The 243,956-nt window shown below is 40.1% G+C and overlaps 2 protein-coding genes across 9 annotated transcripts; one reads left to right on the forward strand and one right to left on the reverse strand.

Moving 5' to 3' along the window:
* Nucleotides 1–4,443: 4,443 nt before the first annotated feature.
* On the reverse strand, nucleotides 4,444–48,473 carry MARCHF5 (membrane associated ring-CH-type finger 5). The gene is made up of 6 exons (XM_070432702.1): nucleotides 48,127–48,473; nucleotides 33,214–33,416; nucleotides 16,486–16,616; nucleotides 5,988–6,171; nucleotides 5,696–5,862; nucleotides 4,444–5,247 (listed from the first exon to the last, which is right to left on the reverse strand). Exons 1-6 carry the CDS (start codon nucleotides 48,159–48,161, stop codon nucleotides 5,131–5,133), a joined length of 837 nt encoding a protein of 278 aa, XP_070288803.1. The 5' UTR covers nucleotides 48,162–48,473; the 3' UTR covers nucleotides 4,444–5,130.
* A 169-nt stretch (nucleotides 48,474–48,642) lies between these two features.
* Nucleotides 48,643–227,753, forward strand: CPEB3 (cytoplasmic polyadenylation element binding protein 3). 8 transcript variants are annotated; one of them, XM_070432705.1, is made up of 11 exons: nucleotides 48,643–48,727; nucleotides 86,247–87,262; nucleotides 121,113–121,272; nucleotides 133,122–133,178; nucleotides 143,292–143,315; nucleotides 156,105–156,272; nucleotides 158,717–158,806; nucleotides 181,491–181,609; nucleotides 194,234–194,348; nucleotides 203,937–204,118; nucleotides 221,955–227,753. In XM_070432705.1, exons 2-11 carry the CDS (start codon nucleotides 86,258–86,260, stop codon nucleotides 222,180–222,182), a joined length of 2,148 nt encoding a protein of 715 aa, XP_070288806.1. In that variant the 5' UTR covers nucleotides 48,643–48,727; nucleotides 86,247–86,257; the 3' UTR covers nucleotides 222,183–227,753. The 8 variants fall into 8 exon arrangements, with proteins under 8 accessions (XP_070288806.1, XP_070288809.1, XP_070288804.1 ...); XM_070432708.1 differs by lacking the exon at nucleotides 48,643–48,727 and adding an exon at nucleotides 83,053–83,244 and having other exon boundaries at nucleotides 121,113–121,203; XM_070432703.1 differs by lacking the exon at nucleotides 48,643–48,727 and adding an exon at nucleotides 83,054–83,244.
* Nucleotides 227,754–243,956: the final 16,203 nt, after the last annotated feature.

Genomic DNA, 243,956 nt, shown 5'->3' on the forward strand with positions numbered 1-243,956 from the left:
GTACCTCAGGCTTCTCTCCCCACCAGTACGGGTCCTAGAGACCAGCTCCAGCCTGCCCTGTCCGGTTCTCGTTACTCCTCACAGTTCCAGTGGTAGCCACACCCTCTTCAAAGGGTCTGAATCTTGGCTTTGGGGGAGGGGGGCAGTGGCCTTCTTTTTTTTTTTTTTTTTAAATATATTTTATTGATTTTTTACAGAGAAGAAGGGAGAGGGACAGAGAGTTAGAAACATCAGATGAGAGAGAAACATTGATCAGCTGCCTCCTGCACACCCCCCACTGGGGACGTGCCTGCAACCAAGGTACATGCCCTTGACCGGAATCGAACCTGGGACCCTTGAGTCCGCAGGCTGATGCTCTATACACTGAGCCAAACCAGTTCGTCGTGAGGCCTTCTTTTAGGCATTTGTTTCCTCATTGTCTACTCTCCCTCAGCCTAGAGATAATAGCTTTCATTGCCCCTACCTTTCTTTATTAAAGTCTTCTTTTACTGCCTTTAGTATTTACTTACCAGACAATTTCTTATATTACATTTTCCCTGTTCAAATAACGTGATTTCTCTCCTGACATATTACATGTGATTATTTGCAAAAATACAAGATTTGCACTTTAAAATAGTGCACTTTTCCAGGTCTTATTTTTGGTGTACAATTATCTGAATTGATAAATAGATACATTTGGATACTGATAAATGAGTATCAGAAGGCCGTGGAGACGTTACCTGTCAGTTTCTGTAATAGGTTCTTGCTAATATTAAACGAGAGACAGTCCTATTTAAGAAGGGCACATCCTCTACTGGCTCGAAATATTCCAAGATGGCCCATGAATTTGGTTCATTTGTGGAATATAGTAAACAAAAGTAAAAAAATGCCCACTCTCGCCTCAGCCAGTGTGGCATCTCGTGCACTGGAAGGTCATGGGTTTGATTCCCGGTCAGGGCACATACCTAGGTTGTGGGTTCTATCCCTTGTCAGGGCACATACAGGAGGCAGCCAACTGGTGTATCTCTTTCTCTTTGTAAAAAAAAATAAAAAATTCTCCCTATATGTATTTAACATTCTTGTGGTGGTAATACCACAGTAAGACTTAGATCTGTTTGTGTTAAGACTGAACATCTCAAAGCAGGCTTATTCCTCATTTTACCCCAAGGCCCAGGTGCTCAACAAATATCTGATAAAGTAGTACATGTTGATTATCCTACAACCACTCAGCTGCAAACCTTCCCTCTGCTCAGGGTATTTGTTCCAGGAAGTTAACAAAACCTTTCATCACTCCAGTTCCAATGGGTGTTTGGGGTAGCAGGTAGTAGAGGAGGTAACCTAGAGAAAGGGTTATAGGCAAACAAACCTCTGCTTAAATTGGCACAGATTTAGTTTCTCTGCCTATCAAACTGTCCTTAAATGTTACCTCCCAATAAGCTAGGAGACAGATCTCAATCTTCACTAGAGGCCTGGTGCATGAAATTCATGCATGGATGGGGTCCCTAGGCCTGGCCGGTGATCAGGACCTATTGGGGCCTTCTTGCTCAGTCCCGATAGGGGCTGGGCTGGCCAGGGCCTGCCGCTGGCTGGGGGAAGGGACAGGGGAGGGACAGTGGGAGGTTTGCCGAGGGTGGGGGTGGGGGGGACCAGGGAAGGTTGGCTGGCTGTGGGAGTGCACTGACCACCAGGGGGTAGCTCCTGTGTTGAGTGTCTGCCCCCTGGAGGTCATTGCACATCATAGCGACTCGTCAACTGGTTGTTCGGTTTTAACAGTCGCTTAGGACTTTTATATATAGAGATTTTATTGATAAGGAAACTGATGGTTTTTCTAAGGAAAAGTAACTTGTGCTACAACTAATTTAAAGTAACAGCTAGAGTATGCATCCAGGACTGTCCAACTATGCTGTTTCTCCTCTACTAGTATTAATAAAGAAGTGACCTAGAGACAAAACAATTCCCATGGATGGAAGGGTCTGTATTTGATGTCCTCATTCTAGAAGATTCTTACCTTCTAGAATGAAACTGAAGTTCTTAGTATCTCAGGAAACAAATTGTGTGTGTGCTTCCAATTCACTTAAATATACTTTAAGATATCCCATGGCATGAGACTACCCAGATTTTGTCTAGTTGCCTGTCTAATCATAGTCCACGTAGCTCTGGAGGTAGGTGAGAGGTGATACATTAAAAATATTAGAACATATTTAACATTTAAGCTAGCCTAATTAAAAAATTAAGACAAATTCCTCTAATAATTTCTTTAAAAATTCAAATTTTTACTAAAAGAAAAATCTACTGTGTCTATAACTATTATTTAGAAAAAGAATTACGTAGGTACAGAATTAATAATATTTTGGCAGTTGTTCAACAAAGTACACCTAGAGAACAGAAATATTCTTTATTTACCCTAATCCAGCCAGTATTGAGATCGTCTATATTAAAAACAAGATGTTAAAAAAATTACAGCAGTTAGCACGGCAGTGACTAATTAAGTCACTAAGTTTAGTTATATATTCTTCACAGTCATTTGATAATCATGTCATGATGAACAATATTTTCAGCCACTTTGAAGATAAATTAATTTCTGCAAAGAATTCTACTAGTTGTCACTGAATTTCATATAAGAGGTTTAAAACAGTAATTTATAGAAATTACACAGTAAAGCAATGAGAAAATAAATTGAAAAACACAAAATATACCCACCTATCCCCAAAGTCTACAGCATCCGTTTAATCTGTCCCCCAATGCCTTTCTTTTATTTCATTCCCTCTTCCTAGAGAGTGAACAGACTAGCAATTAAGAACGGCTACTCTATAGGTGCTATTTCAAGCCTAAAGTGCCTGTTCCTTTAATTTCTCTTACTCCTAGAAATATCTTTTGAGGATGAGTATTACTTGCATTTCAGTGAAGAAGAAAACTGTAGCTGAGAGAAAGATAAGTCATTTGGCCAAGGTCAAGTTATTAAAAGCAGAATTAGCATTTGAACCAGGTCTACCCAACATGAGTCAGCTCATGCTCTTTTGTTGCTTCATGGCAGTGCAGGCCACCTTGCTAAAAAGAATAGGACATGGTACTTCTCAAGCTAATAAGGCTCTTTAGATTTAAGTGCTTAATTCCAGGGCTAGAGGTCACTCTTGGTCCCCAGGCACTTGCAATTCCCTCCCCACAGCCCTAGAAACCCCACTTCCCTGCCCCCAAAACATTACAGTTGTTTCTCTCACCCTCACAAGCCCTGATGCCAATAAGTCTAAGTAGCTACTTCCCCATTTTGGACATTAAAGTAGTAAATGGGGAACTGTGTGCTTATATAACTTTAGCAAAGGCTGCCTAAAAGCTGTTCTATATAACAAAATTATACAGGAAATATCTAGTGTCTTTTCACCTTAAAAACGAAGGAGAAGCCAATATATTTTATAATTATAGTTATGTAATCTAAGTTACTTTTATATATAATCATAGATTTTTATTTCCCATTCAGAACTATAGCAGTGTTCTTAATAAGGCCCACTGTCAGTCAAATATTCCCTTCCTCCCCAAAGAATGACAACTTTGAATGTTCAATAGCCATTCACATCAACTTCATATTATAACTCAAAACATTCATACTATAAAGATTCCAGTTTTAAATTACTAAAGTTAACATACATTATTGCAGTCTAATAGAGCTCAATCTCTATTTGCTACCCTTCTAAAGAGAAGTGGCCACTCCTCAGTAAGAGGAAATTTATCATCATCATGCATTAGATACTGTAAACAAGAAAATAAACAGGGTTTTTAGAACTTTTAAAAACTTAATTAATGAAAATAACTGCAAAATCATTCAGATTGCTGAATAACATTAAAAGGGCCACTATTAAAAATGGCTTAAAATAAATAATTGGTTCTTAAAAATTAATATAAAACTAGATAAACAGTGATTAAGATACTACCCTCATCAATATGATAAGCAATTAAAATCTAAAAACATTAGTATTGGTTTTTAAAATAATAAAATAAATTATCTTAAGCCAAAACCAATGACCTCAATACTTATCAAGACTTATTTTCATAATTATCTCCTCACTGACTGGTGTAAAAACAAAGAGCTCCAGGCCTCACCTTGGTTCACCACTGTTGGTTTTCTATCTGTTAAAATTAGACCGTAAACTACATAGAACCAAGTCTGTCGTGTTCACCATTGTATCCCACAGCACTCAGCATAGTGCCTGGGCAAACAGGAGGTGATCAGCAAATACCTGAATAACTGAATCAATGAAAGAGAAGAGTAAAATAACTTTATTGAATTTTTTGCAAATCGTTCTCTGTGCTCAAACTACTATAATCTGGCAGCTCTAATTTCTAGAAATATGGATTTAAAAACTTTACTCCAGTGATGGAAGGACCTGTCCCCCCCCCTCTCTCACACACACACACACACACACACACACACACACACACACACAGTAATTAAGACTGCATGAGTCAAAATTACATTTAGAACTATGAGATGTCAACATTATATAAATAATATTTAATAGTGAAAAAGTGATCTGGAAGCCCTGTGAACTTTTACCTTACACATTTTGGAGGACATCACATGGGTTAAAAAAAAACAACAAAATCGCATTTGTTCAGATAATCATTTAAATGTTTACATACATTTTTGGTTTGTTATTTATTTATAAGTAATTTAATTTACATTTCCTCATATTAACATGTACTCCTGTTTACAACATGTAATCAAATTATGCCAGTGAGAAAAGTCCTCAGTACCTTCATTGAGTTGCCAATTCTAAGAAAACACTGAACATGAACATGTACAAAAGAGGCCTTTGAATAAAACAGCATGTGCATTCAATATTTGCACAGGTTGATCCTTACATTTCTGTCTGAAGAAAATATGAACAAAGCCAGGTTTCCCATGCTAATGTAATGGTTCAGACGACTGCCATAAAAGAAGTACATACAGAATAATGAAAACGAATCACATCCTTAGGTTCCGTGATTACTGAGAGGAGTTCTCCGGCCCTAAGTGCTTTCTTTATTTTATTTCTTAAAAATACGAGAGCAGCAGTTTATCACAAGTCTCCACTACTGTGCATTAATGATGGAATCAAAACAACACAACAGACTCATAAGGATGAGAGGACTGCAGAACAATAGGAAGTCACAGTTTTATGCTTCTTCTTGCTCTGGATAATTTAGAATTTTGCGGTGTGCCTGACGTAAATATTGCTGCTGTTTGAAGTAAACCTTGAATGCTCCTTTTATGGCAACAAAAGCAATTCCACCCTAAAATAAAAAGGAAAATTAGCTTTTTCTAATGCACATTTAGAGAAACAAAATAAATTTACTGAGGTAGCTACCATTACTATCTTTATTCTACAGGCACAGAGAAGTCAAGAAACTTGTTTCTCAGCAAGACAATATATGTGATAGGGTTGAACCAGGCAGCCTGACTGAGAGCAGAAGCTCTTCACCATAACCTTGCTGCAAGAGGGATGGTGTGAGGATTCCTGCATAGCCCGGGAGAGAAGTCACCCACAGCACAGTTCTGGAAGGCCAGCGCTACTGCCGTGGACTCTTTCCATTTTACTGCTATTACATGACAGTGAGGATCAAATTGAGGAGCCCCAGAATATTTGTATAGTCTTATTGGTTTTTTAAAAACAACAACAAATATACAATTCATTCTCTTTCGTATAGTTACTTTAAAAAGGTAACATTAAAACCATCTTACCAAGATTGTCCTTTGTAAATTAGAGTTAACACTACTAAACATCAGTTTACCAACTATAGTCGCAATAGTAGGAAAGACAAGGGCTCCACATAAAATTCGGGTGGCAGAGACATGATCTGCTAAAGGATTAGCCTCAGCTGGAATTCGAGGAACAGGACAGCCAATCCCTAGAGAAAAAAAATGCAGGGTATTAGTGCCAAAAAATTAGCATAGCGAAGATACCTTTGTATACAGGGTTTCTTCCATAGGATTAATTTGGCATGCTTGTTACCACCACAATTCAGGGCCTTACCTGGAAATATACTGTTCAAAATTTGTAGTTTATTTGAGTATTTGCGCCATAGTCTAAGCACATAATCCTCCCAGCGAATCATCTTGCCTAATATCAGCATGACAGGAATAGTAGGAAGTCCAATTAAAAGGAATAAAGGATCAGCTCTCTCCATAACATCCAGACCTTCTTTATGGCCTACAACCTGTGAAACAGACAGCATTTGCTAGAATCATTTCCTTGGCTAATGAAGGGATGTGGCATGCTCGAGCTCAATTCATTTTAGAGGAAATGCTAAATGTCTAAAGAATATAGAAATAAAAAGCTTAAAAAATAAGCTGGAAAGCTATCAGTCCAGATTTATTTATAATAATTGTCTCGTTCAAGGTGGGGGGGGGGGGCACCTCCCAAGTGATTTCATATTACATAGCAACACGTTTTAAAAATGGTTGACCCACATTTATTACATTTGAATGGAGGGAGGGGACTTCTGGTTCTTGCTTCCATTCCTCTTAACTGATTTGGTTTGCCCGGGCTACTTTAGGCTGTATTTGTCTTCTAGCAGAGGATCTGTTTTCCTGTTCTTCCTAACTAGGAGGTAGGCATAGCCAGGCAAGGGGCAGGACCTTAGGACAGTGATGGCGAACCTATGACACATGTGTCAGAGGTGACACACAAACTCATTTTTTTGGTTGATTTTTCTTTGTTAAATGGCATTTAAATATATAAAATAAATATCAAAAATATAAGTCTTTGTTTTACTATGGTTGCAAATATCAAAAAATTTCTATATGTGACATGGCACCAGAGTTAAGTTAGGGTTTTTCAAAATGCTGACACGCCGAGCTCAAAAGGTTCGCCATCACTGCCTTAGGAGATAGCCTGAAAACTCACTTCTCTTTGGCTCTTTCTCCCCACTGGTGATGTCTGGGATAGTGAAATCTCTGTGGTTGGCTAAATGCTTGCTCTCCACACCTAACTCTCCTAAAAATGCAATTCCAAGGTCTAGGTTTGGGGTACTGCTGTAAGGAGTTTTGGCTACAGGTTCCAGTCATTGTCTCCAATCTAGAACTTCCAGTGCCCTCTTTATGGGAAATGAAACTAAAATAATACTTCCCATCTCCTCTGGATCTTAAGGCTATTTCTCAATTGGTGTAGATGCCATGGGGCAAGAGGTACATGATTAATTGGCATTTGTGAATCTCCATACTTCCCCTCACAGCAGAATCCTTTCCACTAGCTGATCAATCAGCCTTACACTTCTCTCAACACCACCACTTTGTTGGCGAGCTTATTTTTAACTAGACGATTTCCCTGGCAATTCTCTTTTAAAGGTCTCAAATGATGTCCCTTTAGCCAAAAGTTTCAATTGCTCACAAATTAAAAATATTTATCTGAGGGATTATTCTTGGCAGTTAATAGGGGAAGGAGGGAGACTACTTCAGAAGCCCGCCCAGGTAACACACTGTGAGGCCAACAGCCTGATAGGAGGACACTACTGTAAAGGACTCTACGTAAGTTTTTCTGATCACACTTGAGGAAGAAAGGATCAGAAAGGACTCAGTCTGAAAGGAGGGAAAAAGGACAGGCAAAGAGCAAGAGGAAAAGAGGTAGGGAGGACTAGAAACTACTCAGAAAAGAAAGCTCATGAGTTTTTTTTTCAAAAATGACATGCCCTTTATGTCAGCTATTATAGCACCCTTTTTTCAGGTGGACTACAAGATGTGAAATAAGGTCAAGCTGAGAATGATCAGGGAAAACTGAAATTCTGGAAGACAGTCTCCATCCAGGTAAATATACTTTATAAAAGTATGTGGAGAGAACCGAAATAGGTGCCTTTAAAATTTCAGTCAGGGATATAACCCAGACTTGCACTTGGTTAAGTTCTCTAAGATATAATATTAAAGGGCAGGAGGCTAGCCTCTTCCAAATGGTCCAAAACCATGGCATCAGTACCTGATACTCTTCAGTGTCTCCAGGTAGAAACTTAGCAACTTCACATCTTGCATGTAAAGGGTGATTGTCTTGAGTTGCTCTAAAATGAAATAGTCTGGCTCGAAATATTTCATAAACCTAATCCAATACTGGCAGCAAAAGTAGATTAGCCAAGAGACTATCTTTATCTATAATGCTTTTCTAGGACATTCCATTTTTATACCATTTTATTATTTTCAATATAATGGTCACTTTAAAGTTATAACTGAATGTGATTTAAATACTCTCAAAGTGTTAGCAAACACATGTGAAAATTCGTTTGCTGGGTTATGTATTCTGTTTAGAATTTAGGGTTTAAAACACAAAGCAACTTAACAAAGGGAAGATCAACAATCCAATCAAAAAATGGGCAAAGGACCTAAATAGACACTTTTCAAAAGAGGACATTCAGAAAGCCAAGAGACATATGAAAACATGCTCAAAGTCACTAATCATCCGAGAGATGCAGATCAAAACAACAATGAGGTACCATCTCACACCTGCCAGAATGACTATCATCAACAAATCAACAAACGACAAGTGCTGGTGAGGATGTGGAGAAAAAGGAACCCTCATGCACTGCTGGTGGGAATGCAGACCGCTGCAGCCACTGTGGAGAACAGTATGGCGTTTCCTTAAAAAATTAAAAATGGAACTGCCATTTGACCCAGTCATCCCACTTCTAGGAATATATCCCAAGAAGCCAGAAACACAATTCAGAAAGGATATAGTCATCCCTATGTTCATAGCAGCACAATTTACAATAGCTAAGATTTGGAAACAGCCTAAATGCCCATCAGCAGATGAGTGGATTAGAAAACTGTGGTACATCTACACAATGGAATACTATGCTGCTGTAAAATAGAAGGAATTCTTACCATTTGCAACAGCATGGATGGAACTGCAGAGCATTATGCTAAGTGAAATAAGCCAGTCGTGAAAGATAAATACCACATAATCTCACTCATTTGTGGAATATAAAGGACATTATAAACTGTTGAACAAAAATAGATACATAGGCAAAGAAGCATTGAACAGACTGTCAAACTATAGCAGAAGACAGGGGAGGGTTGGGGGAGTAAGAGATCAACTGAAGGACTTGTATGCATGCATATAAGCACAACCAGTGAACACAAGACACTGCGGGCGGGGGCGGGGGGGGAGTCAATGGGGGAGAAAAAAGACATATGTACTATTTGTAATACCTTAAATAATAAAATTAAAAACAAAACACAAAGCAGAGTGAATATTCAGGTATGTTTATTCTTCATGGATAGCAGTTAAAACCTTACAACCAATTGTCTAAAAATGAGGAAACAAAAAAGGAAACAGGGCAGTGAGCAAAGCCCCACCGTCCCACCTGTTACAGCTAAAGCAGAGAGATGCTTTGTGCTCAAGCTAAGGCTCACCATGCAGGCGCACTTGCATGCATGCATTCATTTATTCAACTGAACTCTGATTATGTGCCAGAGACAGGCCTTGGTACTGGGGGTTAAGTGGTGAGCTAAACAGATGTCTTCTGGAGATAAGAAACAACCAAATCAAACAAGGGGACAAATATAAATGCCGTAAAGAAAACAGAATAGTGTTAACACCTGTAGTACACTACCTACTACTGTCAGACTCAAGGGCAATAAATGCAAAGATGAATTAAGCAATGAGGCTCATTTAACTTTGGTCAATAGAAAACCAGCAAACTTTGTGTATGATCATGTACATTCTGGTTTTATGCTGGAAGATTTAAAAACATTGTTTTTTTTGAAACAGACTTAGAGATAACAGTACAGTCTGATGGCTGCCAGAGGGGAGGAGGGAGAAGGACTGGGTGAAAAAGGTGAAGGGATTAAGAAGTATAAATTGGGCCTGGCAGGCGTGGCTCAGTGGTTGAGCTTTGACCTATGAACTGGGAGGTCACTGTTGGGTTGCAGCCTTGATCCACAGTGGGGGATGTGCAGGGGATGGGGGTGGAGCGGCTGATTCTCTCTCATCATTGATGTTTCTATTTCTCTCCCTCTCCTTTCCTCTCTCCGAAATCAATACAAATATGTTAAGAAAAAAAGTACAAATTGGTAGTAACAAAATAGTCCTGGGGATGTAAAGTACAGCACAGGGAATATAGTCAGTAATATTGCAATAACGATGTATGGTGCCAGGTGGGTACTGAAAATGTCAGGGTGGGTGGGAACACCACTCTCTAAACTTTAGAGTCTAAAGTATATGATCATCCAGCCACTATGATATAAGCAGATTATTATTATTTTAAATCCTTACTCAAGGATATGTTTTTACTGATTTAGAGAGAGAGAAAGAAGGAATAAGGGGAGGGAGGGAGAAAAGGGGGGAGAGATGGAGAGGAGGGAGAGAGAGAGAGAAACATCAATGTGAGAAACATCGATCAGTTGCCTCCCATATACACCCTGACCAGGGATGGAACCTGCAACTTGGGTAATGTGCCCTGACCAGCAATCAAACCCATGAACCTTCAGTGCACAGGACAACACTCTAACCAACTGGGCCACACCAGCAAGGGCAAAAACAGTTAAGACTTCTATTTTGGAGTGAGATTCAGGAATTATAGAATGCCTTCTCTAAGAGTTTGTTATCCACATCTATATATATAAAAGCCTAAGCAACTGAACAATTAAACAACTAGTTGACCGGTCGCTATGATGTGCACCGACTACCAGGGGGCAGACGCTCAATGCAGGAGCTGCCTCCTGGTGGTCAGTGCACTCCCACAGCTGGAGTGCCGCTCAGCTGACTGATGGGTGCCAGATGCTGGGCTCAGGGCTGACGAGCACCGGTGGTGCTGCGGCTGCGTGAGCCTCTCCCTATCGGGACTGACTGGGCGTGAGCCCACAGCAGCCGCAGTGGGGCCAGAATGAGTGGGAGCAGCAGGCAGGAGTGGCAGTTGTACTGCCATTTTCGGCCGATCCCCACAGGCCACACTGAGGGACCCCACCGGTGCATGAATCGGTGCACCAGGCCTCTAGTATAAAATAAAGGCCTAAGGGGTTGGAGGCTTAGAGAAAAATTTTGTTTTTCTTTTCATTTTTCTGCTAAAGAGCTACAACCTAGATCTTCGTATACAGTTAGGTCTACAGTTCACCAATGCTGAAAGGCTAAGAGTTTTAATTAAAGCCTGATCTTTTAAAGCACTGCCTATTAGAACCCTACTTTCAAATGAAAGGGTGGAACAGTGATGAACAGGTTTTCTTAGTTAGAATTTAGGATAATTAAGTGTAGTGTAATTAAAATGGACAATGCTTATGGGGGATGTCTTTATACTAAATGCAAAAGTGGAACTAGGTTGGATATTAAGGTTCCATTGTTCCAGAATAAAATGCTCTAACTGCCTTTGCAACCAGATTTCACTTAAGGAGCCCAAGATTAGGAACAGAAGTCTGTTTTTTTTTGTGTGTGTGTATTTTTTTTTAACTTTTTTTTTTTTTTTAATTTCAGAGAGGAAGGGAGAGGGAGAGAAAGATAGAAACATCAATGATGAGAGAGGACTATTGACTGGCTGCTTCCTGCACACCCCCTATTGGGGACTGAGCCCGAAACCTGGGCAGCATGTGCCCAGGACTGGAATTAAATCCGGAACCCTTCAGTCCGCAGGCCGACACTCTATCCACTGAGCCAAACCGGCTAGGGCAGGGACAGGAGTCTTAATGCTTTCTCTTGCTGTGTGTTCTGGACATGTAAACTCTTTGAACCTGTAAACAAGGAATAATTGATAGTATCTATGACACAAGATTCTTGCAAGGATTAAATGCATCAGTGCTTGAAAGGTCTTCAGCCCAGTGCTAGGGAAAAATGAACTATTGTCTTTTCAATAAAAATATAAGTGAAGTTCCTATTTAAGTTCCTCACAATTAACAGAGATTGAACCTATGACTTGTTCATGAAAAAATAAATGGGACTATCTCCAAAATGGACATAGAGAAGGGCAAAAGTCATATGAAAAAATGCTCAAAGTCACCACTAATCACCAGAGATGCAAATCAAAATGACAATGAGGTACCACCTCACACCTGTTAGAATGGCTATCATCAACAAATCAACTAACGACAAATGTTGGTGAGGATGTGGAGAAAAGGGAACCCTAGTGCACTGCTGGTGGGAATGCAGACTAGTGCAGCCTCTATGGAAAACAGTTTACAGTTTCCTCAAAAAATTAAAAATGGAACTACCATTTGACCCAGTGAACCCCCTTCTAGGAATATATCCCAAGAAACTAGCAACACCCATCAGAAAGAATATATGCACTCCTATGTTCATAGCAGCGCAATTTACAATAGCTAAGATTTGAAAACGGCCTAAGTGCCCATCAGCAGATGAGTGGATTAAAAAGCTGTGGTACATCTACACAACAGACTACTACACAGCTGTAAAAAAGAAAGAACCTTTACCATTTGCAACAGCACGAATGGACCTAGAGAGCATTATGCTAAGCAAAATAAGCCAGTCAGAGAAAGATTATCACATGATCTCACTCATATGTCGAATCTAATGAACAACATAAACTGATGAACAAAAATAGACCCAGAGACCTAGAAATGTTGAACAGACTGTCAAACCTCAAAGGGAAGAAGGCAGGGATGGTGGAAGGTGGCGGGGGGGGGGGGGGGGGGGGGGCGGGGGGCGGGGATATCAACCAATGAACTCATATGTGTATATGCATAACTCATAGTCACAGACAACAGGGTGGCGAAGGCTTGGGGGTAGGGGGTTCAGAGGGCAAGGGGGGAAATAAAGGGACATATAATACTTTCAACAATAAAGAGAATAGTTGTGATTCCTTAATCTGATTTACTTCATAGTAATAAGAGAACAAAAGGAAAAGTAACAGCAAAGTGTTAAAGAGAAAACCCTAAATACTGCTGATGGCACATTCCCTAACGAGTAGGTAAAAATCTTCCTAATGCTCTTCAGTAACACATAGTACTACCTACTGTCCACAGTAAATCTCTCTTATTTCTGAGCTTAAAAAAAAAAATGTTTTCATGTGAGATAGTACATGTAAAGTTTATTTCTAAATGATAACACCTAATATATGTGTATTATCATAATTTTAAGATTTTTTCTTGCCAAAACCGGTTTGGCTCGGTGGATGGAGCGTCGGCCTGCGGACTGGAGGGTCCTGGGTTCGATTCCGGTCAAGGGCATGTGCCTGGGTTGCGGGCACATCCCCCGTGGGAGATGTGCAGGAGGCAGCTGGTCGATGTTTCTCTCCCATCGATGTTTCTGACTGTCTGTCTCTCTCCCTTCCTCTCTGTAGAAAATCAATAAAATATATTTAAAAAAAAAAAAAGATTTTTTCTTTACTGTCACGATTAACCATCATGTTCATTTTAATCTCTATACTTATATCATTTCTTCTCTCTACCAATCCAAATTATTTCCTTCAAGGGTCAGCTCAAGACTTACCTTTTTCATAACTTCAAATGATTTTTTACTTTTACTGAATACAATACTGCTTATGTAGTTTCTACGCTCATCACAATTGTTTTTGGAACCATTTAACTGTTCTCCAGTTGTTCATTTTTGTCCATCTTGTCTTAGACTATGTTCCTTGAGGATGGGGATCAAGGCTTTCAATTTGTTTTATATTTTACGCAGACTCAGTGTTAACTTTTTGACTGAATCATACCAATATTGTTCAAAATGTCATGATACAACTAGTAGCCCTTTTTGGAGGATACAAACTATATTCCTTAATTGACTCCTGTTGTTGAAGTGTCGCATTAATTATCAAAAATCTTTTAAGATTGAGTTAAAGTCTTTTTCTCAAAAAGAGCCATCCCATTTCTTATAGTCATTTAGGTCTTAAGAGAAATCAGTCTTAGAGGGCCTTGTTTTCTCATCTGTAACAAATATACAGCTGTAATGTATTTGTACATCAAATAATGTAAAATCTGCTCTAAGTTTTCTCAGTCCTAGAATTGTCCTGAACTTCCTTGATCTAATGATGTAATGATAATCATGATTAGAAACGATCTATTGGTTAGAAAATAAGTAATCCTGTTACACCTGATAGAACTGATCATATAAAAAATCAATATTCATGAAAATGTTAAAGTGTTAGTCTTTGTTATATGCTACATAGGAATACATGTGTGTAAGATAGTCTCTACTTTCAAGCAAATTACCTTCTAACAGGAAAAGTAAGGAAAGGTTAATAACTTAGGTAATCTATATAAGAAATATATAAATTTTATGTAGGTCAGCACAAAATTACCTGCCATTTGAGGAATAAAAAATGTCACCAATGCAGAGGAAGAAGAAACCACAGTGGGCAAGTTTTATGGAGAAAAAGTGGCTGAACTAAGCCTGAAAGGAGGGTTTAGATTTGAATTAGCAGAGAGGGAATTGGAAGCACAGGTATGAGACAGGGACATAAGCCAAAGGACAGAGACAACAACAACAACTAAACACATAAGGATGGGTTGGAGGAGACAACCCAACAGGCTCTCAAAGCAGCATGAAGTAAGACTATGGAGGACTCTGCATAACAAAGCAGGTTAAGAAAATGGGATCTTTTACAAATCAGTGGTTCTCAATCTTTATCCACCACACTCACCACAAATGACATCTTACTATCTGTGATTCATTCCAGTGACTATATCCAGATTTTTGGGTGTCATCAAGATTTTATGAAGAAGGCTTTTAATACTGTCTCACCATGGCTATTGATGGAGCAACTTCAGAAAGGCTGCTTACTATGGACCCTGACATACACAGATTATGTGCAATTTTTGGAATATTACATATATACAGTAAGTCCTCACTTTAATGGTGTCAACAGGATCTGTAACTTTTAAAAATATATATTTTTACTGATTTCAGAGAGGAAGGGAGAGGGAGAGACAGAAACATCAATGATGAGAGGATCATCTATCGGCTGCCTCCTGCACACCCCCTACTGGGGATCAAGCCCACAATCCAGGCATGTTCCCTTGACCATAATCGAACCTGGGACCCTTCAGTCTGCAGGCCAACACTCTATCCATTGAGCCAAACCAGCTAGGGCAGGTTCTGTGACTTTTTAAAAAAACATATATATATTTTATTGATTTTTTACAGAGAGGAAGGGAGAGGGATAGAGAGTTGGAAACATCCATGAGAGAAAAACATGGAGCAGCTGCCTCCTGCACACCCCCTACTGGGGATGTGCCCGCAACCAAGGTACATGCCCTTGACCAGAATCAAACCTGGGACTCTTCAGTCCACAGCTGACGCTCTAGCCACTGAGCCAAACTGGTCAGGGCGGTTCTGTGACTTTTAACTGAAATGATGAATAATGAAACTAACTTTACCATACGATAATTGATATAAACAAGAGTTAAGTTTCTACAGTATTTTATCAACATAACAAAATGATGTTGAATGAAACACTACTTGAGGACTTGCTTTAACTCCCTTTTTCTTCCATGCACTAATTTATATGAAAGAAAAACAAATTATAGCATTTATAAACATAAGTGTGTTTATTGAGTTACTTATGAAATGCTTAACCAATCTAGGTGCTACTTTTAAGAAGCAGTACTTAAGGCAGAAGAGATGGTAAGCTTGAAGTAAGAGGTTGAAGGTATTATTTTAGGAAGATTCATTTGAAAGGATAGGTTGATAGAAGAAAATGAAGTTAGAAAACTAATCATGAGGCTCCTTTAGCCATCCAGGTTATGATGGGAGAATGACAAGAAATCATGAGGTAAAAACTGTGGAAAGGAAGCCACTGATGTAAGACATCAAAATGAAAAATGCTTGGACTTGGTCAGTGGACTGCATATAGGGAGGGCTATGTAGTAGAAAGTTAAAAGCTAAGAATGTAGGCTATAAATTGAGTAGGTGAAAAAATAACAATAGGAATAAAAAGTATAAATAAATTATAGGGACTAAATTTAGGTTTTAAATTGAGAAAGACAAGTTTGATTTCATAATATTGACAGTGAGGTCATAAGAAGTCCTTTTTAAGGAGAAGGGTCATGCTGCTATTGTAGAAGTGGATATGAGGAAAGATTAGGGCAAAAGACATAGATCAGAACACAAAAAACCAGAGATGATAACTGAAAATCTTTAAGGACGAGATATAGAGAGAAGAGTCAAGGGCCTGGGACTAAACCTTAAAATGTAAGTCTCTAATCTTCATCAACAGTTACTGGAAGCAACAAATTTTCTAATCAATAAGACACTGGTTATAAATTGTGGCAATTCTGGACACTAAACAGCTTTTTATATACTTTCTTATTTTTAGATCACAAGAAAGTTATTACTTGTTCAAAATAAAATTTAAAACTCCTTGCCCTGGCTGGTGTTGCTCACTGGGTGAGCACTGACCTATGAACCAGAAGGTCATGGTTCGATTCTCAGTCAGGGCACATGACCAGGTTTTGGGCTTGATCCCCAGTAGGGGGCATGCAGAAGGCAGCCAATCAATGATTCTCTCTCATTGATGTTTCTCTATCCCTCTCCCTTCCTCTTTGAAATTAAAAAAAAGAAAGAAAAAAGAGGTAATGTAATTGAATAAAGTAAAATAGTGAACCTGCATTACTGTCACTGCTCCGTAAGTCACAGCTGTCCAATAGATAGAGCCAACCATGATTCCCGCTGCAGCGAATGGACAGGCTTTTGAGATCAGTCTGTCTGCAAGGTCCAAGACGTACACAACTGGACCTATGATACAAAGAAAACAAGCAAAGTTTCAACACAGGACAGATTTTTTAAAATTACTTTTTCAGTGTTTCCCATATATCTGATGGTTGTTCTGATGCTTTAGAAATAACTTTAATAAATGTGATTGAAATCCAGATTTGAATAGATTTAGAATTTCTCAGTCTTTTGCATGAATAGCTAAATGTTACTTCCTGAATTTAAATATAGCCCCTTTAAACTTTTTCTTTAGCAGCAACCCGATTAAAGCCTCATAGTTGCTGCTTATAAAAGAAGTAGTTCTCTCACTTCTCTTAATAATTACATTGGCTACTACAGAATGAAATAGCTGTTTCAGCTTGCCCTTCCCAAACAGTTCTTGGCCACAACTAGATTCTCTAGTATTTGCTAAGAGTATCACTTCTTTGACTTCAATCATTACTTTCTTGATACAGCCAGTGAAAGTAACTAAGGCATAGTTACACAAAGTCAATCTATCTTACTTTGATTTTCAATATGCTATCATTAGTTGAGTATTATTCTCTAATAACTTCTTTTAGTTATCATAACACCAGTTTTTATGACATTTCAACAGCTGTGTGTGCCAATTGTGCTTCTATTATTATGTGCTTAACTGTGAAATTTGACTACTACCTCCCTCTGGAATTTATTTGGGATAGCTACATTTGGAGGTATTCTAATTAACAACCATTTAGCACAATAACAAAATTTGGCTCCAGAATTTTCCAGAGCAGTGGAAGGGTTTTAGTCCTGAATTGGAGCAAGGCCTAAATTTAGAACTGAATATCTAAGTTTAATCACAGGATTATGAAACCTTGATTTAGTAATCAGAAGTTACTGAATACCATCTACATACAACCTATTACTTGAGTCATTTTCTTAGAAATGTACAAGTGTCATTACCTACCTTCCGGGAACTTACAATCTATAGGAGGATACTATACACAAAAATAATTTATTTGCACTGTACAAAGAAATTAACATAGCAAAATGATAAAATAATGACCGCATAAGAACAAGCATTCATCTTTGGAGCCTCTGATCACTGGAGCCAATAATATCACTAAATCACAAAGAGAGATCACACTGTAAAGTAGAAGGAACATTTGGAGAGACGCCAAAGGATCTATTGATTTAAATTTAGCATATTTATTTTACTATTGTCAAATTCTAACTTACCTAACATTTAAAATTATAAGATTATCTTTGGGGACCAAATAGATAAAGTAAGCCTAGTTTAGTGCATTCAGTGCATACGGATTCTACGTCCTCTAATGATAGCTATCATTTCTTGAGTGTCTACATGATACCAAATGTTGTGCCACAGGCATTACATGCATGATTATTTAATCTCATAATGTAAGGTTTAACCCTTAAAATATGCAAATTTGCTGGGTTAAGTTTAAAACTCCCTCAGAAGGCACAATAGAAGTCATTTTAGCTCTGGCCAGTGTGGGTCAGTTGGTTGGGCATCATCCCGTGTACTAAAAGGTTGCTGGTTTGATTCCCAGACAGGGGAGATGCCCAGGTTTCGTGCTTGATTCCCATGCAGGCGGCAGCTGATAGATGTTTGGCTCTCACATCGATGTTTCTCTCTCTCTCAAAATCAATAAAAAAATATTTTTAAAAGTTATTTTAGTGAGTCACCAAAGATCCCTCAAATGCTGGTATTAAAAATTAAAGACAATACTTCAACTTTCCTATTCTCTACTGATAATTTTTTTAATTAGAAAACTAAAGCCACATGAGAACATCAGACGCTACAGCACATGTACTCATCTACCAGATCCCATCCCCTCTCCAACTCAAAACCACAGCTCCATCAATTCTCTCCTTTCCCACATCATTTCCCCCTACTATTTGTTGGATGATTTCCAAACAAACATGTCATTATTTCTTCTATCTTAAAGAAACTCTTCACTTGATCCTCCCCGCCCCCTCCACTTCTCCATGTGCAACAAAATTCTCCAAAAGACTTACTTTGTTTTCACTCATTCAATTCTTTCTTGAACCCACTTACCAAAATTGCTCATCAAGGTCACTAATAACCTGTGCACAGCTAAATCCAATCTCAGCTTTCCTCTTATTTAGCCTATCAGCAACAGCTGACAGATAGTCCCCTCTTCTTCTTCCTACTACTAGTATATGGTTCTTCACTGCGTCCAGGGTATCACCATCTCTTGGTTTTCTTTCCATCTTACCAGTCACTAACTTTTTAGTCTCCTTTACTGATTCTTCTTCTTCTTCTTGATCTCAGTGAGGCCCGCCCACCCTGCCAACATACACCTCACTATACCCATTTGATTACTCTGCTCTAGTTTTCTTTTCCCAAAGCACTTATCACTAACATACTCTAATGTACTTATTAACTGTTTCCACATATTACAACAGGGGCTGGAAACTATGGCCCAGCTGGCTGCCTGTTTTTGTAAATAAAGTTTTATTGGAGCATGGCTGGATATTTTTTAACAGAAAAAAGTTCAGTGACTCCTGAATTAGAACAAAAGCTCAAAAAAGAAAATTTTTAGATCTTCCTTTTTCATTATTCTGTCCAGAGCCCGTTAAAAAACTATTTCCTACCAGTCAGAATCAGAATTTATATGGAAAGAGGTTTTTACATGCTTCCAATGTAACTTCTTTCCTTCCTCTTTTTTAACAGTATACTTGGAATTATCTACTGATGTAGTAAAGCAATTTAATTCCTAAAAAACAATCCACCATTTGGACAAAAACATAATTCTAAAAAGTAATCCATCACTACCACTTTTATCTATCATGAACATAGACAATTTAAAGATGTTTGAATAGCTTTCCTTTAACAATGTCAGGTTTTAACAAAATGAGCTCAATTTTCTTGCTGAATCATTAGGCGTGAATTCTTTTTGCACATGCAAAAGCAAACAAAATCTTCACTCTTCATTTTGGAAAATTTCTACTCACTCTTTGGTTCATAAGCAAAAGATATGCTGGATTAAATGAAGACACTGGCTGAATTTTATGGCCCTTAGTTTTTCTGACAAAATTCTGTCTAGGCTTTGTCTTAAGTTTATTTTGTCTAAACTTCTCAAGGCTCTTCCAGATAGAGTAGTCCAAGATTAGTTCAATAATTAAAAGAAAGATTAAATGTCTAATGGTAAATATGCCATTAGAATAATAAGCTGCCACCCAGAGGAGGTATTTCTGAGAACTTAAGATTATCTAAGCAAGATATTTGGTGAATAACAACAATCACTGAAGTCCTCTGGATGACAGTCCCTAAAATCATACCCTGCCTATTAGGAAGCTTATCATGTGCTACTACCCCATGACTTGGGGTCACAAAAGGAAAATAATAATAGCAACTAGATTCTTATTGTCATATTACAACACAAAGAGTTACTGCAAGTAAGGAAAGGCGTGTCTCCAGCCCTTAAAAACCTTAATTCTAATGGGGAGGAAAAAATATGAATACATATACTTTATAAATTAAATATGTGAGGGCATAAAAAGGTTTCAATATTTTAAAAAGGCACAATGAATTTTTAATGCCTTAGTGGGCTTCGCTACTTACGTTTTCAATAGTATTGTAGTTACACATGGATGACAATTAAAAGGAAATCCATTGTGAATTCTTTCTTACAATAAAAATGCTTTTGGCCTGGCCGGGTGGTTCAGTTGGTTGGAGTGTTGTTCCATGCACCAACAGGTTGTAGGTTTGATTCTGGGTCGGGGTGCGTATGGGGAGGCAACCGATTGTTTCTCTCTCCCTTTCTCTCTAAAATCAATTAAACAACATATCCTCAGGTGAGGATTAAAAAGAAAACTTTTGTGAAGAAAATAACTACACTAATATTTTGGATAAATTCAAATTTTCACATTTCAGATATGAATGACATCAAATAGTGAGCTGCGAACTACTGGGGAAACTCCTAAGTCCATGTCTACTGAAAAAGCAGTAGTGCAGCGGTTCTCAACCTGTGGGTCGCGACCCCTCTGGCGGTCAAACGACCCTTTCACAGGGGTTGCCTAAGACCATCCTGCATATCAGATATTTATATTACAATTCATAACAGTAGCAACATTACAGTTATGAAGTAGCAACGAAAATAATTTTATGGTTGGGTCACAACATGAGGAACTGTATTTAAAGGGCCAGAAGGTTGAGAACCACTGTAGTAGTGAGTTTTATTGGACAGACACTATGAACACAGATTTGCTACAGCTGCGATTTAAATTCAAGTCTATGTGTATGAATGGTATTAAAGGCATATCTTGGAAGATACAAAATTAATGAACTAAGAGCAGGCAATACTTAGCATTCAAGATCTGCTGGCACTACTTACAATAATACCCAGAATTCCTAGGACCTTTTTCAAGGATGGATACCCTGACCAATTCCTGAAAAATAATTTCTATGTTATGAGTGCTATAGTTTCTAACACAGAACATAATTTAATGAGCATTTTTAGGTAATTCATAAGATAATTAAGAAGATTATAGCTCCCATGAACTCCAAGATTTCTATTAAGTGGCCAATGATTTAAAGAGAATCAACAAGCAAAAAGCTACTCAAGTTTTCAGGTTTTTATTGTGCTGTTTTTTCCTTTGCATTGAAAAAAACAATTTTGCCCTGACCCAACTTAAATGCCAACTTGCTAAGTCAAAACATCAGCCCTATTTTCAGATTCAGAACCATTCAGAACTGCAAGTTTGGGAGGCCAAGAGTCCAACAATATAGGTTTAAACTTCTCTTCTTGCTCCAAGTCTTCTTTTTGTTGCACTCTGTTTCTGGAATGTCCTGGCTCTATTTTGATTGAGCCTGTATGCAAACCCAACTACCCAGTGAAAACTAACCTAACCTGATAGAGGTTGATTGACTTAATTGCTCTACCCACCCTATTCATGTCCCAAGAGGCTTCCTTTACACACTATTCCACAAAATGCACTTACCCCTTTGCTTGGGCATAATGTTAGTACTTTATGTTCTTGTTCAATGTTTGTTCAGTTGTCTCAATATCCTTTATGTCTGTCCATGTCAGCATCATCTTAGACTGAAAACTCCCAGGGGGCAGGGGCCATGTCTGTTTAACTCGTTTTGTACAGTGCCTAGGATAGAACCATGTACAGATAGGTGCTTAAAAATTGCTTTTTGATGATGATTGGCAGGCATCACTCTCAGGACTCTCTAGGCCACAGCTATCTCAGCACATGGTACTTGGCAGTACATCAGGGCACTTTGGCCTGTTCTATAGAGCACCAGAATATAATGGCATAGGAACTAGCTGTAGCACTGCGGCAAGTATTTGACTCAATCCATTGTTGAAAAAGAATTTTTTAAAAAAGGTATTAATTATATGGTCCCAAATCAACAAATGTGGATTTCATTGAGGACATGAAATAATATCACAGCAACCAACTCAATTAAAAGTATGTGGGAATCCTCATGGGACAGTAAAGAGTTTTAACTCTTTCCCTAGCATTCAACACTGTTTTTAACTTAACTTTGGAGGTGAGGTCTAAGAAGCCTCAGACAAGCTTATGTAAATTTCATCTTTGACTGCTCTACTTGTAGGTTGAGAGTTGACCATTTTTATGTAAGAACAAACACCCTGCTAAGTTACATTGCTTGATAACAAGTTAGTCATCAGACTGTAAACAGGAAGAAAGGATATGTTGTTCTTGGACAATTTTTTAGAAAACTAATCTAATAATTGATCAAAAATCTCCCAAAACAAAACAAAAACCAAACAAGCTTGAATAATAAAAGACCCAGAGTCCAAGCAAATGAGTACTATTCCTCCATGTGTATATACATAGCTTATCACCATGAATAGTAACTAAAGAGCATCATAGCAGTTCTTTTATAATTACAGTTTGTGCCAAGGGAAAACTTAAATTTATTCTTAGAGTAGAATAGCCCATAGCATATTTGTGGGTTATAAGGTCAACTACTAAGTACTTATTAAGCACCTATTGTACACATAATATTTTACTGTGTATTAAAATAAAGGCCTCTGCCTCCAAGGAGCCTATAATCTAGTTAGGGACAAACAATAAATTCACATTAAACAACTGAAAAATTTTAAGGCAAAGTTAATAATGTATGATAGTATGGTACAAACTATACAGATACATGGTAATGAAATATTAAGATTAAAGAGTTTTTAAATTGCCATATGTATTTACTAATGAACAGAAGTGAATCTTAACCTAGACTTGAAGTTGATAATCTGGGGAGGGAGAATGCTAAAAGACCTTTAACTAGCTAAACGACTTTATTCAAAAGGCTTATATATTTTTTAAAAGTTGGTATACCAGTAAGGTGGGGGTTATTTGATAGAAACCTTGACCAGATCTTTGAAGAACAAGACACAATATAAAAGAGCTAGTTAGAGAAAACTAATCTTATAACAGATTTAAAGTTAGAATAAACTAGAATAGAATCCACAAGATTTCGTATCCAAAGCGAATACAAAGAAAGAAAAAGTATCAAATTTAGAGAAGCTTAATATAGGAGTTAAGTTAGGAAAGGATCAAGAAACATTAAAACTTATTAGAAGAAAGACAAGTTTCGTCTGCTTTTTGTAGAAAACCATACCTAAGATATTCAATTCTTTGAACTTCAAAATAAAAAGCTGAAAAAGTTCAAAGTGTAATGAAAGAAACACCAAAAAAAAAGAGATAACAATGTTAGTTACTACATAAAAAATTAAACATTTTCTTTAAACATACCTACAGTTTTCAAGTTTTCCATTATGATAATTACTTTTATTAGTAAGGAAAACTACTTTTTAGAGAATAACCAAGGATATCATGAAGTTCAGCTTAACCATAACCTCAAGGAAAGTCAACCTGACATTACAGTTTCATTTTCATTACAGGAGCTCCTATTAGACTCCTTAGAAGGCAACATAACAAGGTGGGTAAGAATTATGTAGGGTCTGCTGTGTGAATCTGGACAAACTGATATTTCCAGACCTCAATTTCTGCATCTGTTCAATGAAGATATCTACCTGTTTTTGCGAAAATTAACATAAAGTAAAAGAAGCTCTTAATAGAGTACTTAGTGTTATGCAGTAACAATCAAGATTTCCTGGCTCCATGAATTTTCCTCCTCTTCCTTGTCCCAGACCTTTAAGCAAAAAGCATCTATCCTTTATTTCCTACATGAGAATTTCCCGAAAGTTTTGTTTTTATACCAGAGCCATATACCAGTTTTTTCTCAAACATACATCTTAGCTCAGAGTTCTATCATGCTTATTAACTTAGTTTACTGTTTTTGAAAGAGTAGCTGATGTGCATTTTTCTGATGATTAGTGATGTCGAGCATCTTTTCATGCCTCCAGCTTTGTTCTTTTTTCTCTAGATTGGTTGGGCTAATAGAATTCTTTTGTGGTTTCATATAAATTTTAGGATTATTTTACACTGGTTGGCAATCTGTATGACTTCTTTGGAAAAAATGTCTAGTCAAGTCCTTTGTCCATTTTTTAATGATTGTGTGTGTGTGTTTGCTATGAGTTGAGTTGCTTAGATGGTTTGCAAATATCTTTACCTATTTCATAGGGTGCTTTTTCATTTTGCTGATTGTTTATTTTGCTGTGCAGAAGCTTTTCAGTTTGACGTAGTCCCACTTATTTATTTTTGCTTTTGGTACTTGTACTTTTGGTGTATATCCAACACTCATTACTAAGACCAATGTCAAAAGCTTCTCTCTTTTTTTCTAGAAGTTTTACAGTTTCATGTCTTAAATTTAAGTCATTATTCCATTCTTAAATTTATGAGTGGTATAAAGATAGAGGTCCAATTTCATTCTTTTGTATGTGAATAGCCAGTTTGCCCAACACCATTTATTGAAGAAACTTTCTTTCCTCATCGAGTATTCTTGGCTCCCTTTTCAAATATTAGTTGAACACATATGCAGAGGTTTATTTCTTGGCTCTTGATACTGCTCCACTGGCCTTTGTATCTGTTTTTATACCAGTACCACATTGTTTTGATTACTAGACATTTGTAATATCCTATATAATAAAGAGGTAATATGAAAATTAACCCTCACGCCCTCACAAGATGGCTGCCTACGACCAGGCCGGCAGAGGGGGTTAGTGAGGGACGACCAAACGACTGAACAAGCAGGCTGCGTGGGGTGACTAGGCCAGCAGGGGGGTCGCAGTTGGGGGAGACCAGGTTGGCATGCAGAGGCAGTGAGGGGCAACCAGGCCGGCCAGGCAGGTGAGCTATTAGGAACCAGCGGTCCAGGATTGTGAGAGGAATGTCCGACTGCTGGTTTAGGCCCAATAAACCAGCAGTTGGACCTCCCCCAAGGGGTCCCAGATTGGAAAGGATGCAGACTGGGCTGAAGGGAACGCCCCCCCGCCCCCCACGAATTTTGTGCACCGGGTCTCTAGTAGTTTTATAGTTTGAAATCAGAAAGCGTCATGCCTCCAGCTTTGTTCTTTTTTCTCTAGATTGGTTGGGCTAATTGAATTCTTTTGTGGTTTCATATAAATTTTAGGATTATTTTTACTACTTCTGTGAAAAATGCCATTGGAATTTCAGTAGGGGTTATATTGAATCTATATATGACTTTGGGTAGAATGAACATTTTAACATTAATTTTTCCTAATCCATGAATATGGGGTATCTGTCCATTTGTGTCTTCTTCATTTCTTGTACCAATGTCTTGTAACTTTGTTTTATTCCTAAGCATTTTATTTCTTTTGATATTATGTGAACTGGCTTTATTTATTTTTCAGATAACGTATTGTTAGTATATAGAAATACAACTGATTTTTGTATGTTGATTTTGTATCTTGCAACTTTACTAAATTAGCTTATTGGTTCTAACAAGTTTTTTTTTTTTTTAATGTGAAAGACACCTTTTTTAAAAAAAATGTTTTTACTGATTTTTAGAGAGAGAAAGGGAAAGAGGTATGGAAACATCAATGATGAGAATCATTGACTGGCTGCCTCCTGCAGGTCCCCTACTGGGAATCGAGCCCACAACCCGGGCATGTGCCCTGACCAGGAATCGAACTGATGACCCCTTGGTTCATAGGTTGTCGCTCAACCACTGAGCCACCACAGCCAGGCTAACAAGTTTTTTTTTTGGGGGGGGTGGGGGTGGAGGGTGGGGGGATAGTCTTTAGGATTTTCTACATATAAGATCATATTATTTGCAAACAAAGACAGTTTTACTTCATTCTCTCTGATTTGGATGCTTTTTATATCTTTTTCTTGCCTAGTTGATCTGGCTAGGACTTCCAATACTATGTTGAATAGGAGTGTGAAAATGGATGCCCCTTGTCTTATTGATCTTGGCAGAGAAGCTTTTGATCTTTCAATGTTGGGTATGATGTTTAGCCATGGATTTATCGTATGTGGCCATTATTATGTTGAAGTGTTCCTTTTATTCCCAACTTGTTGCTTTTTCTGCATCTATTAGATAATGATATAATTTTCATCTTTCATTCTGTTAATGTGGTGTATCACATTCATTTGTAGTAAACCATTTTTTTTAAAATATATTTTTATTGATTTCAGAGAGGAAGGGAGAGGGAGAGAGAGATAGAAACATCAATGATGAGAGAGAATCATTGATCCACTGCCTCCTGCATGCCCCCCACTGGGGATCGAGCCTGCAACCCAGGCATATGCCCTTGACCGGAATCGAACCTGCAACCCTTCAGTCCACAGGCTGACGCTCTATCCACTGAGCCAAGCCGGCTAGGGCTGTAGTAAACTATTTTTGCATTCCAGGTATAAATTCCACCTCACCATGATGTATGATCCTTTTAATGTGCTGTTGAATTTGGTTTACTAGTATTTTGTTGAGAATTCCCATCTATATTAATCAGGGATATTAGCTTGTAGTTTTCTTGTAGTGTCCTTATCTGGTTTTGGTATCAGGGTAATGCTGGACTTATAAAATAAGTTTGGCAGTATTTTCTCCTCTTCAATTTTTAAAGAGTTTGAGAAGAACTGGCATTTATTCTTCCTTAAAAGTTTGGTAGAATTCACCAGTGAAACCATCTGGTCCTGGGCTTTTCATTGTTGGAGGTTTATGACCTCCTTATTTGTTATTGTTTTGTTCACATTTTCGATTTCTTCATGATTTAGTCTTGGCAGGCTGTATGTTTATAGGAATTTATGCTTTACCTCCAGGTTATTCAATTTGTTGGCAAATAATTGTTAAAAAAAAGTCTCTTATGATCCTTTGTATTTCTGAGGTGTTAATTATAATGTCTCTTCTTTGTATGACAAGTGTACATTATATGTTTCATGTTGTGATGTAATAAGTACACAGGACCATCTATGAAATATTCTGCAAAAAACACACAACCAACTCAAAATCTCATCAATGAGACCTAACCAATCTCTGGGTATTTCCCTGTCCATTGTTTGTTCTTTTAACTCTACCCTAAAGTTTGCAGATTGTGTGTGTGTGTGTGTGTGTGTGTGTGTGTGTGTGTGTTTGTAGGGAGGGAGGGAGGGAGGAAGACAGGGAAGGAGGGGAGGGAGAGAGAAAAGAGAAACACCCTAGAATAAAACACCAGAGATTTGTAACAAGAAAAGTACTTGGCATCATGGCTGGAAGGCCTGATAAAAAGACTTTTCATTGAATTTTGGTCCATGTGAATGCATTATCTGGAGGGAAAATACATAAAGTAAACTCAAACATTTAAAATAGTTAAAGGAAATACTGATTATGAGATATTGTAGTTGCTGCACACTTTGTTTCACATATTTGTTATTCCTTTCCATTTCCAGCAGGGCAAATATCAAGACAAAGAAAAGAGTATACCATCCATGTTATTCATTAATAGTATCTAAAAGATATTCAAATTAACATTATCCCTACTTCCTTTTATGGTACATAAAACTACTTCTTATTCATATGTGGCCTGGTAGCAGTCTCACTGAGTGACAGTAACAAGAAATTTAGCAATTTAAAATCTTGGCTCCTTCATTTACTTGCTAAAAGCCCATGGGCTTCCATTAAATAAATTTGGTGACTCTGTTTTTCTTATTTGTAAAATAAGAAACAATATCTAGCCGAACTGGTTTGGCTCAGTGGATAGAGCGTCGGCCTGCGGACTCAGGGGTCCCGGGTTCGATTCCGGTCGGGGGCATGTGCCTTGGTTGCGGGCACATCCCTACTGGGGACTGTGCAGGAGGCAGCTGATTGATCTCTCTCATCGATGTTTCTAGCTCTCTATCCCTCTCCCTTCTTCTCTGTAAAAATTAAAAAAAAATAAAAAATAAAAAAAGAAACAATATCTACTATGCTTTTGAGAGGCTTAAATAAAGTAATATAGGCAAAGTGACCAACATATAGTGTCTGGCAAATAGTAGTAGACTGTTAGAAAATAATAGCTATTGATATCACTATTATCATTATTTTTTAATTGGTTTTAGAGAGGAAGGGGGAGAGAGAGAGAGAGAGAGAGAGAGAGAGACTCTGCACATGCTCCAACAGGGGATTGAATCTGCAACCTGGGTATGTGCCCTGACCAGGAATGGAATCCGGAAGCCTCTGGTCCACAGGATGGAGCTCTAACCAACTAAGTCACACTAGGTGGAGCTCCCTGTTAATATTATTGTAAAATAAAATTGTAACTATTATTTCTGTTGCTAAACTTTTAAAGAAAAGTTTCTCCTAAGAACCACTCCTCATTATCCCTAGTGAATATCTTTCCTTTCCAAGCTTTACACTCCACTTAACATTTTACAACCATTTAAAATATCTACATTAATAAAAGAGAAATATGTAAATTGGTCATCACTCCGCTATGCCCCCAAAAGCCAATCAGGATGAGTATGCAAAGTAACCCAACAATGATGGCGGTTAATTTGCATATGCAGGCACTGAGCAAAGACTGAAGATGACTTAAGACTGAGGAGGCTTGGCTTCTCTGCTGCGGCCAGACCAAAGGCCTGGGTCCCAGGTGCCGGAGGAAAACTGGTGCCGGCAGTCAGGGGAAGGAAGGCCTATTGCGTGAATCTTTGTGCAACGGGCCTCTAGTATATATATATTTGTAGTGATTTCAGAGAGGAAAGGGAGAGGGAGAGGGGGAGAGAGGGAGAGAGAGAGAGAGAGAGAGAGAGATCAACGATGAGAGGGAATCATTGATCTACTGCCTCCTGCAGGCCCCCACTGGAGACTGAGCCTACAACCCAGGTATGTGCCCTGACCGTGAATCAAACTGTGACCTTTTGGTTCTTAGGTCAACGCTCAACCATTGAGCCACGCCGTCTGGGCTTACAACCATTTTTTGAGGGTGATTGTTAGTTATTTTCAACTCTATACATAATTTTAAATTGATGCTTTGTTGAGAACAATAAAGAAATAACAAAACTGTAATAAAAATTTCACTTGAAAGTAACCTAAGAATTTACCACTAATGTATTAAGACATGAGAGAGGGAGTGCCTACACTTAAAGTCAATTTTACAGTTAAAATCGACTCAAAGACAAAAACTGTTAGTAGAAACAAAGAAGGACATTTTATATCGGTAAAAGGGACAATCCATCAAGATAGAACTAAAAAAAAAAAAAAAAAAAAAAAAAGATAAAACAATTAGGAAAATATATGCACCTAACAACAAAGCCCAAAATGAATGAAGCAAAAAATGGGAGGAATTGGAGAAATAGATAATTAACTAAAGTGGAAGACTTCATATCCCACTTTCAACTAAGGATTGGTAAAAGAGCCACATGGAAATAGAGGACTTGAAAATACTATGAACCAACTAGATATTTATAAAACGGCAACTCCTTCCAACAATAGCAGAATACACTTTCTTCTCAAGCACACATGGAACATTCATCATGTTAGGCCAATAAAACAAGCCTTAATATATTTAAAAGGACAGAAGAAGTGTGTTCTTTGATCACAATGGAGTGAAATTAGAAATCAAACAGAATGACATTTGGGAAATTTATCAATAGGTTAAAAAAGAAATCTAAGCAGTCCTTAGAAATTTAGAGCTGTAAATGACTACATTAAAAAAGAAGAAAGATCAAGAAAATGAGAAGAAACACTACTGACTGGGAGAAAATATTTACAAAAGATATACCAGATCAAACGCTGTTATACAAAATATACAAAGAACACGTAAAACTCAACAAGAAAATAACCTGATTTTTAAAAATTTCAAAAGATTTAACAGACACCTCATTAAAGAAGACGGATATCACCAAATGTCTAAAATCCAAAACACTGACACCACCAAATGCTGACAAAAGATATAAAGCAACAGGAACTCATTGCTGGTGGGAATGCAAAATATACAACTGCTTTAAAAGACATTTTGATAGTTTTTTTTTTTTTTTTTTTTTTTTTTTTACAAAACTAGACATACTCATACCATATGATCCAGCAATCATGTTCCTTGGTATTTATAAGTTGAAAACTTAAGTCCACACAAAAACCTGCACACGTGCCCTGGCAGGTTTGGCTTTGTGGTTGGAGCATTGGCCTGCAGACCAAAGGGTCTCGGGTATGATTCCCAGCCCTGGTCAGGGAACATGTGGGGGCAACCAGTTGATGTGTCTCTCTCACATCTATATTTCTCTCTCTCTCTCCCCCTCCCTTCCTCTCTCTCTAAAAAAATCAATGAAAAATATATCCTCAGATGAGGACTGACAACAAAAAACACACAAAAACTTTGCACACAGATGTTTACTGCAGCTTTTCTCGTAACTGTAAAAATTTGGAAGTAACTAAGTTGTCCTTCAGTAGGTGAGTGGATAAATAAACTGTGGTACATCCAGATAATGGAATATTGTTCAATGCTAAAAAGAAAAGAACTATCAAGACATGGAGAAACTTTAAATATTTATTACTAACTGAAAGAAGCCAATCTGAAAAGGCTATATACTATAAGATTCCAACTATATGACATTCTGAAAAAGGCAAAAAATATGAAGACAGTGAAAACACTATGTATTATACTTTAAAAGTATATACGTCATTACACATGTGTCCAAATCCATAGAATGTACAACACCAATAATGAATCTTAATATAAACAATGGACTAATAATGACGTGCCAATATAGGTTCATCAATTGCAACACATGTATCACTCTGACGAAAAGGGTTGATAATGGAGGAGGCTATGAATGTGAGGAAGCAGAGAGTATCCTATATAATAAAACCGTAATATGCAAATCAACCGAATGACACAATGACTGGTCGCTATGACACACACTGACCACTGGGGGCAGACGCTCAACACAAAAGCTGCTGCCCCTGGTGGTCAGTGCACTCCCACAGGGGGAGCGCCGCTTAGCTTAGCCAGAAGTCGGGCTCACAGCTGGTGAGTACAACGGCAGTGGCGGGAGCCTCTCCTGCCTCCACTGTAGGCGGGTGGTAAGGAGTGAGGAGTCTCGGGCTGCGAGACCCTCCCCCCCAGTGCATGAAATTTCATGCACCAGGTCTCTAATATAGGATATCTCTGTACCTTCCTCTCAATTTGCTGTGAACCTGAAATTGCTCTAAAAAAATTAAAATCTATTAAAAAAATCAAACCAATAATCTAAACTCCCACCTTTAAAAAACTAGAAAAAGAAAAGCAAACTAACCCCAAACCAAGCAGGAGGAAGGAAACTAGTAGTGTGGAAATAAATGAAATAGAAAATAAAAAAAAGAGAAAATCAATAAAACCAAAGTTGAGTCTGAAAAGATCAATAAAACTGACAAAACTTTAGCTAGGTTGACCAAGAAAAAAAAGACAGAAGATTCAAATTACTAAAACCATGAACTACAGAGGGAACATTAATACAGTACCAACCTTACAGAAATAAAAAGGATTATAAAGGAATACTATGAACCATTATATTCCAACAAGTCAGATTAGCTAAATAAAATGGACATATTCCTAGAAAGACACAAACTACCAAAACAGACTCAAGAAGATATAGAAAATCTGAATAGACCTATAAGTAAAAAGATTAAACTAGTAATAATAAAAATAAAAAAACAACTCCTTATAAAGAATGACCAGGACCAGAGAGCTTCACTGTCATCAAACATTTAAAGAATTAACACCAATCCTTCACACACTCTTCACAAAAAATGTGAGATCACTTCCCAACTTGTTCTATGAGGCCATTATTATTACCCCCATACCAAAACCAGTTAAAGACACCTAATTTAGTAGAACTATAGAGTAAGAAAAGACACAGTTAAATATGAAACCTTAACTTTGACTTTAGTGAGCGAGATATCAATGTAGTTAAAGATTGCAGCAGTAATTGTTTTCCCCAATAAATTATTTAAAACACTGCTCTGATATTATAATAAAAATTTTTGGATTACTCTTTTGAGTTTACTTTCTCTAAATCAGTGGTATGCACGAAGACACATCTAAATGTCTGAGAAACACTACTTTCTCTACTATGATACTTTCCTTTCATAGGAAGCTAGCCTTTCTTCTTATGCATTATTCTAGAGAAATAGACAATAATGGAAATTTTGTTTGCCCTTATTATTAAACTTCTCACATTATAAAAGCACTTCATTATTATTGTCCCATTAAAAAAAATGGGTCTGGCCATAACTGGTTTGGCTCAGTGGATAGAGCGTCGGCCTGAGGACTGATTCCGGTCAGGGGCATGTACCTTGGTTGCAGGCACATCCCTGGTGGGGGGTGTGCGGGAGGCAGCTGATCGATGTTTCTCTCTCATTGATGTTTCTAACTCTCTGTCCCTCTCCCTTCCTCTCTGTAAAATATCAATAAAATATATTTTTTAAAAAATTAAAAACTAAAAAAAAAAATGGGTCTGATTTCAATATGTATAGCACCTAGAAAAAGCAACATATCTAATAATTCCAATTTCTCCTTGAACTTACTCCCCCAAAAGTCATTATTTTCTTCTGACTTTCTCAGAACCAAATTGTTTTCATATACCTCTTGATTACAGCCAAGGATATTAAAAATGTTTACAACTGGCATGGCATTAACATCAAACGAGGAAAAAGATACCAGTTCATAAACACATGGCTGGAATGGAACATGCTAACTAAATATCAGTGTTAGTTACTGCTTCCTTTCAACAGTCTGCTATACTTTTTTTCAATGCTAGAACAACTTTTGGTTGTTCCCTGCTCACCAATTTGCAGAAAAAGGAAAGCAGCTTTCATGCAAGATAACCACATAAATAGATTCCAAAGATGAGTTTAACATTGTCGTTTATTAAATCTTTAATTTCTCTACTTTTATTCCTTAATATTGAATTAAGAATAAGTATTAGAAAAAAACACTATTGTTTTCTTTTTCTACATCAATAGTCTCCAGAGAATGAGGCTCTTTAGTCAGCTTTTTATTATAGCTTTGTTATTTGATTTTATCCACAAGGTTAAGGTCCAAGTTCTTTATCCACTCAACCAAATGAAAACATTTAATGCACAAACTAATGAATGGATCTGGGGATATATTAAGGATAATGTAAACTGTTAACAAAACAAATAAATGCCTGACATTTAGAGTAAACAATAGAAAAAGAATAAGAAATTCACAAAAAAGCAGAGATGGCTCACTTTAAAATAAACCCGAGAGCACAGAATTATGTATAATAACATCATTTATATCTGCATTGCTTTTAAGGATCTTCTTACCCAACTTTGGAAAAACTATTAAGTATTCAGCATTGCACTGAGGACATGCCACTCTGGCGGTACTGTTTCCTCTTTGTTTTTCATCCACCCAGCGCTGTAGACAAGCCTGGTGCACCCATTTTGTAGATCCTCTGCACCTGCATGGTCTCACCCATTCAGCAGTTCTATCATCTTCATCAGTGGCAAAACACACCCAGCAACTTCTGTAAATTAAAAGAGAAAATAATGACATTATCTTTAAGACCCCAACTTTCTCTCCACTGCAGCCCTCACTTAATGGGATGACCCTACTATGGTATTATAGAACCTCTATTCTACATTAAAAGACTGAGGAGACAAAACCATCAATACATTTCCAGTAAGAATAGCTTCTTTTTCTGGTTTTCCTTGTATTCATCTGCAGAATCATTGTTTTCTGAATTTTGTTTTTGTGTAATTCCCTCCATCTTTCTAGTAATTTATCTTCTGTCATGAACCAGTGGAAGCAAAGCCACAGGCTGCTTTTGTGTTATAAGACTTAATAATTCTTTGATGAGTGGTAAGCACAGAAGTATGTGAAATTCAGTTTTCCCCCCATTTCAACACTAACCTTTTAACCTCTTGAACTTGGAAAACTAAAGTATTGTACAAGTGATTTCACACATGGTCTCATTCAATTTTCAACTGAGGGAAAACCCCCGCCCATTTCTTTCTGGTAAAGCATAACTATAAGAAAAGAGAAAGATGGTTAAATTAAAAAACAAACAAAAACCACACACACACACAAAAAGCAAAAGAGAAGAAGAAATGAAGACATCAGGATAAATTGTTTTAGGATAATGACATGATAAATTTGGGCCTACATGATTCCATTATAGGTATGATTTGGTTTTCCTTTTGAGTTATATTTATTACACTTGAAGTTTAGAAGTCTCAAGTATGAGATGTTTTCTTTTTTAAAGGTTCAATCACATATGCCAAACAGAGAAGTCCATTTTTTAAATCCTCACCTGAGGATATGTTTATTGATTATAAGAGAGATAGGAAAGGAGGCGGGGGGGAGAGAGAGAAGGAAGAAACATCGCTTGCTTGCCTCTGGAATGAGTCCTGAAACCTAGGTATATGCCCTGACTTGAATCTAACCCAGGGGTGGGCAAACTTTTTGACTCGAGGGCCACAATGGGTTCTTAAACTGGACCGGAGGGCCGGAACAAAAGCATGGATGGAGTGTTTGTGTGAACTAATATAAATTCAAAGTAAACATCATTACATAAAAGGGCACGGTCTTTTTTTTTTTTTAGTTTTATTCGTTTAGTTTGCCCACGGCTGATCTAACATGTAACCTTTCAGTGTATGGGACGATGCTCCAACCAACTGAGCCACTGAGCCAGGGCTGAGATGCTTCTTATGTTAAGAAAAAATTCTAGGGAGATGGTTAAATTTATAACATTTTTCCATTTTGCTTTTATAGGTACTTCAGGAGGTCTAATTTGTTCTGTGGAACTAGGTTGCCAATTCCTTATTTTTCTCCCAATTAATACAAGTTTCAACACCAAGTTCTATTAGGGCAAATATAATTTAACTCAGTGAGACCATTCACCCTCCACCCTATTAAAGTATGAATGTACAATTGAAAACAACGGCTAATTAAAGCTTCTTACCTACTGTGCATTTTTCACTTAATTAGAGAAGTGACTTCTGTCAGAATAACTAGCCTAACTATGCTCAGTGGGAAAGATTATATAGTCAGGTACTATAGATGGGTGAGATCTTCAGTTACTGTAGAACATGAATTTTAATTGTGTGCTCCAATTAAAACTTCTCAATTAGAATAGAGGAAAAAACGGGACTGTATTCATGGCAACAATATCCAAAATTATGATTTTACTCAGCTTTCAAATTCAGTCAGATTTCAAACGAGCAAGATAAGAATGGGAGGTAGACAGCCTTTATTTAGCATGCTGATTCTCTAGGACCCACCTCAGCCACACTGTCTGGACCTTCACACTATCTTATCATGGTTATCCAAAAATGCCTCCTCCTCCTTTATCTTTTTAAAAATTGTATTATGGTAAAATATACTTAACAAAATTTATTACTTAACCATTTTTAAGAATATAATTTTTTTTTTTAATTTTTCGCTTAAAGTATTACAAAGGGTATTACATAAGTATCCTTTTCCCCCCCCCCTTGACAAACCCCTACCCTCCCTTACCCCCCAGTGTCTTATGTCCATTAGTTATGCTTATATGCATGCATACAAGTCCTTCGGTTGATCTCTTACTCCCCTCCCTCCTGTCCCCCAACTCTCTCTGGCCTTCCCACTGTTTAAGAATATAATTAAGTATAATTAAGTATACTGACATTGTGCAACTATCACCACTATCCATAATTTGAGTTTTAACCTTCAATTTTTGCATAAAATTTCAATTGACAGGTATAGAGCAAACAGACCAGTTAATTAAAGTGTTATATATTTTCCCCACAACTGAGGTGATTTTGTAATTATATTTGTGTACACCTGGGAAATGAGATGTATCACTTTGGTAACAAAACATAGGAAGACTATGTAGAAACTCTCTAGCTTTGTATAAATTTTTCTTTTCAACAATGTAATATATATGTAGCTAAGTACAGTTGGACTAGCATAATTAATCAGTATTAAGATTAAACAAATTTTAAATTAAGCCAATTTTAGTCATCAGGAAAAAAATGTAAAAACATATCTATTAAAACTATTCTATTTAGTAGCATTTTAAGTAGATTTGGAAAACACACACACACACGTCTACTCAATCTTGATAATAGGTTGTACCAAATGAAATTGCCTATATTTGTGTTTTTACTTACATCAATGACAATTTCATATTTCAATCTAACAGGAATACTTGTATGTATATTCCCCATACATTCTGGATAAGTGTAAGTTATTTCCCCCCAGCATTATATTATGAAAAATGTCAAAGTGTCAAAAAGAGGTTGAAAATCTCTGTGAATACCCATATTCCCAATATCTAGATTCTGTAATTCTTATCATTAAAAAAACATATATGTTTCTATTGATTTCAGAGAGAGGATGGGAGAGGGAGAATCAATGATCTGTTGCCTCTTGAATGCCCCCTACAGGGGATCAAGCCCATAATCTCCTGGTTTATGGGTTAATACTCAACCACTGAGCTACATCGGCTGGGCTGTCCATTGTTGTTGTTTTTTTGTAATTCTTACCATTTTGATATATGTGTGGTTTACCACATATTAATTCATCAATCCATTTTATTTTTTGATGCATTTTTTGATGCATTTCAAAGTTGCAGGCATAAGTATAGTTCACCCCTAAATATTTTCACAGTTTACTTTTCAGAAGGTATTCAACTGCTATGTAAAGCAGGCACTTCCAGATTTTTTCTAATTTCACAACTATGGATTGGTTAGATGAACTATAATTTACAGTGGAAACTTATTAGGAGTCAAGCCTGATGTACAATTTGAGAACTGCTGGTGTGGAGTAATGGCAGGTAAAAAAAAAAAATCAAGAGATTGAGAAAGCCATCTGTATGAAGGAGACAATTATTTGATTTGCTTATATTATAAATAATTGCTTCTGGTAACTAAATTTTTTTTTTTAGGAGGAGGATAGGGAGAAGGGAGAGGATGAAGAGGAAAGGGAGAGAGGGCGAGCGGGAGAGGGGCAGAGAGATGGAAGCATTGATTGGTTGCCTCCCATAGACACCCTAACCAGGGGTAGAACCTGAAATCTAGGAATTGAATCCACCACACCTTTCTGTGTATGGGACCATGCTCCAACCAACTGAGTAATACTGGCCAGGGCTAAATATTTTTTAACATAAATAACAGTTCAAAAAATGTTAAGTTCTAAAGAATTTATGAATTTATTTACTACCTTACTAGGTATGAGTTTAATCTAATCTACCTAATATGGAAAGAACATTAGTCTGTGAAATAGGGCCAAGGAAAATTAACTTGAAGCATATAAAAATGGTCACATAAATGTTATAGGCAAATAGCCTATAAGACAAAATTATTAGTCTTCAGGGCTGCAGAAAAGGAAGGAAAGGAGCAAATAATGTATATGAACCCTTTCTTTCCTCATTAAAAACAAACAACAAAACAAAAAACAAAAAACTTCTGATAGACTGACCAGGAACATCACCTGAGAAGTCTGATATAATTATGCTTCCCTTCTTTGTTTCCCCATACTCACCCTTCTCCCTCCTTTCAAGGAGAAAATAGGTGTTTGAAAATAATGGGTTTACAGTTTCTCCAAACTTAGAATTGAGGGGAGAGTAGAAACTTGTGCTTTAATGCATCAACTTTCCCAGCAAAAAATCTAAGGTTCACTATGACAAAACCAGCTTTATGTGCTCAGCCTCCCTCCCAAATCACTGTAATCTGGGGGATAGGATACTCCTCAAACCACTCTAAGGATTACCCTTCCTAGAGGTGGGGATGGGGAAGGACTAGCTGCCTAAACTACACACAAAAATGATGCTGCAGGGAAGAGTAGTTTTCCATAAAAAGCATGGGATACTATTTGTTCCTTAAAAAGAGGAGAAATTGGCATGTGCCCTGACCGAGAATCAAACTGTGACCTCCTGGTTCATAGGTCAACGCTCAACCACTGAGCCATGCTGGCTGGTGTGTGTGTGTGTGTGTGTGTGTGTGTTAGGTTAACTAGTTTGGGGCAGATGTCCCATCATATATAACCCAAACAATTTTGTTACACAGTGTGAGAAACTGAATATAAGAGATGGCCCCTTTCCTAGCTGGTTTGGCTCAGTTGGTCTGCAGACTGAAGGGTCCTGGGTTCAATTCTAGTCAAGGGCACATGCCTGGGTTGCGGGTACAATCCCCAGTGTGGGGCATGCAGGAGACAGCTGTTCAATAATCCTCTCTCATCACTGATGTTTCTATCTCTCTCTCCCTCTTCCTTCCTCTCTGAAATTAAAAAATATATTGGGGAAAAAAAAAGAGATGGCCCTAAGACAATCATATAAATAGACCTTGTATTTCAATGTGTTAAAATGCATATTACTAGGTCAGCTTTTTAATATTTTAATAGGTGTGCTTCAACATACTTTGTTTCATTTCAGATCCTATACATTTTGTTTTATTCTTTCAAAACATTCTGAGAAAGATCCCATAGATTTAACTAGACTGCCAAAGTTGTTTGCAGCATAACAAAACATTCCGTTAAGATCCCCTATTATAAAGAATTATACAAGTGATAATGAAAGTGCTCAAGAATTGCCTGGCACATATATAACTACCAAACTAACACTAGCAAGAATGGCATTGATAAAGATAATAAGATGGTGTCAACTTTATATGTATGCTTAAATTTTATGGATGCATTTCCTTATCTAAATTAACACATACAGCAATTCTGCTCAGCACCCTGGTATTTAGTGGAGAAAGTCCTGGTTTCCTACCCTCAACCCCACTTTTTCAATAGGCTGCCACCACTGGTTAAGTCACAGCAATTTTCAACATGTGGATCGCGACCCCTTTGGCAGTCGAATGACCCTTTCACAGGGGTTGCCTAAGACCATCCTGCATATCAGATATTTACATTATGATTCATAACAGTAGCAACATTACAGTTATGAAGTAGCAACGAAAATAATTTTATGGTTGGGTCACAACACGAGGAACTGTATTTAAAGGGCCAGAAGGTTGAGAATCACTGGCTTAAGATATTCACTCAAATCCTCTCAATTCATTTTCTTTCAAGCCTCCTGCTTGCTGATGTACACACTATTTTAGTTCCACACCTTCCTACAAGCCAAGCTGGGGCATATTAGTTTACAAAGTATGTAAATGGAGATCTGGAAATTACCACGGTAGGTTCAGTGATCAAAGAACAAATTACTATTATACTGTAAAACAGAACTAAACTAAACAAATCTAAAAACATTACTTATTCCTTAAAATAAATGTACAGCCTTACAGTATTGGCCATATCATTAATCTGTATGTATAAAATTCGACTCTATAAAAGATCAGTCACTTGATTCTACATGACTTAAATATAACTTTTTCCAGTTATATATCCTTCCTAATAGTAAAATTTGTGAACAATTCAAAGAATGGCTAGTTGGACTTAAATCTAAGATTACTCAAGATCTCCTAAATCAACTTGAGTAACTATTAAGTACATTCATCATTTGATACCACAAGGAACAAATACATGTATAGAACTAATATAGACATACATTTAAACCCACCACATAAAACATTAAGTGCCAAGAAAAGATGTTAGATGCTATATGTAATGCAGAAATGTTATGACAATAAGAAACACAGGATGAAATAGCTGAGATTTCATGAAAAGGAGAGAACTACAGATGACAATTCAAGTTGGATTGGGGAATGAAAAGAATAAGGGTAAATGGAAGAAATGCAGCATAACCAAGTTTAGAGATGGAAATGAACATATAATGATGGACAATGAGAAGACCAAAGTGTTGGAAGTAGAGGTTTTAAGACATAGATATTACAAACCAGTTGCGAAAGGATGGATGACAAAGATAACCTCACTTCATAGGGTTCACTTGTGAGTCATTCCCTCTTTATATGATTAAGTTAACCATTTAAAAAGTATGTGAAAAAAGTGCCAGAAACATCAATAAAATAGTTTCTCACTGGAACATAAATTAGCTAAGCAAAATAGGTAATCTAACAAAACAGCTGGCAGTATAGCCTATCTTTGCAGACTCAAATTGCAGTTGTTTATCTTGGACTAGAGGCCCAGTGAATGGATTTGTGCCCCTGGTCAGGCTCAGAGCAGGGCTGATTGGGGAGTTGGGGCGCCGCCCCGTCACACTCAAGGCAGGGTTGATGGGGAGGTTGCGGCGCCACCCCCTGTCACGCACAGAGCAGGGCCAATCAGGGGGTTGGGGCGCTGCCCCCTGTCACTCACAGAGCAGGGCCCATCAGGGGGGTTGGGGCTCCGTACCCTGTCACGCACAGAGCAGGGTTATCAGGGGGTTGGGGAGCTCCCCCCTGTCACGCACAGAGCAGGGGCCATCAGGGGGTTGAGGAGCTCCCCCCGTCACTCACAGAGTAGGGCCGATAGGGGAGTTGGGGCACCGCCCCCTGTCACACACAGAGCAGGGCGGATCAGGGGGTTGGGGCGCTGCCACCGTCACACTCAGGGCAGGGCTGATGGGGAGGTTATGGCTCTACCCCGTCACACACAGAGCAGGTCCTGTGTGTGTGTGTGTGGGGGGTGGGGGCGCAGCACCCTGTCACACACAGAGCTGCAGGGCAATCAGGGGGTTGGGGAACTCCCCCTATCAGGCACAGAGCAGGGCTGATCAGGGGGTTGGGGTGCCTTCCCCTGTCACAAACAGAGCAGGGCGGATAGGGAGGTTGTGGCCCCGCCCCCTGTCACACACAGAGCCGCAGGGTGATCAGGGGGTTTGGGCGCTGCCCCCTGTCACGCTGATCCTGGTGCCGGGAGGCCTCGCGGCTCTGCTGATCCCGGTGCTGGGAGGCATATTACCCTTTTACTATATAGGATAGAGGCCTGGTGCACGGGCGGGGGCCGGCTGGTTTGCCCTGAAGGGTGTCTGGATCAGGGTGGGGGTCCCGCTTGGGTGCCTGGCCAGCCTGGGTGAGGGGCTGATGGCTGTTTGCAGCTGGTCACACCCCCTTCAGGGTGGGAGTCCCCACTGGGGTGCTTGGCCAGTCTGGGTGAGGGGCTGAGGGCTGTTTTCAGGCTGGCGGGTGACTGAAGCTCCCAACCGCTCCTTTTTTTTTCTTTTTTTTATTCTGGGCCAGCTTTAGCTCTGAGTCTTGGCTCCAGCTCTGAGGCCTTGGCTGCTGAAAGCAGGTATCTGGTTTGTTTGGGTTCTATCATCGAAACACTGTTTCAACTCCAGCTCTGAGATCCTGGCTGGCTGAAAGCAGGTTTCTGGGGTTTTGTTTAGCGTATATATTTGTAACAATGTTTCAAACTGCAAGCTCAGAGGCCGGCAGCCGCAGGCGGGGAACGTTGGCTTCCTCCGTCACTGAAGCAAGCAAGCCTCATGTTCGCTTCAAGCTGCCTGGCTGCCGGCCGCCATCTTGGCTGGCAGTTAATTTGCATATTGCCCTGATTAGCCAATGGGAAGGGTAGCGGAGGTACGGCTAATTACCATGTTTCTCTTTTATTAGACAGGATTATTAGAAACATCTAGGAAATTAGACTCCTGCCCTAGAGATCACTGATAAAAACTGGAGTGTAACAGAACAGAATAGAACAATTCCAGGATGTAGGAGAGAGTGCAATGAAACAAGGCTTAAATTGCAGCTCTTTTATTATATGTAGTTCCTTAATGTATTTGCATGGCTGATTTATGGAACAGAACAAGCACCCTTAAATTCAGAACAAGTTTAGAGATCCATACTCTGGTTAATGGAAGGAAGGCCCAACTTGACAATGGAAAAAACTGCACACTGCTTGCTTTGTCTAAAAGCGTCATATCTCATGTATTCTGGAATAGGAACTATACCAACAAGACTAAAAATCTCTTTATGTCTGTTCACTCAAGTGGAATGGAAGTTAAAGTTTCTGGATTCATAAAAGAGATATAACCACAATCATGACACATTACCAAAGGGCAAAGTTGAAGAGAAATACATCACAATGAAAGAAGTCATTTATTGAACATATACCAGTATTCATACCATACCCTTTGTCTGACCTTCATAAACTCTGAAAGCATAATTATTTCCATCTTCTATAAGGAATCAAAAGCCCAGAAAGGTAACCTGCCCAAGACTTCACAGTTAAGCAGAGAGGTATTGATGCAACCTAGGCCTTGACTCATTCAGCTTATTTCACTGCACCATGCTGCCATATGGTTAGTGTATTCTGAGAAAATTTTCCATTTCTCAATTCTTAGGAAATCATAGCCAGTACAAGAAATGCTGTTTCATTTTTGCTGCCATAAGGAGGTTTCACCAGAAATCTGAAACCCTTCTAATTGACTCCAATATGCCATATAAATATTATCTTTTATCATCTTATGAATTATGGCATGTAAAGAATAGGGAGGCATGCAGGTATGTATGGCAAGTAAAGAATTGCTACATAAGTCTGGATAAGAGGTAAAAAATATTTCTGGCTGAAATGTTCAGAAAAGCTTTATAAATGAGGCAGAACCTAAACTGGGTCTTAAAGAATGGGTAGAACTTTGAAAGACAAGATTGAAAAGAAAACCTGTTCAAAGGACAATGCGCAAATCAGTTTGGCTTGGGCAAAAGGCATGTACTTATGTACTCTTCTTTTTCTTCTTCTTATGTATTCATTCTTAAAGAGAAGCAACACTTTAAAAAGATAGCTAGTGCCAACCATATACTCTGTCTTAAACATAATAGGAAACACAATAAATGTGATTACGGAGGGTCCTGAAGGCCAGGCTCAAGAATTGAAACTTAAGCTTAATAAGCAATAAGAAAACAAATGATTTTGAACAAAAAAGACAATTGTTTAAACAGTGTCTTTAAGAATATTCTAAGCACTAGTATGTCATAAATAATGGGGGGAAAAGACATTGATTCAACAGTGTTTTCTTGTAGAGAAATGGGAATTTCTCTTATTAAGGGAATAGTTTCTGTTTTCAATGAACTTCCAGTTGAATGTGCATGCTGGTGGTGGCAAAGGGTGAATGTAGAAGGCTCTGAGACACATAATAGGTGCATTAAAAAATTTACAGTTCTAGCTGGTTTGGCTCAGTGGATAAGAGCATTGGCCTGTGGACCGAAAGGTCCCAGGTTCAATTCCGGTCAAGGGCACGTACTTCTGTTGCAGGCTCCTCTCTGGCCCGGCCCTGGTCGGGGCTTGTTCAGGAGGCAACCACAATGGTTCTCTCTATCTTTCCCTCTCTCTTCCACTCTTCCTAAGAATCAATGGAAAAATATCCTCAGGTGAGGATTAACAACAACAACAAAATAATAATAATAATAATAATTTACAATACAATGTGACATACTAGAATGAATGCATAAAAGGTTCTTTGGAAACACAGGAAGGAATAACTCACTCTGCCTGAAGGAATTGTGCAATGCTTCAAGATGATATATGAGCTTAATTATAAAGATGGGTAAGAGTTAGCCAGGTGTTAAAAGGGAAGAAGTAATTTAAACAAAAATAAGGAGATGAAGGTGCAGGATATATTCAGAAGACAATGAAGTGGAATGCAGAAAATATCCTTAAGATAGGTTGGGGCTGGATTATATTAGTAGGTTTAAACTCCTTCACTGGGGTCTTGAAAGTTTAGATCTTATCCTATAGATGACATAAAGACTGACAATTTTTAGATCATGGAAATGACATGATTAAAACTGTGCCATGGCTAATTCTGATACCACTCTGAAAGTCAAAATAGAAGAGAAAAACTGAGTCAGAGAAAGTAGAACCCACAATATTTGATAAGCAAGTGGATTTGAAGGGAAAGATGCAAAAAAGAAGAAAAAAAAAAAGACTTAGGTTTTAGGGCTGGTAGACTAGAAGAATGGTCTTAATAAAGACCAAACATTAGGAAGTCAAGATAGGTAAAAAGGCAGGGAAATATCAGTTTAGATAGGTTAAGGTGATAGTAATAAGTATACACAAGTAGCAATATCTATTGAGCAGCTAGAAATGAGACACTAAAATATGGAAAGAGATCAGGAATAAAGACACACATCTGAGAGTCAGTCACTCAAATAGAGGTGAAAATGAGATAGTGAGTATACTTTTCAGAGAAGACTGACAAGTTCAATCCTCAGCAAGTGATTGAAGGGAGTAAAAAGATGATATATGAGGAAGAAAAAAGCAAAAGGTAAATATTATGGTATAACATAGTTTTAAGAAGTTAGGGGGTGGTGGTTTGGTTTCATCTTCATTACATATATTGGTGGGTGACCTTTAGTATACTTTTAGTAGAACTACGACAAGAAAGGAAAGTGAAAGTCAAATTATAAAGAGAGATAATAAAGAGAAAATAAAAACTAAATGTCATAGGGGAATGAATTAAAAAGAAAATATGTTAAGATAGATATTTTATATATATTATTTTTTATTGCTGTATATCACAGCTCAAAACAAGATTTAAAAAGCAAATGTAGATTTAAATTTTAGAAACAAAAACAAAACTATTTGTTATATATGGTATATAACCATTAAACAAAGAATACTGGAAAAATATAAATCCATTTATGATAGTATAGTGGGGATGGGGAGACAATACCGGACTGGGGTTAATGGTCAAAGGGGACTTAGTGAAGTTTCTACTTTTTACATACAGATGGAAGTAAATATATAGGAGGCAGGTAGGGAGAAGATTATTCTCCTTGCTTTTCCTTCATCTGACTATTACAGGGACACTGGCTACATTCCCTGCTTAATCACCAGGTGCAAGTCAGTGATGCAAAACAACCTCAACACATTCCTGAGTGTTTACTGTGAGACAGGGTACACAAAAGTCAAGTTTCCAGAAGCATTTCTCAGCAGGCCCAGACTTTGAACCTGAGGTCCATTCCTGCAGTTTGTTACCATATTCTTAGTATTCTCTATACATTTAATTCTAATTTTGAGAAACATTAGAGAAAGTAGATGGTGACAGAATAATATATGACAGACACCTCCTTAAAAAAGTGTGGCAACGAAGGAAAGAAAAATTGACCAAGGTTCAGAGAGCTTAATATAAAGGGTTTGAATTTATAAATGGTTATCACTTCAGGGCAATGATTTGTGAACCTAAATCATTCATGACACTAAAAAATGACCCCTTTCCCCCTACCCTCTATTTAAAAGACTCAAATAATAAGTTTACATAAACAGTTGTTTATTGTTTATAAAATGAAAGGCAAAAAAATGAAAGGCAAAAATCTATATCTATCATCTACCTACCTATCTACTTACCTACCTATCCTTTCCACCTACAAATACTGCAATTGCTAAACTAAATTTAGTTACTCACATAAGACAAAGCAATTCAACTTCAGATATAAATTGCCATTGGTTTAAAAACCCCAAAAGACTGAGTGGTATAAGCTGAACATACCATTCATGTTACAATTAAACATCATCTTAATTTTATTTGACAGTCATGGAACACAAATCCCACTAGAATTTAAGTTCCATATGAGCATTTTTTGGTTATGGTTACTACCATATACAAGGGCCTAGAACAGCGACCTGTGGGTCACGACCCTTTGGGGGTCGAACCACCCTTTCACAGGGGTCGCCTAAGACCATCGGAAAACACATATATAATTACATATTGTTTCTGTGATTAATCACTATGCTTTAATTATGTTCAATTTGTAACAATGAAATTGGAGGTCACCACAACATGAGGAACTGTATTAAAGGATGGAGGCATGAGGAAGGTTGAGAACCACTGGCCTAGAATGATACCCAACATATGTAGGCACTTAAAGAAATCAACATATGGATAAGGTTAGGAGATAAATTCTGCCCTTCAAAAATTGCCACCCAAAGACAAACTGGGGGGAAGCCAAAGTCAAGGCAAGAATTATGGGTCCCAACAGGCTGACATTTTAATCTGTTGGGCCTGTTAGTATTCCTCAAACGAACCCATCAAGTATCTTTGTGTTCAACCTGCATACTGAGTCAGCCCAGATTAATATAGTAACTATGAAAGAGATGGGGAGAAAATTGCCACACTGGTTTGTTATATTAGAATCTTAGTAACTTATGTGTGTCTAATATATGAATAACACTTCATTGTTTTATAAAGTTCTTACACCTCTTCTCATTTGTTACCATCCTGTGAGAAAGAATATTCCCATTTTATAAATGAGATGTATAGCCTCAGAACTTAACTCCAAACTCACATAGCTAGTAAGTAGCAAAATGAGAATTTCAAGATTTTGGTCTCTAAATTAACCCACGTTTTTCTCACTAATCTGTTACTATCTCTTATCATGAAATAATCCCTTATGGTATAAGGTTTAAGGTAGTTTTTCAACCACATCAGAAACACCTGGAAAGCTTTTGAAACTATAAATGCTCAGAACCCATCCTCCAGAAATTTGTGATCTAATTAGTCTTGAGCCATCCATCCATCCATACTTTAAAATGCTCCCCAGGTGATTCTACTGTGGAGGCAGATTGCCAACTACTGATTTAAAAACATAATAAAAGTCTTTGAATGCCATCTTAAGAATCTACCTTGAGGTATGTCTAAAAGGTAAAGGTTAGGGTAAACCCGTATTACAGTCACCTGCTTTAGTAAATGCAGCCAGAATTTCTATGGTTCTGTTGAGATGCTTTAAATGCCTCACTAGCACTCCTTGGCTTTTTACTTTTATGGAAATCTCCAAAGAGCATATGAAAACCAGGTCAGCTTTTGGACACACACACTTTTCTAAAAGTCACTCACAAAAGTCAGAGCAGAAGGCCCTCAGTGGAAAAAAAAATTTAATTACAAAATACCCTGCACCAGAATAGAATATTATCTGATTGAAATTGGCAGTGATAGAAGGTGGTCTCCTGGGGGCATATTTAGAGGTCCTATGCAATTTGCCATTTTCTAAATTGCAATAAACAAACAAACTAAAAACTGGTAAATTATCAGACCCCTAGACAACTGAGGGGAAAAAAAATCACGTAGTATTTTGTTCATAAAACAAATATGTATTGATGACCCGTGGAGTACAAGGCTCCGTTCTAGCTTTCAAAATAAATAATGACTACGTTTCTGCCTTCCAGGAGCCTGTAGATTATTTACACAAAAAGTTGTCAATAAATTTGACCTGAATGCTGACCTCATGGTCAGCTGGAGAGACCATTGGGTAATCCCAGCTGGAAAAAAAAAGTCAGCAACATGATTTCTATGAACTTTAGATGCCTCAACATTCTCAGCTCCAAAGGAAATGTCCCATTCTGGGGGGAGATGCTCTCTCGGGTGATCTGGGGTCCGGATGCGGGGGATCCAAACAGCGTGTAGCCAGACAGAATCTCCACGAAGGGGGGCCTTTCCCCGGACACCTCACGGCGGGACCTTTGCTCGGCGCAAAGAGCAGTGCAGCGCCGCTGGCTGAACGGGGTGGCAAGTGGCCCTTGAGAACTGTAACCATCAACACGGCACTGGCTGTGCCAGGAAGTGAAGCCCAGACTAGGGGGAAACTGTGGACCGAGGCTCCAAAAATCTCAAGGTAGCACCCAAGGACTAAGCATTTGAACAGCAGAGGGCGATGCATCCGATTTCACAAAAAGTTTTAGGTACCGGACCCCCCCCCCCTCCCCCCGCCCCCAGGAATGGGCAAGTGGCCCCAACAGAAGATGACCCTTTCCCGTGGACTCCACGAAAACGTCAGATACGCTCAGTGTTCGGTGCGGGGCTCCGGCGGCTGTTTCCCGTCACCTCGACCCTTCGGCGTGACCGTTACAGCTCCCGGGCGGGTCCTCCTGACCTCACCGCCCGGGAGCGGGGATGGGGGCGGAGGGCGGAGGGCGGAAGCCAGCCTATCGGGCTGATCCTTAGGTTTTGGGAAGAGCCCGGGAATTAACTGTAAGAGGATCATTGCCTTTTTAAGAAGATAGCCTGGTTCTTCTTGCCAGTGACATCGCTGACAAACACGTTACAGCACAGTTGGGAGGGGAGGAGAAGAGTACAGAATAGAAAAAAGAAAACTCCTGTGGGTCAAAACGACTCCCTTCCCTTTCAGAACGGCGTCCCCACCATCCGAGACGCTCCTCGTTAACTCAGTTTCGCTGTAAGTCCGCGCACCCCGGCCGCCGGCTCGGCCCCCCGAGTACGGACGCCAAACTTTCTGCCCCTCAGCCGGCCCCAGGCCCGGGGACTCCTCCCCGCCCGGCCGGCCGGCTCCGCGGACGGACGAAGCGCCTCGAGGCCGGCGCGGGCAGGGAGGGCCGGGCTCTCCGCGGCTCGCGTGCGCCCCCCAAGCTGCCCCTACCTGTCCAGCATCTGCTGTAGGGCTTGGTCCGGCATCTTCCGCGGCGCCGGAGCACTCGCCTCTCCGGGGCACCCGGTCGGGGCCGGGCCCAGGGACAATAGCACTGAGAGACGGCGGAGTAGGCCTCAGTCCCGCGGCGGCCACGAACCCGCCTCCCAGCCTCCGGGGTCAGCTCTGCGAGCCGGGCGGCGGCGCTGCGCGGCCTGCGGGCGTCCGGAGGAGGCGGCGGGGAGCAAGGAGGAGGAGCCTGGGGCGAGGAGGCGACGATCGCAGTCCGGGTTCCTGCCCGTCGGCCCGGGGTTCCGGTCCATGGACCGCGGGCGCCGAGTTGCTGCCGGCGGAGGAGCTACCTCTGTGAGGTAAGAGTCCCCGCCTCCGTGCGCGCCGGGGTCACGACGCAGGGAGGCCCAGAGCAGCCTGGGAGATGTAGTCCTCGGACCGTCCCCGCCGGAGGCTGCACAGCCCGCCCCGACCACCGCCGCCGCGCCCATCGCCGCCCGGCCGGCGCCCTCCCGTTTCCTTCCTCCAGGGGGGAAAATGTGCTTTGGGCCGCTTTCCAGGAAGCAGCAGGATGCGCCGCTCCGCTGTCAGTAGCCACAAGGTCAGCACCCCCCCACCTCGCCCCCCGCCTGTTTCTTTCCTTCTCGGCTCTTGCCTTCAGGTGGGACCGAGCCAGGTGAGGGGAGGGGGCTCCCGGGCCATTTCTCGGGTCTCCAGCTCCGGCCGCGGCATCGGACATCGTGGCGAGGGTTGGGGCGGCACAAATGACTGCCGAAGCCCTCGGCGCAGGGGCCGGACCCTGCCGCGTCGGAGCTCATGTGGGGGAGTTCCACAAGCCTCGCCAGGGATCGGATGCTCTAATGCCGATGCTATTCCTGCGGGGCGGGTGGGCAGGGACTGCCTCGACCAGCCCGCTCCCACCCGAATCGGCGTGTGTTTGGGGCTGGGGGGTGGGGAGAAAATATGACTTCGCCCTGTCTACGAGCCTCCGAAAAGGTTCCTGGGCTCTCAAGCGCCCGCCGACGGTCTCCAAAGGGAACACGTTGGTGAATCAACAGCTCTTGCTTACTCAGCTGTGGGTTGTCAGGGGTGTTTGTTTCTCTCTCCGCTGCTGGTCACTGTTAACCATTTCTAGTCGCCTTGACACCTCCACGCAGGTGGATGTGTGTGTGTGTGTGTGTGTGTGTGTGTGTGTGTGTGTGTGTCTCGGGGTGGGGGTGATCAAAAGGGAAAAATAATAATAAATCACCGATCGGGTGATGATCTGAAGCTCTAGGGGCAGCTTTGGCGGGAGGAAAGAGCTGTTGGCTAAAACGAATGAGTCTTTTGGACGACCTGTGGCGTTCTCTGGTGCTGTGCTTGAGAGGACGTCTGGTAGTTTTCCCTTGGTTATGCCTCATTTCTGCTGCAAGATATTTGATTTTTCTTTAAGTTAAAAAGTCTGTTTTAAGCTCTCCCCCCCTTTTAAGCCCCCCTTTTTATGTAGAATTTTAAAATCAGTTGTTAATTCTCTGTTTAAAGATTGCTTCCTGAATATATTTGACCTAGAGTGTACATTGCCAGCGAGGGAAAAATAACTTGTGTCCAGAAGTTTATTTGGCTTCCAGTTTCTGAAAGATGCTTTTATGAAAGGCTTTGAGAATTTACATGACGAATTATAATTAATGCTTCACTTTTTTTCTTATGAGATGAGAAACAGGCCCCGCTAGGGGATGGACTGTGTTTAATTTAATCAGGGTGTTTGATATTTTAAATTCCTATTTATTGCTCCTCCTACTGTATAAGCCTTCTCTTACTGTGTATTTATCTCTTAAGCAATTGTTAGCCACAAGAGATGGATATATGCATTCCGCTCAAAAAATAGAATTTGATCCTACTTTGTTAATTAAATAGACCAGTGCAAACTCCATTTAGTTTTATGATTTACACTAAATGTAAAGGAGTTCTCACCTCATCTTAGAATATCTATATGAACCCCAAATTGGAAAGTAATATGACACAGTTATTTTGATAGAAAAGCTGTGTGCAGATTAACATTTTTTTGTTTCAAAAAGGTTTTGATATTAGCATTTGCATGAACATTCTGTTCCCTGGCTATGTCACAAATCCTTTAAAATAGAAAAAAAGGAAATGCTCTTTTTCATCTTAGGAGTGATTAGCACCTGACCTAGTAATTTCATTCTTTGGTATCTATCCATGAGAAATAGAAACATATATCTACACAAAGACCTGTATGCAACTGTTCATAGCAGCATTATTCCCAATAGCCAAAAGTGGAAATAACCGAAATACCCATCAGCCGATGAATGAATAAACCAAATGTGATATATCCATGCAATAGAATATTATCAGGTGTTAACAAGGAATGAAGTTCTGATACACGTGACAACATGGATGAATTTTGAAAACATTATGCTAAGTGAAAGAAGCCAGTCACAAAAAAACACATATTGTACAATTCCATTTATGCTAAATGTTAAGAATAAACAAGTTCAGAGATAGAGATTAGCGGTTGCCTAGGGCTGTAAAGGTTGGAGAGAAATGGGAATAGACTACCAATGGATATGAGGTTTCTTATTGGGGTGATGAAACTATTTCAGACTTAAAGTTGTAATGGTAATACACATGGTAAATTCTATTTCAGTTTTAAAAATAAAACAAAGTTAGATTCTGGTGATGGTGGCACAGCTCTGAAAGTATACTAAAAGAAATTGAATTGTACACTTAAGATAAGTGAATTATATAGTATGTAAATTACATCTCAATAAAGCTGTTAACAGATGTAATTAGCTACGTATAAAATGTTCATAGGACAGCTAAGGAGGAATAGATAACTGATAATTCTTCATTATCAAACTTTAATTTTTTAATATTTCTAAATTAGTATGGGAAAAATAATGGTTAATAAGACTCATGAAATAGATTAATTCCTTGCATTTGAAATGAGTGACACATATATCCTGAATTTCAGTATTGTCTGTCAATATTGTCTTGGCTCTTGCATTTTCAAATAAGACTCAGAATAATAGGAATTACAATTTACTTTATGATTTTGAAGGAAAAAAGTCTTAATTACTTAAATCTTAGTCTGACCCAAAAAAAGTTAAAATGCACTCCTGCATTTTACATGGGGTTTAGGTTTATGGTAAACTAGAGGCCCAGTACATGAATTCGTGCACCAGTGGGATCCCTCGGCCTGGCCTGCGGGATCAGGCCAAAATCGACTCTCTGACATCCCCCAAGGGGTCCCAGATTGGGAGAGGGCACAGGCCAGGCTGAGGGACCCCGCCAGTGCACGATCGGGCCGGGGAGAGATGTGGGAGGCTGGCCATCTTGGGAGGGACCATGGGAGGGCTCCAGGGTGTGTCCAGCCTGTGTCACTCAGTCTCTATCAGCCGGACTCCAGCAGCAAGCTAACCTACTGGCCGGAGCGTCTGCCCCCTGGTGGTCAGTGCACGTCATAGCGAGCAGTTGAGTGGCCTTAGCATATCATTAGCATATTACGCTTTGATTGAACGGCTGACCAGACTGATCACCGGACACTTAGCATATTAAGCTTTTATTATATAGGATGATATTCAGCCAAGAGAGTAACATGACTACAGCCAAAAATATATTTCCCTAAATGATATATTTTGAAATAGAAATTAATCTACTGAAAATATTTAAACATTCTCCCAACTTCCAAGGACAAGAACAAGGATTGACAAGGTAGAATTATCCTAAAGAGTTATGGAATATAATATTAATAATTCAGTAATGGATTTAGAATGGAACTGCTCTAAATATGTTAGGAAATTTAAGATAGTATGTTACTTTAATCTTCTCCTGTCACATTTGTTTTGAACTGTCTACCAAAAGGGGGCCCTAAAGGTATTCCATAAAGATAGTATGAAGTATCCAGATGCCTCCAAGGAGAATTGTCAATTACCAAATTTGAAAATAAACTGCAGCCTGAGTCCACATTGCTGGCCACAAAAAGTTCTTCATAAATTCATTCAGCAGATATTTCCAGAGAACTTATGATGTGCCTGGGTACTCCTGTAGCAAATTAAATTATAACTACCCTTTAAGCAGTGGTTCTCAACCTGTGGGTCACTACCCTTTTGGTGGTTGAACGACCCTTTCACAGGGATTGCCTAAGACCATCCTGCATATCAGATATTTACATTACGATTCATAACAGTAGCAACACTACAGTTATGAAGTAGCAACGAAAATAATTTTATGGTTGGGTCACAACATGAGGAACTGTATTTAAAGGGCCAGAAGGTTGAGAACCACTGCTTTAAGGGCATACAAATTACCTAATACTGCTTAAATTTAAAAAATAATAATAAAACAAGGCACTTACATATGAAATATTTCATAATGATACATGGCAATATATGATGAAGTGTCAAATGATTGGTGTAGAAAGTGATGTAGCTAGTAGTTTGGAGGAGAATGTTATGGGCTAGTGAATTAAAGATAGCTTTGTGAGCCCAGCCGGTGTGGCTCAGTGAACCAGGAAGTCATAGTTTGATTCCTGGTCAGGACACATGCCCGGGTTACAGTCTCAATCCCCCATAGGAGGAGGTAGGCAATCAATGATTCTCTCTCATCATTGATACTTCTATCTCTCTCTCCTTCTCCCTTCCTCTCTGAAATCAATTAAAAAAATAGTTTAAAAATTATATATAAAAAAAGAGAGCTTTGTGAAACAAGGGAAATATAGGCTCTACCTTGTAGCAATTTAGGTGAAGAGGTGGAGAAAGGCCTAGAGTCTGGATAAAAATGAAAAGATAGATAAAGGAGTTAACCTTTGTAACTGTAGGTCTCTGTTGAGTAAGAATGGACAATAAGGTTGGCTAGTTAAATAGGGAATAGTTAAAAGCCTTGAATTTATTTATTCTTTTAACAAATATTTATTGAATGGGCACCATTTATGTGACAGGCACTAAGCTAGACACTGAGGAAACAATAATGAGCAAAAACCTTTGTGGAGTTTATAGTTTATAGTGGGAGAAAGAGGAAATCACATGAATACATTTTTATTTTTATTTTTTTTACATTTTATTGATTTTTTACAGAGAGGAAGGGTGAGGGATAGAGAGTTAGAAACATCGATGAGAGAGAAACATCGACCAGGTGCCTCCTGCACACCCCCCACTGGGGATGTGCCCACAACCAAGGTACATGCCCCTGACCGGAATCGAACCTGGGACCCTTCAGTCCACAGGCCGAGGCTCTATCCGCTGAGCCAAACCGGCTAGAGCACATGAATACATTTTTAAAATTACAAATGTGGTACACAGTGTTATGAGAGGTTAAGAGGTAGGGATTTGACCTAGGCAGAGAGTTCAGAAAAGGTTCTCTCAGCAAATGTCCATTGTGCTGAGGCCTGAAGGTGAGCGGAAGTTAACCAGATTAAGGAAGGAGGGAAGAGCTTCATAGGCCAAAGAACAGTATATGCAAATACCCTGTGAAGGAACCCTTTATGATGAATAGGAGTAACTGACACAGAGAGGGGACTTGGGGCAAGATGAGACCAAAAAGGTCAATCGAGTGATAGACTCTGAAGAGGTTCGTAGGCCGATTTCAGTAATTTTGCCCTTCTCCTAGAATCCTGCTAGGAGGAGTTTAGCTGTAAGAAATCAACTTCATTCTGTAGGAAGTATGGTGTTTCTAAACCTGCTGTGATTCAGAGAAATCCGATCCACGTGCCTTTAGTTGTGCCCAATAAACTGTTGTTGTTGTTTTTTAAAGCAAGTGTCTGAAGTGATTATTAGGCCAATGGTATCTCTGCAGAAATACTGCAGTGGGTTGAGAGCTTTAACTCAAGCCTAGGTTGAAATTTTAGCATTGCCACTCAGAAGCTCAGCAACTTTGGGTAGGTTATTATATCTCTTTAAGCCAGTTTTCTCATCTCCGGGGAGAACTACAGAACCTACCTCATTGAGTTACTGGGAGGATTTAGTAAGAAATTTCATTTAAATTGTTCAGTATAATGCTGAGTACCTGGTTAAGAGTTCCATTGGTGTTAGCTCTTAATTATTACTAAAAATTCTTGAGCAAAATGAGAATGATTTAGAGGGATTAATCTTGGCAGTGATGTGCATGTGTGGATTGGAAACAAAGACAAGTTAGGGCTGGGCTAGGTTTCCGTAACTTGCCCATGTTCTGCAACTGTTGTCAAGTTTGCTTTAACACAGCTATAAGTTTTTGAAGATCCTTAGATAAGCTAACTAATTCTCAAGTATATAATGTCCAAGTGCTTCTCTGAAGGAATTTTTTTGGGATATCTTGTTCCCCACAATACATTTTACTGGATTAGCATCTATACATTTTACTGGATTACTTTGATCTATTTTTAAAAAATTACTCCTCATCCGGGGATACGTTTTTATTGATTTTAGAGAGGAAGGGAGAGAGAAAGAGAGAAATATCGATCAGTTGCCTCCTATACTTGTCTCAACTTGGGATGGAATCTGTGACCTGGGTATGTGACTTGACAGGGAATCGAACCTGTAACATATTGGTGTACAGTAGCGGTTCTCAACGTGTGGGTCGCGACCCCTTTGGGGGTCGAATGACCCTTTCACAGGGGTCACCTAAGACCATCGGAAAACACATATATAATTACATATTGTCTTTGTGATTAATCACTATGCTTTAATTATGTTCAATTTGTAACAATGAAATTGGGGGTCACCACAACATGAGGAACTGTATTAAAGGGTCGCGGCATTAGGAAGGTTGAGAACCACCGGTGTACAGGATGGTGCTCCAACCAACTGAACTACTTGGCCAGGGTTGAATAGACTTTTAATTCTGGCCAGAGGCTTCACTGCCACTTGTAGAGGACAGTCTAAAACTGTCTTACTTGCTACTCACAAAATAGAAGCCTTTACAAAGAGTAAATAATTTTTACCAAAAAAATGATCATTTACTAACTTGCCTTTTCTGCCTCCTCATCCATATGTTGGAAGACCCGTTTCTTTACATAATCCTTGCTTAAACTCCTCCCTCCGGGTTGTTTCCCTGGGATATGCAGTGGTGTGTCAAGGGTAGGCAAAAATCACAGGACAACATGCTATCTCTTTCTGTATCTTGTCCCAGGAGTATTTATGCGAAAATGTATATGGGAATAATTATTGAGATTAATATAAAAATAATATTGAATGCCAACTGTAATTGAAAAATAGATTTTTTTATCTACTATGTTTATGTTTATTTACTGAATTTTTGGGGGTGACATTGGTTAATAGAATTGTATAGGTTTCAAGTGTAGAATTTTATAATACATCATCTGTACATTATATTGTGTGTTCACCACCCCAAGTTAAGTCTCCTTTGAAAAATAAAATTAAAAAAAATAATTATTTTTCTTTTAAAACAAACATGAATATCATAGAGCAGCAGTTCTCAAAATGTGGTCTATCAGACCCCCTCAGGCTCCTTGAGAACTTTTCCAGGGTGGTATGTGAGATCAAGACTATTTTCATAAGAATACTAAAACATTATTTGCTTTTTTGCACTGCGTTGGCATTTACACTGATGGTGGAGGAAATTGTTTGTACCTTAGTACTATTAAAGGCATTGGCACCAGACTGTGCTAATGGTTATATATTCTTCACCACTATGCACACGCAGTCAAAATAGAACAAAAGTTCACTTAAGAATCCGTGATTAAGCCCTAACCGGTTTGACTCAGTGGATGGAACGTTGGCCTGCGGACTGAAAGGTCCCAGGTTCGATTCTGGTCAAGGGCATGTACCTTGGTTGCGGGCATATCCCTAGTAGGGGGTGTGCAGGAGGCAGCTGATCGATGTTTCTCTCTCATCGATGTTTCTAACTCTCTGTCCCTCTCCCTTCCTCTCTAAAAAATCAATAAAATTTATATAAATATAAGTTATATATAAAAATAATATAAAATTATATTAATTTGTATATATATAGATATATATATATACAAAAAAGAATCCTTGATTAAGCAATAATTTTTTTTTATTTTATTAAATCTTGACCCTTGAATACAGATGTTTTTAATATTCTGTGTGATGAAATGAAAATATGCACACTTCTGCTGCATCCAAACTATAATACTTGTCTCAAAGAAAAACATATGATTAAGATGCAGGCCAAACTGGCTGCTCATGGCACACTATTTTTACCTCAAAGATTGACAATCAAAATCTAAACTTTTGAGCTGCAAAGGATACTGTTAAGAAAGTGAAAAGACATCCCACAGAATGGGAGAAAATTTTTGGAAATTATATATTTGAAAAGGGACTGGTATCTAGAATATATAAAGATTTTTAAATATATATATATGTGTTTATTGATTTCAGAGAGGAAGGGAGAGGGAGAGAGATAGAAACATCAATGATGAGAGACAATCATTGATTGGCAGCCTCCTGCATGCCCCCAACACTGGGGATAGAGCCTGTAACCTAGGCATGTGTCCTGACCTGGATTAGAACTGTGATTTCCTGGTGCAGAGCTCCATGCTCACCCAGGAGCCATGCTTGTTGGGCTATAAAGATTTTTTACAACTCTATAATAGAAAGGCAAATAACCCAATTGAAAAATGGATAAAGAATCTGGAGTAGACATTTCTCCAAAGATATGCAAATGGCCAGTAAGCACCTCCAACATTAGCCGCCAGGGACATGCAAATCAAAACCACAGTGAGATGCCACTTCTCTCTCACTAGGATGACTATAATAAAAAGATGAATAATAACACATGGTGAGACTGAAGAAATTGGAGCTGTAGTACACTGCTGTTGGGAAGTTGAAATGGCGTGGCCCCTTTGGAAATGGTCTGGCACTTCCTCAAAATGTTAAGCATAAAGTTTTCATATAACCCAGCAATTCTACCCCCAGGTATAGACCAAAGAGAAATGAAAACATATGTCTATACAAAAACTTGTTCATGAATGTTCATAGCTGCATTATTCATGATAGCCAAAAAGTGGAGCAAACTAAATGTTCACCAACTGATGAATGGATAGATAAAATGTGGTATGTTCATACAATGGACTATTATCTCTCTATATAAAAGGCTAATATGTAAAGAGACTGGGAGTTCAATCACTCACTATGACGTGGACTGACCACCAGGGGGTGGTGTGGAACAAAGGGAGGCCCCGGCCGGCAGCCTGAAGGCCCCGATTGGCCCTGATCCCCAGCCAGGCCTAGGGACCCTACCCGTGCATGAATTTCATGCACCGGGCCTCTAGTTCAACAATAAAAAGGAACGAAGTACTGATATATGCTACAACATGAATGAACCTTGTAAACATTGTGCTAAGTGAAACAAGCCAGCACATGCTATGATTTCCTTTGTATGAAATATTCAGGATAAGTAAATCTACAGAGCTAGAAAGAATAGTGGTTGCTAAGGACTGGGGAGATGGAGTTTAGATGGGTGACAACTTAGGAGAGTATTCTAAATTGATTAGAGTGATGATTGAACAACTCTGTGAATATACTAAAAGCCATTGAATTGCACGCTTTAATTGTTTGAATTTTATGGTGTTTGAATTATATCTTCATAAATCTATTTAAAGTAACACCAGATAAAACCTTAAAATCCATAATTAGTACACTGACTCAATAACTAATGACGTAGCCATACAGCATAATACTATGTAGCTGAACTATTGAAACAAATGAGATATTTCTATGAAATTCATAATGAAAAGTTGCCAAAGATACAGTAGCCATCTGTTAGGATTTTTTGTTTGTTTGTTTCACAGACATCAACTCTAGCTAATTCAGGCCGCCTGTCCTCCGCGGCCCCCCCCCCCCCCGCATTTGTTTATTTCTGGAGGTGTTTTTGAGTGTTATACTAGGGGATGCTGCTGGCCTCTGGTAGGTAGAGACCAGGGATGCTGCTAAAAATATTATAATGCACAGAATACCTCCTCACAGTAAAGAATTGTGTAGCCGAAATGTCCACTGAGCTGAGATTGAGAAACCCTGAGCTAATTTAGGCAAAAGATATGCGTGCACTCACAGAATCGAAAATCAGGCAGGAGAACCAGGCTGGGAACCATTAAGTGGCAGCCACCATAGAGAATCTTGGTAGCAGGCACGTTCCATGCTCATATGGGTTCAGCACCAAAAAGAATAAACATCAATGTTTTTGTTCTTCTCACAGTTCAAAATCAGAGGAAGGCGCATCTATCTAATCAGTCTCCCTTGCCACTTGACTAAGGCAGGGCAGTATACATTGAATGAAGGCAATTCCTCAAAAGGAAGAACATTCATTAGCAAACACTTACTGACCATATACTATGTTCCAGGTACTTTTTAGTGGAAGGTGAAAGATTTATATGCTGTGAAAAGAAACAACAGAGTACTTTTGGGATGCTAGGGGTAGAATAGGGCAAAAGAGACAAAAATAACCTCATGACCCTTATATTCATGTGATGATAAGTCAGGTCAAATCTTTAAGGAATAACTTAAAGAAATTAGAATAGTTGCCAAATACCAAAACCAATAAATAATACCTACATGTTAAGGGGAAAAAGCAGGGAGTAGATTATACCTATAGTAGTATCCCATTTGTTTTATTTAAAAAAATTTGGCATGTACACAAAAGGGACATCTGTAATACTTTTAACAATAAAGATAAATTTTAAAAAGTAGCATGTACATGTGAAGAGATTGCTAGGATACTTAGGAAATTGTTTTGTTTTTTTTTAAAAATATTACTTCTGGATATGGGGAGAGGCAGAGTGTCAACCTCTACTGAATGCCTGCCTGAGGCTAGAAGTATCTCACCTAATCTCCGCAGCCCCATTTGAGAGACCAGGAAACAGGACTCCTCTTATTCCCACCCCCTGCCAGGGATAGGTGGTTAATAAGCATTTATTTTTGGTGATCTGATAGGTGCAAAGTGAAATTTCATTGTTACAGTCCAGTGATTTTCAACCCATGTGCTGCAAGAGGCACAATGGTATGCCACAAGAATTTTTAAACATGCAATACCTGACTGTTTAGTCAGGGGCACTGACCTCTTTTACCTTAGGTTGTCAAATAAAAAAAAAAATGACAATGGCCAGTAGCCATACTATGTGAATGAATTACAATCATATCTCTTTTTGTCAAATCGGCAAAAAAAATATATATATATTTTTTTAGTGTGCCACAGAATTTTTGTAATTAGTTTATATGTACCATGGCATGAAAAAGGTTGAAAATCGCTGTTAGAGTCAAATGTTCACCTTTATTTTATACCATCTGAGTTTTACTTCTTGGGTAAGATGAATTAATGATAGAAGAGAATATATATTATAAACTAAAAGAGTAGGACACAGTCTTTTGGAAGTATAGATATTCAGCATAAATTGTTTTCCTCTACTTAGGAAGGTTTAGGCCTTTATGGGACATTATATCTAATTTGACACCCTACAGCTGAAATCTCAACTTGGTAAGTCTGAGAAAGCTACCCTTTCAATAATTTATTCAACATAATTTCTTGAGTTCCAACTATGTACCTTTAACACTATAGAAGATGTGTATAATACATGGTTATGAAGATGTGTATAATACATGGTTATACTGTTCTTTCCATCATGTTGTTTACAATTTAATGGAAGAGACATGTCATATATTTACAATATATGGAAATCTGAGCCAATTCTATATAATAAAAGGCTAATAAGCAAATCGACTGAACGGCAGAACGATCAGTTGCTATGACGCGCACTGACCACCAAGGGGCAGACACTCAATGCAGGAGCTGCCACTTGGTGGTCAGTGCACTCCCACAGGGGAAGTGTCGCTCAGCCACAAGCTGGGCTCACGGCTGGCGAGCGCAGCGGCAGTGGCAGGAGCCTCTCCCACCTCCGAGGCAGCACTAAGGATGTCCAACTGATGGCTCCCGGATTGCAAGAGGGTGCAGGCCAAGCTGAGGGACCTCCCCCCCACATGAATTTCGTGCACCGGGCCTCTAGTATATACAAATCCTACCAAAAACCTGGGAGTCCTCCTTGAGTCATCCTCTCCCTTACCTCATATCCCTATCCTTACTCTTTAGTCAATCACCAGATATGGTCTATTCATCTCCTAAATATCTCTCAACTCCATTTATTTGTCTCCATTCCCCTGCCTTCACCCCAGTCCTGTTGACTGTCATCTCTTACCTTGGACTACTTACCATTGCCATAATTGGTCTTCCCACATTCACGTTCACTCCCTTCAAATGATTTGACAAGTGGCCTCTCCTGGTCTTCCTTTGATTTATTAGTAGAATGACTATTTAAGAAATGTAGAACTGATCACGCTACCTGCTTAAAATCCTTCAGTGGTCTGTTTAAATCCTGGTGAGAAGGAGCCAGCAGAAAGCATACATTTAGCAATTTGGAGAAAAGGGGAATAATCCACAAATGATGACTTTTATAATTTAAGCTTCGTGAGGGCAGGGATTGAACTATATCTGTTTTGTTCACTATTATATATACCCAATGCATAGCACAGTGTCTTGCCCATGGCAAGTGTTGAGTAAATATTTAGGAAATTTTAAAAAGAGAGACACTTCTGAGGCTAGAATGAACCCTGTGATGTTTGATTGGAATTGGAGGTGTCAATACAGACTTGTGATTTTATAGGTATGTAAGCACACAGATGTGTGCCTACATACACTTTCCAGCTCTTTTTGCTCAGAGGGACGACCCCCCCCGCCCCCGCCACCCGCCAGAATCAATGACTATACCAACTGCTGTCTCCAATGAAGGGAACCAGGGCTCTTTGGAGAAATTGCTAATTCCAGATGGGGGAAGGAAAAGTACATTAGACTGGAACATCTGCTGTGCCAGAAAATAGGGATGTGCTCAAAAATGATAGGGCCATGTCAAAAGAACCTAGATGTCAACTTGTAGAGACCCCAATGGCCAAATTAGGGAGTAACATAATAAATAATAATAGTAATGAATTATACCCATAGAGTAAAATATGGATTTGTGAGTCCATACCGATAAAAAAAAAACACAAATGAATAAATCAAGCAGAAGGAAAGACTCTTCCTTACAGTAACATTCCAATTAATGTCGAAGGGTTGGTGAAAATAGCAAATCACCGCTTGCAAACCCCATAGGAATAATTGATGCAGGCAAGAGTCATCAAACTAGTGGGCAGAAGAAGTATGTTGAGAAACAGTATATTCACATAGAAAGTATTTCCCAAAGATATCTGAGTCAAAAGGGAAGAAGAGCAGCTTTGCAGTGTAACGTGGCAGACACTACCTTAACCAAGCGATCAAAGTTAACATCACCACCATAGGACAAATCCATGTCATGCTCCTTCTAAAATGATGCACTACAGAGGACACAACATCACTTCTGTGTTGTGGTGGCCAAATATGTCTGACCTGAATTTATGCACGAGGAAACATCAGATACATCAAGACGGAGGGACATTCTACAAAGTAACTCGCCACCCCGAACAACTTGGATGCAATTGGATATGGGAGACAGTTTAAGTTTGAGGAGATGGGGACCAGCATTGGTGGCAGTGACAGAAAAGGATAGATGAGGGAGTCTTATTACAGAATGAGCCGTAGGATTTGATAAGGGAAAAGGAACAGTAAAAAATGACTGAGGTTTAATCATCAGCTGCATAAAGGCACACAGTAGAAGAGGCAATTGTGTCACTTTTCCAGCAGTATTTTTTTAAAGTATGCTTCTAAAAATACCTGAACATGAAGTCTGTTTATTTTAAATAAAAATGCAAAAAAGAATAAAAAAAAGAAAACAACCACAACAACAAAAATGCAACATGCCCATGGTAAAATACTATATTATGTGGTAGAAACTAGTATTTTAATGAAAATACTAGTTGGCATGCTAATTCGTATATTTGGCATACTAAGAATTATTAGAGAATTTTAATAAAAATACTATATACCCCTGCTAAAATCTATGTGACATTAAACAATAAAAAATGGCCCTAACTGGTTTGGCTCAGTGGATAGAGTGCCGGCCTGCGGACTGAAGGGTCCCAGGTTTGGTTCCGGTCAAGGGCATGTACCTTGATTGTGGGCACATCACCAGTAGGGGATGTGCAGGAGGCAGCTGATCAATGTTTCTCTCTCATCGATGTTTCTAATTCTCTCTCCCTTCCTCTCTGTAAAAAATCAATAAAATATATTTTAAAAAACCAAAACAATAAAAAATGACTATATGAGACTCCCAGAGTATTTCTCTATCGTGGACACTGTGGTGCTCCAACCCAGATCTCTCTTCATTGCTAATGTACTTATCTCTTAGCTGCTGGAAATGTTAGTTCCTGATGGTGGGAAGTTTTGTTTTTTGCTGAGCATTGACTTAGGAGGCACAGATCTATATCCTAAGGTTATGGATGCTCCCAGGAGCCCACAGGCAGTAACTGGCAGATTTAAGATGCAAAGAACAGGTTCCTTGCCTCATTTGAGAAAAAGTCTGGGAAACTACCCCAGCTCCAGAGCTCATCACAGGATTGGCTGAAAATTCATTTGCAACCACTTTGGGAATCAGTGTCTCCCTCTGTCTCTTCCTGCCTTCCTCATTTCATTGCAGATGTACTTGCCAGTTTTGTCCTGCCCCAGTAAGTCATTTGCATGTAAAACTTAGTCTCAGAATTTGTCTAAGGAACTCAACTTTTGACACAATCTGCCTACTCTCTAAAGGGTGCCATCATGGAACTTCTGTGTATATATGTTTTTGTTTGCTTGTTTTCTTCCCCCCAAAAAACTTTACAAAATCTAAATAAGTACGTAAATATGTGTCCAAATTAAATGTAGAGCTTGATGAATTTTCAAAAACTCTCAGCAGTATTTTTATAGAGAAAGAAAAAGAAAATGAGTTTGGATAGTGTGAAAACCAACTACATTTACAAATTCCTCATGGTGAAAACTTTGAGGGGGGGTTGTTGCCAACGAACGTTGGAGGTTTCTCAGATTTTAAAAAGAGCAAACAGTTATCTTTTAGTTGACTGCAGTGCACTCTGAAATGAGAGGAACAGTCTAAGTATCCTATATAATAAAAGGCTAATATGCAAATTGACCAAACAGCAGAATGACTGGTCGCCATGACATGCACTGACCACCAGGGGGCAGACGCTCAACACAGGAGCTGCCCCCTGGTGGTTAGTGCGCTCCCACAGGGGGAGCGCTGCTCAGCCAGAAGCCCTGAGCCAGACTCACCGCTGGCTAATGCAGCGGCAGAGGTAGGAACCTCTCCTGCCTCTGCAGCGGTGCTAAGGATATCTGACTGCTGGCTTAGGCCGAAATCCCCTGAGGGTTCCCGGACTGTGAGAGGGTGCAGGTTGGGCTGAGGAGACCCTCCCCCCCCGCTCCCCCCCCCGCCCGAGTGCATGAATTTCATGCACTGGGCCTCTAGTCTTCTATAATAATAAAAGCATAATATGCTAATTAGACTGGATAGCTGAAGACCTTATGGACGTCCTTCTGGACAACCGTCCAGACGAAGCTGCAGTTGTGAGGGCTGAGGCAAGCCACGGTAGCTACAAGGGCTGAGCCCCTTGCACAAATTTTGTGCATCGGGCCTCTAGTACTTTATAATGAATTTAGGTGAAAGGGGGGAAATAATGAGTATTAAGAACCAGAGGAGCCCTACCCGGCTTGGCTCAGTGGATAAAGTGTCAGCCTGCAGATGGAAGGGTCCTGGGTTTGATTCCGGCCAAGGGCACATACATACCTGGGTTGTGGGCTCGATCCCCAGTGAGGGGCAAGCAGAAGGCAGCCAATCCATGATTTTCTCTCATCATTGATGTTTCTATCTCTCTCTCCTCCCTTTCTCTCTGAAATCAATAAAGAAATATATTTAAAAAAAAAAAAAAAAAAGAACCAGAGGTAAAACTGTGAATCATTTCGTTAGGAAGAAAGAGGAAAAGATAATCTTCCTGAAAGTCAAATATCAGTAAATCAAATATGTCAAAATATTGCTAAAAATGTGAGTACCAAGATTTTCTTATGAATCAAACTTAACACTATACTACTCTTTTGATTTTAAAGTAAAATTTCAAGAACCCTTCTGTAATTTTGTGCATTAGTGATAAACATAGCTTTCACTGAGGGTGTTCACTTTACTTCCTATTTAATTCTCTAGGTAGCTACCACCAGCACCTTCGTGATGATACAGTAGCTGATCTTCTAATCAACTGTCTATTTTCACTCTTATGCTCACCATGGTCTGTTCTTCACACAGAACCCCGGTGGTCTTTTTAAAGCATAAATCAAATCATGTCATTGCCTTGCTTAAAAAGCCCCAGGGGATTCCAATTATACTTAGAACAAAACCCCAAATCTTAGTTTAGCTCAAAAGGCTCTACATGGCCCTAGTTGGTTTGGCTTAGTGGATAGAGCATCGGCCTGTGACTGATTCGATTCTGGTCAAGGGCACATGCCCCGGTTGTGGGCTCAGTCCCCATTGTGGTGCATGCAGGAGGCAGCCAATCAATGATTCTCTCATCATTGATGTTTCTATCTATCTCTCCCTTTCCCTTCCTCTCTGAAATAAAAATATATGTATATATATGTATGTGTGTGTGTGTGTGTGTGTGTGTGTATATATATATATATGTATATATAGTATCTATATGATGTGGCTTTTGTCTACCTTTTAGACTTCATCTTGTACCACTTTCCTCCTTGTATACTTGCTCTCTAGCTACAATTGATTAGATGTTTTTCCAAAGCTGGGGTCAGAAAACTAAGGCAAGGGCCAAATTTTGCCAGAAGCCTACTTTTATCCTGCCAGGGAACCAAGGGTTTTTACATTTTAAAAGAATTTTAAAACAACTGCAACAAAAAGAACAAAAAGCATACACAAGAGACCTTATGTGACTTGCAATGCCTAAAATACTTACTATGTGGCCCTTTTACAAAAAAAGTTTGCCAACCTCTGATCTAAAGGCTTATTCCTGCGTTAGGATCTTCACATTAGCTGTTTCCTTCACATCATCCACCACCAGCCTTTACGTGAATGGGTTCCTTTAATTCAGGTGTGAGCTTAATTCAGATGTCACTTCATTATCGAGGCCTTCAATGACCATCTAATCCAGCGGTTCTCAACCTGTGGGTCGCAACCCCTTTGGCGGTCGAACGACCCTTTCACAGGGGTCGCCTAAGACCATCCTGCATATCAGATATTTATATTACAATTCATAACAGTAGCAAATTACAGTTATGAAGTAGCAACAAAAATAATTTTATGGTTGGGTCACAACATGAGAAACTGTATTTAAAGGGCGAGAAGGTTGAGAACCATTGATCTAATCTAAATATATATATATATATATACATATATATATATATATATATACACATATACATACACATTCACATACATACACACACATACACATATATTCAATTACATCAATCTTTCGTTCTTTATAGCTCTTATACTTACTAGATATTTTCTTATTTTTATTTTTTCAACAATTATTTCCCTTTACCCCCATGTAGGAAGATATTTTTTTTTATTTACTACTTTTGAGTATTCTTGATAATTTAGATGGAAGGGAGGAATAGTGAATGTTAGGGAGCCTACTGCATAGCAGGTGCTCAATAAATGTGTTGAATAAGTGGTTTTTGCACATTATTTCTGCATGTGAAGTTTTGGGCTGTACTTTCTTTTTTTTTGTCCTCTCTGGGAGGACAGATGCTGCAAACTGCAATGAAGAGCCACTTTAGAAAGGAGGGGCAAAACCATGCCTTTCCCTTGAGAGAACAGATAAACTCTTTCCCTCCCCCGTCCTCGCTCTGGGATCGACCAGTACTAGAAGAAAGGGATGTTTCAAAGCGATGTCTTAAGGACTTCTTATTTTAAAAAGGAAAACAAAAAAAAATTTTCTTCCTTTCATCCTTTTTCTCTTGAAAGAGGAATGTTTCAGAATGATAATTGAAGTCTCATTCTCTAAGAGGCTCTGAGGATTTTGGGTGAAGAGTAAGTAGAGGCAGCTCTCTCTAGCACACCACACCTTTCCACCCCCTTTCTTTTCCCATCGTGCCTTCTCCTTGCAGCATACCCAAGCCTTTCCCCCTTTCCTTCACCCTGGCCTTATATCCTTGCCTTTTTCTCCTAAGATCCAAGGGCCCTTCTTTTGCCTCTGTGACTTGTTTCCTGAGCCCACACAGCCCAGCTAGCTCACTTCTTCCATTGATCACTCCTTCTACCTATGTGACTTTCTAAATAAACTTTTTCTTGTATTTGAAAAAAAAAAGTTTATGTAGAGAGGCCTCTGCTTGGGAGATGGATTTAACACTAAGAAGAGCTGGGCCTGGGCTCAAAAAAGAAGCTGAGAACAATCTGTATAGGACTTGTAGGCGATCAGGTATGGGGTAGGAAGGTAAAGGCCGGCCCTGACTGGTTTGGTTCAGTGGATAGAGCGTCGGCCTGTAGACTGAAGGGTCCCGGGTTCGATTCCAGTCAAGGGCATGTACCTTGGTTGCGGGCACATCCCCAGTTGGGGATGTGCAGGAGGCAGCTGATCAATGTTTCTCTCTCATTGATGTTTCTAACTCTCTATCCCTCTCCCTTCCTCTCTGTAAAAAAATCAATAAAATATATTTAAAAAAAAAGAGAGAGAGAAAGGTAAAGAAAGGCCCAGCAACCACAGGTCCTGGATTTTTCTGAAGTTTGATTATTTCAGATTGTCAGACCACACCTTTTGACTTTTGGTTTAGAAAAAATATGGTCACTAAAGGAAGAAGCAACAAGAAGCAGAAGCTTAATTGTAAAGAAGATGTGGGCTTTGTTGTTAGTCTTCCAGGTTGTACCTGGGTGTGGCATGAGGTAGGGGATGAGAGCTAAGCTTTAGAGCTTGAGTTTTTGAGTCAAAATAGACCTGAGCTTATTCACCCACTAGTTATGTCACTTTGGACAAATTATTTAGCATTCCTTTTTTATGATTGTCCTTTGATTGGAACATTGAATCCATTTACATTTAAGGTTATTATTGATAGGTACTTATTTATTTATTGCCATTTAAATTATTTATGCCTATGTTTCTTTCTGTATATTTCTTCCCATTATAGCTGTCCCTTTAATATTTTTTGCAGTGCTGGTTTGGTGGTGATAAACTGTAGCCTTTTTTTTTTTGGCCTGGGAGCTCTTTATTTCACCTCTATTTTGAATGATAGTCTTGCTGGATATAGAAATCTTGGTTTCAGATCCTTGCTTTTCATTGTCTTAATTACTTCATGCCATTTCTTTCTGGCCTATAGAGTTTCTGATGTATGGAAGCTCCTTTGTAGGTAACAAATTGCTTTTCACTAGCAGCCTTTAAGATTCTCTCTTTGTCTTTAATTTTTGGCATTTTAATTATGATGTTTCTGGGCATGGGCCTGTTATGTTCTTGGGACTCTCTGTGTCTTCTGAACTTGTGTGACTTTTTCTACCATTATTTTTTCAAACACATTCTCTATCTCTTGCTCACTTTCTTCCCCTTCTGGCATTTCTTTTATGTGAATACTAGTGGCCCAGTGCATGAATTTTGTGCACAGGGAGGGGGGTTTGGGGGTGTGGGTTCCCTCAGCCCAGCCTGCACCCTCTCCAATCGGGGACCCCTTGGGGGATGTCCGACCCCTGTGGGATCGGGCCTAAATCGGCAGTCAGACATTCCTCTCGTAATCTGGGACCACTGGCTCCTAACCGCTCACCTGACTGCCTGCCTGATTGCCCCTAACTGCCTCTGCCTGTCTTTCTAATTGTCCCTAACCCTTCTGCCTGCCAGCCTGATCGCCCCTAACCTTTTTGCCTGCCTGCTTGCTCGCCCCTAACTGCCCTCCCCTGCCTCCGGTTGTTGTGGATGTGATGGACCAGGGTTTTTTATATATTAGGATTGTTACGTTCATGTTGTCCCACAGCTCCCTTAAGCTGTCTTCCTGTTTTGTTTGTTTGTTTGTTTGTTTGTTTGGTTTTGGTTTTTAAAAATATATATTTTTATTGATTTCAGAGAGGAAGGGAGACGGAGGGAGAGAGATAGAAACATCATCGATGAGAGAGAATCATGGATCAGTTGCCTCCTGTACGCCCCCTAGTGGGGATCAAGCCCACGACCCAGGCATGTGCCCCTGACCAGAATCAAACCTGGGACCCTCTGGTCCACAGGCCGACGCTCTATCCACTGAGCAAACCGGCCAGGGCTGTCCTTCTGTTTTTTAATTGTTTTTTTCTTTTTCTTTTCTTTTTTTTTTTTTTATTGCTTAAAGTATTACAAAGGGTATTACATATGTGTCCTTTTTTTTCTTCCCAGCCCTTGACAATCCCCTGGCCTCCCCTACCCCCCAGTGTCTTATGTCCATTGGTTATGCTTATATGCATGCATACAAGTCCTTCGGTTGATCTCTTACCCCCCTCCCTCCTGCCCCCCAATCCTCCCTGGCCTTCCCGCTGCAGTTTGACAATCAGTTTGAGGCAGCTCTGCCTCTGTATCTATTATTGTTCAAAAGGTTATAATGGTCTTTATTATCCATGAATGAGTGAGATCATGTGGTATTTTTCCTTCATTGACTGGCTTATTTCACTTAGCATAATGCTCTCCAGTTCCATCCATGCCGTTGCAAATGGTAAGAGTTCCTTCTTTTTTACAGCAGCATAGTATTCCATCGTGTAGATGTACCACAGTTTTCTAATCCATTCATCTACTGATGGGCACTTAGGCTGTTTCCAGATCTTAGCTATGGTGAATTGTGCTGCTATGAACATAGGGGTGCACATATCCTTTCTGATTGGTGTTTCTGGTTTCTTGGGATATATTCCTAGAAGTGGGATCACAGGGTTAAATGGGAGTTCCATTTTTAGTTTTTTGAGGAAACGCCATACTGTCTTCCATAGTGGCTGCACCAGTCTGCATTCCCACCAGCAGTGCACGAGTGTTCCTTTTTCTCCACATCCTCTCCAGCACTTGTCGTTTGTTGATTTGTTGATGATAGCCAGCCTGACAGGTATGAGATGGTACCTCATTGTTGTTTTGATTTGCATCTCTCGGATGATTAATGACTTTGAGCATGTTTTCATATGTCTCTTGGCTTTCTGAATGTCCTCTTTTGAAATGTGTCTATTTAGATCCTTTGCCCATTTTTTGATTGGATTGTTTATCTTCTTTTTGTTAAGTTGTATGAGTTCCCTATAAATTTTGGAGATTAGGCCCTTATCAGATATGACGTTGGCAAATATGTTTTCCCACGCAGTGGGTTTTCTTGTTGTTTTGTTGATGGTTTCTTTTGCTGTGTGTTTTTTTCTTTTTGGTTCTCTGACTGAGTGATTTTTTTTTTCTACCCTGTCTTCTAATTTACTGATCCAATTCTCAGCTTACCCTAATCTGCTGTGTATTCCTTCCACTGTGTTCTTTATTAGAGCTATGTCATTTTTTATACTTCCTGTATTTTTTCTCATGCTGTTGAGCATCTTTGCCATCATTATTCTGAACTCTATGTCTGATAAATTTCTTATCTCCATATCACTTAGCTCTTCTTCTGGAGAATTCTATTATTCCATTTGGGGCTTGTTTTTTTGTCTCCCCATTTTGGCTGCCTGTTTGGGTTTGTGAAAATGTATTATGTAGATCTGCTATGACTCCCTGTCTCTCCTGTAGGACAATGTCAGACACTGTTTGTGACCGGCCCTGAGTACCCTGTTTGGAGCTATCAGCAATCCACAGCTTGTGGCTCCCTCTGCTGGGGCTGGGTGCCTTTGGAAAGGACCAAGATGTGAACCAGCATCTGCTTTTCCTAGCTCTGGGCCTGGGATTAGATCAGACAAAGACTCAAAGCCTCCAGAGGCCTCTGCCTGCAGTCCCATTGGCACTCAGACTTTATTAGCCTTAGGCTACTGACCACAGGGTGAGGTAAGAGGTCTCACAACAGATTGGGGCAACTGCCTTCCCTCCAGGCAAAAACTGCCTAGATAGCAAAGTTCCGCTGGAGAAAGTTTTTTTTCCCCACAAGGTGAGGGAATGACAGCACAAGCTCCAACCCAGAACCCCCAACTCTGGGCACTCTTCATACAGCTCCAGTCCACTCTCCCCTCCCTCTGTGGGAGCCCAAGGTGAGTGGCTGCACACAAAATTTTGTGCATTGGCCCATTAAGAGTGTGCGAGAGTTCTCAGTGGGAACCCCCAATAGCTGAGATATCCCTCTGGAACTTCAGCTGCTGTCTGCGAGAGCCCAGTCAGCCCTTTAGCGCCTCTGCACTTCCAATCTCTACGTGGTCTCCACTTTCCATCCTTGGTTATCAGGGTTCTCTCCAAGTAGTCTTCTGTTGATTATTCAGGGTGGTTTTTCTGTATTTTAGTAGTATTTCCAGTTTGGTCCTGGGAGAGTGTCAGTATAGCTTCCAATTACTCTGCCCGCCATTATGGAATTTCTATTTAGCATTTCTAAGCCCAGGTTTCCTTATCTGAAAAATGAGAAGAATGGTAGTTTTTATCTTTTAAGGTTACTGTGAGGATTAACTGATAAGGCCTGTAAAATGCTTAGCTAGATGCCTACATTGACTAAGTGACCTTAGTACAAACATTATCATAGTCATCATCACCAGATGATTAAGAAAGTCTCCTAATCCACAGATTTTGAAACTATTAATGCAATCTGTATCCTGTGGCAGTTTAAAGATATGTCCTAAAGTATTCTGCACAGGAACGTAGGAAATGGAAGGAGGTGGGATAAGAAATGCCTCAATAGCAAGATCATTGTTGTCAGAAGAAGTCTGGGCTTAACACAACTCAGTTGACTCCCACTATTAAGTGGAAAGGAGGCAAGGAAATCTGTACTTGAGTGTAGATCTTTCAGATAAACCCATCTGCATGTCAGTATTGGCTTTGGATTTCATACATTGACCTTTAATGTTTTTGCCGTCTATTTAAAATGCCCTCATACACACAAATGCTGATTTTATAGGTAGAATGGATTATCTCTATTTTATTCTAGAAGAAACAAAGACTGAGAAATTGAGAACATGGGTTTTAGAGTCATACTGTATTGCCAGGATTTGAATCCTAGCTCCTCATCTTCCCAGCAGTGTCACCTAGGGTAAGTTACTTGAATTCCCCAGAGCTTCAACATCAGCGAATTGGGGATAATGAAGGTACATACCTCTTAGGGTTGTGTGAAATTGTTCAACATGTAAACAAAGTACATGGCATGTCCAATAGGATGTGCTCAATAAATATTTGTTATTGTTATCTCTCAGGGCCATCCAGCTAATAAGTGGTAATGCTAGTGTCAAATTTAGATATTTGGATTTCATATCCTATGTCCTTTCCACACAGCACCTCCCATAATATAAATAATGTTGACGTCCTGCCACTGTGGTGATGTCATGAACCATTAACATTAGGGTGGATGGTCTAATTTGTTTTTCCAAAAAGTGGTAATAGATCCATCTAAAGTATCCCTCTTGGTACAGTTAGCACACATGTGTGTTTCTCAGCTTCCTCAATAAGAGAACAGCTGTGACTCAGGACAGAGCTACTTGTTCAGCTGGTTGGAGCAAGTGCTAAGAATACCAGTCTGGCACATGATATAGCCCACATTAAACTGAACTTATGGAGTCCTGCAGTGTAGTTGAAAAAGCATACTAACTAGTGAGTTGAAAGACTTGAATTCTCATCTGGGATCTACCACTTATTAATTATATCTTGCAACATCTCCAAGCCTGGGTTTCTAAATCTTTATTTCTTTTTTATTTTTCCAGTTTTAATCTTTAAAGTGGGGATCCCAACCGTCATCCTCAGTGCTGTAATCTGTTTATACAATCCCTTTATAGACATTAGGAGAAGGTGCCTCTTTTTCCAGGCGGGTGCAGCTCTAAGGTTCATGAGCTTGGTGAGCAGAGCATGCACTAGGTTTCAGTCTCCATTAGTCTCCTTGGCCAGCCCTTGGGAGTCTTGTACAATCTGCAAAAGTGAACACCAGGGCCCTGTCTATGTTGTCTACCCACTGCCCAGGGCTATTAACATCAAGTGAGATAATAAAGGTGAAGGAGTTTAGCAATGTCTAACCCTCTCTGTGAATATGAGGCACTGATATTACGCAAACACTGCTTGGTTTCAAATAGTAGGATCCAAAGGCTTCCTGCGTAGACCCACTGACCATTGATTGCCCTTCCATTTGTTCTGATGATCCCTGTGACTCAACATATACGGTACCTATTAATATGGCCATTAAAGCAGAGATTGTGGCAAAGAAAGTTTTTTTCCCATCACTTGCAGGCCTGGGCCAGCCTTGCTTTCTAGAATCCTGAAGACTAAAATCAGTTCTTTTGATGATTCATCATTTTTTATGACAGTCATGCTGTTTTTAAAATGTCCTGGAGTGGGACTGGGTCTTGCCCATCAGTGGAATTTGGAACCCTTTGGTTAGAGCTTACCTCTGGTTTTCAGGCAGAGGTCACTGTATAAAAGCTTTGTGTCAATGGGAGAAAGACAAGTTGCTGAACCACAATGCCCTCTTTTCACACCTTTGAAGCCCAAGCTGTCTCCTGGGCTGTATGAATCAAACAGCGACTCCTTTTATGAGTCACTAACCAAAAGATAGCTTCAGAGTCAGACACACAGGCCCTAGTTCTGACACTACCTTGGATAGGCAAATCACCTTTCTAAATTTCCATTTTGTCATGTGGCTTTAGGGACAATAATAGTATTTACTTCATAAGTTTGTTACATGGATTAAATGAATATTTGAAAAGCACTTAGCATCGTATGTAGCACACAGCGAATGCTCCGTAAATGTTAGCTCTTATTACTAAGCTCCCTGCAAGCTATTCGACCAGACGTTGAGGAAAAACAAAAGCATAAGTTGTAATGCCTTCCCCCAAGGAGCTTGGAGTTGTAGTTGGGGAGTTAACATAATTGTATCAGAAAAGGCAAAGCAATAAATGTCTGATACAAATAGATGCTACTGTTAGGGAACTGGTGTTTGAACTAGGATCTGAAGAAAGGCGAGGTTAGGATAGTAGAGTGGATGAGGAGGGCATTTCATTTGGGATTGGCAATACCAGCAAGGTTCAGGACCATTAGTAGACCAGCTTGCCTGGAGAAATGGGGATACTGCTGTCTGGGAACATAGATTGGGATTAAGAGGGGAGACCCCCTAAATATTAAATACTAGGGTAAGTACTTGACTTTTGACTCATAGTAATGATGAAGGACATGATGACACTTGCACATGGAAATGTCCAGTAAACAGTGGTAAAGCTGTTGGGAAAATGCTCAAAACTGTAGCTAAAACTTTGGGGATGGAAGTTGGAACTGTGAAAGCTGGGGATACCACTAAGGCCAGCTCCTTGATTCCAATTTAATGAGGGCAACTTTTAAAAATATTTTTTTATTGTTGTCAGAGAGGCAGGGAGAGGGAGAGAGATAGAAACATCAATGATGAGAATCATTGATCGGCTGCCTCTTTCACGCCCCCTACTGGGGATCGAGCCCACAACCTGGGCATATGCCCTGACCAGCTATCGTTGACTAAAGGGAAGTATGGTGTATCAAAAACAGTTTGTAAAGCAGATGACATTGTGGGAAGGAACTCAATTTGCTATTGGATCAAAACTAAAAATAGTATGGGGTGCTTTTTAAAAGAGTATGAATTTAGTTTCTCTAGAAGTTCACAAATTTTTGATGCATAGAACTTTTTATGTAAAAATATATGATCTGAGCATTATTCAGACTCAAGATGAACACAGATATAGGAAATGTATATGAATATTAATTTTTTAAAAATTCAAAATATAATTTATATAAACATTATATTGCAAAATGGTAACCACAATAAGTCTAGTTAACATCAATCACCACATATAGTTACAGGTGTTTTTTTGTGTGTGATGAGAACTTTTTTAAGATCTTCCCTCATAACAAAAATTAGGGGGGTGGGAATGGCCAGGGAGAGGTCAATGAGGGAAAAAAGGAGACATATGTAATACTTTAAACAATAAATAATTAAAATAACTTAAAATTAATTACAGTTGATACAAGCTATTTATCTTTTTTCTCAAATGGAATACACCCATGTACACATATTTGCTGGAAGCCGGACTATCCTTGCTGCTTGGCACAGTCGCTGCAGGAAAGAAACATCTGCACAGCATATGTTTCAAAGGACCATATATAGCATATTGTTCTTAATATGTTTGCTCTCCTTAGTGCCATGTGTTTTAACCAAGGTCACCTCTCTGAGAAAGGTTGTATCCCCAAGAGGTGACCTTGGTTAAAACACATGGCACTAAGGAGAGCAAACATATTAAGAACAATATGCTATATATGCCAGGTCCTTTGAAACATATGCTGTGCAGATATTTCTTTCCTGCAGCGACTGTGTCAAGCAGCAAGGATGGACTGGCTTCCGGCACATTTAAATGTCATAATTTGAAATAGTGAAATAAACATAGGCTATAGTATTTAAATTTACCTTCACTATTTCATTATCACAAGAAGGTGTGATGAAGAAGAATGACGAAGTATTAAATACAATAGGATGCCGAAAGGGACTTTACCTTATTTGGCATAGCAAAAGAATAGAGATATTTTTCTACATTAGGTTATCAGAGCAGTAAATATGTTATTCTTTATTATATAAATTACTCATACATTGTTTTCATATTAGAGGTTCATTTCTCAAGGAAGTGTATAATGTGCAATCTTTCTTAAACAATTTGTTAATATGTATCTAAAGCTTTAATGTTGTGCCTTTTAACCAAGTAATTTTTTTCTTTAGAAATATGGCTTAAGGAGACAATCAATTTGGAAAATAGTGAAACTTATGAAACCTTGGAAACAAATTAAATGTCCTATAACATGAGGAAGGGTAAATGAATTATACCAAAATTTAGTATGGAATATCTTCATTAAAAATGAAATATAGTGTCATTAAACATAGTGTGTGTTTCTTTTGTAATACCTTTAATGGCAAGAGAATGTCTCTTTAAAAAAAAAAAGAGAATATCTCTTCATCTGATATTAAAGAAGTGCTCTCAGCCTCTATAAATTGAGGTAAAAGTTAACTTTGTTCTTTGATTTGATCAACAAACTTTTATCTCTGTGTTTCAGGCCTGCGTTACAAAAATGAATATAGTCCTAATCCTGAAGCTATTCTAGGAAAGATGTATAAACAGATAATTACACTAAAGTATTAAGAATATTGCAATAGAGGTATGTGTGTGTGTTACAGAGATACGTGAAGGAGGGAATGGGCAATTCTGCTCACGTGGTCAGGGAATGCTTCAAAGAGGTGACATTTGGACTGGGTTCTCATGGGTGAGTAGAATAGGTCATCAGGAGGTAGGAAGGTATTTCAGGCAGAAGGAATGTGTGCAGAGGCATTAAAGTAGACGAGCATGGGCCATCCAGGGACCTGTAATAGTTTGGTATATTGGGAAGAAGAGTAGAAGATTACGTTTGTATTTTATCCTCTTGGCAAAGGAGAGGTCATTAAAAGAGTTTTAGGAATGGGCATAACATGGTAAAATTGTGTTCGAATGATTACTCAGGGTTTAGTATGGAGAGGCCACATTTGGACGGGTACCAGGTGGGAGATATCAGGATAATACTGCCATAATTTAGGTGAAATGTTATACTGGCTGTGAATGAAGAGGAGGCAATGTCAAGCAGAAATTTAGGAGGAAGAATTATTAAGTTTCAGTGACCCGTTGGACTTGTCCCTCAGTGAGGGAGAAGGGAAGGGACAAAATCATGTTGAGATTCCTAACTTGAGTGACTAGATGGATGGTGGTGCCATTAAACAGAATAAAGATAAGTAAACCAGGAATAAAGGCAGAAGCACATTTGTGGGAGAAAAGGTGCTGTAGGACCCTCAGATAGAGAAGTTATTAGTTAAATAGTGGTTTGGAGCTTAGAAAAAGATTTGATCTGGAAACCTAGATTGCGATGAACTTAATTTCCTGGTTCATGAACATAACATTGCCTAGGGAGAGAGTAAAATTAGGAGAACCCTGGGGGAAGCTGTATTTAGTGGCCAGGAGACTGAGAAGAAACTTTAGAAGTGATGAACCAGGAAAGCAGTGTCTCAAAGAAAATTGGAATAGTGTTATGTGTTCTACTGCAGCGTAACAAATTACCACAAGCTTATGGCTTAAAGCAACACTCATTTATTAACTTATAGTTCTGTAGGTGAGAAGTCTGATACAACATGACTGGGTTCTCTGTTTATGGTGTCAAATCCATTTTTAAGCTCATTCTTGTTGACAGAATTGCAATTATAAGGAATAAAGTTCCTGTTTTCCTTCTATCCTGGAATCTTGGAGGACCATCTTAGAAATGTGCATACTACAAGTGTTTTATGAACGATGAATGGCAAATAAAATAAATTAAGCTGAAAAGTATCAGTTGGTCATTGGTAACTTTAGTAAGGTCAGTAGCAAGAGCAGTTTTAGCAGGATGGTAGAGGCAAAAGCCAGATGCAGTAAGTTTGGTTGTCAACTGGAAGTGAGAAAGTAGGGTTAGGGTTTAGAGTTTTGTTTCAAACAGGAAAGGACAAAGTTGGGAATAATTAATGAACTAGGTCTCAAGGAAACTAGAAGGAATGAGCTTTAGCCTACAGATGGAGGGATTAATTGTGGACCTGTATGGGAACTCAGCTTCCTCTGAGATAGGAAGAAAGGAAGTATGGATGGAGATACGTTTGTAAGGGGAGAAGGGGGTTGGTTGGTGGGCAGCTGAGAAATTGAGGACATTTTTGTCAAATAGCCCAGTTTTCTCTTAGAAGTCAGAGATAAGGTCAATGAAAAAGTAGGTGAGATTTTGGAATTGCTACTTTGTGCCTAGGAGGATTTTCATACAATTGTTGAATGAATGAATGAACTTAAAACTAATGGAGAGGCAAGAAACATAAAAAAAAAAACCCACGCAGATGCTCTCAGATTGTCCACCAAACCACACCTGGCTCACTGGGCTCCCTTTTTGCTCCCATTCTTCCTTTCTCTGGTTCTGTTCTCACACTTAATCTGATCTAGAATTGCTTAACAGATCCTCCTCACTCAGAGGATGTAGACTTTCTGCTCATAAATTACTTTAGACTTTAATAATCTAAAATCTCTCTAGGTTACCTAGGGGCTATTTAATTATCATAGCTGACAAAAGTTAGGCCTCCCCCCACCCCTTTCCCTTTTTTCAGGCTTTGAGGTCTTTGAAGTCAAGGGACTTCATCTTTGCATTTAGTGCCTATAGCACAGACCTGGCATAGGGAACCCTCAGTTTATTTCTCTAGCTTAGATGACCCAGACTTACGGCTCCTCTTCCCATATGGCCAAATTGTACTATTTTCCCCCCTCTGTACCCTATGGAAGATAGTTAGCCTTTATAAGTATATGTTTTATAAATTTAATGGCAATATAACACAATGCAGAAAAGTGTATAAATTGTGTTAGGTTTTCTGAATTTTCAAACACACCTGTGTGTAAGAGTGTACCACCAGCGTCCCTGCAGTCCCCTTTGATGTCCCCTGCCAATTATTATTTTCTGGCAAAGTTAACCACTATGCTGACTTCTAACCCCATAAATGAGTTTTACTAGAAGTTTATATAAATGGAAGCATATAGTATGTACTCTTCTGTGTTCAACTTCTTTCACTCTTCATTATAGTCATGCATTTCATTTATATCTTTCTATAGAGTTGAAGTCTACTCATTATCTTGATATTCCATTATATAAATCTATCACAGATTTGCTTATATGTTCTGTTGTAGTTGGGTATTTGGGTTGTTTCCAGGTTTGAGCTATTATGAATAATGATGCTTTGAGCATGTCTTTTGGTGAACATGTTGGCATTTCTATTTGGCATAGGTCTAGATGCAGAATTACTGGGTCAGGAGGTATGTGAATGTTTGCTTTAGAAGATCCTACTGTATAGTTTTGCAGTGTGGTTGTATAGCAACACTAAATTATGCTTCCACTGGCAGTGTTTGAGAATGAGTTGCTCCCACATCCTTACTAATATGTGGCATTGTCTGCCTTTTCCAATTTTAGCCATTCTGGTTTTATTTTGTATTTACTTGATGATTGGTTAGGTAGGGTACCTTTTCATATGCTTTTTGGCTCTTTGGATATCTTTTGTTGAAGTCTATGGCCAATTTTTCTTTGGGATGTCTTGATATCTTCTGCTATTAATTTGCAAGGGTCCTTTGTATATTCTGATTATAAGTCTTTTGTCGACAATATATATATATTGCATATATTTCTCCCATTCTGTGAATCTTCACTCTAATCTGGCTTTTGGTAAACAATTGTTCTTGATTTAACCTATTAAATTTTTCCTTTATGGTTATTACTTTTGTGACCTGTTAAAGAAATTTTTGACTACTTTAATGTCATGAAAATATCCTCCTATGTTCATTTAAAGGCTTTGTTGTTTACCATTTACATTTAGACCTACAATCTGCCATATAGATATTCGGTTGACTGCAATATTCCTTATTGAAAAGATCATCCTTCCACTACTATAGTGCTACTGTTTTGATAAATCTGGTGACCATCATGTTGATGTTACTGGATTTTTTATTTTGTTCCATCTGTCTACTTTCTGATCCTTGTACCAATAGCTACACAGTCTAATAACTATAGCTTTGTAATAAGTATTGATACTTGGTAGTATAAGTCACCTGTAGGTTTGTTTATTTATTGCTACCTAGATTGCTTTGGCATTCTTGGCCCTTTGCATATAAATATAATTTTAATTCAACAAATATTTATTGAATACCTATTTATTATGTGTTAGGCACAGTGATAGATGTCAGGAATATAGCTATCAACAAGATAGGCCTGGTCTTTCCCTTATAGTTGGGAAAGTCACTTACATCTATCTATCTATCTATCTATCTATCTATCTATCTATCTATCTATCTAAAAGCCTAAGCGACCATTACGACTGGTCGATCCCTCAACTGATCAACCGGTCACTATGACGCGCACTGACCACCACGGGGCAGATGCTCAATGCAGAAGCTGCCCCCTGGTGGTCAGTGCACTCCCACAGTCAAGCTCCCACAGCCAGCCAACCTCCCACGGTCCCACCAACCTCCCACAGTCCCTCCCCCCAGCCAGCCGGCCCTGATAGGCCCTGATCACCGGCCAGGCCGAGGGATCCCAACTGTACACGAATTTGTGCACCAGGCCTCTAGTAAGGGATATGAGAAGAGGGCCTAGGGTAGAGCCCTGAAGAACTTACTATTTAAAGTTTGTTAGCAAAGAAGAGAGAGAGAGAGAGAGAGAGAGAGAGAGACACCACAAATATAAGAGAATCAAGAAATGACAGCATGAAGGAAGCTAAGGGAAGAAGAGAAGCAGGTGTATCCAGAAAATGTGGTCAGTTATGTCAATGTTGCTGCAAGGTCAAGCAAGATAAAGCCTGATAAAACCTCCAGTGGACTTAGCTTGTAGTGGCTATGGCTATTGAGAACTTAATGATGCAGTTTCTATGGGGGGTGGGGGGGTATCTTTATTAGATTGTGAATTCTTACATGGAACAAAGTTTCCTGTTTAATTAGTGAATGTTATTTCATGATATAATCAAATGATCTTCAAACTGTTGAATACCATATGGGCCAAGATGGTTTTCTACTTTATACCACCCCCCTTCATATTTATTCTTACAGCTGATGAAAAAGTAATTGCTCTTCTACATGGAGAATAATTTAATATCTATTCAAACCTTGGCTGTTTTAGATAATCAGAAATTATATTTCATCCATCCATTCATTTATTCATTCTTCCATCCATTTATTCATCCATTCAGTAAACATATATGGAACAACTACCATCTACCTAGGACTTATAAGCATTGTGCTAAAGATGTAAGTAGAGAAGGAAAGGAAGGAAGGAAGCCTAGAAAGATGTATTTCAGTGAGTCAGCTCTGCAATCTCTGTTTTTATATTTTCCCATGACTATTCAAAGGAGGTATATGGTTAAGCTCTGTAACCTGAAGACAACATTTCATAAAGTGCTTCCTTTCTGGTTAAATAAAAAACAGGATTTTAGTACAGAAGTTATTTGTCCTTTTTGGGGAGCTTTCCTATAATTTATTGTTTGCTTGGTATTTATTTACACCTTGTTTGTTTGTTTTTTAGATTTGAATGCTCATTTTAGGGAAGGAAGAACAGAAATTAGTTGATACAATAAGATTAGATTAAGCCTGGCCAGCTTGGCTCAGTGGTTGAGCATTGACCTATGAACCAGGAAGTCCAGGGCACATGCCTGAGTTGCAGGCTGGATTCCCCATGTGGGCGTGCAGGAGGCAGCTAATTGATGATTTGCTCTCATAATTGATGTTTCTCTCTCTCCCTTCCTCTCTAAAATAAATAAAAAATATATATTAAAAATTATATTAAGCCCTGGCTGGTTTGGCTCAGTGTTTGGAGCATCGGCCTGTGGTCTGAAGGGTCCCAGGTTTGATTCCAGTCAAGGGCATGTGCCTTGGCTGCAGGCACATCCCCAGTAGGGGGTGCGCGGGAGGCAGCTGATTGATGTCTCTCTCTCATCGATGTTTCTAACTCTATCCCTCTCCCTTCCTCTCTGTAAAAAATCAATAAAATATATTTTTAAAAAAAATTAAGTATGGACATTACTAATTTTTATTATCATTTATCAAGGTTTAAGAACCAAAGTTTATTTTTTCTCCAGGGTACGAAGTAGTAATAGATCTGTACTTAAGGGTCAAATGGATTAATAAATGCCTCAGTAAACCATTTTCAAGTACACCTAACTAACGTAAGAATTTCTACTTTACCGATTCAATATTGAAATTAATTTCAAATTATTTTTAAAAATCAAGTCCCTGTAAGGATTTTATGAGGGATTAAAAAAAAAAAAAAACCACACAACTTCCAATACTTGAAGATGTAATAGAAGTTTGGTAGGTTAGGAAGTCTTCAGGAATAAGATTAACCTTGAGGTGATCCTTACTGGCTTTGGAATGCAAATGGAAGGAAAGCACCTTGGCAGAGGTGACGCTTCTTTAGGAGGTTAGAGGAAGAGAAATAAAACAGGGAATATCAATTAAGTTTATAGTAGTAATAAGATCATTCAGTTCTTTTAAAAAGCTTTTGGCAGATTGATTAAAAATGATTTTTTCCTCGTATATTGTTAGTTTTTTCCTTAGAAATAACTAGAAACAAAGACTACTAACTGCTATAAGTTGATAGTCTCTGGTAATACTTTAGTTTTAATTGGTGAATAAGGGAAATAGAAAATTAAGACTATCTTATTTTTATTTATTTCTATTTTTTATTTTTAAAATTGATCTTTATTGTTGAAAGTATTACAGATGTCCCCCTTTCCCCCCCATTGACCCCTTCTACCCTGCACCTCCCCCCCGCCCCAGGCCTTCACCACACTATTGTCTGTGTCCATGGTTATGCATATATGCATATAGTTCTTTCTTGCTTAACATTTTTTTAAAAATTAAATATGTTTTTTTTTAATCCTCATTGGAGGATATTTTTTCCATTGATTTCCAGAGAGAGTGGAAGGGAGGGAGGAGTGTGTGTGTGTGTGTGTGTTTGTTTGTGTGTGTGTGTGAGAGAGAGAGAGAGGTGAGACACATTGATTGGTTGCCTCCCACACATGTCCCCACCAGGGCTGGGAACTTGCAACGGAGGTTCATGCTCTTGACCAGGAATTGAACCCGGGACCCTTTGGTCCACAGTCCAACACTCTAACCACTGACAAAATCGGCCAGGTCTGCTTAACATTTTTAGTTTTAAGTTCAGTCAGCATAGTCATCAACTGACATTTACTCTGAACCCCTTGGGTGAATGTCATTGAGCCAAATATCACAAGAAATAATATCTTCTGTCTACGTGAGCAAACTGGTAGTTGAAATATTGCTTTCAGAATCTATAGATAATAGTGTTTGATGTTAATATGTTGTGAGATTCCAGACTTAAAGTCATGATGTTAAACTAGGAAAAATGTACACTGAAACTTTAAAAAATATATGTATATATTTATTGATTTCAGAGAGAGGCAGGGAGAGGAAGAGAGAGATAGAAAACATCAATGATGAGAGTCAATCGTTGATGGGCTGCCTTCTGCACTCCCCCTTCTGGGGATCCAGCCTGAAACCTGAGCATGTGCCCTGACCAGAACCGAATAGTGACCTCCTGGTTCATGGCTCAACATTCAACCACTGAGCCACACCGGCCCGGCACACTGAACATTAAAGAAAACAACAACAACAAAAATAGAGACTGTATCTACTGTCTGTCGAATAAAAAAGTCACTGTCCTATGCAGTGAAACACTAAATATGTTTTTTTTAATATTTTAAATATTTCAGCTAATATTACTTTAGCTTAAAAGAGTTGAATTTTATTTAATTGAGCATTGTATGAGTAATGCAAGGTAAACTTTCATTTTGACAAGTAAAATAAGGAGGTGAGTGGATTCAGAGACTATCAGGTAAAATAAATGATTTGTGCCTTTACTGAAAACTCAAATACAAAGAAATCTTGGTAGATAAGATGTCAGAAATTTGTGACTGAAACTTCCTTCCACCTGACCTCCAAGGTTAATATCACATTGCACACGGAGGCACTTTTCATTCTATAATGTTAAAAATGTTTCTTTTATATATGGTCAGATTTTAAGTATTTCTCTTCCCCCACGAGCCCCCCTCCTCTTCTCATCCCTCCCCACCCCAGTCTCTTTTGCTCTGGTAGGGTTCCTATTGCTGGCTATCTAGTCATTACCATTCTAATACCATTTAAGGTAGCTCTGCTGGGTTTATTTATTTTGAGCCCTACAATCCAGTTTCTCTTTTAACCTGGCTTCCTAAATCAAGTTGACAAGCCATTTTATTTTTTCTCCTTCTCATTTCAACAACTCGTGATGTAGATTGGTTAGGAAGATATAATGTGCACCGGGGACAACCTCTTCCCCCTGGAATCAGTTATTTTCGAGGTTTCCTCCTTTTCTGGCTGAACGTGCTTCAGTCGGGCAGAGTACCTTGTGAAGGACTTCAGCCCCCACAGTTCCCCGTTTGCGCATGCCCTTTCTTCTTACAGTTGTCAAAGTGCTTTTGCCAGAGCGGTCACATAATCAACCTGAAAGAAGAAAATAAATACTGTACACTTTTAAATTTTATCGATCCTTAAAAACTGGACCCTCAAAGGTAACTGCTACTAAGAATTTGTTACTTGAGATTGGGTGATTGCATGTAAAGGAAGATCTATTGTGTGTGTGTGGTGGGGGGAGGGGAAGGAGGAGGTATCTATTTCTCGGACTTTGCTGTAAATAAGAAAAAAAGAAAACAGAAAAACCCTGATCCAAACAAACAAACTATACAAGCAGTCACCGAAAGAGAGTGCATATTAACTTTGTAAATGTTATCTTAATCTATTGTTTACCTTTTGTTTAAAGGGTCTTATTTATTAAAGATGGGTCTTGACCTTGACAGAGTGAATTTATGCAGAAAGTGAAATGTATATCTTTAAGGGTATTGAGAAGAGAAATGGGTGTTCATGGTGTGATAAAAATCTTTAAATTCAATAAATATGTTAATATTAATTACAGCCTTTATAAAATATTCTGAGTCCAGCTTACTTTTTGGCTTTTTTTTTTTTTTTTTTTTTGCTATAGTACAGCATTATTTTTTCCACCAAGAGCATGTAGTTTACACTGAAAGTATTAACAAAAAGCATTTGTACAAGCATCAGAAAAGCTGTGAGGTTGAAATTAGAAGCAACTGCATCTTTCAGCCATGATGATATGGCTATTGTAAAGACAATTCTAACCCACTGGAAGCATCTCAAATCCCAGATTATAATGGTTTACTGCAGCACTGCTTAAACCAAGTATGAAAATGTCTCTTTCTGTCACCATTTCCTTTGGTAGCAATAGAACTTGGTGTTGTGAATCCCAGCCTCGCTTGCCTCTTTGTGTCATATTTTTCAATACTGATCAAAGCATTGTTTTAGACCAAGGGAACTGAGGAATATAAAATCAATCTTAAGTAGATTTTATTGGTAGTAGCTGGCCATTTGTGATGTATGTCATACTGGGTTGGGTTCTCTTGCAGGGGTGTGGGGGGGAGATAGGGGAGAAAGGAGTAGAAAAGGAGAGTAAGGTGGCTGTGAAGCATTTTCTTGAGACCGCTATTTTGTCTATGTATGGAACTTTAAAATGAAAGATTATCCATTTCGTCTTTTTTATTTTTAAATAACAAAATAAAAAGTTGATGTACAATATTATATTAGTTTCAAGTGTACAACCCCATGATTAGACATACTGTAATCATTTTAAAGATAGTCTTTAATAAAATGGAACTATTTTTAATCCTATTTCTTGGTTTGACATAATTTTGTTTAATAGTTAAGAGCAGTAGCACCTCCATTTCCAATACATTTATTTTACAACAGTTGTTATTATGAGGATGCCCAAAGGCCGAGCTTCTGCCTGTATTTGAATGCCCTTTCACAAGTGTCCTGAGCAAATTCTTCTCTGTATCTGAATTAACTGCATTAAATATGTTCATAACTTTGTTACAATTATACTGAATTCTCATCTAAAATAATTCTATGTTTGGTCATATGCTTCTTTAAAATTTCAAAATATTTGTTTCCAGGGTCTCAGCACTGTAATATTAATATAGTTAATAAAATTAACATGTTCCAAGGGACACGCTAGCTCAGTGATGACTATATGTATGGCAATCTGGTTTTGAGTGATTACTATTTTCATCCGTGAATGAGAAAACAGGCAGTAGGTAGAGGTGAATATAATAGTCCGTGAATGAGAAAATAGGCAGTAGGCAGGGGTGAATATAATCCTATTCGAAATGGAAAATACCATACTCTCCTTATATGGCTAAATGAAGCAGTGATGGCAATGCACTATAATTACAATGTATGAGAATTTGAGACTTTGTACTCAGCTATTTTTAACACTTTTGCTAGCATATGGTAATTCAGGGTCTTCAAACCATAATCTTTCACTGCTAATACTAGTGATAAGAGAGTGTATTCTAAATTTGCTGAAGTCTTGTGACCAAGGCAGCAGCAGGAGGATTCAAAAATGACAATCTGGCAACTCCAGAATTATCTTGACTTTCTACTTAAATCCCAGAAGGATTTTTTACTTTTCTTTTTTTCCTCCCTAGAGGATTTTTTTTTTAAAAAAAAGCCCCACCCCATCTCACACTCAGTGTCTGCCAGAGTCTCTCTCCCTCCCTCTCTCTCTCTCTCTCTCTCTCTCTGACCTCAAATACAACTAGAACATTTCTTCACTCTGCAGAGAAATTCTCAGGCTCCTGTTGAGATCTGAACCACTGAGATGCCAAAAATCTCTTGTGCGGCAGAATTGGAGACAAGAAAATTGGAGAATAAGCAGAAAATCCTTAATCCTTAGAGAGTAACAAGAAGCAAGCACTTCCAAACGTTTCAGGAGATTTTTACCTCTTTAAAAACGGTGTGGGTTTTTTTTTCTTTTCTTTTTTCTTTCTTTTTTTTTTTTTTTTGTCTCCTAACAAAATGGAGTGCTGCAGCTACTGGGAGGCCAGAGAACGATTGTGCAGCTGAGTCCTCCTCACAAATGCCAAGGATTTCCTCCCTCGTGGTTCGCTGCTGCTAAATGAAACAATTATCAACGCTAGAAGGCAGTTTGCTAATCAAGAGGGATGAGGCTGCTGTTTCTTTAAAGTGTCAGAATCGAGGAGGGGGAAGAAAGGGTCGTGCGCGGTGTCTTTTTAACCTTGCTGAAGGACGCAGCAGTATTTATTGACGTATGCAAATAACTAGGGGAGGGTGGTGCTTGGGAAAAAACAGGAACCAGAATCAGTTTCTCATTGCCGGGTGAACGCTCTTAGTTCCGGTGAAGGGAAAAGAGACGTGGCGAAATTGCTGTCTTTCTGTCTTATAAGCACATCTCTCACTAATCCAGAAAGGGAACCAAGACATCAGAAAGGGTGAAGACGCTCTCACAGTGTTTTTAGAGACCTTGCGTGAGCCCTCCCACCCCAGCCCGACCTGTTCTTCTAAATGGGAGATTATGGATTTGCTTTGCAATTGGCTAGTAGCGGAGGCACTGGATTTTCGCAAGTAAAACACCCGCCCGCTTCAGCGAGGGGCATTAACGATCACATTGACAATAACGCGTCTCTCTTTTTTCCCGTTTCAGCTGCGCAAACCATGCAGGATGATTTACTGATGGACAAAAGCAAAACCCAGCCCCAGCCCCAGCAGCAGCAGCGGCAGCAGCAGCAGCAGCAGCCCCAGCCCGAGCCCAGCGCAGCCGAAACCCCGTCCACGCCCCTCTCCTCGGAGACCCCCAAGCCGGAGGACAGCAGCGCAGTGCCGGCCCTTAGCCCTGCCGCGGCCCCGCCGGCCCCCAACGGCCCCGAAAAGATGCAGATGGAATCGCCGCTCCTGCCGGGCTTGAGTTTCCACCAGCCCCCTCAGCAGCCGCCGCCGCCGCAGGATCCCGCGGCGCCGGGTGCGTCGCTGTCGCCGTCCTTCGGCAGCACCTGGTCCACGGGCACCACGAACGCGGTGGAGGACAGCTTCTTCCAGGGGATCACCCCAGTCAACGGGACCATGCTCTTCCAGAACTTCCCGCACCACGTCAACCCCGTCTTCGGAGGCACCTTCTCCCCGCAGATCGGCCTGGCGCAGACCCAGCACCACCAGCAGCCGCCGCCGCCCGCGCCGCAGCCCGCGCAGCCTGCGCAGCCCCCGCAGGCGCAGCCCCCGCAGCAGCGCCGGTCGCCGGCCAGCCCCAGCCAGGCGCCCTACGCGCAGAGGAGTGCCGCCGCGGCTTACGGCCACCAGCCCATCATGACCAGCAAGCCGTCCTCGTCCTCGGCGGCAGCGGCCGCCGCGGCCGCAGCTGCCGCCTCGTCCGCCTCGTCCAGCTGGAACACGCACCAGAGCGTGAACGCCGCCTGGAGCGCGCCTTCTAACCCCTGGGGCGGCCTGCAGGCGGGCCGGGACCCTCGCCGGGCGGTCGGCGTGGGCGTGGGCGTGGGCGTCGGGGTGCCTTCACCGCTCAACCCCATCTCGCCGCTCAAAAAACCCTTCTCCAGCAATGTGATCGCGCCGCCCAAGTTCCCCCGCGCGGCCCCGCTCACCTCCAAGTCCTGGATGGAGGATAACGCTTTCCGGACCGATAATGGTAACAATCTGTTGCCATTTCAGGTAATGCTCCAGTGCACCTGCACTCGCCTTCCTCCTACCTCCTACCCCGCTTCCTCCTCCGCTCCTTCCCTGCCTTATAATAGTCCACTGATTACCCTCGCCCCCTTCCCTAGCCCCCAGTTCACTGGGGCCATTCCGCTCCCGAGCCCCGGGATGGGGGAACACTACGACTATTCAAAGATACGTGTCTATACACCCCGACAAGATAGAAAAGGGCCTTTTTCTTTTAGTTTATTTTTTCCCTTCGCCGTTCTTACGCCTCTTATTTTGACCTCCTTTGACAAGTAAAGCGGCAAGTGTGTGGCAAGGTGCCTGCATCGCCCCAGGATGAGTAGGCGGAGATTCCGGTCGGTTTAAGTAGCTACACATTTCAGGTTATGCAATTTGGGGCTCCGGGGGCAGAGTGCGGGCTACCGCTGCCGTCCACTCCTAAAGCACCCTGGCCCTGCTGCTCTAGAAGAGATGAAGAAGCCCGTGAGTGGTGCCATTTCAGACAGTTGCATACGCTCAATTAAACTAATGTGAACACATGTGTTTATGTCTTGCTAAAAGGTGCTGGCATCTTTAATAGCAATCAGCATATTGCCCCTGCCAGGAAAATTATGAGTGTGAGATTCCAATCACCATCGGAACTCTATCAGAGACCGAGATGAAGAGTGGAAATTCTAGGGGTAACCCTTCCTATGTTACCTAGAAGAAGGACTTAGAAAAAATTTCTTTTTCCAGAGGAAAGAGACAATAGGACGCGACCTTCAGAGCCATATTGCAATGGAGTCTATTTGCTAGTTAGCACTGAAATATTTAAAGCTGCAGTGTCCTGCAGTTGGGTTATTTAAGAAGACAATGCAGATCAATTACACCATTTGAAACTGGGCAAAGTGAAAGTCTTGCAACTTTAATGAAAAACGAGCCTTGTGTCTTGGTCTTAAATGCCAATGAAAAACCCAGGAAGTGCCCCAGACAAAAAGGTTGAATGGAGTGTCCTTATTCTGTTCTTGCTTTCTGATCCGGCCCTCGGCCACACTGGTTGACAGTGTCCTGAACATCTTGAGTTGGAAAGGGGTGGTGAGGGTGAGTGTTCACTGGGGGCTTTTGTTCTCAGGCAAACCTTTGTCCTTCACTTATACATTGATTTGGCCATAACATTCTAGGCTCAGTTAAAAAGGAAAAGAAGAAAGAAAGGAGAGAGGAGGGCTTTGGATGAGACTCACTTTGTGTGGTCAAGGAAAAAAATAAACAAATCCTTTGAGCATTGCTGAAAAATGGCAGAACCAGCATTTGACAGCGGTAGTTTAACACATCAGGTGCAATTGGAGCCTTCATTTTATTGTTCTATGTTTCAGATGTGATGTTTGGGCACCTCCCATCCCTGAAGGAGGAGATAGGGTTATTGAGAAGCACATGATTCTCTCGGCTAGAGCAAGGATTTTTAATCTTGATAGTTGAAAGAGGTCCATGAAACCCATCAGTTGTGTGTATGAGGGTTTTTAATGAGAAAGGATCTTAACAAGTTTTCACAGGCTGCTTCAGGGATGGAAAATTGTAATAGTAACATTTATTTTTTGCCATTCTAAAGTCTGCTTATTAAAAAAAAAAGAAGAGACACTGCAAGATGAGATCAGTTTGGTAGGTAGAGAAAAGGAGGAATCCCCTTTCTGGAATTTCTCTCTGCTTTTATTTGGGGTGGGGTGGGGTGGGGTAGGGCAGGGATGGAGGCTGCATTTGGTTAGGAGAGCTCTTTTTCTAAAAGCTGTCCACTTTTTCATGGTATTCTTTTTCTAATAGGCCCTCTTTTTATTTTGGTGCTCCCAACCCAAGTCCCAAACCAAGTCTTAGAGGACAACCTCAAATCTAATAAGGAGGTTTAGGAATTGAGAGCTGACGATGTAGACATCAGTTATCTTTTTCTAGGAGTTGAATTTGAATGCAACTAGCTTTTGATTAATTATCTCCAGAAATGGGATCTGGGGAGAGATTAAATCCATAAAAGTTCCCCCAAACAGATATTGACAAGTAGTGTGTTGTTTCTCAGCAGACCATTTATCAGCAATGCTAATTATAGCCAGACACACTGGATTGCGTTTGGTCCCTTGTCTTTTCACCTAATGGTGCTATTAAATAGGCAACGATGGCCGAAAGATTTGTAGGTGAAGAGATTTGATTTAAAATTCAGCTTTATATATTTGACCAGCGAAAGAACTGCATGGACTTTATGTCTCACTTTGTTTCTTAAAATGGAGCCCCCGGGTTTTGAAGCAGTATTAGAATCAGAGTAGGAGTAACTAGGATGCATTTTGACTTGGAATATTATCAGACTTGGTTTGTGTTGATAAGTATATAAAGTATGTTTGCAGTGTGTTTGAGTCTTGTGTGGAGAATTTTACATGTTTGTGCATTTACTTAAATAATTTTTCTTTAAAGGGGAGAAAATATCTTAAGTAGTCCTAATGACTTCTAAAAAAATTTGTTTATTTGACAAATAGGATTTTTTCTTTGAATTGAAAAGTTTATTTCATAGAGTGCTAACTTGATTTTTTTAAATTTCACAGACACTTTGAGTTAAAAGGGGCTTTCAATAGTTATCTACTCTGATGTATCTTCATATTTTAAAAAATCCATGCGCCTCTCCCTTTCCCCTTCCCCAATGCTGCTTCACTTTCGTTTGCCAAACACAATACATTTTTTTTTGGAGCTTTACTTCTGTAGCTTATATGGTAAAAGCAATAACTGTATTCAAATGTGTTTTTTCAAAGTGCACATGCTTCCTTACCCCTTCTCTCAATTCTGACAAGGTTGATTGGTTTCCCTGGATTGGGATGGCTGCTTCATTAGGGGTTACTTGTATCTATAAGCCATTACATTTCTATAAATAAGGAAACTGAGGTCCTGAGAGGTAGAGTGACGTAACTCGGGTCTTAGAGCTTTTGGCTAATTTTGTTGATGTATGTTCTTAACTTCCCTGTAGCAAGCAAATAGTGCTGTCCGGTAGAATTCGTTTTAAGTCAGGTTTTCTTTGAACTCAATTCAAAGAGACTTAGTTATGGAACTTTCTAGTGAGGTTCCCTACCTGACCGATGCCTCCCACCAAACAGAGCTCAAGAACATGGAGGCACTCTGCCGAGGGAATTGTGCAAGACTAGAGACGCCTAGGCATGTAAAGGACTAGAGCGGAGATGCTTTCTGTACAGCAGTGAATTGGGTTAAGTAGCATTTTTGTCCAGAAAAGTCTAGAAGGGGCTTTTAAGAGCACCCATCCCACCACTCTGCTCATTTTCCAGAGGACATCGAAGTCCCAATGTGGGAAATGACTTGCCCAAGTTCAGGTGGGTAGTTGCTGTCAGAAGCAAGCTTTGGAGATAGATTGCCCATGTTCAGATCTCAACTCTCTGCCATCATAATCTTGAACAAATTATAATTGTTGACCTTCAATTTCTTCATCTGTAAAAGAGGAATAATAATTCCTTGCTTCCTATGCATTCAAGTGAGAAACTACATAGAAAATGCTTAGCACAGTGCTTGGCCTGTAAGTAAGAACCATATCAATGTTGGGTTATGATTATTGTTTTAGTAATGGTGACTTGAGGCTCTGTATGATCTTATCATAGTATGGATTACCAATTGTTCCATACAGTGCAATCTGAATAACTCCAAACTTCTGTATAATGTCATTTAGTCTTTTTTTTTTTCTGTCTGAAAATACACTCTGGTTACTATAACAATGTGGCAAACCACTGATTTACCTGTCAGCCAGGCCCTGTGCTAAGCTCTTTACATGTAGTTTTTCATTGGAACTCATTTGAAGTAGAGACTGTTATTATCTTCATTATACTGATGACTTGAGGGTTCGTGCATTTATATTATTTGCTCAAGCTCACAGCCAGAAACTGGCCGAGTTGGGATTTGAACCTAGGCAGTCTGCCTCTGAGCCAGGGGAGGCATTAATACTTTGGCTATGATACCTCTTGGACTTCAGTTAACAGTGCAGGGTAGAAGCAGGATCCTCGGCTGAATCTGTACTTGACCTTGTGATATACCCTGGAAATTGTGTTTAAACAATCTTTATATGTATAACAATATAGGAAGAAAAATACAGTGCCCATACATATACCACCACTGGAATTCACAGTAGCCAATATTTTCTACTATTTATTTATTTAGTTAGCTTATATATTTTTGAATATTGTATTTTTTGGGGAAAAATTCAAATTTTCTGCTATCTGTCTGCATCTCTACCTTTATCTCTTCCCTCTTCCCCGACCCCAAATTGAAAGTGATTACGTAGATTTCATGTATTCTGACATAAGTCTAGTTAAATGTAATTTAGTGTTAATTTTGTTGGTGGGTTATCTGTAACTGTGGGAGAAGTTCCTTACATGATGAATTCATGGGATTATAAATTATTTTAAAACTAAATGTGCCTATTTATAATAAATCCTGTGGAAACAGTATTTTTTCAACTTGTCCATGTTCCTTTTTAAAAATATATTTTCAGGAAGTAATATAAATTATCTAGCTTATGCTTGCTCTTAAATAAGGATAGTATGACCTAGATTTAAAACTGGAGATTCTTCTGTAATTGGTTTCTTAACTACTGCTCTAATGCAAAGCCACTGAAAGTTCACCCGACCCCACAAACTGTTTGAGAACGTATTATGGCATGGTTAATATGAATGCCAACAAAGCCATATTATCTATATTCTTTTGGAAAAAAGGGGTTGGTTAGGAAATACTAGAAGGTTTTTATGCTACTGGAAACATTAATAATATAAACTGTATACTTCAAAATTGCATGTTGAAAAGTAGTTAGTGTTAAATTTTTTATGATCTTTCAGTAAGTTGACACAGAAGTGATCTCTCAGAAATGTAATGTTTTTAGATATTTTCTAAGACAGTTTTCTACTTAAATAGTTTTCCTCATTGGCCAGCCTATCTTTCTGTCTTTCAAGGGCCGCATATGGGTAATTCTTGTCCACTTGCAACTTATCATTGCACAGGTGGTTTTTGCTAGTGTCAAAAGGATGAGGAATACAGCCACAGTTCTGTTTACTGCAGTGTGAAAGGTTTGATTAAGCCGCGTGGATTTACTGAGGAAAGAGATGGAGGAGACATAGAGTAGTGTACGGCTCATGAAACCTGAAGTGAGGAAGACCCTGGTTGAAGCCTCAGCATTTTCACTGGCGATTGGGGTCAAGGCGTTTAGCCAATGATGCTTTTCCCCAGTCTGCAAAAATGGAGAGAGAGAGAGAGAGAGCGAGCCTCTCTTCTGGGGGTGCTTTATGAGAGGATGAGAACAAAGTGTTCAGAAAAATTAGATACTGTTATGGCTCGTCAATGCCTGCTTAACTACCGGTAATTACAGTTGTCCTTCAGTATCCATGGAGGATTGTTTCCAAGACCACCATGGATGCTCAGGGTCCTTATATAAAATAGTGTAGAACAAAGCATATAGTTGGCCCTCCACATCCACTGATTCCAAAAGGTGGAGAGAAAATACCGTTTTCAGTCCTCGGTTGGTTGTATTCGCGGGTCCGGAACCCGTGGATACAGAGGACCAACTGCATAGTCAGAGTTTAAAGGTGGAAATATTGTCGATAATCAGTAGTCCAGAATTACACACTAGTTCGCGGCACCCGGAAGTGGAGAGGGGCTGGAATGCCGTGTGTTGTGGTGACTGCCTGTCCTGGAAAGCCAGTCTGGCGCTCAGGGCTAGGGAGTGCAGGCTTATGTCATAGGGTGCTCTACATTTAGCTACCTGCTGCTTCTTATGGCTGACTCGCCAATGCAAGTGGAAGAATTTTCCTTGCTCTGTGACTATTTTAATTGGTGACGAGAGAAATGCTTCAACTCTTAATTTCCTGAATGCCACAAGTGTTGCTTTTGGTAGTTGTGAATCTCCAAGGTCTGTAATTTGAAGCTCCTTATTACTGCTTCCCTGAAGACAATACCTGGCTCTCTGTAGGGGCCAGTGTGGTTCGCAGAGATAGAATTCTGTGTACAGCCCCAAGTTAGGATCTTGAGAGCTGAGGAATATAGCCACAGCTTCAAAGGGGCTCTCCCTGGGAGAGTGCTGTGGCTGCAGTAGCCAGCCCTGCAAGGAATTTTCCACAGCTGGTTCTTATATCTTGTAGATGGCTTGTTCTGAGGGGTTCTGCTTCAGTTCTCTTACATTTATTTTCCTAGCCTTTAGTGTTCTTGTTCTTTACAGGTGCTGAGCATGTGAACTTCTTCATGTGAAATCATTCTAATATTTGCATTTTGATTTAACTTGAAATAGAAAAATACTATTGAATTAAAATAATACAATAAATTGGCATCTTGGAATCAAGCCTATTTTGTCCAGAAGCACTATTATATAATCCTCAGGAATAATAAATACGATATGAATCCTTGTTGGCAGACTTTGAAGGAGAAAAATAGAAATGGGCACCAAACAGCCTTTATATCATTTGGAGTGATCATAGAATTAATGTACATGAAGAGAAGGAAAGGAAACATTGTGTACTGATTTTGTATGCATAAGGCAGTTGTACAGCCAAATATCTTCATTCCTGAAGCATTCAAACTTATTTCAAAGTACAAGAGAAAAAAGTATCTCCCTGTCTTTAGTCATACAATGCAACTAAATTAAGTGGTCAGTGCTGCCAAATGAACCAGCATCTAGAAGTTCATGAGCACCTGACACTTAGTAGGTGCTCATTAAATGAACGAGTAAACATTTAAACACAAGCTGCTATAGCTTTGTCTTTTCTACAATACAGTATATTTAAAACATTATTGAGACAGATTTGTCATCTCTGAAAGATGTACATAGAATATGGAAGCAGATCAATGTACATAATGTCAGAGGACACCTTTAATATGTTAAAAATAGAAAATATTATTTGTGTTTCCAGACTTTATGGCCATTCCATAGTTTCTGAGCTGTGACTCTGTATTTGTAGGTTTGGCATGCCTAGATAGCTTACATCCTATGAGTTAAATTTTTCTTTACCTCGTCACTGTTACTCATCTAATTTTTGTGGAGTTAATTTACTCTGTCATGATGATCTGTTTTGTTCCTGTCTTCACAAATCAAGATATTAATATTAGAACTGATCAGAAAGAGGGTCAGAATAATTCTCCCAATAGCACTTAAAAATATTAAGCAGAGAATAGGTCTAAGAGTTTGACAGAGAATAGGTTATAGTAGGCCCACTCAGCCAGTCATTCTTTTGAAGAATGTGAGATTGGAAAGCAGAGATGTAAAGGGCAAAAGGCTGTCTATCTTAAATACATGGTAGGGTTTGGGGACTGATTAGAGATGAAAATACTTCAGAGGAAACATTTTAGTGATCTGACAATCTAACCTCCTACTCAAAGTCCAGGAGACCTAGTTCTTAGGTTTCAGATAAGGAGCACGTAAAAAGGATGGGAAGTAAATGTACCCAGAAGCACCTCTCTTGTGTAATCCGCCATGGAAAATTTCCTTTCCTCTTTTGGACTAGAGAAATATAGCCTACATATGCAGGGGATTAAAAATCGCGAAGACCAATAAAGTTTATGAGATACTAGGGAAAGGCTGAGAGAGAATTTTTGGATCCAGAATCTGTGTTTTTCGTGTCTTTGCACTTGGTATTACGGGTAGGCTATTCAACTCTGCCACATTGTTGTTTCAAGCAGTTGTAATTAGTAGAATCCTCAGTTCAGATAAACGGTTCAGGATAGCATATGCAGTCTTTTTGTTAGCCACATATCACAGAATTCTCTGGTCAAAGGGATGGGATTTGCATTGTGAAGTTTCTTTTGGCATCTTCACTTACAGTCATAATCCATGTAGTTCAGCTTTTGGGGGTTATATTACTTTTAGTGTCCTCCAAATAGATACAGCTAACAAATACAGCAGGCCCTGAGTGCCACGCACTGGCCTCACCTTTTTCACATAAGTTACTTTATTTAATCCTGACATGTTTTTGTGAGTTAGGGATTATCATCCTCATTGAGACTCAGAATATTACCTGGCTAATGAGGTGACAGAGTAGAAATGGAAACTTAGGTCTTTTGGCTCCATGTCCAGTCCTTCCATTCTTCTTCATCTGCTTGCCTCGTATCTGGCCACCATCTTTCAATATGCCTTTGATGCTGCATTCTTTCCCCAGGTCATCCGTGACTCCAGCTATCCCACATTTTCTTTATAGCACGTGTCTCCCTCTGAAATGAGCTGGTTTGTTTTGTTTTGTTTCTCCACAAGAATGTAGGTTCCACGAGGCAAGGACCTTGTCACTGCAGTGTTCCTAGGTGTTGTGACAGTACCTGGGGTATTTTAGGCGCATGGTAAATATTTGTTGGGTGAGTTAATGATTTACATTTACAGATGATTGATTAGGCACTTTTTGGTCATTTGCATGTAGCTAGCAATGTAAGAATAATTTCTTTTATAAACATTTAACTAGCCTCCACCAGAAGTCAGGCACTAGGGATTGAAACTGAATCATATCACCCTTGCCGGTTTGGTTCAGTGGATAGAGCGTCAGCCTGTGGATGGAAGGGTCCCAGGTTCGATTCGGTTCAAGGGCTCGTGCCTGGGTTGCAGGCTCGATCCCCAGTAAGGGGGCGTGCAGGAGGCAGATGATCAATGATTCTCTCTCATCATTGATATTTCTATAGAAACTCTCTCTCTTCCTCTCCCTTCCTCTCTGAAATCAATAAAAAAAATATATATTTAAAAAAAAACCTGAATTATATCCTGTCCTGAGACAACTCCCTGGCAGACATGAATTAAAATATAAGATGATAAAGTTTATAACTGTGTGACATGCACAACAAAGAGAGTGTATTCTTGAATCAGAGGAAGGAATGATTAAATGTGTGTGTGTGTGTGTGTGTGGTTGGAAAGGTTCCAGGAAAGTCTTCAAAGTTTAAAATATATTCAAAGTTTTTTGAAAGTAATACTTAGTCACTATTTAAAACTTGAGGGGAAATTTTTCCCTATAACCTATTATCTAGAGATAAGTATTCTTTAAAAATATATATATTTTTATTGATTTCAGGATAGAAGGGAGAGGGAGACAGAAATAGAAACATCAGTGATGAGAATCACTGATTGGTTGCCTTTTGCACGCCAGATCAAGCCTGCAACCCGGCCATGTGCCCTGACTAGGAATGTAACCAGGACCTCTTGGTTCCTAGGTTGATGCTCAACCACTGAACCGCACTGGTCAGTTGAGATAAGTATTCTTAATGATTTGGTACATTTTCTTCCAGTTATCTCTTTTGTATGTGTATATATGATGTATTTTATACGTTGAGATAACTCTGTGTAACAATTTTATAGTCATATACTTTAGCTTTTCATATAATTAAATTTGTAAACATTTTTACTGCATAAATATTCCATTACAGGGATTCATTATATTTAATAGATTATTTCTGTATTTGGAGGATTTAGATTGTTTTCAGTTTTTAACTATTATCAAACACAATGCTGTCTTAAACATCTTGGGCTTTTTAAAGCTTTATTTAGCGCTGGATAGGCAGACCAGGGGCTGGGTTTTTAAGCAGAGTGAAAGCAGGTACACAGGTAAAAAACAACATGGTGTGCTGAGAGAGCAGCAGATCGAGGGGAGAGGTGAGACAAGTAAGACATACGGCTGGAGAAGTAGGTAGGGGCCAGATTATAAAGGACATTCCAGCATTCTCTGCCTTCAGCTTTGTCCATTAGGGACACTGAAGGATTTTTAAGCTGAGAAAGGTAGCTATTATAACTTTTTAAAATAGGTGAGTGAAGGTATCATATCTTTGTTTCAGAACGTTTTTTCTGGCATATAGATTGTCAGGAACCAAACACAGGCAGGGAAACCAGTTAACATGTAGAGACCTTAAGTGATTGGGAAGAAGGGACAGAATTGAGAAATCAGGAGGCCAACTGGAAGGATTGGTGATTGCTTGGATGCAGGGAATAAAGGAGAAGGAGGAGTTTAGAATGACTCCAGGTTTTGGTTTTCACAGCTGGGGATAACGAGCTACAGGGGTAAATGCTTAATAGTGGCAGATTAGAATTTCCATGACTCATAAGCCAGGTGGGTTTAGAGTAGGGGAACTTCACAGGGAAAGCTATGTGTTGGGAATATTTGAGCAAGTGATTTGACATTTCTTATCCACCCATGCTTTTGTGTGACTCTTAATGTGTGGGAAGGAAAACCTTATTAAGATAGATTACTTTGTGGACTACTTATTAGAACACTAAATCTGAGAGAAGAAATAACTACTATTCTAAGTCAAGAGCTTTTGCTGATTCTAGCCTGATTTTTTTCATTGCATCCTGAGAATCAGAGTATATGTTAGCTGATTAGTCATCTTGTTTGTGGGTTACAGCCTGGCGTTGCAAAGAATTATAAGGAACTGCTAACCAATCAGCAATAAGAGAAATGAAATCTGGCACACTTTATTTTTATTTATTTTTTTAAATATATATTTTATTGATTTTTTACAGAGAGGAAGGGAAAGGGACAGAGAGTTAGAAACATCGATGAGAGAGAAGCATCGACCAGCTGCCTCCTGCACACCCCCCACTGGGGATGTGCCCGCAACCAAGGTACATGCCCTTGACTGGAATCAAACCTGGGACCCTTTAGTCCCCAGGCCGACGCTCTATCCAGTGAGCCAAACTGGCCAGGGCTGGCACCCTTTATTATATAAGTTGAATAAACTCAGTTGGGTGGATGTTATTAACCAATTTGAAATATCCTATATAATAAAAGGCTAATATGCAAATTGACCAAACAGCAGAACAAACGGTCACCATGATGCACACTGACCACCAGGGGGCAGACGCTCAACGCAGAAGCTGCCTCCTGATGGTCAGTGCGCTCCCACAGGGGGAGCGCTGCTCAGCCAGAAGCCGGGCTTATGGCTGGCGAGCACAGTGGCTGTGGCAGGAGCCTCTGCCGGCCTCTGCGGCAGCAGTAAGGATGTCCGACTGATGGCTTAGGCACAATCCCTGCTGTCAGTCGGACATCCCCGGAGGGCTCCCGGACTGCGAGAGGGTGCAGGCTGCACCCCCCTCACTGCACCCTCCTCCCAGTACATGAATTTCATGCACTGGGCCTCTAGTCATTAATAAGGTGTAAGCAAAGTAGAGATTAGACCAGGGGTGGCAAACTTTTTGACTCGAGGGCCACAATGGGTTCTTAAACTGGACCGGAGGGCCGGAACAAAAGCATGGATGGAGTGTTTGTGTGAACTAATATAAATTCAAAGTAAACATCATTACATAAAAGGGTACGGTCTTTTTTTTTTTTTTTTAGTTTTATTCATTTCAAACGGGCCGGCTCCGGCCCGCGGGCCGTCGTTTGCCCACGGCTGGATTAGACCTATGAAATTTATTCTGCTAATACAATGCTTAGTTTTTAAATGAGTGTAAATATAATGAAATGTTTTGAAGCTTAGGATTTATAGGGCCACAGGAGTTGAGCTTTGCGGGAAGATAGAGGGGAGAGGAGATAGGAACCAGATATAGGAACCACCAGAATTGTATGTTGTTTATTCATTTGTATTTCTAGGGAGAGAGGTGGGCTATAACTCCATTAAATAACTAAAAAATGATTAATAATTATAGATATGGAATAAAAGCACTACTACATGGCACCCAATAAACCTTTGAAACATTAAAAAACTTAGGCATCTCATAAAAGTGTTCTTTCTTCCTCTTCATAGTTGAGAGAAATCCTTCCTAACTTTAATTTGAGAACTTTCTAATAAAGGGGTCTAACTCCTCCTTTATCTAGTTTTTTCTAGAACATTCACATTTCTCTTCATCATACAAATACATTCTTGGCAGTCATTTCATTGATTTACATATAGTACATTAAATTACATAATTACAATACTACTAAAAGTATGAGGATGAACCCACCATCTCTAGGTAAGCTTGCAGCTCAGGTGATAGGGCAGAAGTTCACGGATTTATTTGTCACAGGTATTGAGTGTGCTATGGGCATTTTTTTAAATAGGGGAGATGGAACTCATGGGTTAATCTGGAAAGTCAGCTAAGTGAAAGCTTTAACTGCAGTATATATTTGAATGAATAAATGGATTAGAAACTTTTGATTCAAGAGAGGGATGTTGTTTCATTTCTGGTATAGGAGGTACAACTTATAAATATAGATTTTTCAGAAATTGGTAATATTCATAGGGCCTTCTCTCCTCAGAGGGACACTTCCATTCTCCCATACACCTCTTTGTTGCTACAGCCTTAGAAGGTCCATTTCTACTGTTGTAACCTAAAGAAGAGAGAAGAGAGTAGAACTGGGGGAGGGGGTAGAAGTTGAAGGTTTTGTTTCCTTTCCCCCTCACTCCAGGCCTTGCCTTTTTGACATTAAGTTATAATTTCTTTTAAGTCTCTATATTTTACATTTAACAGAATCTAAGCCTAAATTAGAATATCAAATTCCCATTGTATTTAAAAATGAAAATTTTGTGTGATACCTGCATGTGCAGAGGGGTAGCTGTCCTAGATCTCAACGACAGACCTGCAACTCACTGAGAGAAGTGTACCAGACCTTGAGGTTTTTACGTCACAACAGTGTTGGCTACGTGAGGCAGGTCCTTTGTTTAGCTTTGTAACCAATTAACTACTTATGGGCTAGTGTGGAAACTTAACCATCATTTCTCACTTAGTTTTTTTTTTTTGGTTAAGAGCCATTTTTAACAGCAGTATTTTGGAATACAGTTTGTTTAAGATGTCGGACTTCAAGGCCTGGGTAAGAACAATTGACCAAATTTTGCCAGTTCTGAACTCTTTCTCTGCAGGTATCTGAATTAAAACAGAAAGACCCTGTTTTGTTTGTTTAGGGAGGGGTTGTTGTTGTTTTTAATATGACAGTTTAAGTTGAAGCTTTACCAGGTACCTCATTCAAAGGGCAAAAATTATCTGGAGGCAAACAACAAAAAAGTCTTTATTATTATTTAAATATATGTCATGACAGTATCAAAATGATTGAATCTGGTTAAAAAATAGTTGGCCTTTAAGCTGCAAAAACAATTTAAATACCTTGAACCATTTTATACTGCTGATGAAACACTGTTTTGCAATGTTTATCAAATTCAACTTTGTGCTTATTTTAAGCAGAATAAAGACAGGCGAATTGTGCCAATGCTTCAGGCTGTTGCAAAGTAAAACTGTGGTGAATGGAAAATTTTAAACTCGACTTTCAAAGGCATTATGAATTTAGCATTTTAGAAGATTGGAGACGGGGTGGGGAGAATGATTTTTATCATATTTTGACCTTGTATTCCTCAACATTCCAAAGTCATGAGCTCACTGAAGGGAGCCAAATTATTTAGTTAACGTTCTAGGGCTTACTGCCTACTTCCTACTTACTTGCCAATGTAGGTGATTTTATTTGACCTAGCAGCTTTGGTGTGATCGAGTATATGAAATGTTATTCCAGAGTAGCTATTTTAAAACTGGTGACTCATGCAGGTGTCACACAGAATTTTGATTTTTAAATCCAATGGGATATTTGATATTCTAATTTAGGCCTAGATTCTGTTAAATGTGAAATATAGAGACTTAAAGGAAATTATAACTTAATGTCAAAAAAGGCAAGGCCTGGAGTGAAGAGGAAAGGAAACAAAAATCTCTTGATAGTGAATATATTCCTTCACACGGAGGGATATAATGGAGGGCTGAGACCGACAAGGGGGTTGGACTGACACATTCTGTTAGAGGGACATAAATAATAAAGAATGTATTCAATGCTGAGACATCAAAGGACACTGAAAGACAGTGAAGAAGATTTCCACGAAGAGGACAAAGCTAGATAAAAGGATGCTTCGGCTTTTGTTACGATAATTAAATATTCAAAAAGGCAGCCATTTCATCCTGTCCTGGAAGGCAAGCCGTTGTCCATTTGTTATTCCAGTTTTATGCAAGCAAGCCAGAGGCAAGGAGGCTGACACCAGGGAATCATATTGAGAAGTTTCTTCTAGGGAATGTCATAAGCAAGTTCAAACCCAATGTTAATCTCCTGTGGCATAATCGTAATATTCATGATGCCTCTAAGACACTTTGTGTTTGTTCTAAACCATCAAAGAAAGTTAAACTGTGTGTTCAGCATAATATGCATTCTGTATATTATTAATAATCTAGCCTGATAATTTCTCACAGTGGTCAGTATTGTGAAAAGACAACCTATGTAGAAAAGATATGTTCTGTAGATCTGTGTTCTATAGAGACGGCTGTAGAAACTATCCCTGCTGTGCAAAATTCATAAATCTATAGAAATTCACATGTGTTATAGGTGGCAATGTGGTTAACTGGAGTTTGATTTCAGTAAGTATTTATAAGGCATGTACTATGTTCTTGGACTTATGTTAGGTATTGTGGATGACACAGATTATCTGAATCCTGTCTTTAGGAACTAAAAATTAGAGCATTATTTGTAAGCAAGTACCAGATTGCGTGATGTGTTAGTTGCTGTGAATGGTCAAGGAGGAATAGAAATAATTTGGCCTAGGGGGGAAAACAGGTGATAGAGAGGGTCCCTGTAACTCCATTTTGAAGGGTAGATAGGATTTGGCTAGGTAGAATGGGAGTCTAAAAGAAAGAAAAATGAACCATAAGTGGGATTATGAACAGACTTTCCTGACTAGAGCAAGGGACTTTAGGTCTTATTGGGAGATAAGGATGGGTTGATTGTGTCTTAGGATTAAAAATAATAATAAATTTTTACTTATTAGACACCACTTGGTTTGAAAAGCATTTAAGATGTCTTTGTATACACTATACTGCAAGAGAACCTAGATTAGAAGTAGGGGAGAAAAATGAGATAATAAGGGAAAATAAGAGGATGCAAAATGGAGTCCAGAATTAGACTATACTGATGATGCTCATTATGATAGTGGCAATCCTGAATATCTGGCTTAGGAATTGGACTCTTGTACAGACAGTGGAGCCCTGAAGGACTAAGATTGGAGCAGTGGCACCATGGGAATCATGTTTAGAAAGACCAGGCAGGTGGATTGGAGAAGTGTGTGTGCCTGCCACAGTGCAGTTTGGTGGTAGGGGCATGATGGTTATCTTGGGTTTAGCACAAATCTAGGAAGGTATAACTGAGAAACCTTTCAAAATAAAAAATGTCAGGAGTGCTGACTGATGGAGTAGAGGATATGATGGAATGCAAGATTGTTCTGAGCTGTTAGGCTTAAAACAGTACCTACTTATAGGCTATTTTAAAAATATTTTTTTCTACATGGCTTTGCCTCAGCTCACACTTGGTGACACTGTTTCCCACATCATTCTCCATGGAGGTTCCTATCCATTAAAAGGATTGAGGGAGAAGAGAAGAGGATGGTCTTCCCTTTTCTCTTTGTGACATGACCAGCGTATCCAACTGCTGTCTTTGACTTTCATTTGGAGCTCACAAAATCAAAATTGCTATTACCTATTCCCATTTTTTAAACTACTAATAAAGATGTTCCCACTCTTAAATTCCTGTTGCCATAATAGCTGAGGGGCCATTCAAGTAAAAATGAGCAGCAGGCATGAAATTACAAGTGAGGAAGAACTGATGTAAGTCAGGCCCTGGGAGTGAATGAGAGCATCTCTTTATGCTGTAGTGTTCCCTTAACAACCTCTATTGCTCTTCTTCCATAGATTTCGAAAAAGGGCCATCTTATCTGCTCAGTAATTTATGTTGGCTCACTGTGGGTAGTTAGTACACTTGCAGGTAGGCAGGAGAACAGGATCTGTGTCTGTAACTTTTTGCAATGAAACACCTACGCACGTCTCTCTCTTTCATATACATATGTACACGCATACATCTGTACCCTGTGGAGACTGAGTGTGAGACATTTGAGTAGACCCTGTAGCTGTGAAGTAGTATTAATGGTCTAAAAGTAAAAAATTCTCTGATTTTGGAATACTGTTTTTTCAGTGGTCATTCTTAATCATGTTTTGTTAATACAAATTTAATTTGATTTGAGCATTCATGGATAAAGAAGAAAGACTTAAGAAGAATGCCAAACATCAAAGTAAAGCTGCCAAAGGTGCAAAATTGATTGTGGGTCATCATTGGTAAATTAGGCAGATGTGTTAATATTTAGATGCCACCACAGTGGTTTTTGTCATCAATGTATGGCTCCCAAGTGGGGAAATATTTTCATTCTGATGTTCTGTAGTTAGGTTGCCATAGAATCTGGAGGGTATCTGATGTCTTTGTTTATTAAAATTTTATTTTTACTGATGTGGAGAACACTGGGAAAGTTGAAGGGAAATGATTAGAATAAGTTTGAGTGGGATGGCTATTTTGGGGAAAGCGAAAATGTTTTTGCATTGCTTGAGATTAATATATGTGCAATGGTAAAAAGTTGAAAATTGAGTCATATGTATGGTTTTCTGTTTAGTGATTTGGGAGTAAATTTAGATTTCATAAATATGGCTTATTTAAGTAGCTATAATTCTGGAGTTCAAATGTGGCCATTGATGGGAATTAAAATGGCAGGGTGTAATTTAGTCTGTCCTGGGGAGACTTGGTGGACTTCAGCTATTGTGCCACGTCATAATCAGCTCTAGACTAGGGGGTTTACCCTGGGTATTGGGCTATAAAATGTTGTTCCGCTGAGTCCTGAGACTGGAGGAGTAGTAGTAGAGATGGCCACATTTATTCTATGTCTCCCACAGAACCCCACCCAATTCTATTTTAAAGACCCAGTCAGGAGTTGGTTACCAAAGCATGAGAATAATAAGGGTTCTACAAAGTCTGAAAATTTAGATGTTTTTAGTCATTCTCTATGGCTCAGAAACCTCAATGAAACGGATATATGTTATTCCTGTTGTTTCTAACTTAATGCTGTCTTCTACTCTGTCAGCAGGAACCTAGTGCCCACATGATTTGCTTGTTCACTCTTCCAAAACAAGGTAGATTGCTACAAATGTTGATTTTAATTTAGGTAATTTACATCACTAGACAAAACAATGTTTATATTATTTTTTCTAACTGTTCCTATTTGTTATGCATCCTCAACACAACTTACTGCATTTTTTACAACTCTTATTTATTGACTGTGAAAGTGCTTACCAAGACTACCAGAGGAATCTGTTGGTTACACAAAGCTGGGTTTCCTAAACTTGCTCATAAGCACCACCTTGACAGAATTTCAGAAGGGTATTCTTAGAAGGAGGGAAGTTAAGAGTATTTAAAATTTTGGGGGCTTAGCTTAGTCACAGGGTGGTTTTAGGATAGAAATTAGTAAGCCAAGTTTGGGCCCGGATTGGTTAAATTTGTAAAATTGGTCTCTGCTGGAATAGTCAGTAGTCTCAACTTGGAACATAGGAATTCAGGCTGAGTTCCCATTTATTTATTTGTCTGCATTGCCCAGTAGAAATGTACTGCAAGACACAGGATAATTTAAAATTTTCTAGTGGCACATTTAAAAAGTAAAAAGAAACAGGTGAAATTAATTTTAATAATATATTTTATTCAACCTGCAATATACAGAATATCATTTCAACATGCGATCAATATAAAAATTATGGAGACATTTTACATTTTTATTGAACTGTCTTCGAAATCCAGTGTATTTTACACCTACATGTCTCAATTCATTTTAGCCACATTTCAATTGCGCGCTCTCTCTCTGTCTCTCTCTCTCTCTCTATCTATATATATATACATACACACACAGTGGGGCCTTGACTTACGAGTTTAATTCGTTCCGAGACCGAGCTCGTTAAGGAGCTCATTAAGGAGCTCATTAACTCAAATTACTCTGTCAACTCAATGCAAAAAATCCTCCGAGAGACAGCTGGTATCTCAAAAAACTCGTTAGTCGGGACACTCGTAAGTCAAGGCCCCACTGTATATATTTTTTTTGTATTAGCTCATGCATGTATTTAGTCTTATCTTAGAATACATGGGTCTGAAGGAGCTGTTGTTTAAAACAGTTTGACCTTAATTTGTGTTTTATGTCCTGATTTGGCACAGTTTATCTGTACTGAAAGTAATGGTATAGTTTGATAACTTGTGGTTTCTGTTTCATTTCTCACATTTATGTGTAAATCTGTAGTCTTTATTAGCATGCCCTTACTAATAAACATGTAGAGAGATACAATATATAATCAGAAGGGGAATGTAAGTGTTTTCTTGTATGCTTCATAAACTATCTCCTAGAGCAAGTATGTCAGAATTGCAGCCCACGGGCCGCATGCCTTGTTTATTGGGCCCATGTTCGCCTTTGAGTTTGACATGCTTAAGCCTTTGCTTCCATTCGGTAGGACGTTTCATCAAATTTTCTAAAATTGTCAGGTATTTTGAACAACAAATACTTCCCAGAAATGGCTAAGTGTACATATTGTAGTGCCAGTGTTTCTATTAATTTTGTGTGGTGCTTTCTTTAGTTGACAAAAGCATTTTTCATATTCTCATTTGTTATCCCTTAAAGATATTCCCAGATAGTCTTTCACATTTTAAATAAAATTGCTTTTATATAGATGAGTTGTCAACAAAATCATAAAATTATTCAAATGAAAAGTATATTTAAAAGCCCTCTATATCCATTGAAGTTTTGTTCATATCTATAGTTTTTCCAAGTGACTACAGAGTGTTCAAAAGTTTAGGTATTAATCCTTATAATGTATATGTGGTGTGTGTGTGTGTGAGAGAGAGAGATATTTTTCCTCATTTCTTTTGGCCTTCAACAAATTTCCTATTTTCCATTATTTCAAAATAATTGCTGTAGATTTTTCACATGCCAATATATATATATTCAGTGCCACTTAATTGAATGCAGTTTATTTGCCACTTGCCTTTTTCACAATCCCATAGTTTGCCCCCTGTAAATTATGCCTGACTTTATGTTGGTTCATTATTACCTCATGAAAACAGAATTGAGGTTCATGCTGAACTTCCATACCATGGTATGTGACCACTGTCACTTTCCTGCGTGCTAACAGAGGAGGCTGGCATTCATTTGTTTATTTTCCTAATGCTTATTTGGTGCTTTACAAATATTATCTTCTTAACATCCATATAAGGAGAATATTATTATCCACATTTTTCATATGAGAAAACTGATCCACAGGGAGGTTAACTAGTCCAATTCTATTAAAATTTGGGTGCTTATGATGTGCTCTGATTTATGAAATTTTACTTTAAAAATTTACTGCAGAGCAGCACAGCATTCTAATTCTGGCTACCACTGGTCGTTCCTGTGAAAAGACTGATAATCTTGTGTATACAGTTGAACAAATAGCAAGTTCGTCTGCTTTTTCATTTTCATTTTTTCTTGACTTTTCTCTCCTTTTTCCTTCCTCAAATACTTTATTGAAATTCCATTTTTGAGTCTTTGCTTTTAGAATATTGTATATACACTACAGTGCCATTGAATGAGAATATAACCACAACACTGCCAGTCTGCTTGCTTGTATTTAGCTCTTCCTCCAGAAGACATAATATATCCCATGGATAGTAGAGCCCATGGAGAGAGGAATACTATGTATTTATGTTTATATACTTACAGTAATCCCCCCTATACATGAGGTATATGTTTCAAGACTCCCAGTGGATGACTGAAACTGTGGGTAGTACCAAACCATATATATACTCTGCTTGTTCCCTATGATAAAGTTTAATTTATAAATTAGGCACAGTAAGAGGTTAGCAATAATAACTAATAATAAAATAGAACCATTATTACTATATGTTGTAATAAAGGTTATGTGAATGTAGTCTTTCTCTCAAAACGTCTTGCTGTACTGTACTCACCTTTTCACTTAAAGGAAACCCTTTACAGCTTCTCTGTCATATGTCTGCGTTGCCAGCATCATTACTCTTCTGCTTTGGGGCCATTAGTAAGTAAAATAAGGACGACTTGAACACAAGCACTGTGATACCAAGACAGTCAATCTGATAACCAAAACGGCTGCTTAGTGAGGTAGCATATACGGCGCGGACAACACTGGACAGAGGGATGATTCATGCCCTTGGCGGGATGGAGTAGGGCAGCACAAGGTTTCATCACACTACTCGGAACAGCGAGCAATTTAAAACGTATGAATTGTTTATTTCTGGAATTTTCCATTTAATATTTTTTGGGCTGAGGTTGACTGCGGATAACAAACCACCAAAGGTGAAACCATGGATAAGGGGGATGGCTGTATTTGTGTGTGTGTGTGTGTGTGTGTGTGTGTGTGTGTGTGTGTGTGTAAAGTTTCTTACTTTAGTACCTCACTCTTTAGGCAATACATGTTTCCACAACACTTTGGGAATAAAATTAATTTTTGTCAATTGAATCAGTTTTAAGAACCTTCAAACAGGAGGTCCTACTTTAATTACTTTTTATGAGCAAATTATTACTCAAGTTTTTAACTTAAGTAAACTGTTTCCCCCAAATAGGGTTTGACACACAAATTAAAGTTAAGAAAAAAAAAGGTGTTCTGGTTTTTTTTTGTTAGTCTTTTTAATAGGTATGAGAGAGAGAGAGAGATTTAAAATTATAGACAAAACAAAACAAAACAAAACCCCACACTTTAGAATTATTTACCTTTTTGCTTTCCTTTCCATTGTCCCTGGGAATGCAACTTAATGAATAAGAAACAATAATATAAGAAGGTACATTGCTCTTTCTCACCCCCACACTCCCACACATCAGGATGAGTAGAAAAATAATGGTTAGATAGTAACAGAAATGAGAATTATTAACTAGGAGTGATTCTTATCCTAGAGGCAGAAGAGCACAATGGTTTTAAGGCTCTGAATTGCCTGGGTGACTCCTGTCTCGGATACTTTTTGTGTGGTATCTTTGAGCCTCAGTTTTCTCATTTGTAAGATGGGATAATAATAGTATTTATTTCCATAGGCTTTTGTGAGGAGGAAATGAGATAAAACATGTAAAGTGCTTAAATCAGTACTGGGCACACAGCCAGTATCGATCAGTTCTATTATTTAATTCCAAGAATTTTTGACAGCCTGTTGTTGATTTCATAAGAGGAGAAAGGTTCTGGGATATGTTGAAGTGGATAGGGCATGCTAAGTAAAGCTCAAAAGAAGACCTTAATGAGGTTCAGATGAGCAAGGCTGTGAATGAAAATGCTTTGTGAGATGTGAAGTACTCTTTATAAATAACAAGTAATATGAGGAAATTAGATTAGTATGCTGGAAAGTGAATATTTACAGATCTAGCTCCAATAGATAATGGTACTATTTCCCTCCAGATCCTCAAAATTGAATACCAAGGGAAAGATTTAAAGCCACACACAAAAAAGTTTTAAAAAGAAAGTTGGACTCTCTTGCAGTAGAATATTAATCTATACATGATCGGTCCTTAATGTTAATAGTATTTTACAAATTAAGTCTTATCTATTTATAGCCTATAGCCTATCTGTCCTTTGTAGAATTTCTTATTGGGTCCTTACCAATTTCTTGAGGAAGTGGGCCCTCGGCACATATGCAAGTCTCTGTGCCCTGGCCTTCTTTTTCTGGAAGCCTTTGATCTCTCCGTTTTTGTGCTCCCGTAGTTCTAAGCACACAGCTCTGTCATTGCATTTCCTGCATTATGTAGTAATTAGCTATAAACTGGACAGCTGGCTTCTTGTGGACAGAGTCCGTGCGTCACTTAACTTTTTAATCTTTAATGGCCTGGCATATTAAAGTTCCCCCAAAATATATGAGGCATAAATGAAGAAAGAGTAAAAACAGCCTTTGGCACACTTGGCAAAATTTTGTTAGCACCAAGACTTGAAAGTATTAAAGAAAGATGTTCTAAAAAATACTCTGTGCTACAGACGTTTTTTAAATTATGATTGAACTTCCCATAATCTAAATTATTACATTTTACTTTATTGTATGATCTGTAGAGTACCTTAATGTAGCATTACCAGAATGACACAGGCTTCATTTTTAAGTAAAAATTTTTAACCTCCCAAATACCAAATGTTTTAATAAAATGCAGATGCTTTGCATTTTATTTTTCTTAATATTCTTTTTTAAAAATTGATTTCAGAGAGAGGAAGGGAAAGAAAGGGAGACAGAATTAGAAACATCAATGCTGAGAGAAAATTATCCAAGGGCTGCCTCCTGCATGCCCCTGACTGGGGTTGAGCCCTCAACCTGAGCATGTACCCTGACCAGGAATCGAATCATGACCTCTCCTGGTTCATGGGTTGATGCTCAACCACTGAGCCACACCGGCCAGGTGCTTTGCATTTTAGATATTTTAACATCTAAAAGAAAAAAGCGATAACATTTTAAATGGAAAATTGGGTTAAGGATTTATAAACATATAAAGTTCTTTTCTTCCTGGAATGCTTATATAACAAATAATTTGTGTCTTCTTCAAGAACACCTGATTTGTTTTAAGAACTGAATTTAAAGTTTTCCTCATCTGTAAAGTAGAGGTTGTAATTACCTACCTCATAGGAGAGTTGTAAAGGTTAAATAAGGTAATCCAAGCAAAGTACTCCGCCCAGGGTCTGGCACATGTTAATCATCCGTCATATGGTAGCTGTGACTTGTTATATGACTATGAGACGTGTTATGAAAAGCAATGGAGACATCCATTTTCCTCTCCCCCAGAGACAGATTGGTAGCTAATCTTATAAACCAACTTTGTTTTATGTCAGAGATGGGTTGGGCAAAGGGGGTTAAGGAGTAAGCCTGTTTAAATTTAAAAATAATAAAACTTTAGAAATGGTTAAGACACTTTGGGCTTTTGACTGTATGATTCTATTACATTTGTTAGGTTACTTAATTTATTGGTCTCATTTGGAATCAGAATTGTACAATAAATCTGAGATGCAGGGTTTTTTGTTTGTTTTCCCTTCTCCTCTGAGGATAAAAAAAAGGTTCAGAAACAAACAAACAAAAATACTGTGCTCCTCTCCTGCTGGTCCCAGTCCATCAACGTGGAGTGAATTTTGTTTTTGGTACTCACCAGGTTCCCTGCCTTCACATAGACACACGTACACATTTGTGACCGCTTCAGTGGTGGCCAGGGAGGGACTGTGAAGAACTAAAGTCCATAGCTGTTAATCTGTGTGTCCTCTGGGCACGGCATTGTCTGTTGGTTTCTCAAAGGGGGAAGAGCCCTAGACAGCTGCTAGTCCAAATCGGCACAGTGTTGTTGCTGTATCGCGTTCATTGCTGGAGGACTACTTGCCTAAAAGCAGCTGTGTTTTGCTGCTCAGTTTTTAAATACAAGGATCATAGAGGATAACAGGGGGCCTCAGCAGACACATCACAGTCCCATCAGATTCTGGTGAATCTGTGAATTTTGCTGTGTATCTGTCTCCTCACCTAACCATTCAAGTCAAACCACAATGGAAATGAACAGGGTTAGGGCAGAGTTTGGTGTTTATGCATATAGGTGTCTTTTATGGTCTAGTAATGCTTCTAGGTAGATGCTGGAGCACATCATTCTTAAAATGTGTCATGGTTATAAATGGGATGGGTTGGGTCTCTGAAGGACTGTAAGACAAGACTCTCTGGGATTTAAAAAAACTCATCAGAAACAGTGGGTGACATGAGAAGATGGTGCTTGTGGGTAATATGGCCAATAACTGCTTGTAACTCTCAGAGGAGCATTGAAGACACTCACAGAAACGTAAATGACACATGTGACAATGGATGGCATTAGTTATTTGACTGATTAACTCATTAGGGTTGTCTTTCGAGCTTTACTGCTCCCTGGGTTAGGTGTAGTTAGTGGCTGGATCTTTTAGTGGCTCCTGAATGGAACAGTTGAAGTCAAGACTTTGCCATCCTTGAGTCATAGTTCAAGAAAGTTCTTAGGTGTTATGTCCTTTACCTAAAGTAGACAGGTGATGTGCAGGTGATGTGATAGTTCCTGCTAAAACCTTAGAAAAGCACTTTAAAGAAATAATAGCTTTATCCTATATAATAAAAGGGTAATATGCAAATCGACCAAATGGCAGAATGACCAGTCGCTATGACGTGCACTGACCACCAGGGGGCAGACACTCAACGCAGGAGCTGCCCCCTGGTGGTCAGTGCGCTCCCACAGGGGGAGTGCTGCTCAACCACAAGCCAGGCTTATGGCTGGCAAGCGCAGCAGCAGTGACGGGAGCCTCTCTTGCCTCTGCGGGAGCGCTAAGGAGCAGGCCTAAGCTGTCAGTCGGACATCCCCGAGGGCTCCCAAACTGCCAAAGGGTGCAGGCCTGGCTGAGGGAACCCTGCCTCCCCACCTCCCCCAGTGCATGAATGTCATGCACCAGGCCTCTAGTTGAGATATTCACATACCAAGATGTGAATTATGCACTGTATTCTTTAGATGGGATCACCCTTTTATTTTTATTTTTATTTTTTTAAAATATATTTTATTGATTTTTTTACAGAGAAGAAGGGAGAGGGATAGAGAGTTAGAAACATCAATGAGAGAGAAACATCGATCAGCTGCCTCCTGCACACCCCCTACTGGGGATGTGCCCGCAACCAAGGTACATGCCCTTGACCAGAATTGAACCTGGGACCCTTGAGTCTGCAGGCTGACGCTCTAGCCACTGAGCCAAACCGGTTTGGGCAGGATCACCCTTTTAAAGTATACAGTGCGGTAGCTTTTAGTGTATTTACAAATTTATGTTCAATCATCACTATCTAATTCTAGAACATTTTCATTGTCCTGAAAGAAACCTCATGCCTGTTAGCAGTCAACCTCCATTTTCCTCCTGATTTCCCCAGCCCTAGACAATGACCAATCTACTTTCTGTCTCTATGGATAAGTTGCCTATTCTGGACATTTATATATATAAAAGCCAAGCAACTGGAACGCCAGAATGACCAGAATGACCAGAACGACCGGAATGACCGGTCGCTATGATGGGCACTGTAGCCGGCCAACCGGCCAGATTGGAGGGCGGCCCCTCCCCCTGGCTGGCCCTGGCCGAAACAGGGACGGGGCCAGCCAGCCAACTGCCCACGGCCCCTCCCCCTTGGCGGGCCTACCCCCAGTCGCCCCTCCTCCCCGCCCGATTGGGTACAGGACTGGCTGGCCAACCTCCCGCATCCCCTCCCCTCTGCCAGCCCGGCTCTATTGGCCCTCATTGGGGTGTGCTGGCCAGACCCCACCCATGCACGAATTTGTGCACTGGGCTTCTAGTTTCACATAATTGGAATTATACATGAGATTCTTTGTGACTGGCTTATTTCACTTATAGTGTTTTCAAGGTACATTCATGTCACAGCACATATTAGTACTTCATTTCATTTTATTGCTGAATAATATTCTACTATATGGATGTACCACAATTTGTTTACCCATTCACCAGTTCATTGGCATTTGGGTAGGTTCTCATTTTTGGAAATAATGAATAAAGTTGTTTTGTAAAGCTGTTATAAACATTTGTGTACAGGTTTTTGTATGGACGTGTTTTGTTTTGCTTTTCCTTTTTCTATTTTTTTTCTTGTTTTTTTTAAAATTTACAAACCATTGTGTCGAGGGCTGACTTTCAATAGATCGCAGTGAGGTAGCTGCTGGACGTGTGTTTTTATATTTCTTAGGTAAATACTTAGGAGTGGGGTTGCTACATTGTAACAGTGTATGTTTAACTTTATAAGTAACTCCCAAATTGTTTTGTTTTGTTTTGAAATAGCTATACCATTTTGCATTTCCGCCAACAATTTATGAGATTTCTGGTTGTTCCTTGTTCTAGTCAGCATTTGGAATTGTCAGGGGTTTTCTGTGGTGTTGTTGTTTTTAGTAATTCTAATAGGTGTGCAGTTCTTTGCTAGTTTCAAGTGAAAATCTTGCAATATGAAACCATCAGAAGGAAAATTTAAATGTAAAGTAGACATTTATTTACTGAATACCTATTATGTGCCAGGCCCTCTGCCAAATGATGGGAATATGGAAGAAATAAGACACATCTCTGCTCTCATAGAAGTGAGTTTATTGAGGATGACAGGGATATAAAGAAGAAATTATAATAGGTTGAATCATTGCTATAACTGGAGATAAAATATTGGGGTGGGGAAGGGAGAGTCCAACTATACCTAGAAGTGGTCAGCTTTGTGGAAGGATTTTGACATTTATGATCAGTTAAAAAAGAAAACAGTATGAGGAGCTGCATGTACCTTTGCATAATGTTCCAGGATAGGTTTTGGTTGCAAAGGTCAAGCTTCCCTTACATTATCTTGTCTAATAAATCAATGCCTCATAAGCTGCTTGGAATAATATGCTGCCTAACAACCTTGTGATTTGGAGCAACACCAGGTAGTCTCATGCATAGTAACCAGGGAAAGGGCAACTTTAATTTTTGTAGTTTCTTTTAAAAATATATTTTTATTGATTTCAGAGAGGAAGGGAGAGGGAGAGGGAGATAGAAACATCAGTGATGAGAGAGAACCACCAATGGGCTGTCTCCTGCACACCCCACACTGGAGATCGAGCCTGCAACCCAGGCATATGCTCTGACCGGGAATTGAACCGTGACCTCTTGGTTCATAGGTCGACACTCAACCACTGAGCCATGCTGGCTGGGCTTGTGAAGTTTCTTGAAGCCTACTCTTCTGTATCCTTCTTCCTTCCTAGGTCTGTCTCAAACCTCCATCTCACTTTCTGTCTTTTACCTGGCACACTGCTAAACTGTATAATCCCTCCTTTTTTAAGTGCATCTGTACTTAGCTCGGAATTGTTTACCACAGCCAGAAGTTGTAGCAACAGGCTTTGGACTGTTTGTCCAGTTGACCCCTTCAGCATTCACCTGGCCAGATTTGGCCTCAGTAATGTAGGTCATTTCGGGTGAATACATGATTCCAAGGGCCATCTTTCCCTGTGTCTGATGAACTGGGCCTCTTATCTGACCTGCATGGCAAACCAATGAGAAGAGCTGTGACGGAAGATTGGGGATGGTAGGGAACAAGAAGAGACTAGGTGAACATTGCTGGGTGGTGCTTCAGGCTGAGGTTCACAACATAGGTTTTCCTTTATTTGGAAAAGGTTTTAATCTTAGGGCAATTGTATGTCAAGCTGTTCAGTACTATAGGAAAGTTCAGTTTGATATAGGAACCTCATGCTTTTGATAGGTTCTGACAAATAACAGCAGTGATTGGTTTAGAGAACATTAAGTAAATGTCCTATCGGTTCCTGTGGTACTTTTAAGCAGATTCTGTGCTTGAAATCACTACATGTTGAGCTTTTGGATGTGTGCAGCCTTTTTGGTTTTTACACAGGCTGGCAAGTTTCATATATCCTTATGTTTCAGTATTAGTGGTGTCCTTCATAGAAAGCAGGGGTCAGGAAACCATTGTGCCAACGTAGACCAAGCATGGAAGAAATGCAGTTAAAGGGCCAGAGCAGAAATGTTGAGAAAATTGGGGGATGGGAAAGATATCTCAAAATCAGAAAATGTTTGCCTTGGCCAGAGTGGCTCTGTTGGTTGGAAAATCACCCCATACACCAAATGGTTGCAGGTTGTGGGCTCGGTTCCTGGTCAAGGCATGTACCGGAGGCAAATGATCGATGTTTCTCTCTCACATCAATGTTTCTCTCCCTCTCTCTCTCTCTCTCTCTCTCTCTCTCTCTCTTTCTCTCTCAATGTAATCTAGTTAGAAAACAAGAGCAATAGTGTAGAAATTTAGAAATGGCTAGTTTTTTGGCTTCAAACTCATGTGTTGAATGCATTTAACTTTGAAATGTTTTATCAATACATACGTTAAAGCTATGTGATAAACAGAAAAACTTTCCTTCGAGAATTCCTTCTTTTGTTTTCTATATTATTTCACAACCCCATTGATCCTTTCCTAGCCCCTTCAAACATCTTTCCATCTTTTTCTTTTTTGTTAATCCTCACTGGAGGATATTTCCCCCATTGCTTCTCAGAGAGAGTGGAAAGGAGGAAAGGAGGGGGAGACAGAGAGGAAAGAGAGAGAAACATCGATGTGAGAGAGAGACAATGATTGGTTGCCTCCTGCACCCGCCCCGACTCATGCCGGGATCGAACCTGCAACCCAGGTACGTGCCCTGGACCAGGAATTGAACCCGAGACCCTTCAGTGCTGGGATCAACACTCTATCCATTGAGCCAAACCCGGCCAGGGCCACCTTTCGATTTTTCACCATGTTTGTGTCCCTTTCTTCCCAGCCACGCCCCCATTGTTCATTGCACACGTGGCAACTGATCAGGGCAGGAACATTGCCATGTTACTGGCGTGGACTGGACAGACGGGGTTCACATCCTGGTTTCTGACCAGCTTTGTGACTTGACAAACAGTTGAAGTCTGAGCAGTTACATAACCTTGTGCGCCTCAGTTTTCTCCTCTGTGAAATGGAGATAATGCCTACCCTGCAGGGTGTGGTAAGGTTTGAGATTATGGCTATAAAGCATTTAACCCAGTGCCTAGCAAAGAGTAGGCACCATGATTAATTATATCTTTTGGTTCCAGAGCTGCTTTTTTTTTTTTTTTTTTCCCCCAGATGCTCTTGACCCCTTGTATCTATCGGAGAGAAAATGTCTGGAGATAAGCCAGAAAGGGTAGAATGTGTTCTGGATTTCTCTGCTAAGGAAAGGGCAGGTGTGCAGGATAAGGCCGGTAGAGGCAGGCCCAGGCCTGGGCTGGAGGATAGATCAAGCTCCTTTTTGAGTTTAACTAGTTGTCAGTTCAACAAGGATTATTGACCAAGGGCCAGTAAGGGTGGCAGGGTGGGGTCAAAGAGGCCTCTTTCTGATTGTGCCAGGATTAGGTTGAAGGGGATGTTTATGAAAGGATTTAAGGTGAAGTAGGCGGGAGGCAGGCAGGGAGGCAGTACAATGAATGTCCTCAGAGCACAGTCTGGATTTGACTGGGTTTGAGCCCTGGCTCAGCTGCTTACTAGCCCTGTGACCTTGGGCCAGTTACTTAAATCTCTCCAAGATTTAATAGTTTAATTTATAAAATGGGGATAAAAGTGACCTAACTTGTAGAGTTGTAAGGTAATGCATTTAGCATACTTAGAACAGTGCCAGGCACATATTAAGTACTTGAATAATTTATTAATATGTTAAGTCAAGCTGGGGGAAGAAAGAAAGCAGGGCTAATGAGCTGTATAGTGGGGGTGGACTGCCTTTGTGTACAAGTAACTGATAACATCTGTCATTGGTTATATTCAGAGGAAAAGAGTCAATAATGGGATACATTATTTATAAATGTCCTAATACTTCCTGATGTGTTTGCGTGTTAAAAACAAATGAAAAAGATGTTTTCCTTATTTTTCCTATATTGGGAAACAAAATGTATGGAAAAAAGATTAAGAAGATTAGTTGCCACCCGCAACCTTTGTTGTGGAAGGGTAAATTGTGGTTAGTTTGTTCTAGTCATAATTTCTGTGGAATTTCACTGCAGAATTTTTAGTTTTTCTATCCTTTCCCTGCTTCTTTCAGGCTTCCTGGTTAATCAGTTATTTCAGCCATGTTTACTACTTGTAAAACAAAAAGGATACAGCAAATAGAAATTGATGAGGCATAGCTAGAATTAATTTTAGTGAGAAATTAAGCCTCTCAGCACTGAAGTTTGTTCAGTTAAAGAAGCCCGGGCACATTCTGTCACGCATTTCACACGTCACACTGCGGAGCACGAGTGGGCCTTGCTAGGCTAGCATCTGTGCACCTCTAGTCTTTTAATCTGCGCCCCAGTACCATGACCTGGCATCACAGAAGTCTCTATGTATTCTCCCTAATATTCCAGTAGCCATCACTGTACAGATGCTTTGCAGTACATTCTGTCTTTAGCACTGAAGACAGCTATAAAGAGAGAATTATTATCACCCCTATTTTATGGATGAAGATAATCAAGCCTTAAAAATTTGTGCAGAGTGACATACCAGCATGTGGCAGAGCCAGAATTTGAAAATCAGATGTCGGATTTCAGTGTTTGGGCTTTTAAAAACCAGACCACCCATTGTTTCTCTAATTCACAATCCACTGAAAGACTGCAAAGCTGACTTTTGGCAAAGCAGCCAGGCTTGTTTATTTGCTGACGCTGTCCTTCTAGTCCCCTCCCTTATTTAACTGCCCCATTTTACAAATCAGATTCACGAGTGTTAAAGGCTTAGTTAACTTGAAGAATCATCCAGTCTAGTGGCTCTCAAATCTATGCAATCACCCTGGACATTTATTTATTTTAATTATGATTAAGTGGGTTTTAGCTGGGGACCAGGAACCTACGTTTAAACTGTTTTACATGTGATTTTGACATTCTGACCGGTTTGGGAACCACTTCAGGTATACGAACCCTCTCCAAACATCCCCTCCAGTTTTCCTGACAGGTAGTCACCTAACATCTGATATTATCTTCTGACAGGAACTCACTACCATCTTAACAGGAAGATCATTTCATCAGTGATTAGATGCAACGCTGTGTTTCTAAAGAGTTTTCATGTAATATCCCAAATGGATTGGATTAATTTCGTGGACAGATTTTTATACTCTTTGGTATTGGCGTTGAGGTCAGATCCAGACTTGCATCATCTCTGAACCTCATCTCCCTCTGTAAAATGAGTATGTTATCTACCTTGAAGATTATACCAAGAATTAAATGAAAAAAAAAAAAAAAAAGAAACTGTCCTGGCTGGAAAGATTCTTGGATGCTTTAAAACAGCCATTTCTTATAGTCCCTTCACTTTAGCAGCCTCTCTTCAAACAGTCTGGTGGGAGGTGTGGATGGGTATGATAGAAGGCTCCTAGACATTTATTATGGGATCATCAGTGCCATAAATAGGTTGTCGTTTGCCTCTTCATCAGCACACTTTTTTTTTTTTTTTTTTTTTTTTAACCTCTGGCTTTTTCTTTGGGCAAAGAATATGATACCTCTTATGGAGAAAGATAAGCCTGCATTTCTGGAAGTTCAGCTTTATTCCTTAAGTAATTCAAGTTTCCACTGATAACTTGAACCCAGAGCAAAACAAATGATCTCCAGGAAGACCTGAAAGGTAAAGGAAAGGACCTTCTTAAATTATATAGAGACCAAAATGGAGAACCAAAGAAAATATTCCATGTCTCTTTCTTATCCAACAATAGGAACAGATAACTGATGAGTGTTAAAAGAAAAAAATGGCTGGGGGTGGGGGAACGCATCAGGAAACTAAGAAATATTGACTACTTGCTCTCTGGCACACACAATGTGCCTAAAATAAATACTAAGTAATTTCAACCTAATTCTAACAGGATCCCATTTTACTAGTGAGAATACTGCGGCCATTGAGAATGACTAAGACAAGCCTTACATCTGGTCACATGACAGGTCCATATTCAAGACACCTAGGACTTTATAGAATGGGAGTTTAAAAAATAATTACAATACACACATACACAAATATGTGCTGTTTAAGAAACAGATGTGACTTAGTTTCCGTTGCACTGCATACATTCCTCTGTCAAAGCACCTGTCATACTCTTATTTTAATTGGTTATGTCCCTCTCTGCTAGTTACTTGGAAACAGGGACTAGGCCAGTGGTCGGCAAACTCATTAGTCAACAGAGCCAAATATCAACAGTACAACGATTGAAATTTCTTTTGAGAGCCAAATTTTTTAAACTTAAACTATATAGGTAGGTACATTGTTATGAACTTAATTAGGGTACTCCTAAGCTGGCCTTTGCTAAAAACTTCCTCAATCTGATTGAGGTACGTTTGCTGAGGTCGACCCCTTCCAACTCTCCCATCCACACTCGTCTTGTATACTTGTTTCGTAAATCTCCTTTCCGAAAACTGACTTCTGTGCATGGGCCACGAAGTTTCAATCACACTGTACGTGCGCTCCCGCACGTGGTATTTTGTGGAAGAACCACACTCAAGGGGCCAAAGAGCTGCATGTGGCTCGCGAGCCGCAGTTTGTCAACCACTGGACTAGGCTAAAGCATTTACTGCTGAACTGCCAGGGCCTAGTAGGGCAGTGGCCCTCAACTTGCGCATTAAAGGTTTGTAAAGTCTGTGTCCCCCACCCCTACTCCTCATCTATGAGTTGTTGTTGTTCTTTTAAAGGATAGGGTTGCAGAGATATTAGAAATAATGTAGCTCAATCCTCTCATTTGTATAAAGGGAGGAATTTCAGGCACAGACTGGAGCAGTGGATCATAATGTTCCCCAAAGCCCCAATTGTTTAGCGTTGTTCTAGCACTCTTGCCTCCTGGTTCTTAGTTCAGGGCTCTTCCTAGGACCTGCATGCGTTCATGCTGCATTCATTTATCCAGTAATCCTCTGAGTTCTTTATGTTCACTGCTGAAATGTCACCTCCCTTTTTGCTTCCCTGGATAAGTATACAGCTAGGCTGTATACCAGAGACCAGAAGAAAACAGCTTTCCAATAGTTTAAGACAAACCTGGAAAATGGTCATCGTAGCTGAGGTTTATACCTGTCGTATTATATCGTACTCATCATGTCATTCTGTTATTCATAGGAGAGGATAAGTGATCATTTGCAAGGCTGGATAAACTGTTCAAGATCCTGAGAATAATCTCTCATTGCTATGGTTTGTTTTGTGTGGTTATTGAGGTGTATGTTTATCTTGCTTTTCTTTAAAAAAAAAAAAGTATTTTTTTATTGATTTCAGAGAGGAAGGGAGAGGGAGAGAGAGACAGAAACATTAATGATGACAGAGAATCATTGATCAGCTGCCTCCTGCATGCCCCACACGAGGGATTGAATCTGCAACCCAGGTATGTGCCCTGGCTGGCAATTGAACCGTGACCTCCTGGATCATAGGTCAATGCTCAACCACTGAGCCACACCAGCCAGGCTGTCTTGCTTTTCTTAAACAAAAACCAACTAAATCTGTTCTTTAGTAATAAATTAGGCCATGGACTGCACTTCCTTTTAGACTCAGACTACTAAAAATAATTGGTAGGTGATGGTCTCCCATGGGCATGAGTGAAATGTGGCAGAACAATTATTTTTCTTCACTTCTTTTGCGTTAGCTTTCTATTTGCAAAATGTTTTTGAATCTAACAGGAAAACACTACCTTGGGTTAAATTTTTTTCGTGTGAATGCTCTTCAGAAGGTAATTTTAGTACTTTGGACATGCTGTAATTTTTATAACATATACCGAATGTATAGACCTTATCATATGGACTTTATCAGTAATAAATATGAAAGTTATGCAATAAAATTACATTGACGCTACAGTCACTTTTTGTGGAAAGTAATTTTATGCTTTTCAGGAAAGTAATTTTATACTGAGAGTTTTTTTTTTTGTTTTTTTTTTTAATATTTTATTGATTTTTTTACAGAGAGGAAGGGAGAGAGATAGATAGTTAGAAACATCGATCAGCTGCCTCCTGCACATCTCCCACTGGGGATGTGCCCGCAACCCAGGTACATGCCCTTGACCGGAATCGAACCTGGGACCTTTCAGTCCGCAGGCTGACGCTCTATCCACTGAGCCAAACCGGTTTCGGCTACTGAGAGTTTTTAATTATGGTCTTCCTCCAGAAAAAAAACAGCACCTCTGTTCATTTGAGTAGAATCTTCACTTAATGGTGGGTGCAGGGGGTGAAGGGCAGAGGGCAGAGCCAGTTCACATGACTCTTAACCTTTGAATTTACTTTTTTAGTTCACTTGAGAAAAAGTCAGCCTGAAGGAGTGGGACATGTACATAAAAGGCGATTAGGGGAAAAGGGTAATAACTTAATTAATTAATGGAAACTTGTTTAAACGTAATGTTGCCAAGTCATTATTCTTTTTTTAAAGTTCCAGCATTAATGTAAGTTTAGTGTCCTTCTGAAATAAGCCGTTATTCTTAATGCAAAGAATGACTGTGTGTTTATTGTTAGAACTATCTGGAACTTTGATTCACGTCATCAGTACATGGCAAGAAGCAAATGCTATGGTATTGATTTTTATGGAGTGATTTTATGTGTTGTCTTATTGTTCTGTGTTTTTATTTTTAGGACCGGAGTAGGCCCTATGACACTTTTAACTTGCACTCGTTGGAGAACTCCTTAATGGATATGATAAGGACTGATCATGAGCCTCTGAAAGGTAAACACTACCCTCCCAGTGGCCCACCAATGAGTTTCGCTGATATAATGTGGAGGAATCATTTTGCAGGTTAGGAATATTCATATGTCCATTCCTTGCTTGGTGTTTTAAACAAAAATCAGCTTTTTAATCATTGTGATTTTGTTTTGTTTTGTTTGTTTGTTTTTTGTTTGTTTTTGTTTGCTTCTGTAAAGCATTGTGGAATGTATTTAAAGTTGATTTTTTTAAAACCTGGGTTAGCTACCTATGATTTTCAAGGTTGATGGCTTTAATCATAATGTCTGGCAGAAGCATGTGCTGGGCAGCTGAAGTTGCAGTTACGGCATGAGACCAGAAGCCACATTTTCTGGGCTTTGCATTTGGAATCCACAGCCGAACCTGGATAATTCATTTAAGTCCAAGCATACTGCAAGGAAATAGGAGATTTAGTAAACTAGTCTCCAAAGACTACTTCAGAAAACTTCATACAAAAGGGTTTCATTTTATTAAAATATGATCAATTTCCTAGTACAGAGAGGTAACACCACACAGACTTGAGAGCAGCCAGCGAACCCTTTGCATTCTCTCAGGCTAAAACATTAAGGAAAATGTCTTAAAATGTGTCAACGTTTTGGCTTAAATATAAGGCAGAAAGTCCCAGCGTCAGCAATATTAGGATTTCCTACTTTTACAACCCATGTAAATTCAGGATAGAGGCTGATGTTACATTCATAATTACAGCTAGTTCTTTTTATGGGTTATAGGAATTTTTAGGGGCCCCAAGGTATTTTTGAATACTGTAATGGAAATTTTCTGTTGAAGTATCTACAGTGCTTGGGTTCAGCGCCTAATATCTGAACACTGTAAAGAGTTGGCCACAGGGATGTCCTCTGGATGGGGAGGAATTTGATCCCCTCTGGTTCTCTGCAGGCTCTTATAGAGGGTAGGAATGACTGTCAACACCTGATAGCCATTTCCTCCAGCCACACCAGGAATCCATTTCATCCTTTTCTTGTCACACTCATGATTTTCTGCTGCGGTCCTCAATTGCCAGTGAAAAGAGAGTAGTTAACAGACTATAAAGAAAAGAAAGGATTTTGAGAAAAGCTATATTTTAAAGCCGTCAGAAGTAGGAAAAAAATCTCTCATTGATTCATTGTTATATTTAGTCACTGTTACCATGTCTGTCTTCAGTTGAGAGATTAGGTACATGGCCATTTAAAGCATATTTCACTTAGAAGTGAGAATGATGTTAAAAAAGAAACCTGTGATATTCACAGACTTTTGTGTTTTTTAGTATCTTCAAAGGCTGCATTTGTCTGCCTTCTCTACCTCGAACAGCTAGAAGTCTCTCCTAACCTAAAATATTCAGGCCTTGTTCTTTATGCGTATTTGTTTTAGCTTAGTCTGTATTCTTTTCATTCAGCAATAAAATATAAAAGGATATTAGATTACAGCCTGTAAAATAATTTTTCAGAATTTTGTGGATATTGTTTAAGTGGGTGCTATTGTGCCCTGCCTTTTGAGCGTAGCATTGTTGAAGTGTGAGGAGGGTACCTCACTACGGTGTAATGTAAATACCTTATTCCAGTTGTGGTGGCCTTTTTAAATATTGCATGTCTAACTACCTGTGCGTAAATTTTTTCACTACACTTGCAAATGTGAGGTTTCACCTACAAAAGCCTTCTGCACTGTACTTATATGTCCTCAGAAATTGGAAGGCATTTAATATGTACTTTTTTACAGCCTCAATAGAGTTGCAACCTCTCAGTTCATCATACCACCCACATTGATTTCCTTATGAGGGGACCACTTCCCATGTTCAATTACAGCATCGCGTCAGCGTCCTCTGGTGAGGGTATTTGAGCTTCCTGCTTCCCTTTTCCAGCTGGGAGACTGTTAGGTCTGACTTACGGCATCATGTGTTTGAACCTTATTATTCCTAGTAACATAATTATGATGCTGGTATTCTAAAGGAAATATTTTAAGTAACGTTTGACTCTTAAAAAGGAGCAAATTATAATAATAAAAAGGTCATTAAAAAATAAAAGAAACATTGTGATGGCGTAACCTTTATTTTTTTATTTTTTTATTTTTTTAAATATATATTCTATTGATTTTCTACAGAGAGAAAGGGAGAGGGACAGAGAGCCAGAAACATAGATGAGTGAGAAACATCGATCAGCTGCCTCCTGCACACTCCCCACCGGGGATGTGCCCGCAACCAAGGCACACGCCCTTGACCGGAATCGAACCTGGGACCCTTGAGTCCGCAGGCCGACGCTCTCTCCACTGAGCCAAACCAGTTAGGGCATAACCTTTATTTTTCTATTTCCCACATGATAAACATTATCCATGTTTTTATCCGGTCTTTATAATTTATTGATAGGCCTTAACTTTGGACTCTTAGATTGTTCCCAGCTTTTTTCCTCCATTGTCGGTAATGCTGCCATGGATGAGTTCTTGCACGTAGTTTTTTCTCAAGGAAAATTCATATAGAGGGTCTCTGGGTCAAAAGATATAAACATCTAGTCAATTAAAAATCAAAATATGTAAGCATCTAGGTGAATTGCGCTTTTAAGAGAAAGGTGGTGGGCTCGGAGACCTACCCGGTGGCTTCTGGATGAGTCTATCTAGAAACACTTCCCTCCACTCCATTCTGTTTTCCCTCTTCTCTTTAGTATCCTCTTCTCCCACTTGAACATGGGAACACTATTTTGAGGATCTCAACACTCAAGTGATAGAGTCCTTGATTTTTTATATGCTTGCTTGTTTTGGTGTTTTCCTCCGAAGCTCAATTTTCTTTCGAAAATAATACATTCTTTCTCATTGTAAGGAATTCAAGTAGTACATAAAAAAACAAAAAGGAAAGTGGAAAAAATCACCTGAGACCTACTACCTAGAGATAACAAAAATTGTTTATTAACATTCTTTCAGACATTTTATATTCTCTATAGAGGAGATGAAATTCCAACTCGGCCTTTCTGACTTTGCAGTCACTCAAACCTGTGTTTGAATTCTGGCTCTGCCTCTAGTTAGCTATTGATCTAGATAAATTAGTTAGCCTCTTTAAAGTCTTAGTGTCCTCATTGTTAAAATAAAGCACCTACTTCACAGAATCAGATCAAGTTCCTGACACTAGAAACTGCTCAAATGGTATCTATAATTTTTTTTGCTGGCAGTGGTAATGGTATGCTAACAGCCTGGCCTGCGCAATAAATTAACCTTTATATTCCTACAGTGTTTCCTTCTAGCTAGGCTGCAGCTAAATGCTGAAAGCTTGCAAATGCAAGTTGCCAAAGTTTTGTATTTCCCATATGTAAATAATGATTGTCATGATCAAAAACCACCAAAAGGAGAAAGGAAAAGAATCCTCCTAAGTTATGTTGGCTTTCCAAAATTGCATATCTGAATGATGTAAAGAAAGTATAATAAAATAGGATATCACAGTCATGAAAAATAAAGTACCTCATATGTACTTAAAGTGAAGGTGGCGAAAATATGTTCACAGTGATATTTCATCTTAGAAATGTATTGAGTAAGAAATTCCTTTGTTCAACTGTTCTCTTGATTCAGCGGGAAGAAAGGGTTAGTGGGAGAAATGATGGAATAGGAAGTTCAGGAAGTACTAAGATTTCTGCTTTAGTAAAGAGCTTTCACAGTTTTCCAATTTTGTTTCTACGTAATACTAGGTCAGTGTTGAAAGTGTTCGTAGGAGATTTTAAAAGGCCCATCCTGCCCCCCCCCCCCCTCACCCCTCCAGTAGTAAAGTAGTAGAGAAAAAGTCAAATTGGTCTTTCTTCACAGCACTCAGGAATGTCTTCTGCAGTGTTGATCAGATCACAGAACCCTATTTAGATAAAACTTAGACTGAATTTTGGCTTCTTAAAAAGCTCAAATTACAGTTCTTGGTTATAACAGAGAAACATTTCATCATTATATTTGCCTCTTACCACATCTTACGTATGACTTTCCTTAATGTTCATTTGAGATGATGCCTCCAAGAGATGAGAAGGAGAGTTTTGAGATGGGTGATGAACTAATGAAAACGGTTCCTTATTTCTTTACTAAGAACAAAAGTCCTTGGGTTGGTCTAGGTATGAGTGAGGTCCGGGTGGGAGGAATTATTCTCTGCCCTCTTTTCTAGTGGACTGAAGGGATATTCAACCCTTCTCATAACTGTGAGGATTAATGGGATTTCTGGCATTGGGAATAAGGGATAGGGGAAAAGTTCATCCTTATACCCTCCTTACAGTGGTCCACTGACTTGCTACTAATGATGAGGGTTCATGTAGCCGCTGGGGAACCCCTATGAAGACCCAGGGCCATTAGGTTTGATTAATCATACCCTCCCGTAGGATTAAGATTCAAAGACAAAGTACTGAGAGAGAAGAATAGGGAAATACCAACCACAGTACATTGGGCAGTGGAGGTGACATTGAGAGACAAGAATTTCTCTTCACCATTCATGGAACTGAAATTTGAGAAATGAAAAGAGCAGGTGTCAGTTGAGAACTGATCTTGAAGGGTTTGCTTTTCAAATATATACTCAAACTGGGGAAAAAATAGCTGTCTTCCGATAATAGTGCTTTAAAATTTAAATTGACAGAAATTTGGAAGGCACAGATGCCACCCCCTTGGTGTTATAGGGCATTTTATTTAATCATTACAATTTATATTTAGTGGCATTTAGCCTTTCACAAAATTGGCCCTTTTTGTGGCGTGTTGAGGTTTCCTCATTTTAGGAAAAGTGCACCTGTCATTACACTTAGTTTGTTCAGAAAAACATACTGTCTCTTTACTAACCTGAATCATTACTCCAGTTCTATTTTTGTGCTACCTCCTTTCAGCTCTATCAGCTTATCTGGTATAAAAGTTAGCAGATTACACAAAGTTTTAGGGCACAGGTTCTAAATTAGAAAAAAGTGATTGTTCTATACTGGGAGTGAGGGTGACGGGGGGGAGAGACACAATAGATAGAAGTTGAGTGATCTTTTTATAGGTACCTCCCATTAATTTGCCCAATGATCCTTTCAATATAGCAATGTAATCACCTGAGAGGTGGTTTTTTTCTCCTGAGAATTTTGAAAGAAAAAGACTGAGCACTTTAATCTTGGGTACTACCTCCAGAAATTCCAATTTAATTGTTCCAGAGTATGGCCTGAAATGAGGAAATGTAGGCACATGCTAAAAATGATCCACTACTGGTATGCAAAGAAACTAGGATTTGACCTCAGGTCTAAGCTCACAGCTTTTGCTTCTTGGTTCTTTGGAACATATTTAGAATATTATAGTACCAGTCTCTAATCATTTTTCCCTGAAAGGGATTTAAAAGACCATTTTATTGTATTCTTGCATATCATATTATTACATCTTGTGGATACTTTCTCTGAAGGTATATACCTTCAACTTTATAGAGAAAAGTGGTAGGAAACAGAGTCCAGTAGAATATTCATTTTGTCTTATAACCTTTTCTAGAACATGGCACTCACATTCTGTTCTGAGAAGGTCTCTTGAAGGACTTGACTTTTTAGAGCAAATGGGGATGATTGCGGGAAGATACAGCAGTTGTTCCCTATCACATAACATATTGCAGAAGTGAAGAGGTGACTTTGCATAATTAAGTATGAATTAATAAAAGTTCTAATTTTAATTTTGGACATATAAAAGTACAGCTTTAGTTGGGCTCTGACACTTTGAATAACAGTAGAGGTAGTTTTTGAAAAAGAATAACTGTTCTCTTAAATATGAATGTGAATTGAGCTTATGAGACTGATTTTTACAATCTGAATAACCATATGGAACCCTATTCTCCAAACTCTCCCTCCATCCCCTCTGACCCCCATTTACCAGGCCCCGTGCAGTGGGAAAAGTGGGACACAGCCTCAGATTTCCACAGCATCATTCAACTCAGCAAAACCAAGTAGGCCTTCCAGTTTTCGAAACCTTATATTTTACACTATACTTAAAAGATAGCTAGCTGACAAGAACAATTTAAAAATAGCAGACCATGGACAGGTGACAAAATGTCACGCTGGCAGCACCAGACTGAATTAACAAAAATCACCAGATGTCACACACTTGATTCTATTTTCACAGCTGATTAAACAGCAGTGTTTGTTGGACAAAAGAAAGGAAAAAGAAATGGCCTCATCTGAATTTGGAATCAGTTTTTCTTTTGCTGTTATATATTTGTCTCTCCTCCAAAATGCCATAATAACTGTAAGACTTAAGACATTCAAAATATTTTTTATTTATTTATTTTTTATTTATTTATTTATTTATTTTTATTTTTTATTTTTTTAAAATATATTTTATTGATTTTTTACAGAGAGGAAGGGAGAGAGATAGAGAGTTAGAAACATCGATGACAGAGAAACATCGACCAGCTGCCTCCTGCACATCTCCCACTGGGGATGTGCCCGCAACCCAGGTACATGCCCTTGACCGGAATCGAACCCGGGACCTTTCAGTCCGCAGGCCGACGCTCTATCCACTGAGCCAAACCGGTCCCAGCAAGGCATTCAAAATATTAAACAAAAAATAAAATTATAAAATAATCCCCAATTTTAGAAAAGAAACCTTTGGTCATATGCAGTTCCTAAACTGGAAGACTATAAATCAGAGAGTTAACAGAGCTTGTCTTTGATTGGTGATCTTTTTTTTTTTTTTATAATTAAATCTTTATTGTTCAGATTATTACATCTGTTCCTCTTTTTTCCCCCCATAACTCCCCTCCTCCCAGTTCCCACCCCACCCTCCGCCCTCACTCCCCACCCACTGTCCTCATCCATAGGTGCATGATTTTTGTCCAGTCTCTTCCCGCATTTCCCACACCCCTCCCCCCCCAAGCATAGTCAGTCCATTCCCTTTCTATGTCCCTGATTCTATTATAATCACCAGTTCATTCTGTTCATCAGATTATTTATTCACTTGATTCTTAGATTCACTTGTTGATAGATGCGTATTTGTTGTTCATAATTTGTATCTTTACCTTTTTCTTCTTCTTCCTCTTCTTAAAGGATACCTTTCAGCATTTTATATAATACTGGTTTGGTGGTGATGAACTCCTTTAGCTTTTCCTTATCTGTGAAGCTCTTTATCTGACCTTCAATTCTGAATAATAGCTTTGCTGGCTAAAGTACTCTTGGTTGTAGGTTCTTGGTATTCATCACTTTGAATATTTCTTACCACTCCCTCTGGCCTGCAAAGTTTCTGTTGAGAAATCAGCTGACAGTCGTATGGGTATTCCCTTGTAGGTAACTGAGTTTCTTTCTCTTGCTGCTTTTAAGATTCTCTCTTTGTCTTTTGCTCTTGGCATTTTAATGATGATGTGTCTTGGTGTGGTCCTCTTTGGATTCCTTTTGTTTGGGGTTCTCTGCGCTTCCTGGACTTGTAAATCTATTTCTTTCACCAAGTAGGGGAAGTTTTCTGCCATTATTTCTTCAAATAGGTTTTCAATATCTTGCTCTCTCTCATCTTCTGGCACCCCTATTATTCTGATGTTGGTACGCTTGTAGCTGTCCCAGAGGCTCCTTACACTATCTTCACACTTTCGGATTCTTTTTTCATTTTGCTTTTCCGGTTGGGTGTTTTTTGCTTCCTCGCATTTCAAATCTTTGACTTGATTCATGCGATCCTCTAGTCTGCTGTTGGGAGTCTGTATAATATTCTTTATTTCAGTCAGTGTATGCTTACTTTCTAGTTGGTCCTTTATCACACCATCGAGGGTCTCATTAGATTTCCTGTACATCTCATCAAGTTTATCGACAGCCTCTAGAAGCCTCTTGAGAGACCTCAAAAGTGTGGTTTTGAATTCTATATCCAGTAGCCTGCTTTCCTCCGGTTCTGTCCTTTGTGGCCTGTTTCTTTGTCTTGGCATTTTTTTATGCTTCGCTGTGTCGATAGAGTGGCTTTCCGTGTTAAGTGTCCCAATTACCTGAGGTAGACACTCTTGGTGCACCCCCTTGTGGTCTCTGTGAGCAGTCTTGTAGTCAAGCCTTGATTGTTGTAGGTAAGGTAATTACTACTTGACCTCCAGGCCAACTGGCTGTGAGAATCAGCTGTGTTTGCAGTGGGAGAACTTCTGTCCTCTAGGGAGGTGCTAATCTAGCCTTTGCCTGAGGCTATCCGGCAAATGGCTCTGTGCAGGGCTTGGGCGGGGTGGGTCCCACAGGATCAACAGGGCAGAGGAGGGAGCAGTTATGGCTGCTCTCAGTCCGTCTCCAGGGGCTCTGCCTCTCTGTCCCAGCAACCGCTGCAAACCTCGGAGGGACCGAAGCCTGACAGTCCCGCTTCTCCCGTTTGAGTCTGGGTCCCTAGAGACTCGCCCGGATCTGAGCTCAGAGTCTGAGGCTCCCTCCGGAATGAAACAGTCAACCGCGCCCTCCGCCACCAGCCCGCGCCGCGCGCACTCCGCACCTTAGTATTTTACTTCAGCACTGCGCCTCCTCTGATTCTCTGTTCCTCCTAGTTGTAGAACTTCCACTCAGCCAGACTTCCTGTGGTTCTGGATGATGTCTGTTACGCCTTTTAGTTGTATTTTTGAAGTGGTTGTTCGAGGCAGCAAACTCTGGCGTTAACCTATGCCGCCATCTTGGTTTCTCTGATTGGTGATCTTGTTTTCTTTATTTTTCTCTGTTGTCTCATTTTTCTCCAACGAAGATATATTGCACTTTATAATCTAAACGTGAACTTTTGAAGAGGTAAAGAAAGTAGCTTAAAGCAGCCATAAGTAGTTTTACTAAAAATAATTTGCATTTAGTTGGGAAAAAATAGATTATTTTAAAATAATTGGTTCTGGTGGGTCTGGCATTGATCCAGAGTTTTTTTTTATAATATATTTTATTGAATATATTGATCCAGAGATCCATGGGTCAAAGAGGCCAACAGAATTAGGGAGGATACCAGGAAAAACAAAAAAGTTTCTGCTTTTTAGCAAGTAGTGATGCCTTCGTCTACAAAACATTGTCCAAGGCTCTTGTTTTTGCTGCATCTTTAGAAAGATTGAATCAGAAGAAATCATTATGAGATGGAGGATGATTAATTAGAAAGCTACCAAGCTTCTTTTCATTTTCATTTTTCCTGGCTGAAAATTCCTAAAACTTCATGGAAAGCGTCCAAAAAGGATCCAACTTCTGGAGGACTGCAGAGAGGGGCATACAGAAACATACAATAACTATTATTTGATGCAGTGATTGTAAACTACATAATTCTTTTTAAAATGTCTTTATTGATTTTTAGAGAGAGGAAGGGAGAGGGATGGAGAGATAGAAACATCAATGAGAGAGGAACATCACCGATTGGCTGCCTCCTGCATGCTCCCTATTTGGGATCTAGTCTGCAACCTGGCATGTGCCCTGACCGGGAATCAAACCAGTGACCTCTTGGTTCCTGGGTCAACACTCAACTCAGTCACTGCTGAGCCACATGAGCCAGGCATAAACTACATAATTCTTTACCATTAATGATCTTAGCACAAGAAATAAAAGAAGTTGAATGAGGATAAGCTAAATTTGGGCTTACTTTGCTTTCTTGATAACCCTTTATTATTCTAGGAATGTTTAGGGAACACACCTAGCTTTTAAGAACCACACTTACCTCTGAATATTCCTTGCTTAAAGAGCAGAGAGACCTTCTCTACATAATATTTCCTAAAGTTTGGATAGGCAGTGATTTTGAACTCTCGTTACATTTTTAGGCAGACTTTGCAGTGACTGGGCTATTTACTGTTAAATGTGAATACCTCAGAATATGTGTAAATCACATCTAGTTTTCATGTCTGTTAGTATTTGGTGGTAATGAATCCATAGAGTATCTTGGTTATCTGAAAATAATGGAGAGAATATTGATATAGCTAACTAAAATCAGAATGAAATTCTCTCTACTGAGTCAAAGTCTGTTCTGGTGACAAATTTTCCTATAATAGGCTCTGATCAAGGTGGTGGTAGGAGATAGCACTCCCAGCATATGGTACAGACTATAATTTTTAGGGACTCTAACTTGACTTAGGAGCTGGAAAAACATATGACACATAGATACTGTTAAATTTGTCTTTTAACAATTGGTAGTTTTTGAAACTCCTAATTATTAGCTTCTGGTAAATATGAAAAGATCTTAAAAAATTCATTAAAAACAATAAAACAGTCAATTCAGTTATTAAGAGATGATTTGTTACTAATATGATGATTTTTCTGTAGAAAACATTCAAATATATTATTAAAAAGAATTTTACCATAATATAAATGTTAGCAAAATAGTTTCCACAAAATTATAGATGTAATATCTTCCTCCGAATAAGGAAGTTTAAAATAATAAAAACTGAAAATAATTTTTTTGGAAAGTTCTTTAATGCTTTATGATAAAATTAGAACAGTTTCATCAGAATCCATCAACTGTTGATGATTTTTCCATTCTTAATTACTCTCTCTGTCACACACATACACACACATCAATGCAAGCAACATTACACTTAAGAGTTTTGTTTTTTCCTTATGCCTTCATATGAAATGACCTTTCATAAATTACTATGATCTGAGGGTCTTTAAGAGATTACGATGATTTTGATTTCACAAGGAATTCATGATTCCTCCTTTTTAGTTGAGGCAAATACTGTGATTTTTCCCTTTTGGGCCAGAAGAGTTTGATAATGCTGTTTGCCTTCAGTACCCCATAACAGAATTCAATACCAAATGATGACTGGCCTTTTGCAGTTGTTTATAACACTGCATTTGTTGTAAGAGTCAATCACTTCCATATCTCCAGCTTTCTCTGCACCACTCTCTCCCCAAATGCTGTTGACATTTATTTAAACAATGGTAGTGACCTGAAATTAACATTTTTCTGAGAATTTCATGTTAACTCTTGACACAATTGGACATGAAAACCTAGGAGAGCCAAGTTCGTAGATATTAGCTTTACACAAAAGCATTGTTTCAGTAATGATTTTGTTGTGGGAATTGGTCAAGAAAACTTACTAAGTACATTTTTTCTCATATAAAACTCTCTCTGTTTCATTTTTGTTTTGAAACACCCACCTCCTTTTCCTAAATAAATAATGAAAAAGCAAATCAAATGTCTACATCTTCTGCTCTTAACCTTGAAGGCTGTTAGTTGAAATATCTGATTTATTCTTGTCACTTTGTCTGTAAAGGGCAGAAGTAAATATGTTAGGCCTGTGGGCCACATGGTCACTGTCACACATTATTATTTGTTTTTTAATTTTTGTTTTATAACCCTTTAAAAATGTAAAAATGATTCTTAGCTCAAGGAGGGGAACAAACACAGGTAGCCAGCCAGTGTGGGCAGAAGTTTGCAACCCCTGTAACTACTATAAGGACAAAGGTCTGAAGATAAACATTATGCCCAAGGTCATACAACTAATTAGTGATAGGGGCAGCAATAAGAACCCCAGGTTTTTAGCTAGTCATTGTTCCCCAATTCATTATATAAATTTTACCATCTTTCTTCCAGTTGCCATTCTGGTAATCGTTGCATTTTTGAGGCACTATGAGAACTTTATCTTTTTATTCCTCCTTAGCTTCAAGTTTATATAGTTCTTGAATTCATTATTTTTCTGCTTGAATTTGAAGGGCACTGTGAATGGTTGTTTAAATAAAATGCTTATTTCAGGGAGTTGGCATGTTTAAATCGGAATGCAGAGATGCATTAAAGTTTCAGAAGATTATAATGGGAGCTTATTGTTTTGTTTTGTTTTGTTTGTTGTTATTGAGACTTTGGCTTTGTTTTAAAATTTTTCATGTGTATATTTTATTATTTGATTTAAAAACTTTTGTGATTGCTATGGCCTTTGATAGCATTGTTTGTTGTCGATTAATTTGTTTTAGCTTTTTGTAATGTTGGTATTTTACAATGTTTTGAAATGATTATATTAAGCATTATTTTCTTTGTGCTTAAAATAAAATTATTTTATTTTTTAGGACGCATGGGAATAAATTTCCATCATCCAGGAACAGATAATATTATGGCACTTAACAGTAAGTCTTCATGTGAAATATCCTATAAAATTAGCAGTGAAGTTTACAGCATGTTATTTCCATGTTTTTTTTCTTTTTAGTAATTTTTAAATTTTTCTATTACAGTTGACATACAGTATTATATTAATTTTAGGTGTACACCCCAGTGGTTAGACATTATATAACTAAGTGATGATTTATTGGGATAGTTCCACTTTTTAATTGTTTATTACATTTCAATGAGTAAAATGTAGACCATTATTTTATACTAGTGGTTCTGAAGGTGTGGTCCCTGGAGCATCAGCATCCTTTGGGAACTTATTAAAAATGTCGAATCTCAAGTCCCACTCCAGACCTGCTGAATCATAAACTTTAAGGATGGGGCCCAGAAATCTGTATATTAACAAGTTCTGTAGGTGATTGTGATGGAGACTAAAGTTTGGGAATGGCTACAGTGTGCCAGGGGTTGACAAGCTACAGCCCTGTGAGCCCACTGCCTACTTTTATAAAGAGCTTTATTGAAACACACCCACTCCCATTCATTTATGGATTGTCTTGTGGCTACTGTTGTGTTACAACGGTAGAGCCCAAAAAGCCTAAGCTGTTTTCTATCTGGTCCTTTACAGAGAACTTAGCTGACCCCTGCTGCATACCATGGAGGTGGAGTAAGGAAAGAGGAGGAGGAAAGGAGGGAGGTGAAGGGACAGAGGGAGGAGTGGGTTAGATAATGTGAAGGACTAAGTCAACTTATTTATGCATAACTCAGAATTTTCTCATTTTGGTAGATAGCCACAGTTCAAACTGGACATCCCATTAATAGAGTTTACGTAGTATATAGGTGTCAACAGCTTTTTAGGTTAGAAGTATTTTTGTCAGTAATAATTATTGGATTGAGTTCTGGAGCATCAAAACCTTGTTAACCAGAAAGTCATCGTATTAGTTAATCCTGGAAGAAATTTCTGGCTGGCATCAATTCTCCTCCCAAGTGTCTATGGATCAAATAAATACTTTGAAGAAGACATCATATTCTCAGTCCTGACTTGATGAGAGAGACGGGTATCCTGGTGAGCATTCTCACTTCTCAGTACTACTTCCTAAGTGTGAATGGGCCAATTCCCCATTCTTTGGTGTTCCTGGTACGTTCTTTTCCTCTGAGAATTACCACTGCTGAGGTCATCTAAACTGAAATTATCAGTTGTCAGAAGGACCTATACAGCCATTGATTTAATTTTCTCCTCTATCAAATGAGTGATATCAGGTTGTCCACTCTTATCCTTTCAGATATACAAGCTAACTCTTGATACACCTGGGGGACATCCTGGTTAAATCTAGGGTTGTGTACAATATAGCCCCTTTCCCTCTTGAGTAGGGATGTTAAAATGCCAGAGGAGTTCCTTAGGGCAGATTTCAGGTTATCTCTAAAATATATATTTCATATTTCTTTTGGCTCCAACATGCAGTCTACCTCCTAGTGAGCTCTGCAGAGAACCCATGACAGTGCTTGACAGTGCGGTTCTCATTCACTGTGCGCACATTTTGTTCTAAAGAGCTAGTATCCCCGTTTTGAGGGTCTTAGAAACAATAAAAATTTACTCCAGAGTATTCATCTCTATGTTCTAATTTCTAAAAGAATGCTCACTTTACATTCAGATTGTGCTACCTCTAATTTTTTTTCTAGATGTAGGTACATTGGGGTGAAGATGAATAGGCACGCTTAACTTGCTGAGCTTCTGTGATTTTGTGAAAGTTTGTGAAAACACTTCAGCCAGGTGGTTAAATGTAGAGTCGAATGTAAAAGGAAAGGACAGCATGGTAGTGTGTCTGCCTGAAGGAGTGAGTGTGTATTTGAGGAAAGATTGAATCTGACATGATGTGAGTTCTCTTTTGCAAGAGGGAGAGGATATAATTTTTTATTTTCTGTGTAAAGTAAAAATGAAGCTAGAAGACATTTTTCTTTCTAAAAGGTTTGGATACTTTGTTTAGATTCTCTTTAATTCTCTGCTTTTAAAGAAGAGATTTTGCTTATGTTCTTTCCACTTGGTGCATGTTACTTAAATTGCCCCCTTTAGCCTCTAAATGTTCTCATCTTTAAGAAAAGGGGACTGAAATTAGGTCATCTTAATGATTGCTTTCATGCAGAAGATTCTATGATTCTGTAATATATTTTAAAACCTCAAAAGGGTCACTCTGGCTGGTGTGGCTCCGTTGGTTGAGCACCATCTGTGCACCAAAGGGGTTGCCGGTTTGATTCCTGATCAGGACACATGCTCTGGTAGGAGCCAATTGATGTTTCTCTTTCTCTCTCCCTGTCCCTCTAAAACATTTCTTAAGAATCTTTTTTAAAAAGCTCTTTGATTCATTTTCCTTTGCCATTGGGCCACTTTGATAGGAAAGTTGAAAATGATGCTCATTCATCTCATCTTTATTGTAATCTTGTTTAAAACATGGCAGTGTTTTCATTTTCTAAAAAGGGTAAAGGAACTTGCTGATGTCATGCAGCCAGCAAATCGTCATCTGTGTCTTGGACACACACTTTATTCTGCCAGTCAGTCTCTTAATCCAGTGTGATTTCTACTCGTGGGTTTTCCCTGAAAGATCACTCAAGTTGCATTTAGCTCCTTTATAAGAGTTAGCTAAAGAATACTTTATTGATCTTAGAGAATTAGTGCACCTCCAGAAGGATCAGTTTTACTTTCAGAACATAGTCTTCCATGTTAGTGGCAGGAATTTTAACCATACTTCCAACGAGGCCTCTAGGCAGCGCAGACTGGGAGTCTGCTTTCCAGGACTTGTTATGCACAGGATCCCTAGGTAAACTGAAGTAGATGCAACTTTGCCTTCTTTTCTTTGTTGCTCTTCCCACACAGATACCTTTGATAATTGCATAAGTTTTTTTCTTCAGCCTAGTATAGTGGAAATAATGCAGTTTGGGGGAGGAAGGGCAAACAGATCTGGGTTTAAATCCTTGATCCATTACTGATTTGCTACCTGGGCAGCTTACCTGGTTTTTTTTATTTAAAATGAATATATTCCTAGAGAGTATTATACTAAATAAAATAAGCCAGTCAGAGGAAGATAAGTATCACATGATCTCATTTATATGTGGAATCTAAAAATACCTACTAAAACACTGATTTTAATTCATAAAATAACAGCTTTAAGTATAATGATGAATAAAAAACTAATGCTATGGTAGTAATAATGAAATAAAATAAAATTTGATTGCAAAGTTATTTTTCATTCATCTTAGATGATGCTACTAAAAGCAAACACTTAGAGAATGAAGTTTGTGGAAACTCTAAAGAAATTTCTGGGTACTTTCAAGGACTTGATAGGTTGAAATACTGGCTCTTCAGTGTTGGGATTTAAGAGTAAAGGCTTTCAAATGTCTGTCAACTGGTGTATTACTTTACTGAGGCTGCCCTAACAAAACAGAAATTTATTTTCTCACAGTTTTGGAGGCTGAAAGTCCAAGAACAAGGTACCAGCAGGGTCAGTTTCTCCTGAGGCCTCTCTCGTTGGCTGGCAGATGGATGCCTTCTTTCTTGACCCTCACATGGCTTTTCTCTGTGCAGTCCCAGTATCTCCTTTTCTTATTAGGACACCAGTCCTATTGGATCAGGGCCTTACCCTTATGACCTCATTAACCTTAATTCTTTAAAGACCTTATCTTCAAAAACAGTCACATTGGGAGTTAAGGCTACAGTGTATAAATTTGGGGGGGGGGGCATATTTCATTTCATAACCACTGGGGAATGGGTAAACTGTGGTATTTCCATACTAGTACTATGGAATACTACTCAGCAATAAAAAGAAAAGAAATATTGCCCTGGCCAGCGTGTTCAGTGGTTAGAGCATTGCAGGTTCAATGTCCAGTCAAGGGTGTGTACCTGGGTTGCAGGTTCAGTCCCCGACCTCAGTCAGGGTGCATGTGAGAGGCAACCAATTGAGGTGTCTCTCTCACATTGATCTTTCTCTCTTTCTTTCTCTCCATATTCCCTTCTCCCACTTCCCTGCCACTCTCTCTAAAAATCAATGGAAAAAGTATCCTCGCGTGAGGATTAACAAAAAAGAAAAAAGAAAAATATATTAACACAGGCAACATCATGGATAAATCTCACAAATACTGTGTGCTACATAAAGGAAGCCAAACACATTTATTCCATTAATGTGAAGTTGTCAAAAGGGTACACAAACTATAGTACAGAAAGCAAATGAATGGTTGCCAGGGGCTGTGGGTTCAACAGCAAAAGGGCATAAGGACAATTTTTTAGGGAGATGAACTGTTCTATATCTTGATTATAATGGTAGTGGTTACCTCACTGAATTATTACCAAAATTGATCAAACTGTACACTTAGAGTGGTTGGATTTTATTGAATATAAATAATACCTCAACTTAAAGGGAAAAAAAGAATAAATGCGGTGGAGTCAGTGTTGACCTGGACTCAGTCCCTGTTTTAGTAGCTGAGTCACCTGGTGCCAGTCACCTTCCTGGGCCTCAGTGTGTCCATCTGGAAATGTATATTATGGCAGTTGCTTTGCAATTAGAATAGATTTGGTTAACATTTAGCCTACAGTGCCCGGAGCATGATAAATCATCAATAGGTTATTACGTTTTACTTCATGGTATTTCTTCTCTTTTGTAAAGTATGTCAGTAACACTAGTATTATTTACTGTTTAGTGTTACTTTCTAGGCTTGCAAATGAAATGGAAAGATTTTTCTGAGAAAAATATGAAAAGTCAAAGAGAGAATGGTAGGAAGAAGGGACTTTAAAACATCCAAACACTTTATGTAAATATAGCAGGTGAAAATGTACCCCATCCCTTCAAGCATAATTTTTACCTGCTAAGTTCGTGTTGTTTATAGAGAAATTAATCTTTCAAATTACAGTGTGCCAGATTGAGAATCACTGGCCTAAAACCATGTTACCTACCACTATAAAGACAAAGATAGGAGAGGAGCATTTTTGAGATAAACTCCCATCATTCCTGCTCTTTGGGAATTTACAATCTAATTAGGGAAAAGGGGACATTCTTTTAGTAACTTTAAGATCTTTAACTCATCTTTTGGTGGAATTTTTTGCATGACTAATAAATACTTAGATGGAAGCTGGACAGGGGCCATTAGATGTTTGAATAGAATTCAATTTTGCTTACTGAAGTGGAATTCAAAAAATAAGTTTGCAAGGTGTTTTTAAGAAACTGATTTTATTGCAAGGAAAGAAATAAACAATTTCTTTCTAGTAAAAAAAGTTGACTTTTACTAGTCCTGACAGATATTTCCAAGCCAGTTAATAAAATGTTCTATTAAGTTCTTGTATCTTGTTCATCTGGTTTTCATCAATACAGCTTCCCAGGGACTCTGCTTAAGTTCCTGAAAATAGTGCATGCTCTCCTGATCCACAACAGAATGGAGACCTCAGTCTCCCCACGACCCCTTGTCTTTGAGCCTTTCTAGCGGAACCTGTATATAATGTTACTTTGCTTAGAGAAACTTCAGCAAATTTGGGTGAATCCATGTAGTTGAAGAATTACTTTAGATTTTTAAATCAGATCATAACATGCCCTTGGGGAATCCTATGTATGAGTGCAGCTATTTTAAACCAATTATGGGCCAACTCATAAGGAGTAACAGATGATCCCTTTACAGCGTTTTCTCGTATGGCTAACAAGGCACCGTTCCATTAGCGTGAGAGTGCCATTCACAATGTACTAGTCATTGATCATGTAAACTTATTTTTAGAATAACTCTGGCCTATCCCACTGCCAACTGCCTGGACCTTTATATATATACAGGGTAGGGCAAAAGTAGGTTTACAGTTGTTCATACGGAAAAATAATTATACAAGAATAAACTCTGTATTTCGTGTGCTCACAACTGTAAACTTACTTTCACTCCACTCTGTATATGTGTATATATGTATTTTTATTTTTTTATACTTTTCCAACAAGTTTTTATTATTAGTTAAGCCATACTTCAGGATCCCAGGGTGAGATGTATCCAGGTCCCCCTTCACCTCCCTGGGAGAAGGTTGGAGGGCAGAGGACAGGTGGGTGTAGCCAGCTCAGATCTTCCCAGGGAACACGCTTTCTGCCTGGTGCAGAGGGACTTGTACACACACTGGTACCATTTGCACACGGAGACATCACCCCCTTCAGCGGTCATTGCCTTCTCACAGCAGTGCAAGTCCAGGTAGTTCTGCCAGCAGTTCCTGCTCTGGTTCTAGTTGGGGAAGCGGGTGTCAAGGGGCAGTCTGGTAGTTCTTGGTTCTGGTCTTGATGTCTTCTGCCCTGTTGCTGACTCCTAAAGGTGCCCCTGAAGCAGCTCGTAGCTTAATGTGACCTTCAGCAAAGACACCTCCATCTGGCCGTTTATATGTATTTCGATGGATTAAAAATGATTCTTTACTTTTCTTTTTCAATTTTGGATTATTCAGGTTCATGATTCAAAGACTACAAAAATGGTAGCATTTCCCAGTGAACCATTCTAAAATATTTGTAATGTTTTTATTTTTTTATTGGAGTATAATATACATACCAAACCATGCACAGAACATAGCTTGATGTGTTATCACAAATTAAACACAGCCCTATAACCAGAACTTAGATCAAGACCAAAACATTACCAATACCACAGAACCCTTCTTAGGCTCCCTTCCAGTGAATACTTCCCTGGCCAAGGGGAACCACTACTTTTGACTCCTAAAAATTAAATGTAATTTTATGAGGTGCAAAATTGTTTAATACATATGAAATGATAAAAGAATTTTATCTGTAATGACTATGATGATTGATAACCAAGAATTAAAGGTCTTAGAGGAAGTAGATACGACTTTTAAAGTATATCAGATCTTATTATATCTGATATAAATCAACACTAGCATAGAATATGTCATGTAGATGAAACTAGTCACATTACCCCCTCTTTTGCCTGTGTGGGGTTGTTTTGTGCTGGCTCATTTAAATTTATATGTTCAATATTCTTCTTGTTTAAAATTCCTATTTGCTCTCATGGGAAAGCACTGCCTTTGTGCTCCCAAGTTTCTCTACTTGGTGTTCATGTCATTACCTCTCCCTTAGGGAAGTGTTTGAATCTAATTAGTCTATTTGCAAATGGCCCTCATATGAGCACATTTTTAATCACCAACAGGGTTGGCCTACATTCTAAAGGCCATCAAGGCATGCATTCCTCCCTCCCTCGGTTGCGTACTCAGCTAACAAGCCGTATTTGTTGAATACCAGCTTGGTACAGAGCGTTCTACCAGGTTCATTAGAAGATACTAGAAGTAGTAGACGACATCAACCTTGCTCTCTAGGAATTTAACAGTACAGTGTGGTGTTTAAACCTGTGGAATCTGGACCAGACTGCTTAGATTTATATTCCAAGTTCACCACTTCCTAGCTGTGTGATTTTAGGTGAGATACTTAATACTGTGTCCCATTTTCCTCATTTGAGAGAAGAGTCTAAGAATACTTATGTCATAAAATCATGGGGAATACTGTTAATATGTGCCAAGCATTTTGAACTGTTCCTGGCACACAGTAAGTACCTCATTAAATTTTAGCTGCTATAATAATCATCATCATAGAGATCATAGATAAAACACTGAAATTAGAACCAAGGTAGCACATAATTAAATTCCATTGTGAATGAAGAAAGCAAGTTGAAGCATCTGAGATTACTGAATTGGCTGCCTATTCCATATGCCATCTTGCCTCCATGAAACAAGGCAAGGACTCACTCCGTGAGTCCCTAGGCTGACATGAATCAATTTATTGTCCTTGATTAGAATAGAAAAAGCAAAGAATATATAAAAATCATGTTTAAGGAAGTTTTGATTAAAACTCCCCAGTATGTCTTTTCCAAATCTTCCCCAGTCCCCAATTCAGGGTGCTCTTCCTGTCCCCACACCGGTCTGGATCTGTTCACTGGATCTGTTTCTATTACTGAATATTTAGCAGATAAAGACTTGACTGATCAGCATTCTCATTTGTCCTTTAGGTCTGATGAGTCATTTGTACCTTAGTATTGTAATCATATTCTTTTTCATTGAGTATCTGGTTAGAAATTAGATATAATGAAAGAATGGAAATTTGTTGTTTGGAAGAGAAATGAGTAATTTTGACATACAGAATGCTTTATTTTTTTCTCTAAGTAGAGGTTTTGCATTGGGGGTGTTGGGTAGCATGACATCATTGGGAATGGGAGAAGGGACAAAAAAATAAGTGGTAGGATGTCAAAACCTATTTAATCTCTTTTGAATGTTACCTGTTATTAATTCATTCATATTATTATAAATGAAGTAGGCTTTTTAGGAGGCCAAGCTAAGAAACTAACTACCATTTATTATACATTCTATGGGAAGATGAATTCCAGCTTCCAAAAAATGAAAAGTGTAAAAGTTAAAAAAAAAATTTGGGGGGGAATGCATTTCCTTTGTAAGTGTTGTAAACAGTAACTGCTTTGTAAGTGCAAGAAAGATTTTTTTAAAAATTGAACATTATAGTGAGAGAAGGAGTTAGGGAGGAAGTAGAGCTTGAACTGGGGAAGCATGAGTATGTCTGAAGAAAAGTGAAAACTTACAGAAGATGAGATGGGCCAATTGGTATTTTAAATTTCTAGCTGCAAAGTCTGAATTCTTTCCCTAGGAAGGAAATAGTTTTCTTTATTACTATCTTATACTGCAAATACAATCCCAGATTATCCTTGTTTCTTGGTTTTAAGCTATTATGACACTCCATGATTTAAAAAATTGATTAAAGCCTGACCGGTTTGGCTCAGTGGATAGAGCATCAGCCTGTGGACTGAAAGGTCCCAGGTTCGATTCCGGTCAAGGGCATATACCTTGGTTGCAGGCACATCCCCAGTGGGAGGTGTGCAGGAGGCAGCTGATCAATTGTTTCTCTCTCATCAATGTTTCTAACTCTCTATCTCTCTCCCTTCCTCTCTGTAAAAAATCAATAAAACATATTTTTAAAAATTGATTAAAGATTTCATTTATTTTTTATAGAAGCTGGGGTTTTCAATTTGAGAAACTTTCCACTTTGAAAATAATCTTAGATAACAGGATCTCCTATCAATTTCTGTATGATACCACAGTCTCGCTCTATTAAACACCGTAACAGTGCATTCTGTGGGCCTTGAGGTTTAAGGAAGATAATCTTCAAAGTACTCTATTCTTCAGCAAGACCTGGGGTATACCCAGTACACTAATCCCTTTCTACTCTTCCAGTTCACTTTCTAGATGACAAATACAATGTTTTCCCCTCATCTATGATACTGTATGGAAAGTATGGGGAGACCAAGAGAAACTTAGTCACTGAAAATTTTATAGAAACATCTGTAAAGTAAGAGTTATTTTTGTGTAAAATTTCTATATAGTTTTCAGGGGACTCTCTGGAGTGTGTGTGTGTGTAGAAATTCAGAATTCAGAATGACCACCAGTGAGAATTTTTTAGGTGATGTCTGATGATGATAATATATTGTATAAATGAATATGTATAAATTAGAAAAAAATTTTAAAGAACTCTATCTATATCTGATATAGATAATGGGCCACAATGTAAATCTTTATGAATCGTGTGAAACTTAAGCACCCAGTGTGTCTTTTCAAATGGCTGCCACGTCCAGTTGAATGCGCCCCCCCCCCTTTTTTTTTTTTGCTGGTGAACCCTTTTATTTTTATTTATTTTATTTTTTTCCTTTTTAGGGGTTGCTATTCTGTTTTTCTTGTTTTTTTAATCTTTATTGTTGAAAGTATTACATAGGTCCTCCCCTGCCCCCCCCCCCCCCATTAACCTCTTCCAGCCCTCTTCAGTCCCCCCCCTCCCCCCAGGCCTTCACCACCGCTTTGTCTGTGTCCATGGGCTATGCATATATGCATACAAGTTCATTGGTTGATCTCTTCCCACCCACCCTCCCCTGCCTTCCCTTTTCCCTTTAAGGTTGTGATTTAACTTGTGCTTCATAAAGGATTTTTAAATATAATATGTCTGCAGTCCATTTAAACAGTATCTCCAGATCAGTTCTGAGAATACTTAGGAAAGGTTTGTGTGAATTTTTTTTTTTTTATTTCTAAGTTCATCATTTTGATACAAATACCCATGGTTTTCTTCTGTGTTTACATGCAGCCAGGAGCTATGGGCGGAGACGAGGTAAAAAAATTTTTTTAATGAAATCTTTTGCTTGCCAAATTGTGAGTAAATATGATTGTGTGTATGTTTATATCTGTGTGTGTGTGTAAAACAGTTAATGTGTGGTATGATGTCCTATCTTAATTATTTTAGTGACATAATTCTCTTATATGTTCATTATATATTTTTTGTTGTTAGTTGGTAATTTGTTCTTTAATGCTAATAAAGACATAGCAAAGACTATTTCTACTGGGAAGTTTTTGTTATATGATTTATCGTGAATGATCTTGAGGGGATACAAAAAAAAATTTTTTTTCTTTTGGTCCTGTATCCACTGTGTTCTTCTCCTACCACTTAGAAGCAGAAGTTGGGTATTAGAAGGCAATTCTTGATCTTAGTAGGTGGACTGGTGAATTTTTGTGTGTGTTATATCCAGAGGCAGATTTACCTTGAAGCTAAATGAAGCTTCAGTTTCAGGGAACCTCACTTTCATGAGCCCCCTCCACGATCTTTATTTTTGTGTTCTTTTTGTTAAAGAGGGATCCCCAACTTGTATAGTTGCTAGGCCCCATAGAACTTGCATTTTCTCCTGGTCACACCCAAACAAAATAATATTGCTCTCATTTGTATAATGCTTTAGCCTTTCTAAAGTATTCCCACATCTATAGTTTGTCCAAATAATTTTAGGAAGTAGGTAAGCTTGATGTAGTAGAAAGAGTATGAGATTTAGGATCAAGGACCTAGATTGTAATCATTGCTTTATCACTTTAGTCTGGTTCCTTATCTGTACATTATGAGGTAATAGAACCAGTCTTGTTCAACCTCAAGAGTATTAATGAAATTATAGTATAAAAAATGGGAAAGGAAAACCTATCCATGTAAACTAAAAGCATTCCAGAAATATAAATTGCTTTGGGACTCAACTCATTTGTAGAAAGTGGGAGAAATGAAGTAATTTACTTGCTATGTGATCTCAAGTTAAGATCAGAGGCAAATCTGCTACCTTTGTCTTTTGGCTGCTTATTGGGTGTTGTTTACCCTTCATTGGCTGTCTCTGACTTTGTAGTTGAATCCTGAAGAGACGATAACATTAAATTCATAATATTTTATTATTTATTTCATGGTAAATATTTGTTGAATTGATGAATATTGGCAGAGCCTAATATGTATTTGAGTTGCCATTGAAACCTTCTTTCATGGTGGAATCTGTTTTCACCTCATGGTAAAGAAAAACATTTGTGTTGTTGATTATTTTTAACCCTGGAAATAAATACCATTTAACATTTTTAACCTAAATTAATTATTATTTTGTTTTTATTTTAGAGAGAGAAGCATCAATTTGTTGTTCCACTTATTTACACATTCATTGGCTGATTCTTGTATGTACCCTGACCAGGGATCAAACCTATAACCTTGGCGTGTTGGGACCATGCTCCAACCAATTGAGCTATCCGGCCAGGGCTTAGGCTAAATTATTTTTAAATTTAAAGTATAGAAAATAACATTACTAGAAATCATTTTGTACCATTTCTTTCTTTGGCTGCTAGAAAAATGATCACTCTCAGGAAGGAATAGGGAGTGGACCATTTTACATGTAAGATAAACACCATCTGGAGGGTCGATGGCGGGGGAGTAGGCACACACAAATCAGTCGCCAGATCTTGTTAATATTTTCCCACTGGTTTCTTCCATTTGTATTATTTCACCTTTCTGAAATGCCACTGTGTCCATGTCACACCCCCCTTTCCATTCAGGATCCCCATCATCTGGCTTCTCCCCGTTTCACCAGCGTTTTCCTCTGCTTCTGCTGCCTTACACTCTTCCTTTCTTTTCTGGGTGCCCTGATTCTTCAACTGGAGATAAGTTCTTTGAGGACAGTTGTCTCTTTTCCCTGACACTGTGGTAATTCATATAGTTAGCACTTAACAATGCTTAGTAATGAGGACTGCTTTAAAGTAAACCCACATCTATGCAGAACAGAGTTTGGCCTTATATTTTAAAAATTATTTTTTTACAAGTTATAGTATATTAAATATAAGATCACCTGTAGTTTCTAAACTCATGAAAAAGAATTACTCTTCCTATTTCCATGTTACCTTCTCGATATATATTTGTAAGTTTTGACTCAATCGTTTTCAGAAGCCATGATCATTTTTGCATCAAATACTAAGCTAAACACTGACTAGATCAGCAGACCACCAGTGGTCTGTGAGGCCCAAAAGGTTGGCGACCGCTGGCCTAGATGACTTGATCCCTACTTACTGTAAGTCTGCAGTTTGATAGTTGTAAATGGAGAGAGAGAGAGAGAGAGAGAGAGAGAGAGAGAGAGAGAGAGAATGAATATGAGTGTGTACATGGGGGGAATAGTAAAAGATGAATGTTGACTTTCTGTAATGAGGAAAGAAAGTCTTTGTTCCATACTTTTATTTGGTCTTCTATTCCCAAAGCTATAAAAGAAGAAATGTCATCTTCTTTAAATGCAGTGACATAGCTAGGTGAGATGGGGCAGGTGTACCTCATATCCACTTTCATTCTCAGAAATATACTCATCTGGGCCAATGCTGCATAATATAAATTTGATGAACTGGCAGATTTTCTCATGTTCACATATTTGTGTGACTAGAGATTATATTAATACTTGATTTGTTTCCTCCAAACAAAATTTAGACTTACCCCAAAAAGCATAAGAAGTAAGCTTGCTGATGTATGTTGTTTTATTCTACCTATGGTTAAGATTTGCTATAACTCACCCTGGCCAATGTGGCTAAGTTGGTTAGACTGTTGTCCCATACACCAAAAGGTCACAGGTTTGATTCCTGGTCAGAGCACATATCCAAGTTGTGGGTTCAATCCCCTGAATATGAGAGGCAACCAGTTGATGTTTCTCTCTCCCTGTTCCTCTCCCTTTCTCTCTCTCTCAAATCAATAAAAATTAATTTTTCAAAAAGATTAGCTATAACTCATAATCTATGTGTTACATATACAGAGTGTGGCAAAAGTAGGTTTATAGTTTGTATGGAAAATAATACAATAATTAATAAATAATAATACAAGAATAAATTCTGTGTTTCAAGTACTCACAACTATAAACCTACCTTTGCCCACCCTATATATGTCGGTAAATATTTTAGGAATAGGAAGCAAAGGGAATTACCTCGCAGTTTTGAGATCTGTCAGCGAGAATTAGGCCAGTAGAATCTTTCACCTCTCCTGAACCTGGAAAAGCTGCCTTGAATAGGTAGAATTTCAGGAACACTTTCGATAATGGAAGAGGAGGGGAAGGCAAGGCACTCTAGGTATGTGATTCAACTTGAAAGAAAGCTTTGAGGTGAGATTGGCATGACCAGTTGCTTGGAAGATATGTCCCTGAGGTGTGCAGTGGGGGCCAGCTGGACAGGCGAGGTTGGCAATGAGATGGGCTGTGCTGCCTTGATGAATGGTTGTAAAACAGAGGGGAAGACTCCCAAACACAGATATGTCAGGCTTTAGGAGGGTTTCACGAAACAAATAATGAAAACCAGAGAGAACTTGGGCATCAACAGAAGGCTTAGGTGGGGAAACAAGTGTTGGAGGGTAGACTCTTTGCTTCCAGTAGTGTAGTTGAAGTGGCAGTGGTTAGGGAAGAAGAAGAATTAGATATGAAAGAATAGGATTTGAAAATGAATATTGATTGTGTATAAAGTATTTAAACATCCAATTACATTTTCTGTTGATACTCATTTTTATTGTAGAAATGTGTTTTAGTAGACACATGTTGATTTCCCTTGTGGAATCAAAAAGACACCAAAGCATTGTAGCATTTTCTCTCAAGAGTATTCTGTTGTTTTTTCTTAGGAGTATTCTGGTTTTCACAAGCTCTGATATGTGTTTTCCTATATAACTGCGCCCCCTGTTAGAAACTAGTCTAACAGGTGGTATACAGGACCTTTGCCTTACATTTAGCAGCACCCCTGACCAAAATATATGTTGTGTTTTTCATTGTACATGAATTTTTATGGACTCTGGGAGACTTCTGTCCATATGTAGACATGTTGGGTGTGTGGCAGTGCTCTTGCTGCTTAACAGCATTTCTTAATCAAAGAGCAGCAAGGAAAATAAAAAAGATCTTTTTAAACAATGTAAATGAGCAAATACAAATAATGTTTGGAGTTATTTTACTATTGGAGTTGCTGTTGTAAAATGTACTTCTGTGTATATTTAACCCATAGAAACTTTATTGACATTAATGGATGGCTTAGTTGATAACAGTGGTTCTAAAAAGTCAATAAGACAAATTTGTATACCAAGTTGGCGTTGGGCCTTTCTGCCAAAGCCTGCCCAAGGGAGGAGAGATCAGCTATAGCAGTGAAACCATAATGCAAGCATGCCACCGTGCTTATTCAAATCTGATTATGTGAGCTTTCTTGTTTAAAGGAATGGTTGGTTCTAGAGTGAAACAAGGACAGCTAAAGAAATTTCTGAGTGCTCATGATTAAAATCTCTGAAATGTTACTGTTCATTGTAATAGGAAACTTTGAGCACAGGACATGGTATGAGGAATAACACTAGTTTTTCACCTTTGCAAGAAGGTGCCTAAAGAAATAACGAAGGAGGGGCTCTTGGTGGGCCACCCTAATTTCATTCATTACGTGTTTGTGTGCTTACTCTGGGTCATATGCTGGGCTAGACGTTAGATGTGTTCTGTCTCTCTGCTAAGTGTTCATTCTAGTAGGAGAGAGACACACAATAAATAAATGAAACAAACATTTTTATACTCAAAAGTTATGATAAGAACTAGGCAGGAAAAATGGGAGGTTCCCTCCAACATAGGATGGTGTTCACTGAAGAGATGTTATTTAAATTGAAACTGAAAAGTTGGAAAGACAGCTATCTTTAAACTTCTTTATTATGGAAATTTTCAAACACACACAAAAATAGAATAGCTTAATGAACTATATACCCATTACTTAGCTTCAGTGATTATCAACATTTTTGCCAATTTTGTTTCATATATTCCCCCCTTCAAGTATTTTAAAGAAAATTCCAGACATTATAAGACAGTTATTTTAAGAGGCTTTAGGCAAAGTATTGTGTGTGGGGGTGGGGGTGGGGGGGGGTGGGGAGGCAATTATAAAAGATCACAGATCCCACTTTTATGAAGTGTCCAGAATAGGCAAATCTATTGAGATAGAAAGTAGACTAGTGGTTGCCTAGGGCTGAGAGATTTGAGGAAAATGGGGAGTAACTGCTATTGGATTACGTGGGTGAATTGTATGATATGTGAATTATATCTCAATAAAGCTGTTATTTTTGCAAAGGGGGGTGGGACTTGACGAAAGAAAAGGCTTTGTGTGTTTGAGGAAGTTAATAGAGCCCAAAATGGCTGAGCTTGGAAGGGGAGAGGGGAGAGTGTCTTAAAAAGAGGCTGGAGGAAGGAAGGAAATCTGATCATGCTGGGCTTTAGCTCCTGGTGAGGATTTTGAACTTGGTCCAAGTACAAGAGGAAATCTATGACTGTTTGAAAGCCAGGGTCAAGTGATTGGATTTATGTTTTTCAAAGAGCACTCTGGCTACTGTTTGGAGTGTTGTGACAGAAGTGGGCTGTCTAGTTCAGAATGATAGGCAAGAGATGATGATGTTTTAGGGTAGGGTAATGGCAATGGAATTGGAAAGAAGTGAACAAATGGAAGATAGATTATGGGAGTTGGAATCTACCCTCTTTGATGGCATTAGATTGAAGAATTGAATGTGGAAAGTAAATCAGAAGGAAGACTGAAAATGATGTTCAGGTTCTAGCTTGAGCAATTGTATGGATTGTGAAGCTACATATTGAAATAGGAGTGGGAGAGAATAGGTTTAAAGTAGATGCCAAGAGTTCATTTATAAACAGATTCAGCTTGTGATAACCAGGAGATACCCACATAGCAATACCAGGAAAGATGCATTTCTATCTATTTGTATAGTAGGGTTTTATGGAAGACTTTTGTGTAATAAAAGGAATTCTGCTGCCCTCAGAGATTTGAAAAATCTCATCTAGTTTAAATATATCAATATGTAAATGAGACTCAGGGAAGTGATATATCTTGGCCAATGTCACAGATTAATGCATAGCTTAGAACCTGACTCTCTTGACTTACGGGCAGTTTTTTTAAGGGAGTCATTCCATTTAATCCACTTAAAAAAAATTCCCAAAGTGACTATTTCCTGAGCTATTTGCAAAACTAAGATGAAAAGAGTCCGGCTTGGAATGCATGCACTGGGCCAGAAGCGGCCTGGTGCTATTGATTGACAGCAGAGGCGCTGGTGGGGGCTCACAGGTACGTCGGAACAGCTTTGGCAGTCCAGCTGGAAAGGAAGCCTCCTAGGGTAGAGTTATCTTGGACGAGCCTTCTTGCTTCAATAGTGCTTTGCAGGTTTCTTACTTGGCATTTTTCTTATAAGGGTCCTTCAGGTTTAAGTCATCTCTGCATTCAGAGAGTATTTTTCTAATTACTGGGCCAAAAATTACATTCTGGTTATTTTTTTATTTTATTTTTTTAATGTTTTTATTGATTTCAGAGAGGGAGAGAGAGGGAGAGAGAGGTAGAAACATCAATGATGAAAGAGAATCATTGACTGGCTGCCTCCTGCACGCCCTACACTGGGGATCAATCCCACAACCCAGGCACATGCCCTGACCAGGAATCGAACCGTGACCTCCTGGTTCATAGGTCGACACTCAACCACTGAGCCATGCTGGCTGGGCACATTCTGGTTATTAATTGAAAATAGATATCAGAAAACCAGACCATTTGGTAGAAAAGAAAGCCAAATGGCCAAGTCATAGCAGATGAGAAGCTTTTCTTTGGCTTCTGTTGAAATATTGAATATGAATATTTTATATGGAAGTATCATGAGGTTAAAGCAGATTTATATACTAGATGTATCAGAATATAATTTTTTGTTAGGTAAAATGGCTTACTTTAAGTATTTGGTCTTGGGGAATGTTTTCATTAAAGAAAAGAAATACATCAGAAAGATGCTAGTTAGTGAAGCAGGGCTGTTTATGGGATGCAGTTTGGGTGCAGCCTCTTCAAGGGTCTGTTTCTAGTAACACATGTTCAGGAACTAAACCTTACCAGTCTTCCCAGGGATGATTTGTCCTGAGGGGGATGGATTTATGCCAACCAAATGAATGTACAAATACCAGCCTCACAAGGGACCACTGGACAAATCAGAACACCACTGCTTTAATTTATTATGGAGATGGATGCACAGAAATACAGCGTCAGTGGCTGGTTACTTGTGTGCTAGTTCAAGAGTCACCTCTTGCCCTAACCAGTTTGGCTCAGTGGATAGAGTATCAGCCTGCGGACTCAAGGGTTCCAGGTTCAATTCCGGTCAAGGGCATGTACCTTGGTTGCGGGCACATCCCCAGTAGGGGGTGTGCAGGAGGCAGCTGATCCGATGTTTCTCTCTCATCGATGTTTCTTACTCTCTATTCCCTCTCCCTTCTTCTCTGTAAAAAATCAATAAAATATATATGTTTTTAAAAAGAGTCACCTCTTCACAATAGCAACACACTAAATTCACTTATAGTCTTTCAGGAGCTTGTCATTGGAGTATAGGAAAATAAATGGTTGTCAGGCTACGGAAATATCAAATGAGCCATTCGGTCCCACAGAAGAGTAATCCCACCAGTATGATAAAATCCTTTTATCTCCTGTTGGTCTGCGCTGGGTGAACCTACAAGTTCTTCCTCTTCACTTCTTTTAAATGCCTCCTGCAGACTTACTTTTTGTTCCATCAGCACTCAGGGCAGTCACGTTACAGTGAGATGGACTAGATTATGGATTTTGCAGTCCATTCCTGAGGATATACTTCCTTTAACTTGATTGAGCTTGGATGTTTCCCAACGCTCTATCTATATACTTCACACAGTACCTCTTTCGGTGGCTGCCTGCTATAGATGGGCAATTTCCATGGTTCTTACATTTGAGCACAGGGTTCACGGGAAATCTGTTAAAAGTGCAGATTTTCAAGTTTGACCTCCACAGATTCTGATTAGAGATCTGGGGATGGGCTTCTTAGTTCTTACCCACAGTTAGGGAAACATCATGTATGTGTGAGTTCTTAGTAGTTTCATTTCTAAGGGCCACTTTATTATTAAAGTCTATGGTACTCTTAGTACTAACTAAAACAGAGATTTGGTTTTAAAACCTTGGAAAGTTTAAGTATCCATAACCAATTTTTAAAACAGTCCAGATTTTCACAGTTAACTCTTGCTTTTATTTTCTTTGTCAAAATACTCTGGGGAAACTGTGGTTATGTTGGCCATGCAAAAACAAGTTCTCCTTGTTCTAGAATGTCTTGAACATCCACTTCTCCTTCTTCACTGCTCTGGTTTAAGACTTCCTCATTCTCTGACTGGACAGTCACAGATTTCTTCAGACTCTCACCCCACCCCCCTTCTCCCTGGGTGTAAATTGCTGGTGGAGCTGATGGTAGCTATTGTAGGATCTGGGGGTAGAGGAAATACCATGGTCACAAGCATCTTAGAGGATTCATTGTGACAGGATGGGAGATGGATTAGAAGGGTGTATCAGACTTTTCAGGGAGTGAGTGTAGTTTAAAAAAGAAAAAAAACTAGTATGAGAAAGAAATATTAAATTTGGAAAATGGGGGAAATTTTCTTTTGTAATATAGAATATAATGTTTGAATGAATAGAAGCAATAGAAAAGGTCTCGATTTTCTGGGGCATGGTTCCATCTCTTGCCATTGTCACAGCCTGTGTTGTGTTCCAGCATTTACTTGCATCCCATGCCTTTGCACATGCTGTTTCCTTTCCTGGATACTGCCTCACTTTTACCAGTCATTGAGTGCCTTTTACGTGCTCTTATTAGAACATGAAGATACAGTGATGAACAAGGTTAAATGGGTCCCTTTCCTAATAGAGCTTACAATTGAATGGGGTTTTGGGAAATGAGATACCAAATAAAAACCCTTACAGAAGTGCTCTGAGTGGATAGAAAAGGGGACCTTAAATGAATCTAGAAGGTCAGGGTCGTTCCACCTGAGAAAATGACTTTTCAGCTGAGACCTGAAGAATTGTAGGCATTAACTAGAAAATTAGGGAGCTGGGGGAGGGTGTTTGTTGGTTAGGGGAACACCTTGTCCTTAGAGCCTGAAGCAAGGAGGAATAATCAAGAAATTCAAAGGGTGTGTGCGAGATTGAAGGTTAGTGAACCAGAGGGAGAGGCAGCAACTATGATTAGGAGAGGCAGGCAGAGGCCTTATGGTTACAGAAATGTGTCTGCACTTTATCCAGAAAGCAATGGGATGTTATTGAGGCGTTTTACAGGTAGGGGTGAAGAGTGAGGTTACATGTTCAGGTTAATTTTTGAAAATAGTGACTTTGACTGTTTGTGGAGAAAGCACTGTAAGGGTTCAGGATAGAAATCAGTAGACTAAGCAAGCTAGTGTGTAGAACAAGCATGTCAAACTCAAAGGCTAACACGGCCAAATAAACAAGGTCTAAATTTATGTGGGCCGCAAAAAAAGCTTCAATTTTTTTAGAAACGTATGTTTACTTCGATAGAGACATGCTGAATACAAAGGGCTGAAATAAATGAATAATCGTTAACATAAAATAATAGAACATTTTAATAAAATTAATATTTTTTCTTGAACACTTACCAGATACTGAATAACTGCACAAATAAATAAGTGTAACGCAAATATTTTTCTTGTTCTCCGAAAGCTGAAATATTTCCTGTTGCGCACACCAAACAAGTCAGTCCAAGACTAATGACGTGGCAACTGGCTGCTAAAATATTCGCTGCTAGTATTAGTGGAGAGAAATGGTGCGCCTGTGCGTAAGGCGAGTAAGGGAAATGAATGCAACATGATTACAGTAATTAGTCATTAGCGAATGTTGTAGTTCATCAATAATTATGTGTAACGGTATTGTAAAAATTAAGTTACGAAATTTTTATTGAAATGTTTCTTACATACTGTTCTATTGGCTGGGCTGCAAAAATATTCCTGTGGGCCATGAGTTTGACATGCTTGGTGTAGATTCATTAGGGGAGAGATGATGGTGATCTGAACTCAGCTGTTAGGATCGAACATGGAATTGACTGGATTGAAGAATTTTATAGCTTGAGTTGGCAGGATGTATGGAGAGATGGATTAGAACTGGAGTGTGAAAGAAACAGAGATGTCAGGGATGACGCCTAGATTTTGTGGATTGAATTGGATATGGATGATAGTCATTTTTATTGAGAGGAGCAGGTTTGGAGGAAAGATCCAAACTGCGTTAAAAGTTCTTTCTCTGTGGATCCTTGTTCTTTACCTTAGGCACTCCCACAAGATTCTGCTCAAATCTGCCCTCCTGTGAAATCACTCTGAAGGTCTTTTTGCCCCATCTCCCATCGGGCAGTAAATTGTGCTTTTGTGTCATTTAGTAAAACGTCTTCCCTTAGTACTTATTCCTCTGTTTTATAATTGTGCACTTGCCTATCTCTCTGACCAGACTTGATTTCTTTGTCAGGGACTTCCAAATAATAATAATAATATTTATTTGTTGTTCATGGATGTGGATAAATATTTTTTCACAGAGTTATGTATGTTAAAGATTTCTTTATCTTTTTAAAAAAATATATCTTTACTGATTTCAGAGAGAAAGGGATAAGGAAAGAGAGATAGAAACATCATTGATGAGAGAGAATCATTGGTTGGCTGCTTCCTGCATGTCCTCCACTGGGGATCAAGCCCACAACTTAGGCATGTGCCCTTGATCAGAATCGAACCTGGGACCCTTCAGTCCGCAGGCTGATGCTCTATCCACTGAGCCAAACCAGCTAGGGCGATTTCTTTATCTTTTTAAAAAATACATATTTTTATTGATTTGGAGAGGAAGGGAAAAAGAGAGAGAGAAACATCAATGATGAGAGAGACTCATTGATCAGCTGCCCCCTGCACACCTCACACTGGGGATCGAGCCTGCAAACCAGGCATGTGCCCTGACCAAGAATTGAACTGTGACCTCCTGGTTCATAGGTCGATGCTCAACCGCTGAGCCACACCAGCTGGGCAAGATTCCTTTATTTTAAATCCAGGTAATACTGGAATAATCTGTTTTACCGTGGAACTTTCCGCAGCCCTTTGTATTCCAATGTGGATTGTTAATCTATGGGAAAGGCATAAGCTGGCCAGTGTTTTCCAATATAATTTAGTTCTCCCTTCCCTCCTCCCACACAAGCTTTTGTTTTCTGAGCATCTCATGTTACTCGTGTTGAGGGTCAGAGATGGGGATAGGAACAACCTGTGGGAAATGTGATTGGGCGTGTTCCTATCACAGAGTAGGCGCATAATTCACTGAGTGTGGGTTACGTGAAAAGCAAAGCTGACGGCCGAGGGAGAACAGCTCTTCGTGTCTTTGGGAAACTCATTTTGCCTATAGTTGCTGCAGATCTATTTTTCCCTCCAGTAATCAAAACAAATAACAAGGATGAGAATTTACTGTCCATTGTTTGTTCCTGTCAGGCTGGAAAAGCTAGGTGACATGAGGTGACCAGTTTTGTTCTGTTTCTTTGTAGCTAAGCTGGGAAGAGCTGAACAAAAATTTCTTTGGTCCTTTTATTTATTAACTCCCAACATCAAAATAGTGCCTTTCTTATACCACCTGGGTTCATAAAATAAACAGAGTTATATTAGTAACTATTTTTTTTTTTGTAAAAGAAATAAATGTTCAGTACTTTTCTAAGGCTATTTATATTCTGTTTCAGAGAGTTGACTGTAGTGACGCAGAACCTAGGTTTCAGGGAAATAAAGACAGGCTAAAGACAGGATAGACTAAATGGGGAAGACTTTTTTTTTTTCTTAAGAGTTGTATGAATTTATTTTAGAGGGAAATTTTTCTTTTAAAGAGTGCTCAAGACAGTTTGTTTTTAGAGGGGAACCTAGTGGAAAGTTTTACCAGGAACTCACTGACTCAAACAGGAAATGTATTTGTTTTTAAACTTAGATTTTCTTTTGTTGCCAGATGGCATTACTGTGTTACATTTATTAACAGACTCCAACTGCTGATACCTTTCTTATACCATGTGGAGTGGATAGGTACCTTTACTCTGTACACTTCATTTGGCTGTAGAGTTAACAATGAGAAAATATTTTTGCGTGATATCAAATATGGCCTACATTAGGAGGGTTAAAAATGTCATGACCACATCTACATCTGTCCTCCCACATCTTAACTTACATGTTTTCGTTTACCTGTCCCACCTTTTATTATTGCAGATGTTTATTTTCAAATTGGAGTAGCTTGAAATGGCAGAAAAAACTTAATCATGTTTAGTCCAGCTCTCTAAGAAGTTATCAGCCTCTGTCATCAGTTTAATATTCCCTCAGCCATCAAGTGTCCATCTTTAGAACTGAACCTTTGAGCTCACCATAAAGAGCAAATAAAGATCTGTGAATAAAGATTACTTTTTCATTTATTTTAAGAAATGCTTAGGGAAAGGATACACAACTTGCTGAATACTCTTAGCAGCAGTGATAGGGACTCTGTGCGTAAGATGTGGTGAATTTTTAGCAGCAAAAACAGCTGCAGTATTTAATGCTTCTGCCTTAGTATCAGTCTAGTCATGTCTGTGGGTTACATACCTTTACACAAAAATGATGATACAAATTTGTCTAGACCTGGTAATCTGCCGTCGCTCGTTCTATTGAAAAAGTCACTGCTCAGGAGTTATCTTTTTATATGCTTTACTCTGCATTTTGGCTCCTAATAAAACGTTTGTTTTCCAGGAAAAGAATTTTAACTGTGCAAACTCCCACATTTGTTTCAGGTCGGTCTTCTCTCTTCCCCTTTGAAGATGCCTTCCTGGATGACAGTCACGGCGATCAGTCCTTGTCCTCTGGCTTAAGTTCCCCAACTCGCTGTCAAAATGGGGAGCGAGTAGAGCGCTACTCTAGAAAGGTGTTTGTTGGAGGCCTTCCTCCTGACATCGACGAAGGTACTGTGCGTTCATTGATGACTTTATAAAGGCCAGGTTAGTCCTTTGTGTAATCCGATTTCACAAAGCAGGGAAATGTCCTCTCCAGGGCAGTTTTAGGACGTTCATATCTTAGTGAGCAGGGGGTGAGAATATTCAATGGATGGAGCGGCAATAGATGATGTACTTCAGGTCTACTGTTTATATGCGTTTTATACATAGCAGTCTCCCAACTAGTCCCATTTCTAGTTACTATATCAGAGCTAACTTTTCTGAAACTCTTACTACGAGCTCATAATTGTGCGAGGTGCTTCACATTGCAGTATCTCATTTAATCCCCGTAGCCATCCCATAAGGCATAGCCTACCGACTCCATTTTTATATAGGTGAGGAAGCTGCGGATCAGAGAGAAACAATTTGTTCGGGGTCATGTAGCTGTGGTGCAGTTGGAACTCGACATCACAGTTTTTGCTTATGTCCATTACATCACACCATCTCATATTTTAATATAGATGGCCTATTAGTAAGAGCCTCCCTCTTGTCTGTAAGAATGAAGACTAATGAGAAATTTTCTTAATGATATTTTTGAGATCCTACCAATCCAAAAGTAAGTTTTTCTCTTATGCCTAAAGCCAGTTAGCACACAGTAGGTTGTCAATAAATATTTGTTAAATGGATAAATGAAACAAAATTATAACAGTTAAGGGGAAAAAACAACAACTCTAGTTCTAGGCCTTGGACCTGCTATAAAATGTTTACAAAAACTGTTTTGCCAGCATTATTCTAGCTCTGACATTTCTCTGATTTATCATACTTTTTGTGTGTGTGTTAGAGAAGAACAGTCTCTAAAAATAGTTTTATTTTAGACTTGCTGCTTTAAAGTTGTACACAGATGGAGACTCATTTTCCTCCGAACTATTCTTGTGCTAATGTTAATTTCATTTATCAAATGGATTTTTCTTTAAGACAAAGTTTTGATCATGACTAAGGGAGTGGCAACTTAAACCTGGATAGGAGCTAAGTTATAATCTCCTGCTTTGAGTCAAAAGTCAGAAGGAGCTCTAACCGGTTTGGCTCAGTGGATAGAGCGTCAGCCTGCGGACTCAAGGGTCCCAGGTTCAATTCCAGTCAAGGGCATGTGCCTTGGTTGCGGGCACATCCCCAGTAGGGAGTGTGCAGGAGGCAGCTGATCGATGTTTCTCTCTCATCGATGTTTCTAACTCTCTATCCCTCTCCCTTCCTCTCTGTAAAAAATCAATAAAATATATATTTTTAAAAAGTCAGAAAGAAAAGATAAAATTATTGAACTCTAACTTTTGAAACATTTTCTTTATAGGATGTGTAGTAGGTGTGTATGAAAGAAACCTTGGCTTTTAAGTTTTCTTAACACACCAAATAGAATTATCTACTTATTTCCCCTACTCCTCACCAAAAGAATTAACTATTTGTAAAATAATCGTACAGATTAATACTCTTTAGATTAATAATAATAATCCAGGGTTAATAATCTGAGAGATTATTTTACACAAGTAAAAATATTTTAAATAGCCGAAACCGGTTTGGCTCGGTGGATGGAGCGTCGGCCTGTGGACTGAGAGGTCCCGGGTTCGGTTCCGGTCAGGGGCGTGTACCTGGGTTGCGGGCGCATCCCCAGTGGGAGATGTGCAGGAGGCAGCTGGTCGATGTTTCTCTCTCATCGATGTTTCTGGCTCTCTGTCTCTCTCCCTTCCTCTCTGTGGAAAATCAATAAAATATAAAAAAATATATATATATTTTAAATATTCTGTGTATTTTTGCCTTTTTTCTTTTTTTTCTTTATTGATTAAGGTCTTACATATGTGTCCTTATCCCCCCTTTGCCCCTCACCACCGCCCCCCCCCCCCTCATGCTCTCACCCCCCTGGTGTCTGTGTCCATTGGTTAGGCTTATATGCATGCATACAAGTCCTTTGGTTGATCTCTCCCTCTTACCCCCACCCTCCCCTACCTTCCCTCTGAGGTTTGATGGTCTGATTGATGTTTCTCTGTCTCTGGATCTGTTTTCGTTCATCAGTTTATGTTGTTCATTATATTCCACAAATGAGTTAGATCATGTGATATTTATCTTTCTCTGACTGTGCCTTTTTTCTAAAAGCAGAAAACATTCCTATTTTTAGAATCTTCATTTTATTTGACAGGGAGGTCACCTTAGCTAACGTCAGATTTTTTCCCTCCCAAATCTTTATATCAGTGAATTGGCAGTGAAGGGAAATGAATTATAGTTAGAATCACATTCTGCGTGGGTGAGAGTGAATGACCAAAAGTATCCCCCTGTATGATCGGTATTTTGCTTCATAGGTTTGCCTTCTGTACAAATGCTTTACAAAACTGCTCTCCAAGCATTTCTTATATGAAAAGGCATGTTTTATGCTATTCAGTTTGCAGTGTTCGTTTCTCTTTTGCTAAGATTCCTCCTCTGTTTTGCAGATGAGATCACTGCCAGCTTCCGCAGGTTCGGACCTCTCGTGGTGGACTGGCCTCACAAAGCTGAAAGCAAGTCGTACTTTCCTCCGAAAGGTAATGCCCTTGAAAGGTCTCCTCTGCCGGCACTTAAAGTGTCTCCGCTGCCTGCCTGTTGGAGAGCTAGCTCGGTAGTTCAGTAAAAAGCAGCCTTTTAACTCTTGAAAGAGCTGTTGACATTTCCCCCCACAATTGAGAAAACATTTAACATTGGTCATCTGCTGGTGTCTCACTGTTTTTCACTTGAAGACTGTTCCCAGGAGCACACTGATTGTTTTGGGGAATCTATTCTATTGACAGTGAGGCCTTGTGAGTCTGTTGTGAATGAACCTCGTGCTAACTATTTGAGAAAAAGGATCTAGGGTTTTGAGAAATGGCAGTGATGGGAAAGGAAAAGATTACTTAAAGTCAAATTTTATTTGTATCCCATAGCCCTGTGGTTTTATAGATCTTATAAAGCCCAAACTTGGAAAACATAGTGACTAAAGAATGACATTATATGAAATTACCTTTATTCGTGTCTGTCTCTTAAGCAACTTAATCTGTTGATGGGTGGAGAGCAAGCTAGCAAAGGACACTTCACATAACTTTGCTTCTCTTATTTTCGGTAGGCTTTTCTTTTATTATTTACAAGGCCATGAAAATATATTCGTTTGTTCATAGTTTGCCATTTTTGTAGGATCTAGGGCTCTTTTCTGGTGATATTAACTCTGGGTACGCATCTAGATGTATACAGAAGAGTGTTTGGGTTAAAGAGAAGTGTTCTTCTCATGTTATGTTCTGTAGATATGTTTTAAGGCTGCCTTTCATCTCTAAGGAATTGTTTTTTGGTATGAGTTGTTGTGCAAAACATTACCCACCACTAGAAGATGGGGTCAAAATACTTGTCCTTCTTGTGCCTTTTCCAGGAATCAAAGATAGCTTAACCGAGGAAAGGCAAGTGGCTTCCTTTCATGTTTGGTTTCTTTGTCGCCTGTATTTCTCCCCACTCTCTTTATAGCCTATGAAAGCGTTATTCACTAAAGAGGGCTGTTAGTTTGCTTTTAACATATGTCTATATGTTAGGAGAATTTTTAAAGTAAAAAATTTAAGTTTTATATTAATCAGAAAAGATAAAAATCATCATGCTGATTATTTCAGCAAAGGAATGTGTTCATGTGGTGCATGTGTGACACTGTCTAAACACACGCCTTTAAGACATTTTTAAAAGTGCTCACCTGAAATCTATATAATTTTATTAACCAATATCAACCCAATAAATTCATTAAAAAAACAAACAAACAAAAAAACACAGTCAAGGCAACACCAGCTCCTGACCCAGCAGTGAGCTGTGTGTTGGCCCCAGGGGAACCCTGGACAGCTTACCCACACTTTGACAGCAGGCCTCAATCGGAGAAGAAAGGTTCTGGAAAAGTTGTCTCTGAAATAAATTTATTTTAGTGTAGAAAAAAAAGTGTGCTAATAATTCATTGAATCAGAATAGTGTTATTTCAGTGAATGAATAAGTTTACTACACTGTACCATATATAATATACTCTTTTAAGTCCCATGTATAAAAAGATATTCCTCAGAGTACTAGTTGCCTATGTGAAGCATGACAGTGTTATTTCAGTGAAAGAATGTATTCATATTGTGGTTATTGTAACATACTGTGTAAAATGACAAGTATAAAAGATACGTCTAAGGGTGCCAGTTGAAAAAAAAATCATGCTGAGGTTATAAAAATAATTCTGGGATAAAAGGTGTCAGATGATCATTATAAAAATGAAGATAAATACATCTGATCATATCCAAAGAAAATTATCCCATATCTTCCTCTATCAGAAATAATCACTGTATACATTTTATTAAATATCCTTCTGATATCTCTGTGAATATATACATTTACATGAAATTTAAAATTTTACATAAACAGGGTCACATTATGCATGCTATTTAATAACCTACATTCTCCCCCGCCCCCAGCAATGTCAGGACCTTTCTATAAGAAACCTACATTATTGTTAATGACCTTATTTTATTTAATTAGTCCTACTGATGATGGACATTTAAGTTACTTCCAGTTGTTTTCACTTATGGATGATGCTTCAGTGAATATCCTTATGCCTTCATCTTTTTGTCCTTTTCATATAAATATTACCTCTTGGGGTGAACTTTCAGAAGTGAGGTATATGTTTATACATATTGCCAAGCTGCCCTTAAGAAAGGTTGTGCACATTTATATTCCAAAACTCAGGTTTAATGAGGGTCTGGGGATATGGCCTTTTCAATCTTTGCCAATCCAATGATTAAAATAACAGACTTTTTGGCATTTTTTCTTCTTGGGGCATTTGAATTTATTTTACCTTTTTACATTGCCATCTGATTTCTATCTGGAAGTTATAATTGAGTAAGGCAGAAGAAAGGATCCAGATTTATTTTTCCAATTATCATGCCACTTGTTCCAACAATTACTTGTTGACTGTTCCATTTTTTCCTCATTGATATGAATCATTAGAAGGTCACCTCTGCTATTTCTCAATGCTAATGAGTACTTGAAATGTGACTAATTTATTGATTGATTGATTTTTCTTGATTTTAGAGAGAGGGAAAGGGAGAGGGATATAGAAATAGAAACATCAATGCTGAGATCCTACTGGAGATCGAGCCCACAGCCTGGGCATGTGCCCTGACTGGGAATCGAACTGGTGACCTCTTGGTTCGTGGGTTTACGCTCAACCACTGAGCAATCCTGGCCAGGTGAAATGTGACTAATTTAAATTGAGATATGCTATAAATGTGAAATACACTGATTTCAAAGACTTAGTTTTAAAAAATGTTAAAAGGTTCACTAATTTTGTTCACATGCTAAAATGATAATTTTTGGATATATTGGATTAAATAAAATATATTAAAATTAACCTTACCTGTTTCTTTTTACCTTTTTAAATATAAATATTAGAAAATTTTCAGTTACAGTTGAGTAACTGAAAAATGTATGTGAGTAACACTTCTATTGGACAGCACTCCTCCAGAACAGGGATCAGCAAACCACCTGTTTTTGCAATGGCCCCCAGGCTAAGGATAGTTCTTATATTTTTAAGGGCTATAAAAATGCACACACAAGGAAGAATATGTAACGGAGACTGTATGTGACCCTCACATCCCTTTGCATAAAATCTCTCGACTTCCTACTCTAAAATAGCCCAGAGAATTACCCAATTAGCTTCTGAGGCATCCAGTTACAAAAGAGGCAGGTTATGTCAGAGGAAGTCTATATACTTGCAGACCTAACTAATTATTAAATTTTGTTTTCTGTTGAGTCAAATGCTTCCCTGCAGTCTTTATCCATCAGTCAATTGTGTCCTATAAAATAAAACAGAATAAGTCATCATTGTGACATCTATTTCATGGTACTTAAAGGACTATCAGTCTTCTCTTTTCTAAGTTAAATGTCTTCACTTCCCTTAGTAATACCTTACATTTAATGGTTTCTGGATAACCATTCTTCTTGTCTGCCAATATATATACACGTGTGTGTGTGTGTGTGTGAGTGTGTGTGTGTGTATGTGTGTATTTTTTACAATATCCTCCTTAGATTTGTTACTGAAAATTGGAGAGAACATTGGATTGGTCTGTGCAGTGGAGAGTTTATCAGCTCTATAAACTCCATGGTTTTTTGTACCATCTATATATATAAAAGCCTAAGTGACCGTTCGACCCTTTGACCATTCAACCAGTAGCTATGACGTGCACTGACCACCCAGGGGGCAGATGCTCAATGCCCAGGCATAGAAACATGGAACAGACTGATGAATCTCAGAGGGAAGGGGGTAGAGTGGGAAGAGATTAACCAAAGATCTTATATGCATACTAGAGACCCAGTGCACAGATTCGTGAACTGGTGGGGTCCCTCGGCCTGGCCTGCAGGGATTGGGCCGAAACTGGCAGTCCAACATCCCCTGAAGGATCCCAATTGGGCCAATTTCTCATTAGTCTTCATTCTTACAGACAAGAGGGAGGCTCTTACTAATAGGCAATTGGGATCCTTGCTTCACTAATAGGCAATTGGGCCAGGCCAAGGGACCCCACCGGTGCACGACTCTGTGCACCAGGCCTCTAGTTCCTATATAACAGCATAATATAAAACTGTAGAACACTAGAATTGGTGCCCTTATTTTACAGCTGAGGTTAAGTTTGGAGATGAATCAATGAGAGCTAGGCTATGAAGAGAATCTGTATCTCCTGATTCTGGTCCTCAGGCTTGTGTCCTCAGAGAGCAGGTTGCATTTTTTGGTGATTGGGGTCAAGGAGGAGAAATAATAATTATGCTTTTGGCTCCTGTCTTATTTTGCTTTTAGCTAAAGTTTGACCTATTTGGGAAAGACCTAAAGAAATTTGGTGTTATTCCAAGACTGAAGTTAACTTTGAGCATCAATGCCCATTGCTTTAAATGTTGGGGCCATCTAAGCAGTTCACCCCAAATTCTGTGCCTTTTGAATAATGCCCCTTTGTGCTTTTTTTACTTTTCTTTAAATCCCTTGGTTTTTAATTGAGTTTTGTGCCTTCTTGGTACTGTCTCTTTCTCCCATTGTACTTTTCTTTAGGTCACCTAAGGTTGGCCATTAGGTACAGTTTGTTTGGCTATGTGTTTTAGGCTTACATGTAAGTAGAGAGGAAAGCATGAACCATCCACTATAGTTTTCTTTGGCCCTTTTTAAAAGAAAGTATATGCCTTATAAAAAACAGAATCATTCATTCATCTATCAGGTTTACCTATACAGAGCTGGAGTAGTTTGTAAAACCATGATAATTTCAGTGAACTCTAGAGGGCTTAAGTTCTCCATAGAGAGACAGTGGCCAGATATTGCAACTGCCCCCTTAAGTGTTGTTGGGTCAAGCAGAGTTGGAGGTATGATTTTTCTCAGACCGCAGGAACTTATAGTCCTGTAGGGAAGATAAAAAAATAATCAGATGGTCACAAAATAAACACAATTACAAATAGTGATCGTTCTCTAAAGGAAAAATAAGAGAGTGCAGTGACTTTAAAAGGTATCAATTTAGATTGGGGATATGGAGAGAGCTTCTCTGAGAAAATAGTGAAGCAGACCCGAAAATTGAGGTGTTAGCTAGAAAGTGTAGGGAAGCAAGTTCCAAACGGAGGAGTACCACATGGGAAGTACTAAGTATGAAGAGCTTTAGTACTTTGAAGAAATGAAGGAAGTGTGGTTGGAATGTTATGAGGAGGAGAAAATGATGCAGAAGAAAGAGACTTGAAGAAGTAGGACTTTTTTTCTTCTTCACTAAATTCATCTAGTCCCCCAGAGAGAGTTGACATCAAGGCATTTGTGTGGTGGAGGGAGAGTGGAGTTGGGTCAAGTAGAAATATCAGTTTAAAATACTTTTAAATAGCTATTGGTAAAATTGAAGCAAAGTCTTGCTCTGTGTTTTCTGCATTTCCTTCTTGATGATGAAAAGAAATCCACCTCTAATAAAAATATTGAGGAAAAGTTTCCTGAAATTGCATTCTCATGCACTTTAGATCTGGAATAATAGAGCTGAAATCATGAGTCCTAGGAACTGGGATTCTCCCAAATGTTAGGGCATGAACCAGATCTCGCATTCATACAGAATACTAATCAATATCATCATGTCTATAATAGCTTGGATGCAGGTACTGTATTTTTCCGTGTATAAGATGCTATTTTTTACTAAAATCGTTAGACTGAAAATCGAGGGGCATCTTATACACAGAAGTCAGCCTAGGAGGGAGCCACATGGGTCATACTGCCTATACCTTGTCAAACAGGCTTCCTCTAATCACAAGCCTTATTGTTACTGAAGTCAGCTGATGCCATAATTGAAGGTGGAGGTGGAGAGTGTGCAGATCCAACAGGGACCGAGCATTCTGAGCCCATTAAGATGTCAAGAAATAAAAAGATACATACCGGCAAAATTCAATGTAATCAGCTATGCAAAAGAGCATGGAAATAGAGCTGCAGAGAGACAGTTTGGACCTCCTCCCACTGAGTGTCTGATCAGACAGTGGAGAAAACAGGAAGAACAGCTCCTTAAGATGCCAGAAAAGAAGAAGAAGGCCTTAAGAGGAAGACCAGCAAAATGTTTAAAATATTGATTTCTTAATTTGGGTTTGGAAAAGTAGGGGGCGTCTTATACATGGGGGCCTCTTATACACGGAAAAATAAGGTAATTTGCAGATAGTTATTGAAAATGGATGCAAGAGAACAATAAATACAGAGAATCTAGCTCCTAGTGCAAATGATCATGCAGCATGATTAATCCATCTAATATTTGTTGTCCATCAGTCTATGCAAGAGTCTGCACATCAGTCTGTGGAAGAGTCTGTATATGGCCTGTGGGGATCAGAGAAGACACCATTCTTGTTTTGGAGAAGGCTATAGTTTTCCTGCAGAGACATGAAAACACAGATGTAAAGCATTAAGGGATGGTAAAGAGCATGAATTCTGGAAATGGACTTGCTGGGCTCTCCCACTTATTAGTTGTATGACTTTAGGCATGTTGTTTAGCCTTTATAAGGTTGTGATGAGGATTAAAATAAGTAAATCTGTGTGGAGTACTTAAAGCAGTCCCTACATAAAGAAGGTATCATGAATGGTGATGTTATTTTTATTAAAATATAGATCAATTTATGGTCAATGACAAGCAAGTAAAGTATCCTAGGCATCCAGAGGAAGAAGAGATTCCTGTGGAGTGTGGTCTTACAAGCTGGGCAGGAAAAGAATAGGCAGGAATTGCCAGGGGCTGGTATTATGATAATTAGATAGCTAACGTTTACTGAGGGTTTGTTGTGATCCACAGAACAGGTTACTATTATCTATGCTTAATCTCATTTAATCTTACCAACTCCACAAGGTAGGCACCCTTACTATTTCCATTTTATGGAGGAAGAAGCAGGTTTAGAAGAGGGTAATTAATTTGTCCATGATCATGTGTTAAATGTTAAGACTTGGATTTGAGCCTAAATAGGCTGACCTCAGAGCCCAAGTTTCTTAAATATTACACTATACACTATCACATTCAGAGGAAAAAGAATGGCCCAGAGATTAAGAATGGTCTTGCATGTTCAAGGCAGGGTTAGGTGGTAGCTTCACTCCCAGGCCTAGAATCTGTGCCTGGTAACTAATGATCACGAGTATAAGCTCTGGCCTAGACGATATGGCTCATTGGTTGAGCATCGACCTATGAACCAAGAGGTCATGGTTCCATTCTCAGGGCACATGGCCAGGTTGCGGCCTCGATCCCTAGTAGGGGGCGTGTAGGAGGCAGCCAATCAACAATTCTCTCTTAACATTGATGTTTCTATCTCTCTCTCCCTCTCCCTTCTCTGAAATCAATTTTATATATATATATATGTTTTTGTTTTTTTTTAAAGAGTACAGGCTTTGGAGTAAGTTGTCTGTGTTGAATTTCTATGCCACTTCTTACCATTGCAAGTATCTTTGGGCTGATTATTAATCTTCCTAAATCTCTTTTGTAAAATCTACAAAATGGAAATAATAGTAGTGTCTACTTTGATTTGCTGTGAGGATTGAAGGAGAAAATACACATAGAATACTTTCATAAAGCCTAGATATTATTTAAGGCTTTTTAAAAATTAAAAAATATATATATATTTTAGTAAGGGACAGGTTGCGTTTAGACAGGATCAGTAAAGCCATTTAGAAGTCTTCTATAATCAGGCTTATAAGCAATGATGAGGACCACGAAGAACTAAGATATTAGAGTTGAGATAGTACTTGAATGAAGGGAGAAGGGATCCACAGTGATAGAGTAGATAGATCATGTTGATAGCAGGGTTGTACTAAAAATCCCTTCCACTGAATGGGAGCATCATAGCACTGCTGAATGTAGGGGAGTCCATAGAGAGAAAACCATTTGGTGTATTGACGTGGAGGTTACTAGGCCCTCGCCTCTTACCTGAGAAAGCATTCCTAATGGGCAATTGGAATTGTGGCTGTAGGGACTTTGGGAAAAGAGACTGTGGCTGTGGCTGGAGGTTATATCCTTCAGGAGTCATCTTTATAGAAAGAGGGAGAAGAAAAGGAAAAACAGGTAAGAAGTAAATGTTAGGAATCAGAAGGAAGAGGACATGGCAGTGGAGATGTGGGTGAGTGAAGGACTGGGAGTGTATCTATGGCTGCTGAGCTAAAGGAAAGAAGCAGGAAGAAAGAATAGTCAACACCATCAGATGGTGCAGGGTTACTGACAATCCTTCTGGCGTAGGGATGAGTGTGTGGTCCTCTTTGTCAGGTACATAATCATAGTAATTTCTATTGTTATCCCACTTATAGGCCTTCATATTGTGATGAAGTATTAAAACCAGAATAAAGCAATCTGGTTTACATTGAACAAGTGTTATCTATCTATCTATCTATCTATCTATCTATCTATCTATCTATCTGGCTAAGTGTCCGTCTGACTGGTAGCTATGACGCGCACTGACCACCAGGGGCAGATGCTCAATACAGGAGCTGCCATGATGCGCACTGGCCATTTAAAAATAAACGGCATCACAGACCTGGCGCTGACAAACCAACACTCGGCTTCCCCCAAGTGGGACACCCCACCAAATCGCAGCCAACACTGCCAAGACCCATGGCACAAAATGCAGCCCACAGCCCAGCCCAGAAATGGTTGCTGTGGGTGCCAGATAATGACATCACATAGCAACGCCGGGCTTCCTCTCGCTAGCGACTAGCCTCCTTGGAGTTTCTTCAGCCCAGGAACCTGACTTGCTTTACAGCCAGATGCAAACATTTTACAGTTCAACCAAATGTTTGTGGATCATTTTCCCATTCCTCATCTCAGTTGATCCTCACAGAAGTCCTAGAGTAGGTAGATAGGAGATTTAGGTAGAATCCTTTTTTTTTTTTTTTTCATTACCAAGACAACGGAGATTTAGAAAGTTTTGAAACTTGACCCGACTGAAAAGAAGTAAGAAATGGTGAAACTTGAAAATGACTTCAGGTTTTCTCACTTGCAGAATATAGTCAAACACTGCTACAGTTAAATATTTTACTCTTTGTTCTCCCTGCATGATCTACAATAATAATCTGCTTCATGTTGATTTTTACTTTTGTGTTGCTGACAGTTACCTGAAAGAGAAGTTGGGGTGCTTCACTAAGCTGGAAAAAGTTTAGCTAAATCTGAAAACAGGTCTAATTAAGCAAGTTTATTCTATATATATAAAAGGCTAAGTTGACTTGAGCATGTGTAATACATATAAAGCTCTTGCTGGTGCCATTTGCACGCGTGTATTTTGATCTGTCATTGTCGATCGTGAATTTGGTTGACACTTCTATTGTAGAGAAAGGGCAAATAGTGATATGAAAATATTTCTTCTAATTAATTTCCTTTCAGTGTGCACCAAGACACTAGTTTCATAAATAATAAGAATAATTCTGCCTCCCCAGAAGAACCAACTATCATCATTTTTCTGTTTCCTTCCAGTCTTTATTCATATATATATATATGTTATCTATATATATTACATATAATATATATAGATAACATATATATATATTTTCCCCCCCGTAGGGTGTAGTAATAGTAAAGATACAATTTTCTATCCTCCTTCCTCCCATGTTTTTACATAATTTTCATATTTTAAAAGAGGTTGCCTAACCTATTATTGTGCCATAATGTACTTGCTTGTTGGTCATTTAGGTTATTATAAATAATGCTTCTGTTAATATATCCTGTATTCATATTACTTTTTAAGGATAATTTTGCAGAAGCTTAACCAAAGCTAAAAGAAATGAAAATCTTAATGACTGGATTTGATATCACATGGCTTCCCAAAGCAATTTTTTTATGAAGTTTATGCTAATTTGGACATCTGCAGAACATTTTTTTTTTTTTTTTTGCATATTTCCAAGTCAGATAAATGGTACATTGCAATTGTGGACTTACTTTTTGCCTGTGTGTTTGGAAAATAGGGGACCCCTGCAGAAGCCAGGAACACATTAGTATGGATCTTGGACTTGAAGCGTAAACCTTTTCCTCTCAGGAGTCTGCTGAATCTTGGGTGTTCTTTAACATCATCTCCTATTTTCTCTCCCTTACCCATTCTGGCCACACCAACTTCTTTGTTGTCCCTTGAAGTATGTCCCTTAAAGTAAGGGATATCCCTTACTTCAAGGGATAACAAAGGCTTCTCAGTGTCTTAGTACTTCTACTTGTCTTAAACCATCTTCCCCTAGGTTTCTGAAAGTGTTTTTCATGACCTGAAAAATTATGTCTTTCTATTTTCCACGTTGGAATGTAAGGTTTAACGAGAGTAGGGTTTTTATTAGGTTTTGATCCCTGCGCTCTACCCAGTACCTTGTATACCTGCCTCAATAGCTGACCCTCAGATATTTGTTAAATGAATGGATTTTATCTTTGCAAATGATAAGTTCATCACTTGCTTAGAGAATAGAGTCCATCAAATTTGGGACCTGGTAAGTTCCTTAAAGATCATCTCATTCTAACACAGTGTAAATTGAGACTCAAAGAGGTAAAGTATCTTTTCCGAAGTACACACAGCTCTTATAGTATTTTACCCAGTGAATTATAAAGGAAGTAGTTTTTATTGGTTTTGCTAGTATGTATCATTTGAAGGAAAGGAAGGTAGATTTAAGCTATCTAATCTGATAAATTGTGCTATTATTTATAAAGCTGTATTTTATATAAAAATTAGCAACTTAAGCTATATGACCTAGCTCAGTGGTCGGCAAACCACGGCTCTCGAGCTACATGCGGTTCTTTGGCCCCTTGAGTGTGGCTCTTCCACAAAATACCACGTGCGAGCGCGTTCCTACAGTGCGATTGAAACTTCGTGGCCCATGCGCAGAAGTCGGTTTTCGGCCTGGGCGAGTCTATTTTGAAGAAGTGGCGTTAGAAGAAGTGGGGGGTGTCGGTCGGGCGACGGGAGACACAGCATGGGGGAGGCGCGCGCGCAATTCATGCACGAGTTGAGTGAGCCAGTCAGTCAGCAGTCCCATGTGCAGTGGTTAGTGCTAGTCACGTCCGCAAATCGCGTGCGGGTGACAAAAGTACCTACTCAAAGCATAAAGTTACCCGTATTTTTCCAACCAGCTGCAAATCCTACAGGTATTTTTGTCATCAATTTAGGAATTGTAATTATTTTGTGTTGGCGGCTTTATTATTATTTTAGCAAAGGCCAGCTTAGGAGTACCCTAATTAAGTTAATAACAATGTACCTACCTATATAGTTTAAGTTTAAAAAATTTGGCTCTCAAAAGAAATTTCAATCGTTGTACTGTTGATATTTGGCTCTGTTGACTAATGAGTTTGCCGACCACTGACCTAGCTATTTAAAAATGAAAGTGATCCTTGGTGTTTTCCTGAATTCTTCTATTCTGTTATTCATACTCACATAGCTGGGGTATTTCCAAGAGCTGGTTTAGGATGAATTTGTAGTTCTGAGCTGCCTTTTAGCTACAGCCGGACGATGGGATTATGCCTCTTGGGTAATGTCACTCCATTTTGGGACATGAGTACACTGCTTTGTAGTTGAATTTTGTTTTGTTTTTCCTACTTTATTTATTATTATTTTTTAATCCTCACCTGAGGATATGTTTATTGATTTTAGAGAGAGTGAGGGAGCAAGGGAGGGAGAGAAAAAGAGAAGAACCAAAAAGGAAAGGAAGAAGAGAAGAAAGGATGAAAGATGAAAGGAGAGAGAGAGGAAAGGAGGGAGGGAGAGAGGGAGGAAAGAAGGAAGATAAGAACATGTGAGAAACATCAATCAGTTGCCTTCAGTACATGCCCAGACGGGGGATCAAATCCACAACCATTTTGGTGTATGTGACGATGCTCCAACCAATTGAGCCACCCAGCCAGGGCTGTGGTTGAGTTATTGACTGCAAAGGTAAGAGGTACTCTTGTGTTCTCTCAAATTGGGCATGTGATTATGAATAACTAGGAAGCCCAAAAATAGGACCTGTGATAGAACCAGGTGTCATGGAGGAGACTGTGCTGGGGAAGGCAGGCTGCAGGGATTTGAGCAGGGGAAATTATTCTTCATTATAATGTCCCACCATTATCATGACTCAGCTTTTTTTCTGCACGTGTGCTCCTCTCTGCGGGCAAATTGTTTTTATATTTCTAGTTGAAATCCAGAGAGAGGGAATCTGATTGACCCAGTTCATCTTTTAACACCTACCTATGACATAGGCCACCCTAATTACAGCAGCCTTAGAATCCTTGACTGCTGATTTAAAAAACAAAACAGCTTCATTCTGCTTCCTTGAGCGTGGGGCTACGAGTGTGGCAGCTAGGAAAATAAGTTGGGCATGACAAGCTTTTATGATGATAGATAGGGTTTTGCATAACCTCCTTCATTGCCTCCTGGGAGAATAGCCCATATCCAAAGCCGCTGTCACTGGAACTACAAAAAAGATGTCTACCCTTTCTGAGCCTTCTGCCCTGGCTCCTATACTAAGCAGTGCTCCTGCCATTACTCTCACCTCTTGGGGAGAGGGGGAGCTGGGGCCAAGGAGAGAGCTGGCATCTGCTGGGCAGCAAGCACAGCTGCACTACCACTGTTGGCAGAGACATCTGGGGCAGAGGCAGGGACAGCAGCCAGCTGCAGATGTTGGGCAGGAGACTGGCCACGTGGCTCTGAAACTGTTCAGGAGTCGGCGATGCCGGCAGTGGAATGGCGGAAGCTGCCATCTGCAGCCCACTCGGGCAGCCAGCTTCAGCTCTGGCAGTCCATGGGCACAGGGTCCAGGTGAGCAGGAACAGGAGCAGGCATGTGCATTTATGCGAGAGGGACGCATGCCTCGAGCTCTGATGGTTCCCACCCACCTGAGCGAGTGTCCTTCTGAGGGGCTGTTGGTACTGGTGATCCTGTCTTTTCCTCTGCACTGGCCAGACTGGCTGGATTGCTGGTCCTTGTGATCAAGGTCATGCAGTTGTGGAAGTTTATACTAAATACCCACATGGTTTGTGAACCTGGCCTAAATCAGGCCACACCAGGAAAGAGGGCTCCACTTTAAATGGACAGAAATCGGTCGTTGTGAGGCTGCAGTGCTGGGTTCATGGCATCCGTTTCTTTTCCCTTCAGTTTGTCTAAAGCTGGCCTTGGAAAGGAAAGTTTTCAAACTTCACATTCCCCCCCTCCCCCTCATAGCATAACTTGAATGGAAGTAAGTCAGTGTTGTTTTAGGCCCAGATTCCAAGCGTTTCCACCTTTTGAGTTACATAAACTGACCAAATTGGGAAGCTGAGGCCTTTTAGCCTGTACTTAACCTTTTGCAGGTTCTAAGCTTTTGAGTAATACTATGTCCTCCACCTTTTTTCTAAAGGCAGGTCTGGCTTGCAGTACTCACACTCTTTGGTCATTCCTACATTTTAATATCTGACCGATGGAAGTTTTATGCTCGGAAAGGATTTTCTTGTAAAAACACAGAAGCTGCACGCAGAGCCGCGGGAGGGGGCTTTTTGTCTTGTCCTATTTTGACAGATGGAGCAGCATCCTCTTGTTGCATTTAAAAACTGAGCATGCCCCCAGTTTAAATTTTTTTATTACACACTTATCTGAAGATAAACTATAAGAATTAGTATTGCCCTAGCCAGTTAAGGTCAGAGGATAGAGCATTGGCCTGTGGACTGAAGGGTTGCAGGTTTGATTCCAGTCGGGGGCACATGCCTGGGTTTCGGGCTCAGTCTCTAGCAGGGGGCATGGAGGAAGCAGCCGATCGGTGAGTCTCTCTCATCATTGATGTTTTTATCTCTCTCTCCCTCTCCCTTCCTCTCTGAAATCAATAACAATATATTTTTTAAAAAGAGTTAGCCTTTGATTGAAAAGCATCTTCAGTTTCAGGGACAGTACAGAAAGGAGCAGGCAGTAGGACTGTCCAGGCCATGGGACAAAGTCTGAGCAGGCACACAGACAGCAGGGACATCTTACAGGCTGTCACAGCAGTGCCTGCTGTATTATGCCCGGCAGAGGTGCTGGAAAGGCAGGGAAGCCAGAATCACTCCTGACGAGAACTTTCTTTGGAAGAGAGCAGGTTTCAGGAAGTGAAGTGGAAGGTACGAATTTGGCAGGCTGAGGCAGAGAGGTTGTGTTAGAAGAGTGCGTAGCTTGGGACAGGACTTGCTGGCAGTCATTGGATAAGGGCTAGGCTATGAGCAAGTGAGACCAAGAGAGGATATGTCCGTTGAAATTTTGGTATGGGAAGCTGACTGAGAGGATCTGGTGAAAATTTTTGAAAGCTGAGAACAAAGATTTGGGTTGTCCTTCACCATATAATGGATAGCCCTGACCGAGTAGCTCAGTTGGTTGGGGTGTCATTCTGATACCCCAAGGTCGCAATCCCTGGTCAAGGCACATACAAGAGTTGGCTAATGAATGCATAGATGGGTGGAACAACAAGTCGATGTTTCTCTGTCTCTCTCTCTTGCTCTCTCTCTCTCTCTCTCTCTCTCTCTGAGGTCAATAAATAAGAAATAATGACCTTAGCCTTGACAAGGGGAAGTAGTGGCACAGAGAAAACCCACTGACAGCATTAAGAACTCAGAGGAATAGTGAAGTGCCAGGGAGAGGAGAAATTAGATTGTCAAAGTTCGGCCAATATCCAAGGCCAGACTAAATTGTCACTGTAGGAAAGCGTTCTCTGGGTTAAAATGTAGAATTTGCCAGTTGTCTGATGCTACCTGAGGGAGAGAACAACCAGTGGGCCAAGAACTGAGTATTTGTGGACTCAGATGTGGGCACCAGTAGCTACCACCTGTATGACAATGAGCCAGTGACTTAATCTCTGAACCTCAGTTTATTCACCTGAGTTAATACTCCTCCGGGTTAATACTACTTGAAATATTAAAAGGATTATGTGAGACACAGACACCTATGCACCAACACAGTGCTTAGGTTTAGTAGATTCGGAATAATACTAGCGTCCTTCACCCTGATGAAAGTGTAATGCTCAGTCATAATAAAGCTGCCCAACTGGTTTGAGCAGTTCCCTCCGACACCTGTAGTCTGGTCTCAGTTTTCTTGGTCAGGTGCTTGTTGGAATTGACTATGACTAGAACTGACAGATTGGCAGATTTCACAAAGACCTCTTTATATGGGGACTGCGTGGTTACATAAAAAGAGCAGACTTTAAGGCAGAGTGCCCCAGGTCACTGCCCTGGGCTGCAGGACTTTACTAAGAACACAGGAAGTACATTTCCAATTTCAACTCAGGTGAGTCTACCCATTAGATTTATTTTCTTGTTCATTCCTACCTTCCCCCATCCCTGCCTGCCAAACAACTAGCCCACAAAGCAACAGTTATTAGTGTAACACAAAACACAAAACACACAAGAACCAAAATGTTTGCGCCTCAGCCCTCTGGAGTAAGTATAGGCAAGGAAATACCACTGGTTCTGAATGCAGGGGAATGTTTAGGAACCCGTGGACGGAGGCAGTACCTACAGAACCATCTCTACATGCGTAGCTTAGGCTAATTCCTCTCCTTGGGATGTGCTTCATCCTTTTTTCACCTGTGCCATTCCATTAAGGTCTGGCTTCTGGGCCACCATCTACGGAAAGTCTTTCCTGATTTTTCTAGCCATGTCTTCCCTGGAAAAGTCTGTCGTCTTTCTATGAAGTTCAGTTCACTTGGAAAAACAGTGAAATGTGTTTTTTTTTAAAATGCTTCTTTGGGTCCTTCATGCATTGTTCCTAGATCAGAGCTCTGTCTGTGCATATTCTTCCTGACCTTCTTGCACTAGCGTTTATATTCCTTGAGAACAAGGACTTGCTGTCAGATCCCCCTGCAGTGCCCAGGACACGTGGTAAGTGTTCAGAAAGTCCTAGAGATAGATGTTCTCTTCCAAGAGGAAAATGAAGAAGAAATCTAGTTCAGAGACCAGGCAGCATGCAGGGGGTTGGTGAGCTGTGTTCTCTCTTCCCACCCACTGCCCCCAATCCTGTATTCTAACTAAGGAACTCTACTCACTGTTTTCCAAATGAACTGATCCTTCGACCTTTCAGTGCCTTGGCCTGTGCCCTTTCCTGACCTTGGAATGCCCTTCCGTCCTGGACAAGTAGTTCTCCTCCAGCTCAGAGATGGCCTGTGCTCTCTGACTTCCCGTGGCGTTCGGATGCCTCTGCTCCATTTGTCTCTCCCCAGTGTCCTGTGGGACATACCCCCAGCATAGCACTTTTCATGTTGTTTTTTTAGTTATTTATTTACAGGCTGAGTTTTTCTAGGGCAGGGATCTTCCTTAGCTTCTTCATCTTTGTAGCTTCGGTGCCTAGCATCATGCTTTGTACCTCCTAAATATTTTTGGTGCCATTGAATTGAATCCAAAGACAAAGACTCCTGAGGCAAACCAGGTAAATCCTCTGACCTAAAAGCCAAGGTCAGAGAGAATGTTTGGAACAGACTTCCTGTGCCAGAAGAAAAAGTCTGAACTCAGGCAGCTCTGGCCGGGGAGATGCCCTTCATGTCTCTTTAGGAAGGTCACGGGAAAGCAGGGAGCCTGGACTCTGTGTGAGGAGAGGTTTCTCTGTCTGTTCAGACTGTGGATCCTCCTCCTGGGGCTGATCTCCCTTCATCAGTAGCCGGCCATTGCTTGATCAGCCACCGCTTTCTGAAGGCAGCAGCAGGTCAGGGCACAACCCTATGAGCTGGAATTGTTTTCCTACTGCAGTCGATATGGAAACATATAAATCACTAAGAGCAAGTTAGTTGATTTTAAGAACTGTTTCAAAAGACCACACACCTCTTGGGAAATTGGAGAGTGTATTACCCTCTTCTTCATTAAGACCTCGTGGATTTTCCTTTTTTTCACAAATCTTTATTTTAAAAATTTCAAACCTATGAAAAAATTATAAGAATAGTATAATGAAGACCTCTGTAGCCATCCTCTAGCTTTACCAGTTGTTAGCATTTTGCTACATTTGCTTTCTCTTTTTTTTCTATATGTATGTGTATATATACATGTATATATTTTTTAAAATATCTTTATTGATTTCAGAGAGGAGGGGAGAGGGAGAAAGAGATAGAAATATCAATGATGAGAATCATTCATTGGCTGCCTCCTGCATGCCCCCCAATGGGGATCAATCCCACAACCTAGGCATGTGCCCTCACCAGAATTGAACCGGTTCATAGGTTGATGCTCAACCCCTGAGCCATGCCAGTTGAGCTATACAGGTATATTTTTGATGAATCTTCTGAGACTAAGTTGTAGATATTAAAACCCCTCCTAAATGCAGTAGCATGTCTCCAAGAAATATCCAGATTGTTCCAGTAATGTTTTTTAGAACTTTAAAAAAAAAAAAATCCAAAATCCAGTCAAAGTCTAGCCTTGCCTTTAGTTATCATATCTTTTTACTCTCCTTTAGACAGTTTCCCAGGCTTTTTGTCTTTTGTATCATTTGAAGAGTCCATGCAAGATGTTTTATAGAATATCACTTAATTTGGAAGTTTCTGATTGTTCCCTCCTGATGAGATTCAGGTGAAACCCTGTTAACAAGAAGACCGCGCAGGTGATGTTCTACACTGAGAGAGACACAGTACAGGATGGACGCAGTGCAGAGGTGTCAGTTGCGTTGTGGTTGCTGATGTTGAGTTTGATCATTTGGTTAAGGTGTTATCTGTCAGATTCCTCCATTGTGAAAGTACCTTTTTCTCCTTTTGCCATACTTACCTATGAAGTGATACCTTAGGATTATATGAATATCCTGTATTCCCTGCCCAGATTCACCCTGTGGTTTTAGGATACATTGAGAATTCTTAAGTTGATTATTACTGTTATGGTGATATTCATTTTATTAAAATCCAATTTAATTCAGTGATATCTGCTCTCTAAGTCCCCCAAGAGCCTTCATTCTAAATATTCAAACCAATAAGCATCTTTATTAAATAAGAAAATTTGATTGACCTAAATAAAACTAAATCTAAACTTCTCCTGGTTATTTTGAAATTCATCATTTCAGCTCTTCTTAATAGAGTTTTTATGGGCTTTAGAGCGACTATATCTACATAGGCCTTAAATTTTAGGACAAAAGCACAGGTCACCACTTCTTGCTACTAAAATAATTGTTTATTATTATTTTTTGTCACTTTTGTGATAGTTAAATGGTCACTGTTACAAAACGACAATAAATAATAAATTGGCAAGTCCTTATTCTCTAGTGATAGTGCAAATTTACCTTAGCGTTTTTAGGTGAGATAGTGTAAGTTAATGGCTAAAGAATGAGAGCTTTGGAAGCTGACCTAGATGTTAAACCTAAGTTTAATTTTTAGATTTTAATCTGTGTCCCATAACCACTTGGAGGTCTGGTGTTCTCATCTGTAAAATGGTAACAATAACAACTGTATTTACCTTATAGAATTACTGTGAGGAGGAGAAGAGCTAACAGATGTACAGTACTTACTAGCAAAGTTCTTAGTAACTGGTGTTCGTGGTGGTGAAGTTCATGCTGATTGTTATTTTTACTAGGGATCCATATAAAAAATAACACGCAAAATTATGTGTTTAAGCACTCAGGACGCTTTGTTTTTGAAAGGTAGCCAAGAACATTTTGAAGGTTGTTATACTTAATGTGTTCTCAGGTATTAAGAGAAAAGATCTTTTAATTAAATTTTTCCTTCAAAAACATGGCCAAGTAAAATGGAATTTTTCTAATTTAGCACCCCCCCCCCCCCATACCTTCCTGTTCCTCTTTACCCCAGGGAAGTGCATTGGTCGGTCCAGGCTTGTCCAAAAATCCCTCACTATTCTACCTTCCTCCCCAGCCCGTTTGGCACCAGTGGGAAAGCAAGCACTTTTCTGCCATCTATTCTGCCTGTGACCCAGGGTTGTGATGGTGACAGTGCTGAGTTCCTCCTGCTACTCCCAGAGCCCATATTGCCCCCGTCAGACTGGCTCTGCGTTGAGGGCCTCTTGTCGCTCACCACGTCTCCAAAGCCCCCGCATGCTCATCAGGCATTTGGGAAACAAGGTCACCACTCCTGAAATATGAGGAGTTTTATAATCCTGTTATCTTTCTCTCTGGCTCAGAGGGGAGGGAGTTTATGAATTTTTGGCCAAGATTTTTTTATACCTTTCAAACTAATAGGATATCCTTCCATCATAGTGACAGTTTGAGGAACTTGATTTATAGGTGCAATAGGCTTTTATTTAAAGAATGTATTCACATCAGCAAATAATACCACATCTGATCATTCTCTCTCCTGCTGGGAATGGCTAATGATATATGAAAGCAAATGTTCAGTCACTTTGTTTATAGTAATATTCAGCCTGTCATTCAAAAAACTTTGTTTTTCTTTAGTATCTGGATGCCTGCCCTTTACTCACCAAATGCTTGCAAATGCAAAGTAGAAAGTATATGTCATTAACTTGAACTCTAATTTTGTAATGAGACATATGCAAAATTCAATTTTACATAGCACATAAATAACTGAAAATGCAGCAAAAGAAAAATTGACACTTTCATGATATCCTAATTTACAAAGCATCCTTACATATATTATCTCATAACCTACATTTCTATAAGATAATCAGGACACATGTTTTCTTCATTTTACAGAGAAAAGAGCCAAGTCAGTGTTCAAGTTCATGGTTTCACCAGTTACTAGGTGACCTTGAATAGGTCTCTGCAAGTGCTTTCCCCATAAAACAGCATTTAAATAGTGCCTACCTCCCGGGTGTGTGTGATCATGAAATGAGTTAATGCGCATAAGGTCCATCAGCTGTTATTACCACACACAGTAAATGCTGGACTTAGACCCAAATCCAGTCCTTCTGACTCCTAGTCCAGAACTCTTTTCATAGTACCATGTGGAATTTGCCTCTTAGTAAATCATTGATTTAATTTCTATCTCACATTGACCTTGTTATTCTTGAAGGGATCTTTTTCTACTTTGTTTCCTTTGACCTTACATTTCTGAAGATCAAGAGGGAAATGTGTTTGAAGGAGTCTTCCTTCCCGTTTTTGTTTTTGTTTCAATCCTCTGGTTTCTATTGTCCTGTTGGTTTACTTGACCTAGAGGTATCTACCAGAAGGTGTTTTAGTTGGTGAAAGTATCATAAAGCTGTTTTCATGGGTGACTTGGGGTGTTTCTGGTGTATTTTGTTTTGGTTGGAAGGCCTTTTCATCTGATGCCCAAGTTGAAACCAATGCAGGATTTGATGTGGGAGATTGTAGAGGGCGGGCAGTGATGTGCAGGAAAGGTGCAGTCAGCCTGGTGGCCTTCCAGAAGCAAGGAGCTGGAGACCGCCCCAGCTCACTGATCGCACCCATCCCCAAGCTCACCGCGTGTGCCCCAGGCCATTTTTAAAAATCCTCACCTTGCCGGAACCGGTTTGGCTCAGTGGATAGAGCATCGGCCTGCAGACTGAAGGGTCCCAGGTTCGATTCCGGTCAAGGGCATGTACCTGGGTTGCGGGCACATCCCCAGTGGGAGATGTGCAGGAGGCAGCTGATCGATGTTTCTCTCTCATCGATGTTTCTGGCTCTCTATCTCTCTCCCTTCCTCTCTGTGAAAAATCAATAAAATATATTAAAAAAAAAAATCCTCACCTGAGGATATTTTTCTGTTGCTTTTCAAAGAGAGTAGAAGAGAGGGAGGGAAAGAGAGAGAGAGGGGGAGAGAGAGAGAGAGAGAGAACATCAATATGAGAGACACATCGACTTTTTGCCTCCCGCACACACCACGACTAGGGCTGGGGAGTGAACCAGCAACCGATGTACATGCCCTTGATCGGGAATCAAACCCACGACCCTTCAGTGTGCAGGCCGATACTCTAACCATTGAGAAACACTGGCCAGGGCCCCAGGCCTTTTTGATGTGCCTGTGCATCGTGTACACAGACAGGGTTCTTTCAAGGACAAGATACCCAGCGTGCCCCTTAGGACCTCTGTGGAAGGAAGATCACTTTTAACCCGGTGAAGCAGGAGGTTTGAGAGCACATGCCAATACCTCCGCATGGTGATTTTTGCATTTTCTAACTCACTCATCTCTAATATTCTCTTTGGCAAGTGGAATTAATGTTTTCACATTAAATGAAAATACTGAATTTTTAACAGATTCCCTGGGGCTCGGTGCTCGTTTGATACTATTTCTGGAAGAGAAATGACATGAAGAAATGATGTATTATCTTTTCTAGTTGCACAGTTAGGTTTTATTTTTCTTGCCTGGCCACCTGCTGAATCCTCTGACCCATCTAGCCTGGGAGCAAAGCCCAGAAAACAGCTCTGGATCCTACCACATAGGCAGCCTCCCTCTGGCATCCACATACCGGCTCCTGTAGGCTTGGTGTCCCCCTTGTTTGTTGGCTACTACTTGTTGCAGTGGTCACTCTTGGTGTGCTGGGTAGTACTTGATCTCTTTCCTGTTATGTTTACTTGGATGTTCTGTATAGTAGATGAGGAGTTTGGAAAAAGGATTTTAAAAAGAGCACCCATTATTCATTATCCACTGCCAACGTTGTTACGTGCGGCCCAGGACTCCAGAGAGCTTTGCTTCTAGGCCAGTTAATTAACGTCTTTGATGTATGAGAATCTTCTGAATATGAGGGTTCTTATCTCTTCCACTGCTTCCATCTTCCTGGCACGCAATGCATCAGAGCAGAATTGTGTTGGTGATGGTCTCTTTTGAGGTCAATAGCAGGACCGGGAGTGGAGGCGACAGCTGAGAGACTTAGCCAAGCTAGAGGGGTTGTAGAGAGGTTGAATGGTTGAATGCTCAGGCTTAGACTAGCTCATGATGGGCCCTTGCTCAGCTGTCATTCGTGCCAGTGTGGCAGCAAGTGTCAGAGTTGGCCCCTTGAACATCTGTTGTCCTCTTTGAAGTCTCTGCTGATTCTCCCAAGTCAGAACCCTTACTCCTCTGAGGTCCCAGGGCACCTTCTGTCTCCACTCATCTCCCTCAGCTTTGTCACTAGTAGTTCACTGTCTACATGTCTGTTTCTTCTACTGAAGAAGTCTCTTGACCGCAGAGACCTACGCTCAGCTATCTCAGTTTTATCATAATTTATAGGTTGTGTCCCACTTGTCAAGTTGCTCAGTCCATCTTGCTGAACTGAACTGAGCTAGCTGGCTATGTCCAGGGAAACCCTGCCGTAGTGTCCTGTTTATAGATCACGTGCTCCGTCATGAGACAGGAGAGTATCCTTGGCGAAACAGAGCGTCATCAGAAGTAACACACTGGCCTATTGTGTGGTTTTGGTTTTTGGACAAGTTTTGTTGAGATATAATTCACACACCCTATAGTGCCTCCATTTAAAATGTATAGGTCAGTGGTTTTCAGTATGTTCACAGATACCATCACTACAATTAATTTTTTAAAGCTTTCATCATCCCAAAAAGAAACCCTGTACCGATTCCCTCCAGCCCCGAAGCCCTAGGCCACCACTAATCTATTTCTTGTCTCTATAGATTTGCCTCTTATGGACATTCCATGCACATGGAATCATACAATATGTGGTATCGTGTGCCTGGCTTTTTCCCCTCAGTGTAATGTTTTCAAGGTGCGGCCATGCTGCTGCACGTATCAACCCTAAGGCAAGGTGGTGTGTATGGAGCACCTAATACAATGCCTGGCAAGCGAGGGTCTCAGTAACTGTGACTTCCCTGTGTCCCACTTCAAGTTCTTAGCTTTTAGTAAGAATTGGCCAAAGTAAAGCAATAGATAGTGTTGTAAGTGGGATTCTGAGTTCAGTGTACTGATTCCTCCCCCCACCCTTTGTTTTTGTTCTCCCCAAGGCTATGCCTTTCTGCTGTTCCAGGAGGAGAGCTCAGTGCAAGCTCTGATCGATGCCTGCCTGGAGGAAGACGGGAAACTGTACCTGTGCGTGTCCAGCCCCACCATCAAGGATAAACCGGTATGTAACAGGCAGCCAGCTGTTGCTTTTCTAGAGCACATGTGCCATTGTAATGGGAATGCTGGTAACTGGGATCCTCTTACCCGGGGTGACCTTGCTGTGCAGTGGAGCTGGACTGTCATTGATGGGACGCTAATAACAAATTACTCAGTATTTCATTTTATACCTTTGGGACCGCATGTAAACACATGGGCCCTTGTCTTTCACTTTACAGCTCTTTTAAGCTAATTCCTATTCAGAATCTCTTAATTGAAGTAAATAATGCTCTTAATGGTTTTGGCAGCTGGCTTGTATTATTATTTCAGATCAAGGACGGGGTAATTTTTTTTTAAAGATCATAATTGTCAGTGTTTATGTGCCTTTGAATGCAAGGCATTGTGCTGAGTACCCACAGCTGGCTAAGTCGAGCCTCTGGGCCAGGAGCGTACACTCTACAATGGAGAGTTTGGAACAGGGCAGGGGAGGGGAAGGACAGGGAACATGGACCCAAAACCATAAACAAATGTACACTAGTACAGGGTGTGGTTACTGAACCAAAGAGTATAAGTCCTTGGGTGAGAGGAAGCTGCTTCCTTTCTCCTGGCAGAGTGGGTATGAGTGGAGAAGGGGCAAACCTATGTTCTGAGCAGAAGAAAAGAACTCAGTTAACACGGAAGAAGTAAGGATCTGTGGGAAGGTGGGGGCGGGGGGTGAGTTTGTATGTCGAGACTTGGTGCTAGGAGAGGGAAATAGAGTACAAATAGTGATGTGGTCCAAGGCATGGATCTTCCTTGGGGCCTTAGCACCCCCTGTAAGACTTACACCAGAAGAGGGGGCCTCGCTTGGCAACTAGATGCACTCAGAAATGTGCATGGGGAAACAGTTGTGGTTGGACATAAAAGTTAGAGTCTTGTCTCTAACATTTAAATATCTTCTTGGCTGTGAATAAACTCCCCTAATTCTTGCTGAATCTTGGTTTCCTCATCTGTACAATGGGAAGAATAATGGTCCCTCTCTGGGATGTCAAGAGGCTCAGATAAGAGGGAAATGATCGTGAAAACATCTGGCGAGGTCAGGTACTTGTGTAACTGGATGTGCTGTTAGTCTAGCGTAGTGCTTTTGGATTCAGAAGAGTGAGGATAGAGCTTATCTGCATGGGAGCATCTGTTGAAAAGAGTGGTGACATCTAGGACAGGGTCTACAGTTGGTTGCACAAGAATGATGCTGGACTTGGCCACCTCTAGGAGGGAGGCTGCAGTATGTAAAGCAGAAGAGGGGGTTAGTAAAGAATGGAGATGTTGAGCATAGTAGAATAATTGATGCAGAAGGAGAAGTCAGGATTTTAATACATGTGAAGTGCTACTGTAATTTTCAAATTCTGGGGCCATTAAACATTTTTTATAATAACAATTAGCAGTATTAGATAAGGTAGCATATGAGGCAGGGGGAGAGGAATAAAGAAACAGTATGTGGGGAAAAGGAGTAGGAAACCTTTGTTAACTTTGGTCTTAATTTAAACAGTGTGGAGAGGCCTGGTGTTATGAGGGAGACATGGGGACTGACTACCAGGGGAGCGTGCAGGGTTTCATCTGAGTGAAAAGCAAGAAAGCTGAAATAACTTCTCTCAGTCTCTGTGGAATAGTGTGAGATCAGGAAGACTGAACCCAATTGGTCAGGGTCAGATGTCTGGCAGGTAAACAGCCAACCTCCAGAGATCATCTGCCACTTCACATCAGTGGAAGGGGAGTGGGGTGAGCTAGAAAGGGCTGAGGTGGGATCGATTGGTCATACACTCTAGGAGGCGATTAGAAATATATTTATTTATATATAAAAAGGCAGAAAGGCAGAGGTACACATTAAGAGAGTTATGCCCATAGTAGACTAAGAAGCAGTTGGATTGAGGGGAGGAAACTAGAGATGAGCTGATGGGTCTTGTATACCTCGGATGGCTCATCACTGGCTCTCTGGGAGGATAATATTCCTTGTGGGGCAAGCCTCACCAGGACTGGGCATCTCTTGAGAGGGGAATGAGCAGTGGTGGTTGCAGATGGAGGTGGTATGGAGGCAACACCATTACTGTTGAGTGTTTTCACTCCAAACACGTGTTACCTTTGGCTTGAGGGACTTCTGAAAATAATTAGTGTAATTATCTGTCTTGGAAATGTTTATGGAGTTACTAACTTTCCTTGTTTGTGTTTTCTACAAATTTTTGCCTTATTGCAGTTTTCACTTTCTGAGCTCAAGTGAAGCAGTTTATTGGAGCTCAGTGAATTCTGAATGGTGGCTGCCGATCACATATTTCTTTGACCCAAGCACACTCAGAGTTTCCAGCATAAACAATTTGAATAAAATTTAGGCTGGGGAACAAAGAAATCCCCAAACACCTGTAATTCGAAGGAGCTGGATCCCATTTTGGGTTCCAACTCTTTTGGCTCCATTTTTTAACCCTTCTCTTCCTGTGCCTCAGCTCTACCTCTCTCCCTCCTGGCCTCGTTTAGCCACACTTCCCTCCCAGGTTTCGACACCTCCCACCTCACTTTGGATGCTCCCACAGAAAGTGAGAGCCGGGGCGAACCTTTGGGAGTAAATGAGGACCTTGGCAGTAGCTCAAAGTAAAGTCAGCATTTGGAGCTCATTTGCCAAACTCTCTGAGCTATGGCTCTTTCTACTTTTTCTGCTTCTTAGCTTGGCTACCTTTCAGTATCCCAGTGCCCTCATTCTGCTGTTTAGTTCTCTCCAATCCTCCCTGGATTTCTCCTTGGAACTATACCATGTTCCAAAATGACCTCACAGATTTTCTATCCTTTGTCCTTCCCCTAACCTCCCTCCCCAGCCCCCACCTCCACCCCGCATCCTCCTGCATCAGACCCCGTTCCCTTTGTGTGGATTAGGTTAATCAAGATTCTTTTCCTAGTACAGAGCCTGATAGCGAGGTTCCCTCTGACTTGAACCTTCTAAGATCATGTTTGTTTTTAACTCAAACGAATCCCTAATTAGTGGATTTCAGGTAGTGTTCGTGTTTTTGGTCTGATTACCTTTCATTAAATGGCTCCACTCAGACTGCTCTGTGAGCTGGACTGATCCTGAAAGGTGGCGGAAGAAACTTCATTCGTGGCTGGATTGTTTGACTCCTCAGGCCCAAAGAATGGGTAGTCAAATCGGCAAGAGCAGGAACTATGACAAAATTCCTAGATATATGATTTTTCCTCCTCCAGCAAGATCAGTTCCATAGCTCAATGTCCCAGACATCCCAGAGGACGGCTCTGTCCTCGTTCAGGCCTGCGGTGAAGTGGGCAGACACTGTGACCGTGGTCCCTCTTGTTAAGGTGACACTACTTTTTGAATGTATGAATAGATTGAACCTGAAAGTTCAGGACAGCAATCTGATAGAGCAGGAAACCTGGGAGGGTCTAACAGAGATAGGGGCTGAAAAAGAGAAACTTGAAAAGGAGGCGAGGAAGGAGAGGTTTATGCTTCTTACCTTCTAGCACACTTTGGCCAGGGATGTGGGATAGTAAACACCTTGAAAGGCATATCAGAGAAGTTTCCTGCTTCCTTCTCCTTGAAGTTTAAAGCACAATCACAATGGTAAATATCCTGAAATATGACTGACTGATTTGCTATATAGTATTTAAAAACTGTCTTACCAGACAGTGTGCTTACATCAAGTAATTTCTTTAGGTTATTGCTCAGGTAACATGGTCATCCACTTAAAACTTGAAAGCAAAAATTGAAAAAAAAAATGTTAGGAGCAAGGAAGCTGGAAATAGAGGCTGGCTTAATTCTTTAATTTTTGCTTCTATCCAATCTGATTATCATTCTGGTCTCTCTTGCCCCCATCCATATATGAATGAGATCGCTAGCACTTTCTATCCCTCCTCTGTAGTTACAAAAGCAGTCCAGATCCTTTTGCCTGGGATTTAACACCTTCCCAGTCGGACTTCACATTTTTTTCCAAACTTACCTTTTTCTGCTTTCCTTCTAAACCCCATATTCAAATAACTAAGATATTTCTGTTCCCATCCTAATTTCTAATTCTTGTCTTTATTTGAAGACCCCTCTCAAATGCTTTCTGTTCCCTGAAGCCTTCTCTGGTCACTGCACCATCTACAGCAAACTGTACCTGCTGCTCGAGCTGTCGCCAGCCCACGGGCAGCCATCTTTCTACAACGGTTTGCCTGCCTTCCTTCAAACCACCTTTGAGTGTGGATTGTGGGCAAGGCCTTCGTACTGGTTATTATGAATCAGAACTTATTCTGAATCAGGCATAAAACCCTGTGTCAAAAACGTAATAGTGTCATGGGTAGATAAAACAAGTATTTAAATACACACTAATATGGAGCCTGATGCATAAAAGGTTCTTAAATATTTGTCAAACTAAGGAAAATAAATACAATGAGGATAAGATATAAAGTAAGGACTTTGGAGAGTTTATATATGCCTGGAGTGATAAAAGAAAGCTTCTTGAATGAAGTGTCATTTGAACTAGGCCTTGAAGGATTAAGAGAGTTTGGAGATTGGCCAGGAGAGGGGTGGAGGGGTGAGTAAACAGACATTTTCGAGAAATCCAACAGTATGAACACAGAAATGAGAAATTGTGTGGGATGAATGGCGAACATTTAGGCTGGTTAGATGGGGCACAAAAGTATGACAGGAGTAGAGGAAGATGAAATTGGGAGAAGTAGAAAGGGGCTAAGTTATAGGGCATCCTGACTGATGGCCTCAGTCCTTGCATTTGTGGAATATTTACTCAAACTCTTTCATTCTCCGTCTACGACCTTCTAAAATGACAACTGTGTTTTTATCTTGGCTCAATCAAATCTGGTTTTGTTATATCCCCCCTTGGAAATCTTTAGCATTTCTGATCTTCTTTGTTTGTTTGTTTTTTGAATCCTTGGTCTAAATTTGTGGTTTGGGCACTTTCCATCATAGGAATTTCTCCAAAGGAGGATTCCTCCTCTAAAATGAGAGCAGTACTTCCTCTTCATAATAAATCCTATTTCCCCCCCTGAATCTCTGATTTTGATATGGGTCCAGAGTTCCTTAGTGCTTGCTTGAGTCTTTGGAAACTGTTATTATTTATTTTTTCGAAGCTGTTATTGAGGTCTAAAAGATGCTGCAGTTCCAGTGTACTAAGCAGTACCTAGTGGACAAAAAACAGCCAGTCCGTCCCCTAAGGCAGTGGTCGCCAACCTTGGTGACTGCTGCCCTAAGGGACCACACTCAGTGTTTCCCAAAGTGCATTCTGAAGAACACTTGTCCCATCAACACTGGTCTCTTGAGAGGAACACTAACAAAAGGTTTGCTCATAATAATAATGGGTGTCATTTATTGAGCATCGACTTTGTGCCTTTTATATCTATTTTTTTTCTTTAATTAAAGGTTCAATAGCCAAAAACATTTGGGAAAAATTGATATAATTCTGACAAGTCTTGCAGTAAGTAAATTGTGTAATATTGTTTAACCCAGCATATTATATACCTGGTTGGGAATTATACTTGTGAAAATTTGTATAGAATTACTGTTCCATGAAACTCATGCAAAGAATAGGCTTCTTCCCAGGAAAAACTTAGGTCACTTGAACTTTTATGTGTACATTCCTCTCAAGAGTCTTAGTGACCAGCATGCCAGTAACAACATCCTTGTCCACGTACCGTGGAGCTGAAAATACACACTGGACAAAATCGTGTGGCTACAGAGCATGATTGCTTGAGTCTGTGAACCCGGAAGATAAAATAGCTGAAGACTGTGCCAGTTTCATTGCGAAGTCATCCTCTTGAACTTTTCTAATGGCTAGGTTTGTTAGGTGTCAGAAGAGTCCATCTGTTCTTTAATGCATTGAAAATGGGTAGAATAAGTTTGGAAAGAAGAGAGAGGTTAATCACTCATAAATAAACGTGCACCGTGACTTGTCCAGGAGACTATGAGCAAGTATGACTGGTGGCCAGTAGCCTGGAGGACAGGGAGCCTTGCAGGCACACGACGTCATTGCAAGGGAAAAAGTGCATAGTATATAGGCTTTGGGTTAGATAAACATGGGTTCCAGTCCTGAGTTGACTTTACTCTTCTGATTCTTCCTTTCCTTATCTCTAAAGTAGGTATAATTTTGACAGCATAATAGTTTTAGTGAGTTTAAGTGTAACCATGTGTGCAGAATGCCTGGCACAATGGTGCAGTGTAGGTGCTCAAAAGTCCTAGTTTCTTCTTTCTTTCAAAAGGGACTCGACTGTCATGCTTACCCTTTCTAAGAGATGTGGAAGCACCAGCAGTAATGATGAGCACTGGGTACCTGGTGGCATCAGGAATTTACACTGATTGGGCCCAAGTCTTGGGACATCTACTGGTGACCAGACATACTGTATTTCCATGCCCACAGAGGGTAGCTTTCAGTGTAGTGAGGGGAGTGATCTGGGAGATAGGAGGGCAGCTGCTGGACACCCATGTCTGTCCCTCAGGAAAGCCTTTGTTCATTCACTGTGGAGCACTGAGCACTCACTAAGAGTTGGTCATTGTGCTGGGCAATTGGGAAGCATGCAGAGATATGGGCTCAGCCCTAGAGGCCAATGGAGGAAGATAGGTGAATAGTAAGTGAAGTAAGGAGTCACAGGTGCAATGATAGAAGTTTTGTAGGAGGAGTTGGGCTGGGGAAGGCAGGGACAGGGACTCAAAGGGCAACGTGGTCAGATGTTCCCGCAGGAGTCAGGAAAGCCTTTAGACTTTAGAGGAAAGGCATTCCCTTGAGTCTTTCGCTTAGAGGTACAGTTATTAATCATGGCATTTAATTAAGAATGGGTTTATTAAGTCAAGCATAAAGCAAGGATATGCATAGCCGTTTTGGGGGCACAGTTTATGCGTGCTCTCTTTTTGCATTGGGCGCCCTTATGAAACGGTGTACAGAGTGCTGCCTGAATTGTTCAACAGTGACTGGAGGTCCTAGAGGGGCTGTAAGCCGGTGGTTTCCATGCATCCGGTAGGCTGTGCAGCTTGGTGCAGCTGGCAGGGCTTCCCTTTTTGTTCTTGGACTGTTTCTGACCTTGACGGTGGACCAGGAACATTCTGGGACGGCATGAGAGAATTCCCAGAGTTACTCCTGGCTCCCTGTCTAGGGAGAGACCTGGCTGTGACGAGGCTTTGTGGGACCTTGATCTGCAGTCATGCACCACCTAATGACGTTTTGGTCAACAACAGACCACATATACAGCAGCAATCCCATAAAATTATCATGGAGCTGAAAATTCTTATCCATCATAACATCATAGCCCAACGCATTACTAACCTCTTTGTGGGGATGCTGGTGTAAACAAACTACTGTGCTGCCAGCCCGATATAAAAGTATAGCACATACAATTACAGCAGGAGGCTGTACCATCGAGGTTTGTGTAAGTACACTCTATGATGTTCACACGACGACGAAATGGCCTCACAACACATTGCTCAGAACATGCCCCTGTCATTGAGCAACGCATGACTGTACTTTTATCTAAGGAAACGGAGGAATGGCCTGAGTGTAAGACTCATGGCTTTATGCTTTAAGGCCCGATGGCGTTCTGACTGGAGGCCCCAGAGCTGCCCAGGGCACATAATCTTGTCGAGGCCAGTGACTCTGATCAGCTCTCAGGTTCCTTCCTGGCCGCATCCCCCAGGAGATACAGGGAAGGCCTCTCCTTCTCTTCTCCGTTGGTTGGAGGGCAGCACTTGGGGAATAATAGGCAGCATCTAAACTCCTGGAAACTGGCTGACCTTTTTGTTAGGGAGCCATGTGGCACACATTAGGTTGAAATGAGATATCAAATATGAATGTACTTTGAAGAGTCCAAACCACAGTTATTGCTGTGTGGCTGCTAGTTTTGGTGGTCGTGTTAACAAAACAACCCGTTATGCGGTGGAGGGAGAAAGATGCCTCACAAACCGCACTCCAGTTTATTTGTGGGGCACTCCAGTCATCCTGTGAGGCCTCTGGTGCTTAAAATAGGATTGCTGACAACTGGAGTGGGTCTGAGTTCATTACCACTACACTGAGCCGTTGCAGCTGTATGTCAGCGGACCTGGGTTTAGCTGACTCATCCTGGTTGTCAGAAGAGCCGGGATGCTGAGGCTTGCTGGGGAGAGCAATCCTGACAGTTCTGCAGTATTGTTTTTCTGACTCACGTAGATTGAAAGGATTGTAGGATTAGGCAGCCGAAAAATGGAGACTTTTTCCTGAAGAGCTTGAGCAGGAGTTTGAAGGGTATTGAAAAAAGGACAAAGGGAACCGGGAGTGGGGTCGTAGCCCTGTGCTTTATGGGAAACAACACAGGGCAGCGAGGCTGTTTGGGGGTTGGGCAGTTTCCCCGAGCCAGCCACGGGATTGCACTGTGGACTCTGAACAGTATGGTTGCTTTTTGAAGTGGCCTTGCGATGAGCAGATGAAAAGGAGGCACTGAGCATAGGATGTTCATGTGACTGCTGTTTTTAGTCTAAGGAGATGGCCAGACAAGGATGTAAGATAGGGCAAGACATTCAAAATGAGCTCAAGAGAACATTATTTATTGGTAGATGAATATCTAAATTCTAAATAGTGGTCTAAACTGAGAGAATTCTAGAGCTATAGGGAGGCTTAGTCATGTTCGGAAACTTGTAGCCCTAAGGTTTGTATTAAAAAGTATTCTTGCCGAAACCGGTTTGGCTCAGTGGATAGAGCGTTGGCCTGTGGACTGAGGGGTCCCAGGTTCGATTCCGGTCAAGGGCATGTACCTTAGTTGCGGGCACATTCCCAGTGGGAGATGTGCAGGAGGCAGCTGATCGATGTTTCTCTCTCATCGATGTTTCTGGCTCTCTATCTCTCTCCCTTCCTCTCTGTAAAAAATCAATAAAATATATTTTAAAAAATAAATAAATAAAAAATAAAAAGTATTCTTACTGCCCTGGCCGGGTGGCTCAGTTGGCTAGAACTTCATCCTGTACACCAAAAGGTTTTGGGTTCGATGCCTGGTCAGGACACATAGCTAGCTTGTGGGTTTGACAGGAGGCAACCAACTGATGTTTCTGTCTCTCTCTAAAAAATCAATTAAAAAAATTTCCTCGGGTGAGGCTTAAAAAATAATAATAAAATAAAAACCAAAGACTGGTCTTTCTAAAACTCATATCCTGTTATTAAAGTTAACAATAAAATGCATTTTGTATTTAATTATAACATAAAGACTTTTGGAATCTTCAATAAAGTTTTCTTTTGGGGAAATGATGTTATGCTTTTTGTCAAAATAAGTGACCCATATTGCATTTCTTACTTTTTTTCTCTGCCTAAGATTAGCACGTGGCCTAATCTTACCCCTATGAATAATGACTTTTAGTTGCATAACTAGGATGAAACTTTAGTTTCTATATAGAACGATAGTTAGGTATTTTATTCTATTAGGTATTTTTCTAGAAAAAATAGCCAAACTGATTTGGTAACATCTCTTTTGTGTAGTTTAGTCAGAAAACCCTCAATTCTTTGAACAGCTATCTATTATTCAAGTTTATTGTACATGCTTTAAAAAAACCTAAAGGAAAGCCGTTTTGTATGGTCTCTCCGAAGTGCTTATGGAACACAGCTTTCCGTTGTGAGCTGTGTGGTAACAGCCTTTCCAGCCACAGCATAGACTGGCCTGCAGATCGTTGCGTTTAGCCTACACAGTGATTTGAACATTTGAATTAGTTCCCAACATTTTAAAATCTTGAAGTTTCACATAAAAATCTAGCTACTCTTGACAAATGGGGAAGTCTGACAGCACATTTGCAAATTATAACTACTTGCTGGAGCTGAGAAGTGCCTGCTTTCTTTAAAAGGAGTGATTTTTTTTAAAAATGAAAAGAAATTTTTTAAAGGGAGTGATTTTTCCAGTGTGTCACTGACTTCCTACATTGCCTGGCGGCTTGACACAGTTATGCTACCTGCGAGGCCCTGCAGACACTGGTTTTGTGTAACCCCTGCTGTAAGGGCATGGCACGCCGAGGAGCTGGTGGGTGGTGCATCTTCCCAGAGTCCCCTTTATAAGCAGGTTTCTCCAGGAAGGAGAATCCGTTTTAGAATCAGTGTCAGCTCATTTATGAGAAACTTCACCATTTCTAGTGACATCCGTATGTTTGTCCTCTGAATGTTGAGGCTTTTCTTGCCCAGAGTATAGCCTGCAATAGCCTATTTGACCCCCCCCCCCCCACGCCCCATCCCCCCCGCCACACACACACACACACCTACCTGATTATGTAAAACTTGTGTTGCGGTGTTAAATGTATATTGAATTAGGACAGAATTCTAATTTTATCCATTCTCAAAACTAATTATTAAGGAAGCGAAGGTTATGAAAAAGCTGTTCTCTCATTTATGTTTTACCCCTTTCTACAAAATATTTGAGTCAGCTTGTAAAGTATGGTATTTAAAAAGTAGAGAAACATGGGGGTGGAAAATATATTCAAGGACCAGAAAACATATTCAAAGAGTAAGTCCAAAAGGAAAAAAACATGGCTATCAGGCCCTGAGACTAAACCCTGGTGATGGAGAATGTATCGCCTTTTGTGAGAGCGGACTTGCAGTTCAGAGATACCAAAGTGCGAATGGAACGTCTGGGTGCAAACAGGACCACGCGTTTCCCTTTTGCTTGGCGTGCAGAGAGCTGAAGCTGGCCTATGCGGACATCGCTCTGACTTTGCAGCAGTGTGAGCTCCGAGAAGCTGCTTTCTAGTGTCAGCTGGGGGATGTGGGTTTTATGAATAGGGTTAATTATTCCTGTCTCCTGAGACCTCTTCCTGTATTTTTACCTAAGCTATAATGCCAAGAATAGGGTAGTGGAAGGGGTCGTGTGTGATGTAATGAGGTGAGGGTGGGAGGAGGCGGGCAGGCACGAAGCTCTCAGCAAGAAGCTGTGAGGCCTGCACAGTTCTCTGGAGCAGCAGTAACCTAGAGCTGGTACAGAAGACTGCGTTTTCTGTAATCGGATTCAATGAAGCCAGAACAGTATGAGTACTGCACAGGAATTGTTTTCATTTGTGAAGCAAAGCGATCGAGGGTCAAACTCAGTTATTGTAAAGTGATTGGAATGACAGGTCCTGAAACTGCCTTAACTACTTTATTAGGGATAAGACTAAACGAAGAGACGGCTCTGTGTAGAAATAGATGCATCCTACTTTTTTTTTTTGGTGATATTAGAATTCTTGTTATTACAGTGTCTGGAAATTGAGTTTTTAATTGAAAATTAATAATGGGCGCTCATGAAGGCATTTTTGGGCTTTTTAAAAAAATTATTTTTTAACTCCCCCTCACCCCCCCATGTGATGTAGGTGGAGCAAGGCCTGTTTACAGAATTGCAAACAGGTCCAAGTTTTCAGGAAAAAATGGAGACTTTATGGCTTCTGGCTAACTAGTGAAGGGAGCAGGGTCATAAAAGGCAAAAAGTTAGGTGGGGGTGAATTTTGTAGCAATAATAAGGAATGTGTAGACTGTTTCTGAGCAGTGCCAGTTTTAGAATTGACCTTCAAAGTGTTTTGAAAGTGTAATTGGCAGATTTTACTACCTTTCAAATGGGAGTACTCCTAGATATAAGCCAAGCCACATAAGACATTTTCTTATGCCTTTCCTTGCATTAACTGTTGACAGTCTAGCATCAGCGGGAAATGAAGAATTCTGTTGATGCTAAGGAAATGAAAATTCAGCTGTTTTGTTTCCTGTCCTAATCTGTGAGAGGGAAGGAGAGGCATGTTCCTTAAGGACACACCTTTTCTCTGCTTCTACACCTAGCCACCTCCTGGAACACACGTGACTGGTCCTTGTTTAGGCAGTGCTGAAACTCACCTTTCAGTATTGGGAGGGTTTGTTTTTTTTAAGCTTTTCTTTGATAATTCAGTTATGGATGGAAAGGAATATATTTTAAGGTTCAGATTCTGATGAAACACCTTATTTTTTATCATTTGATAAAACAGTACAAACAATGGACAGGAAGTTGGTTTCCCAGTCAAGAGACATAACAAATAGAAAGAACTATGTCATGAAGATTCCTTTTTCTACTCTTTGAGAATTTACTTCAGTTTCTAGGCTTGCCTCTATTTACCCGGACTTGTTTAGAAAAGTCAGATAAATCCAAAGTAGGTAACTTCACTATTTGATATTACTGGTAATTCTGTGCTAACTTGATGAGTGTTAATCCATGTGAAGTCATATTGCTAAAAGATCTATGTTTTAATTTTAGGGGGTGATGAGAATTTAAAAGCCAGACATACAGATAAGTTTTAGAAAAATATTTCTAATGTTTCCATTCCCTTCCTTCAGATGAGCTCTTACAAAGCTAAGTGCTGTACTATGACAGGTGATAAATAGACTGTCTTTTGCTAATATGGATCTGATCCCAAACCCAGAATCTCTCTCTAAAAGACTGCTTTATTTAAAAGCCACAGATGGTTTTTGAAGGTTTCATGGTATATGTCTCGAGTGTTGAGTATAGTACCTACAAGTAGATTTCCCAAGAGTTCTATCGAAAGGCACTTAATGCAGATTACATTAAATAATAACTGGATTTTTGTTTGGGTTGTGTATGTTGTAAAATGCACAAATCAGTGGGTTTGTCTTTAGTCACCTTATTCTCATTTGGGGTTGATGGAAATGAAGTAAGGACCAAGTAAACAACTTTTTTTCAGGTGCAAATTCGACCATGGAACCTAAGTGACAGTGACTTTGTAATGGATGGTTCTCAGCCTTTGGACCCCAGAAAAACTATCTTTGTTGGGGGAGTTCCACGACCCCTTCGAGCTGGTGAGTGGAAATAGTAACACCACAACAACAAAATCCAACAACAACAAAATTCCCAATGCATTTAGTCTTCAATATTTTCTAGGTTTCCGGTCAATTATACACACAGTCTCCAAAAAAAGAATGCTCTCCTGTCAGTTTCGCTGAGCTGATGCTTTCAAAATTGAATGTTTCCTCCCAAAATGTTCTATTTCCTGATGGTGCAAGAGTGAATTTCATTAAAATGTTATTTTGAAAGGATGAATTCTATTTAGTGCTTTCCTATTCAACCACATAGTTTAAAAATAGTAACAATACATTTGGCAGTGTGCATTCTTATGCCAGTTAGCATTGTAATGTATGACAGAAAGAGAAGTTACCCATATGTCCCCAGCAGCCGTGTGCCCTCAGTGACAGTCAAACCACGGCTGGAAATTGTGCCACTGAGTGTCAGACTGAACTCTTTCCAAGTGAAACAGGTTCCTATTTTTTTTCTTATACAGCTTGAAAAATGAATTATGTATGCAGGCATCTTTATGATGACTTTTTATAAAGCTTCCCTATTTTATTTTTATTTTATTTTTGTTATTTCCCGATGAGGAAATCATTGTTCCTGCTGGGATTGGGCCGTCATAATTGACTGGGGCAGTGGAAGGGATACTGAGCTGATGACATCAATATATAAATCCAAACACAAGTCTCATCAGTTGTGGATCAGTGCTATTGCCAATGGAATATAACAAAATTACTTGCAGGAACTAAGTTTTTAAAGTGTTTAAAATAATTGACTTTGTGTTTTTAAAGGAAGATGCAAAGATAGGTTACTGTTGCCACCATAGCTGTGAAAGCACATTATCTCTGAGTGATTTGTAAGCCGGTAGACTTGATCCTACCTAAAACATAAAAGAGAAAGCAGAGATCACTAAAACCAAGTTGTGAGGACAATTATGAAATGTAAAATGTGCCTACGGCTATCTGGCTCTGTGACTTTGATGAGTTCTTAATTCCGAACATCCCTCAACATTTTAAATATACTTATTTAAATCTCAATTTCAGTCTAGTTCTAAGTGATAACTTTGGGCCTACATAAAAATATATGCATTATTCCATTTTGAAGGATTGTAAAACATCTTCATGTGACTGTGGAGTTTGCAATTTTGTGGTATTTCAGAAAGTCAAATACCTTTGGGTCTTACTTTCATTTTCCTGGAAACTATGTGAAAGAACGAAAGCAAAGCAGCAGAGCTGCCCCACCCCTTCCATGATCTGCTGTCAGAGAAGGAAGTCCAGGGAGGGCCACTCCACCGAGCAGCACTAGGTGTGGGTAGATGCAGCCCTTTGTGTCTGAGCTGCGTCTGCTTTAGAAAAGGACGTGTAGGTGGGGGCCTTGTGGAATATTCCTGAATTTTTCCAACTAGTGTTAGATTTAAGAGTGGAGTGAGAGAAAAATCCCTTTTGCTGTCTTTTAACAGTGTAAATGGACATTCATTGCTAGTATTCTAGCTGTTCTTTTTTGCACCTAACTGCGAGCACAAATTTGTTTTAATATTCTAGCCCCTCTCTTTTTTTCCTAGATGGGAATCTGAAAAAAAAATTCTGAAAGAAAAAGCCCCACAGTTATAAAAATAACAGAACCGGCTTTAGCCTCTAATGTCTATTTTTAAGTCACTGACACAATAGCTTATAAATTAAATTTCCTTTTTTATTATTCACCCTTTACTCTCTCTGTTTTAATGATTTGAAGGGATAGGTAAGGGCTTCTATATGATTTTCCCTTTATAAATCCATTTTCACACTTTTCTAAGATCACACTGACACCACAGGGCAGGAACTCCAAGGTGCTAGATTATATTCTTTCTTTAATATCCCGTGTCTGCAAGATGTTGCAAGTTCTAGGATTAGGCAAGAATTATATTTAATTTTCTCATCAGAAGTGGGATTTTGTGTTCCCCACCTAGATGCTATCCCCTTTGTAAGTCTCTTAAGTTACTTTTTTAAAGCTAAGCTAAAATTTTTGTCTTTCAGTTTTACTTTTGCAATTATGTGGCTAGTAACCCACAGTCACTTTGTCTGATGGAAGTGTCCGTCCATGCCAGCACCTCCCATAACTGTAGCTGACTAAGTTATGGTTTCTAGATGGCTAAGTCATCTTTGCTGGCATCTTAGAATGTTCCTATCTATCCAAGACTTCCAGATTGGATGCCATGCAATCTGAACGAAAAGTGCTAACGTCTGCAGCTTTTGCCCATGTGCAGAGAATCGGGCTTCCTTGGAACACACTGAGCTTCATGGGCTGGTGTGTGCCTGGAATAGAAGGCTGTGTTTGGAGGAATTCATTTGACTTCACTAGACCATCTTCAACTGGACAGTGTTCTTGTTCAAGTGCAGTTCACTTGAACAATAACATTTATTGAGCATCCACTGTTAGCGACACTGAGCAAGCGCAGGCCAGGCCAAACCGAATGAACATCTCGCTGTCCCGTTAGACAGGTCATCATCTGCAGAGCCGCCGATTTCAGGACAGAAGGCGAGAAATGCGTTCATAGAATGCTAAGTAACTCAATGAAGTGGATGCTAAATTATGCTCTTTAACATAATGTTTCTCAAATTTGGTTTTTAAATACTTCGGGCCATTTTTTATTATTTCCAGAGGGCATTGTGGTTATGGAATTTTGAACAGTCTCATACCTGTTTCAGGTACTATATGCAGGGTGATCCTGGACCAGAGATGGGTGACAGTACTCAGCAGGTGAAATTTTAGGTGTCCAGATTGATTTTCACCTCATCCTGGGCCAAAAATGGTCCTATAACATGGAGACTAAAATGTTATCACTCAAGAATTATTACTTTGGATCTTGTGAGGCTATTTATCTTTGATATATCCCCTAAGACAAGATCATTGTCACTAATAAATTACTGTAAATATAGTCCTTACCCCACCGGACAGAAACACACAAACGCTTCTAAAGAAACAAGGCAACCTGTTTTAAGCAGTATTAGCCTGAGTTTAGCTTGCTCTTTCTGATCATTTAACAAGCCTTCCTTTTTATAAATTCAGGTTGGGGGGAGAGGGGGAGTAAAAAAAAAAAGTCACAGGCCCAGATAAATGAAAATGGGAAAATATCAGTGGAAAAATCTAGATGAGTTTACCCAAAGCTAGATTGCCTATTGGTTTCTTTAGGTCAAATAATACACGTTCCTACTGTCTCCTCTCCCTCCCTCAGTCTGCGGCAAGCCAAGGACAGCTTGCCTGAAGTCTCCTGGTGTTTCTCAGCTCCTGTTCTCCTTCCACTCCCCACCTCTTCTCACCCCCAGGCCAGGGAAGGCGATAGGCAGACTCACCATGCCACCATGTGGCTAAAATGCAGATTCTTCTTCAGAGTGAGCACAGGGAAAGGGGTAGGTAGTCTGTCTGGTTCTCCACCTGGAAGTACACAGCATATTTTCACTCTTCGTTCCGTAATGTAAGCAGCGGGTCTTCCTGAGTCTCCCTCAGGACAGAAATGGCCCTGTTTTGCATATCCCTAGGGCCTTAGGGCCTCTCTAGAATGTATCTCTTTGCTCTGAGAGGAAATAAGTGCCAGGCTTGGGGATTATGAGGCTACCAGGAAAGAGTAGGGAATGAGGCATCTGGTCCCTGTACGCTCCCCACTTTATAAATATGAATATTCTCTCACTCCACCTTCTTGGCTTAGATGTCTAATTTGAATATCGCCTCGGTGATCAGGCTTTGGGACCCAGCCTCTTCCAACTTCGATCAGGCTTGAAAAGCCCTCTGTGTCCTCTGATGAGAGGCATGTGAGCTGTTCTTTGCCTTCATGACTTCCTCGTGACAGTTCACCGGTCCAGGTCCTGCTAACAGCTCGATCTTCAGAGATTCCATCTGAGTCCTTGGAGCCGACCTACCATTTGCTCATCCTTAGGCCTTTCCTAACTATGGCTTTGATCATTCTCTCCTGTCTAATATTCTGTGATGAATCCTAAAATTTCCTTCTCTGCCTTTTCCCCGCTCTGGCTGTTGTGAGCATGAATTTTCTGTAGAGGGAAGAAAAAAAAACTGAGGTAGATATTCATTGATATGTGGCATACATACATCTAGAGGAACTACAGCCTGAATTTTTTCCAAGAGCACTTATTTCAGACATTCTGTGCAGGCACTCTGATAGTTCACATGTATCAGGAGTCACATTCTGATTTGTGACTCAGGAAACAGGAGTAATGGTAGCTTTTGTTGTTGTTGTTCTACGAAGTGGTGGCAAGCAGAAACCATCTTATGTCATGTTTCTCAGTAGTAGGAACTTTTTCTTTTACTGAGTCCCAGGTTCAGAACGAGTTGTCCCAGATAAACTCCAGATTTGGCATACAGACTTGATTGACTGCATTGCCCTGAGGGTTAAGGATTTTCTAATGTTAGTATGCGTTTGTGTTCTCTCTCGCCCACAGCCGATGTCAAACTTGGCCATATCATGGGCAGGTTGAGTAACGTTAGCATAAAGCCAAAGTAAGACTGGGAAGAACTGGTGCTTATGGAGCAGAAACCAAGCCAAGCAAAGATTTATGAGTCAAGGCCAAAACCACCCCTGGACCAGACTGAACATTCAAGCCCCACTCCGTGCTCAGCGGTGTGTTCAGAGCACTCATGGATGTTTAATCCTCGTGATAACCCTGTGACGTTGGAAGTGGTAGAATTCATTGTAGAGATAAGGAAGCAGGGTTCAGAGGGAGTGATCGGCCAAGGCCACTATAAGCAAAAAAGCCAAGACTCAAACTTAGATCTCCAGACAACAAGTTTGGGGCTCTTTGCACAGAAGTGAGCTTCTTTATCAAGCTGAGGTCTGAGATGTTGTCTCTGTGACAATAGTAACAGTTACCTTGGTACCAGCTCAATTTAATCAAGTTAAACACTCTATCTCTCTGGCTTTGTTGGTTGTTCATATCATTTACTTGAAAATATTTTTAATTTCCCAACATCTGATGCGGAGTGAAAGCTTGTAAGCACATCTTCCCATTTAAGATGCGTGAACTGCCTTGTGAACCAACTTGGCAATTGTAAACCTAGAAAGTCCACCTTCAAGTTGGATCTTCCTTTCATTCCGAAGTCCAGACCTCCTCCTCCCCCTGAGGTGCCTTCTGCCTCTTTCCCGCCTGCTTTGTTCTTATGTCCAGAGAGAAGAAATGTGGCTTCGAGATTCACAGTTTAAAATCTGGAAAGATGAATGTGTTGATATTCCCCCTTGGGAAGCCTCATTCCTGCTCCTCCACATTTGGTTCTCTTAGTACCTGAGACTTAAACATTGCCTGATGGCTGGCTTTCAGATCCAACTAAATGATAGGAACAGGACCCTGGGGTCGGATGAGGGAGTCATCATGATTTCCTCTCTGGTGAATTAAAACCCCTTTCAGAACGCTGTGAAGAATCAGGAGCAAATCCAAGGAACCGTAATTGGGGTTCAGATTGACCTTCAGAGGCATAGTCACCACTGAAGGACTTCAGGAGAATGCTCTATGCTACATACAGCTGCAGTATTCTCGTTTCCCTCTCTGGTGACAGCACAGTGAAGGTCATCACAAGAGCCAGTGTGTGAGCTAGCCCCATAGTGGTGATGCTGTTGTAATGAAACAGGTATTTATGACGTGACTTGAGTGTCTTAGGAACACAGAGCTTATCCAAAGTGCAGAATGCCCTTGGATAGAGCTACCAGACCTGCTAATTTCCTACCCCTGTGCTGACCAGGCAGACCCTGTGAACACTGTCTGGATAGGAAAGAAAACGTAAAAAGTAGTTTGGAGACTCCTGGCTTCTTCATGGACTCTGTCTATGCCCGCTGTCACCTCCATCTGTCTGGATCCCAGCCTTTACTTGTATTGCCTCACCTTCCTCAGGTTAAATGTAAAGAATGTGGTTCTGGGAGCCACACTGTCCTTGGCCTCTACAGAGGATGGTTGAGAATGAGGAGTCACTGTCACAGGCTTAGTAGGTGGTTTGCCCACACTCTCCAAGTAAGTTACACCTTCCATCAAAGGCTCACATTTCATGAGCAGGGTTGAGATCACAAGACATCGATAAACCCATGCAGGTTTTAGTTGACTTCTGCCACATCCTTTCTGCCTTTCTTCTACTTTTCTCTCCTCCCCCCAAGTACTGGAGTCAGTAGCCCTCTTCCTGGTTCAGCTTGCCCCCATCAGAGGAAGGGAATTTATGTGGGACTTCCCTACGTGGACTGATGATACTCACTGTAAAGAAGCCTGTAAAACCCAGGCTCTAAAAGTAGTTGTACATTCTGACATCTGTAGGTGAACTGGTACTTTCTTTATAAAAAAAATTATTTCAGGTTGAAAACTTAATAGGCCTTGAGGAAGGCTTGCTCTGCGTTTCTGTTAGTCATCTACTTAGTGGGTGAATTCAATGACATTCTCCCCCTAAAGCTGTATTTACCAAGTGGTTACTTTTCTCAGTAATGTCACTTTAAGCACTAGCAGCGTTACTTAAATGCCATATCTCTGTGGTGTTTGAGCTTAGCCCACAGGAAGTGTGCTATTAGTGGAGACTTGCTAATTGAGTAAAGCACCAAACACAAACAGTTCTTTGACCATCATTTACCTTTCTTCAGGGGTGTTCACCGTGTTAGATGTTTTGTCATTAAAAGAGAGATTCGGGTAGAAAGAGAGATGGAAAAACCTTCATATTCTTTCCCCCAAAAGTTCTTTCTTTAGTCACGTTGGTTGCTTCTAGCTTCTCAACGAATTGCTCTTCCCTTAAGTGAGGCTTCACTGGCTCAGACGTCTGCAGACTTTTTGGTGGCCAAGAAAATGACTGTGTATAATCAGCTTATACGTGGAAATGATTTATTCATAATTTTCATAAGAGCATAGTGAGTGAGGGTTTCTGTTTCTTATCGAAAGTACCTAACTGCCAGCAACGTAAGTCATGACCTAATCTTTGGCACGTGAAGATGCTTTTCCAGCAGCTACATCTGCGAAGCAGTGGAAAGTGTCTGCCCGTGGAAGGAGCCTTCTCTGGCATCCGGGAGCCCCCCCAGATTCCTGTGGAGACCACTATGCTATAGAAGCAGCTGTGGCTAAGTAACTCCCGCGTCAGCTGGAGCTGCAGGCATGCAGCTAGTGTACCTTCTTTCTAAATCAGACACTTTCTCGGGTGCTTCCGAAGGTGGAAGACAAGTGCCATTCGGTCCTTGCCAGCATTCTTCTCCTGGTCATCCACCAGCCGGAGGGGGTGTTTACTCTCTTATTCCATTCCAGAGGAAGCCAGGTCTTTGGAAAATTTGTGCTTAATTTCCAGGCCTTGAGGTTACTTATTTTTATTAAGTCCATTTGACCTTTAGGGAAATTCATGAATGACTACAATGAATGAATTCTGCCTTCAGTTTCTTCGTGTCTGTAACTGGAATAACATTAGTTAGGTAAGGAGGCCCTCAAGCCATCAGAGGTTGTTGGGGTGAAGTGTAAGGACTCACTGAACTCTGACATTCAGAGTGTGTGCACCATCATGATGGCATTGTTTGAGTGTGATTCCTGGGTCCTGCCTCCAGACTGTAGTCAAGGTCTACTTAAGTGCTAATCAGCAGTGTTCCCTTGGCTGGTGTGACTCAGTCATTCTGATCATAATGGGATCATTGGGATGGCTTTCTGCCCTAAGCACATATTCTTGGACTTAGTGATTGCTAGCTTCTTTCCTCGCCTTCTGAAAATGACCTGTTGGTTGTAGGTCACTCTTCCTATTAAAAATGGGCACTTAGAAAAGTCACCAATATTAGGCACTCTAGAATGGGAAGAAATTTCGAAGTTAAGAAAAAAAACAGGCCCATTTGGTGTGTCTCAGTGGTTGCGCATCAACCTATAGACCAGGAGGTCATGGTTTGATTCCCGGTTAGGCCATATTCCCAGGTTGCAGGCTCGATCCCCAGTGTGGGGCATGCAGAGGCAGCCAATCAATGGTTGTCTCTCATCATTGATGTTTCTATGTCTCTCTTCCTCTCCCTTCCTCTCTGAAATCAATAAAAATATTTTAAAAGAGAAAGAAAAAAGACAGCCTTTCTGTCATGGCGACATAGCTTTTCTTACCTGCCTCAGCAGCTTCATAGTACAGGAACCCGGTAGTACTTGGTCTTCCTTCTGCTTGTAAAATCCTGGTGGGGTTCTTGTACCTTTCGGCCCTTGTATCTGCTGCAGATTTCTTCCCCTGCCCCACCAGGCTGTGCTGCTTTTCTTTCCCCAAGATCCCGATTCCTGTGGGGCTCTGCTCTGTGATGGACTTTGCCCACCGGTGGTGGCCAGGTCATCATCTTTCCTCACTGTCTTTTCCTTTCCAAACACCATATGTCGGTGTTTGTAGGAAGTGGGTTCGTGAGTCATTCCCCAGGGTTAGGGCTAAGTATTTTGGACTTAAACTATGTGAGTTGCCTGAAAGGAATGGTCATACCTGGAGGAGGTGCTGTCCAGTATCAAGTAAACAATTACCTTCAGGCAATTTGAATCCAGGTAAGTAACTGCTACATTTCTCTCCATGGTACCTTTTTGGTGAGATAATTTTAGAATATCACACCTTTGGAATGGATCACTTTCCAAATGTTTTCTGTATATATATCTTAAATATACAGATACAAAGATATCTATAGGAGAAATGTGACAAGGACTGCAGACTAAACCTCTGGATTTTTTTTTTTTTTAAATATGTTTTATTGATTTTTTACAGAGAGGAAGGGAGAGAGATAGAGAGTTAGAAACATCGATGAGAGAGAAACATCGATCAGCTGCCTCCTGCACACTCCCCACCGGGGATGTGCCCGCAACCCAGGTACATGCCCTTGACCGGAATCGAACCTGGGACCTTTCAGTCCGCAGGCCGACGCTCTATCCACTGAGCCAAACCGGTTTTGGCATAAACCTCTGGATTTTTAGCAGGTGCAGGATGGGTATGTTTTTACTGCCTTAGTAGCAGCTTAGTGTTTCCTGGCACATTGTAAGTGCTCAATAAATGTTCATTGCTGCTGTTAGCATTACTAAGAATTTCCTGTGAGAGGTTAGTCTGGAGGTTTCTCAGTTGGGATAAAATATACTCTAAAAGTCATTTTTTTTCAAGTGTAGAGATTTACTTTAAGGCTGTAAACATATTGCCTCTAGCTAAAATTATGACTTCATTCTTTGTACAGTTTAATCTTAACCGTAGCAGTGTAACTTTAGTAATGGCTTTCAGTCTCAGAGGTCAGTAAGTAGGGCTGTCTCTTAATAACTTGTTAGGGCATCGCGAGATGCTTTGCCTACCTAGGGCCCACTCCAGTAGACTAAGCAGTTAGAACAAGAGGATTACTGATAGATCATTCCTTTAATCCTGTTGCTGAAGTTCTGATTATGTAAATTCGTGTGTGTGTGTGTGTGTGTGTGTGTGTAAATTCTTTTATTTTTTTACTTTCAAATAGCCTATGAGGATCTCCCCTACTTGAGGTTGTAAGACTGATGTGGACACGCTTCACAATACTTCACATGGGTTTTCCTTTTCTTAGTTACACTGCATGATTCTTAAATAGTTCTTCCTGCTCCTCGTCAGGAGTTCCTTCTAAACATTTATACAGAATTGTGTTCATTTTCTTGCAGTTGAACTGGCAATGATCATGGACCGTTTGTATGGTGGTGTCTGCTATGCTGGCATTGATACGGACCCAGAGCTGAAGTACCCCAAAGGTGCTGGCCGCGTGGCGTTCTCCAATCAGCAGAGCTACATCGCAGCCATCAGCGCTCGCTTTGTGCAGCTCCAACACAATGACATTGACAAACGGGTAAGCCACTGCTCAGGGCGTACTTGCCACAGGAAAGAAATGAAGTTTGCCCTCTTGGCACCTGGGAGGAAAAGCACCTTGTGCTGCTAAGGGAGCAGCTCTCCCTTGCCTGGGGTCAGTCCACAAGCCCATCTAGGCTGCCTGAAACAGAGGCACCCTTGGTATTGAAGGTGTTAATGAGACCTTGGCCTCGCTCTCTCCAGGGCGATGTCACACTTATGAAAATAACCCTGCAGGATTTAGCTACCAAGCCAGTGCGGTGCAAAAGATGATGCCAACAATGCATTCACGAAGGGTGAGAGCTGGCGACCTGTTTGACCCAGGTGGTGCTCTTACAACAAGCAAACTTGGACTAACATTTAATGCTGATACATAAAATGTTGATCTTGCCATTTCTCTTGAACCAAGTAGCTGCTGTCCCCTCCAGTGCCCCCTGCACCTCCCTGAGTTCTACTGCTCATGCCATAGACACACACGCATTACCTGCCCTGCTCCTTGGCATTACCTGCCTGGCCACCAGAGGCATTCGGATTTTCTCCTGATCTAAAGAGGGGACCCGAGGCAGATTTGAGGAGCTGGTATGCTCAGTTGTTTTGTGGACAGGTATAGCTTTAACTCCCTTAAATCCCAGCTCTGTCATGGAAGCGTGGGGGAAGAGAGGGTGGTAGGTGTTACTCTAGGACCTGTGTTAACAGTAAAAGAGCAGGTAGGACAAGAGCATCAAGCCTTGAGCACGTTCCTGTGCAATTGTACGGTGCTTGTTAATGCTCCCAACAAAGGATATTCTTGGGGGACACACTGAGCAGGTAAATAAAGTAGTCAACATGTTCTGTTATGAAATTTCACCTGTCTTCAATTTTGGCTAATTTTGTGTAGCAGACTTAGGTTTCTTAGAGGGTGAACATTTCAATTGGTGAGGGATTTTTCAATATTCAGCAAGATTATATTTTCAGTCTTGTAAAAGCCAGTGCTTTAAAAAAAATCAATTTGCTATATCACTGAGCTCCTTAAAAGTAAGTAGTGATGGTGTGTTTTTTAACTAAGATGAATAAAATAACTCTATTTCAGATTTTTGAAACACCCTGATCCCACAGAGTCCAATACTTTGAACACTTTGCTGCACCAGCCGCTGGTGACCCCAAGCAAGTTCCTTAATGCCAGGAACCTTGGGTCCTCTGTAGCGCCCTCCTGGGGCGGGTCTGAGGTCTCACTGGGATCTGAGGATTGAACAGCCAGAGCTGTAGGGCAGTTAGGTAGATGTTTGACCGGCACTTGCTGGTTTACATATTCATCTTGCACGTGATACTGATGTCATTAATATCCCATGGCCTGAGTGCTGTTGGTTGCTCTGCTGAAGCTTCAGTGGAAAGGTCCACGGGTTGGTGACGAGAGCACTAGGCCAGAGTCACATTGCTGGGTCCAGAGCTGTGTTGTCCCAGGGGCTGTGTGACTTTGGCAGGTCACTGAGGCCCTGAGCGTCAGTGTGTGACGAGGGCAGTGGTAGCAGCCTTTTGTATCTCCCAAGATTGTTGAGGGTCCCAGCAGAGGTACTAAACAAGAAAGCAGTACATACCTGTCACACACTATCCGGATGTAGAGGAAATTGTTGTTGTGGGCACGGAATGCCATCTGCATCCTCATGGAGTCAAAAGGGGGCCTGTCCGTTCCTTCCTTCAGTGCCTGGGGTGAGTCATCCAAGTGGGAGACTTGGAAATCCTTGAAAGTGGGAGTCCCTCCCCTCCCCTGCTTCACCTTCATGCTCCTGCTCAGTCCTGAGCACTGTGGAGGCCGCTTTCTTTGCTTTGAGCGAGAAACGCTGCTTCCACCTCGAGTTGGGCTCCTGCTTCACTGTTCTGTGAACCTTACGCTTCCTCCCCCCAGTCTGTCATGCTGTCCTCTTGTTGATTTCTTTTGGCTTTGAACACAGCCAACACTGCCTTATTTTATTGTCTCTGGCATTTTGAGCTTCTGCTAACTGTACCCTTCATAGATACTTTTTCAAGTTCTCTCCTAGTTTTTTGTTTTGTTTTCTAAATATATATATATAGAATTGATTTCAGAGAGGAAGAGAGAGGGAGAGAGAGATAGAAATATCAACGATGAGAGAGAATCATTAATTGGCTGCCTCCTGCATGATCAGGGATCAAGCCTGCAACTCGGCATGTGCCCTGACTGGGAATCGAACTGTGACCTCCTGGTTCATAGATCGACACTCAATCACTGAGCCACGCCGGCCAGGTTCAAGTTCATTCCTCGTTTTATTGTTATTTCCCTTTCTCCTAAAGCTTGCATTTGAGCTTGGCAGAGAGCTCCCATTATACACAAGTTGGGGCAAAATAGGTTTACAGTTGTCACGCAAATAAATAGCACAATAATTAATAAACAATAATACAAGAATAGACTCTGTTTGCTGTACTCACAACTATAAACCCCACGTTGTCCACCCTGTACAAGCACATTAGTATTCCTCAGATGGTGGCCTTTTCCTTTCTTGGGGGCTCTCTTCGGGATTGTCTGCAGAAAATTCCTTCTTTCCTGCATAACCCACCAGGTTTTCGGCAATGGTCTCATCGCTAAGGTTTTGGAACTTGCTGTCCTCAAAGGCGGGGCAGATGTTCACCTGTGCCCACAATCCCTTTTCCATGCTGTTGCGAATTCAAAGAGGCTGCAGTCTGTTTTCTCCTTCCTTCGGATGTTATCCTAGAGTTGCCTTTTTAACCAGGACTGTGGCTCTTTTAAATAACATCAACTTTTATTACCTTTCTGGTCAGAGGGGCCTCCTTTGCTGTCTGCAACATTATAAATGCAGAGTCAGTGGCATCAGTGAATTTTTTTTAGCTGCAGATGGGATGATAATGGCCACTTGCTTCCTGCTAGCAGCCCTCACCCCTCACTGTTTGCCTCTCATGGAGAGTTGGAGTGGCAGCCCACAGAGCAGTGTGCCTGGGACCCTGAGAGCTCTGGGACGGTGCGAGGTGGGTGCTCTCAGCTTGCACCTTCCTGGGTAAACCGGGGGCGGGACATGAAGAAGAATTTGACTGGTATTTTCCCTTTACCTCTTTTGTATCAACCGATTTTTTTCAAAAAGACATATTTTTGGAGAGTTTGTATGGTTATGCATTTGTTATTATTATTATTATTACTATAATTGCTGCTCTTTAGTACAGCCTTTTAAAAATTGATTTCAGAGAGAAAGGAAGAGGGAGAGATAGAAACATCAATGATGAGAGAGTATCATTGACCAGCTGCCTCCTGCACACCTCCTACCAGGGATTGAGCCCACAACCCAGGCATGTTCCCTGACCAAGAATCGAATGGTGACCTCCTGGTTTATAGGTCAACACTCAACCACTGAGCCATGCCGGCTGAGCTGGCTAAGCTTTTAGATAGAGTGGTTTATGGGGAAAATACAATCTTTATAGGTTTGATTTCTTCTCACCATCTTAGAGACTGTGGGGCTTGCTTGTGAGTAGGAAATATGTCGATATGCAACATGTATAGGAGCCATTGACCCTGAAGCTTTAGTGCTTTCATCTCTGCTGTCATTTCTCTCCATTATGTCATCTTTAAGGCGGAGGTGGTGCTTTTCTTTTTATATGTTGTCTTGGTAACAGCTCTATGGGGATATATAATTCACATACCATACAAATCACTAATGTAAAGTGTATGGTTTAACACATAGTTCCACAACCATCACCACAGGCGGTTTTAGGACATAGGAAGAGGTATTTTCATGTTCAGCCTTCAAGTCTGCAACAAGAGGATCAATTAGACAGTAACCCCTGTGGAAGGGGGCACAGCATTTGTCCTGTATAATTTCACTCAGCTCGTTACAGGGAGGGGACCCTACTTATTTAACCAGTACTCTTCCAAGGTCCAGGAACAAGGTCGCCCAGGCTGTTGGGGCAAACTTCTGAATCCTGCAATAGCTGTGATTAAGGTCCCCCGAGAATGCGTGACTTGTTAGAGTAGGCTGACCAGTGTGCACATCAGCAGACTCTTTGCCATGGTGTGTCTGGGAATGGAAGCACTGGCAGGTGGAGGGGCTGGTGCTGATGGTCCCTTACAGAGCTGCCATGATAGGGACTCTGCCACCTGTGCCGGGGGCCTTGGGTGGCACTCAGGAAATGTGCGGAAGAAGTTAGGGTGATAAATGGGAGGAGAGCAAGGACTGGAAACAACCATGGGAGTTTCTCGAGGCTGGTGGAGTGAGGCACTCTCACCGGTCCCCGGGACGCCTGCAGCAGCTTTCTCATCGTCTCCCCGGTTCATCCTTTGCCCATCCCACTGCATCCTGTGCATGAAAACCAGAGTGACCTTGTGAAGTCATCTGTGCATCATGTCTTCCCTCCTTTACACCTTTGGGTTATGTTCTACTGCCCTTAGGACAAAGCTCAGAGTTCTCACCTACCATGGCCTACACGACCCTGCGTGGACTACACCCTTCTGCTGCCTTAGCTCTCTCTTCCTTGGCTGGAGCCGGTCACAGCTGGCCTTTTTCTCTCTTTCTCGGGATTAATATATATGCTGTTTCCTCGGCCCAATAGCCACTTTTCCTTATGGTCTCAGCTTCCCTGTAATATTTTTAGTGGAGCTTATTTCTCCCCCATAGATCATTGTCATAATACCAGCTGCCATTCCTTTGTGGCATTAAAGCTCCTCTGTGATGAAGCACTGCTTAAATGTCTTCTTAGACCATACAGTCCCTGAGGCCGATGGCTGTATGTCTTTCACGTTAGTTGCTGATACTTAATACTTGGTACAGTGTGGGTACACGTTATTACTGATCTGCAGATGAATGAGTGAGTTTCTGAATGAAGGCTGGCTGAGAGGTGGCTCAGGGAAAGCCCTTATAGACCAACCTTTGGCATATCCGCCGTCCACCAGAGGGCACCTCGCACAGCATGCCTTTCCTACTTCGTTATGAACACTTCCTTGAGTAATAAAGAAATCTAGACTTTGCTGTTCAAACCATCAGAAAGTGTTCTTTGATACTTACATTCAAGCTGGACTTAACCTTAGGCATGACCAGATTCAACCCCCTTTATTTTGCAACAGAGGAAACTTTAGGAGAGCTTTAGAGACTCTGAAGGCACCTGTCCATTAAGGGCAGAGCGGCCTCTGCTCTCGGGACTTTCCTCCTGAATTCTCCTGCTTATCCAGGGTCTGATGTTGGTTCAGACCCACTTACTCCATGAAGTGCTTTTCCCACAGACCTGGGTTAGGAACCTGCAAGTCCGATCACAGGTCCCGCAGTGAGTTTTACAATATGTTTCAATAGTTCACATACTTTTAGGTAACCTGTTCTGCACAGAGCAGGGCACAGCTAGAGTTTATCAGGATCTTCTAGTATGTCTGTAGGTTATTTTGAACATTAGCAAAAGGAGTTCGAAATTTTCCTGTGCTTTTTTTTTTTATAGTTGTTTTGCCTTTGTTTTTTACTTTGATGCTGTCTTCATGTAACACCTTTTTTCAAGTCAGTATGAGGCAATGCACCTCCAAATTAACATCTTGAAATAAATCCTTTAAGGGTTACATAAAGCATATCTTATGGCCAATATTCATCAGTTATCAGCCAATTGGTGATAGTCCCTGTGTTGACGATATCAAGGTTGTGTAGCACCCAGTATGGTGGCTCTCAGTGTTTCTTCTGCCTTAGCACACATGAGGCATGTGATACACTCTCATGGGAAGAGAGGTTCCCTAGAACACTACTAGGGGGTGTATCTATGGGGTATGAGCATAAGTACCTAACGGGGGTTATACCCCACACCCACTCCGATCCTCACCATTCAGAGAACCATGGCTGTAGTGAAAAAATGTCCTGGCTTGGGACTTGGGAGCTGTGAGCTACACTCCTAACTCTTCTCCCAGTCATTGTGTGACGTTGGGCAAGTTTCTTAACCTCTTAGAGGCTTAATTTTATTGTCTCATAGTAGTAAGAAACAGCCTAACTATCTTACCACTTATTGCACAGGTAAACAATGATAGATGAACCACTTCAGAAAGTTATTTTCCTTGTTGGGTGTTGATGGGTATTATTGTAGAGCCTGGCCTATTTAAATTGTGCTGTTGCCCAACCATATGACCATGGCTAATTGTTGATGCTCTTTTTTTTCCCTTTGAAAATGCCTACTCAGTTTCATTAAGAATCCTTAATATAAGAGTAAGTAATTGAGCCCTGACGGGTTTGGCTCAGTGGATGGAGCGTCGGCCTGCGGACTGAAGGGTCCCAGGTTCGATTCCGGTCAAGGGCATGTACCTAGGTTGCGGGCATATCCCCAGTGGGGAGTGTGCGGGAGGCAGCTGATCGATGTTTCTCTCTCATCGATGTTTCTGACTCTCTATCCCTCTCCCTTCCTCTCTGTAAAAAAATCAATAAAAAATAAAATTAAAAATTAAAAAAAAAGAGTAAGTAGTTGAATTTGACACTAGAAAAAATAAGAAATGAAAATAGGTACCAGTCTACCAACCTGCTGCTTAGAGGTTAGTCAAGACACACATGTGGAGTCTTTAAGCTCCTTTTATAGAGGTAAATACCTGGGTGCATTTTCCATTTAAAGAATTGAAGGTGGTTTCTTTAGTCTAGAAAGAGGTGTTTTTACCAGTATCTTTTCTATGATAATGAACAGATTTTGAACTTGAAATTCAGTAGAAGGTTAGGATTACATTTTGCTTATATTCCTTTGAACGGTGTTTCTGTGAAAAATGGAACAGTTTAAAGTATTTAAGTGCAATAAGGGCAAAAGAGGGCCCCTGTACTCATTCTGTCCATTTTTGTGGTATTTTTAGAAGTGGCTCCAAAGGAACACCTAGGATGTGAGAGCTCTGCTAAAACCAGTTTTCCTTATAACTCCAGTCTAGGCCGCTTACGTAGGACAGATTTGCGTAGTGTGAAGAATGGGATCATATGAACATGAGTCATCTTCCTACATGGCCATTTCTCTACCCCCTTGTCTATTCTGGGGTGTTCTGAGAAAATTTGTAAGGGTAGAGTCAATTGAATCTTCCCCAGTCTAACAAAAACATACGCTTTAACTTGTAGGAAAAATTTTCTTTATAAAAATTTGAGAGGTCTCCACTGCGCACACACACACACACAACTATTGTTTAATACCACTTGGTCATGTTGTCTCCTGGAAATGTGTAAATCAGATGTTTATTACTTGATCTGCCAACTCAGCCCAGAGAGACCTTTTTTTTTTACTAGTCGAAAGATACTAGACCACAACCAGCCAATCGGGGGTTAGTCCTGACTATACCGCTTATTAAATAGCCTGAAGGAAGTAGGTGTGTACGTGGTAATGACAGTGCTTTTGAAACCTGTAAAGCACTCTGTCAGTGTGCAATGGCGCTGATAAAAGTAAATTCCATGAAATCACAAATGGCTAATATTCGAGCTCTACTGTAAGAAGCTTATTAGTTTAATTGGCATTTTTCATGATAAAAGGAGTTAAATATTTCAGGCAAGATAGGGGGAAAGTGGACTGATTTATTTGAGTTTTTGAAATAGGAGGAGGAGCTCTGGGAAAGTGGACTGATTTGAGTTTTTGAAATAGGAGGAGGAGCTCTGAGTAGTCAGGGTTCCATCCCTAAAATTAGTTCCCCTAAAGCACCATTTCTTAAGTCGCTCTTCATAAAGCATGAGTCCCTTGGGATTTTAATATCTGTTTTGCAGAGAAACCTTTTTCAGAGTCAAATGAGTTTGGAAATGCTTTCTTGAAGGAACATAACGAGGCTGCTTTATTCTAGGACTTCTTAGAATCTTTTATATGCTAATCTTCACGGTGAAGATCCAAGGAGACACGGTGCAGTCTTTCACAGATTCTTTTGAAATGCACCATCTCTCGGGAATAATGTTCCAAGGGGCCCAGTTGAGAAAATACTGTTTTCAGCTTCTTTTCTTTGTTTCATGCTCAAATTCAGAAGTTTCATGCGCAGTTGATCTCCCCCCCACCCCCTTCTCTGGTCCCTGTTTACCAAGTATGCCACACCCACCATATATTTTCTTCTTTTTTTTCATTGTGGTGAAAACCCCTTGAACTCTATCCTCTCAACAGATGTTTAAGTGTGCAGCACACTGTTAACTATAAACACAATGTTGTGCATCCTTGGAATTTATACCCTTTGACCAGCAGTTCCCCACTCCCCCTGCCCCAGACCCTGGCAGCTGCCAGTCTGCTTTTCGCTTTCTGTGAGTCACTGGGTTAGATGCCTCCTATAAATAGAACCATGCAGGTGTCCTCCTGTGACTGGCTTATTGCCCTTAGCAGAATGTCTTTAAGGTTGTTCATCCATGTTGTCACATGTGACAGAATTTCCTCCTTTTTTAAGTCTGAGTAATATTCCACGGTGTGTATAGACCATATTTGCTTTATCCATTTATCTGTCACAGACATTCAGTTGCTTCCACACCTTGACTATTGTGAACAGTGCTGCCGTGAGCATGATAGTGCAAATACCACTCCCAGATCTTGATTTCCATTCTTTTGTATAAATTCCCAGAGCTGGGCGTGCTGAGCACATGTTTTCTATCCGCAAAGGGGTGGGGTGGGGCGGGGAAACAGCAGCTGTGCATTCATGGTAGTGGTGGGCATGGGCGGTGTGGTTGATATTCCCTGTGGTATTTATCATTTTTTTGTATTTTGATTACTTGAGATTAGCTGTTGTATCTTTCTAACATATCAGTCTCTATATGAAAGAGAAAATAGGTTGAAAATCAGTATACCATTGACAAATAATGTTTTCATGCCTCTGTTTTAGCTTAATTCAGAGGACCAGAGAGACTGATTGTCAGTTAGCTAAGGTGGGGCTTTCTGATACATGTGACAGCTAAGCTATAGCATGTCATATTTAATAGCATACTCTTTAGAAGAATTTGTTTTTATTGATTTCTTTATTTTAAATACATATTTTTATTGATTTCAGAGAGGAAGGGAGAGGGAGATAGAAACATCAGTAATGAGAGAGAATCACTGACTGGTTGCCTCCTGCACCTTCCCCCTCCACACTGGGGATTGAGCCTGTAACCTGGGCATGTTCCCTGATAGGGAATCAAACCGTGACCTCCTGGTTCATAGGTTGACGCTCAACCACTGAGCCACACCAGCTGGGCGTAATCTATTTTTTATTTAATAAGATGTTATCCTTTGCACCTTTCTTTGCAAGTACTTCAAGTACTTCACACATTTGATCTTTTTTTCTCTCTTCCTCTAGACCTGAATTTTAACTAAACACTATCAGAGTCTTTGTATTTTTAGCCTGTGTGAAGATTAATATGACCCAGTAACCATACTGACAGGAGTGTGGATCATACCACACTGTCCCTGGCCACAGCTGGAATACATAAGATAACTCAATAGCAAAAGGAGTGAGGGTTCTGATGACCTGTTCCCAGACAATGTCTGCTCCTGGCCTCAGTGGGGGCCCCATGACCCAGCCTTTATTTAGCTGCTGTTACTGGCCCCTGCCTTGGTCTGGCTTGAAAGCTTCCCAGCTGTAGCTATGACTGTGTTGGTTTGGATTCTTTAAGAAGAAGTGAGTTCAGGTATTGTCGGAACTAATCCTACCTGAGCTTATTTTGAAGCACTGGGCGTCTCAGAGCCTTTGACTATAAATAGTTTTTTAAATGGAGTTCGGGTCATCTAAAGAAAGCGAGAGAGATATTCCTCTTCTCTACATGGCATAGAAACTTTTTGTCCTGTCTCAACTTCCTCGTCTTGACCTCTGACCTCTCCTGTCCTGTTCTCTCTTTTTATGTCTTCCCTCTTGGAATTGTGATTTTCTTTTTATAAAATTGCCCTAGCCGGCTTGGCTCAGTGGATAGAGCGTCAGCCTGCGGACTGAAGGGTCCCATGTTTGATTCCAGCCAAGGGTACACGCCTGGATTGCGGGCTTGATCCCCAGGGGCGTGCAGGAGGCAGCCAATTAATGATTCTCTCTCATCATTGATGTTTCTATCTCTCTCTCCTTCTCCCTTCCTCTCTGAAATCAATAAAGAAATATATTTTAAATAAAATTAAATAAAATAAAAATTTATTTACTTTATTAATTTTATTGGGGTGATTGGTTAATACAGCGGTTCTCAACCTGTGGGTCGCGACCCCTTTGGCGGTCAAACGACCCTTTCACAGGGGTTGCTTAAGACCAACCTGCATATCAGATATTTACATTACGATTCACAACAGTAGCAACATCACAGTTATGAAGTAGCAACGAAAATAATTTTATGGTTGGGGATCACAACATGAGGAACTGTATTTAAAGGGCCAGAAGGTTGAGAACCACTGCTGCCTAGCCCCTTCCCTCTGGCAACCACCACACTGCTGTATGTATCCATGAGTTAGTTTGTTTTACATCCCACAAATGAGTGAAATCATATGGTTCTTAGGTGTTTCTGACTGGCTTATTTCACTTAGCATGATGTTCTCAAGGTCCAGAATTGTGGTTATTTTTAACATGAAAGCACTTTAGAGTGATTAAATGTTCTTTACTGCTCATATTTGACTATAGAGGCTGTTTATAAGATAACTAATGGGAAAAAGTCCATCACCCCCTTTTACATCATTATCTCAGCAGGATATTCATGTTCTTTAACCTCAGAAGCCAGGGGCTATCAGTCAACTAGCAATTTCTTGTGGAGTGCCTGTTCTTAGTTGAAAGAGCTGGTCCACATCTCTCAGAGGGAAGGGGAAACTGAGGCCTGAAGGCTGTGATGTAGCCAGTTAAGGGGTACAGTCAGGGCGCTCGGCCCTTCTATACTCTGGTGGAGGTGAGGGGGGTGGCCATGGCAGTTATGCATTTCACAATTTTTTTTGTTTTGTTTTAAATATATTTTTATTGATTTCAGAGAGGAAGGGAGAGAAGAGAGAGAGAGAGACAGAAACATCAATAATGAGGGAGAATCAGAATCACCAATCGGCTGCCTCCCGCATGCCCACACTGGGGATGGAGCCCGCAACCTGGGCATGTGCCTTGACCAGGAATCGAACTGCAACCTCCTGGTTCATAGGTCGAGGCTCAACCACTGAGCCACGCCAGCTGGGCTGCATTTCACAGGTTTTGTTTGTTTGTTTGTTTGTTTGTTTGTTTGTTTTTTAATTCTTTATTGTTTAAAGTATTACATATCTCTCCTTTTTCCTCTCTTGACCTCTCCCCAGCCACTCCCACCCCCCCCCCCACCCCCAGCACATGCCCTCACCCCCCTAGTGTCTGTGTCCATTGGTTATGCTTATATACCTGCATACAAGTCCTTTGGTTGATCTTTTACCACCCCCCGCTCCCCCCAAACCTCCCTCCCCTGCCTTCCCTCTGAAGTTTGACGGTCTGTGGGATGCTTCTCTGTCTCTGGAACAGTTCACAGTTATTAATGATTGTTTTACCCTTTGTTCTCCACATGATACACTGTTCTGCCACTAGAAATTGGTTTGGGGCTGATTTACATCCTCACCTCCAGCCCCACTTCCATGGAGGGAAACCAGGCTAAGGGTGGATGTATGGATGGTGCAGGATACTGTCAGCTGGCATGAAAAAAGTTCTTCTTAAGGCCACACAGACACTCCCAGATCCCCTGTGCTCTGTAAACGTATGGCAGCGGCATCAGCGTTAGGACACACAAGCACATTCTGAACCGTGGGAAAAGCACAGTTATTTTTAAATCTTTCTTGCTCTAGCCCCTGAAAATAGGAAACATGATAAGGGCCATCCTTTGAAAGGTAAAAAGAAAATGAAATCCAAACCCTTTCCCCTATGTGTTTTTTAAATCCCAGATAGCTTCTAAAATTAATAGCTGTGAATCTGCTAAATCTGGAAGGTTGTGCATAACTTTGTTGCTAAGGAAAAGCTATCTTCACGTTGCTGACAGATGCCTAGAAAATTAAACAGCAGGATTACAGCTCATCATCAGTGGAAAAACTAAAACTTGACGTTTAAACATTCTTAGTGTTGCCTGCGGTGGAGGGCGCCGTGTTTGGTGGGAATGGTAACAAGGTCACTGTGGTTTATAGGCTGGGTGTACTCTGTGACACGTGTCATGAAGATGAGAAGCACATTATATTTAAAAGCTCTGAGCACATCAAGTGAAGTTATACTTCCAGGAAGCATGTTGCTCTAGATCAGCGGTTCTCAACCTGTGGGTCACGACCCCTTTGGGGGTCGAACAACCCTTTCACAGGGGTCGCCTAAGACCATCGGAAAACACATATATAATTACATATTGTTTTTGTGATTAATCTGTGCTTTAATTATGTTCAACTTGTAACAATGAAAATACATCCTGCATATCAGATATTTACATTACGATTCATAACAGTAGCAAAATTACAGTTATAAAGTAGCAACGAAAATAATTTTATGGTTGGGGGTCACCACAACATGAGGAACTGTATTAAAGGGTCGAGGCATTAGGAAGGTTGAGAACCACTGTTCTAGATGATAAGAAATGGCCTCCCTGACTTCTGAGCAAGCCTTTCCATCTGTTCCTGATCAGTTATGCCTCTTCCCTTGTTCTCTTTCTCCAGTTTGTTCACTCTTTTCAAATCAGCGGGGGGAGCACACATTCAGTCTTTTCCATGATATTCCATGGGGCAGATGTACCACATTTTATTCAACCATTTCCATATAGGTGGACATTTCCTTTATTTTTAGTTATTTGCCGCTATGAGCAATTCCTCAGTAAATATATTTCAGATGTGATGGTTATGTTTATAGCACTAACAATCACCAACAGTGGGATTATAGGGTCAAAGAGTATATGTATTTTTAATTTTAATCATTTGCTTTTTAAAAAAATGGATTTTAGAGAGAGGAAGGGAAAGAAAAACATCAATCAGCTGCCTCCCACACACACCCCAACTGGGGATCTAACCCGAAACCTGGGTGTGTACTTCGACTGGAATGGAACCACCACCTTTCTCTGTATGGGACGATGCTCCAACCAACCGAGCCACGCAGGCCAGGGCGCTAGTTTGCTTTTTTAAAATGTTGTAGCAGGTTACATTTCTATTGACAAATGATAAGTAGTTATTACTCCCTTTTAAATGTTTGCCAGTCTAAGGAGAACAAAGTGATATTAATTTTCTTTTTCCTACTCACCAATGTGAAAATCTTTTCAAGTGGATTGCCTTTGAATTCTTACATAAATTATTTTCTACCCATTTTTCATTGTATTGTATGTCTTTTTCTTGCCAGTTTTTAAGAGTTCTTTATATAATATAAATAATAATCTGTTATTTTTTCCCAAATCCATCATTTGCCTAGTGACTTTTCTCAAAGTATCTTTTTGCCATTTATAAATGTATTTTATTTTTACATAGTTTAATATATTTATTTTCTTCTGGAGCTTCTAGGATTCTAGTCCTTATTAAAAAGGTCTACCTTGCCCTTAATATGTACATATAGACCTAGTGGGGTTTTGTGTTTTTGTTTTTTTAAGATTATTTTCTTTTCTTTTTAACATTTAAATATTTCTTCATGTAGGTCCAGTGTCTTATGGTCTAATTCATTCTGAGTAACATAATTTTTGTTACAAATGTGAATAGATTATTTTCTTCATTTTTATTCCTAGAATATCATAAAGCTACTAATTTTCTTACAAGTCTTCTTAGGGAAATGATACCTTGACCAGATACAGGATTTTGGGTCCTGTCTTTTTCTCTCAGCCTGATAGGTAGTATTTCTTGGTGTTCCACCTTCCAGAGGTGCAGATAAGTCTGATGCCTGGTGGTTTCTTTGCTTTGCAGGAGACCGTACCTAGCTCTTTTCACTTGGAAGCATGTAGCATTTTCTCTGTACCTTCAGAGTTCAGGGATTTCAGCTAGTGACTTCCCGGGATGTGCCTGGTGGTATGTTCCTTTTTTCATACAGTCCAGAGTGGACCTGCTGGTATTTTTTATATGTAGTTCAGGACTTTTACCTTTCCTCATTTCTTTTTCTCTTTCTGGAACTTCTGGATTAGGTTCTCCTGGATCTATTCTAAAATTTCTTAACTTTTCTCTCATTTTTTACTTTTCTAAATTATATCCCGCCCACCCCCCAACCCCAAGCTTTGAAATATTTTCTCACTTGATCTTTTATGCCACTAAACTGGATTCCAACAGTGACTATCCTGTCTTCATTTCATCTGATAACTTAATTGGTGAAAAAGGCACACTTTACATATTTTAGCTTCTTAATAATAAAAACGTTTGGATACATTCAAAAGTATAGAGGAGAGTATAATGAATCCCATCTTCCAATTGCAAGTTATCAATAGGCAATGTTTCTGTCATCCAGTTTCAGTAGTTACCAACTTGTGACCAAACCTGTTCATCTACACCTCTGCTCACTCTCCCCACCCTCATCCAGACATCATATCATTTCATCCTGAAATAACCCCGTTAAATAACTCATAATATCGCTTAGAAAGAGTTCTTTAAAAAACAAAGCTGGGAGTTCCAGGTTTCCTTTTGCGGTGATGAAAGTGTGCTGGAACTAGCTAGAGGTGGTGGTGGTTACACAGCACTGTGAATATGTCAAACACCCCTGGATTGTTCACTTTAAAATAGTTAGTTTTTATGACTTTAATATAAAAAAATTAATTTACACTTTAAAAAAAAAAAAAAACCTGAGGAAATAAAACCTATATAACCACTGTTTTTATACTTAAACAAAAGGAACCTTTTTTAAAATTGAATTTATTGGGGTGACATTGGTTAATAAAATTATATAAGTTTCAGGCGTACAGTTCTATAATACATCATCTGTATATTCTGTTGTGTTCACACCCCAAGTCAAGTCCTGATATTTTTTTAGTATTACCAGGAAGTCTCCTTTGTGCTAGACTTGAATCTCCTTAAGTGCCCTTTCCGTGGCTGGATATGCTATAAGTGGCTATTGTCTTTCTCCCCAGCACTCCTCCTTTGCTGAGTGTGAATTCTGTTCCTTCAGACCAGTCTCTCTGACTGCTGGATCCCCTTTTCTAGGCTTGTTGGGGCTCAGGTCTGATTGTGGGAACACGCTGCGCACGGGCATCTGCCTGGTGGTAGAAGCCAGCAGTCCCCAGCGCATGGATTGAGGGAAAAGTGGGCTCCGCCCAGTTCCTGCCTGCCCTGCCTCCACCGTGGCCCAGCCTCAGGGCACAGAGGGGTCAGGCCGAGGTTCTGGCTCCTTCCTGGCCTTTGATGCAGGAGCTGAGGCCAGGTTCGATGCACTGATAAGCTGCGCTCCCTTCCCCAGGAACACATAGTCTCCACAGACCACGTTCTTCCCAGATCTGCCACTGCCCTGTCTTGCTCCAGGACTGTGCTTGCAGCTAAAGAGAGATGCTGGCCATGGCAGGACTATCGATAGGAAATGCCCGATGAGCAGTGTGCAGTATGAAGTCCACAGGAGGAGGAAGGAATAGTTAAGGTTGGGCCTCTAGTTGATTTTTGGCAAGGTTGCCAAGACCATTCAGTGGGTAAAGAATAGTCTCTTCAACGAATGTACTGGGGCAACTGGATATCCACATGCAAAAGAATAAAGTAGACCCCTTCCTTACACTACATACAAAATCAACTCAAAATCACTCAACCTAAATATAGGAGCTGAAACCATGAAATTCTCAGAAGAAACATAAGGGTAAATCTTCATGACCTTGGATTTGGCAGTGACATCAAAAGGAGGAGTAACAAAGGAAATAAATAAATTGGACTTCATCAGTATTGAAACCTTTTGTGCATCAAGAGGCATTATCACAACATGAAGGGGGGGAAAAAGGAGACATATATAATACTCTTTGTAATACTTTAAGCAATAAAACAAAATTTAAAAAAAGAGGCATTATCACGAAAGTAAAATATAACCTACAAAGTCAGAGAACATATCTGCAAATTATCCTATCTAATAATAGACAAACATGGTAATTGACCATACCTTCACCACGCCTCCCATCGGCTAATCAGCATGATATGCAAATTAACCACCAACAAAGATGGTGGCTAATTTGCATACTCCGTGACCCAGCGAGGCGGGGCCGGCAGCGCATGAGGCTGCCTGCGGGACCCAGGCCGTGGATCCGTGACCTGGCGAGGGAGCAAAGCGGCAGAGAAGGGAGAGAGCCCAGGTGGCAGAGAAGGGAGGGAGCCGAGGGTAAAGCGGCGAAGGGAGGGAGTGAGGCAGCAGAGAAGGGAGCAAAGCCTGCCTCGGTGGGCTTTGCTCCCTTCTCTGCTTCGCTCCATTCTCAGGAAGCCCTGTTATTGCAGGAATAGGCCCAAGGAAGCCCTATTCTTGCAGGAATCTTCCTGCAACGGGCATCTAGTGTGTTGATAAAAGTCTAGTGTCTAGCATATATAAAGAATGCTTACAGCACAACAACAAAAAGATAAACAATCCAATTAAAAAATGGGCAAAGGACTTGAAATAGATCTTTCTCCAAGGAAGGTGTATGTAGAGGGGATAAATGGTGATAGAAAAAAGAAGAGAAGATATACAAATGACCAGTAAAAGCTGCTCACAGTCATTAGTCAGTAGGGACATGGAAATGAAAACCACACCTACTAGGACAGCAGTAATCACAGAGGTGGGAAACGGCAAGTGTTGGTGATTATGTAGGGAAATCGGAACCCGGGTACGTTGCTGGTGGGAATATAAAGCGATGCAGCCTCTGTGGGAAGCAATTTGGCAGTTCTTCAAAAAGTTAGACATAGAATTGCCGTGTGTCCCAGCAGTTCTACTCCTAGGTATACACTCAAAAGAATTGAAAACAGGGATTCAAACAAATATATGTCCATACGCTGATAGCAGCACCATTCAAGTAGCCAGAAGGTGGAAACAACCCAAATCTCCATCAGTGAGGGAGGGAGTGAGGGAGGGAGGGAGGGAGTGGATAAACCAGGTGTGATACATACATGCACGTGTAACGGAATATCAGTCACAAAAAGGAGTGAAATTCTGCTGCAGGGATGCACTCAAAACATGACACGTGAAAGGAGCCAGATACAAAAGGTCGCGTATTGTGTGATTCCATTTATAGGAACTATCCAGAATCGGCAAGCCCTTAGGCAGAAAGCAGGTTGGTTGTAGCCAGGGAGAGGTGGGGTGAGTGGTTGCTGAGTGGGTATAGGGTTTCCCTTGGGTGATGAGAATGTTTTGGAACTAGACAGAGGCAGTGATTGTGCAACATTGTGAGCGTATTAAATGCCACTGGATTGTTCACTTTAAAATGGTTCATTTTATCTTAAGAAAAACTAAAAAACATGAAATTGTTGGGTGGGATGTCAGCCGTGTCATTAAAGCACGAAGCCCAGAGCCTCGGGGCAGTAGCACCCTTCAGCTGCCTGGCCCATCTATCTCCGTGTGCGCCACCCCCCCGCCCTCAGCCCCCTCCGGCCTGGCTCCTGCCAGACCAATCCCCAAGGACATGCCCTGCATTCGCCTGCTCTGGGCCCCGTCCTGGCTGGTTCCTCTCCCCGAAATGCTCTTCCTTGTCCCGCATTGTCTGGTGCTGCCTGGCCTTCAGGGTTCAGCTCAGGTGCTGCCTTAGAATCTTCACCAGGACCCTTTGAGGTGGACACTGTTACCCCCATCTTACAGAGAGACAACTGAGTGTGTGTGCGTGTGTGTAAATGTTACACCCACTTTACTGGGCTCAGGAAGAGCACACAGAGGCACAGAGGGGTGAGAATCTGCCTACAACAACACACCCAGTAAACACAGGAGCAGATTCCAGAGCCCATTCTCTCAGCTACAGCCCGACACCAGCTGAGTTCCAGGTGGCATGGGACTGAGACGCCTCAGTAGCTCTACCGTAGAGTCTGGAAAGGAGGAACGGGAGGAAGCCTTGCTAAACCTTTTTCCTGTCTCTCCTCTTTGGGTGCAGGTGGAAGTGAAGCCATATGTGCTGGATGATCAGATGTGTGATGAGTGCCAGGGCACACGCTGTGGGGGGAAGTTTGCCCCGTTCTTCTGTGCCAACGTCACCTGCCTGCAGTATTACTGCGAATACTGCTGGGCCAGCATCCACTCCCGCGCCGGGCGGGAGTTCCACAAACCGCTGGTGAAGGAGGGAGGCGACCGCCCTCGCCACGTCCCGTTCCGCTGGAGCTGAGCCCAGGGCAGACCTGGCCACAAGTACTGGAGTAGATGACACGGAGGGAAACGAGAGGGCACTGCCTCAGGGCTTACAGTGTTCTGGAAATCTGTGCATTTGTTCTCGATTTTTAAAGAAGAAATGGGTCTTTTTATTATTATTATTATTATTTACAGTCATATTACTGAACTCAATGTCCAGTATAATGCAAAATTGCAGAGTGTATAACGGTACTGATTTGCACTTTGATTCACACCTTTGTCTGCTTGGTACCTTCATTTCTTACACCTGACTCGTCCCTCGTGACAGTACGTAGACTGCCATTCTCATCAGCGGCCGTCAGGTCGACGTCTGTGATTTTTTCGTTTGTTGTTGTTGTGTTGTTGTTGTTCCGATTGTTTTTGAACTGGAGCATGCACTTATTTTCAGAAACTTAGAGAGTTGCCCCTAGGAGAAGACTTACCAAAGGTAATACTCGTGAGTAGGTGGCAGATGTAGCAAAAACTTCACAACAATTCAGCAATCACTAGTTGGGGTCATTTAGAGTACAGATAACCCTTAATGAAAATAAGCCTTTAGTTGCTCTCTATCTTGACATGTAAGGATACCTCATAAGCTGAATCTTTATTTTTTCCTTCACGTTTGATTTTTTGTTTTGCTGAGGACTTCAGTTAGATCTTTTAGTGTTACGTAAATTTATGCTGCAATAGCTTTTGCTGCTATTAAAATGGTATTATTAATACCATAATACTCTATTCAGGCTAAGGTATCAATGAAAAAAAAAAACCCAACAACACACTTCTGTGATTTAGGGATAGAATCCGCTGCCGAAAGGAGATCAGAAGAGACTTCAGAAGGCTTCAACGGAAGGTCACTATTTCCGACTGCATGTTTACTTAATCAGGTTGCTGCATGCAATAAATTTTATATCCAATGTCTAGTATGAAACCTTCCCACAATGCACAAATTAAGAATCTATATAAGCTATAAAATACTGATTTTTTTAAACAAAAACAAACACAAGATTTTTTTCATTCAAAGAATTGGTAATTGACTGGAGGAAGGCATGCCTCAATAAATGGAATGCTTCTGAAATTAGGAAGAGTCCATAACAGAATGACCTATATTACAACCAATATACAACCTAGGTGTAGGATACTCTTAAAGCAAATTCGTGGATGGTAGATGAAGTACTTTGCGGTGCTCTGTTATATATTGTGCAATTTATTTTATATAGTAAAGTGATTATGTCTAACTGTGATCAAACTTAACTGTTTAAAGCCTCTGTGTCAGACGTTAATGAACTTGACAGTTCACAACTGGTATACTCTTAACTAACACATGAGCTCTTAGTTCCAACCTCCTAGTGCTTGCACCATTTTACATAGCTTCAGACCTTGTCCAGAAAACCAAAGAGCTCATCTTAGCTTACAAACACTAGGAATATATACAGTATATAGAGATAAGTTGTCAGATTGACAAACTAGGCACACTTTAAGAAAGCCGCGTGATGGTGATGCTAAAGAAATGTCTGTACGAGAAACGATGGCCTGGGCGGGGTTGGTTGTCTGGGTGAGAAATTCACTACTTAATTCCCTGGATTTATCCTGTAAAGCTTGAATAGAATTAAGACCTGCTAATACTACCGTGGACATTTTTTTTTAGCATTCACTCTTGGGCTGCAGATAGTAATATATAAACACACACGATGATTGTGAGACTATGTAGATTTTTTTTTTAAATCTTCTTCCTATGTTTTGGAAATCTGGGGACAATCTGACTGGATATGACACTGCAGACTAGGTTTAAATCGCTGTGTTTTACGTGCTGTGATGTCCTTGTACTGTCTTAAGTTAATATTGCTTGTTTTCGTCCCATTCTGTTTTGTTTCTCCAGCGTTTCGTTGCAATTACCAGCTCTCAAACTATAGATTGTTTCCAAAAAGGAGAAAAACAAAATAGTTTTTTACTGGATTAAAAATGCTTATTAGGAGTGCTCCCCTTTTGAGGTTACCTCTGGGCTTTGGGTAAGAATTGCTTTTTTCCAGCCCAGCTGTGGTTTTCTGTTTGTTTGTTTTCTATGTTTGTGGTTTGTTTTTTCATCTGTACAAGAAATTTTGTTATGCACCTACTACTTTTTGTATTCTAGACAGTTTTCAAGTTGGCTGAAGATTTTTTTGTTTGTTTGTTTTTAAGGAAAAAGGCATGCTTTCTGACTGACATGATCTTTTGCAATACCTCAATTTTGAAATATAGGAGAGAGAATGATATTTTCTAAGTAAGTTTATTCAGAAAAATATATATTAATTTAATTCTGCAAGAAAAATGATTTAACAGATGGGTAACTTTATTTTTTTCATGCTTATTTGTGTTTTTTGAAAATGAAGAAGTTAGAGCTTTATAACTATAATATTAAAGATCATATCTAACCTGCAGAAATCTACCTAATTATATGGAAGAAGCAAAACTTTTTGAAGAAGCACCCCTCTTTCATGTACTAAAATAACACTGAGATTTAAAAAAACAACAACAACAACAAAAAAGCTGGAAGATTGTACCGCATAAAGCTTAACGTGAAAGTGAGAAAAAAAAACGTGGTCATGAAGAATAGGTTACAAAAAATAAACTCCATTTGGTGCTGAAAGTTGTGAATAGATGGTGGAAACTACTTTCCCTTAATTTGTATATTTATAATCAAGCGTTGATTGTGCACGACTGGCCAGGATTGTGAAAGAATTCTTCTGTTTGTATTTTTTTAAAGAGAACTTTTTTAGTTTATTAAATTATAACATGTTCCCTTTTGTTTTGTAAATAAATGTGCCCCCCTCCCCCAAGTTGTTAATGTTATATTAAAAGAGAGGGTCCTTCAAAAAAAATTATTTTTTAAAACACAGAGGTGTTCTGACCTGCAACTTGACTGGGAAGCCCCTGGGTATCACAGGTCCTGTTGTGGCCTTTCCTTGATGTGACACTTGAACTAGTCGATTTTTTGAAGGCTATAACCTAACCTCGACTATTTGTTGTTATGTGCAATACTGTTTGTACTGTTTGTATAAAAAATAGAAAAAAAAAGAAAAGAAAAAAGGCATAAATCTTTATTGCAGATTTATTTTCATTGCAAACTTTAGACATTGTGATTCACTGAAATCATTTTTCTACTGTCAAATATGTACCTTTTCTTCATGCTGGTATTTTTTCAATAGTAATGTAGCCTTTGTACTGAGACAAATTTTCATTGTTATTTTTAGAGAGATTTTTTGCTAAGAAAAAAATTAAACATATTTACATATTTTTCATTTTATTTCGTATTTTCTTTAAGGAGTGCTTTCTCAATCATTAATAGAGTTGTTTCTGGGAGGGACTTTCATATCTGGTCAATGTCATAATATTATTTTGTATTTTTACTTGGAATAAATTAATTTTATGATGCTAATTCTTTAAAAGTTTATTTTTTTCATTTTCAGTTATTTTTGAAGCTAAAACCTTTGTAATATTGTTACTAAAGTGTCTAGTTTTTTGAAATGCAAAGCTTTATGTATTAACTTGCTGATGTGGTTTACAATAGTGTGACAACAATGAAAACGGTTGGTTATGTAAAGTGATTGGAAAATGTAATGAATAATTGGGTAATAAAATGACAGAATGAGCAGAACATGTGAGATTTTGACAAGCCTTTTCCTTTGTTACAGTGGTTTAGTGTAAGCTTAGGGATGTCACAGTACAGTTCTCTAGGGATGTCACAGTGGATTTATACAACACCAGGTGCAGCCACATCTGTGGCCCTGATCATGGTCACCCTCATGAGACACCACCAGGCTGACACCTGGCCAGGTCAACAGAATGACTCATTACTTTCCCCTCTGACTCTTCATTATGTCGTGTGTGTGTGTGTGTGTGTGTGTGTGAGAATCTGCCCCCCACTGCTGTCCATGTGTGAGTGAGATGGTGCCTTTCACCCAGGCCACACCCTTTCCATTCATTCACTGTGGTGACGTCTGAGAGTAAAAGGAATTGCTGAGAGGACACCGCTTTCTGGGTAGACACAGATTGCAGGGTCTCCCCTGAGTCACCCCAGTTCCTTTGGGGGGTGTACCGAGGAGGCACTCTCAGCCGTCACCACGGTCGTGGACAGTGTCAGACTTCATCTTCCTTTACCTCCCACCTGCTCCCTGCTATGGTGCCCCTCGTTTGTCCCTAATTGTCCCTTATTGTGGCAACACATCTGGCAACCCTCTGAGCATGATCTGTCTGCCCTCCTGCTTCTTTTCCAACACCCACCTCACCTCGAAGCTGTGCTGTGAAGGCAGCGTGCCATTGTAATGGCACCTAAAATTAAGACGACAAAAAAACCAACATACAACTGCAAAACTGGTGTTGCGTAAACAGAACATCCAATGACTTGCTCTAGATCGATGGTGTGTTTCTACTAGTCCTTGCCGGCCTCTTCCGGTCCCGCTGCCAGGGAGGCGAGGTTGTCAATGGCTCGGAGAAACGGGTGTCCAGCGTTGGCTTTTGGGTATGCTCTCTGTATTCAGTTTTGTAAATAATATATAGATTAGATCAAGTCGTGATGTAAAATTTTAACTCAAATTGGGTATCTCTGGTTGGAATTTTACATTAACTCACAAATAAGTGATTAGGAACAGAAGAAACGAAATTGGGAAATTCTTGCTTAGTGGTATAAAGATTATGCTTAGATTTCTGCTTATATCTTGTGTTTTATAGCTTGCTAGTGAGGCATGGGCTAATGCAGAATGTATTGCATTGATGCAATTAGCAAATAACTGCTAGTTTTAATTTTATCTATTGTATTAGCAACAAAATGGTATTTAACTGGGTAAGGCTCCTACCTAAATATTTGAGTATTGTGACATCTCTACTTGCAAGGTTTGAGTGAAAGATTAGTCACAGATTAGTGAAAAAAAAAAAGTATCTTTTTGTTAAAACTGGCTTATTTGTATGGATTGTTGCTTTTTCACCAGTTTGTATGGTATGTCAGCTAACATTTTCTGTTTCTTTTTTTAAATAATAACCAAACTTCTCTATCTCAGCTGCAATAGTGTTCCATTTTACCACAGAGTATTTTATAATTAATGCTGTTGACTTTATACCCCAAAATGGGTCAAGAAGTGGATATATGATTCGGGGAGGTTTAAATTTGTATGACGGTGAAGTTAATCACCACAAGTAGAACACTAGGGTGCTAATACAGGACAACTTCTGCTCTTTTTTCTTTTCTGGATATAGTTCTGTTGGGGTATAAAGTATTAGGTATTTGTATTTTTGCTGTCAAAATAATGGACATAACTTTTAGAGTGTTCACAGCTAAGATCTCTGTATTTGTTTTTCAACTAACAACTAATTTTAAATGTATTGTATCTTTTATTACCTGTTCTCTTAGATTGTTTTTGCTAGTAACCCTTACTCAGCTTCTGCCTTTGGGCTTGGACTAACATTGCTTGTATGGAACTGCAGTACTGTGACTAAACATGGAGCTCAATGCAGCTACTGCTTCAACTGCTTAAACTTTGTAGTTTGGACTTCATTTTTTTCTGTAATAACAACTTATTAAATCTAGTTGTATGAAGTACTGACGCTTGTCATCCTTTGCATTCGCTGAGGAATAGCGTGGCATCTATGGAGCGCACCTGGGGACACGGCGCGTTCCATTTGCCTGATTAGCGTTTGGAGGGAGGGGGACACGTTCCCTTCGGCGGATTAAGCACTAAACTCGCAACATTGACCCGTTCTCTGCCTCAGCAGCGCTCACCCAGAAAAAACGAAAAGTAAAAGCACGTGCATTTGAAGCGGGAAGCCATGTGGTGGGTTGACCACGGGAACCTGTATGCAGTGCCGGGTTCTGAGAGGGGCCGTGGGCCCTTTATGCCAGGCACTTGCCACATGAAACCAATGTTCAAAATCAAAATCAAGAAAATCAATGAAAGCGTAAGTATGCCCCTTTCGTTTCATTTTTTTTACACGAGGCTCTCTCTGATCATTTCAAAAAATGGGTCTTTTTTTAAAATCCCGCACGGACTCGGGACGCGCTCGAAGCTCGGGCGCCAACTTCCATCCTTTTAGAACGCGGGTGGCGAGTGGCCGCGGGGCGAAGCCCGGCGCCGGGACCTGCAGGTGCGGCGGCGCCAGGTGCGCTCGTTGGCCTGGGGCGGGGGCGGGGGCGGGGGGGGGGGGGCGGCGCAGGTGTTTTAAACTCGGGCTTTCGGCTCCCGCCTGAGCCGCGCGGGACTTTCTGCCTCCGCGGGTCCCCTGGGCGCAGCGCCCGGGCCCGGGGGAGCCCCGCTGCCAGGAGGGCGGCCGCCATTCTCCCGCCGGGGCAGGGGGTGGGGTCGGCAGGGCGGCCCGGCTCCCTCCGGCCCCGCCTGGGCCGTGGCCCGGGTGCCCCGTGTCGCCCACGCCCCTCCGTCGCAGCCTCCCTCGCGGGCATCGCACCCCCTCCTGAGGCCGGCACCCAAACCGCCCCCCACGTCTGCCCCCTGCACCCAGGGTGGCCCCGGCGCGTCGTGGCGGCCCATCCACTCCTCGCTGCCGCCCAGCAGGTAAGCTAAGCCGGGCGCTGCGCGGCGTCCCCGGGCCTGGGGGGCGGGGGGGGGGGGGGCGGAGAGCGCAGCTCGGGCGCCCAGGCTCCGCGCCGGCTTCCCCGTGCGGACGGGTGTCCGGGGCCTGGAGCCGAGGCTGGAGCCCGGGCCACCGGGGTCAGCACCGGACACTCGGCGCTTCGTGTCCCTCCGGGAGAGGAGAGGAATGTTATGCCTCAGTCCTTTTTCTGTCTGATGTTCTGAAAATGCACGACACACGGAGCACCAGCGGAATCCTCTTCCGGACGCCGGTCTGGTTGGGCCCCGCAGGTGCCCCCTGAGAAGGGCTCTGCGGTCCCAGCTCCGGGAGGGGAGCGGCGGGGGCGGGCCTGTGGTTTGCGGCGCGGGAGCAGGGGGACCCCAGGCCCCGCTTGCCGAGGAGGCTGGGTTTGTGTCTAAGGCCCTTGATTGGCAGGGAAAACACCACCGCAAACACTGATGAACGCTCGCTGGGCTTTAACATTGGGTTTGGGTGGTTTTTCCCCAGACGCTGGGCGCAGGGGTCCCTGGGGCACTCACATTGGAAGACTTAAAAGTCACGTATTTGAACTGGAGCAGCTGTGCCGAATCGGCCAAGGATTGCGTCACGGGGCAAGGGGCGTCCAAATCGATGGGTCCTGCTGCCAATCAAACGGTTGTTGGGAAGGATAACAGTTTATCAATTTAGATTCAGTGTTAGGAGTCTGCAGATTAACTGATGAAGATTAACAGAAGAGACAAAACTTATTCACATGCATATGAAACGCACAAAATAAGTGACTCCTATAATATAATTTATATTATATTTATTATAAATATAAGGGCGGGGGAGAAAAAGGCTTTTATGGAAAGACTGGGTTTGTAGAGGAACAGAAGGAAGATAAGAAAGTTGGTGATAATGTTTGTTTACGCAGCTGTGAGCGGGTTTTTTTCTCCCCCTTCTTTCTGGCCAGGGAAACTCCCGGGAGAGGCTTTGATTACAGCCTGGCTCTCAGGAAGATCCTGCCTTTAGTCAGATAAGGAAGCTCTGAAAAAGCTGCCTTTTGCATCTGTTGAATCTCACTCAGATGTCTTCAGTTTAAAATCATCTTCATATCAACTCAGGGGTCCGAGTGGGTTCCTGCAGGTTAATGGCTGGAAGGAAGCTGACACTGAACACATAACTGAAAGTTACCTTTATTCTGCCCCATTACACCGTAGTGTGGAGGGAATGGCATGCAAAGTTTGGGCACTGTGTGTATTTAGATCCAGAGGACTTGGCTGTAGCTGCATGTACACGCACCTCCACCGTGAATTCTGGCCCCTCACAAGTCACCCAGGCATGTCTTGTGCTACTGGTTACTGGCCCAGTCTTTGGTCCAGATGGTTTGAGCTGAACTGTTAGGCATAAGGGAAACATTCCAATTTCTCACCTTCAGTGCAGGCCTAGACCAAATGAGACTCTTTAAATCAGCGGTTCTCAACCTGTGGGTCGCGACCCCTTTGGTGGTCGAACGACCCTTTCACAGGGGTCGTTTACTACCATCCTGCATATCAGATATTTACATTACAATTCATAACAGTAGCAACATTACAGTTATGAAGTAGCAACGAAAATAATTTTATGGTTGGGTCACAACATGAGGAACTATATTTAAAGGGCCAGAGGTTGAGAACCACTGCTTTAAATGGAAGAAAAACTCCCTGGGCAAGTTTTGGTCCCTAAACCTAGGAGTTGTCTTGTGTGCCTGACCTCTCAAAACACAGGGTCCTTGTACTCATCATTAAAGCCAAAACACAATTCCGATGGGGACCCACAAGAATGACTAAAATTTAAAAGCCTGCAAATACCAAGTGTTGGCAGGGTCTAGGTCAGTACTGCTAGAAGTGTAAAGTGGTACAATCCTTTGAGAAACTGTTTTAGGAGAGCTGAATGTGTGCGTATGCTATGACTCGGTGTTCTCGCTCATAGGTGATGATGAACAGAAATACGTAGTATGACCCCAAAAGACATGTATGAGAATGATCAGAGTAGCACTACTCCCAAACAGGAAATTATCCAAATGTCCTACAGCATTACAATGGATAAATTGTAGTGTCGATGTAAGAAATTGAGCCAAACTGATGACATGTGCCAGGGAACAAGACCTCGGATGCTCCGGAGAATAAGAGTTTTGTAGCTTCTTTTATGCATTTGAGATTAAGGAGGGAGCTAAGGAAGATTACATGGAGACGGGAGAAAGGCAGGTGGGGATTGGATTACAGGATAATTAACAAGGTTGTGTGCTTTTTTTCAGGGTTGTTAAGGCTTATTTCAAAGATGTGTGAATCCAGATGCACAGGAACAGTGGACAGGGCTGGTTTAAAACCTTCCTTTAAAGAAGTTACAGGTGTGGTGTGTGACTACCCACCAATACCTGTCCAGTTAGGAATTCATGATCAGTACCTTGTGAGGTTACTTTTATTCGTCCATCGTATATCCATAAATGGAATACTATGCGAGTGAAGACCTACAAGTATAAGCAACATTACAGAAGGATTTTACAATGTTGATCACAATAAGCCAGGCTAAAAAAAAAAATGTATCTACACACTTTGAATAATTACAAAGGCAGTGTTTATTAAAATACATTTCATTTTCAAAATTGAGCTGTCAGCTGTTAAAGTGTGCATACATTGTGGGGGACACCCTGTATACGACTCCACTCATGTAAACAGGCAAAAGCAGTAACCGAAGGTAGCTTCTGGGGTGACTTTCTTGTGCTGGGGGGTTGAATACACAGGTGTGTTCAGTTAGTGAAAATTAATTAAGCTTATACACTGGGGTCTGTGCACTTTTCTATGTTCCAGTGAAACGTCAAAACAAACAAGAAAGGGCTCTGTGAGAACTGAAAGCTGATGCTGAGGCCACGTGGAATTCTTTCTTTCCAGGCAACCTCCATGTAATTCACTTTTCACGCTCCTGAATAGTCACATTTCCCTTCTGCCTGTCATTGCTACCAGTGGCCCACGCAGGCTGGCCTGCCTTCCCAGTCCCCCTGCTGCCACTTTTGCCCCCCACCCCCCATCTCCAGGCTCCTCTCTGATCTTCTTTAAGCCTACCAACACAGAGAAGGACTGTTAAAATATATATATTTTATTGATTTTTTTACAGAGAGGAAGGGAGAGGAATAGAGAGTTAGAAACATCAGATGAGAGAGAAACATTGATCAGCTGCCTCCTGCACACCCCCTACTGGGGATGTGCCCGCAACCAAGGTACATGCCCTTGTCTGGAATCAAACCTGGGACCCCTCAGTCCTCAGGCCAACACTCTATCCACTGAGCCAAACTGGTTAGGGCAGTGGTTCTCAACCTTGGCTGCACATTAGAATCACCTGGGAATCTTTTTAAAATCCTGATTTCTGGGCCTCATCCTCCGGAAATTCTGTTTCTTTGTTATGGGTTGGGGCCACAACATTAGTAACAAAGAAACAGAATTTCCGGAGGATGAGGCCCAGAAATCAGGATTTTAAAAAGATTCCCAGGTGATTCTAATGTGCAGCCAAGGTTGAGAACCACTGGGTTAGGGCATTTTTTTTTTTTAACGTCAATTTGGAGGGAAAGGTGGAGTAGAGACATAAAGTTAATAAAACTCCAGTAAATCTTCAGAAGTGGATGGCTGAGCACCAAACATTGAAAGCCCATTACTCTCACAGCGCATGTGCTGACTGGCTTATAGAAAGTCTTGTTTACCATCTAAGATCTGTTGGCCCCACGTCCACCTTATAATCTGATGGGGGTTTTTTTGTTAACGTTAATGTTTTTGAGATACTTGTTGATTCAGATACTGTTGTAAGAAATAAGACAGAGAGACCCATGTATTATTTACCCAGATTCCCTCTAACATCTTGCAAAACTAGATTAAATACCACAACCAGAATATTGACATTGCTGCAGACACTTCAGTAGTCTAGAGAGAGAAAGATGCTATAAACCTGGTGCTTATGCCAGCAAGGTTGGGGGCCATGTGATGGGAGTTACAGTGCAAGCTGGGACTGGTTGCCACCTATGCCAGGGTTGGGGTACAGGGCACATCCAGGCCAGTGCTGCTTGATTGGAGTTTGTAGACTTTTGAGAGATTGTAGGAAAGTCTGCAGCAGAGCCGAGGGAGGCCACTTGTGTTGAGCAGCCTCGGGAAAGGAGGGGAGGAGTTGGGTAGGGCAGGGTTTCAGGAACTCACCAGGGCAGGGTGAAAGGTCTTAGCCAGGTTAAGGGAGAGCGCAGACTTGGCACAAAGACTGTAACAAAGCTCTGTCCTTGGAGAGAGCTGTGCCGAACCCCAGCCCTCCAGCCCTCGCCCAGAAGCTGGTCAATTCAGTTCCTCCCCATATGTCCCTTGTGCTTGAGCTTTGAGCAGGTGAGTTTGTGAGCAAACGAGCGGGTCTGTGTGCAGGGCCCTCAGGAAGGGTGTCCTGGTCTCCAGAAGCCCTTTCTCACTCAGACACAATCCCCGCTGGTACCACAGCCACAGGTTGTGGGGACTCTTCTCCCTGGCACTGGTGCCCTAGGCTGGAGAGCCTGGTGTGGGGCTAGGACCCCTTGCTTCTCGGGGGAACCTCCACAGCTGAGATACCCCTCCTGATTCTTTTATTTTTTATTTTTATTGATTTCAGAGAGGAAGGAGAGGGAGAGAGAGAAACATCAATGATGAGAGGGAATCATGCTCGCCCCCTACTGGGGATCGAGCCCACAACCCAGGCATGTGCCCTGACTGGGAATTGAACTGTGACCCCCTGGTTCATAGGTTGATGCTCAACTACTGAGCTACGCCAGCCGGGCTGATTTTTTTTTTTTTTAACCTCATGATTTGATTGTCACATAAACAAAATATGAACCTTAGAACTGGATCACTTGTCCCTTTCTCTTTTTAACTCCTCCCAGTTCAAAATGCTTGCATCTCTTAGATCTTCTTTGTAAGTTTAGCCTTTTTACAGAAAGTTGGCTTATTCTGCCCACCCCAGCTACTCTGCCTCCTGTCCTAACTCGGCTTTCCCTGCACATACAGGGACTCCTCGCCTTTCCTGAACTATTGTTTGTGGGGCTGACGCTTGCCACACTTCTTACAGAACCCCCGGCAGGTCTAGGAACGTTCACCATGCTTCCAGAGGCACTAACTGCACAGAAAGGAAGCGCCGTCCTGATTTTTAATTGCCACACTGAGGGTGTGGTACCTGCCCACTCCCCTCCACCCTCCTACCAGTCTCCATGTGACTTTATATCTTTAGTTGTAGGAATTCTGTTCAGCTAGTCCTCAGGTGCTTCTCAATGGTGGTTGATCTAGAATTGTAATTTTGATGTGGTTATGGGAGGAGGTGAGCACAGTATTTTTTTCTTTATTGATTAAGGTATTACATATGTGTCCTTATCCCCCCTATCCCATCAACACCCCCGGCTTATGCCCTCACCCCCTGGTGTCTGTGTCCATTGGTTAGGCTTATATGCATGCATACAAGTCCTTTGGTTGATCTCTCCCCCTTACCGCCCCCCTCCTCCCCTACCTTCCCTCTGAGGTTTGACCGTCTGATTGATGCTTCTCTATCTCTGGATCTGTTTTTGTTCATCAGTTTATATTGTTCATTATATTCCACAAATGAGTGAGATCATGTGATATTTATCTTTCTCTGACTGACTTATTTCACTTAGCATAATGCTCTCCAGCCCCATCCATGCTGTTGCAAATGGTAGGAGTTCCTTCCTTTGTACAGCAGCATAGTATTCCATTGTGTAGATGTACCACAGTTTTTTAATCTACTCATCTGCTGATGGGCACCTAGGCTGTTTCCAAATCTTAGCTATGTAAATTGTGCTGCTATGAACATAGGGGGTGCATGTGTCCTTTCTGATTGGTATTTCTGATTTCTTGGGATATAGTCCTAGAAGTGGGATTACTGGGTCAAACGGGAGTTCCATTTTTAATTCTTTGAGGAAACTCCATACTGTCCTCCACAGTGGCTGCACCAGTCTGCATTCCACCAGCAGTGCACGAGGGTTCCTTTTTCTCCGCATCCTCTCCAGCACTTGTCGTTTGTTGATTTGTTGATGATAGCCATTCTGACAGGTGTGAGACGATACCGCATTGTCGTTTTGATTTGCATCTCTCAGATGATTAGTGACTTTGAGCATGTTTTCATATGTCTCTTAGCCTTCCTTATGTTCTCTTTTGAAAAGTATCTATTTAGCTCCATTGCCCATTTTTTTATTGGGTTGTTTATCTTCCTTTTGTTAAGTTGTATGAGTTCCCTGTAAATGTTGGAAATTAAACTCTTATCGGTGATAACATCGGCAAATATGTTCTCCCATGCAGTGGGCTTTCTTGTTGTTTTGTTGATTGTTTCTTTTGCTGTGCAAAAGCTTTTTATTTTGATGTAGTCCCATTTGTTTATTTTCTTTTTAATTTTCATTGCCCTAGGAGCTGTATCTATGAAGAAATTGCTTTGGCATATGCCTGAGATTTTGCTGCCTATGGATTCCTCTAGTATTTTTATGGTTTCCCGTCTTCTGTTTAAGTCCTTTATCCATTTTGAGTTTATTTTGGTGTATGGTGTAAGTTGGTTGTCTAGTTTCATTTTTTTGCATGTATTTGTCCAATTTCCCTGCACCATTTATTGAAGAGACTGTCTTGACTCCATTGTATGTTCTTACCTCCTGTCAAATATTAATGGAGCATAGTGGTTTGGGTCGATTTCTGGGTTCTCTATTCTATTCCATTGGTCTATATGTCTGTTCTTGTGCCAGTACCAGGCAATTTTGAGAACAGTGGCTTTGTAATACAGCTTGATATCTGGTATTGAGATCCCTCCTATTTTGTTCTTTCTCAGGATTACTGCAGCTATTCGGGGTCTTTTTTAAATTCCAGATGAATTTTTGGAGAGTTCTTTCTAGGTCTGTGAAATATGCCATTGGTATTTTTATGGGGAGTGCATTGAATCTACAGATTTCTTTGGGTAGTATGGACATTTTAATGATGTTGAGTCTACCAATCCATGAACATGGTATGTTCTTCCATCTGTTTATGTCTTCCTTTATCTCTTTTTACAGGGTTCTGTAGTTTTCCAAGTAGAGGTCTTTTACCTCCTTAGTTAAGCTTATTTCTAGGTATCTTAATTTTCTTGGTGCAATGGTAAATGGGATTGCTTTTGTAGTCTCTCTTTCTGTAAGTTCACTATTGGTGCATAAAAATGCCATAGATTTCTTGGTATTAATTTTGTATCTTGCTACATTGCCGAGTTCATTTATAAAGTCTAATAATTTTTTTGGTGGCGTCTTTAGGGTTTTCTCTGTACAGTATCATATCATTTGTGAGTAATGACCGTTTTACGTCTTCTTTTCCAATTTGGACACCTTTTATTTCTTCTTCTTGTCTAATTGCTATGGCTAGCACTTCCAGAACTATGTTGAACAGGAGTGGTGAAAGTGGGCATCCTTGTCTCATTCCTATTCTTAGGTGAAATGGTTTTAGTTTTTGCCCATTGAGCATGATGTTGGCTGTAGGTTTATTGTATAAGGTTATGTTGGGGTATGATCCCTCTATTCCCACTTTGCTGAGGGATTTTATAGAGAAAAAGTTTTGGATTTTGTCAAATGCTTTTTCTGCATCAATTGGTATGACTATGTGATTTTTATCTCTCAATTTGTTTATGTGATGTATCACATTTATTGATTTGCACATATTGTACCAGCCTTGCATCCTTGGGATAAATCCTACTTGGTGATGGTGTATGATCTTTCTGATGTACTGCTGGATCTGATTTGCTAGAATTTTGTTGAGGATTTTGGCATCTGTGTTCATTAGGGATATTGGCCTGTAATTCTCTTTCATTGTGTTGTCTTTGTCTGGTTTTGGTATTAGGGTAATGCTGGCTTCATAGAATGAGCTTGGAAGTGTTACTTCCTCTTGAATTTTTTTGGAATAGTCTGAGGAGGATAGGTTTTAGTTCTTCCTTAAATGTTTGGTAAAACTCCCCTGTGAAGCCATCTGACCCCGGGCTTTTGTTTGCTGGAAGGTTTTTGATGACTGCTTTAATTTCTTGCATAGTTATCGGCCTATGGAGATTTTTAGATTCTTCCTGATTGAGTTTTGGAAGGTATTTTTCTAGGAATATGTCCATTTCCTCCAGGTTGTCTAGTTTGTTGGAACAGAGTTATTCATAGTATTTTTTTTAAGAATCCTTTGTATTTCTGTGGTGTCTGTTGTTATTTCGCCTCTATCATTTCTGATTTTGTTTATTTGGGTCCTCTCTCTTTGCTTCTTGGGGAGCCTGGCTAGAGGTTCATCAATCTTGTTTATCCTTTCAGAGAATCAGCTCTTGGCTTCATTGATCTTTTGTATTGGGGTTGTTTGTTTGTTTGGTCTCTATGTCATTTATTTCTGCTCTGATTTTTATCTCCTTCCTTCTGCGCACTCTAGGCTTTTCTTGTTGCTCTCTTTCTAATTCTTTAAGTTGTAGAGTTAGATTATTTATTACCATTTTTTTCTTATTTTTTGAGGTAGGCCTGTAGAGTTATAAACTTCCCTCTCAGGACTGCCTTCACTGTGTCCCATAGATTTTGGATTGTTGTGTTTTCATTGTCATTAGTGTCCAGGATGTTTTAAACTTCTTGTTTGATCTCTTTGGTAACCCAGTCATTGTTTAATAGCATGCTATTCAGCTTCCAAGTGTTTGAATTTTTTGATTGTTTTTATTGTAGTTTATTTCTAATATTATGCCATTGTGATCTGAGAAGATGCTTGATATGATTTCAATCTTCTTGAATTTGGAGAGTCTTTGCCTGTGACCCAATATGTGATCTATCTTTGAAAATATCCCATGTGCACTTGAGAAGAACGTATATTCCGTGGCTTTGGGGTGAAATGTTCTGAAGATGTCAAGTGCATCTGATCTAGTGAGTCATTTAGGATTGCTGTTTCTTTGCTGATTTTTTGTCTAGAGGATTTATCCAGTGATATCAGAGAGGTATTAAAGTTCCCTACTATGATTGTATTGTTGTCAATCTCTCCCAGGAGTTTTTTTTATGTATTTGGGGGCTCCTGCATTGGGTGCATATATGTTTACCTGGGTTATATCCTCTTGTTGTATCAATCCCTTTAGTATTATGAAGTGGCCTTCCTTATCTCTTGTTTGGCCTTCACTTTGAGGTCCATTTTGTCAGATACAAGTATTGCTACCCCAGCTTTTTTTAAAAATTTCCATTTGCCTGGGAGATATTTTTCCATCCCTTCACTTTCACTCTGTGTGAGTCCTTTGTTCTGAGGTGGGTCTCTTATAGACAGCATATATATGGGTCATGTTTTCTTATCCATTCAGCCACTCGATGTCTTTTGATTGGAGCATTTAGTCTGTTTACGTTTAAAGTTAACATTGATAGATACTTGTTTGTAGCCATTTTTATTGCCTGTGTTCCTTCTTCCCTTTTTCTTTCTTCTTTTTCCACCAGTCCCGTTAGCATTTCTTGCATTGCTGGCTTGGTGGTGATAAACTCCCTTAGCCTTTTTTTTTTTTTTTTTTTTTTGTCTGTAAAGTGAGCACACCATTTACCTACTTTGCCATCTTGACTGGAATTCATTTTCTAATTCCACTTTCAAATGACACTGTACTGTGCTTCCTGGGTAGTGCAGATATCTTATAATAAAGGATTTCCAATTCTTTCCTCTTGTCCGTTATAACATGGCTGTCATTTCACTTATATATGTTATAATCACCAAATACATTGTCACTAGTATTTCAAAGACTTATCTATTAGATCAACTAAGAATAAAGAAAGTAAAAGGTTTTACTTTTACCTTGACTTATTCCTTTTCATAGTCTTCCTTTTTCTTTTTTTTAAAATATATTTTATTGATTTTTCACAGAGAGAAAGGGAAAGAGATAGAGTTAGAAACATCCATGAGAGAGAAACATGGATCAGCTGCCTCCTGCACGCCCCCTACTGGGGATGTGCCTGCAACCAAGGTACATGCCCTTGACCAGAATCAAACCTGGAGCCCTTCAGTCCGCAGGCTGATGCTCTATCCACTGAGTCAAACCGGTTAGGGCTAGTCTTCCTTTCTTTATGTGGGTCTGAGTTTCTGACCTCTATCATTTTCCTCCTCTCTGATGAATTTCTTTTATCACTTCATGCCAGGCATGACAAATGCCTTCAGTTTTTATCTGAGGAAGTCTCTTTCTTCTTCATTTTTGAAATCTTATAGGTTGGTGGGCTCAATATTTCATTCCACTATTTTCTTCTTTTCATGTTTTGTGAAGAAAAGTCTGACACAGTTTTTATCTTTGTTCCATTATAGGTGTGTTTTTTCTCTGTCATCTTTCAAACTTTTTTTGTCTCTGGTTTTCTGCAGTTTAAATATGATATGCCTGGGTGTCGTTTTTTTGTTTGTTTGTTTTGTTTTTGTTTTTTGCTATTTATTCTTCTTGCTGTTCTGTGAACTTCCTGGATCAGTTAGTTTCTGTTAGTTTTACAGTATTTTCTCATTACTCTTTAAAATTCCTTTTTCTCCTTTCTCTTCTCCTTCTGATATTCCATTATGCATATGTCCTTGGATATTTTCTTTTTCAATCTTTTTCTCTCTGAATTTCAGTTTGGGGTTTCTATTGACAAATCTTCAAACTCACTGACTCAGGGTCAAGATTATTGGTGAGCCCATCAAAAACATTTTTCATTTCTGTTACAATGTTTTTTATTTTTAGCATTTCCTTTATATTCTTTCTTTTCTTTTCTTTCTTCTTTTTTAATCCTCACCCGAGGATATTTTTCCATTGATTTTTAGGGAGAGTGGAAGAGAGAGGGAAAGACATAGAGAAACATCAGATGTGAGACAAATACATCAATTGGTTGCCTCCTGCATGAGCCTGGGCAACGAAGGTACGTGCCCTTTACCAGAATCAAACTCGGGACCCTTTGGTCCACAGGCCGGTGCTCTATCCATTGAGCCAAACAGGCTAGGGATCCTTTTCATTCTTAGAGTTTCAATCTCTTGGTTTATATCACCCATATATTCTTTTTTCTTTTTCTTTTTTTTTCTTATCACCCATGTATTCTTGCATGTTGTTCACTTGTTCCATTAAAGCCTGTGGCACGTTAATCGTAGTTATTTTCAATTTTACAAAATCTGCCATATGTAAGTCTGGTAGAGGTGCTTGCTTTGTCTCTGCAGATTGTCTTTTCTTGTCTTAGCTTGGTTTGTAATTTTTTTGTTGAAACCTAGACATGATATATTGGGAAATTGTAACTGAGGTGGTAAATGGGCCTTTAATGTGAGATTTTATGTTTATCTGGCTATGAGTGAGGCTCTGCTTAATGTTTTCTGTATCTGTTAGGTGTTGGGGCCTTCAGTTTCCTCTAGTTCTTGTTTTTTGACTCTACTCTTTTCTTTGGGTTTGTCTAGAAACTCTTAACAAATTTATTGAGATACTAGTGCCCCCGTGCACGGATTCATGCACATTGAAAGGAAATTAATTAGAAGGTAGCTGGTGGGGCGGGACTGGGCGAGATGGGCTGGACACACACCTGGGGTGGTGCCACGGCTCGAAGGGCATCTGTGGAGTGAGTAGGGTCCTTCCAGCAGGTGGGGTCCCTCAGCCTGGCCTGCAGGGATTGGGCTGAAACCGGCTTTCCAACATCCTCTGAGGAGTCCTGGATTGCGACAGGGTGGTTCTTGGGTGATGCACTCTGGAATCGGGCTCCCTCCTCTCTGGTTCCAGGGTGCATCACCCGAGAACTGCCACTGCCAATTCACCACAGCTAGGCAGCTCCTGAGCATCTGCCCCCTGGTGGTCAGTGCATGTCATAGCGACCGGTCGGATGGTCGCTTAGCCTTTTATATTTAGATAGATAATTCATACACCATACAATTCACCCATTTTAAGGGTACATACAAGTCATTCATTTTTAACATATTCAGAAATATATGCAACCATCACTAGTCAATTTCAGAACATTTTGATTACTTCACAAAGAAGTTTGTATCCTTTACCTAAAGCAACCATGAATTTTCTGTCTCTATAGATTTCCCTGTTCTGGATGTTTCATATGAATGGATTCATATACTATGTGGTCTTCTGTGACTGATTTCACTTAGCATAATGTTTTCAAGGTTCATCATGTTGTAGCATGTTTCAGTACCTTATTCATTTTCATGGCCAAGTATTATTCCACTGCATAGATATACAGTCCTTGTTTGTCCATGGGGATACATTCCACGAACTCCCATGGATGCCTGAAACCATGGAGAGTATATATAGTATGTTTTTTCCTGTACATACATACCTATGATAAAGTTTAATTTATAAATTAGGCATATTAATGAAGAGTAACAATAATAATAAAATAGGACAATTACAAATCATATACTGTAACAAAAGTTATGTGAATGGCTTTGGGGCCATTATTAAGTAATATATGGGTTACTTGAACAGAAGCTCTGCAATAGCGACAGTTGATCTGATATGCAAGACTGCCGTGAAGTGACTGATGGGTGGGTAGTGTATACAGCATGCATAGGATGGAAAAGGAATGATTCAGGTACCAGGCGGGACCGACTGAGAGGGCATGAGCGTTCATCACACCACCCAGAATGGTATACAACTTAAAACTGAGCAATTGTATTTCTAAAACTTTTCATTTAATATTTTTGGACTATGGGTAACTGAAACTGCAGGTGAGGGGGCGACTGTTGTGCCACATTTTGTTTAGCCGTTTGTCAGGTAATGGACATTTGAGTTCGTATTCTTTGCCTATTATGAATAATGTTGCTGTAAACGTGTACAAATTTGTACGTGGACATGTTGGATTGGTAGGTCATCTGGTAAGTTTATGTTTACCTTTATAGGAAAATGCCAAATTGTTTTCCAAAGTGGCTGTACCATTTTGAATTCCAAACAGCAGTGTATGAGAGTTCCAGTTGCTCTGCATCTCTGTCAGCAGTTTGCATTGTCAGTTTTTAAAATTTGGAGCCATTCTCATCAGTGTAATGGTAGTGATACACCACTACACAACTACTGGAAAAGGTGTTGAACATCTTTTCATGTGCTTATTAGCCTTCTGTATATCCTCTCTAGTGATGTCTGTTTAAACCTTTAGCTTGTTTTTTAAAATGGGTTGTTTACTGCGTTTTAGGAGTTCTTTATGTATTTAAGATAGAAGCCTTTTATCAGATATGTGATTTGGAAATGTTTTCTCTCACTTTTTGGCTCTTCATTCTTTCTAAAGTATCTTTCAAATAGTGAAAGCTCTTATTTTTTTTTAAAGTACAGTTTATCATTTTGTTAATGGATCATACATGCTTTTGGTATCATTATCTAAGAAATCTTTGCCCAACCCAATATCACGAAAATTTTCTCTGATGTTACTTATACAGACTTAAGTTTACCATATATGTCTATGACTAATTTTGACTTAAACTTTGCATAAAGTATGAGGTAAGTTTGGAGGTTGTTTTTTTTTAAGCCTGTGGACACCCATTTGAAAAGATTATCCTTTCTCCATTGAATCACCTTTGCATCTTTTGTAGAAAACCAATTGACTATATAAGTGTCAGTACATTTGTAGGTAATCAATTCTGTTCCACGGACCTGTCTCTATGCCAGTACTACACTCTCTTGATCACTGTATGCTTATAATGAGCTTTAAAACCTGGCAATGTAACTCCTCCAACTGCTCCTTTTTCATAGTTGATTTTTATTATTCTGGTTCCTTTGCCTTCCCACATAAATTTTAGAAAGCTTATTGATTTCTACAAAATATCCTTTTGGAATTTGATTGGAATTGCATCTTCAAATCTGTTTAGGGAAAACAGAAATCTTAATATTGAGTTTTCAATCCATGAACATGATGAATCTCTTCATTTTTAAAGGTCATTTTGGTTTCTTTCATAAGCATATTGTAGTTTTCAGCACACAGACCTTTTACATAACTTGTAAGATGTATACCTACGTATTTTCATGGGTTTTGTTGCTGTCATAAAAAGCATGTTTAAAAATTTTAATATCCATTTTTTTATTGCTCTCACAGAGAGAAATACAGATTTTTAAAAAATATATTTTTATTGATTTCAAGGGAGAGGGAGGGATAGAAACATTGATGAAAGAGAATCATTGATTGGCTGCCTCCTGCCCACCCCCTCCTGGGGACCAAGGCCACAACCTGGGCGTGTGCCCTTGACTGGAATGGAACCCAGAACCATTCATTCTGCAGGCTGATGCTCTATCTACTGAGCCAAACCATAGATATATAATGGGCGAAATACAATTTTTTTTATATCGACCTTGTGTCCTGTGAAATTGCTCAATTCACTTCTAGTAGAGTTTTGTTTTGTTTTTTAAATATATTTATTTATTGATTTTAGGGAGGAAGGGAGAAGGAGAGAGATAGAAACATCAATGATGAGAGAGAATCATTGATCGGCTGCCTCCTGCACACCCCACACTGGAGATGGAGCCCGCAACCCAGGCATGTGCCCTTGGCCGGAATCGAACCTGGGACCCTTCAGTCCGCAGGCCAATGCTTTATCCACTGAGCCAAGCCGGCTAGGGCTAGTAGAGTTTTTTGTAGATTCTCTGGAATTTTCTACAATCATTATAAGTAAAAAGTTTTCTTATTTTCTATGCTGTATGCTTTCCTGTTGTTGCTTTATTGCACTGGAAGGACTGCACATATTTTTTTTCTCTCTCTCTTGATGCCAACACTACATCTTGAATAGGAGTGGAGAACCAAGACATTATATATGTATTTTTAATTTCTAAAATTTGCCAGGATTTGCATTATGGCTCAACATATGGTAAGTCTGGGTTAATGTTCCATGTAAGCCTCCAAAGACTGTATTCTGCAGTTGTTGGGTAGGTCTCTATATACATGTCAATTATGTCTATATATACATGTCAATAACCAGACCAGAAAAAAAGCACAACATGATATATTAATTTTATTATTAAAATCACCTACATCATGTTGTGTTTTTTTTCTGGTCTGGTTATTCTAATGAAAAGAGGTGTGTTAAAATCTCACTGTGATCTTGGACTTGTCCATTTTTTTGTAGTTTTGTCTGTTTTTGTTTTGAGGTATATTTCAATTTGGAGTTGCTATACTTCCTGGTTAACTGAATTTCTTATAATTGAGATACCACTCTTTATTGCAAATAATGCTTTTTGTCTTGAAGGCTTTTTCCAAAATTAATGTAACTAAATCAGCTGTTGGCTTCAGTAT

This window comes from Myotis yumanensis, unplaced genomic scaffold (genome assembly GCF_028538775.1).
Source record: "Myotis yumanensis isolate MYYU_CA2020_CCGP unplaced genomic scaffold, mMyoYum1.0.hap1 SCAF_13, whole genome shotgun sequence".
Lineage (NCBI taxonomy): Eukaryota > Metazoa > Chordata > Mammalia > Chiroptera > Vespertilionidae > Myotis > Myotis yumanensis.

Excerpts from the sequence above, each read along its gene's own strand:
- MARCHF5 (XM_070432702.1), bottom strand. The coding sequence starts at position 48,161 with ATGCCGGACCAAGCCCTACAGCAGATGCTGGACAG. Across the intron at positions 5,863-5,987 it reads TTTGAACAGTATATTTCCAG|GGATTGGCTGTCCTGTTCCT; the intron begins GTAAGGCCCTGA and ends TTTTTTCTCTAG. Across the intron at positions 5,248-5,695 it reads ATTTACAAAGGACAATCTTG|GGTGGAATTGCTTTTGTTGC; the intron begins GTAAGATGGTTT and ends TTTTTATTTTAG.
- CPEB3 (XM_070432705.1), top strand. The coding sequence starts at position 86,258 with ATGCAGGATGATTTACTGATGGACAAAAGCAAAACCCAGCCCCAGCCC. Across the intron at positions 133,179-143,291 it reads TAATATTATGGCACTTAACA|CCAGGAGCTATGGGCGGAGA; the intron begins GTAAGTCTTCAT and ends GTTTACATGCAG. Across the intron at positions 181,610-194,233 it reads CCACCATCAAGGATAAACCG|GTGCAAATTCGACCATGGAA; the intron begins GTATGTAACAGG and ends ACTTTTTTTCAG.